Here is a 288358-nt window from a genome sequence, read left to right as displayed (position 1 = left end):
TGATAAACAGGAACAGGTATAGAAGGGACTCTAACTGATGGACACTGAGTTCAGTGTCTCGCAGGTCCGACTGTGTGGTAACATCCCCCAGGACGTGGGCTGAATGCTCATCTGTTTGCAACACTGCCTGTCTGCAGGCAACAGAGATTTGGATGGAGATTACTACCAGAGACTGAATTCCCAGTTAACACAGGGCCCTTGATTTTTCCTGACATAGTGAAGGGAGAGCTCTGCTGGCATGCTGACCTCCCTCTCTGGTGATTCAGACTCACATATTCATACCAGTGGGCAAACCTCCCATGCTTCTGTTTTGAGTTTAGAGACCCATCAGACTACTTTGAATTGGTGAACTTTATCTTCCTGCAATTTAAACACATTTGTTTGCTTTTCCCTGAAGGGAGGTTCAATGTGAAATAGAACATGTTATTTTTCTAGCTAATCAGAAACATATTCCTGGTGGTGTTGAATGAAGAACATACCCAAAAGGTAAGCAGGTATAAGTGGGCCTTTCGTGCACAGACACAGAGACACACTCAGCAGGTCTTCTCTGGTTTGGAGTCAGATGGAGTGGAGATTAGCAGGAGGAAAGGGAATGAGACTTGGGATAGCTCTCAGTTTATCACGTGGACTCTGAGTAGGAGAGCTATGCAGGGTATTTACATTGGGGGATTGCCATTTCCTTGTCATCTCCCTCCTCCTTCTCTCCCCCCCACCTCCATCCGAGTTTGATTCTCTTCTCCCTTTATCTACTTGTTTCTTCATTCACATGCTTGAAGTATTTCTCATTTGGTCCCATGTCCATCTAATGACCTTTACAACACACAATGTGAGTTAAGAGCTGCATGAAAATCTCTGCATAGCCTGTGCTTTCATACAGTTGCATGGCATGTAGGTAGCATCTATTCATATTTTAAACATGCTGAAATGACTATACTGGCTTCATTGCATCCAGAGAATTTTACTACATTTATCCTCTGTTTTTCCAATGAGACATATGAACTCAGTGATTTTAACAACTTGTCTTAAAGGATCACTCCTTAGACCCCAGAGTTTATTTACTCAGTGGGGCTATTCCCCAGAGAGGCAGTAATCCTTGAAGAACTCTGATGGGGACAGTGGATGATACATTTCTACAGCTGTACTGTAATATAAATTCGGGAAAGGAAAGTTAAATGCACTTCTGTCCTGTTTTTGCAGAGGTACCTCATCACAGAGAAAGGGAAAAATAACCTAAATTCTTCTTGGCTCCCATACACGTGGGCTTTGAAGACAATGTTTAGTTCCACATGCCCAGTGATCAAAAAGATGGCAAGACTTCAGAGAAGCAAAAAATGGCTGGGAAGAGCAATACCCAGAGGAAGATGAAGGTGATAACATATAAACTGCTAAAAGAATGAGAAATATTTAAACACAAAGAGTGAGACGGGTATATTAATATAATAGGCGAGATAGAATTAACAGGGAAAGATAAGAAAACAGGTTGGTATTAGGGAAAACCTTATTAGACTGAGTTCTGTTTCTTGTTTATAAGTAGATGGGAAAATGCAGTAGTGGAAACCCTGGGAGATTTAAAATGAGACAAGGACATGCACCATCAGCACGCAAAAGGAAAGATTCTTCTACTACAGGGAGGTGGAATGAACCATTCATTAGAATGTTCATCTGTGTTATTTTAATTGGCAAACTGACAACAAAAAAGCAGTGGAAGGTGGAGGCTGATGCTTTATTTTAATCAAAAAGAAAAAGGAGTTAGACCAATCAGTTAGGGAAAGACAGTGGGGACCTCCCTGATACAAATGGTAATGAATTCAGTCTATGGCAACTCAATGAAATTTATTTTGTCACTGTGAGTGACAGAAGAAATATTCAGAGGGAAATATTTATTATTACAATGTTATTGCTGTCCTTTAAAATTTTAGATTTTATAATCCTTAGTATGCTAGAACTTTCTTCACAAACTAGAGACAAAAGAGCAGAATTTTCTGAGAATCTGAGAACAATTAGATTGGAAAGAATCTCTGGAGGCCATCTAGTACAAGCCCCTGCTAAAAGCAGATCCTTCTTTGAAGCGGGAGCAGGTTGCTCAGGATAATATACAGCAAAATCTAGAATATATCCAAGGGTGAAAATTTTACAATTTCTTTGAGCCTCTTGTTCCAGTGTTAGTTCTCCTTTGCTGTGAATTTCTTTTTCTAGAATCAAATCAGATTTCCCTTTGCTATCTCTATTCTCTTGTGCCATTAAATTGTCCCTTAAAATGACACCACAGCTATAAGATTTTATAACGTGGAAGTTACAACACAGTAAGGACATATTAAGGCACATTTTAAGATTATCAAGTCTTTATAAGAATTTGAATTCTTCAGAAATCTCTCAGCCATTCTACTGCATTCATTTTTAGAATGAAAACTTTTTTCTGTCTGCCTGTAGATCTGTAATCATCTGTGACAAGTTTCTTCTAATGGCTTTCTCTGGCACCAAGCTTATAGTAATAAATTAAAACCCCAAGTAATAGACCAGTAGACTGATCTTTCAATAACACTGATCTAGTAATGCATGCCTAAACATTAATTGAAAATAAATGGAGAAAAACATGGTGTCTTTAACATTACTGTGAGGGCAGAACAGTGTGGCATGGTGACATACAAGTAGCAAACCTCATCAATTTGTAAGTTCAATTTATTTATAAAAATTACAGTAAGACTGAAAACAGGCACTAAACAATGGTAATGATTATGAAATTTCCTATTGAGACAAGCCTTCTTGGCAGGCTGGTCTTGGTTAAATTGGTCTCTGGACAACCTAAACAACAAGAAGCACACAGACAAATGTCAATATTTGAAGTGAAGGAACAACAGGCATTTTGGATAGCAAGCACATTTACTTTGGATCACCCACCTTTTCAGCTTCATGTTGTTGAAATTTCAACAATGTATGTTTTAAGAGAATATGTACATGTCAGACTAGGAGCACAGGTCTGTCAGAAGGATCATCCAGCACTTCAGAATAAGTTGTGAGTCTTTTCTACAGCCTAAAAACAAAGGCATCCAAAACCAGACTCTTCCTTTTTTTCTTTCTTTTTTTTCCCTTTTTCTTTATTTTTCTTTTTTGGTAACACTTCTTTTGTGGTTGTTCTGCCAAGTTTGTATTGAAATACTGTGTTTGTTCTTTCTAAACTATCTCATGAGATTTCTATGTGAGCTATAATACAGCAGGTTTTCAACACATTGATGTAGCCTCACTCTGGTTAAGAATGCATCAAATTCTACATTTGCCTCCACTACCCATGCCTGTGCCTCAGAACTTTTCAGGGGCATTGTTCATATGTTACTGATAATTTTCTCCATGTTAGTTTGCAGGGAGACAGCCCAAGGAGCTCGGGCAGATCAGTGTCTCAGGGATGCTTACAGGGGTGCTCACAGGGAAGAGACACAGGGTAAACGTACGGAGATGGTACTGAAAAAGTCTTTGTCATTTTAATAAGGAATAAAGGAGCATTCATGCTCCTCACTCACTGATTATCCCCACATTCAGTGACTGAATTCATACTCTGTTCTTATCAGTCTGGGGATTTAATAAATCTGTCACTGCCTAATGACTCTGCATGTAGTCAAACACAGATATTGAGCTATATAGAATTCACCATAAAGTTTTATGCTGGTTATTATGACCATCGTGTCTGTCAGCTTGAACACCTGCTGTTTGGGGAAGCAACTGCCAGTTCTGACATCTGAATGCAATCCGCAAAATTGTAACCACGCATCACTCAAAACATCCTTTTCAAAGACACAGTCCAAGCATCATAATTTCCTTGGTTGGTTGCCTGTTAGTATCATTTGTACTAAGATCTTGGAGATAAGTAGAAAAAGTTTCCAGATGTACAGCCATATATCCTAACTCTCAAATCACAAGAAAAACCATTACAACTAAGGGGGTGAGGGGAGAAATTCAATTTTTTTAAGCTATGAAATGATTATAAAGGTAATAAAAACAAAGTCTTGCTTTATAGGGAATTTGTCCATATGTTGGGTAGGACAAAGCAGAGAAGTATCTTGATTGCATTTTTGTATTAAGCATCCAGTTAAAATTTTGAATGAAAAACCAATTTTGCAATATTTTCTCAGGTTGGGGGGGGAGAAAATTCGCATTTAAAAAATAGTCAACAAATATTAGATTTTTTAAAAAGTTTTCTATCTCTTTAAGGACACATGGACAACACACTGCTTTTAATAGACCTTTGGATCAATACGTAAATAAGTATAATTAAGTGATGTAATTCATCTTGAGAGTAAAAGTGCGCCTCATGGATTTACTTGGGGAAGGTAACAAGAAAGGGTTAGCACCCATTTTAAATGTGGGTGCTCCTCCATCATGTCACATGGCAACAGAGGAAAATAACTTTCTCTTTCAACCCAACAGAGCAGTATTTGGCCTGTGAATTTTCCTACTCTGTATAAAAAACAGCCCTGTGTCCTAAAGCCAGCCCTGTGTTTATGGAGATAGCTTTGTACAGACAAGAGGTTTAGAGGGTTAAAGGCTTTAAGCAGCAAGGAAGAACCTTCTTATTTGTAATCATAAAAGTAAAAAACTCATGTTCTTAATCCTACTTTGGTTGAAGCTTTAAAATATTTTCATGCTGGTTTTAAGGCTTCATTGCTACAAGTTATTGCAGTTCTTCCCAGCTTGTTAAATACAGGTTTAACTGTGGCTGCTAAAATATTTGTAAAATCTTACCTCACAGAAAAATGAAATTGCATGGATGAAGAGCAGGAGGAAGGCTATTAGTGATTCAAATTACAGGTCTCCAGTCCAAAAGTCACTACTGAATAAACAACTTGGTGAACATCACAACTACATAGGCTGCTGAAAAACCTCTCTTTTCACTAGCACCTACACCACAGCAATCTACTAAATGAGGAGTTTGCTTCTCTGCCTTCACCTCTTGATAATATACACATTCAAATAAGTCTGAAACTCATAAGCTTTGGTACTACTGGTCACCACAACCATAAAAGATGAGGATGAGCTGAAGAAAAAGATGGACAAATGAAGGTTTGTTTACTGTATCCTTGATACAAATCTGGGTTCTCCAATTACACTGACATTGAGTTAAATGACCTTAAGTGAATTGAATCAGCTAAGTAGAAGCTCAGCATCCTAACTTGGGTGACTAATCTAGAGCCTTCTGCTTCCTGGGCAAACTGAACATTGATGTCATTCTGAAATTAACGGCCTCAATTATTTGGGGTGGCTGCTGGCCCAGTGATTCAGCTGGATTTCATCTGAAATGTCTGTGAAAATGAAGTTTTCAAAAAGCATTTATTTTAAGATAGACATCATTATGTCACCTAGTAAAACTAAAAAATAGCACCCACACATCTCTGCAAGAAATAACAATGAGATCTTCCTTTCAAGCCATCTCATTGTAAGAAAAACTTGCTGCCAGGAAAGGCAGAAAATATTTGACCAGAAAGATATATCTTATGCTGAAGTCTGGGAGCTTCTTTCCAAGTGGAATTAATTCCACTGCTCAAACCTTTCAGCTACTCAAGAGCAAACATGTAAGCTAAATCATCAGGAGTGAACAAAGACAATTTAACATGTAGTGTAATACGTAATAATCACCAACCACCATGAAAAATTAAATTCAGAAGGTTTTCATTTGATCTATAATGTTTCCCAGCTGCCCAATACATTGAAATCTCTCCAGCATTTCATGGAAGAATGTTTCCTCTTGTCTATATTAAATAAAATTCTGAACAGTTAAAAAAAAACCAAAAACTTTCTGAAAATATTCTGCCTAAAGGATTTTTAAAGTTTTTTTTACACAAGTCCTGCATTTCACCGGAGAGCCCACAGAAATAATTTTTCACTCCCTCAAACTAGACAATTTCAAATGTTTTATTCTTCCACTGAGACTAGGAGGACACAGGTTCAGTAAATTGATTTCATTATATTTTTCAATCATTGCAGAAAAAAATATTAAACATCCAGGAGAGGTTAAATGTTCATTCTCAAATAGATGAGAAACAAGATAAAAAAATACCTCAGACTAAACATTTACACATTGTCTGCTTGGGCTGGAGTGTAGGGACATTTGAGTTCTTTGGATTTCTGGTGGAGTCTTAAGCTACAGCAAAGCATTTGGCTGAACTGCCAATGGCACCAGTTTACCCAGGAGGCTGCAGGCATCCTTCCATCATTTCAAGATTCAGGTTGTCTGAACAAATATAAAAAATGTGGAAAAGAAGCTGAAGAATGTCAATGCAGCAGAGAATGAAGCTGGCCTGGTGCTAGCTGGATGCCAACGCAGCATAGTTCCCATCACACCTACTACTCAGACTGTGCAACATGTATTTTCTGTGAAATGCATGTTCATCTGCTGAACAATTCGGACTGAAACATTTGGATTAGGAGGCTATCTATAATGGCTATCAGAGAGGTTGAACCGCTCCCTCACATTTTAGATGGACAAACAGCAAAATCATTTTAACAGCAAAATAATTTTAACTGCAGGGACTATTCCTCTGAATTTCAGGCTACAGACTAAGTCAGATTTTTTTTTTTTTTCATGAGTTAAACCACATCAGGGACTTAAAAAGACATAAAACTCATTGCTAGTGAAATTTAGTTCCAGACCTCCTAGCAACATATGCAAAAATCCAGTTCTGTTGTTCTAAGAATGGAGGAGACAAACAAAGCTAAAAATCCCTTTTCTGTCTGCAGCCTGGATGTGGCAAAATTCAATTCTACTTTAGCAGTAAAGCTGTTCCACTCTTCACCCTCCATCCCCTGGCCAGGTCTTGAGCTCTTCCTCCAGCTTTCAGAGACAATGCCAGCCCAGGAGACAGGAGAAGGAGAGAAATTTACTGAAAGAATTGGTGATATTCCAATTATAATAGGGTGCCTACCAGGATGTCCCCAAAAAAAAGAGGCATGTAGGAACTGGATGTTGCTGGGATGCAGATCTCCCTGGGGCTGTGCCTTCATTTGGGCTTAGTGCCATGACCAGTTCAGGGAAAAATGCTTGGGATATTGGTCTGCTTCTAATGCTGAACCAGGCCTAGGCAGAGATGGGTGTGCAGCCCTGGGGTGTCTTATCTCAACGTGAAGTCAAGACTTTGCTGTTCATGTCATCATTGAGCTGCCATTACCAGCTTCCTTCACCAGACTGGGATGTTTACTGTGCCCATTGGAGCTGACCAGCTGGCCAACAGGGCCTGTGAGCTGGATGTTTGTACAGCTGGATATTTGGCTCCATTGGCCACTGCACCAGGGGCTGCTGTGCGTTACCTCAAAAATACAAAAAGTGAATAAAAAAAAAAATCAGGAAAAGGCTAGTAACACAACTTGGGTCTACATTGTCCAAAGCCAAATATTACCTTGCTGAGAGAAATTGAAACCAAAGTTCTTCCATGAGGTAGTTGAGCAAACGGGAGTTTTCATAGGCTGAATAGAGAGTTCTTGATGCTGCTCAAGAGGAACTGCAAGGAAATCCCAAGTTGATATAAGAGAATACAGACAAGGCAGAATTTACTGAGAGACACCTCAGCTCCAGGGCCTCTTTCAATAATACCTGTAAATTAAACTATGGGTGCTTGGATACCTCATTTTCCTTTTAGGATCCTGAGGGATAATATACAAAGCCATCAAAATACTGTGTACTCTGGAGTCAGTAAGTGTCACATCCCTCTGTGGACAAGGTGTGATGGAGTAAAAGTGTCAATGGACACAGAGTGCTCCTTGGCTTAAACTCAATGGACCCTCCCCACATCTATTTCTCCTCCTGGAGAGCTACTTATTTTCACTAGAATAGCTCTCACTAGAAAAATAGTTATAATTTCCTACTAATAGGTGTAGTGTGAAACAAAATCCCAATGTTTCACATTTTGGTCAAACATTTAAATTGGTTTTATCACACAACCAACGTGCTTGGCAACAAGCTGAATGTAGACTCAAAAGAACATTCAGCTACTAATCCTACCCTGAAATTCTTATTTTTAGTGTGAGTTTTAAATACAGTATGTACTGAACAAATTCCTGTTTTGTATTCTTACATTCCCTCTGAATTTTCTCTTGCATATATTATTACTCCTTCTGTCCTCTCCTAAGCTATTTTGAAACGTTATTGTTTGCCATTTTATAGCTGCTGTGTTTCACCTCAAAATTGGCTGCATTTCAGTTGCGGTCACTCATTACATCTAGTTTATCAGTCTCTGAAGGACTATGGGAAAAAAGTGTTAAAAGGAATAAAAATCACTATTATTATTTTGGGTGAATAGAACTTTCATCATAAAGACATGCCATAAAGGAGACAGGGAGAATTAAGTTTAATGAAGACTATTCACCATTTCTACCCACACTGAAAAGAATAGAAACATTCATTTTCTGAGAATGTGAGAATGTTTTCTGTCTCTGTACATTAGGCCCATGAGATGTATGGCTGCAGCTAAGGAAAGTGCTGGTTAATAAGAAATAACTTGAATCCTGAAAACCTGATGTGCCTAATGAATAAGACATTAGATTTTTGCTGTGACTGTTTGAGTCTTCAGCAACGCAAATATATGCTACACACAGCCCCTGAAGAACACTGTCAGAGGTTAAAACATAGGAAAAATCAGTCAAATTTAGAGCAGAAAAGCCAAGAAGATTTGGCAAAAGATCCCATGCTTCTCACATCCCTCTGCTGCTAAAACATTCAGCCTGTGTTCTGGTCCCTGCAGCTTCCTTCAGACTGCAGCAAAGACCATTTTTAAAGGACTGACAATGTAGGCCTGAAAGGACGTACCTGAAGAAAATTTAGATGCCAACAAATTAGCAAATTGGTTGATAAATCCCAAACTGCCATTTGGACAGCTGATCACCAACTTTAGGAATAGCAATGCCCTTTGCCTCACCTGTCTGCTTTGGTTCCTATATGATTTGGATCATATTTTCTGCTCAGAATCAACCCATGGTCTGTGGGTCCATCCTTTTCCATCCTATTCTGTCAATAATTTGTTGACTGCCCCTCTGGGGGGAAGGGGACTGCTGCATCTCATCCCCTTGGCCAGGGATTTTCCTCTTTTCCAGCAGAGCATCTGCCAGTGCTTGTGAATCTGGCAGCTATCACATGAGTATTTTAGTAGTCTGAAAGCTTGAACTTCATTAGCTAAACCTTGGGAAGGCACATGAGTTAGCTGGCCTGGATTCATCACCCATCAAAATCCTCATTAATTATCAGGTAAGCCTGAACAAGCATGAATCCCACCCTCCAGGATGCATTATATATGGATACAACCCATTAGAAACAATCCTAGAAACAACCCTAACAGTTCCCAGGTAATCAAATTATAAGGACCATCTCATTACAGATATACAGACTGTTTCAGCACATACCAGTGATTTTGTTGCTAACAGCATCTTCTTTGCCAACATCTTTCAACCCAAAACTTCAGAAAAAGCTGATGAACTTTAATTCCTAGACTAAATTTTCCTTATAGGTGTCTGGTATCTTTTGGAAAATAGGAACTAGTAGCTTAGTAAACAGTGCTCTTGTGGATTTGAGAGAGATGATCAAGTTTTATAAGCCAATAAAGAAGTAACAGCAGTCCTAGTATGTTTTACAGGATGTAGCAGTAGGGTTTAAAACAAGCCACAAGTAAATGTAAAGCTTAAAGATCTTTACTTTCGGAGATCTGATGCCTTTCTGGATCTGTCTAAACTCTTTGGCCTGGAGAAAAAGGGAAGCTGCATGAGGCATCCAACACACTCCAAGATTTGCCGTTCCAGATGTAGGGCATCCAAACTCAGGGTGTGTGAGGACACTGATTTTTCTAGTCTGGAGTATCAGACTAGATTTTTCTAGAGTCTGGCAGCATTATGTTAATGAAAAAGCCTCAATGTTTTCCCTGTTAAAACTTTATTACCTCACACTCAGTGTTCCCTGAACAGGATGGGTAATCTTTTGTTTAAGAATTAATTTTCCCATTCATGCCCCACCATTTCAATAAGAAGGTCCATAAGCTATTGGCTGTCACAATCTTGAGCTGCTGCTCCTATGTATTGCTCTAATTTCATAGGCAGGGAAACTTGATATTGAAAAAGGAGAGTCATGACAGTGACTCAAGACATTTGTGGGGTCAGCATTATCACTTTTGAGACCACTGTAAATAAGACCACTTTTTATATACACACTGATGCCAAGTCATGATGCCTTCGGCTGGACACATCTAGAACTTAATTCAGCCTTCTTTCAAGCCAAGAAACAGAAAAAATGTGGGAATTTTGCAAAGAAATGGGACTTATATGAAAGTTGTCTATGAATCTGTCTTCCCATCTCAATCACTTGAGTTTTGTGAATTGATTTTTAACTAAGTTTCAAAAAGAGGTAGGTAATGAAGTTACTTCAATTGGTGTCAAAGACTTCTGGGTAAAAGACAGAGTCTGAGAGAACATGGGCAGAACTCTGACCTTATAAATATAATTGAATTGCAGCAACGTTGTTAAAGAGTACACACATATTCACTGGTAATATATACACAGCCCCAGAATGGTCACAGCAATGCTGTCTCTCTCCAAGGTAAATATCAAAGAGAACATGGGCAGAGCTGAGGATATTGTGGGGAATTTTACAATATAAGGAATGAAAATTCATAGAAATGCTGTTCATGTAATATTAATGTTTATATTAATTATGAGGACCTTATTAAGAGAGTAGTTCATAAATTTAAGGTCATGTAAATGTGGTCCAGATTACTTTTCTCCTGCTGATCTCCCTCTTTACCTGTCACTCTGCTTCTTCTTTTGGATTATTAAGGAAGACATTATAGTTTTGGATCAGAAAAACAAAGCTACAGTTGAGGGACATCAGCCACTGGCAAAACACCTCTGAAATGTTATCTGATTTTTACTGCTCCTCTTGTAGGTTTCAATAGCGGTGAGGGCTTGGTACTACTTAAGTATCACTATTTTTTTTCAAATTTACATGCTTCCTTATAAGACATAAAGCCCCAAACACTTCCATACTTGTCTTCACAAGAAGGACACACACTTGTTCAAGGAGAAGAATAACATGTACTCCTAGATGTCTGAAAAGTTAAAAACCCAATACTTTATGCCCATTCACAGGAGTGTTTGATGGAGTTGGTGGCGTTCTCCACATTAGGAGAGGTCACAGGAACCAGTAAGGCTGGAAAAGGCCCCGAAGACCATTGAGTTCAACCAAGGTGCTTCCTTTCTTCCTCAAATGACACCATGCTTTTAGAGAAGCAAAACATTTCAAATGGAATGGGGAAACAAAGTATCAGTTACACTTTCCTTCTGTCTCTCAGACATCCATAAACTGCATTCATGCTCCCAAGGCATCTGGCTTTATGGGCAGATATATATTTTAAAAGAATTGACCTTAGTGATTTTAAGTGCTGCCAAACATTTCCAAGAAAGTGAACAACAGTGGTTAGGTACAGCAGAGTAGCCTGCATTTGAGATTGGTCATCGAGTAAAACTCATTTATTTTCTGGACACTGTTAGAGGAAGTGCCTTCATTTGGGACAAGATCCTTGCAAATATTGTGTATATAAAGGAAATTTTCCTAGGGATTGTTGTTAGGAGTGGTGCAAATGATGAAGGTTAAGAAACACTGAGAAACAGGATTATCCTTTTATCCAGCAGCCAACCTGGTTTTGTAAATGTCTAAAATAACATTTTAATCACATTCCTGCACCAATGTAAGAGGTGTATGGAAAACTACTACAAGCATTGAACCTGGCACATATCACTGCTTTTTCTGCTTGAAAGGTATTTTCAGAAAGGATGCAATCATCTTCCTAAAATCACCCATTCCTTAGCCTCTGTTTGTCATTTGTTTGCTCTGCTGTCTGTTGCAAGCATACATTTTATTTCTTTGGACAGAGATTTGTGATCATGGGACAAACCTAAAACTCAGGTTCTGGTTTCTGGATAAAACTTCTGAATAAATTTCCTGCAAATAATTTTCTTTTCTTTACAAAATAAGTTAATTTACTAAAATATTCCTGGCAAGTGTGTCCTAAATGGACTGAATGCTTTAAATTTTTTTTTGGTGAAAATCAAATTACAATTTCCTTTAAAAATTCCAGAGACTTTTGGAAAAACATTTTCTACTCTGACCAACAGAGCTTGATCTGGTTGTGTCTGTTGCCCTTCTATCTTGCTGCTATGTTTAATAAACACTGGTAAGCCTGACATGTTGCCTTGCTCTAATGTCTTTTGAAAAAGGAAAATCTAAATTTATCATACAAGGAGCGGAATTGTTTCTGTCTAATAATGGATATGAAAGGTTAAATTCACAGTGGAAATAGTAAGGTTGCCATGGAGATTCCTAATCAAAAATGGAAGCACATGAAGAAATTCTATTTCATGCCCAAGGAGGTTATGGATTGTCTTTCTTTGGAGGTATTTAAAACTGAACCAGATGAGGTCACAAGCAACCTGAAATAACTTTAAAGTGGTCCTGCTCCACAGGTCCCTTCTAACCCCAAATTAGATTTTTCATCTCATTTTCACACCTGTACATAAATCTGCTGCCTTCAAAAGGAAGGGACACTTGAATTAAACTCATACTTCAGGTTATTGAATTATTGAGACCTTTTCCATTTTCTGAGGGAATAACATTTATTTTTTTTTCTATGTTTGGGATAATTTATGTGGAAAAAAAATAGTGTAGATGCATATATATTCCTGTGCATGCTCAAAGGAAGTGTGCATCAGATCACCTTTCTGTCCACAGTCCACAGAGCAGCTGTGCTCTGTTGAGACAAGATGTGAAAAAAAGGACATGTTTTGACTTTGTCTTAGACAACACTAAGGGGAGGGTGTTTTGGGGATTAGAATTACTGGCTATGGAATTCTTTATGGGAGAGCAAACCAAGTTGTAAGACCATGTAGGTCAAAGGAATAAAAAGGTCACTTCTTCAGCAGGGTTTTCTTCAAAACCAAACCAAACCAAAAGAAAGAAAACCAAAATTATCCTTTTGCCTCCTATATATCAGTGATGACCATCTCAGCTATCCACAGGAGAAAACAAATACTGCTTACTAGTACTTTACATACTTCATAACACCTGCTGAAAACACTGCCATACATTACTAGTGAATCATAAGCATTTTCTTCATCATTTTTGTAAAACAGATTATTTTCTTTGATGTTATTAGCACCTTTGTTATAATATACTTACAATACTTCTCTATTCTTATTTCTCAACACATTAAAAATAAACACACAAGCCAGAATTAATGAAAAATCCAACAGAAGTATAAATAGGAATACATTTTTCAGAACCTTCTTCCATTATTTATAGAAAATAATTCTGTATGCATCTGGTCAGACAAAGAGAGTGTTGGTGGTCTTGGACTCCCCCATCACCTACCTCAAAGTACAAATAACAAGAGAAACTGATAAGCACCTATTCACAAAGAAATGGCTCAAACCCAGAGTTGTGGCAGATGGCTTGCACATTTCAGGGGAAGCACAATGTGTGATTTCAATTTGGAAAGTTCTTCATGGGACTGGATGTGTGCTGATGTGTACAAAGCAGCAAGGGGAAGGGATTCAGACAAAATCACTGTATCTCTGACTTCTCTGGTAGGTGGTAATGTGTGTGGTATTTAGTGGAAGACCAGCAATCATTCCAGGCTACAAAGCTTTCTGGTGCCCCCAAGCAGTGCTTTGTAAACTCTGGGAAGGCTTCCTCATACATCTGTTCATGGTTGTCACAGGAATCAGCTATTTTTGTCATACCTGTGGACAGTAGTTATTTTCATCCTAGTTTATTTACTGTGTAAGTGGAAAGGGGATCTTCTGTTAGTCACTATTCAGAGCAACATTCCAAAGTTTTTCCAGACAAGCCCTCTGCCTATCTTGGTATCTGGACATTTTAGTTTTCTTTTAGGTTGAAAGAATTTACATTGCTCATAATTGCAGCATCACTAGCATACAAGTAGTTCTTCATAAGCAGAAAAAAAGACCTTTTCCAAGGTGAAGAACTTCAAGGCAGACCCCACAGCACACACATGCATGCACAGGCACACACACTTGCCTTTAAATAGAAGGCTTAAATATTTTTCATGAAGCATTATTGGGATTTGGAACTTTGTGGGAAATAGAAAAGGTAGAAAACTCTCAGAACCTGTGAGAAAGCAGATCTCACAACAGAAGAATGCAAGATACAGATATGCAAGGAGAGGAAACAATAAGGGTGTGTTTTTGAGCTGTGTAGAGATAGGCCTTAGAAAATATGGTAAGCAAGATAATAGAAAAATGTGGGTTTAATAATGAAGCTTTATCCCTTGTTTTTAAGCTATGAAAAGCAGGCATTGTTAGAGGCAAGGTGTATGTGTAGTTTTAATGACTGGTTTTAGCAAACACTTGTAAGCTTTTAACATTGTGCTATTGGCTAGAAGGTTTTTAAAAAGGCATTATAACAGAGAAAGTCTGGCTGTTATTGTAATGGAACTAGCTTTCAGCATCTTTCATGTCTCACCTTGTACCAATGAGACTGATGATGAATATAAAAAGCTCAAGGAGTTCCTACCTGCAGCCCCATTCCCTTGTTGATTAAATTAAAAGAAATTCCAACAGAACTTCAAACAAACATTTCTGAAGACAGGCCAGCTTTTAGAATTCTTATTAGACGATCCTCACCAAATGCTAGGAAATCTGCTTGTATTGTCTTTGCTGCTTTTTCTTCCTCAACTTTAAACTATTCTCTCCCACTCTTACTTCTTATGAACTGTGGAACAGACCTGCCTAGGTCTTTGGATTCATGATATAGGAGAACCAATATAACTGAAACATGCTGGGATTTCTCCTGTTTTGCAGGCTTTGTAACAGTCTGCAAATGTTCAGCTATAGTTTCAAGCTGACTTTATTTCCTTATTCCTTCTGCCAAGTGTCTCCTGTGGGACAGCACACTATCTTTCATAATAATGGTATGTTTTGCCCTATGAGCATCTTATAGTATGCTGGAAGCTGGATATCACACTCAGAAGTGCTGACAACTAGTCTGTGTGAAGGAGAATATCATGTGGAGAAAATCAGGAGGCAGCAGTCCCGTGAACAACAACTCCTTCACAGAGCTTTTCTTTTTGTTTTTGGAAGGAAACAATTTCTGAAGCAGAACTCATTGGCTCCTATCACAAATTGGATTCAGAATTCCAGGGTGACTTGAGGTGAATTATATAGGCTTTGCCATTTTTAGGATATGGGAAGCATTTACACGTCAGAATTAGGCAACTGGCATACACATGGGACCTTACATTCTCTCTTCCAGATTATTTAAACCTGTCACCATGCAGAAAAGCTTCAGCCTTTCTTGACCACATTAGAGTTTTACAGTGTCTGTGGTCAGAAGATAAAGTCAGAAGACCCTGTCCTTAGTTTGATTTACAGGGACATTTTACACTATTCCCTTACCAAAGCAGGGTTTAAAAGAGAACTGTATCTGCTTTAAGACCAGACAAATGTACTGCCAACTTTAAATGTTAATGAAAATCAAGGCATTCATATTTGTGTGTACCATTTCCCTAGCAGATACAAAATATTGTTTCCTTTATTTCCTTTATATCTTATCTTTCTACAAGTAAAACTATGTTTCATTATATGTTTTCCATTGCTGAAAGCAAGAAAATCACCACCTTTGCTTTGTGTGTTGAGATGGTGTGATAACAAGAATGCAAAACTACAAAAGAAAGACCTTTTTACAGACCCTTCTGGGATTCAGTGATTCTGCTGCCCTTCCAGTATGACTTAATAATACATATGAACAGTTTAAGATCATAAGCAGCTCCTGAGAATGTTTTTGTAACTTGTGTTCTGAATCATGCCTGGACACCAGCCAGCAGCACTGACTCTCTGCTGCTGCAGAGTTGCCTCCCTTTCCCTGCATCTCCTCAGGACTGACAGAGTGTGGGAGGACAGTTTGAGGCCAGAACCTCTCTGCCCTCTTACCTCTTCCTTTAGGGGGTGGAAGTGGGAAAGCCCTTCTCTGGCTCTGCTGGAGAAGCATGGGGAAGGATTGTCCTTGAATCTACACCTGTGTATCCCCTGTAAACTGTCTGATATAGGAAGCAGAGTTTCTCATTTCAAAGGAGGCTGTTAAATGGGGTCTGGTGTACATCTCAAGGACAAAGAGTAGTATTCCTTTGGGAGAAGGCACAGTGGATACTAATAAGCATTTAAGTAAAGTTCAGGGAGAAGGAGCTAGCGGGTAAAGGGAAGAACAAAGGAACAGGTGGGATATTAAGCTGCACAATGGCAGTCTCAGTCACCTTGTGAATAATTATCAGAATCAGAAATCAGTAAGTATCATAGGTTACTTGCTTTTAAACACAGGGAAAAGTTCGTTTTTTGTTATGGCCCCATGTTGAACCAGCATACATACATAGTTCCAGAACCAGTTCCATACATAGTTTTCAAGTATATCTGGAAAATATATTGCACATTTCTTAGTTAAAAAAAAAAAATTACAATAAATTACCCACCAAACCATGCGCACAAAGAAAATAAAAAGACTGTTTGAACAGCTGGAATTTAAAACTTTTTATATTCCTGTGTTATTTATTTTAATAAATGAACAGCTACAATTAAGGTTAAAATGATCATACACACAGGAAGAGAAACAATCCTGTTATTATGGCTTCCAAGAACTTGTACCCTGCAACAGTGCTGGTAGAGGGCCCTGTGTTATTGGTGGTAACTTTAGATAGACATAAAAGCATTTTTAACCACAACCACTTGAAGCACATGAACCGCTGTCCCAGCTAGTGGGGATCAAGTGAGTGCAGGGCTGAGGCTGACACATTTCTGCTTTCATATTCAGTACCTTAATACTTTTCTGAAGCTTCAATATTGAAACCAGACAAATGACAGTCTCTGTAGTAGCCACAAAAGCGGTTGGAATCAACCTAACCGAAGTGTACACAGAGGGGTTTTTTTATGTTTGCCTCTACAGTTGTTTCTGGACAGTACTTTACTTAAACCTAAGGAAGAAAAGCCTTAAGTCTCTTGAGTTTTTTACACGATAATTGGCTATTATGAAAAGTATCCAGGTTTTCATTCCCACTCCTAAAGGAGAAAAAGCAGGTCACAAGGTTGTCATGATACCTTTCCAATCCGCAGTTGGAAGCCCCCACTGTGAGGAGCAGAGATTGTGGATGTGGATTATTGTACCTGCACAGAGCCCCTGGAGAAGGATGGTAGAAATTCCTTAGGCAGAATCAAGCACAGAGAGAAAGCCCCTCAGTATCTGCAAGATTTTGATAAGAGGGATGAAGGCACTCAGCAGGACTGATTAAAGTACCTTCACCAATAAATATATTTGATCTAATGTGAAGTTGTCTGAATTCTGATTCCACTTTGCCAATTGTGTCGGTATGTAGCAAGCACAGGGAAGCTCCCCACTTTTTGAAGAAATGCTCTGGAGATAGTAAACACTTTTATGTGGACCTCTTCCAAGAACCGCTGAAGTTAGTGAGGGCAGCATTTCAACCTCAAAGCAATTTTTAAAGGTCAATGAAGTAAAAAGAAAGACTGCTATTGATGTTTTATGGGCTTTCAGTGCACTTGTTTTTCACCCTTGAGAATTTCAGTCAGATCAGAACTTTATAAGTTTGATCTGAGCAACAAGAAGTTGTCTTTTTGTTAGGTATTTCCCCACACCCAAAACCACTAAAAACTCTCCCACATTTCAGTGCGATTAGCTGTTGCTGTTCAGGTCTGTGGAGAAGGTCCAACCAGAAAAAATAAAACCAGGAGAGAAAGCTATACATTTTGCAATCATATTTCATCATTTATGCCACAATATGCATTTTTTTCTAAATTACATTTAATTGCTTTCTTCTGAGGAACTCCCTTTAAAGCAATGTTTTCCTAAATAAATCCAGAAGTTTCTACATCGCAGATAAATGACACATCCTGCATCTAGTCTGATTCCAAATAATTCCATTTGAAAACATGTTTTCTCATTTTGTCAGGTGAGTAAAATAAAGTTAATCAGACAAGAAAAAGCCTTATTGTTTTCCAGTTCTTTAAATCAAACTGCATGTCTGCTTTTTTGATTCTCTATGGGTTTTTCTTAATGCTCTCTAAATGAAGCATAAAACCCATATATTAGGGCAACAAATGAAGGAGATACATCTCATGCATATGCTCAATAAGGGCTCAGGAAAGAAGTAAGTATTCTGCAAAACCCTGTCCTTCCTATCCCCTTCCTCCTTTCCACACACATAGCGCAAACTTCAAATGAGAGAGAATGAGTATGGCAAGTCTAGGAGACACCTCCTATTTCCCACAAAAAGTAGCTGAAGAACATTATGCAGTTTTAGGTACTGCACCTGAAAGTTCAGAACTGAAGAAACATTCATGGTTCAGCATTTAGTGACAACAGCAGATCTGTTTGTTTCAGCCCTAGTAGCCAACTGTATGGGCTGTGGTCTGTCCTCCTTCAGACAGACAGTGGTCCCAGAAAGCTGGGCCAGTCACCCTAGAATTTTCCTGTGGAACAGACCTTGCCATAAATGCTGCTGTATTTCTCCTGCAAAACACTCACTATTGCCTTAAGGCCAAGGCTGGCCTCTTTTGGAGCCCATTATTGTCCTACCATGCTTCCCTTCACTGCATTTAATTCCAAGTCGCTGACTTTGCTGGATGGGTAGCTGTTGGATGAGATTAGCTGATGCTCTCAGCTGTGATGCAGAGCTCTGGTTAAGCTCTCCTTAAGCCTGTGTGGAAGGCAGGAGCTGCCTGTCCCTGCACTAACACTTGAGTAATTTCAGAGAAGCTGCTGGGATCCTTCAGGTCATGTCTGGAGCATGCAGGAGCACTGCAGGTTTGCTCAAAGGTAGCCAGGGTCTAGGCCAAGAGGAAGCCATCAACAGCTGCTGCAGGAAACCTGCATGACTAGAGCTCACAGCACCTGTATGAGCAGGTTTTCGGAACGTACTGCTCAGGCATCACTTTGGATGGGTTTATTTTGAATAGCGTTAGGCACTTTATTTTTCCTTTTTCTTTTTTCTTTCTTTCCAGCAAGCAGTAGATGTGGTAGAAGAAATGGAGCTCTGGAGGCAATGAAACAGACCAAAATTTGTTCCAATATCAACTGAACGAATTTTGAAGACTAAAATGCAATTTATCCTCATTCTCCTTATATGAAATATTTTTCTACAGAAAGCCAGAGTGGTCTGCTTTGACATTTTTACTTCTAGTTTAAAATGTCCTTTTTCCATTACCAAGACCTACCTTATAAATAATAAAGCACAAAAAACTTATTAAAAAAGCAATGATGATGACAAAAGGATGGATTAAAATGTTTTATTTCAGAGTAATTTAAATATTTGGGGTTGTCAAAAAACACCTGTTTGTTGTTTCTATTTTCCTGAGCCCTCCAAATGGAATCTAATATTTCTCCAACTTTTTCCAGGCACAGAGAAAAAAGGCCTTTACTCTTCCAACTGTATTCAGAAGTTGTCAACCTTACGTGAGTCATGTGAGGTTGACATATCTTGAGGTACAGTTACGTGAGCTAAAATCTATAACTTACCAGGCCAAATACCAAGTATTCTGTATGCTTGAACAAAGATTATTTTGCATTTTAAAGAAAAATATACTGGAAGTAAGCTGAAGATTTAGAATTTTCTTATTCTCCTATCTAGAGACATTATGGATCTCAAACACAGATAGAATCTGCAGTTAATACAGTTTGGAAACTTCTAAAAGAAAAAAATAAGCTTTTTTAAAAAAGAATTTAATTTTTTAATAAAATTAATTGCATTATTTTAATTCTTAGAGATTTCTGAGTCTATTAAATATCTCACAGGGCACTGGGAAGCTTCCATGTCTAGCTGTGGTGATACACTGGATATGAAATCTGCCATCAGTTCAGTCTTGTTTATTGCCTGTCTTACACCTTGGGCCAATGCAATTTAAATCAAAAGAACACAAGGAAAGTATCATGGTTTGGTACAACTGAAAGAAAAGGTCTATGATTAAGAGATAATTTGGAAAGTTTTTCAGGTTTTAGAAGTTAGATGTGGTCCTTGAAGGAGACTGGGAGGACCGTGGACAGTCAAAATACGAAATGACATTTACCTTTAGTACATTGACATTATTTTTCATCATGCAAAGTGTTTCTTGCTTTAGTGCCCTTTCAAGAGCACTGTTCTTTAGAGTCCCCAGTCTGCATGAATCAAGTCCCAGAAGTTATGAGAACTTCTACTCTGTGACCTCTACCAGAAGGACAGCTGTTTTTTCTGGCACAGGGGATTTTGTGTGCATAGCCCAGCAGGCAAAGGGCTGCTCACAGCAACTGTGCCATAGCCATACACCGTTAATGTCTGCAAGGTTTAAGATGCATTCAGACTCTGGCATCCTGAAGATAGCATGTCAGATATTTCCCAGACATATCCTCTGTGCCACACAAATACTTCAACAGTAACAAAGTGCCACTACAGCTGTCAGCAGAAAAGACAACTATAACTGCATTCCTTCTTCTTGTCCCTTGATAAACACAATGGGGAAAATGCAGGTATTTTGACCTCTGGACCCAATTCCTAAGAAAACAAGGTGTTAATATGTGTATACACTCAGTGTGTGTATGTGTGTCTGTGTGCAGCTGGCATGCATGCTCACAGCAGCCAATTACCTATATCAGGTGTGTTCCATGGGACTCTTCACAGTCCTGGCACCTTGACTGCTCAGCCTGGCACTGATCCCCCTGCACCCACAGTTCCCTGCATTTTAAACAAGTTGTTGTGACAGTGTGTATCCCTGAGAGTCAGGATGCAGCCAGAGCAGGTACATGGAGCATAGAGTTGAGAAGGTATCCTAGATCTGACTGATGAGAGAGCACTTACACAGTTGGCAATGTTAAGCCTTGCACTAAAACTCATTATCTCAATTTTCCACTAATACATTTCACTGAGCATCATGGTTGCACTCATCAACCTAATTCCACAGGCCAGAAAGCCAACTGAGCAGTGAGAGGAGACCAACACTGCTGCTATCCTCCAGCAACAGAGATGGAAAGGGATCTCATATCTTTTCAATTCTATTCCAGTGCCCTAGAATACACTGGCAGCTGTATCATTGCACAGATTGAGAACTCTACTCCAGGTCACTGAGGTATCATGAAGTCTGTTGCATCTCAATTACACAAAGAGACAGGAGAGAGCCATTGCATTCAGAAGCATGTAATGTAACACAAATTAAATTCAAATGTCATATTGGAAACACACACATACAATTGAAAATGCATAAATCAATATGGAGATTAAATCTTTATATTAATTTAAGTGATTTTCCATCACTTAGACCCCCTGAAAAGGGAGGAATAAAGTCACCCAGTTCCACGCACCTAAAATAGCAGGCAAAAGGCCTTCCTAGGTCCTCCCTCTGATGAGAACAGACTGAAGCTCTTCTGAGAGCAATTCAGAGTGCAGGTACTCTGGGTCACTTCCTCTGGGAGCCTTTCTCTGAATACTGACAGGATTTATTGGTGAAACTAAGGAAGCAGTGAGTTAACCCAGATGATAAAAGATAACTGGTAAACTGGTAAAGATAACATCTTAACGCATCCATGGCTTTTACTCTAGTTTTACTAGCTCCTGAATTTTTTGCTTCATTTTCTCTGTCACTTTAATGTTTAGGACATACTGACCTCCCAGTCAATTCTAGAACTTCTAAGTGAGGGTATGTAAATCAATCTATTCCCAGCACAGTATATGGAGAATATACAGACTTTGGATTGGTTTTGGGAAAGATAGAGTTAATCTTGTTCATAGCAGCTCCTATGCTTCGGATTTGTGACAAAAACAGTGTTGAGCACATAGGGGTGTTTTAGCCACTGTGATCAGTGTTTGTGCAGCACCCTTTCTCACAACAGCAAGGCTGAGGGTGCACAAGAGGCTGTGAGGAGACACAGTGGGAACAGCTGACCCCAAGTAACCATGGGGATATTCACACCATAAGGTGTTGTGCTTAGCAATAAAAGCTGGGAGAAGATGGAGGAAGGGGGGGCATTTGTAGTGATGGCATTTGCCTTCCCAAGTCATCAACCCTTGTGATGGAGCCCCGCCTTCCAGGAATGGCCAAATACCTGCCTGTCCACGGGAAGTAGAAATGAATTCACTGTTTCACTTTGCTTGTGCACACAACTGCCTTTATTATTAAACTGATTTTATCTCAAAACACAAATTTTCTCACTTCAATCCTCTCAACTCTCTCCCTCATTCAACTGGGACAGACTGAGTGAGCAATCTGGGTGGGAATGAGCTGCCTGCCAGGGCTAACCCACAGCATCTCCTAACAAATATTAGAGTACATTCTTCCTTGACACTTACTGTACATGCACAACTATCATGTCACAGCACAGATGTGCTTAGAAGTCATCGACTTGGTATTTTTGAGATTTCCCAGCTTCTGTCCTAAAGGGTGAGATGTAGGTTCATACTGTTTTTCAGAGTCTTAGATACACAATCTAAGAGAAAACAAATGACCCTCTGAAGAGCACATTATTTGCTACTATGAGCTAGGAATTGAGGCTGTGATGTGAATTTACCAAAGAAAAGCTAACATGCATTCTGTTTAATACCTTTTCCAACCTTAATGATTCTATGATTCTACCTCAACTAATATATAATAAAGCAAATGAGCAGTCTACAGAAACTGGAAGCCAAATGAGACAGGTTTTATGCTTGCACTGTATACCTATCCAGTTGAAAGCCATTGTTAGAGACAAGTGCATCAGCAGGGAGAATTTGTACAGCTTGTTTTCAACATGCAGTCAGCACAAAAGCTTAATGGATCCTTGGCAGAAATAAAGCTGGCAGAGCTTTGATCCAATGAACAAAGTCAATACTGAATATTGAAACATTTGATCAATGACCAGAGACCTCTGCCACTCTTTAGGTAACAAAAGCCTCATTGTATGCCAATACAAGCAATCCACTTCCTGATTTTGTGATGGCTGTGCAGAGAACATTGCTCTCAATTCCCTCCCCAGAACACCCCCAGCAGCAAAAGCAGATCTTACAAGCCAGTTGATGGCCACTTACAAAGTTAAGCTCAACCGCAATTTGCTGCTGTTGAAGTCTGTAAAGATAAACCTGTGCTCATCAGCTAAAGGATAGGTCTCTTAAGTTCTTGAAGAGATTACTCAATGTACACGGTGACCAAATTCCATCTTTTCTAACAAAAAGAGTTTTCTTTAACCTTTTGAAACTGTGGCAATTCCATCCACTCCTTTTGGCTCATCTGTCTGCGTATGACTCCAAGTCTGAGCTGCAGCTCTTTTTCTCCAAGGCAGAGAAGAAAGGACTTGCTGACATTACTACATCAAGGCATAAACTGTCTTTGGACATTGCAAGTACTAAAATATTACATGGATTCAAGGAGAAATAGAAATTCATAGAAGACAAGTCCACTGAGGACTGCTAAATTCAACCATATGTAGCTCAGAAACCCCTGAACTGCAAGTGGCTGGCAGCAAGGAGGGTATTTGGGGAAAAGTACTGAGTATGCCTGTTTTCTTTGTGTACTTCTTGGCTCATGTTGGAGGCAGGATACAGTGCTAATAAGAACATTGGTCTGATCCAGAATGGCTGCTCATATATGTTGTATTAGTTAAATAATCACATCTTCCATGCAGACAAACTGTCTGCAATTAAACTCAATTTGTAGTTTCCTGGCTAGTTTCAAAACTGTAGCAAGTATTTACAGCCTCCACTCTCCCTGACCCTGAATGACCTGACACTACAAGCTCCCAGCTTGTGGCTCTCCCGTTAACCTGGTGTTCACAGCTTGTTCTTACCCTGTGCCACAGCCGGCACGAAGCCAGCAACACTCTGGTACCTCGTGTCTGCATGGAGAGCTGTGCCTGGAAACACATCTGGCTGTGTCAGGGTGTGTGCTTGTGTGACAGGGATTTCACCATCCAGGCTGTCCCCTGTTGGCTCAGCTGCTGTGACTCCCCAGCCCCCGGGAGCCTCCTGGGCTGGTGTGCAGGACAGGAGCCGGCAGTGGTGAGGAAGGACAGGGGGACTCCTCCAGGGCACCGGCGCTGCAACCAAAACAAAGCTGGTGGAACCGCAGCTCAGGCTGCTTGTGATTATCACCACTAATGCAGCTTCCGAGCCACCCTTTGATCCTTCCCACAGCCCTCAAGGGGAACATGACCTTCCCTTTGAAAAACACTGTTTTTTCACTGTGAAAAATGTCGGGATTGATAAAAACCTCCTAGTTGTGGAGAGTAAGGCATTACCCACATTGCCCCCTGTTTAGTTTTTTCCAAGTGTTACTAGAAAGTTCTTTGTTTCCCCTGTTGTTACTGGTTTATGTTTGGTGCATTATTTTGCACATTCCTAATCATCCGTTCCTATTGGCCTCAGACTCCGCCCCTACCTTAATTTTTATAATTTACTGTATCACACTGAGCCTTGCCTTTTTTGGAGCACCCTCCATTGCTGATTGGTTAATATGTGTTTGTTATTTCCATACTAAACTATTACCTTTCGGGTCACTGAATCTTGCCCATTCCTCATTTCATTCATCACCCACTTGAGCACCTCTCGCCAAGGATCCCAAGGTAGCTCCTGGCCAGACCATCCAGGCCTGGCCTGCTACAGAAACACATAGAAAACTGAGAGGAGGAGGCCACTGACAATGTGCAGCTGTAAATCTGGGTTAAATACAAGTTATCCCAGATTCATGTCCACTTGATGTTCCTGGTGTACAGCAGCAAATGTGACCCATTCACAGCAGACGTGTATTTGTTTAAATTAGCCTGCTAAAGTAGAACCCAAATATAAGTGAAACCAAAAGAAAGGCCTTGGGCTTTAAAAGGACACGAAACAGAAGGAGTGTATTCACATTAACTTTCTGGTGAGAAGAAATTCTTTCCTTAAGCAGAAACAAGCACAGAGATGGTTGCTGACCTACCAATGCTAGAAATCAATATCACAATTTTTGCTTTTTCTAGATTTACTGCTTTGTGCGGTTTTTTTCCAAACTAACGGCCACAGTCCTTCTCCCTGACTTATTTTCCCCTGGGTAAAATGCAGCATAGTCCTTAGGGACGTCAGCTCCTGGAATGGTAGTAATCACTAATAATGACCATGTGCAAGCATCACTGTGTACGCCATCTGATTCTTGCAACTTTTTTTTGTTATACAACACAAAACATAATAAAAAGGATACCATCTCTCTGCCATCAAAATTAGAAATGAAAATGACACCAAAATATTTCACAATATTTCACAGAAAATGCAGCTTACCAGCTGAGGGTGGAAAATAACAACACTGACTGATAATTACAGTATAAATAAATCATCAGATAATTAACATGTCTTGTCTGGAAGATGAGTTCAAATGTATTCTGTCATGTCTGGCAAGATCAGGAGCCAACCTACTGAAAACTAACCCATTTTTTGAAATTTCTTTCCACTGAAAAATTCTGCTTAGACTGTCAGTGTCTGTCCCTGCAACATCTTGGGTGCTACACCATGTAGGATTCACTGAGTCCTAGCCATCTACCAGGGAATTTCTGAAGACTTCTGCCACATCTGCTGCCCAAGCAGAATGTGATCTGGTTTTACCTCATTCAATAAATGCACATATTTGGAAAAGCAAATCTTGGCAAATGAGAAAATATTATGATGCATTCCACTGTTTCATGTTAAAGAGACAGTATGAAATCAAATTAAGCCTTTTTTTGGGAAAAGTAAATTGGAAGAGAAATTAAGCCCAAAGCTAAAGAAATATTCTCAGGGAATTAAATATAAAAGCATTCCTTTCTTTGGAATATGCTTTTTTACTCTTTTGTCAGAATGTTCTGTATTTGGTGTACCACAAAGCTCCAGCTTTCATAAAGACTTTCAGACAGGCAATGTTGCTGAAAGATCTGTGTGGAACTCTGGAAAAACCCTGTGTGGATTGGTACTTATTCCTTTCTATTTAAACAAAAGAAAATACAATATTTTTTCTATTGTTGCGTGATCTAACTCATTATTGTTGAAAATGCTGAAAGTTACACCAGTGTCTGTTCTGAGGTCCAGCTGGATTTATAGCTGATTGCACAGAGTCTTGGGAAGCTGCTATTTTTTGTCTAGTAAAATAAATCCCTATTTTTTGTCTAGTAAAATAAAATAAAGAAATAAAAAAAATAAAGAATGTGTCAGTAACCTCATAGTACAAGATAAGACAGCAAAGCTGGCTGACTGGAATGGTTGGAAGATATCAGCCTGACCTGATGCTCCCCAAAAGACACAAACAGCTTTTCCAAGAATAGGTGGGAAAGGAGGTGTACAACTGTCCCAAGTAATTTTTTGCTACCCAAGAACTGACTAATGAGAAGGCTAAGATGTCTCATTCAAACAGATGCATATCCATAGGAATCATCTGCAGTGCAGACAGACAACATGAAGGACCAAAAAAACATGTAAATAATTACTCCTGAGTCCTAGACAAGAGCAAGTCCCAAGAAATAGGGAAATTCAGTTGTTTTGGTAGGTTCTGTACAGACACCCTCAGAGACTGACAACCTTTCATAAGCCACCGTGTGGGTAAAATAATAGAATATGACAGTAAATGGTTACTTCATCTTTGTTGCCAACACTCTTTGCTCCTCAGAAGGAAAGACTACCTGTAAGCTGCTAGGCAAAGAACTTCAACTAGAGCCAGTTCATCTCAGTGAATACCAGCTATTTTTTGCTCTGATGCAAAACTCCTCTTGGAGAGCAAATAAAGGGAATATGTTCTTCATTTTCAGCAATAGAAAAGAGGATGCATTGACTGGGGGTGAAACAGGTGGGGAAACCAAGTGCAAGGGAGGATTCAGAAAGCTTCATCCTTACCATGGTCTAGATGGTTCTAGTAGTGTAATTGACATCTTACAACCATACATTACAATGCATAGGAAAGGCTGATTTTCACATAGCTTTGTTTCCTACAATGGAGAGTTGTTTTTTTTTGTCATGGATGGGAGAAATGGGACCTATTATCACTGCAACTAGAGTGGCTGCCACCGATTTGAGTGCCATACATTAGCCTGGTCTACAAAAATAACAGACTGGAATGACAAAGTTAAAAGATCACCCAAGATATTATTCTTTAGCCATGAAAAGAGGTAGATGTTTGAAAGCATTCATCACTTTATCATCACTTTGCAACATTCCAATGTGTTTTACATTTTTCTTATTACTATTAAATATGCCACTAACATTTCTTATAATTAGAAAAGACAATATTAAGAAAAACATATTCTAAAATACTTTCTAAACTTTTCTACAACTTACACAGTTTGTGTGTACTACCTATTACTACGCACCATTAATTTATTTCCGTTTTTTCTTCCTGTGATATGCTATTTGTTACCTAATCAACACTCCAAAATTAAATGCTGGATTTGCTTCACCATTATTCTATAGCTACTAAGAGGCTTTTTGACATTTCATGTTATAAGATGCTGTCATAACTCAGTTAAACTTTTACAAGGTCAGTTGAATTTTCCATGTCTAGTGTTTGTTCCAGGCTGTTCTTATTCATGTGTTTTTAAATTTCAAGAGTCATGGCTCAATTGTTTCTAAGAAGAAAGTTAGGGAAAAATAACTTTTGCCCACATGTGAAAAAAATAGGTGCAAATTTTTTTATACTTTAAAGAATTTATATAAAATTTGGCAGGGGCATTCCTGTCAGGAGTCCTTTTTGCTGTCTTTGTGAAAGCTTTTTTTAAAAAATGCACTTCACACATCCTTAGTAAAGCCCTTGATTTTCTAGTATCTATGATCTCTGGAGGCTCTTGCCCCAGAAGTCAGCACTCCCTAGGTGAGCCCTCCTGCCAAGCCCAGCTAGGGCTGCTGGGGTCAGGACAGCAGTGGTGGCTCAAATCTCCTCTAGACTATGCACAGGAACTTAAAGCAAGGAGCCTCTTTCTCTCTCTGTGAATAACATGACTGCCACTAACCAACAGCATGGAAGAGGACACCCACTGAAGCAAAATCAGTTGCAGTATGTGCTGGACATCAAAAATAAAAAGGAGTAGTTGAAAGTAATGGATCTAATGGCAGACTGAAACCTGCTGTGTGCCTGTGAGAGACAGGAGGAATGGAGAGACAAGTGGCTGAAGGAAGAGTCAGTGAGATGAGACAAGAAACAAAAGGGTTAGCAAATTCAAGGGTTTTTTTCTTGGTTTTATTGTTAAAACTGAAAAATATTATGTCTAGAAACTGATTTCATATTTTTCTATTACTCCAGTGCAACAATGTTGCTGACTTCAAGTGGAGTTACTCTCATTTTTTTGGCAGCAGTAGGAAGAGCAGAATTGGATCCTCCAGTTGCACTGCAAAACTTTCTGCTTTTCAAATGCACCAGTAAGAGTTATGGTTTTCCATGTTAAAAATGTGTTCAGCCCTGGAACTCATCAAATTGTTCTACAAACATACAACAGTTCTCAAATGTCACCTGCAGCAAACTAGGATTCTTTTAGCAAGAACAGTGAAGCAGGGCAGAAATGACCCTTCCAAAGTTTTAAATCATGTTTTTCCAAGTGAAAAACGACATATTTGGTTTGCTGTATCTTTCTTTATATTGAAGATGCCTTGATAGCAGGTGAAAAAAAGAAGCAAACCAATTGCTTACTGGACAGGTTAAGCCATACAGAAATGTTTGAATTAGAAATGTCATGAAAGTAGCCACTTAGAAGCTTTGTTTCTCCATGAATATTAGTCTATTTAATCTACTTTGATGAGTGTTTGCATTTCGAGCTACATGAATAGAGTATGTGTACGTAAGTAAAACAACAACCCCTGTCACACCTGGGCATATTCTCAAGAGTGGATATAAAGCACTTGATGTGGTACAAAGCTTACTCTGGGATGGAGCACTAGAGCAGGACATGAGAGGCCTCCAAGTCTAGTGGAGACACAAACACCCCACATTGTGCTCCTTAAATGTGGCTGGCTGTCAAGTTAGTCTTCCCCAAAACTGGAAGCCGAGCACATTATTCACCTCAGAAAGGCTCCTTCAGTCAGGTTTCTGCTAACACTACCTTCCTCATTTGACCACTCATAGGGGAAAACGTTATGACTTCCCACAAAAAGGAAGTCAATGGCCTGGATATTGCATCCCTTTTTAAAGAAAGAGATTTTAAAAAGAAAAAGAATAACCAAAAAAACCTCTGAACAAAACCTTACTAAGGCAAAATATAAGATAAAATAAAATTTCCAAACACAGGCTAGGCCAACTTCCAATCTCAGATGAACAGAGAAACTCCCTTAAAATAAAGTGAGCTGGAAGAGAGAGAGGAAGAGAACAGATGGTAGAAGCAGATGCAATAAGGAACAAATGTAGACAGAATGATTTTTCTATGTAAACAATGTTTTGAGTAGGTACAGAAGCATTTTGTGTTTGTGAATGGAAGGGCAAGAGGAAATGAGAATGTTCTTCTGGCCCTTGCTCAGAAAAGGATGTGCTTTGTCTTCTGTGGGAGTTAAGAACACATTGTACCATTTTTCTGGAGTTTTGATGGAGCTTCTTCATGCTATGAAAGTGTTATGTCTCTAGCTATCAGAAATCTCTAGATCTCAGTGGTACTTTGCACTTACAATCCAATGACACTTTGAAAATTACTCTGACTTTAAACTGCTGATCTATCACTCACTCATATCAAAAAAAAGATTTGTTTATTTTTCCAGATTTATGTTGTGATAATTCATTTAAACTAGGTAAACATGACACAGAATGTATGTAGAACTTTTGATTAAATAAAATATGCAGAAACAACACTATTAAGGCACCAATATCAAGCACTAAAACATGAGGGGAATATCAAAAACAATTGCTGTTTGACCAACATGAATGTGGCCTTCCTGCATGCAGACATTCTACTGCAGCCTTTAATCATAAGTCATCTATTACATTTTCCACACAGAAACTCTATCTGCTTCCAAAGGACAAAAAGGGTAGTTCAAACTTTAAACAAAATGCTGAATTTCTGTCTTCTGTCATGTGATGTGCAGTTGCCTCAACCCCAGAACCTCTCAATTTCTCAGAGAAAAGACATTGGTCTCTCAGCCAAGGACCACAAGGCCTGTTGATTAATGCATCATACACAAGCTAGGTATTGCTAATACCTTAATATAAATCTAGATGACAAACAGAAAACAATCAGAAAGATTTTTCAGAGAACCCATTAATGACTGATACAAGTAGCTAAGGCTAGTGTAGAACAATACAGAATTTTAGCTATATTCCAGAATTTGTGTGGAACAGCACCAAATCATGTTATGCCTTGCTTATCTGATAAAAATCTATTAAAATGTCACTACCATGCTATCTGACAACTGTCACATGAAAAATGCTGGCTCTATTAAAACAGATCTGGGAAAAAGAGGACTTATGCAGATGATTGGAGCTGCCTGAAATCCCCCTCAAGAAAGCTGAATTTCAAGGACAGTGATTCCGTGATAGCTGGCCTTTTTAGTATCAGCTATGGGCTGATACATGGCTTTTTTGATCAATGGATTTTAACACACCTTCTTCAAAGCAGCAATAGAAACAGTGTATCTGGTAGTGTTAGCTACAATTTTAAAATCATATAAGTATGTATCCTCATATTCAAAAGTCGCTCATTCTTGAGTTCTTGAAGAACTGACAACTGAAGTGACAATTAAACTGTGAGACAAAAACACTTTTGTGGAGGGCTTTCAGGAACCAACTGAGAACTGCTATTCTTGAAAGTAATGAGAAGAAAATAACTGCCAAGGGAGGTTTCTTTCTTTCAGAATTATTTCAAGACATCAACTTCGTATCACTTTCAGGTCTTTTACCAAGCTCTTTTACTACAGATACTTCCTTAACACGTTTAGAGCAGTGATTGCCTGACTACCTTCTCTCTATTGAGTTTTCAAGGGCTCGGTTACTAGCAAGGTAATAATCAGAAGCCACACACTCTAAATGCATAAGAGAATGTAAAAAATGGGATGGACAGTGTTGGCATGGGGACTGTGAGATCAGGATTTTATTATTAGTTTTGGAATGCCCTTTCAGGATGACTTTGTCAAGATCTTCTCCAGATGAAAATCTTTGAAAGTCTAAGACTTACATCCCTCTGTAAAATAACCTTCCTCTTTTCCTTCTCTGACTTATGTATTTTTATTGTGGCCAGGCAGGTTTCATGGTTTTTTGGGGAGATACAAACAAATAGGGTTCCTACACAGGGCTCTTTTCGCAGCATGAGTAATTAACAAATGTGATTTAATTTATTTCCTCTTCATGGATATTCTTCTGAAGTCCTCTTATTAGTTACAATGTCTAAATTATAGCAAAGTCTTACATGATTATTATTATCCTGATTTGTCTTTGTGATTGTGTGGTTGTCTATGTTGGGGTACAGCCTCCCAGAGTGGTCATCCTTTCCCTTTCAAGGTTAAAATTAAATACATGGCCAAAAACTGTGGGCTGTGGTGCAGCATCTTATGGAGAATATAATTCTCAATTCTTAGTAATTCTCAATAATTCATTGTATCAATTTAAAACATAAAGGCAATGAGAACTGGGGAGCCTGTACCAGAGAGAATGGTGCAAAGCCATTAACCTGAAATATTTATGGGGGACTTTCAGTTCAACACTATGTCTGCACACTGATCTATCACTTGAGTTGAAGGAATGAGTGGAATTATTTGCTTTGTCTGCCTCTCAAGTCTTTTTTTGGCCCATTAGAAAAGAGTGCTTGTTTTTTTTTTAATATGTATTTTTTATCAGTAAATGCAGTAATTCCACATTTCTTTAGGTGTCCATTCTTGAACTCCTTCTTCATGGAGGCAAAGGTCATATCTAGGTACCTAGAAATTAATTGCACTGATGGGAAAATACATTTAATTTCTCACATTTTTATGAAAAGCTTTTTTAAAAAGCAGACATTGTTGGTCAACTAAATATTGCTTTTTGTCAGGAAAGCTGTTGGGAAAATCTCCAGTCCTGTTAAGAGCCATGTTTTCATGGATTTAGTAAGAAAAAGACATCAAAGTATTGGCTGGGTTGTTTCATTTTTATTGCAGTTTTGGGGAATAGTTAAAACCATGGTGCTAGACTTAGTACAACGCCCAATATCCCTGGAAACCGATGATGCAGAAATGGGAGCAGTGAATGGAAGCACATCAAGCTGACAGTTACACTGTCCAGAAACTAGAGCCACTTCAGTGCTAAGCCCAGCAAGGATTAGTGATCTCTTTCCTGACTGGGAACAGCATCCAGGAGGCCAGGATAAATGGCAGGGGCCATGAGGATGCAGTATCTTTATATCCATGCTCACTGTATCAGCAGCTTCCCTGAGTGTCTTTCTTTCCCAAAAGAAATATATGGGTGGCACCCCATAAGAGCTGGAAGACCCACGGTGGGAAGTTCAAATACTGGGGTCCCATTGAGCCCCTTTTTAAATAGGAATTTAAAGGAAAATTATTTGCTAAGTCCATTCAGTGGTATTATCAGGGCTCCATGCCAGACCAGGTACAGAGACCCAAAGTAACCTGGAATTGCACCAGTTCTAACTTGCTGACCTTTAAGAGGAGAAAAGATGATACCAGGTGGCTGGAGAGACGTAGAAAGGTTTCAGTTAGAGAGACCAGAAGAAGAAAGGTGATCAGAAGAGAATTCCACGGCCTTACCAATGGTAAATTTCTTCAGGACACCTAGGAAAATGAGGTAGAAATAATGTGATTTCACCTTCTCTGGAGAAGGGAGAAGAGGAACTTTAGGAAGTTCAAAACCAAAATACCCTGGTAAGAACATGAAGTGGACACTTTTTATGCCTGGCACATTATGGTATATGGGGAAATGTGTTAATCACATAGTGTATCATTACACAGGTATAACCTTTATATAAGACTCTCTCACATCACCTCTATACACTGCATTTGTACAAAAGGATTATTAAATTGCAACTGAATTTTTTAAGAGATGGAAGGATGTAAATCCTATATGAATATATTTTCATAATTTGTCTCCTATTAGTCAAAATAATGAGTTTTTCAAAATATTTCTATGGCTGATAGATTTTTATTATTTACACATCTATCTTTACACAGTCATGCAAGCTGAATCTGCTGTGGAATAAAGGTCCAACTTATTGATGCTCTCCAAAAGACAACTTGTAGTCAATATATTTGGAGAAGGTTCTTCATGTGCTTTTCACATTATAACTTTTTACTTTCATGTTGAGGAGAGGTGGAAGGAGGGAGAGGAGTCCAGACGGGTGATGTATCCCCTGTAAAGGACCCCAATTGCTCCAGCATAAATACCATGAAGAGACAAAGGGACAAAGAAAATTTTAGAAATGCTTTGCATTTATTTGTGCATTTGTGATATCTTTCAATATGTGCTTCTAATTTCACTTAAGCAACTTTTCCCCTTCCAAAATGTTCTGTATGTGAAAATAATCATATTCTGCTCTCAAATTTCATCTCAGGAGGCCAAACTAACACAGCTCTTATAAACTTCCCTCCTAAAAACATGTTCCTCACTTCCCATTTTAATTACTAACCCTCTACATGTCTTCCAGTGTGAATTCATCTTTCTGGAGCACAGGCGACTTGAATTTTTCACTAATGCCTTGTACAAAACTGTACACGGAGAGATGCTGTGTTGATTGGAAATGTTTGTCCTAGCTCCACCCACACATCATTTATTGAATGTGACAGTGACAACTGACACTCATGTTCAGGCTGGAATTAGGTATCTAATGCTACTTGTTCTTGACTTCCTCTGCTGTCAGTGTGGGACTAAGCAACTGGGCTCAATTTATCCTTTCCTCAGAAAGATACCTGGGATAACTGGCCAGCACTGCCCTTAGAAAAGGTCTTGGCCTCTCTCAAATGACCTCAGAGAGTTTGCTGGGAGGCATTTCAGATTATGCATCTGCCTTTCAGATGGTGACAACAGGCATTAGAACTCTTGGTCACAGGATCTGTTCTCCCAGGGGAATGAAGTCACTGCAATGAGTTTTCAGGACCAGAATTCAAAGCCCCAAGTGAATTCTTTATTCAGGGAATGGGGAAAAGTTAAACACACAGGAAAACAAGTAAGGAAAAGAGGTGTGCTGAGCAAGAGCTACCTAAAACAGATGAACAGAAATGATCAAATGAGGAGAGCAGCTACAGTCCTGCCATGTACACAGAGAACAGCAGAAATCTCATGGTTTTCACTACATTTTGTCCCTTTTTGCAACTGGCATTACAGCTATTGCTTTCTTTAGAGAAAAAAAATATGGACAAGGGTGAGAACTGCACTTTGTTTCCTATCACAGTGCAAGGAGTGGAACACAGGCTCCAAGAAGAGAAGCCTCACAAGTCCTGGAGGTTTGAGCCCACTTCTGTCCTCTCCCAAGGTAATAATCTCAGCTCCAAGGATCCAGCTGTGATGTGGAAACTACAGTGCTTAGGAAAGCCATACAAGACTGGTAAGGCCTGGAAGTTAACAAATAGAGAGGACCTACATTTTATTTCAATTATTTTGCTTACTCATTTTTGTCTTGCTCGTAAGTATAGGCACACAGATTCCTGCTGTGCTTCAGACTAGAAGCCTCAGTTTTTTCCTGGATTTCAGTCCTCAGTTCCTTAGTCAGCAAAGTTTTGGGGGATGGTCTCAGTCTTCCCCAGATTGCTGAGACCGCAACTCCATTTGTAAAGATCTAAAGAGGCTGCTAGAAGCAAACAAATTGCAGGCTCTGGGGGAATAGTGTGGAAAACCCAAATCGTTCCACAACTCCTTAAAATCAGACCTGTTTATTTTGATGCTTAAACACCGATTTAAATATTTAACTTCAGGCTGTGCACTTGAAAGCTCTGGCTCTAAAAACTCTTTAAAATCCTTTCTGTGGTGGTTTAGGGTCACTGAATCTCAGCTGGCCTTCCCACAACGTGCAACTTCCCCTCTGACAGCACACAAACAGCACAGTACTAGGACAGCACTGACAACACTGTCAGCACAGGAGGCAGCAGGAGAAGGCCAGTGGTGGGGTGGAGACAGTGGTGGGGCTCCCTGTCCTCACTGGTCCCAGCACCCTGCAGATACTCAGCCCTGGCACAGGCCTCTGAGCAGCTCCATGGCAGCAGAAACAACCCCAGAGGATGAAAGGACAATCTGACTCTTCTGTGATCTGGGGGAGGAGTAATCTGGTTTGGATTAAAACATCCCTGATACTTCTACTTATGAAACACCTTTGTAAAGGCAATGTGAGCCCTCTGAGGTGCAGCAATCCTTACCAGCAGCTGCAAGCCTCCAGCTGGGCACTCTGTAATGAACCTCCATAATCAACTCAGGGTTTTTATTGGGCAGCTTGATCCTTGCCTTTGTGCATCAGTCAGGTGAGGAGAAGGAAGCTCAGACTGGGAGACTGGTCAGGATAGGAGAATGGGAAGACCCTCCACTGATAACTGTGCAAAGAGGGGTACAGGCTGCCACCCCAAGGTAGCAGGGCCAAAAATCAGTCCTAGTGAGCAAGAGTTCACTTTCTGGAACAGAACCAGGCCACTTGGAAGTAGATAAAGAAACTGCCCATAATTCACTTTCATTATTTGGTGTTCACTCCAAACAAGAGTTTGGAGAATTTCTTGCAGAAATTCATGATGGCAGAAAAAAAGGGAAACAGTTGGACACAAGATATTCATCTTGCTTTTGCCCTGAACACAGAGCCTGTGCGTGTTCTCCAGATCATGTTTTGGCAAGAACAGCTTTTAACATTTTAAATTAATGTCTTATTTTACCTCAGTGAAACTTGTTGAGCTGGCAGTCTTTATGACTGAAGCCCTTTATTGAACACAGAGCACTTGCTGGGATGACACAGCCAGAAGTGACACCGTTCCCTCCCATTTTATACTGCACAAAATGAAGAGGCTGCTGTACTAATGATAGACTGTATCCCATCATGAATAAAAATATTATGTTCCCACCACTAAAGCTACTCCTGGAACTCCTCAGGGCTCCTTTATTTTTATGACCTTTCTGTAAGCAGTTACTTTAACCCTCTGATGATACTTATAAACTGATATACACTACTATAAAAGATAGCCTTCTTTTACGATTCTGGATGATTGCCCATGGGCTTGCAGTCCCTCCCTCACTAGACTTCATATTATTCTCCTTCAAGAAGAATAATATTCACTATGTAAAGCTTACTATTCAGAGCATATTTGGATATCCTTGACTGGAAATCACCCATACACTCCCTATCAACTCCTGCTGGAGCTTCCTGGTGGGGTGGCTACATTACATTGAGCGAGGACTGAGAAAAGGTTTTCAGGTTTTGAGAAGAGCTTGGTTGGTGCAAGAGTTCAGGAATGTCAGAGGAAGCCAAGCTGTTCCCATACACCAACCCAGGCAGTGCCCTCCTGATCTGATACAACTTTTGGCTCTACATTTATTTCTTCTTGTATCACTTCCTGCAAATTGTAGCTGATCTGCCTAGCTGAGATTTTCCTAGAAGATCCAGCTCCTGAAATTCTCACTGACTGAAGTTACATGGGATTTGCAGCACCTTCAAGGTCAAAATATGAGTTTGGACAAAAAATCTCAGGCAAAGTCTGAATTACGGAACTTATGAGCTTTGGGTACATGATGGTGTCCTTCAAATGGCTAACACTTCACTCTCCAGTTTGGCAAATCTGAACTTTTTCCTAAAATTATCCTCTCCTTGGGCTTCAGATCTAAATAACCTGTACATCTGGGTGATCTCACCTGGAGTACTGGACCTGGCCTAGCTATAAACTTCACCAGCTTCTTGGAGTGCTTCTGGCAACATCAAGTCGATGTTCTTCCTCCAGAGTCAGATTATCATAGCATTGCATATCCTGTGGGATTCATTACTAAAGCCACAGCTCTCTTCCATTTTCCATATTTCTTCCACCCAGAAGATTTTCTGGAAGGTGAAGAGGTGGCCCCAACACACAGCCTCACCTTGGAACAAGCATGGGCTGGCATGGTGGATCAGCATCCTGTCTTGAATAGAATGAGGGGGGAGTGTGTTTTTCAGGACAATAGCAAGGAATTTAAGCCTTTTACTTGGACCAGGGTAGAACTTTTCAATGTGAGGACCAGACACCTTATGGGGCATCTAGGAAAAACTGTCCTTTTCTAGAGGATGAGAGTTGTTTAAGCCACAGGCTACAGCTTTAGTGAACAATGAACCAACTTGCAGGACCATTAGCATCGCCAAATTCCCAAATACATTCTTGTGGAGTTCAGTTCATGTAGCAGGTCGTTCAGCTGTATTTTAATGAAGTTCTGACTAGACTTCCTGGCCTAGTGAAATAACATTGCTTAAGCTCTCACAGCACTGGGTAGAAGGAAAAACTCCAGGCTGGACTATGTTATCATCTGTAATACCATAACACACATTTTTCTTCTTTGGCAATTTCAACAGCATTTGAAATCTTCCTGTAAAGTCCAAGGAAATCAGAATATGAGACCACTGTTGAGAATTTTCTTCTGACTTACATGTTTCTCAAAAAAAGCACAGACTTGAAGCTCAGAGAATTGAGAAAATTGAAAATTACACAGTGTAAAGATACTGAAAATTGCTCTTTTGCTTTGGAGACCTGGGAAGGTTCAGAAAAATATCAGTGTAATAATGCAGTAATTTTGCTGAAGAAGTTGTAACATAATTGTTGATCTGTACCTCATTAGTGTTTTCAGAGCACCGATTTTCCCTGATTTAACTCCTGAACTAGAAATTAGGTTACTTTTTTTTTAAAACAATTTTGTCTCCCAAAGACCAGGAAACATCTTCTGCACCTTTGTTGTTATTTTGTTCCAATAAGTTAAGTTTGGACATTGAGCAATCAAACCACCAATGCTCATGAGCTGTAATTTTCAGTTTTCTAAGGAAGATACACAAAATGGAAATTGGCAAACTTGTGATTCCATTGCAGGGTGTCTGGTGAAAATACTTTGGATCAGTAACATATCTGAGAGAAGGCTGGAGAATTGGCCAGACGTCCTGTATGTACTATGCCAAAAAAGCTTAAGCAGCATCCACTCACAATTCAGATGCTTTTTAAGGTTCAGAAATGTTTAATTAGAAGAGTATTCACTCTTTATGAAGTATGACTTATGGAACAGGTTTATATAGGAAAGCTGAAATTATCCATTAATTGACAGCTTTATCCTGGGGATTTTTCCCCCTTCAACATAAACATTTGTCTTGAGCATTTTTTTAAAATTACAGTAGACTAGAAGTTTGCCAAATATTTAGTGGTTTTGTGAAGTTGTTTGGTATTCATGTCTACTACAGTTCTACAGAAAACAGTTCTAAGAGCCACTTCTTTCTCCATATGGCTGGCAATCTAGAGAGGGGTGAAGGATAACAAACTTTAAAAAGATGTACTAAAGAAAAATGTGATTTGAGCTGCAAAAACAAGTAAAAGTCATTTTTGCAGAGGCTGGATTCATGTCTTGCCAATATTTATTACAGTGTTTATCATTAGGACAGTGATTTTTCACATGTTCAGTCTATTCCAAAAGACAATGTTGCCATGTTTTTGGCTCTTGGGCTTCCCACCTTCCTGGGAGGAGATCAGAGGCTGATGGAAGCTCTCTCCTTCCCCACCATTTACATCCTCATTGGCCCATGGCACAACCCGGACAGCAGAACGCCAGAGCTCCAGCTCCTTTTGGTTCTCTTCCAAACACATCACACACAGAGCAAAGGTCAAGCCACATCTGGACTTTGAGGAACATGGGGCAGAGGGAGAGAGTATGAAAGAGGCCTGTCCTGCATTTTACCCTGAAGTGTCACCAAGAGTAAACATGGATAAACACAGGTTTCTCGCTCCTCATTCAGGCAGTGTAGAGGTCAGTCACTTTCTAGCACGGTCTCCAGCCCAGAGCTGCACTGATCCATCTTCTCCTTTAAACTAACAGGTGACTTGATCCACCTTATTCAGCCCCCTTACTTACTGCTTTTGCTTCCACACCTGCATGCTGTAAAGCTCTGAGAAAGTTTGCTGCTGTTCTGTGATAGCTGTTTACTACCTTTTTACTTAATTTTTAAGAGCCAGAAAAACGCATGACAACAGGCTCAGCTGGTAGGCTTTGGTACATAATTTATGCCACTTGAATGTAAAAGTTAAAACTGGAAGCACTGAAGATAGAACAGAATTTATTTTAAACTGTAATTGGACTCTCAAATTAACCATTCTGTAATCCCAGTTCAGTTTCAGGAATGCCTGCCTGGGAAATCCTGAAGACCATCTGAGGACAGATTTCAGTAACCACATATTACATGGAACTTTGCCAGGACAACGTGGAGGAAAGACCCCAGAGACAGTGATTTCTCAGGAAGAAGTGTCAGTCCATAGGAAGCTGTGCAATTCAAAGCTATACAGTCAGTGCAGTTTTGAATTCTCTGAGGACCTTGAAAAAAAGGTTTCTGTTATGCTTCTGCAAATCTGGAGACTCTCTATGAAGTATTTTAGAGACATACGATCACAAATGAGCAAACTTGTTTCTTGCTACCTGCATTTCAAAAATCAGATGCCAAGTTTTTCTGTACATGTGCTATAAACTCTTATGACATGGAAAACAGAAGTCTTTTGTGGCACGAATTAAATGAGAACAGGCTATGTTTATACTTATCAAGTAGTGATGATATGCAAAAGCAGCTTTTCTATTTACAGGCTTGGCCTTTTGTTCTCACAGACTGTTCGGAAGGAATACGAAAGGAGGCCAGACTGCAGGACAAACTGCAACATTTCCTCCACTGTCTCTACTGTGAAGAGGCTACTGATCAAATTACTACTAACTAAAGAATCACTGATTCACTTTCAGATCTTAAACATTTATCCTTAATTACTATTTACTTGCACATTTAGAAACACTGGAATGGCCACAGATAAGAACCCTTTCACTCACAGTCTTTGACATTAGGTATTCATGCTAGCTGGCAAAAAAAAAAAAAAAAAAGGAAACCCCCACTGACTTCCCTCTGTGCCAGACAGCTGCTTGTTCTTCCCCTCTGTGTCTGACTTCATTTTTTAGTACACCATCATTTAGTTTTGTTCTCTCCTCACCTCTTGCCTCATTGCAAGAGTTGACATGATACATAGACTTCCATCCTGGCTTGCAGAATGTAAAAGGGTCACTCAAGACCATCTGAAAACATCGTGTCCAGTTCCCACTCTCTACTAAAAAATGACCACATCTTCTGATACAAACAGAACAATAATTTAAACAATACAATTTTCCACTTTTTAGGTAGCTAGGTTATATATTTATTTCTTGCACTAGCATAAGATTACTGGGCTTTATGTCCAGCTAACTCCTTACCACACTGTGCTTTCAGCCATATGTGTCTGCTTTTCAGAAGATCCATTTCTGCTCTGGGATCTCAACAGGATCTCAGCTTTGATCCACAGTAAAGATAAAGTATAGAACCACTGGTGGATTCACTGCATCTTAGCTAGGCTACAACCAAAGGGGGTTGGGTAACAATTTAGTAAGCTGTTTTGTCATTAGCTGACAAATTGACAGCATTCTAAATATGTTTTGTGCTAGGCTGTTCCAGGCTCTTAAAGGTTGGTGCACCTCTTTGTACCTGGTGCATAATTCATGCTTTGTAACAGATGATTCTTGAAGAAACACACCCAAATCTAGGTTCAGAAATCCTAATATACTCTTGAGCTTTACTTCCACCCTCAAACAAAAGAAATATTTGCTGTCAGTCAGATGCCCTTATTTGAGAGAACTTGTATCAGTATTTATGTTGGTGTGATTCCACATCCTTTACTAGGAATAGGATTAGATATGCAGCAAGTTTCCCTGCTGGAGATTTTCCAGTATCTGGAGCAATGCACCATAAGTACTATAAATGTCAGCAGTGATACTAATTGTGTTACATATACAGGGTAAAAAGAGTAGAAAGGGTAAAAATCCGTAATTTTAGGCCTCCATACCCCAATCGTCACCCTTCTGCTAACATAAGCTATTACATCTGTACTTCATCAGTGGGGGGAAAAAAAAGGAATACTTGGCACCATCATAAACACATGTAAGGCCAAGACAGTAATCTAATAAGGATATGATCAGATTATCGTAAGATATATTTAATTCAGGGCTTGATGACAGGCATACTTCTAAGAGTTTTGACCTAAGGAGCAATGAAACCTCCTTTTGAATTCCTGAGGACTTTCAAGACTTCAGAATGCAAGGCTCTTTGATATATCTCAAGATTCCTCATTTTTTGAGACCAGTAACTTTGGTCTCTTTTACCTCCTACCTGGTGCTGAATATTTTCTTCTCTTGCTGAAGATAGTGGAAATTCAGGATATTCTTCAAGTCCAAGGGGCTTTCAGCACCTCTAAAGGGTAGAACCTCTGTTAACACAAACACAGTCATTCTTAGCTTATATTTTAGAAAACACATATTCTGGGATATATTTGATCAGAAAGATTCTATATGCCTAAAGCTAGAACAAGATGCAACAGGATTATTTTAATTACCTATAAATTTTGATCCATATGTCCGTTAAATTCTTCCTCATCTCCCTAGTCTTGCCACAGTCTGATACAAATCAGAGTGAATTTTTTTCTCCCCACAAACCCTATTTTATAAAAGTCATGTTTACCCTCTTGGAATTCATGAAGATAAGAGGATCAGCACAAATTAGAACATTTTGTCTACTGTTGAATTTATTACAGAACCTGCTGCTTCATTATTATAAATGAGGTTTAAGCAACAACCTCCTTCTGTCAACGCTCTTTAAAACATTTGCAGATGTCCTGTATTTCCCAGAAAAGACACTGAAGTTTACAAGGTAGTCCTTGTTTGTGGATGGGCACCTGTGCCAATAAAGCTCCAATCCTCTCAGTTCTGAAAATGTTTCATGTACTAGTCAGACTGCATTACTGAGAGAGTAATGACTGCCCAAAGAGAGATGTATATTAGTTTTTTCATTCTTTCTAAGCATAGGCAATTTTTTCCCTTTGCACGTACTTTCTCCCTCACACATTTTAAAGACAATTTCTTCTTGTAACACTGGTGATGTAAATCAGTTTCCTAGGCCACGTGGAAGAAAGAGGGAATAACTGTCATTGTGAATTCTTTCAACATTATTTAATGTTATCAGAAAACCAAAATGTCAAGAAATACATTTGGATGATTTTTGACAGCTGAATAATATGCTGATACACAAAAGTGAGATATGAGTACCTTCAGCCATCATCATTACTAGCATTGAGCAACTGGATGAATTTCAGAACCTGAATTCTCAGAGGTTTTTTTTTACAGTTCTAAATTACATACACATGATGAGGGGTGTTTTAATACAAGTTAGCTAGCTGATTTGAGATCTAACAGAACCAGATTTTGGCAGCTTTGTTCTGCTCTTAACAAAATCTCAGCTATTATATTTTGCTATGATGAAATGAAAAAAGCTAATTGCAAGATTTTTACTTTGTAAGAAGAGAAAAGTTATGCTCTTTCCAAGTTTTTCCTCAAATCAAATGTTAATTGCTGCCTTTAAAAAGTATTTTTCCATACTTCTAAGACAATGTCAGACATTAAATATACATACTACATGTACCTCACTGGTATAAATATCACACCTAAAAACAACCCCATATAACATCAATCTAAATATAGAGTGATTGATAAACTCTTCTATTGCTCAAATATACAGAAAAGAAGCCACTATTCAACAAAGTTGCAATTGCAACAGCTTTCCAAAAATTGTATCTCAACTCTTTCTTGGAATAGATGTTATTCCTGTACTGTATTATTTACTATTGAAACTCAACTTTTCATCTCTCATCCGGTCTGAATGCCTCCTCACCCCAGATTCTGTATTTTCAGAAGTGTGTCTACTATACAGAGAACCTGATGTGACACATCTGCCAATGAAACTATTTCTGAACAAATATCTTAAGAACTCCTTAATTAATGAGGTTTTTATTATCAGCAAAATGTTCATTCTGCTAGCAATGGGAGTTTATCTTAGACAAGTCTACATGAGTTTTCTCTTCTTTGCTTGCAAATGCAAACTTGGCTGTTTGGGGCCATGTCAGGCTCTGGATAATGACACAAACAGAGCAGATGGAGTTATCACTGCACTCTGAACCCGTGGTTATATACAACTATCAGTATATTTTTTTCAAGTTACAAATTAAGGAAAACATTTACCAGAAAGGGGAAAAATAACAAAATAACAACAACAACAAAATCCCATTTCAGACAGCTGTAAGTGAAACTTCTAATTAATCTCTAACAAGAGGAAGGGAGGAAGGAAGGGAGGGAGGGAGGGAGGGAGGGAGGGAGGGAGGGAGGGAGGGAGGGAGGAAGGAAGGAAGGAAGGAAGGAAGGAAGGAAGGAAGGAAGGAAGGAAGGAAGGAAGGAAAATACTTGGTGCCTCTATGTACTTTTGTAGCTAAGGACCTGCAGGTGGATGATGACTCCCAACCAGGAGGTGTGAACAGAAGGGGAGCTCACATGTGAGACATGGTCAGTCCTGGCCGAGCTTTTCTCAAGTATTCCATATTGCTTTTGGAAACAATCTTTTTTAAAAGGAGGGATGAGAATTTTCACATGTGTATTTTCCCCTGTGTCACAAGGCATTGCTGTATCTACATAGGTTAGAGGTTATCAGGCAAGCCTTGGCAAGAATGTTGTGTAAGATCTGCACACACTTCACATTTCATGCTAACTCTGCCATGCAGCTGGCAGCCCTGTGTTCTGCTGGTCCAGCACTGAGGACAACCAACAGTGGCAGTACTGCCAGACTTGCTGTTTCTGTGTGTTGCAAACAGTCCCTTCTCCCATCCATTCTGTCAGGGAATGGGAGTAGTTCTCTGATTTCTGCCATTTCAGTCTTACACATCAAGGGGTGATGACTGTGTTGCACTCATGTACACCTTGCAATAAGAGGCCTGAGGTTTAAAGCGCCTGACCCAGAAGATTCTGGGTGTCCTGCCTTCTGTATAGTTTTGAAGAGGGAGTCCTTATAGTTTCTTTTTTGCCCATAGGACAGAAGAATTTGACTAAGAGAAAGTATGAAAAGCTCAAGGGTTTCATGTTTGTAATGAGGGGACTTTGGCTGAATGTTTCAAGCTTGTGTGCTTAAATTTGCATAAATAAGGGAAGTTACTGTGTGTGTTCAGGTACACTTGTTTCAGTATAAAAGTAGAGATGAAGTTTGCTGAATTTAAAATTTAAATGTTTTGGCTCTTTGGAGGCCAAGGTTAGGAACACTAAGCTGTCTATTTCAGTTGGTTAAAATAAAAATCAGTTTACACCACAGTTCCAAAATCTTCACAGTAGTAAAATAGCTTCCGTCCAAAAGTGAATGAAATCAGAAGGCAAGTGTCCATGTGGACACCAGGGAAACAACAACTATTTGGCAAGAGCTTTCTTGGCTGTTACTCCTCTAGATCATCCCTTAGCTTGCATTAGTGTTCATTCACCCTCATTAATCAATCACTAACCAACTAATTATATGAGATTACCATCTCATACCAATTCTTAGATCATTACAAAAAAATCGTACTTGAGATGTGTTCTTTCTGTTTCAGGAATTAAAAACTGGGCATGAAAATTTGGTATATAACTGACCTCATCAAGGAATAAGTCTGGTCTTGCACTGATGGGAACAATCCCCGGTCTCTTGGGAAAGGAATGTATGAGACAGAAGTGCCCTTTTATCTCCTGCCTGTATTTTGCTTAGACAGAGTAGAAAAATGCTAAATGAGAGAGGTTAAGCAAAAATAGAAAACAAATTTGACAAGAAAAAACAATAAATGAATGGGAGTGATGAAAACTGACTACAGACTAAAAAGAATAAATGAAGCCAATAACTTGAAAAGGATTAGATGTTATGGAAAACAAATAAGTGAAATATTGAGAGGAAAAATAAGTAAAAAATGAGATGTCCCTGAGAACTGCAGGCTGGGAGAAGGACAGCTATGAACAGGGAGCTAGTCAGGAGTAAGTAACAAAGATCAGAAAAAGCAGCATGTATTTGAATTGGCACCAACAAGAGAAAATTACTTCAAATATGGCAAAAATATTTAATGCCCTGTAAAATACCAGCTTTATGTATATAACAGACTGACTGGTATGAAAATGTTTTTCTAGCTCCGGGCTTCACTTGACAGTAAAAATTCTTGGAAAGGTAGGCTAGCACTCTGCTTTTTCTACTGCAGGCCCTTTCTGTGTCTCAACTACACATTGCTTTTTCTGAGCAATCTCATGTGGGTGCCTCACTCTGACCATCCTGTCCAGAATGTTTCTGCACACCAACACAGACCATAGAAAAGGTACATAATTCTAGGTGAGAGGTCTGATCAAACACAGAATGTGCCAGCCTGCTACAACTGCTCCAGTAAATTACAGCTTTTGTCAACAGATGATGATGATGATGATGATGATGATGATGATGATGATGATGGTGATGATAATGATGATTTTTCCATACCAAGATCAAAATAAGAACCGTGACCTAAGGAATACTCTCCTACTTGGAACTCTTAGCTATTTCTATGCCATCGAAAGTATTTTAAGACCACTTCATGATTCAGTTTCCTGTTAAATATGCAGTACTTAGCTCATATATTTTATCCTTAAAAGAATGACCCCACTGAAAGCATGCTTCACTTAGGAGATAAGAAACTATGTGGAGAGTCTACTATGCAACTGAAGTTAGTGAGAGGACATAGTGCAAGAGTTAAAGGCAAATAGCAAAGTTCAGTGCGGCCTTGAGCAAAGTATATTGGTTTGGGGATTTTATGTATCTTCCATTTCTCTTAGCTGGAAAACAGTCCTCTTGAAAAATGTCCTCAGCACACTGTGCTTGAAGTCAGGAGTTTGAGTGGTTTTTCTATTTTGTTTGGGTTGGGGTATTTTCTGATTGCTACAAGGTTTTTAATACAGTGCCTGCACTATGACAGCCATTTGCTTGCCACATAGGTACAGCCAGGCTCCAGGGTGTGGCACGATGTCTGGTTACATGAGCTTCTTAGTGAACAGAACAGAAAAGACAGAGGCAAAGGAGCTTTCCAAAACTTCACAGAAGCATATAATATTTTATGTTTTTCTGTTGGGTAAGCCATTATCCAGCCTTGCCCTGAGTAAAATAACAGTAAGTTTTCTCAGGGCACGCCAGAAAGATGAGGGCACTTATCTGCAGATTTGCTCTCACTCACTGTACTCATGGTGAATCAGTCTAAGAAATAGCTTGGAGTTGGGTATAGGAATTTTTTTTTAACCCACTTCCCCGTGATTCACAGAACTGATATTCATGTGGTTAGCCATGATTTTGTATAAATGGGCTTTCACTTGTAGCACTGGAAGTTGTCCTTTATTTACAACAAGAGAATTTGCTAATAAAATGCCACCTAAAATGACCCAAGTACAAAAACTCTTTCTATGTTCTTAGCATGCACACAAGGGGCTGCAAAGCAAGAATCCTTTCTCACTTTGGACACTACACCAAAAGCTGTGGAACAGGGTTTGCAGAAGTGACCAGAACCTGACAGTTTTTACTACATTGTAGGCATTGACCTTCCAATGGGCACAAAGTCAGATGGTGTTCATACTTTTGAAATACAATTTCAAATCATGCACACTCCCAGAAAATTAGCGCTCTGGTTTCTAACCTCTTCCTCCCCATTAGCATTACCATGCTGCTCATCCTAAGGGTACAGCACCCAAAAAACATGATTATCTTGATAATCTGAGCCAGAGCGTATTCAATTTCCCATCTATAAATGCTTCATCAATTTTTTGGCATTGTTTTGTGGATATCCCATGGTTCAGGTAATTCTGTCTCAGTATGGATATGCAAGCAGGAAAAGCAGCAGAACCCTGACAGCCTTACTGATGTATACTGCTGACCAACAAAATGTAAAACAAATCTCTGATCATTTGCCAGGCTCACATCTGGGTGCAGAGAAGCAGCAGGATCACAGGAAGAGATTTTCCTTGTTCCTATTACCTGGATGGATTATGACATGTGTTTTATATTGGATAGGCAAATTGATTCATATAAAATAAAAACTTAAATGTAGTCTATTTCTTAAGCCTTGCTTTCCTAAGGTTTGTACAGATTCACAGAGGTATGTCTTATTTTCCTTTTCAAGCCTTCCTGCTTGTGGCTGGGCTTATCATAATATTTTACTAGGGGGTTGTGCAGAGGATAGCTTCACTATTTTTAGCTATTTCTACTTCTAAGTATCATAGGATATCCTTATGAGCAAAGAATCCCCCAAATTTTCTAACTTTACAGATTAAGAGAAGAAATTATGAGAAAAGTGTTTAAATATTAAGAAGGGATCAAATGCAATTAGGAAAGGTTTATACTTATGAAACACCTTTTTGTTACTTGCTTAGCTTTACTTTAGAAGGATATAAAGAGACAGATATTGCACTTGAATTTGTGAGTACTATTTCTATCTGTCTGCAGTTTACTGGCTCCAAACCTATTGGATTTTTTAGGCATTCTACCAGAGAGCTAAATGCAGACTCAGTAGCCTCAGACCAATTCACTGCCACAAAACAGTCCCATGGCAAAAGTCATGAACAAATCAAGAACTCTGATAATTCCTCTGGCAACCGCAGAAATATCAATTTCTTTCTTTGCAAACCAGGCTTTGGGCACATGGAGCACTTCCTAATGCCGGCTTGCCTGTGCAAACATAAACTGCTGTTGTAATAGAAGCCACACAGGACAGGAGGTGATGTCCTGTGGTTATTTGTGAACAATGTGTCAAGAAGACGTAGCCTGCACCAGTGGCATAAGGAGGGCTCCATATGCACCCAGGTATCCTTGCATAGACCCACAACAGGGCTTTCAAAACTGCTCCTTGTGCTCGTACTTGCGGTTCATTTTCTTTTTGGAACCTCACAGATTTTTATTAAGTTGTTCAATAAAATTTAATGGGATTGGAGTTTCATGCTGTGCTGAAGAGTTTACAATGTATAAAGTACTGGCACTAAGAGAAAAAAAATATAATTTAAAAATATTTAGACATTGTACCGATGCAGACACTTTGATTCAAGAATTTCAAGATCCCATTCTGATCATTAATCAGCACTCCCAGATGCCATGTATAAAAAGTATTACTAAACCAAATGCAGATGAGACATAGCAAGGATGCTAATTGGCTTGCCTGAGCTCATTTGGGATCTAATCCAAATATTCTGTTCAAATACATAACTATGGCTATTGCAGTTGCTGTTGCCTTAACAGCAGGATCCAGGGGATTGACTACAGCTCTGGAAAAGAATCAAGGAATCCATACTCCCAGCCAGCCTGCTCTGGTTACCATATCTGGCCTGATCCCTGAATGAACAAGGGGAATAGGTATTGCAGGTCTATGTTGAAAAATAGCTTAGTTGTCACTGTGTGACTTCATATTTCTTATGGATCTTTCATTTCTAAGCAGATTTTCCATTTGCACATGCATACTTTTCTGTGTGTCTTGTTTTTGTATGTTTCATCTCTTGTTTTAATAGTAATTCCCCAAGCCAGGCACCTTGAACCTGTGTACAGGTTTCTGTCCTGATAGAGGAAAAAAGAGTTGGCACATGCCTGTGAGGATACAGCTAAGCCTGGAGCCCTGCTAATGGTGCAGACTGAAACAAAGAAATTCTCTCTGGCTCTAAGCCTGAGCTATGCCTGCATCTCCAGTAGCTGGGGACACCAACCTTTCTGTATCAAGTATCAAATCTGTTTACAGGAAGTAAAATCTGCAAGCTGCTTTGACCACCATCCTCTAGAGAGCTGTACTGGAGAGGAACAGTGAGTCAGTTGTGATGGGATGCCATTTACTCCAGGCAGGATGAAGGTAGAGGCGGTTTTTTTGGTAGTATAGATGACATCCCGTTTTCTGGGTGGTAGGTTGCTGAGGTTCCTGCAGCCACCACATGTTGTTCCCTATTGCTGACAGGGATGCAATAAAGCAGTAACTGACAGGTTGGATCCAGGAATAGGGCTGCAGTGCTTCAGAGGCACACAGACCTCCCAGCATGAACCCGCAACAAACCTTGTGGGGAAACCCTCCTTTATGCTCATGTTTCTGGAATTTGCTCACCATTCAGTATGCAAAGCTTTTCTGTGACATTCCTTGGTGGCCCTCAATCAAATGGCTTAATTTATTGTCAGACATGTTTGTGGTAAACCTGTTAGGGTCCAAGAAGACAGATTTCCAAGGAGCACTGCAACAGCAACTGGATGCCCTGCACATAGTGCAGGACGAGCCCACAGGCCACACACTGCTGTAGGTTCTTTATGTGAAAAAGCTCCCCTGGACAAGCATACATTCTTCACTGTGTATGCTCTGCATTTTGATCTCCATCCTACACAAATTCTCAAGTCAAGAAATCATGTACATTAATTACTCAAATTTTTATAGATCATTTCACTTCTTGGGGAAAAAAAAAAAACAAGACCATCTGAAATGGGGATTATTATTTTAAAGCTTCTCTTTCTCAGTGACATCTACTTGAATGAGGAGAACAGCTAATCTTAGGAGGTCAAGACTTTTTGGTAATCTGTCATACAAGCTGTACAGCATGCAAATGTTATTTCACAGGACTCATTCAGAAGCTGTTAATTCCAATAATGTCACAGTCTAAGATCTGGTCAAAACCCACAGTGAAAACCCATGGGAAACTCACACCAAAAGAATGGCTCTTGGTACAGTAATACTCCTTTCAAAACAGAAGCAGGAGCCAATAGGTTGACAGGATCTGTTCTTGACTTAAGACAAGTTTATTATTTTAAACTGCTTTTGAGAATTCCCCTGCATTTCAGTTGGTAAAAATAGCAAGCTCTGCAAAGACACAACATAAGAGTTACAATAAATAACCCTTTCTGGAATCATTGGTCTTATTGTTCCTTCACAAGTCTAAAATCCAAAGAGAAATTTGCTAAGGGCCATGTTATTATTCACACTAATACCCAAATCATTAACAAAATAACTATGTTTATGTGTTCATAAGTAATTTATCCTTCGTCTGAGAAAGCAACTCCCAACTGTGAGAGTTTCAGGAAAAGGTGGTTAAGAAATTGCTGCCAAAGACTCACATGTAACAACTGCCCCTCTGTGTTGAAAGTGTATTAGGTAACAGCAAGACCTTTCTGGTTTGGAAACTGTAATTTTCATCTAACTCTCAACTCCTAAGAGATTATTACAGAAGATCTTTGCCCCACTGAATGGGACTCACGGTGTGTGCTTGTGCCATCAGAAAGAGGCCTCTGTTATAAATGCTGTACCTTAGTGAAGTTCACAACTGGGATCTCCAAAGTGCAAGGAAAGCACTGTTGCAGTTTTCACAGTTTCTCACACTGAACCCCACAAATATCACTGCATCCAAAAGGATAAGAGAGAGTGTCACAAAATCTCATTTATACTGTGTGTTAGCAATTGCTGTGTATGGTGAGTTAGGTGATGAGGAGCCTGCAATGAGGTACCTGCTGCTGAGTTGTTCTGCAATCAGATAATGTCCTCCTGGCTCCTGCACTGGAACAAACAAGACCTTCTCAAACTTTGTCAAGGCTTTTATGCAGCAGAAGGATTAGGAGTCAAGGACAGAAAAGGAAGTTACAATTGAAAATGCTCAGTAGAAAAGAGATCTGATGTGACTCCTTGTTGTGAGTCCAGTTGCATAACCAGTTCTGACTGCAAGTTTTCTTACAGTTTCTGCAAGGCAAGAGAGAACGGCACTATGGATACAGAGTAAAGAGTAATAGATGGATTGCCGTGCAGGATACACATGCAAGATCAAGGGATGTTGTTTTTGCCTTTTAACAGGAGGAATGAGTGCACCTCTCACTTCTGCTTCACTGACAGCAGATAATGGGTGTTATTCTCTGTAGATTGTTTCAGTGTCTAAACAAGACACACATACAGAGTTCCAAGAAGACTTTTTTCTTTGATAATTCTTCATCTTATGCATTCCATAGCTTTGTGGCAGATGTAATGGAAGAGTCACAGAACAGGCAAATGCTGACAGTTCCACCATGTTGTAAGACACAAAGAGTCCAGTTCTACTGGTAGAGTCAAGTATTGTGGCCCATGACAGTCAGAAGCCAAGAACAAGGGAATCAGAGCTTAGAGGGGTATAGAAAAAGGCAACATCCCTCCCTAGCAAGGGCAAAGGTAGTTATCACACTGGAGTGATTATGAGGAAGGAAGGCCTGGCTCAAGGTCATGCTAGTTGAGTAGGACCTGTAACAGCAAGGTAAGAAACAACAAAAAATGGAGCAGAGAGAAACTGACAAGATTTAGGATTCATTACTTTACCCTAACGAGTGTCTTCTCCATTTGCAACTACAAAACTCTGCCAACTAGACATGAGGGTCAGAAGTAGATGAGATACAGCTGCCTGCAGCCAGCTTGAGACCCAGAGATTAGTGCAATATTCTACCTCTGAAAGCATCCTGATATATTTTAGTCTATCCTGTCGCACCATCTTTCTCCAGGCAAACAGACAAGTTATTTGATTCCTAAGAACTATGAGGCTGATGAGAATCCAGCCCCAATATGAAGAAGCCTTAAAGTGAGTTTAACTTTCATCAGTTCTCTCCCAGAGGAGAATAACACTCTCCTACATAAACTAGGGCTCTGAATTGCTTCTGGAAGTACTGGTTTTTGAAATCCTCTCAGGAGAGCAAGGTAGGTCCATGATCACTGCTGACAGGACTAGGGCAAAGGGCAATCCTCTGAATGTATAACCTGAAAAAATGATGAGTTTTAGGTCTCTATTATAAAGACTAAAAATATTCACAATACAGAGGAAAGTTACAATTGCACATGATTTGAACATCATTTTGAACAAACATTTGAACAAAACATGTTGAACAATTCATTTGAACAAAACTTCATATAAATGTACTTCTTATTTAGAAGGGGAGCATAATTAGCAGACAACAGAGGGCAATGAATGTTTGTATCTAGGCTTCAAATATGAAGTGTCAAATTAACACCTCATGAACTTTCTTACCTCTTTCCCACATATTCTCTCAAAACAGCAATAAATTCCCAATGTCAATGTTACTTACATCAAAGAACTTGAATCAAGTAAAAAATAAGTGCTGTGAATGCCAAAATCAATAAAAGTTATACTTTTCAGTAAAAAGACAGGAGCTTTAAACTTTGTAAAGACGTGTTGTATCAGCTGTTACCTGGGAGGATTACACTGTGATGGAGTTATTTTTATCACAGCTTGAAGGAAGCAAATACTGGTCTCGTAGTTTCATGGAAGCTGCCAGTTTTGCCAATATACTACAGACGTTATGCACTGAAGTACTGCCAGAGCTATAGCCTTTTGTAACAACAATTCAAGTTAAAAGGACCTGGAAACAAACCTGCCTTTTGCCATTGTGTCTCAGACACCTTTAAAGCCAGGCAGAGAAAAAGTGACTTCATCCTAGGCTAAGTGAGCTGAATGATTGGCTTCTTTGACTGCTAAAATCCCAAAACAACTCTGACTCAAAGGCAACAAATTATGTAGAAAGGATCCTGGCTTGGAATCTGATTTTCCTGCTGGAATTACATGATACTGAAAGAAAAATATACAGAAACAAATTGATAGGCAAGTTCTTTTACAATTTCCCAGAATACCAGTGGTTGATTAGACACTACTCGATAAGCCTCTGATTTAAAGGCAATCACAAACACCTCTACAATTAATCAAGGCAGAGAGACTACTTAGGCAAAGGCAGAGAAGGCCCAGAGCCCTTCTGTTATGCAAGAAAACAAAAGAAACCATCAGGGTTTGGGCATGGATTCAACCCTAGGTGTGCACTGTAAATGGCAATGAGGAAAACAGAAAGGAGGAGACAAACAGCATGGCAAAGCACCAGCTTTTTAATTGTAGCTTGCCAGAGAAACAGGCATGGAGCTAGAGGCCAGATAACTGCTTTTGTTCAAATATGGTCAGATGAACATGGCTTGTGTAGATCCTTTATGCATAAGTAGGACTGCCTCACTCTACCATCACCAGGGTGTTTTTTCCACATGGAAATAACATGTAAGAATTCTTTTATTGCCTAGTTTCTGGCATTTAAAAAGGGATATCAACTTTCCCTATAAAAGGAAACCATTTTGGTAATTCTCATTCTCCTTACAAGAAACTAATAGTAAGATATTATTAGCTATTTGGTTATATGCCTATATTTAAAAAGGAGTACAAATTCAGACAACTTACAGGTTAATATATTACAGTCTGTATTGAGCACAGAAATATAATAAACCTAGTCAGAACCTTCAGATTATAATCAGAGCAAGGCTGCTGAGCTCCAACACCAAAGCAGTTTGCAAGGAATAGTAATGTCCACAGCAGCCAGTAAAGCTGTTAGCACACACAGTAAATGCCACCTGATAATCAATGTCCCAGGAGGAAATAAAGTGAGAACAGAATAGCAAACCAAAATCAGCTGATAGACCTGACCAGAGTACAAGGGAAAGGAATCATACCACAACTCACAGCAAGGATAAAGTGCCACATGTACCACACAAAGTAAGCTTTTGCAACTGAGTATGGAGACAAGGAAAAAAAATATATTAACTAACCAGCCAGATGGATCTTTGACCTGAAAATTACAATAAGGACCCTTAGCTTCATTTTTTCTATCACTTTCTGGATTAGGAACTTGGAATTGCTAACCACAAGGAATACTGTCCCTTTGGATAGCCTTTGGTGGCTCAGAATGCAGTGTAACTATTCATAGGACAGTTTTCTTAATGTTTTCAAAGTTCCCTACAGACCATTAAGGAATAAGAAATGCTTTAATTGCTACAGTGGTAGCTCTACCATAAAAGGAACCAACCACTCATCCCTAAAACAGTGCTAAAAGTTAGGTATAAAGGAAAGGTGGGTTTGGCCAATTTCTGTGAAAGTTACTGATGATATGGAAGTGAAATGATGGAAATGGCTTTTCCTGCCACTTCTTTTTTTTCACAGTGCCTTGAGATATTGAGTCTTAGTTTCCTATAATGTTTCCATGTTCCCAGACAGAACAGACAGGTAGGCCTTCTCACCTAGCATCAATGGATTGCCCTCCACATAACATTTTAAATGTGCGTAATTTCTTTTGGACGCTGACCCTTCCTCATTTTTTCAGTTAACAAAAGACATATCCTGTTATGACTATGTTCTCTTTATTTTATGCATTTGAACTTTCCCTAAACCTTCCTTTCTAGGGTAATTTTTAAAAGTGTGTGTGGCAGGTCCTTTAATTCATTTTTAGATGTATCACAATATTGTATTTGGCTGCTAGATTAAGACTAACATTTACATGACATTTAGGGCACACTATTTTCTAGACTGTCTGTCATGAGTTGATGGACAGCATAAAAGCCTGGATGTGAAGTCTTGTAAATTCATCTGGAAGAAGGGAGTGGGGACTGCTTGGATTGGAGAGGGGAAGAATCTGGGGCTTGGACAGCCCTATTCTCCTGTGTGCGAATGTGGGGGCAAGAAAACATCTGAACAGAACTCGTATTACTATCCTACACCCAGATCCTTTATCATTTTAGATAAACACATCTTTCTTGAAAAATTTGGAGTATCTTTTAACATTTATAGACTAAAACAATATATTTAAGGATTGTGGCTGGGAATTTCAAATTGAGATTAAGGTATTCAAACCTCACCCAAATGGGTGTTTGGCAGCCATTTCCCTTTGCAAATTCCAGTTTTCGTTCACTCTCTAACAGTACCTGCACATTACGACAAATCAATTAAAATTTTTTCCCTGTACACAAATAATTTCAGTCCCAAATTCTTCACATTCTCTTATCAACTTACTGTAATTGATAGATCCTAATATTAAGACAAGAGATCAGAATTTATGTAGACACTAGACTCTATGTAGAGATTGTTCATTTGCAACCTGATTTTCCCATGAGGATTTGAGAACTGCTTCTGAAATGACCTGCAGGAAGCTCTATCCCTTTGTCAGAGGATACTGTCTGGTATTCATTTTAGCAAGTCGCAAAGAGAAGAAGAGGGGCAGAAGAAAAAGGGTGGAGGAAATGGGCTTGCATTTTATCTTGAGCCTTGTAACAGACATACAGCATTCTGTGCCAAAGAGATAAATTTGATTTAAAAACAAAAAATGCATTATGATTTTGAACCCTGTGACAAGTTAAGTTCTTAGCCCATCAGCTAGCTAGCTAACAGGCAAGGGAATTGATGAGGAGATAAGCATGAACACTCCTTACGTCTCTGCCTTTTCTCATTCACCCAAGCAGAGCAAGAGCAGAAAAAGGGCAGGTTACACCAGGCAGCTTTAAAGGATGGGTCTGTGTCTTAGCATTTTGAGACTTTAAGCCAACCATGATCCATGCCAGATGGACAAGACAGAAGTAGCAACCAGGACAGGTCTAATAGTTTGTCTTCTCCTCCACGTCCAAAGTATCTCCATTGTGCTTTTTATTCAGACACTCTCTTTCAGATGGCCAATTCTCTCTAACCAGTGTGCTCAGAAACCTTTCCTGCTTGCCACACTAGAAGGTTTTTTTAACACATCCTCAGCCTCTTCTGGCCTTTGAGGAGCATGGAGAAGAACATGTAGATGTACAAAGTAAGATTCCTGCTGAAATCCCAACAAATCACACTATCTTCCACCCCTGCTGCATTGTGCTCATTCAAATCTTCTATTTTAAAATGCACATCACTGATCTTACTCACATGTACAAGGACAGTCCAAGGCAGTACACACCCTTCCACATATCTGTTCAAAGTTTGATTCATTTTATACATGTATGTATAGTTGCAAACTAAAACAAACAAACAAAAGCCAACAGCCTACTTTAGAAACTAATTATAGAGTTAAGCACTCGAAAATTGGGAAATGTCAGAGGTAAGGTTAAGTTTGTCTAATTCTGCATGTGTGTGATGACAGCATGCTTAGTTATGTGATCCTGTAGTTTTCCCTTGGGACTGTTACAAATTCTCTGCTGTATCTCCTCAATCTCCCTGCCTTCTGCCTCATCTTTCCCAATAATGCTCCTTCCCAGGATTTTTTTGTTTTTCAGGCTTGTCATTTTCGATATATCTTGATAGTCTATCTTTAGTCTAAGCAACTTAGAGAGCTGCTCTCCAGCCACGGAGGGACATGGCTGTTTTTTGGGGTGGTGTGATGTCATTAGGGCTGCATCTCCTGTCTCTGCACCTAACTCAGTAAATTGTGCTGACTGGATGTGAACTCTGGCCTCCATGTGTTCCTGAACCTTTCCAGACTCAGGTATCTTCCTCACAGAACATACAAGTTTTACTCATCTTTGGCTATGATTTATGGCAACATGAAATATGCTGGACTACATGAAGGGAAAATGTTTTCTAAGTACCAAGGTTTTTTTCCCTGCAGTCATGGGGGACTGTGTGATCCAAGGAAGAAGAAAGAGCTTATTAATATTCATCTGTTTAGATGTGTGAAACAATTTTCTTTGACAAATTTATTTACCATTTCATTATTTGTCCTAAAAATTAACTACAAAACAGGGTTTTCCCCTCCATACGCAGAATCTTCATGTTTTTTCTGGCTAATGCTTTGGCATTTATTTTGGAAGGAGACTTCAATTAGTGAAGGTCCAAGACAGAACCATGTGGGTCACACAGAGTTGCCAGGGAAAAACACCAAGCTCTGCAAACACAGTGGTATTGTAGACTAGAATAAGTCATATGTTGCAAGATGCAAAGTCTCTGCTTAGAGAGCAATAATGACTGTATATTCTGTAAAAACTGAAAACTCAGTGTGAGAAAATGTCCCTATCAAAAATAATATACACTAGGGTTTATCTTAGCATAAGTCAAAGAAAGCTACCAAAATAATTTTTGTTATGCTTGGTTCTGTGTTTTGGTGTTTGGTTGGTTTTTTTGGGCAGGGGGGCAGGTGTTTCTTTTTTGTTTTGTTATGGATTTTTTTGTTGGTGTTGGATTTTTTGGTTTTGTTTTTCTTTGTCAGAGATGGATAGAGGAATTAAAAATTTTATTCACTCATTACTTTACAATCTCTTACTCTGATAAGAGTCATGTGAAAACAAGTGCCCATATGAGCCTTGTTTTCAGTCTTTCGTTTTCCTCAGACAGAGTCTACAGCAATGTGATGCTTTACATCAAAAAAACTAACTATTATTTTATATACACCTTTTGTTTAGCCCTTGTATTTCCCTTGTCACCTCCTGCACTACTATTCTTCATATGTTGCATCAGTCCTTACACTAAAATAGGAACTCTCTATAAAAGTGCATTTCTCTCTTCACCTTTGCTTTAACTCCCTTTGGAAAACCCTTGTGACAGAAACTCCATGCATAATCATACAAAAGGAAAAAAAAAGTTGATATCAAGTTAGTTACAATCCAAAGCTAAAAAAACCCTCATGAAATGCCATAATGAAGACTGCCCAAGTGGTATCAACATGCACCAGGAAGGGTCTAATAATCATTTTCCAAAACATCTCAGAACCAACTGCTGAGAGCAAGGGAAAGAAGCACTTGGGACACACAGGTCCAAAGCAACATTCAGGAGGAGAACATTGTTTAGGGAGACTGATCCTCTAAGGCTTGTTTCCATCTCATTTCTTTTTGCACCTCCTACTCATGGCTTTTCTCTTATCCTAATGCCTCAAATCTTTGTTCCAGAGAATGAAAGGCTCCAGAGATTCCTGATGGACTTATGAAAAAAAGATCAACAATAGATAAAAACAATGCAGTTATCCCTAATCTTGTTCTTGGAAATATCTGTACCATTTAATCTGAAACATTAAAACAAGAATTTCAGACTAAGACCAACATGGAAAATATCAGTATAAACAGCTCAAATTTGGCAAAGTTAATTCAAATTAAAAAAGAGACCTATAAAGAAATCTCTTAGAAAACCTCAAATTTAAGAAGGGAGCATTTAACAACTTTGCGTGCAAAAAAAGACTATATATAAAAAAACTCCAGTACAATGCCATAATAAGCATCTCAGAAATGTGTAATGAAATGACAAAAGAATAATAATAATAAAATTAAAAAATCTGATGAAAGCCTCAGAAATTCAAAGCAAATTTTGAAAAGAAAAAGAATTCAAGGAGTGGGTCAGTTTTTAATTGCTGGGAGTAATCTGCATAAGTGAGAATTTAAGACTAGGAGAAAACAATGCTTAGCAGCCTTTAAAAATATACAAGTAGGACTCTCCACCTCAAATGTTATTTCTGTCTAACAGATGAACGTACAGCTGCAAACTCTCAGATATAAGTTTCACAGATAAGTCATTTAGAACTGCATCAGGTATAATCAGAACACATTTGCAACAAATTCCAGTATCTGTCAGAGCTGAATGTTTTCTTGTCTTTTTGTCTGCCACTGTAAGACTCATAATAAAAATTAAGTACAGACTATTAAACCCTAGCAACCCCTGCTATTCTTCTGCATTGAGTAAATGTTGCTGTTTCCATGCACTCTTTGACTAGGAAATGAATGTAAAACAAGGAGGGTAAGTTCATCTTCCTGTGCTGTCTGGGCCAGTTTGCCCTGCTGTCATGGATAAGCACAGAATCTCCTCGAATGGGATCTGTAGGTAGAGTCCCTGTTGGATCAGGGAAGAGCCAACACCCTCATTTACCCCACAAATGCCAGTGTCTCTTGCAGACCATGGAACTCCTACAGATCCAGTGGAATATACTTCCTTCAAATGGGTTCCTGAAAGTCTGGTTTTGTCATAAATCTCTGGCACTGCAACTCAGAAAATCCAAATCAAATTTCCTCTTACTTAACTCATTATAAAAGCAAAAATCAAAGCCATTGTAAAGGCCAACAGAAAGTATTCTTAATTCTAGCCGAATGATAGACTTTCCCTTCACCTTATCAATTGTGTGGTTTCTGTTTTATAAAATTAGTTTTCATCTTAAGAAAAAAGAAAAATGAAAAAAAGAAAAGCAAAGTCTTGAAGTTATGACTCCTTTAATCACAGTGCTTGGTTTGCAGTAAGGTCATAGTGTCTTTGCTACAATTCCTGGAGAGCCATATGGCTCTGTAAGGGAGACTGAAACAGTGTTAGTGTGTTTTCACTTACCCCATTCTCAAGTTGCATTTTACTTAAGTTGTTGCTGGCTTGCTTGGCATGAAACTTCTTACTGAACAGTACTCATCAGTGTTTTCAGGCAAATACTGAAGGTAGGGCACAGTTAGCAGGCTTGGCATCTGAGTAATATTCTATGCTAAAAAGGAGAATTTAGCTATTAATCTGGGGTCCATCTTTTCTCTCATGTAAGACCAGACATTAGTAATTTTGCATGAAAAACTACTCATGTGTTTCAATTTCAAAGAACTTGCTGTTTGGCATATATGTATTTTTTGCACTATGACTTTATATGGCCCATTTATATCACACTGCCTCTAGTTTTCCTTCAGCAACCACTCCTCTCAGACCTCACAGAACAAAATTGCATATCCAGGCAACAGAAACAATGAATCCAATTTCATATGTGTTTCATATACATGAACCAAAGAACATGCATGTGATGTTGGACACCTGTGTTTGCATGGAAATGTAGCAGATGCATGACTACAACTCTTAAAGAAAAAGGAGGTTCAAATAAAAAACCAGAACACGTGAAACTACATGGTCATGATAGCATTGTGTCAATTCTAATACTTCCCCTACTATAAGATAAGATTGCCTACAGGGAGACTGTGTAATTTTTTCTGTTAATACTGGACATGTTAAACTAAGTAATGTAATATTACTCTTAGTATTTGTTTATCTTCTGACCATGAACACAGGGCCACTGAACTGCTTCTCCAGAGTCTGTGAAAGGTGAAAAAGGAAACATACAGACAGTATAAACTCCCACATTCTCTATATGAGAAGATAAAAAAATTATTTTTTAATATTCTCATATGAAAATAATTGCTCAAAATTTATAAATGGTCCCAGATCACAAAATCTAAACACCCACCCTTACTGTGGTGTTTTGCAAGAAGCCTCTTCTCACAGGCAAAATTAGGAGGTTTTTTCTTATTAAGATAGAAGAATCCTAAAGCTTTATTTTAAAAATAAAAATGTGCCTTATTATCCTAAAATTGATACTTAGTTTCACAGTTTTAAAAAGTATGAACTAAATTAAATGTAATTTGCGTTTAGTTTTGCAGACTTGGATCTTACGAAAATTAACTAATTTCTAACATAACAAGCTGTTCTCTCCTGGATATGCCGCTGTCAGTTTCTGTTTTTCTTGAGTTTTGGGGGAATATTAAAATTATATGAAACACAAATGCAAAGAAGATAATTTTTATGGTTTACAGGAAACACATAACAAAGAATCTGAGAAAACCTCCAAATCCAAGACCAGAATCACTGCCAGCTTTGTTGCAAGACTTTTTTTTTTTTTATAATTAAGATAAATTTCCAGATATGTTGAAACTTAGACGAAAAATAACATTAAAATTCTATTTCAAAATTATTCTCCTATTCTATATATGACAATCTGATTAATCTGGATAGCCTTAATTAGCAATTTTTTGCAATAGAAATATATATTTTTTAAGGAATATCCTGAGCCCTTTTTAAATCCACTTCAAGTTGTGTTTATGAAATTGCATGTAATAATAAGTAAATAAATGAATAAAACCTTTAGGTGTGTTCTGCAGAGCTGCTGTAAAGAGAATTACTCTATATGAAAGTTATGCCATTGATAGCACAGTTCCTCAGATTATATATACAGAATACATTAACAAAAGAGCAGTGACAGTGATTCTCTAGCATAGATCTCTGTACCATTCTCGGAACACCTGGTGCAGCCTCCAAATTTAAAAATTCTTAAATTTACTTGTGGAAACAAAGGAAAGCTCTGGACTGTGATTTTTTTCTTAATACTTCACTCCATTACCGAACATTTTACAAGAAAGCAAAATAAAGCTGAGAGAAGCCTGAAATCATCCATACAACCTGACCAAACCTGGGTTAGGATGCCAATTCTGCTTTGCTTGAACAAGTGAACAGAGTTTTGGTCCAAAAATGAGCGCTGTGTATTTTTGCAGCCTCTTCTGTGGTAGGTGAACGGAGCATATGCTTAGTGGACATCACTGTGGCCTCTGCTTGTCTTAGCCTACTAAACTTACTGATTTGCAGTACACACACAGGTCAGGGAGATGCTCTGACTCCTCAGACAGCCACTGCAGTTCTTCAGCAATATGGTAAACTGGTGCACCAAATCACAGAAATTCCCTTACCTTCGTGGGGCAAACACCTTTCAGGAAGGAGGTATGTTTGTAAAGAACAAAGGAAGTTTCTCATGCTCAGTGTTCACTTAACTGTGTGGCCTAAACCTAAAGAGTTAAGAAACTTCATAGAAAAGCACCTTCCATATTCTTTGGTGTAAGAAAGGACTTTTGCAACATTGCAGGAAGAACTGCAGGCTGATGCTCTTTAACAAGCTGCATGCATGATATGAAATCTGTGTGTGTCCATTTGCTGTTCTCACGCAGTGCTGCTATCAGATTTAACCAGAGCAAATTGGAAAAGCCATTAGGCAATATAAAACAGTGACTACTATTTGAAATAGAGCTTCACAAGTCCCTAAAAAAGCACATACAATTATCAGGTTGTAAAAGAGGCTGAAATGCTACTGGTGTTGATATTTCTTCTGAGACGGTAGGTTTATAGAAGTGCTTAAATATTTGTTTGCTGGAAGGATCCCAAGAGGAGATACCAGTGGAACAGAAGTCCCTTTTCTTTCCAATTTTTTTCTTATACTCCTCTACTCAAGAATAGTTATTGTCCTGCTTGTGGATCAGATGTATACCTTTCCATTGTAAATATTAAAAACCTGCTAAGAAGAAAATGCAAGTTCTTTACTGATTTTCCATTATAAAAGTGATGAATGTATTAGCCAAGCTTCTTGGCAGGTAAATATAATGGGATTACATATAGAGAGGTATTCAATGATCCCCGGTTTAATGAATCAGGTCACTCAGAGATATTAGATTCTCACTTAATTTAGAAATTTTGATACATAAATCTCCACTGTATCCCCTTCTGTGAATGCTGACAATGGCTATAAAATGTGAATTAGGAGTTCCTCTTTTCAGCTATAGTTTTGTGCCTTCAAGAATATTACTTTAAAGAGTGCAAAGTTTGTTTCCTGTGCTCTGACCTTTCCTGTTGCAAGTGGTAGTACATATTGCTGTTTCAAAGTAGAAAAATAGAATTCCCTGGCATGCCTTTTCCAGCCTCAGGTGTCCCCTGGCTAAATCCTTGCTAATGGACATACACAATGTGAAATCAAACATAGGAAAAACATAAGGAAAAATACCAGAAATGCAGAGTGCTTAAGGGTTCAGATCTTGCTCTTGCTGTCTGAACCCTGGTTGAAACCATAAAGATGTTGACCTCTGCACTCTAATTCACTGCACATCTGAAGATGCTTGAAGCCAACACCTGTTTTTGTTTTGGGTTTGTTTGGGGTTTTTTTGAGGCTGGTTTTTAAAACAGCAGTTTCTGATCCACTTCAGCATACTACCTTGTATCCACTTTGTTCAGAATTCCCAAACCAGAAATAAAAAAAGGTGCAGAAACAACATATAATTTTATGGTTTCTCTAACATGAGATTTGAGGGCAGAATAGTGTGTCCAAGCATTCAAACAGGAGAATGGCAGAGCTGGACATTGAATCTGTCTTTCAGTATAATGTTCCTACACTTACACAAGTAACTCTGTCTTTCTGGTTTCTCAAAGGTTGGCACTATTACACTTAACACCTTCAGATCTCTTTCCGTATTTCAAGGTATTCCAAGAACCAGTCTCTGTGCCTGTCCTACACACCTCTAGTCATGCCCACAATGATGGAACTGCGTAGATTGAAGTGTGTTGATGTCTGCACATGTAGTCAACTGTCCATTTTTATCAAGGTAAAAAGGCAAGAGCAGTCAACATATACAAAACTGCATGAGTATAGTCTATACAGGATGTCTTCTCCAGGATATGAAGTGAATTTAGGGATTTCTTCTGATGTTAACAGCAATGCTGTAAAGATCAGACAGTCTCCCTGTCTTTATCTGTATTATTTGGCTACTATGTGGAGAGTAGTGTAACTGTAGTCAGTCTGTGTATCCAGCAGCATCTTCCTGATGCCTTTATGGATCACGGACTAGAAAATCTGTGGCCTTTATAAACTCCTGAGCTATATATCCATTTTGGAAATTTTCATTTGCAAGTGGAAAAAAAGCATATCTTAAATTGATAAACCACCATTCTTGATGTTCTCAGCAGGCCACCCTGTGGAAGTCCATGAAGACAGCTGAATAGTCAAACTCACTATTCCATATTGTTCCTAGTTTATGTATGAACTGTTTATATATATATCCCTTTTCCATGCCTGTGCCCTTTCCCCAGAATGACAACTGCAGAACTGCTCTCCACAAAGAGTAACGAGGCATGAACAAAAGTCTCCAAAGCACAAGGTGTCTCTCCAAGGCATATCTTCCCTCACTTCAGGTCTGGCTCCTTTGGCTCTTTTGGGCTGGCAACCATGGACACCAATTGGCCACCCAAATCCATTTTCTTTTGTCTGGCGCATCTCTCTAACACCACCACTTTGTGAAACAAGACACCTAAAAACTCAAATCTAGACTGGTTACTGGGTTTTTTTCCGACACAGTGGACCCTTCCACTGTCACTAGCCAATAGTAAGATACGATGTCCGTCAAAAGCCTTTTATTTTATAAAGACTTTTCCCCAAAAACGTGTTTGAATTTGTGTTCTATCTCTTTTTTCTGAAACTTCTCTCTGGGCCACCCACTGCACTCTAGACAATGGCACTTATCCAATAACATGCTGAGAAAAAACTTTACAAGCTCTTGCTTTTCCTCATCTATAGCCTCCCAGATCCTATTCTTTCACCTACTAAAGCCTTTGGCAAAACTCCACATGACTTCAATGGAAGCAGAATCAAGCTGCTGATGGATAAATGCACTTCTTCCATCAAATCCCCATAACAGATATAGAGTTGGTAACCGTGTGGGCCTTTTATTTTTCTCTATTGTATTGTAAGAATACTGTAAAGGTATCATAACTGTATAACGTTGTACGTGCCTCTAACACTATTTTCTGTATCTTACACAAAGTACTTGGCTTCTTCCATTTTACTTCTTTTGATTTCAGGTTCACATTCCAACAACCACTTGCAGAATTAAAAAGGACTGACTATCTTGGCCAAATGAAAAAGTACATTCCTGATATGGCATCCAGCTGAGAATTTGAATAGGAAGCAATATACTCAAAAGGCATTCTGTGTCTTCCTCCAACCCATCATCCCACCAATTTTCTGTTCTCTCAACACTCAGACTAAGCACCAGCAGTTCCTTTACAAGATTAGCTTAGTCCAAGATATTTTATTACCTTAACCATTTGTTCGTAATGGTGGCTGCTGAATGCAACCTTACAAAGACTGAATGGATGAAGAGAAAGAAAAAGGTTTGAATGCAATAAGCTGGCCTGAACGTCAGCCTAGAATGTGTGGTGAACTGTTCTTTGAATTACAGATTTATGAAGTGTCTCTGCATCCTTCTCTCCCAGTGCATTGCTTGGTTACTTTTGCTCACCTAGTTCGGCGTGGTTAATGTCAGGTGCTGATCTGCCCACCAGAACTACCCTGCTGTAGCAGGGCCTCTCCAGTAAACAACCCTTTTCTGCAATTTCTCCCTCATCCTGCTGCAACAGCAGATATTCCTGAGGAGACTGAACAGAGCACTCCTTGCAGAAAAGACTTTTATGCTATGATTGGCAAACTTTGCTGAAAAAGGGTAATAAAACAAGTCATATAGGCTTAACACTGGATATAAGCAAAACAGCCATCAAAGTGAACATAAGCCATGATAGTTAAGACTTGTGCTGTGAGTGTCCACCAGACACAGAGAGTTGGGATCTGGGAGCTCTCTCTCCTCTCCTGTTATGGAGCCGGCCAGATAAACAGGGGAAGTTTGACTGCCGTGGTATGCCTTTAATCATACCAAAGTATATTTATTATGGAGACAAAAATCAAGTTTACTTGCCAAAATGTCATTATGGAAAATCTCAAATATGATAAAAAGTAGACTGATACTGTTGTAGGCTTACTTAATCACATGAAATTGCTTTATTTACCAATGAATTCCAATGAATTCCTTGACAACCTATGATGTCAAGTGCACATTTTAATGGACCTAAAATTATATAACCAATATTTATGAATTTGCAGTGCTGAATAATTCTCACTGTTGGTTTTTATTAGCAACAGATCAGTCTGTGCTCTACCCATTTTCATCTTGGACCAAAACTGTTTTCACTTATAGCATGTCCAAAGGAAGTGACAGTCTTCATTTAGTCAATCAGACAAGGTATTACCTTTCCTGCACATCTGCAACACTCAAGTATAGCTACATAGAGAGGAATGTGCTTTTTTATATATTGTCATAAGTCAAAGAGAATAAAAGTACTTGTGTTTTATTACCTTTAATATAATTATTATCTTAAAAGGCTTTTATCTTGCAAAATAATCTCTATACGGTGTTGTCTGTATTTTGGAAATAAGAGCTGCAAACCTGATCTGGAGCATAAAGCCCAGAACTAAATGACTGCCAAATTGAAACAAACAAACAAAAAAACTCCAAGATGTTACAAAAGTCCTTTTAAAAAGGACTCCAAGGTTTTACAAAATTTCCTGTTGTGCTAGACATTTTATTTCTGGCATCCATTTTGGTAAAATACCCCATGGGAACCCTAAGAGCTCAGTAGTGGCTAACAAAGAATCCAAGAAAACCCATCTTTCTGACCCAGGTTAGTTTCACAGGCAGCCAACTTAGCATCTCTAAAAACTAAGCTTACCAAAAATGTGTGCTGGGCTAACTCTGCCAGAGACATACCACTGCATCACAAGAGCAGAAAAATCATACATGTGTCTCTGGCAGTCCCACAATCTCTCTGTGATGCTGTGCAGATGCCAGACCTGAGTTTCTTTTCTTGTTAATGCAAGAACAAACTTCCTCGGGTTTACCAATACCTCCTACACATTTTTCACTCCTACACATTAACAGAGCAAGATCTTTTAAAAAATAAAATCTCACCATAATTCTTTGCTTTTTCCATTGCACTATCCTAGTCCCACTGGAGACCCAGAAAGAATCTTACCCTACAGTCATAACAGGAACAAGTACAATTGTCCTTTATCAGGATTTCTTCCTATCAGGATTTTTTCCTATAAGGGAAGATCTTCTTTCATACATTCTTTGACATCCAAGCAAAACTTCTAGCTTCAAGCCCAGGACCCCACCCTTGTTTTTGGAGAGAGTAGCAGTGCTGCTGAGAGGCTACAAAGAAGGTTTAAACAACAAATACAAAGAAAGAGTGAAAGAGAAAAATAGCTTGAGAAAACATGTGCTACAGCATTTGAAACCAGAAGTATTTTTTCATGACAGAAGGGCACCAGCCACACTGTGGCACTCAAGCAATATCAATAGCAGTGCCAAAGGATATGGGATAATGAAGAACAGGAATATGGGCTTTTTTTGTGCAGCACAATGGGGCAAGAGTTTCCAAAACAAATGTTTCAAAGGCAGAAATGCCCATGCAAACCACTGGTAACTCGGCATGCTGAGTGATAAATAACCATCTGAGAATTTGCTCTGCAGTGTTTATTTCTCTACAAAATTTTTTATATTATAACCAAAACCTAAATTCAGAGACTTAAAATTTCCTCTAGAACCAGATAACTGATTCCACAATACTGCACTCAGGGTGCCTTAGGAATGGTTATGGCAACATTAATTAAGCACCCTCACAGACTCCAAGGGAATCAGAAATGGAAGTCATTTTGACTTCAGTCCTTTGAGTCCCTCTTCATGCTATCTTTCTTGGTTTAACCTCAAGAAAGATAGAAATTATGGGAGAGATTGTTATTCAAAAAAAGGCAAGCATCCTGAAGAGTGCAGCAGTTCAGTGAAATCCCACTGTTGTATTTGCATGTTTCTAAAACATTTTACAGCAAGGCTTCCATCTATGAAATATGAAGGGTGATTTTTACACAATCACAACTATCTAAAGAATATTTTGCTCATATAAATATAATTCCATTACATCACAAAGGGTAAATAAATGACAGGATAAGGGAAAGAAACAGCTGGGCATCATATGGGGAGATGCAAAAATGCTGGACCACACTACTGAAAACACAAAGTCATTTCAACAGGACTATGTCCTATCAATCTCTAAACTTCTTCCAGACACAAAGGAAATCAATAACACTATAAACCAAAAAAGTGAAAAACACAAACCGCACTCCTTGCAGTATTTTGATACTCAAGAAGTTAATGACAAACTGTTTAATGTAAAATGGTGTCCCCATTAATGATGTTGATACGAATTAAATAACTCATAAAGTACAATGATAGGCTCCAAGGAGAACTAAGAAATAGGTATTAGCACTCAGGAAAACATGGGAGAAGTATGAATACTAGCTTGCCCTGGAATGCAAAGAAATTGGCTCCTCAGGTACAGTAGTTTGCAAAGTAACTGCAAAACCTCATTAGAGAGGTGTGTGAGAAAGGAAAATCAGAACCAATAAAGGCCCTCAGTTAATAAACAGTGAGTAAAACAACAACAGTAATGGTTTCCAGCATGATTTAATCAACCTGCACAATTAAGACCAAACACTGGTCTCTGTTCAGATGTATTAACTATTCACAAAGGACTACGAATTCAACTAAATTACCATTTCTTTGTTGGTTCAGAGGTTGTAGAGACCTTCCACACCATGAAACAGGTTAGGTAAACTAAGGATGACCTGTAATCTGGTCACAGCAAATTTAGAACATTTTCATTCCTCCTACTATGATGGCTGCTCAAGTGGCATAGTTTCCTTTTACTGCTTTCACAGATGACCCCCCTTCCAAACAAATATTTATAAAAGTGGAATCTGATTACTTTTGGTGAGAACTTTGATACATACACATGTATGTTTACAATTCATGATGTTATTCAGCAGTCTCCGCACTAAATTCCTTGGTTTGTACAAATAGTGTTGGAATACTAATAGAGGGCATTAGGACCTCTGTGTAAAACTGCGTTTTGTTTAAACATATATTAAAATATTATATCTGCCTACTTCTGCTTCTAATGAAATTTGTTTCAAATGGAATTGGTAGGAACAACCAAATTGGAACTTCTCTTACCAAACTATTTAAATGTCCTCTAATCTGTCTTTTCCAAATTCTTCTGTGATGTGCTATAATCTCTCAGGAAATAAAAACCTACACAAAAATGTCACCAAAACAGATTTATGAGCAGAGTTGCTATTGTTCACCTTTTTACTTTGTTAACAGAATGACCCTATGTCAGCAAAACATGGGGGTTTTCAGCATCATATAAAATAACTTCACTTTTTAAGACATAGTCTGCTTAATTTCACTTTGACTACTTAGTAATAAAATATTTAGAAAGGAGAAATAGATAATTATAAAATATAGCACCATGTTCTATAATTGTGATATAAAACATTAACAGGAATGATGATGAATAATTATATAGTATAGTGTGTTTTTTTTTCTCAGAAGAAAAAGAAGTAATAAGTTTATAGGACATAGAAATTTTATGGGAATGATGGGCTTCTATAAACAACTCAAAATCAAGTATTAGGTCTCTATATAGCTGTGAAATTACTACTGAATGCTGTTTCTTGGTGTATCTTTTTCCACTCAAATGATAAAAATCTACTCACTAGGAATGAAAAAATAATTGCTTTTTCTTTGATAGAAAATTCTTAAAATATTAGACTGAACCAATTCTTGTTTGCTTTTTTCACTTTAGAGGAAAACTGGGGAAAATAAGCATTTTCCTGCACACTCAACATTTGATTTCAGCATTAACAGAACATTACATTCTTCAACAGTTGTACAAAAAGCGAAGAAAAAGCCAAAGAGAGAATACTCCTTTTTAATCTCAATACTCCTTTTTTATCTCCTAGTGCCAAAACTTCCTCACTTGTCCACATTCCTCAAGTCTAGTCATTCATCTCCACTTATCTGTTCTCTTCAAATGCCAAAATGTTAATTTGACTTACAAAACCCCCAGAATTTATTCACATCGGTCAGGAATAGATAATTCCATTTAGATCTGATTTTTTAAATATTCAGCTACTGAACCAAAAAATCAGTTTGTTAGCACAATACTCAGCAGAGGAAATCTGGGCTGAAGTTAGTAATTTTATTTGATGGAAGACTTGACTTGGTGAGAGTTTACATTGGGAAGATATATATACTACAAATGCATACACACTGTATCTGATGAAGAGTGGAAAGACCATCTACAAAGAATAACAAAATGTTTCCATTTCCAACTCTGAAGTTATACACTTTAATCTTAATCTAAGAGAAATGTTTCCCATTTAGGCAGGAGACTGCTTTTGAACTGGTAAGGGCAACAGCTAGTTTCCTAAGTGACCAAAGCTGAACTCACAGCTGTACTATTCAAACTTTGTTTTCTTTAATTATGATTTTATAAAAATCTCACAGGTTATAAATCAACATGCATTTGGCAGTCTGACTTTATGTAGGTTGAGTTCAGTATGCTGGCATGCTCTATTTGACTCAGGAGTTAAGGTAATTTGTAACAGCTCCAAATTTAAAAAAAATTTCCTTCATTATCAAATCAGAGCATGTTTTTAAAAATCTGCTTACCAGGTTTAAAAGGTCAGCTGACTTGATTTCCCTTCTTACTGTCTCCCCTAGAGTTCAGATTTTGTTCACACTTCTGGCATGAGTATTAGCAGGATATGATGTAAAAGTTTCACTCCTATGAACTTAGAGTCTCTGGAAAAGGTAAAATCTCTCATATCTTAAGACTGGAGACTAGCTCCAGGACAGAAAATGAAATGCTGAAATATGTTATAGCAAAGGATGTAAAGCTAAACCTGAGCTTTGCAGCTGGTATTTGATACCCTTTTTGCACCAATGTGTCCAGTACCCTGTAATGCCACTTTTTATCAATGTTCTGATATCAAAACTCCATTCAGTTTTTTGTCAGAATAGGCATATTTTCAAAGGTCTGGATGCTATTCTGCCTGTGTCCCCCAAATGAACTTCAAATTTCTGCCACCATCCAGATTTCTGCAACCTATTCTATGAAAACAACCCATGTCCCACTCTTACCTCATTCAAGTAAGAAGATGCCTGACCCTATTTCCCTTTAGGCTATTTGTTTTTCTGTCTAGAGCTCTTTTTCTCCAGGGAAGACTTTCTTCTGGCACTGCTTCACTTTCTCCAGCTTCATGCCAATATTGAGCTGAATACTGAGTTCAACTCCCAGTCACCACTGTCAGAGAAGTCCAGGAGAGAGCTCCTGCCCATGCTCAGCCTACTTCCCCCCTGGGAAATATCCATTTGCCTTGGGGCACTTGTCTTCAAGCATGGGCAGCCTGATGACTCCGGGTAGTTTCATCCTGTAATCAGCCAGTATTTCTTAGGGTTTTCTCACTGCAGGGGACCTCTCCCTGTCTAACATCTGATATGATAATCAACTGAAAGAATTTAAAAAAAAAATTTTAAAAGGGCAAGGGTCTTATCAAAAGAAAGGGGGGGATCTTATAAAATGTATAAATAGAGGAGGAGGTGGAGTAAGAAAGATGAAGCCAGGGTCTTCTCAGTGGGATGCATGGACAGAATAAGAGGCAATTGGTGTAAAGTGAAATACAGAAAGCTCCATTTAAATGGAAGAAAAATATATTCTTTTACTTTAAGGCTGGGCAGACATTGGAAAAATGCCAAGAGAGATTGTGGAGTTGTCATCCTTGGGTATGTCAAAACCCAACCAGATATGGTTCTAAGCAGTCTGCTTTGAACATGAAGACTGAATTAGAGACTCCAGAAAGCTTTGTGTCACTCTGGAATTCAGTGACAAAGATGTGTAGGACTGAATGCAGGTGAATGGAAGGAAAGATGAGGTCCAGAATAAGAATGAATTAAACTACAGATTTAAATTGTTCAGGGTGGAGGATAAAAATACATGTTAGGAAGCTGGAGTGAGAAACAGGCGATATAGAGGAAAGAATGAAGACAAGTATGGTAGGACACCCTACCAGGCAAATGTAGAAGCTCAAGGTACCAATATTTATTTAAACATCTAAGCCAGTATTTTTGCTGAGCAATCATCTTGACCTGGTGGGACTGTAAATCTTTGCTTGGGCATTTCTCAACCTAGCACTCAGTGGGTGGCAACACAAACACTGGTTAAGTAGATGCTAAGAAGCACGCTGAACTAATTTATTAGTGTGGAATGTCTGTAAACACAGAAGGAATGCCAAATTGCTAAAAGTGACCTTTCCCTCCCAAGCTCCTTCCTAAAGTATATATTATTAATTAACTTCTTGTGCTACTGGAGGTTTGTCTAAGTTTTAAAGTTCTAACACAGAGTTCCCATTAGCCATCACCAAACCAACCTTTACCAACTTCCCTTCCCACCCCAGCAGTTTGTGAAGTCCCCGGTCTGTGAAAGTCAGAGCAATCCAGGGAAAGGGTGGTACGTAAACAAATAAGGAACATGTGTTTCCAAATGGAAAAGGGGGTAACACAGACAGTGAAATTAGAGCAGCAAGGTCTGAGCTAGCAGCTGTGGTAACAGAGGAGTGGGAGAGTTGTCAAGGCATTAGAAGGAGTTGACAAGGGAGCAAGAGGTAAAACTCAAGTACTAGATGATCACTCTACTTCCCAAATCCAGGCAGGCCTGGATTTTGATGTTTTTACTCTTTGATGCAGCTACTATGGATTTTTCTGTCTTCTAGTGGGTATTTTTTTTTACTCAAAAAGTAGTCATATGGGAATGATTTCCACTCTGTTCCAAATCAGCAGGACCATAATGGCAGGTGGTCAAAGGATGGGCTCAGAATCATGGAAGAATCAAAGGCACCTGCCTGGGTGAAATATTGTTCCTACTTTTTCATTTCCATCCATATTGAATCTGTTTTTTAAGGGCACACCTATGGTGAATATGCTTTAGTAATTAAAAAACAATCAGTCTAAAGCATAATTAATAGGTTTCTGGGGGGCTAATATCAGCATATCCCTCTAACCCTCACTTAGAAACTCTGAGCATGTGCACTGAAAGAGAAGCATAGAGATATTATTTTCTGCTTTATGTACCCTTTTAGCAATAGAGATGGTCCTAAAGAAGTGCTTACTCAGTGGCTGTTTAACATCTGACTACAACATATAAACTTAGACACCGGTTTCTACTTAGACAACATCCAGATAAATTGTATAAAATACATATGGTACATATACTGGCTTCATAGTATTTTTCTCTCTTGGTATCAGAGAGCTCTTGGGGGGAGAGCAATTTAAAGGGAGAAAAAACAGGGCAGACAAAAGATGAGTATTGATGCTAAAATCAAAGAGCAAGCCAGGGCTAGAGTAAGCAGCAGGACTTGGATCTCCTGACTCCCAGGCTGCATCCTCCCACATTTCCTTTGGCAGCTTAAATCTCTGAACTTCCCTACATAAGTTGCCAGGCACCACTCAGGGTTTGTAAGCTTTTAATGGGTTAATTAGCACCAAAGCATTTTTTCTTCTGTGGTCTAGACATAGAAATATCCAGATTTTGTTTCCCTTGAAAGGCAGCCCATCCTGGAATCTGCACTCGATCATCCATTTCCATGTTTTTCTAGGGCCAGATGGGGCTAAACATGATTTGAAGATTTTTTTTCCCTTTCCTTTCTTTAATGTTTCTTGTCCTTTCTTTCACTGACTACCAGCTTGTTTGTTTTGTTTTGAGGATGATGCCAACTGTAAAATAAAAAATGCAATTTCCAAGGTAGAGAAATTAGAGAATGATGGATTAGCTGTTGCCAAGAAAAAGTAATAATTCCAGGACCTAACAAATAAGTCTGAAAATAAAGAAGGGATTATTAAATGTTACATAATGTCAATAAGACAAAAGCAGAGAGAACTTTCAAGAGACTGCCTTATTTTTTAATTTTTTTTTTTTGACACTGGAGACTATGGACCACATTGCTCATTTAGCCATGTAGCTGTAAATATGTGGTTCTTCCTACTCCAGTTGAATTACCCTAGATATCTCTGGTGTACCAAAACACAACCTCCCTTTAACCAGTCTCTCCTATGTGTACATGCTTGCAGGCAAGTACTGTATCATATGTCTGGGCCTCAGCCAGGCACCATGGAATCAGGTTTGAATTTTCCCAGAAGGCAGGGGCTTCCTGTTTGTGGGGTTTTGCCTCCAAATTTAGTGGTCCAAATCCACATAATTCAAAACATGTTTAAGTACCAACTCTAATCTAGTTGTCACTATTATTCTATTTATTTCTCCATATTTTTATTTTAAATTGGAAATACAAATGTTAAGCACATTCCTGAAGTAGTTTTGCTGGTATACATACAATAAATATATAACAGCCAGTTTGAAAAAAAAGGTGTCACTGGCACCCATTTGTGATTAGCTATGCAAATCTTTTCCTGGTGTTCCTATTAGATAAAATGTTCCAATCTGTATTTATCAACTGTGTATGCCACACCATGCAACTTCACGTTCTCTTCTTCCTATACTGCATGTCACCACCTGCTACAAACTGATGTACTCCACTAGTTTCATTTCTTTTAGTCACAGACAAGTTGTCTATCTCCTACCTGTTATTTTACCAGCACACAGGAAAGCACAAGCCAGCAGAATGTCAAAGGTGCATGACCAAGACAACGGCACAGACCAGGGGTGTGTTTGGGCTTATTTATTTTTTTTAAATCAGCTGATTTGCACTTGTTGACACAAATTGAGGTCTGGATTTATTAATACGATTTTGTCTCTTTATATGTCAAACCTGGATAAAATAAGCACTGCCAGAAACAAATTACTTTCATGTACTACAATATAAATGTACAGTATTAAGACTCCCTACGAACACAAAGGCCTTGGGCACTTCACTCATATTTATGGGAGATAAATACCGTATTGTCTTCCTATCAACAACAAGTTTATGAATGCTGACATACTATAGTGACATTTAAATCCTTAAAAGGTCTTCAAAAACCTGCTTCAGTGATAAAGCAAGTGTCAATATGATCAATTTTTATTCATTAAATGAAAACTTACTATTTTACCTCTAAAACAGTACAATAAATGTTCAGAAATGTAGTTAATTTTAGCCTTCCTGATCTGCCAAGGTTTAATTCCAGTTCTTTGCTAGTGTTACTGCCACGACTACAGTGGTGTAAAGCTATAGCAATGGAGTGCCAAATTAAATCCAAAAAGCCAAAGGAGTTACCCAGCAATAAAAAGCATTTTATTTTATGGTTCTGCATCCCAATCTCATCTGTAAAGACAACCCCTAACTACTTCCCTTATGACTCCTTTCCAATCAGACTCCCAGTCCATCCTATTAAATAATAAAAGCTAACAAAGCAATGGTCAAAGACCACCTAGAAATGGCAAGTATTTTAGACAGCATTTTGCACATCTTTGACTGTTGTATGATCCATATGTAAGCCAGGAAACCTGGATAATACATTAGGTTCTCAGCTGGATTGATCTTGATGATTTCACATGTTTTCATACCTCCCTGTCATATTTTTCACTCCTATCTTTTATTTACTGAGATTGCATTTCCATAGGCAAGGACACACCACACTTAGCATACTGGGCTCCAGTCTCATTTGTGAATGTTGGCTGCTGGATTGGTAAGGCCTATATTAAGGCTTCACTTGCAGGTTCACTTTCCTACCTTATCTGAGCTGGTGTGGATGAGCAAGAGACATGGTCAAGCAAGGGCATAGCTACAACACAGCTCAAGACAGAACTGAGGGCAAACCCCTCTGCTTAGGAGCAACTCCTGAGAAAAGCAGCCAAGAGCTCACCAGAGCTTCGCTTGGATTCAAGGCCAGCTGTGGACACTGCACAAGTAAACTGCTGTTCACAGTCAGAGAGGAGAGGGAGAGGCTGTTGCCATGCTATGGATAATGTCAGGGCTTGCTCAGACCTGGCCTGGGAAGAAGAGGTGTGACCCATGTGAAATTGCTAAAGTGACTGCTGAAGAGCAGGAGATCCTGCTCCTGCAAAAACTGGGACATAAGAGACTTAGCAGAAGCACATGCTGCCTTGCATATCCCATCTCCTCCTCTATCATTCTCAGAAGCCTGTCAGCCTCTCAGGGCTTTAGCATAGCCAAAATATGCAGCAAGAAAATGGACTTTGCTCTCCTATTTTTCCTATGTCTAGGGCCAGATCTGCAGGGTTCATTTCTTTCACTAGTTCATGTCTTGAAGCCATTCTTTGGAACTCCAACCCTAGAGCCCATCTTCTAGTACAGGAACTCATAATTTCTTTTAGATGTTCTTTCCTTATTGCTGTCACCTTCACTAGTCACAGATAATTCCTTCATACCAGCTCTATACATCTTAATATAATTCACACTTATTCATCTCCTTATTTATTCCCATCTCCTGTCATGGGCCCTACTTTTAGTGTTTCTTTTGCCCTTACATAGATCGGACATAGTACCTATCCATAGTTGCAAAGACAGTTTTGCCAAACCTTAAGGTGCAAAATGGCCTGAGCAGAGATATAACTTAGGAATATTAAACTGTTACATACAAGTAGGCCTTTTCAGAGTCCATGCAAAACATTTTCTCTAAGAGGCTTATAACTTGACCATATATGCCCAGCACTGAGTGGAACAATGGAAGTCATGTCACTGACATGAAGCTTTTCCCCTGCTTTTAGCCTCATCACCCTAGAAAATGGTACACCTGTGCCTTAAAGCACTGGAGTTCTAGAGCTTTTCAACAAAAAGTTTGCCACAGCTTTTTAGACATAGTCAGAACCAACATATTTTCCCCTAGTCTTATTTTTGGAAATGGCTGAACTGAGTTTTCCAAAATAATCAGCCTTGGGCAGACACCTGACATGGAAAATTTCAGCCTAAACTGTCTGAGTTCAACAAAGTTATAAAGCAAGGAAAAGCAAGATCTTATCATGGGAAGATGGGGGGCAGACAGACAGTGCTCCAAATCCCACCTGTGACATAGGCATGTGACAGCTGACATCATTATTATCTATCTTACCATTGGTTATCAATTAATTTCCATGATAATACATTAACCTCATAAAATATTGGTCTTTTGGACCAAAGTCTTTCATGCTTAGTATTTCGCCAAAGGCAATTTTTTTCTGGAGAACATTTGGGAAAAACAAAACAAACCAAAAAATGTACTGAGACACTTCTGAGATATGTGTGAGAAACACAATATGTATTGAATACAATACAATACAACACAATACAGTACAAAATATATTGAACATTTTGACCATTGTTTCAAAGTTTTTCCAGGTAAACTGTTCCAGGATGGCTAAACAACAAAACATAAAACTTGGCATTTGAATAACTTCTAATGAGCAGTGCTTGTCTGGATAAACTGGGAAGAGGAGGAAAGAGGAGAAAGATCACCACATATGGCTTGCCCCACCAAAACCTTGAAGACCAACATGAGGGAGTTTTCTGCAGTTTCTGAACTTCATATTTTGTGTGTGAACCCACTGTTGGCTCCCCCTTGCCACTAAGTGAAATGAATTCACACCCTGGGTCACTCTTGTGAGTGCCAACTGAATTGCCACTGTTTAGTAAACTCCTGGAACCTGCATTCATACATTGGTGATGATTATAAATGAGTTACCACAGGTTGGTGTCCCTGATATTTATATCTAGAGGATAGGCTTACCAGACACTCCTGCAATCAATCACTGAGAAGATTTTTTGCAACAAACCAGTGCCTCACTCTCTGCTTGGCATGTTGGCTGTGAGTACTGTGGACCATAGCCATTCCTGCAAAATGCTGTCATTATCTTAACTTTCTAGCTGCTTGTTGGTATCAAGTAGAACAATGTTACTATTTTTCATTTAAATCTCATTCAACCCTTCTTTAGAAGTGCCCACTTTACATAAATTAAAACCAAGTCCTATCAAATCTCTACTTTTGTCCCCTTCAGGCTGGCATCCCTTGTCAATATTTCAAACATGATCTGGTGTCATTTTGAAGAAGGAAATCTGGATTACTAAAACTGTCATATTGTTTCATCTCCAGTAAGAACAAAAAACATTCAATAACTCAATGCCATTTCTCTCAGTTCTGTGAAAAAACTCCATGCTCCCTGCATCTTCAGTGTTTTCCCATCACTCTTTTAGCTAGCAGATATTGTTGAATAGATTGCTTTTGTTCAATCTAGAGGACATTTTGAGGCAGGATAAAAAAATCTTGAGTGCAATCACACAGCACATACAGAACAACCAGAGGATCAGGCATAGGTTTAGGGGAGACACATCCTGCTCAACCAACCTAATCTCTTTCTATGACCACATGACCCACCTAGTGGATGAGGGAAAGGCTGTAGATGTTGTCTAGCTGGACTTCAGAAAATCCTTTGATAGCGTCTCACAAAGTTTTCTCCTGGAAAAGCCCATGGGTTGGGCAGGTGCACCTTTCTCTGGGTTATGAACTGGCTGGAAGGTTGGGCCCAGAGGATGGTGGGGAATGTTCTACATCCAATTGGTGTCCAGTCATTAGTGCTGTTCCCCAGGGATCAGTGCTGAGGCCAGTCCTGTTCAATATCTTTACTGATGATCTGGACATGGGGACCAAGTGCACCCTCAGTGGACAACACTTAAGTTAGGGGGAGCATTGATCTTCAGGGGGGTAGTATGCTCTGCAGAGGGATCTGGACAGGATGGATTGATGGGCTGAGGTCAGTTGTATGGGGTTCAATAAGGTGAAGTGCCAGGTCCTGCACTTGGGTCAGAACAACCCAATGCTACAGACTGAGAGAAGTGGCCCATTGGAAAAAAAATTGTGGTGCTGGTCAACATTGGCTGAACATGAACCAGAACAGGTGGCCAAGAAGACCAATGGCATCCTGGGTTGTATCAAAAATAGTGTGTCCAGCAGGACCAGGGTAATGAATGTCCCCCTCTACTCGGTACTGGTGAGGCCACACTGCAAATCCTGTGTTCAGTTCTGGGCCCCTCACAAGAAGACATTGAAGAGTGTCCAGAGAAGGGCAAAGCTAGTGAAGGATCTAGAGGGTAAGTCCTACAAGGAGTGGCTGGGAGAGCTAGGGATTGGTCAGCCTGGAGAAAAGGTGGCTCAAGGGGGACCTTTTTTCTCTCTACAACTATCTGAAAGGAGGGTACAACCAAGTGGGTGTCAATCTCTTCTCCCAGCCAACAAGGGAGAGGACAAGAGGCCAGAACCTCAAGCTGTGCCAGGAGAGGTTCAGGTTGGACATCAGGAAGAATTTCTTCATGGAAAGGGTTGTCATGCATCAGATCAGAGTGGGCTGCCCAGGAAGGTGACTGAGTCACCATTCCTGGAGGTATTCAAGAAATGACAGGACATGGCACTTAAGTGACGTGGTCTAGTTGAAAAGGTGGTGATCAATTCAAGGTTGGATTCAATGATCTTGGAGGTCCTTCTCAACCTTAATGATTCTGTGATTCTACGAAAATACAGTGGAAGAGGACCAGGCTATATTCACATTTTCTACATCACACAGCAGATGAAACAGTCACTGATGTGTGAGGGTGCATGTGTGGTTAAAACAATTACTCTCCCCTAGAAGACAAGGTTCTAGGCTGCAGAAATGGAACAAATTTGGGACAAGTCACAGACATTTGTCTGCACTCTGTGTATAACAACAATGCCATACCACATCAAACCACTTTGCATTCCCTGGGCTCTCCAAGTTTTCTGTGCTGTTTATTGTACATATACATTACAGTACTGGGTGAATTTATCGTAGATACCTGTAGTCACTTAAGTCATTTTTGCATCTAGGCTTGGCTGATTGTACAGGCTTCCTCTGTAGTCAATGAAGGGAGACAAGATACCTCAGGGAAACTCACCAGTTCCCAGCACAGATGTCAGAAGTAAGCAGAATAATTGCCTTCTGGAACTGTATCTGCTGACCCCATGAAAAGCCTACATGTGGAGCCAGACTAATGGTCTATATTATATGACAGTTCATATTAACTGAAATAAATACTCCCCAGCATTTTGGCATACACACACTACAGAAACACCATAGAAACCTTATTAACCTAATTTCACTTAAATCCTGTATCCCTGATGGTCAGAATACATCCAGCTTTCTAATACATTCTGAAAGAAGACCACTGGCCAATGATTTCTTTTTCCAGGAACATCTTTACTCTAGCTTAGAGCAGAATCAGAATAAAACTGCCAGCAGTAAGTGGCAGAAATATTTATTTTGGCTCTTAAATATGGAATTTAGCTCATTCAGCATTCAGGGTGTTGGCAGGAGAAATGGTATAGTGAAAGCTTTGATTTTTAAAGAGTGTCAACCCTACCTGACACAATGGAATATATAAAGGATTTTCCTTGTACCTATGAGCTCTGAGTAAGAACATTGTAAAATTCAGTAATGATTTAACAGAATTGTACATTTGAAATGAATGAGGTTGATAAAGAGCACTACCAAGTAAGTACAATCAATTGTTTTTGTATGAAAAAATATATTGTCAATGACAGGATAGTACTTACGTGTCTGCCAGTATAATTCTCAAATTCATCGAGACTTCTGCTGAAGATATGGTTTCACTAAGTATTTCTTTCTTACATCTTATCCAGCAAATACCAAAATAATACGAATACTCCCTACAAGACAAGCTCCCAGATTATAGCTGAATAAGTCAGACACAAGGAGAAGATTCTGGCATGGTCACAGAGCCAGCAGTGAAAGCTGAGTGTTCTCAACTGTAAGGCTGTGCATCTTGAAGAGAGCCCTTTCCCTTTCTTTGCAGTGTTCCCATTGATGCTATTCATATGCTTGGTCCAAAATCTCATGGTATTTTTTTCTCTGCTACTATCATGCCTCATTACCTACTCTGCACGGCCCTTTCATCACCTTCACTTTGTTTTTTGTACCTTTCCTGAAGCTTCATTGCAACTTTTCTCTCCCTTCCTTACACAGAGCTGCCTGTGGCCTTCGTGGTCCTGAGCAGGTGGAGAACTCCCTTTCTCAAGTTGTTTCCAGATCACTGCAGAGGGCTTAAATTTTATCATTGTGCTCAGGCTCACTTACAGAAGGCCTTAAGTTCTTTGGGAATACCACCAGTCACAAACCTCTGCCCTCGCAAATGGTGAAGGCCTTGGAGATTTCTTTTGCCTTGGATGAGTTTCTCCTTGTCTTTTAAGACATATAGACCACATTCCTTACAATGACATAAAGATTTTTTTTCAGATGTTTGCCTTTGAAAAATATCAAGTTTATTCTGGATAGGAGACCACATCTTCAAACATAGGATACTGTTCTCGGCACTATTTTGCACAACAGTACACATGGTACACGCTGTAATATTACACCCCACTGTTACAGGCACAGATACTATACCATTTTTGGAAAATCACAGTTTCCAGTTCCTTCCCTATTCCTTCCTCCTCATGATGATCACACAAAACTGGATGAGGCTCCAGAAACAGAAGGCTTACTGCTGAAGCAGCAGAGGATCAAATAACACATTGTTGCCTGGAAAACAGAAGACATCTTCCCAAACAACGTTACAGTGATAATATAAAAGTAAACCTTTACTTTAAAGTTTTCAGGTACAATATGGCAAAAAAAAAGGACATGGTACAGTAATTCTACAATTTTATAATATTACTTGATTAGCATACCTATGATATGTTGTCCAATTTAAAGGTTAGTTGGTTCTCTTCATTCTGCCCCACTGGAAATGGTCCAGGGGCTTCTTTGCCCTACTTTAGTTATGTCTGGTCCAGATTCTGGTTGGAAAAGAGAATGTTCTTGTAGTTGGTTCTCTTCTTGGAATAAGACTAAACAATATTTTAGGAATGTTTTTAGAAGATTATTTTATTGTTCCTAAATATAGGGAAAGAGGATAAGAAAGCACTCAGAGCTACAGCCATTCATTAGCAATCTACAAAGCTACAAATATATGAAAAATATTAAAAGGCATCAATAGACTCTGGGACATTGAACAACCTAAAAAAAATCTTTAAAGTTCTAAGCTGATAACAGACAATTTATTTTATTTTTTGTCAAATGTTGTCATTAAATAGGAGCTGCACAGCAAACTCTGATGAGCAGTGTGGAGGCAGGAAGCAGAGCTTGTGTAACAAGGAGCAGAAGCAGCACATGTTTTGTATTCAGCCAACAGCAGTGTTGAATGACGCTGCTTGGAGCCACATCCAGAATTTTTTGGCCAGGAGGACTAGTTAGCTGTGTGCCAACGTCTGCAAAGCTAAAGTAAGAGGGAATAGAGGGGGCCCTTGGAGACCTGAGAGTTTGCAGATAAATATCTTGTGAAGGAAGAGGGTAAATGACACCCTTTCAAAGAACTGTAACAAGTGTTCAGGCTCAGAGAAGTAATGTAAACAGAACAGTGGAACTCTTTCGCAGACAGAAAATTAAGCTAGTATCTCTCACTTTGGATCAAACCACATCCTATTTTCAGGATCATTGAGCCTAGCCACATTAGACATGCACCTGGCCTATGGTACTCTTCTCAGCCCAGCAGTACCATAGCAGACACACAGTATAGCTCACAGAAGTTGTTACATTCCAGTTTTCCACCATTAGGGACTGAAAAATTAGCATGGAAAGATAGCCCAAAATGAACAAATAGGTCTTAAATGCACAAAATACCTTTAAGTCTCAAACAGTCTTGATCTTTAATCACTTAGATACTTTCAATCTCATGCTCAACCTAGAAGATACCAGGCAGGCCAAACACAGACTAAGCAATTGCAAACTCTTTTTACGTATGTATTTATTTCATGTTCCCAACTTTGATTTATTTTTGAGACTGAACACCACTAATATCTCATTTTGCCTTCCTCATTTACATTTTTTTTTGTCAATGCAAAGAACAATCTTCTCTTTTAAACAGATTTAAAGCTGCACATGATAATTCCTGAATCCTATGCGCTGACGTACTGCTTACAGATACTGAACTAAAATAATAGTGGCACAGTCAGGCTGGAAAATTACAGTGGGGCGAGATTAAGACTCTTCATACACCTGAGACATAAGGGAAAAGTCTGTGTTTCATTTTTTGTTTTTTGGGTTTTTTTTTCCTTTTTTAATAGAATCTATAATAGACAATCTGGAGTAGTTTGGGGTTTTGTTTGGGATTTGTTTGTTTGTTTGTTTTTAAGAGATAAGCAGTTGTTTCAGGGAGAGCATGAATACAGGGATTCAATAATTTTTCAAGAAATACACTTGAAAGAAAGTGAGAGAGATCATGTCTTGAGACTGAGAAATTAGACTCTTTTGTATGAGAATTTAGGGAAAGGTTTACCTTCTAGAAATCCCAGGAAGAGGAAAGTCAGGCCCTTGTAAAGATGAAATACATACAGACCTGGTATAATTTTAATGTAGGTGTTTCTGTAATGTTATGCTTTGTTCCTGCTGTTAGAATTATACAACAGTTTAGCTTAAACAGACTGGCATTTTTATTCCCACTCAGTCACAAATGTGCTAGCCCAAGAGAAGAACCACAGAAATACATTAGAGTCTGCTGGGTAAGCTCAACTGATTGGCAGGCTGCTTTTCTGTGAGAAAACTCATGAGGACTTATACATGCCTAGGGGGTACTTGTGGAGAGCCAGAAGGGAGCTGTTATGTCTTCTCTCCTTGAACTTACCAAGTTTTTCATTCCTTTATCAAACTTCTTGTTACATGGAAGAAGACAAAGTACATGAAGGAGAAGAAGGAGAAGGAGAAGGAGAAGGAGAAGGAGAAGGAGAAGGAGAAGGAGAAGGAGAAGGAGAAGGACAAGGAGAAGGACAAGGACAAGGACAAGGACAAGGACAAGGACAAGGAATGTACATTCAAACATGCAGATACTTAAATCCCTCCACCTCTTAGCCTATAATCTGATGTCAGAGGTGACTGCTGCTTATGTGAGTGAATCATGCTTGTACTACTGAACTAACAAATTTCCCTGTCTCTTATCAAACAAGGCCCTCCACAATTTAGGACTGCACCTTTTTCCCTGATTGTTTTTGTCCTAATATAAAGCCTCATGTGTGCAAATCATAGAACCGTAGAAATGTTGGGGTCTAAAGGCCCAATCCCCCTGCTATGGGCAGGGACACCTTTCACTAGACCAGGCTGCTCAAAGTCCCATCCAGCCTGGACTTGAACAATTCCAGGGATGGGGTATCCACAGCTTCTCTGGGCAACCTGTTCCAGTGTCTCATCACTCTCACAATGAAGAATTTCTTCCCTATATCTAATCCACAAGCCCTCGTATAAAGTTCCTCTCCAGCTTTTTTGCAGGCCCCCTTTAGGTATTGAAAGGCTGCTACAAGAAGGTCTCCCCAAAGAGAGCCTTCTTCAGGCTGAACAGTCCCAGCTCTCTCAGCCTGTCATTATAGGAGCAGTGCTTCAGCCCCCAATCACTCATCTTCCTGGCTCTCCTCTGGGCTCAATCCAGCAGATCCTCATCTTTATTCTGTTGGGGAGCCTGGGGCTGGATGCAGCACTCCAGGTGGGGTCTCAGGAAAGCGGAGCAGTGGGTGAGAATCCCCCCGCTTGCCCCACTGGCCATGCTGCTTTTCATACAGCCCAGGATGTGTTTGGCTTTCTGGGCTGTCAGTGCACACTGGTGAATTGTGTTGTGCTTCTTGTTCACCAACACATTAATACCTCCACATCCTTCTCCTTGGGGCTGCCCTCAATCCATTCTCTGCCCAGCCTGAATCTGTGCTTTGACATTGCCCTGACCCAGGCACAGGACCTTGTGTTTGGCACTGCTGAAGTCCGTGAGGTTTGCACAGGCCCAGCTCTCAGGCCTGTCCAGGTCCCTCTGGATGGCAGCAGTAAGTCACCACGGTTCCACAAAATGGACCTTAGTGTCTCCATGCAGCTCCCTGCTTCTGCATTCAATGACTCACACTTGAACATAATCGTTCACAGAGTGTGCAAACACAGCCAGTGCTATGCAAATTATGTGAAGTATTTATTTTCTCATATATTGCTGACAGCACCAGAGAGGCTGAGCACACAAACCACTGTTCCTACTGTGATCCAAGCAGTGGGTTTATCCTGTATTGCAAATGCTTAAAATTCAGTAATCTGCTTTGTTGCTGCATGTGACAACATAATTTGAGTCATTTCAGAGCAGTGTTAGGTCTAAATGATAACAGAAGCAAAATGCAGTAAAAGGTTACTTTTTTTCCACTATGCCTTTGATAAACACAAGCTAAAGCTCTGTTGAATAAAATGAAGCTAATGTTTTTGTGTTTCAAAGCTGAATCACAATTGAAAAGATTTCTACGGAAATGAAAGAAAGAGGCCAAAAGAAAATTGTGTTTTCTTTTTCCCTTCAAATGGACAAGCTTTGCAGTGGTTATATAATATTTAAGTTACTGAATACGGAACATTACTCTGTTCAAGAATAAATGGTTCACATATGCAGAATGATTCAGCCAAATTTACATTCTGTGAATAAATGTTTATTTATGAAATTACACATGCAGCATAACCAAAATGAAGCAGGGACAGGCTATGACAGCTCTTCTAAGATACGTACAATACCAAATCTGTCATGGAGCTACTAAACTGGCAAATACATATTCAATACATAGCTAAAGCCACAAGAAGCAAACTGACAGACAAGAAACAAATTTCTCACTGCAGTGTTCCTGCTTTAACTTTTTTAGGCTATGGACAAACTAGGTGGACCTGCAGAGACACTATGCCAAAATAGGTTTTTTGAGACACTGGTGAGACAGCAGAAGAATAAAGAAAGAAATAGGATGAATGTTCAAGAGAGACGCCTTCTAGCTGCAGCATTCTAATTCAGACCAGAAGGAAAAGCAATGATTAACAACTTTAATAAAGTCAATATAAGTGGAACCTACATAAAAAACAAAAAACAACTTTCAAAAGCATGGCTTTCTAAGCTGCTGGAAAGGTTGAATAAGTTTCTCAGTATGAAAGCTCCAAAAAAAATTTCTTTGAATTTGGCTTGAATGCATATTTCTTTGAAACTTGAGGACAGAGCCACATAGGAAAAATACATGGACTGTACTTAAACTTACTTCACTTGAACTTTGCGTTATATTATGCATTAACTTACAATTTACCATGGTGGCCTCCTTAGGCCTCTTCATCTAATCAACATAAAAGGACCAATAAGAAGAGTTTTGCATTAAACAACTGAGAGACATTATTCTTCAGCCACCTGTGGGGTTTTATGGTTTTGTTTCAATTTCCAGGTAAGAAAGCAGGGACTGAAGAAGCAATTTCCCTGAATGTAAAGAAACAGCTAACATATGGGGCTTAGAACTTTGCTTATGGTGGAGCTGTATGTATCCTGTTTCAGGTGCCAATTCCCTCCTCACACATACATGCCTGTGAACCCATATCCTTTTCTGAAAATCCTTTTTCCCACCTGTGAAATGGTTGTAATAACCAGCCCAAAGAAATGACTATTTATTTCTGTTAACAGAAATATTTGTATGTCCAGATAACAACTAAGTGGGAAACAGAACTTAGGAGCTTTCACCTTTAATACCTCTTGTGTTTCTAAGCCTCCTAATTGAATACAGCAGCAGCAACACCAAAACTCCTGGGTTTCCTAACATGTTTATGAAAACATGTTAGAGTTTAAAGAACCTGTAAGCCTTAAATTGCACAAAGGTACTCTGCAAATCAGAGCTCAATATTACAGCAAATCAAAACACAAGAGATGAAGAATATGTTTTAAAAGAGCTTGTTTTAAAAATACTTGTTCCTTCCCTTTTGCAATTTCCAACCAAGTTGACAAAAAATAATACTGCTAAAGCACAGTATTTCCTATGTCCTTGACACTGATTGCAAATATTAGGGTAATGAAAAATCTAGGTAAGTGGTTATAACTTTAGAACCTATTTTCAACGTTTTGGGGCTCAGTGAGAGCTACAAAAAGACAAGTTATAGCATACGCAGCTAAATTACTGTCAAGATAGGAACATGTACATTTATGTTTTGGTAGGAGCAGTAAAAGCATTCTTCACTGTGGCTGTGGTTTCTAATACTTGGCATCAGTAAGATTTAATAAAGGGTGGATGTGTTCTGTTGAAAATCTCCTGACAACTTTTTGCTTGTCTATAAGCAAGAATGTAGCAATTCTGCTTGAGTGCTCTGAAAGTTATGACTATCTGAAAGAAGCAGCTTGCTGAGTTACAAAAATAATTGAACTTTTAACTGACACCATCATCACCACCCTTGTTCTCATTATAAAAATGGTGTACAAACAACAAGTCTGTTTAATTGACCATTATAAAAACTGCTGTTAGCTAAATAATTCTATTGTGATAACATGTGTTCTTATATGTTATTTTGATTAGATGATGTTCATAGTGTGTAAGCTGAGCGGTAAAAAATAGTATAGATAAAGGTTATCTGAATACACTTTAGGTGTTGATAAAATCAATATTTGTTTTTGGAGTAGCGAGAGGAAGGAAATAATTTTATGGATGCCACACAGTTACATTTTAATGTATGATAAACATTTTTATGCAGAGATGCAAAAAATTCAGTGTTGCCAGTGGAAGAAAAACAAGTTTTCTGAAGCGCTTTTGGAATCTTGCACATATTTAGTGAGCTTGGTCCATCTGACACTTTACAAGCTTGGACAGCCTTTGTGTAGATTTCTGTACATGTGAAATACTTCAGTTCTATTCCAAAAGACTTCAGAGAAACTGGACCAGTCACCACAAAAGGGTGGGGTTTTTATTCTATTTCTCTAGACAGCATATGGCCAATTCATCTATTCCTAAAGGTTTGAATTTACAGTCACATTTTTCACCTACAAGTCTTGACCTCTCTCATAGACAAAATATTGTAATTCCTCCTGCTGAGCCAAATATAAGGCAGAAAGAAGCAACCTCCTCAGAGCCCTGTGGGGAGTCACTGTGATGGGTCCCCAGGAATTTGTTCAAGCTTCTTGTCTTGGCCAAAATGAACAAGATGATATATTAATAATGTAAAGTACTAACAAGTCTCCTACCTGTGAATGGTTACAGGAAAGACAACCCCAGCAATGAAGGGTGGTTCGCAAAAACATACCAGAGGAATCAGCTAAGCAAAAGAGAGCCTATATGAGGCACTGCATTACACAATTGCATCTGTGTTTGTCATCAAATCCAGAACCATCAAAAGTCTGCAAAACTGAGTTGTTTCGCCACTGTAATCCCTCAGACATTTCTGGGAAGTTCAGATTTTTCTAAGAAATACAATGGAGTGCTTATCAGTGGCTGTAAAATTAGTGTGAACTGAGACAAGAACCTGCAACATTCAGCAATGTTTGGCTCTCTCAGGGCGTTAGAACCAAACAGTCAAGTTAATGTTTTCTACATATATTACAGCATTTGTTAAAAACTATGAAAAGTGTATCTCATATGCATGTAAGCAACAGTCAAGCAATCAAGCTTTATTGATTTCAGCTCTTATAACTAGCAGATAACAGAACAGGTACAGAACATAACAAATACAAGAGCCTGATAAGAAGCCACAGCTCTCTCACCATGATTAGGAAAAAATGCAATCACCATGAAAGCCAAGAGGACTATGATTCCATTCCACAGCAGCCCTCTAGAATACCAAAATAAATTTGCTTTGCATATAATTAAAGCAAATTGATGTTTCATTAAAAAACAGAAGGAAGGGAAGCATTGCACAGAAACTTTGATAGGACTTGGAAAGTGGTTTGTTTTGTTTTAATTTGGTCTTTCAGTGCTGATCTCTTGCTCTGATTGTGAGCACAAACTTCATTCAGACAAAACAGGGACCAGTCCTTATAAAAAGTCACTCTTCTCCCATCTTCAAAGTTTTAACAGGGAAAAATTTTGTGGAAATATAAATATTTCTGCGGTGCTTCTTGAATGACAGGGACACTTGTTCAGCTGAAAATTTCCTCTCTCCGGGTCTAGTCTCCTAGGACACGGCTGGAGCAGCTGAGGCGCATCCCCATCCTCCTGCTGCTCCGTTCCCCTCCTCCGCCCCGCAGGACTGCAAGCCGTGAGGGTGCTAGGAGATTGGACGTATCCATGGGGAATAGCTACTCTAATGATTTCCTCCATCCCCCCCTCACCTCATGAATTTGTCTAGACACGGAACAATTTTCCCTAGGGCAGATCATCCTCCTCGGCCCTTCCTGCCTCTGGGCCGGACTCCACGGCGAGGGTAAGACAACGCGGGAGGCAGAGCCCGCGGCTCCCGGGCACCTTTCCCGGGGACAAGCCCTCGGCACATCGCGGGCTCTCCTGGACGAGCGCCCCGGGACACGAACCCGCGGACTCCGGGACACGACCCCGCGGCCCTGGGACTCGAACCCGCTGTCCCCAGGACACGAACCCGCGGCCCCCGGGACTCGAACCCGCGGCCCCCAGACCCGCTGCGCCGCCTGCGGGCGGGGGACGGCGCCACCTGGCGGGGCCGCGGGGGGCCGCAGGTGCGGTGCCCGGGGCCAGCGCCGCCCCCGGCCCGTCGCTGTCCCCCCGCCCAGCCCCGGTGTCACCCCGCGCTCTCTGGCCCCGTTTCACCGCCTTTCGCAGGGGACGCTGCTCCCACCCCTCGGCTTTCCGCGGGCGGCGCCTGTTTCGGTAGCAGGCGGAGCTGTCTGCGTAAATGCCTCTCCCACGTGTACGGAAAGGCGGCTTTGCCCGTATGACCAAATGTTTGTGTAAGAACAGGGGAAGGAACAAGTTAAACCCGTGTCTTTTACGTAGCCCCACGCTGTCCCCGTGTCTGTGCGGTGCTACGGGACAGGCATGAAGCTGCCCGCGTGAAAGTGTCTCTGAACCCCACCGGTGACCTGGCCTCGCTGGGTGGCACCGGAGATTTGTGAGCCGCTGACATGGCAATGACTTCTAGACCAGCCAGGCCGCCTTCCGCGCCTCCTCTGCCCCCAAATGTTATTGGCGGCAGCAGAACACAGATCGTGCTACTGCACCTCCAGAAAGGGAAGATCTCTGTTCAAAGGCAACATTTAACTGCGAGCATCCTGCATCGGTGCTCCACAGCCTCCTTTCCACCACCCTTCACGGCCAAGTGTTCTTAATAAGCTGGCGAGCCTGCCTGCGGCTGATGCTAAGTGAAAATTAAGTCAGCATGCTTCGATTCCCTAAAACCCATTGCAAACTTTTCATGATGAGCTGCTAAGCTCCACTGAAACCGGAAAATTTTGAGGCTATTACAGCATCAAGAAGGGATGTTTGCAGACTCAGGTGCAGAAAAGTGTGAATTTGCGCTGCCTGTCTTTCCAGTTGCCGGGATGCACGCTGCTCTAGAAGATGCTCGGATGCGCGATCATGGGACTGGCACCTGAGCCACCAGAGCACAGCCATGCACCCAAATGCGTGTCAGCATTTGTCACACAAGCCCTGTGGCTTGCAGATTGGGTGGAGCTACTGTCACTATGCAGATACACCGCAAAAACATTGTAGCTCAGCAGTGCTGAGCAAAAACATTACAAAAACATTGAGAGGGGAGTGGGGGAAGCAGCACATTTGGGTTAAAAAACAGAAAGTTCTTTCTGTCATTTACTGAAACAGCTAAGAGTGCTTGGGTGGAGGGTGGATGAGGAGCAACACTTGAGCAACTGACTGCGCTTGTTTACACACCCCAAGAACTCTGCAGACTTCATTGGATCTATTTGTTTGGCACACGTAACACAAGAGGATGGGTACCTAAGTTCTAATCTTACAGATACCTGCAGGTATGTGAGCATGGATTACTGCATTACCTCCTCTCTTTTTCCCCATGTTCAACTTTGACTTTTTAACATTACTTTTGCTTGTCATGTAGCAAAAATCGTTGCTTACCATGCAACAAAGGCATATTAAGAATAACTAAACTGTCAGGAAAGGTAACCTTTGTTAGGCAAGGGACTCAGGCCCTAAACCAAGAACATAGCCAGAACTGAGTGCATTTTAAAGCTAATTCTTGTCCTGGATGGGCCATTGAGGGGTGGGCTAAGAAAAGGTTCAAAATGGTCAATATGAATTTGGACCCCCTTAACTGCTCCTCTAAGTGTTGGGTTGGTTTTTTCCCTCCTTTTGAAAAGCTCTCAGAGAACAAAGTTCTAAGGGAGAGGAGAAGGAAGACTAGGAAAAAAACCCCACACTTTATGCAATCCTGATAATGGCATAAGTTCATGTCTGAAGGATAAGGGTAGAGGTTTTCTACTCTCTTTTTTTTTTTTTTTTTTTTAAGGAAAATACATCCTCTTGTTTTAGATGACATCTTATCCACATTTGCAGGCTAAAGGAGCTGCCAGAAGACAGCATTTTTGGGAAACGTGCACAGGACAGCATGGGAGCAAGGTTTCTAAGGATTCAGCACATCAGCTGTATTGCAGATGGAATAATTGATTTCTCACTTTAATGCATACAAAATAATCTGTAATTTAGAAAATAATCTGGTTTATTGTCTAAATAGGACAATCACTTTAAAATACAATCAATTGAAGTAATTCTAAAATGTACACTAGTCCCTAGATCTGGAAGATATGCCATCTGGATGATAAGATTTCAAGCAATACAGTTCAGAAAACACATATTGAAAATCATAGGTTATAAGAATCAATGGGGAAAAATTAAGATGAGCAGGATATTCAGCATTTGTTTGCAGCTGAACATTTGCTTCAAGGTTATTGCGTCAGACCATTTGCTAGCTAATAAGTATCAGATTTTCCCACTGTAGTGTCACCTTTGCAGAGAGTTTTCTGCCTGCGTGCCTTGCCATTACCAGTCACACAGCAGCTTGCAATATTCCAAGAACTTCTCACTTGCTCTCTATGCTTTTTTTTTTTGTCTCCCCAGTCTGAATGTGATCATCAGATGCAGTGACAGTTAAATAAAATCACCATAAAAAAAATAGATCAAAGAAATGTCTAGCTAAACGCAGTATTTCTCAGTGGCTTATTTTCTAGAGGGTTATCCTTGCTAGAATGAGTATGTAACAAACTTTGCTAACCAGTGGAAATTCCAGAGATATGTTCATAGCAGAGATACCCAGCTTCACAGTTCTGGACAACTATTGTGCAACAGTCAATCTAAACATTCACTTGAATAAAGAACTACTAAATGCACTTGGTCGCTTTTTGTGTGTGTGTGTCTCATTTTGCTTGTAATTCATGGAAGTTTATAGAAATAAATATGTGTGCAAGAGAACAATCGTGATGTCAAGGTTTTGTAGATGTTTGTGAGAAGGCAACAGAAACATTCACATATCATGCTAGAAATTAATTTTAAGCCCAAGAGTTATCCATTCAAGACCAAGCCCCCATGTTTGCCTGGCAATATGCCTTTTTGCAGACTCAAGAAACAAACTTTCTCAGTTCTTGGAGGAAATTATTTGGAAACAATGGATGATACATACCCATCTGAACCATTCACCGAAGCCTTCAGAATAACCAATTCATCTTAACTCTATTTCTTTATTGCTGATTACAAGCAATGCTGGGGTTGAGTTGTGAAGAGAATCTGCCTAGGGGACTTCTAGAAGCAGATTATGTGAAGAGAGGATGAAGCAGAAGGATACTCCCAACCTTCCCATTCACTGAAAAATATGAGTAGGGCACCAGCCATGCCCTGAAAGGAAAGCCCTGAGGTGTGGTCAGATCAGTTATTTGATGGGAGAAACAGACTGGAGACTACATAAGAAAGAAAAGCTGAACTATGAAAGTGGAACAGGTAGGAACTGTCATGTAACTTCTTGACTGTGAGGTCTGTCACTTATCCAAGGTTCTGAAGTATCTCTGTTACGCTCCCATGTGATGTATTTAACACCAGAATTGCCAAATTCTGCAGAACTGCAGAATAACTGCAGAATATTGCAAATAACTGCAGAACTGCCAAATCATATGATGAAACTACGGAAAACACGAGCTAAGGGAGTAAATCTCACATCACTTCAAGCTGCATTTCAGGCTCTTTCCCTCCTCCCCTCCCCTTCTAGAATAGTTCTTTTTGAACACTTGTTTCACACTCTAAAGCCCCAGGGTCTTGATATGTTGGGCAGGAACTGATATGTTGTGCATCTGTAAGATGCATGCCTTGTAGCCCCTTATTCAAATGGTGGTGTTTCATTAGCAACAGCTTAAAAATTGATTCAAACATTATGTTCATTGCACACAAATACTTCTCACAAAGCCTTCTGTTCCCATTGAGGCAAAAAAATTCCATTGTATGCGTAATCTTTTATGAGTGCATTCTTTGAATACTTTATTTCTTAGAACTGTAACAGTTCTGTTTATAAAAAGGAATGATACTGATAGCAATGTTAGGAACTTTCAGAAGGGACCACTTAGATCTTTAAATTTCCATATTAGTCCTGTTTCAAGAAAAATACAAAACAAAACAAAGAGCCTCAATTACATAGTTTAAATTCTTTAAGAAACAGCTTCACATGCCAGGCTAAGAGGATAGAAAACCCAATCTTTACCCCCTTGATCAGATCTTGCAGGCTTCTAAGGACAGCTTCACACAAGAGTTTTTAATTTGGCATACGTTTAACTACCAAATCAGGTTTTCATGTTGGACTGGGATATTTAGAGAGGATAGCAAGCTGAGGGCTGAGAAGAAGCACAGGGCTGACTGCTTCCCGAGTTTCACAGGGAGCAGGGGGAAAAAAAAAAAAACAGGGATAGACACTATGTATGTCAGCCAGGATCTGTGTCCAAGGCAACAGATGGAATGGTGTGCCCACTGTCCTCTTCTTAATATCCAGATACTTTTTAATGTGAGTTGCTTCTACTTGAAACAACTGCAGTGCAACACTTCAGGACAGGACCCTGGAGACTAATCTGACCACCTGAGTGCTGCTCAGAAACAACTCACACTGAATCCCCTCACTTTGAGAATAACAGCTGTGGAAATCCAGCATGCAAGCAGTTGGTCTGAATTACAATTTCTTTTAATTTAGAAGAAACATTCTTCTTTTTAATGAACATCCTGTCTCTCAGTTTAATGAAGAACAATGATAAATAGCACATTGCTTTAACTGTTACAGTTACCAATTAATCAATCTCAAGGAAATAATCCCTCAGGGAAATATTCACTCTCTCACAATGACACATGTTGTTGGAAAAGGCAGTCAGCACTGCCATGGGTGACCCATTTTTGTGTGCTTCACTACATTGCTGGTAAAGGCTGTAGTCTTCTATAAATGTGCTTACAAATGAGGACACATGCGAGGATGGGGGTAATGCTCTGCTCTATTCCTTCTGCAGAGGTAATTATTCAGTGACTGAAAAGCGTTGTATCACTGGACAGGTAGACAATTAATTTCAGAATTCAAAACCTCAACAATCAGGATGAAGAAATAGATCTGATATCCTTTAAGAAAAAGCTCTTCAATGCCTCAGTCCAACTTGTCAGAATTAAGTGCAGATTTGAGAGTTCTCTTTTCACAGAGGCATTGCACTAGATTAGAAATAAGGGCATTAAGAGTTTTCAGTGTTCAAAGCCTCCGTTGTTATTGGTCAGCACTTAATGGGCAAATTAAGAGATTTCTCTGCTCTACCTGGCCTCCTTCTTTTATTTTTTAAGATTTTATTTTTTAATACTTTCTTGATGTTTGCTAAAACACCATTTTGAATGAAAAAAGCAAGATATACAGCTGCAGTAAAGCCTTGGAAAGACTGTGCTGGACAAAAAAGTACCCGCAGTGACCATAAAATACATCATTTGAAGAGCTTTGCTAAAGCTACTGCATGGACAATACCTGGCCCTTTTTTTGCCATGGTGCCCAAGTCATGGCAAAGTGAATACATCTTCCATAACAGAAAAGTAAGCCACTTTGACCACTTGGTTCTCTTGATCTGCTTGAGATCCCTCTTTAACCCTAACTCTACTTTCTGTTTTCTTTCCACATTGAGCCAGCCAAAACATGTTTATTAATCACTGCACAGTCAAACATTGATATTTAACAAGATTCCCTCCAATTAGCCTGATTTGAATGCAAGCAGTCACTCTGGAGATCCAGGTGAGACTGAATGCCTCTATTACCTCCTAATCCAACTTAGAAACACCCAACACCCCATTTGAATTAGCCATTGTTGTACAATGCATAGAAGTACTATGTTAGAGGAAGCAAATGAGTTGTAGCTCTAACATCAAGGCATGACCTTTTTTATCTAATCTTGGTCTTTGTGCTGCCTATGGCTGAGAGAACCACACTTTTAATTTGCTGCTCTTTCTCTTGCCATTTTCCTGGTTCTCCTCTTATACTGTTGCTGTGGGAGGAGATCACTCCTTACTCACAGCTTCTGTTAAGCTTGGTAGCAGCCCAGGTCTGGCCCATTTCCTCCCTTTCACTTTGAGTACTAGTCTGAATATGAATGAGTAAGTTTAATTTATTTGCAAAAGCACTTCCTTCTTTTTCCTTACATTAAAACTAGTGCAAATAAAAACCAGCAGAATATATAAGGTACTTAAAATACATGAGGAAGTCCTTTAGCCTCTAGATGAGGCCCAGGTAAAGCCTCAAGTGTCGTGCATGAACGACATAAGAACTTGCTGTTAACAACCTGGAAGAGAGCAACAAGAACGAGTGGTGATCAATGCAGCAGGACCTAAGAGGAAAAACTGAGTAAGCTGAAACTTTTTTCTTCAGTAAAGAGAAAACCAAAGTGAAGAGAAACAGCAATATTTCAAAATGTAAAAACCTGTTGCAGAATGGAGTGGATTACACTGATTTTTATGCTCATTAGAAATAGCATTGGTAGAGGGATGGGCTGTTTGTTGAGGGAAGGGAAAGAAACCATCTGGTTTAGTTGTTTTGCTGTGATTCCATGAGAATTTCTTCCAACTTTGGTGTATTCTGTCCACTGCAGACTCTCTCTCACTAGACTTAGTGCAGATTCTTTTGTTCTATAGTACCAGTTATCACCATTTTCAAGCATCTATGTTGCTATACTCAGAGGAGTGAGCCAGCACTTTCCTGGATTTCCTTTGATTTTAACTGTAGTTAAACTTTTCCTTCCTTCTCGGACCTCTTCTCCAGTATACTGGCTAGGAAAACTGCCCAAAACCTCAAATCCTTAAGATTTCTGAAGAGTCACAAAATATAATTTTTAATGGCAGGTTTTATGGGAGAAGTTAAAATTTTACTTTTATCTTGCTTCTCTGGTTTGTTGTGGGGTTTTTGCCCCAGCCATTTGAAATTCAGGCAGCTATCAGCAATGTCTGAAATACATTTTAGCAAACAGCTCTTTGCTGCTACATGGAAGAAAAGCAGCCAAGAAAACCAGACATCCTGATGTTCTTTTTGGTGGAAAAGCCTGACTATATGGTGGCAAGGGTGAAAAGGTCTTTCAAGAAGGTATTCTTTAGCTCAGAGGTAACGAGAGGCATGAAATGTCAGTGAACTGCCAAATACCAGCAGATCAGGGAACACTGTAAGAAAAAAGAAAAACCTGGTTTTCACCCAAGAATTTTATGTTCAAATTGTAATTGAATTTAGAAAGTGAAAATAAATGGGGGAGAGAGAGAGAAGAGACAAAGCTGTATTTCATATTAAGTTCACTGAGTTATTTGGAGAGTGCTATCAAAGCAAAATTGCTGCAGGTTCCCAGAACACTGTGGCAACAACAAACCTTTGTATAGGAGGAAAAGCTAACACCATCAACCCAGCTGGTTGACAAGAGCAGAAATGACAGTATCTGCTGCATTTTTTTACCCTTACAAATCTCATGCCACTCTTGCAAAAGTCATTTGTACCCAGTGAATGTAATCAGAGAGCTGTAACTATTCTGTTATGGCCATTTCTGCCATAACTCCCTCCTATGGACACTCTATTCTGGAACAATTTGTAAGAGTAATTATTTCAAAATGAAGTTGGTTTTATTCCAGAGTGCAACGTCCACATGAGGGAGTAACACTGGAGTAAAGCTATTTCTATTCTAGCAATGCTGATCAATTATCCATGTAAACAAACTCTTTGACTCTGATACTAAATTACTTTAGTAATTCAGATGTCTCTTGAGATTAAATTCTGTAGTCCAAGAGAATCAATCTTCCAAACCTAATTGTATGGCTTCAAAAAACTGACCCTAAAAGAACCCAGAAACACATTAATTCACTGGTTTATGCACCATAACTCATGTTTAGGTTGTGTGAAATGTAACAGAAATAACTGTAGTACTAAGCAACTCTCTCACACATGCATACACTTTGGAGTGTGTTTGCTATGAAATTACTAGAAAGTTTGATGGGTGACAGGAGGAGAGGTCAACAAAGGATAGGTAAATGCTACACAAATATGCATTGAAAGTTCAGTAATTGCTACCCTGTGCTATAGAGATGCAAAGGCATAAATGTAATGCCACAACATGTAGTAGTTCCTGATTGCTGTAAAGTCCTAAGCATAATCTTGGAAGGAAGTATTGATCCTTGTTCCTCTATTTCTACTCATTCTGTAGGATGAGAATAGGGAGAAAGGAAAAACTGTCTCTTCCAGGGGAAAAAACATTTTTCTCCCATCTCAGGATAGTACAACAGCAGTTTCCAAATTTTTTTCATGGAAGCTTGCCCTACCATAAAAAGGACAAAGAGCAGGCTCCAAGACTGTAAATCCCATGTGCAACAGTGGCACGAGGGAGAGTTTCTCTGGAGTTCTTTTCATGCATTAGGCTCCTCCGGAAGGCTTTGTGAATCCAGAAAGAGAATAGCTTCTGGTTTTCCCTCAAAGGCAGATTAGCTTTTCATGGTTCACCTAAATCCTGCCAAAGTGACAGCATTTCACTTATGAGGAAAACAATCTATTGAGAATAGTCTTCTTTAGTTATCAACCCACCCTACCAAAAAAATTAAATAATTAAGAGCTATTTTTTTTCTAAGCACATTCAAATGTACAAAGCCCTTTCCCACCAGATTTAACATCCTACCCACACCAACCTCAGGCATATATCTGTTCTAAAAGACTGTAAACTTTTACTTTACTGAAAAAATTATTTTTTTCTTCATTCTCAAAAGTGATTTGGTTACTGAAGCTGAACATCAGAAAATGGATTCGTTTGAACATTCAAAAAAATCTTTTCCTTCTCTCCATAGCCACAAATTGAAGAAGTCTAGGAAAAGCTGAGGCCCTAAGAGATGAAACAAAAACACAGATGTTTTAGCCAAGGTTCATACAGCTGCCTGCACTTTTCCATTTATAAAACAAGTTTAAATGACAGTTGCAACAAATTCTCCCATGCAGGTAAATGGCATTCAGTTTAAAATCACACACAGTAATGCATCCAGTGTAACAAATGTAAATTTCTCTCATACACATCCATTCAATCAAATTCCTGCAGGTTTTCCCTGGCTTGAAGAAAAGATGCAAAGTTATCCTTAGTAAGAGAATGAGGGTATAAAGGATACTTCATTTACAGAAGATGCAATAGTGTGCTGGTAAATCTTACTGCTCTTCTCTCACAGTGAAAAGATATGTTACATTTACAGGCACTGAGTGAAGCTCTCACTGCAGCCACATGGCTTCATAGCAGATCACCATAAACAGGTTGTGAAATCAAGAGATTTATATTAAAACACTTGAAAAGTGTTCAAGGACTGTATATATTAAATCAATCCTGATTTATTCAACAAAGCTGCCAAAGTTATTTATACAGTGGAAGATATGTACAAGACTATTTGCCAAAACTTTTATCCTTACATAACACAAACAGATACACACTTGAAAACACCACAGAGAACTTGTCTACCCCAGTGAGTGTAGATTGACCCAGCTTCACTCTGCTTGTATTCTAGACAGGCAGGACAAAAGCCAGTCCCGATCTGAAATCCATGCACCCTTCAAACATTGTGCTCCATCTACTGTGATTTTTTTGCTTTTTTACCTCTCAAAAACAAACAAGAAAACCAAAAACCTAACAGTCCTCTCCATCTCTGCCAAAACAAAACAAAGCCAAGCCCATCTGTGTGCTCCAACAACCTGAAACAGTATAAAGAAAACAAATCTTCTTTTGGTACTACTGTTCAATAGACCACCTTCTAACTTGTGTCCCAGTAGGGATGGCACAATGGTTGCAAAGAAGAGTTAGAGACTAGTCTTATATGAGAAGTTTGGCTTCTTTTTATTTGACTGTAAGTATAGAATTCTGGTTTTGGTCAGCATCATTATGCATTTTGACATATCTAACCTGAAGAATACTGATGGCATGTTTTGGATCATACAGAGAAAACAGATCAGATGACATATTTCAAACATGCCTCAGATACCTGCTCTTGGATTCAAACAGAAAATAAGAGTCTTTGCTCTCAGAGATTTGGCTATTTGGCTTCATGTGAGGAAAGTAATGACAACAATCACAATATAAGGGGTGACCATTTCCTGATTTGCTGTCTTCTAATGATAACTACAGCAACTCCTGGTGTAAGCCATTTAAAGTCTTTTCCCAAAGTATGTTCATTCATTTTGAGGGTCCCACTTTGAGATATCTTAGTCCTCATGTTTGTACCACTAAGAGAAGGAGAATGGATCCTAAAAGGGGAGGTACTCAAGGCTTTGGAATACAAGGCCATGTAAAACTGCTTGCTTTGAGACTCAAGTGTAGGGATTGCCAGAATGTAAAAAATTCTGAAATTTTAAGAATGACAAGCATAAGGTGCTCATCACTGTTAATACTAACTTTAACTGGAAATGTAACTATGCAGTGTTTCTGAATAGCAGCCTGGAAAGTCTGGAACTGAACATGTTGAGCAGGTAGTGGCACAGTCTCTTTAGTGTTTTTCCAAACCAGTGAAATGGAGGCAACAATCTGCACATCATGAGTTTAAACTGTTTTAAACTGGAATTAAGATTTTGCCACATTCTCATGCTACCTGTACAAATTACAGAAAATAATTTAAAATCCCCTACACTTTATTTTGTGGTTCATAAAATCAAAGTTTATGTCAATTGGCAAAAAAAATCAGCTCCAACTCAAGAGAAACAGTATCAAAGACCTTCAGGAACTATAAACATGTTTGAAAGCTGCTTGAATAACTCATAGATTAAATTAATATCCATTTACTGAACAGAGGAAAAAACAGGAGGAGGACACCCTGATTGCCTTCAGCTTGAGAGTCCAGATGAGTCCACATGAATATTCAGACTCTTTTAACCTCTGTAATGGCGAGTCCCTGTGTAAGAACAGAAGGATGCAGAGGTAAAGTTGATTTCTTCCTGACTGGAGATTTTGTAATCACAGTTACTGACTTCAAAGTGTTTTAAATAGGTTGAATATCCTACAAGCAATGAAACAAAAATCCAGATGTCATAGAGAAAGTGAAAGGATCGGATTAGGGATTTCATCCCTTAGAGGTGTCAACCTAGGACTGCTCTTAGATGCCAGCTGAACTGATGAAAGTGCAGCTGATGAGTTTAACTTCTTATTTCAAATTGTCCAAATCAAAATATCTCAAAACCACCCAGTTCCACCAAATAATAAAGCTTGGTGACCTCTGTGAGAAGCAAACTCTAAGGTGAAAAGAAGTAAACTCAAAGCATCTTCTAAAACAACAGACTTGATTTGTTTGATAAATGGTTATGCTTTCTATGCTTCCAGAATGGCTTTCCATGTGTTTCCTTATATGGGCAGATTTGATTTCCTCCAAATCTTCATTGCAATGAATATATCTTGAAAGTCATAAGGAAGAGAAAAAAAAGACAGCAGATATTGGAATTTAGGACTCCCACAGACACAAAACAATTGCTATCTTAAACATGAAGAAACAAAGCAGAATTTTTTTCAGTTAAATTCAAAATTATTTGCACTGGCAATGAGACCAAGACAGAGCTAATATATACCTATAAAAAAAATCAAATTGCCCAAAACATACACTTAAATATCCTCCAGGCCAAATGACAATATGCAATGCATATACTGTATTTTCTATTTCCCTATGCTTAGTTAAAAAACTAACTAACTAAATTGCCTGACAGTCCCTGAAGATAAACAGCAGTATAGATTACAGTGGTTTTAAATGGGAAATAGGAGCATGAACATCATAAAGCAAGGAGGCTCTCCTGACTCTTCTTATAGACACAGTCTTTGCCCATGATCTCTGCATAAACAAAGGTCATCTGATATTTGTGAGCTCAGTAAATCTATTTACTAGAAAATGAAGACAGTTTGCCTTTCTAAAAAATTTAACAGTCTAAATTTAAGTAACTTGCATTTGCTGTTGCTTGTAATCTACTGAGAAACATTCTGAGAAACTGCAAATTGTCATGTGTACAGAAAATACTGAGAAAAGACCAAACAGAAAATCAGCATTTTGTGTGCCACATGATAATGAAAGACACTTCAGCTTCCATTTTACAGCTAAAAGGCAGCAGGGTTTTCAGGCTGACTTGCTCTAGAAAAAATATCTTTCTTTTCCATTCACATGCTACAAGGTTCTGAGTAAAGGAGTGCTTGTAGAGTTTTCTAGCCCATGGCCAAAGAAACCTCTTGGCCTATGTCTGATGAGAGCTGCAGCTTTCTTCTTGCAAGTTTGTTCTTGGTCTGTGCTTGCCACAGATTAGGGGCTGTGTTTTAGACTTCCAGAGGTAAGACATTCAGTAGCTTCTACAGTGCAGAGTGAAATAGTGGTATTATGGATTTTTCATTGGTTTAATTGTCAGGATTGAATTGAAAATCTTTAACAGTGGCACAAATTATGTCAAAGGCAGAGGTTTGCTCTAGTAAAGTATTTTTTAAAACACAGTAAAATTTTAAGATTATTGATTGCAGTGTCTAGAATAGGAAGAAATCCACTATTCTCAGTACAAAGATAAAACACTGCCAAAGGAAAATGCCAGAATCAAATCTGTTCCACTCAGAATGGAGAGCTAAGAAAATTTTAGTCCTCTGTATTTAGCATATGAAGGCTGGTTTATATTCCTTTCAGACCCTGGTACCATACTTCCTTCTTGGCAGTGAGTGCCTAGCAGGCAGACCTGGCATGGCTGCTGGCATGAGCAAATGGGTCCTTCTGAGTTTTGGAGATCATGGCTTTCACACAGTAAGCTTATGAACAGTAAGAACTGCCGGGGTAATTGCCATTGGTGCACTTCCCTGTGGAAACAGCACATTAGAGAACCCCTGAACAATTGAAAGAAATAACTGAAGTTGTTGGAGTTTACCAACCATCCCAAATTAATGGGAATCATTACATTCCCATCTGCCATCATAGCAAGTTAGAACTTGCAATGCAATACGTGATTTCGAGGACAGATCTTTATCATCATCATTTACAAGTAGGACTTTCTATCAGAGACTCCAAATATCTCCTCTAAGTATGTGCAGTCATCAACACACTGCCCTGATTTACAGGTGAGGCAACAGAGGCAGAAATAGCCAGATTATATCCTGTGTAAATGAAAGACTTTAGTAAGTACTTTGAAGTGACTGTAAGTGGTAAGATAAGGATTCAGTCTCAAAAACTACTGCATTATGGAGCTCCATAAGGGTAACTGTGTGATCATCTATGATGCTACCAGATCAAGAACTTCATTTTCAGAGGTTCCCACTGCAATTTTTTCCCCACTGACACTGGAAGCTTTACATTTACCTACTGCTCCTATAAGAAGTATGTGCTTCAATTTTTACAGCACAAGACCTGACCTGCAGTAATCAAAGTCATAATGTTGGTTCAAGGGTCTGAAAGCCACTGAACCCTCCACTTGCACAGATTTCACAGTGACAAGGACACTCAGGCCTTGGCAACAGATATTGTGCATGTAAAACTATTCCCAGTCATATGAATTTTAATTATAAATGTATTCTTAATGAGCATTTAATTCATTCTTCAAGAAGAAACGTTATCTTCACAAGAAAAATGAAACAATGAATAGAAGGGAGTTTGGGGAATTGAAACAGAAGCTGCATGCAAAATCAAGATGGAAAACAGAAGCCAGATACAGAATTTTCTTCTGGGATCATGAACCCTTCCCTAGAATTTGATCCAAGAATCCATATCACCTACATGTCAGTGGGGATCTGCAGATTTGCAGGGATATCAGTGAGAAGTTAGACAAATAAAAGGATCTTCTTGCAGGAACAGGCTGGAGGCTAGAAGAGCTCCCATGATACTCATATATCTAATTAAGAACAGCAGATTGGAAGGGACTCTTGGGTCGCTGAGTTCAGTCCCTTGTTTTTGTAGGCAACCATGCCATATAATCTTTTTCATATGATGGCTCTGCTTCTAATCAATCAGATTTTTTTTGGTTTGGGGGTTGTATTTTTTTGGTGTGTTTGCTCTTGGTACTCTTACAGGAGAGTTTCATAGAGTCTCATTTCTTTTAGAATCAAAAACCTTTTTAAATCCAGAATAACTGTACACAAATAGTTTGTATCCATCTGTTCCTGTGTCAGCATTTCCCTTAGTTTAAATAGCACTTGTTCTAATGTATTTATAGAATACAATCTTATCCCTCTTTTTGTTTTGCCTGAACACGCTGGCTAAGCTTTCTTATTTTTCCTTATAGGATCTTTCCAATCCTGGAAAATCTGAGTACTTTTTAACACCTGTTTCTTTTTTAATTAAGATTTCTTAAGTAACAGGTAATCTGGCTGTACTGAGTATTCCTGACTGATGAAAAACATCAGCTATAATGTTTCCCAACAATGTTTTTGGAAATATCTTGAACTGAAGCAGCATGAAGCCTATTTCTGTCAGACATACTAAATGGAAATTTTAGAAAAAGTCCCACTGTCTTCAGTGGGTGAGCCCTGTCTGCTTTTTGTTTTCCAATATCCAAACGTCATTTTCCAGTAAAAGTAAAAAAAAAGTTTTCACCAACTATTTAAATTTTGGATAATAACAAAAACTATCAATATGTATTTGCACACATTTATGAAATGAGAAGCAGAAGTATTTGTATTAGCATTGGAACAAGATCTTTCTGAGAATCAGTGTTAATTTGGTTGAATTCAAAAGCAACAGCAGTATTTTCAAATTATTTGAGGAATAAATTATTTCAGCAACATCTGTAACAATATATACAGAATATTTATCACAAATAAGAATTTTAAAACTCCACTGTAGTTCACATGAAAGAATTCAGACTTATCTCACTGCTGGATGCTATATTTGGCATGAATTCCAAATTTGCAGTAGGGTGGAGTATTTGATCAAAAGATCCAGAAAATTTACATGGGTAGCCAAAGTCAATCTGTTTGGCAAAACATACAGATGATGTTTCTCTCACATTGCTTTGATATCTTGGAAAACTTGCAATATCAAAGGAAAAGTTTGTATTCAATGCACTGGAAGCAGTAAGTCATTAAAAGGTGTTTTCTGAAGGAATAAGTAAGCATAGAAGACATAAGATTTTAGGCTGCAAATAGTACACTCTCAGTACAAATCCTGGAAATTCAAAATTGTGCCTCCATCACACTGCCCACTCTTTCAAAAGTGACAGCTAATACTTCATACTGACTTGATACAGCCTGAAGTGATACACATTTCTGATTCTGCTGAAAACTGCGCTCTTTGGGGTAGGTCCTAAACTAAGGCACCTCAAAGCACTAATAACACATGAACAAGCTGGCAAGCATGCTTAGTGTCTTCCTATATTATATATACTTTTCAAGAACAACGGAAGAATAATACAGCTACAGGATGTTCTAATGGTGAACTCTCATTTATGAGTATTTTTCTTTTTCAACCATGTTCCAGTTTTGGAATATGGACTTAATTGATTTGTAACATTTCTATGGCTGACTCATGTTTCCAGAGTAATGGCACTAATCATACTGTAAATCAGAACTGGTCCTATATTTACTAGATGTGCTTGTAAAAATCTTTGAACACTTTTAAAAGACAGATTCTTAAGCTGGAAATCTTCCCACGTTTCCTTCTTGGTCACCCTATTTAATCAATAGGCAATATTAAAAACTTCACACTTTCTTCTAAAATCAAGCTAGTACTAAGTATTGATGCAATTGCTAATGCTAACTAACATTTCTGTCAGTCAGAAGCAGAGCACTGGAGTGATACTCTCTTGGTCCTGGAAAAGTGCTGAGGTAAATTAGCTGTCAAGATAAAACAGACATGTGTTCAACAAAAATGAGTTCTAATCTTACAACTTGTGTTTTCACTGCAATTATCATTATCGAAAGACATGAAGTTATCAGTACTTCCAGCATGAAAAAGGAAGGCTGTGTAGACATGTGATTATTGTCAAATATCAGGCAATTAAAAAAATAATATCAATAAACCATTTTCATGTAATTACTGAAAGTCATGTGGAATTTCCAGTATTATCTGCAACTAAGTCTATTCCTTCTCTGAGGTCTTATACTAAAGTGTGGGTGAACTGGGAGGATTTGGAAAGCGACAGCTTATTTGCCCTGGCTGTTGGTGTGTCTCAGCACAACTTTGATATAAAGCAAGCCAGTTCTAACCTCAGCTTTCAGGAACTGGGCAGTGAAAGCAGAACAAATAGTTTCAGCTTCAGCTTATCCAGGAACTCAAGAGGAATGAGTTCTGCTGTCAGTGAAAACTGCTCAAGCCAAACAAATTTAATTTTTCATCTGAATTTGAATGCAGACATGCACAAACTTGGCACACATGAGGCACAGGAAGTGTATGTTATTTCATGAATTTATCGTCAGCAGTAGCAGTGAGATACCCCTAAAAGCAATTTGTGGGTGCTTTAAATACACTCCAGCACTTGATCAGAACAGGACTGAAAGGTACAATGATATAAAATCAATCCTTCTGCCCCCCCTTGAAGTCTGATTTCAGTGGGATCAGAGTCAAGCCAGTCCATGGCATAGTTGAAATCTGTCGTAAGATTCAGGTCTGTCTGGACTACTGCTGCATTAGTCATGGATCTCTCTGGCCTCCCTTCTTTCCTCCTCTTCTGTGCCCACCCTGTCAGCAGAGCTTGTGTTACTGTTCTAAAGGTGCTCCTGCTTTAAAAAATTACCTCTGAGTTCTGTTTGCTTTTCCACAGGCATGGCTCCTACTGCAATCAAATCCTCCAAATCCAGTAGAACAGAACTGAATCTCTGAGAAGCCAAAGAATACTCTTGAATTTCCATCGTTCCCTGAAGCAAGCACCAGAGCCCAGCAAAGAAACATTTCTCACCTCAAAAGAACTGGCCAGGGAAGGGAGAGCTACATACCACAAATTGTCAGAAGGCTCGCATCTGTAGTACTTGTACTGTGGGAAGGAAGAGGGGAAAGAGGAGCAAACCGCTTCCCAGCATGACAGGATGATCAGAGGTGTGCCCTAAAGAGAAGGGAGTGCTTGATGCTCAGCTAGGTTAATCAGCTCTGATTAAAACACTTGGATGTACAGTCCAATGAATTCTGAGCGTGTCTGTCCATTTGTATGTCCAGCTCTGTCTGAGGTTACATCAGTTTAGCACAGCTGTCCAGTGGAAACTGCTGCACTGCAGCAATAAACAAACAAAGCCCCCGAGCTTTCCAGTCACTTGGGCCAACTGTGCCAGTTCCAGCTCAGACAGAAATAGGCTGATTTTGCATGGGAGGGGGTGCATCCATTCTGTATACTAACAAGTCATATTCCACAGTTCACATGGCTGTAAAATAATGTTACTAATTTATTTAGGGTGCCATGTTATTTGATTAAAGAAAAAATGCATTTTAATTCTATTTACATAATTCTTGTTTGCTGGTACACTGTGTAGCTTTAAGCAAGGAACCAAATTATTCTCAGACCAAAAATCATGAACTAGGACATCTTTTTTGATTAATATGATCTCTTGTTGCCAAATGCTTCACATTTGAAGTAATGGCTTAAATCTTGGCCGTGCTTCCTAGGTAAGTCTTTTCTCATAACCTCTTCAGAAAGTATTTTCAATCAGTCCTTTCACCGTATTAGAGCTTCATGTGTAGCTGGGAGACCAGATATTTGATATTTCACCACAAAAGACAAGGTCTTATTGTGGACTTCTCATTATGTAGCTACACTTGAATACAGGGGTTTGGTTTGGCACCCCCTTCTATTTTTTCTTAAATCAATTGTCTTGCTTGTTTTATTTCAAAAGTACTTTGCTACTGTTATTTCTGTAGGCACAGGGTAGAACAAAAAGGAAATTAAATACTGTCAGAAATAATGAGGGGTGCAATTAAATGCTGTCATGAGGAAAAAAATGAAGAAAGACTGCTTCAGGTTTTCTCTTTCCTTTCATATTTAAACTGAAAGTATCTGTTGGATAATTGGACAATTTGGCTAATGTCAGTCACCAGAAGCAGCTGAGTACTGCATGCAATAAAATAATGAAAGAAAAGTGGACTTCCATGCAAAATAACCAGCAAAACTCATATTCCACTTTAGCTCTTAAAACAGGACTTATGTGAAATTCAAAGGGTACATCAGTTTGTGGGAACAGTTCAATAGACTGAACTTCCTTTAAAAATCCAGGAGACAAAAAAAAAATCAAAATCCTATTTAATTCCTTTCCCATTTATAATTTTACCACCATATTACTTTGACTTCAGAGAGACAGAGGAACAGCCAAGCTGGAGTCTGCAAGTGGAGGTAGCACCATCACCATGATCAAAACATAGTGCAACACAGAAGTACTTCCCTGAGAGATCATTGTACCAGGGAGCTCTCATACAGATCTAAGAACTCCTGGTCAAGGCTGTACAGATCCCTTTTGCAGCTGATGACAATTAAAAAAAAGTTACAGCATAACAATCTAAAACAATGCATGTCTCCTATTTTCAGCAAATCAGAAGGATGATGTGTTTAATTTATTTTTGTTTCATTTATTTTCGCTTAATTTATTTTCAAAACAGTGGTTTTGAAAACATACTTCCAGATATTTAGTGGGTTTGTTTTCCTATCTGAAAAGCTTTGTTTCAAAGTGTTTCAAATACAAAACCTCGGAAATAGGAGATTACTTATTTTGACCAGAAAACCTTACCTATACTAGCAGTTATTTATGACATGCTTTCTTTCACCGTTTTTGTGAGCAAAGTTCTGACCAAGACATTTTTTTCAGTTCTGTTTCATTTTCATTTATTCCTTTCTGTAGATGCACAGTATCAAAATGTCAATATTTAGGTCCAAAACCCATTCAAGAATGCCAAGATGAAAGGATTCAACTCTATAACTTGACAAGTCACTTGCCTCTCCCTAACTTTTATTTAATGTGCCAAGTATTTGCTCTCTTGCATCACACACTGAGTTTGAATAGACACTTTGGGTGTCTGTAGAGCCAGACTGAGAAGTGGAAACGTGTCAGAGAAGTTAGATAGAACCATAGGATAGAATCAGAGAAACTTTAATGTTGGAAAAGACACTTAGGATCATTGAGTCCAGCTGTTAACCAGTACTGTGATGCCTCTGGCAGATTTCAAAATCTCTGAGAAAAGAGAAAGTATACAATGAAGGATAAATTTTTAAAGATAGCAAGAATTAGGTTCCTGTGTGTCATTTATGCATATAAAGAAATGGCTTCTTTCACACCATTCCCTGCTGCATTTCTAATACTGCAATTAAACAGCTAATGGCACTGTAACCTCACACCAAAAATGAAATGTAGTTATACTCATTGTTACTACATGCCTTTTACTTCCTTGGACAAGACTGTTTAACACAAAAAGATTTATTAGTTTCAATTAGCTGCTGCATCTCTCCATGGCTACCAGCATTTTGCTGACACCACAGCTTCATCTTCAGCTTCATTCATCCAACAGACACTGGAATGAAAAATACTGCCTACTTTTGCTCTAGCTGGCAGGACCCCTACCTTCAATCTGGAGATCTAAAACCCTTTTGTCCTCTCCTGTCGATGAAGAGACAATCTATTGCAGTGTAAGCTCTGTAAATGTTACTCAGCAAAACCAAGGTGATAGATTGCTTTACTTAGGTAGGATTTTTAAAATAATTAACTGGTTTTGGAGCCCAAACACCACTGACTTTCACTGGGATTTAGACAAAAATGAGTACTGGGGGGAATTCCACCTCAACTGGCTTTTTTTCTGCTGTGCTACAGAGCAATTTTTTATCTTTTGGGGGATGGGGAGAAATGTGGGCAGTCAAGAAAACAAACAAACAAACAAACAAGAACAAAAGTCCCAGGAGATTTTTAAAGAAAGCAAGTTGCTTTGGGAATAGCTGTTCTGAACAATTACTTATTTGAAAGTTTTTTAATACCACATTCAAAAGTTATCATTTAAATGTGTCCTTCCAGTTCCAAGAGAAAAAAAGCCTGCATGACAACACCCACCAAAATAAGTCTGCCAGAGAAGGCAGTGATTGCATGAGCTGCAGTGTGCAGTCCAGGAGCGTGTGCAGAGAGCATTTCTTCCAGAGTCTGCCTCCTTGCTGGAACAAAACCCCCAATGCCCTACCCATGCTGGTTCTCCTTGATAGTGCCCCAGTGATGCCTTACAACTGCTGAAAGATCCCCAAGGAAGATACTCAGATCTGTGAAACATGTCATCATGCCTCCTTCAGTTTGTTATCTGTTCTTAGGGAAATGACAGGCCCTGATCTACTTTATGAATCAATTAAAAAAAAAAAATAAAATCAAAACCACCACACCACAAAAAAACCTAATCAAAAAAACAACCAACCAAAAAAACCCCAATAAACAACAAACTTAGAAATTAATTCTATTACCATCACTTGTCTATGTTCTATGAGATTTTGAGGCATTTTGGAAGTTACTGTTATATTATCATATGGATGGCCCAGGCAGAGAAAAAACAACCACACCTCTGGCTTAATTCCTTTGTTAAAAAGGAAAATATATTTATGCCCAAATTGGTACATTGCTGAATCCAAAGATAAAATCTGTAGGAAATTTAAATGGAAAGTAGCATGTGTCTATCAGAAAACAAGTAATCTGTAATAAATTTTGTTGTCAGGAGCTCAGGTAAACACCCACATTATACATTTTAATACAACACTATTTAAACATGGAATAAATTACTCTAAGCCACAATGTATGCACACCCCTTTCTAGATAATAGACTGTCCTTTGTTATCAGCAGGTTTAAGTCTTCTCTTACATTTAAAGTTTCATTAATAGAGTCTAGTCATGGCTTACATATGTGATAAAACTTTTGTAAGTGTGAGAGCCACATGACTCGTTTCCATGTTTTACTCTTTACATATGCAGCAGTCTGACACTGCACTGATGCTGCTGGATATTTACTTTTGCAGTTCCTCCAAACAGCTTGCTCTGAGAGACGGTAGAATTTGTCCATCTTTCCCTTCACAAGTGGGAAAGGGATACAGATGCCATTCCTACAAAGCTACAGGTCATATGGAATCTAACACTAGAAGGCAAAGAGAATCCAAGTAAAGAAATCTTGTCTTCACTTGGACGTCCAAAAAACAAAATTTCTATGTCAGATTCAGCAACTGATCAAAAGAATTGTTGTGTTGCTGTTTTTAAGGTTAACATTGCTGATATACAGAGACTACACACAGTCTAGATGCAACTTCATCCAGTATTTTGTGAAGAGAAATCTAAATGCTGGCTCTCTTCTTATTTCAATCAGTAGCTAACAATAAGTTCCTTCTTTTCTGTCTAACAGGATCTTTCCCTTCGTCCTTCTCCAGTTGCAAGAAAATAGTGGCTGGGACATGGGTGTTTTATTTCATTCTGTAACAAGTCTCTAAAAGAGTGCAATTGCTGTGCTCTTAGATATTTAGATTAATAAATCTGTCAAGATTTTTAAATTCCCAGGGGATGTTTTTTCATATTATTATTTTTTGTACAAGGCAAAGAACAAAGAAGACTTCATCTAGCTTAAGGAATACAGGCATTATTATAAAACAAAAAAACCCCTCAAACATAAATCTCACCTTTGCTACTGGCACATGTCTGACCTGAGGATGCAGCTATTGTGGAAGCTGATGAAATCAGCAATGGCTGCAACTTCTGCCCACTGAGGGCTTAGAATTTGACACTTGTGACAGGCAGACAGTGACCAAAATAATGGAATGAAAGGGTTACACCACCCTATGGCACTTACAGCTGCTGTTTTCATGCAGGTAAACAGCAGCAAGGCCAGCAAGCCCTGGACTGTGCCACTTCCTTCCTTCCACCAGAGACCTTGGGAAGGAGTTCTGCTAATGGTGACAGGATGGAGCTGGGAACAAGTCTTTCCATCTGATATTTCCTTCACTCTGTATGTACACATCTCTGTAGAAGAAAAATCTATAGAAGCCACACAAAAATCAGAATCTGGTTTTTAACACATAATTATTAGTCCTAAGTGCTAAATCAACATCATTAAATACAATTCTATTTTTATCAAGCAACAGATACCCTTTCAGTCTTTTTTTTTTTTAAGAAACATTTTTTTGCCTTAAGTTCTTGTGTTTGGTCTGTAGCCAGAGGAAATTATTTTGGGAAAGTGTAAGGTCACTTGGACAAGAGATCCCTGGGAAAGTGGACTTAAAAAAAAAAAAAGAGGTGTTGTCACTTGTCACTTCAGAAAAAAAGATTGCTTTCCCTCACTCTTTTCTTGCTTACAAGCATATCTTCAAAACCTGGGTTAGAAGACAAACTCTAAAGATTACCTTTTTTATTATGTAAGAATGCACAGGATTTTCTCTCATAAGGAAAACCACAACTTTTGGACATGATCACCAAACAACCCAGACTACGACTTCTCCATCATGGAGCATTTAGCACTTTCCTACTATGTCACCCCTGTACATATAATTTGGAATTAACATCACAGACATTTTCACTCACAGAGGGTTTTTTATGCATGGGAACAGCCTATATTAATATCTAGCTATCAAGACAACAGAAACTTCCCAGAGAAAGACCTCTTCCACATCCACCACAATTCTACCACACAAGACACAGAATTCCACAATTTGTGTAACCCATTTCACAGAAGGGGACAAAAGGAATCATGTCTGAGAAGTATTTTCCCTTCCTCAGAGAAACCACACATGCCTTCTATCACCTGTCTGCCCCTTGCACATGTAGCACAGAGTTTCAGCTACAGTCAATACAGTGTAATTCAAATTTACCTTGACTGTGCCAGATACCACCTTACAAGAGCCATCTAAAGACTTAAGTGCCACTCAGTCCTCTCCAGGTTTTTATAAACACTGTGCCTGAAATATCTTCCTTTATGGGCTATTTTAGACCAACAAGGAAAAGAATGCAAAGTATTTCTATTTCTTACCCAGAAAACACAGCGTGCCTAGTTAGTCCTTCTGCAGGAAGGGCCAGCTTGACGCCTTCACTTGGTGGCATCTCTGGCATTCCGACACAAGGAAAAAGTCAACTTTTCTTTCTAACTATTTATAACAATTTATTGTGTTTGGGCTAGGAAATTGCAGTTCAGTGTAGATAAGGGCTTCAGGCTCTGAGAGGTTTAAATAGACATGGAATCTGACATGGAATGGATTTCAGTGCAGACAAGGAAGGATGAAGGTACAAGACACATATATGGCATATGAGCATCTTATTCTTTCTACTGTATTTCTAGCACATGTGAAAAGGATAAAACAAATAACATTTCCAAGCCCCCTGAGGCGGTTCCTAGTGATAGGCCTACTATCAGTAGGGGAGTGTCTCACAGGCACCAAAGTGGACAAGACAATACAGCTGGGAAAGGCTTCCCTGTTATCCCCCAGCAAGTGGGACACACGATTCTGTCCAGAGCAGAGCCCACTGAGAAGCCAGGGTACACTCAGAGAAGTGAGTAACACTATTTGTTTTGTAACTGTGCCACAATATTACATCATACCCCTTACTAACCATCTTATATTGCCCTTACATATAATTTTCCTACATGCTCAGTTCTGTGGTTCAGGCTCAGCAGTGAACACCCATATATCTAAGTGTACCTGCACTGCAGCTGTGATAGAAGCTCTGCAAATAACCCAAATGTACAGAAGTTCAAGTATTTTTCTCTCTTCTGAATACTCACTGGTTTAACTACATTTTCAGTGACATTTTCACTGTTGTAATGATTCCATAAACACATTTTTAGTATTCTTGCCAGGGCTTTACTTGTACTAAGTGTTTGCATGTGTATATATTTTGTGTATGCTAGTTTTTATAATAAACTTTCCAGTGTACTATTCCTTCAGACTTCCTGATGGTCAGGAATGGCTGTCCTACACTGAGAGTTTTTTTTTGTATGAGGCTTTTCAGTAACACAAAAACTTATATCCAGAGGAACTAATTGACTCAGTGTTTGTTTTGTCAGCTTCCTCCCTGTCTTAATCAGGCTTCTATACCCATTACTGTGCACAAATATAAACTCCAGGTGTGAGTCAGAGTACATGCCACAGGCCACTTCGCGAGCCTGCGGTTATGGATGTGATCAGGTATCCTGCACTTTGGCTCACAGACCAGGATATTTCACCCAGAGAGTAGTGGATATTGGATGAGGCCCACAGATTATTATCTGGAAAAAAATGACAGCCAAAAAGGGTTATAGTAGGTGCCCATAAAATCATGACTGTTACAGGGAAATTATGATCATTCTTCATTGTCTTTTCCACAAGAATTATAGGGCAAAGTTGTTGCTCCAATTCAAATTCTTTGGTGGCTCTGGCAGCAATAAGAAAAGTTTAAAGCATTTGGAAAACCATAATCTGTTTCAGAAACATATGTGCTAGAAGCTCTCTGGAGAAAACTGACATGATTCTGTCCAGTCACAACATAGGAATGGTTCCTTACAGTTTCTCTTTCACATAGGGGAGTGAGACTTCACACAACAGGTAATATCACATAATTAGCAAGTAGTGCAGATTTGTAACTGGGAAGCCTCCACAGCAGTTAAAGCCCCATTGTTCAGCTGGGCATGTACAATAAGATCTGGTCCATGTCTCCGTTGTTCTTTATAGAGATTTTTTTGCCCCTTTTTCCCCTCATTTAATCACTATTTCAGACATTTTAGTAAATTATTTCAGATTTTACTCCACGTAGTGCAATAGGAAATGCAACATTTTGTTTGTGTTCTCAGGTAGCACAAGGTATCTTTTGTGATGCATGCAAGAGAGAAAATGATAGCAACAAAACAGTGGGGAAGGAGACCAGGAGGGAGGAAGTTGGATAAGAAAGAAAAAAAAACCCTCCAAACAAACTGATGGCAGACCATTGGAATTACCCTCCTCTTGCCTAAAATATATTCACTTCTCTCTTAACTACAGATTATAGACTTAGCATTGCTTTAATTTCTATATGATGGTTTATTCCTCACCATCCTCTTTGGATTTTATATGAAGACTTCTTTATCTCTGGGAGGAATCATTAAGGAAATAGCTGCCCTTGTTTCAAAATGTCCAGAACTTTGATCTGCACTTACAGTCTCCATCACATGGGCAATAAGAATCTAGATTTATACTTTGCTCATTGGTGGCCCTAAAAAGCCAACAGGATGGAATGCTCTCTCTTTGGTCTCCTTTCTTCCCTTTGCAGAGGCACCTTCTGGGTGTTGTGGAACAGGTTCACTCTCCCAGACCCTGAGATGTGGCCCCTCTGTACGGCCTGCATGTTTTTCTCAGTCCATAGTAATCCTTCTGAGACCCTGCAACACATGTGCAGCCCAAATCTCTCTTCTCAATGATTCTTTATTGCTTATTTAACTGTATTTACACCAATTTTAATTTACTACCCATTTTCCTCTGAGTATACATCACCTCTCCCTAACAAAATGTTAAAGCATCAGTTTTAAGTTAATAAAAAACTGAATCACAGATACAACTGAAAGTTCAAATACATTTTCAAAGAACGTAAGTTTGAACAGGTCATGAGACAGATTCTCCAAAGAAATGTCTAAATTTATGGCATAAACAAGGGTGCAACAAGTTTGTTTTTAAAAAATGTTTTCTTTGACAGTGTTTGATTGGCAACAGACAAACCACAAGACAGTTCAATTAAATAGGAAAATGTCTAACTTATGTTGTTCTACTAAGAGATCTCCACAAGCAGTCACACACATGAACACAGTAACTCTGAACCACAGAAGTTTATCATTTACTTTATTCTACAAATTAAGAGAGTATTGGATCATGATTCAGAAACAAATACAGGGCTCTGTAAATTTTTTTATAATTATTTACTATCTTCTAATACTGGTCCTAATTCCCCATTTTACACCTGTATGCCTCACAATTAGGCTATAATAAGAAAAGCATGGTTTTGCAGTACCCCACTCATCTACTGGAAGTCTTCACATTAGCTAAGACCCAGGATTTGCACACCAAGTCTGCTTTCTTCTCTAGCTAAAAGCAGCAGTGCAGCAGCCATCAGTAGAATCAAACTTATTATCTAGGGGATTAATAAATTGCTCTCCTAACATCTATTTTCTTAACTTACTAGGATAGCAATCTGATTTTTTTGGAGGGGTGAAATCCCTTCAGGACAAAGAGGGAAACTGAAAAGTAGGGGAAAATGTCATTTAGAAACTGTAACTTTTTTTTTTCTTAGTATTATGGGATTTATTTGATTTCTGTGATACTGAAAGATAATGTGAAGTGGGACAGTGTTTCTGTACTATCTTAAAATATAATTTGGAAAAGACCTTTGGCACATATTTTCTTTTCCAAGAAACACATAATTCTTTATTAACAGGTCTGCCAACAAAGGGCATAAACTGGAAACAACGGACAACTGGAAACATATAGAAACATACAGAAGTAGATGGACATGGGAGACAACAGAAAACAACCACACTTTTTAAAATTATATTTAATGTGAGAGGAAGTAATGTGAAACATGAGGATTGAATACATGGGAAAACCTGGAAATGTTAATGCTGAATTATTTAGAGGGAAAAATAAATACTGAGTGTGGCTGGACAGTTAATAGGAATAAATTAGGTCATTTTAGTTCAGAATTGATCCCTGAATGATCAGCATTCAAAATTATTTTAGTAACTTTTTAGTGTGAGAATATTCCACTTTATAGACTACACACAAAATTTTCATAATCACAATGTCCCTAAGTACATACATGCAATGAAACATTTAGAGTGTTTGATACTGATTCTCACACTGGATAACTCCCAGTGCAATACAGAAGTCTCTGAATTTGGCTGTACAGATGTTCCAACACAAACAGACTAGTTGAGATCCTTCTCCAAATAAAGAATTTATATGACAGCAAATTCTGCTTTTTGTTAATCCAAATTTTGACCTTTTATTCATTTGTCTCTACCTCTTTGTAATGTGTTTTTACATGCTCCTGAAGGCTTTTAGTGTTCCCCCTAAACTTTTTCTTTCAACCAAACTACCCAAGCTCTTCTACATTTCTCATAGGTAAGAAGTCACAGACCATTGTCATAATTTTCCCTGCTGTATCTGAATCCTCCGCCTTTACAGAATCTTATCTTTAGAAGCTGGTTGCCTGAAGTGGGCCCTTGTCAGCTCTGTGAAGAATAGGAATAGTTTCTTATGTAGAAAGACACCTTTCTGCAGAAACAGTCACGTTTTAAAAGTACTGTGTGTTATGTGAACAAACAAATGCAAATAGAGAGAAGGTGGCACCCCAAATATTCACATGGTAAAAGCCAGAATGGGTCTTTTATAGTTTAAACAAACTAATTTTCTGTCTCTGGATATCCATAATCTATGTTTTTATTTTGTTCAAAAATAAATATATTTCTTTCGTATTGTTAAGCATCAACTGAATGACAATCAACAGGAACACACTGAACTCAATTCACTGCTGCACAGGTATTAGTCCATGCCAGTTTCTTAGGAAGTTGTTGAGTAAAAATTCAAATACTCCACCTGAAGAATAGCAGGATGTTTAATAGTTGGGGAGCTAAATTAAGAGCTATAAGCTACCTCTCTAATGACCCACTATTAAGTTTTTTTACATCCACCGAGTATAGCAGAGCTATATATGTATATGCATACATAAAAACCCCCACGCCCCCCAATGCTAAATGAAATAATTACATGGAAACAACACTCAAAACCTATGTTCATTCTTATTAAAAGGTCACAGATTCTTTCCTCATATATAGTATAATTTATTCTCAATTGTCTTAGGAATGTGGAAAATATTATGACATGAAATGTAATTTGGGAGCATTAAGAAAGTTAAATGTTTATATTCAGTAAATGCCCTTGATCCTTCTGTAGCCAGTGTGCACAGAGCATATATTTTAAAACTAGACTGAAATATAACTGCATTCCCATTTTACTTACTAGCCAATCTACAGAGTGTCACTGGTTCCCAACTCTCATTTTTAAGTAAATAAATTAATACATATGCTGGAAGTTCCTCCACCAGACAGTCACGCTTGGAATACATTGTTCCCTTTCCTAAAGTTCAGTCAAACAAGGAAAACAAAAATCTCTTGAGGACCCTCCTATTTCCCTCTTCTCATAAGTCTGGAAAAAAATACGCTGAAGGAAAATGAGCTCAGATTTGTACATGAGGCCTTCTTTTTTGATTGACAGTGAATATTATATAGGTATGTTGATGTTAGGGCTTTTTGGCAGAATTTCTACAGAACATAAATGTTATACAGAAATTCTTCCTGAAACAGTTGAGTAAATATATTGGAGCCGCACAGCACCTTTCCAAAATTTGCCCTTTTAGTAGTTTATAGGGATATTTTTTTTTTTTTTTAATGCAAGATATTCATAAATTTGTTGGCAAAGTTTACCAAAATTTTGGCAATTTCAACAATGGAACTATGACCCATTGCAGGAATCTTATTTACAAAAATAACCCCCAACAAACCAACAAAAAGAGCAAAAAGCACTGTCTAATAAGAAAATAAATTAATAAGACATTTCTGAAGTATAGCCATATTTGAATCTTCAAGTTGTAATTTTGGAAAGTTGTGAACTCTCAAAAAAAAGTTATGAAAAATATAACAGGATCAGCAAATTTCTGAAGTGTTATCTGACATTGGCTCTCTCTTGTCTCCCTCTGTGGATTATTCCACAGTCAGAAGCTTTGATCAAGTCCTCTTCACTAGTTCTCATGAGCTTCACCCTGAAATTTACTGTTCCAGAATCATAAAGTTGGTCTACAGAGACACTGCACAGCATGGAAACTGGTCCTCACAAACTGAACACCATGTAAAGATAAATGAAATCACTTTTTGCTGTTACCACACCATGGCATTTGCTATTACTGTACTACTTCACCACCTGCAGTATAGAGGGAAGAAAAAAAATAAAATGTTTTTTGCTGGGCAGAGGAATTGAGTTTGAGGGTAGAGTGTAAGACAAAAAGTGGTAAGAAACTTTAAAACAATCTTTAACAAATGGTGATAAACCTAGACTCCATTAAAAAAGAATGCATTACATAGCCTTCAAACTGCCTGCAAATTCATCCCAGTTTGACTTCTTTTATTTTCCATAATTAAAGAAACACTAACAATTTTCATTTGCTTCAGGCAACATGACTGATTTCAAAATACATCCAACTGCACCCTCAGTCAGTTAAGAGACAACAACAAGTCAGTGAGTGTTGATCTGCTGGAGGATAAAAAGGCTCTGCAGAGGGGTCTGGACAGGCTGGATTGATGGGCTGAGGTCAATTGTATGGGATTCAATAAAGTGAAGTGCCCAGTCCTCCATTTGGGTCAGAACAACCCCAGGCAGCACTACAGACTGGGGAAAGAGTAGCTGAAAAGCTGCCTGGCAGAAAAGGACCTGGGCGTGTTGGCTGACACATGAGCCAGCAGTGTGCTCAGGTGGCCACGAAGGCCAATGACATCCTGGTCTGTATCAGCAATAGCGTGGCCAGCAGGAGCGGGGCAGGGATTGTCCCCCTGTACTCGGCACTGGTGAGGCTGCCTTGAGTCCTGTGACCAGTTCTGGGCCCCTAAATTCAGTGAAGACATTGAGGTCCTGGAGCCTGTCCAGAGAAGGGCAATGAGGCTGAGGAAGGGTCTGGAGCACAAGTCTTATGAGGAGTGGCTGACGGAGCTGGGATGTTCATCCTGGAGAAAAGTATGAGAGGGAACCTTATCACCCTCTACAACTGCCTGAAAGGACGATGTAGTGAAGTAGGGGTTGGTTTCTTCCCTCAGATAACTAGTGATAGGATAAAAAGTAATGGCCTTAAATTGTGCCTTAAATGTATTTATTTATTAGGTTATTAGGGGAAAAAAATCTTCATGGAAAGGATTCAAGGTAAAGCCCTGGAAAAGGCTGCCCAGGGAAGATGCTGAGTTGCCATCCCTGGAGGTATTTAAAAGATGTGTAGATGTTGCACCTGGGCACATGGCTTGGCAGTGCTGGGGTGGACTTGATGATCTGAGAGGTCTTCTCAAACTGAAGCCATTCTGTGATTCTGTGTTCTTCCAGCAGTGCACTTTTGAGGTGCCAGCAGAAGAAGAGCTCAACACATGTTGTGATTTTATTCTCTAATACTAAGCAAACAAATTAGTATGAAAATGTTCTTGAAGAAAAATTATGGAGAAAACCAACTGATAGTTCCAAATCATTAACAAAGTACATATAACAATGTCCTCCTCATCCAAAACTACTCATCATAACAGCCTGAGAAAATGCAGTCATGGTATTTCCTCCACCACCAGAAATCCTATGAGAAACTTATTTCCAGCATCTCTGACTTCCGCTTACTATCCAAACCAAAAAGCAAACAAGGACTTAGACCCAGAGTTTCTATGGAATGGATATCTGGTTAGACAACATTTTATCAGGCAAAATTGTGATTAACCACGGAACAGACATAGGGGTGCAAGATAGCACATTTGACAGCATTTTACATCAAATTTCTCTTCGCTGAGTGGTTCTTTGTCCAGAGCTACCTCAGTTTTGTTGCATGGTAAGAATATGCAGCGTTATCAAGCCACAGCTGACTTGCCAAACCTTCTATAGTCCACTGTGTACACACAGTTCACTTCTGAACATCTCTGGGAGGAATTACTCTAGAACTGTTGCTGGGAAGCCTAATGGAGCTACAGAGAACTGACATCATCAGTTTAGAAAATCAGAACAAAACACAAAAAAAACCCACCCATAAATATACAAACAAAAGGCTTCTTTAATTCACATAAACTTCATCTGATGTCTTCAGGACAAAATGATTTTGGCTTAGAGCTTATTCAAATGTTAACAGTAACATACAAACATTAAACTGTTTGAGAAAAAGTAACATTTGTTCACTCCATCCAGTCCAACATAAATAGAAATAAATGCTTTAAGGACCTTTGCATTTGGATGAAGTAGAAAGGCTTTCACATAACATGCTATGCTGAGAGTTAAAGCTTCAGTAGTTCAGCCTGCCTTTTCTTGCAAGTGCATGAATGACAGATGCTAGAAGAGTTCTTGTTCTTTTTTAAAATAAACAACCCTGAACCAAGCACTCACAGAAATAAAACAATGTCAAGTTCTCTATACTTTTAATAGTTTGTAATACTGAGTTCAGACATGGAGATGGGACTATAAGCAGTTTGATAGTCTAAAAGTATTCTAGTGCAAAAGAGCCACATTGTTAGAATAGCATAAGTCTACATATCTCCCAGAGGAGAATGTCGCATCTGTACTAGACGCATTACTCTCCTCCTCTGGCAGTGGAAGCATACTGTTATTAAAAAGATAAGATAATTATGGATGTCTCACCTCCCTGACATTAATATAACTGGTCTGCACTAGGAGAAAAATTCTGTGAAAGAACATGAAATGTTCTTTCCTTTTACTGACCTTTTACAAACTTTTCATCCACAGCAGAACTTCTTTTGCTGTAGCTGCTGCCCAGTAGCAATTATTTCAGTGGCTTTCTGCAAAACATCAGACACAAGCTGGACAGAGCACTCATGTGTTCTTCATGATCTTGCTAAGATGAACTCAGAGGATTTGTTTCCATAGTTGACTACTCTTTTATAGGCTCACTAAAGGACTTAGCTCTTAAAAAAAGAGGAGGGCAGGGGAGGGAAGGAAGAAAACTAAAGTAGGGGAAAAAAACCTTGTGTTGGTCCTTCACTTCCATGAACTTAGTTAGTGTATGATTCTTGGGAACAACATTGTTTAATGTCTACACTAAAAGAAAGCAATGGAAGCACTGAACTGTGAATCAAAAATCACTAACTTGCAACTTAACTTATTGCAACTTAATATATAATAAAAATAATGGAACTGATGAAAGATCTGCAAATGGCACTGAGCTGACAGGCTCTTTGTTAAACACTCCACAGGCCATGCTCTGATCTAACATAGCAAAGCAAGAAGACTGAAATAGAATGAAGGACTGAAAAGCAACTCTCCCAGAATCTGTGACCACTGTCCACCATGTCTCTGCTCAAGCTCCTATTTTTCCACAGTACAAGAGCAGAAGCTGGCCTACTTCCTTCACACCACATTCTCAGGAGTTAGAATGACAAATACTGTATGTCCTCCAGCACTAAAATTTGACACAATTTGAAGAAAATGAGGGTTGTTGCTACAAGATCTATTTTTGCCAAGACTAAATATGCAATAGAACTTGCTTTCCCTAGTCCTAAAAAGAAAAATTGTTATGATGTTTGGAATCAAATTCCTATGGTTTAGTGATTTTTTCATAATATTAGACAGTTTGAACATTAATGAAGATAAAAAATTTAATTCTGTCTCTATACAACTTTTTTTGGTGCAGAAGGGAAAAGAATTTATTAATGACATAACTATGATATCAAAATAGTGCATTATTTCAAAACTGATTAATTGTGTAGTTATGAAGTGAGCAATTACCTGTGAGATAAGACATAAGACCCATGTGGTAGAGATGGATTAGAAAACCTGAACATTTCTATTCAAGTTCTGTTTCATTCCCTTTTTAACTTCAGTGTCACTGGGCCAAATATTTCCTTTGATCATAAATATATTTTCCCAAGGATGCTATATTTCATTTGAAACAGAGCACAAATTATCTTTCTAAAATAATAAAAGAAAGAACCTTACACAATCTTTTGGCAGAAAGTTTTAAAAGAATATACATATCATACAGACAAAATGTGTGCCCCTTGGCTTCATTAAACAAAATTTTAAGAAGCTTGTTTAAAAGAAAAATATTCAAAATGCACACACAGAATGCATAATACTGCCACCAAGCACATTCTGGTGGAACTGAACACAAGTCTTATTTAATCCTGAATCATGTGTTAAAAGGTTATGACTTCCATGTTTTATCTTGGTTACTTCTCAGAAATGGACAAACACTAGATTTGAATACAGGGACAATTTATCAGCTTAGATCATCCTCTGGGCCAATGTCCCAATCTCTGAAATGCAGATGAATTGACACCCATCTAATCTGAACTCCTGTACAATATCACCTGAGTGGAAACTCAGTATTTTTGTATAATGACATAGGAATACAGCATAATTAGGGATATTAGATCTTTAATGGAATCAATTCCTGCTTGAAAAAGGGTCAGCCATGAAGTCAGACCATGCTTCTCGAGGTTTATCCACTTGGCTCTTGAAAGCCTCCAAGGATGGAGCCTGAACAGCTTCACCAACAACCAGCTCTGCTGCCTGATTGCTTTTGAAGGGAAATAGCGTTTCCTTATATCCAGACACAACCTCCTTTTTTTCAACTTAGGCCTGCTGTGTCTTTCCACCACCATGGAGCCCATCTCCATCTTCTTAATAACTTCCCCTTAGGTACTGGAGGCAGCTGTTTGACAAACCCCCAAACCCGACTGTTGCCAGGCTGGACAAGCTCTGTTCCAGCAGCCTGACCTCCAAGTGCAGGGGCAGCAACCCTGGAGATAACATCAGTGCCCCCCCGCTCACCCCCATGCAGTTCACTGGCATCTTTCTTGCACCAGGACTAGACATAATCTTCTAAATATGGCCTAGTAAGTGCTGAGTAGAGGGGGATAATCATTTTCCCAAGCTACTGGCTGTCCTCCTGTGATTACAGTCCAAGATAATGTCCTTCTTTGCTGCCACAAACTACTACTGGCTCATGTTCAGTTTGCTGTCTAGCAAGACTCTCCCCGTTTTAGCTAAATTGATTCCCCAGTCAGTGAGCTCATAGATTTTATATATTCAATTGGGATAATGCTGTATCATACACCTTCCAGAAAAACTGCAAGCTTTAAGCTAACATTGCAAAGAGTTGCCCCATCAAAAAAAAAAAAAAAATGTTATCTTTTTTCCCGTTTTGGTGTGGCAAGCATCAACATCAGCTAGAGAATCTCAGTGGAAATTCCAGAGCTGACACACAGATAAAGGAATTCAGTAAATACAGGAGATAAATGATGCATTTGTAGGCTGGATTGATTGATACTAACAGCTTTGGACTGCATTCCCTTTTCACTGATGGACATTATAACAGAATCAACACAGTCAAGACATACCAAATGGCATTAGTTACAGCTACAGTATGTCTGTATCAATTATTTTTCTTTTTTCAATTCTGCCTCTATCAGGTGACATGCTAAAGAATGAACTTTGTAATACTGGAACAAACATTGTTTGAGGTAGACATGTGCTTTCTCCACAGACAGGCTGACAGGCAGTTAGGCCCTGGATCTTTGCTCATCTACAAGATCTGCATTTTCAAAAGATATCCTGATTTTGTAACCTACACTGGATGGCATACAGTGGTTTTGTAGCCAGACCATCTGACTGGCACTAATCTACAGATACAAATGTGAAAGGCAGTATCAGACAGATTCTCAGTATCATGCAGAGAAAACTTAGAACTGTTCACTCTTTCCCATTACTCTCTCCTCTAAGTTTATGAATCTACTATTAAAAAAAAGCCACCAGCCAACAATACTCTATAAAAACTGCAACACTGTCACATTTAATCTTTAAAAGGCAAACTTGCTGGAAAGACTTTGAATAAAACTTACAATGACGGGAAGCATGACAGAAGACAGAATGTTGCCTGAAACCACAGGTTAATAAAATATACCACTGGTGAAATTGAGACATTGTTTGTGTCTGTGGTCCAACAGTCCTACACTCAAGTTAAGATGAAAAGAAGAATATATTTACACGAGGGTTGCATAGGGTAACAGAAATTTACCTGTAGCCTGTTCAGTATATTTTTCTATTAACAACCATCAAAACAAAACCCTCAAATGTTTTCCTCTTTCCTGAATCATGAATTTTTTACATTTATAGCTGAAATCTGGAAGTGTTACCTTTTACCTCACAAGGCTGCTGTTGCCTGTATTATCCCACTTTATGTTAGGAGGTCTCCTTCTAATACTTTTTGGGTTGTGTTTAAAAACAATGTTGACACCTTTACCTTGATAGCTAATCTTCTGCCATCACCATGCTATCTAACTGCTATCTCCTCCTTTGATAATATTGCCAAACAGCAAGTAGCCACCTATGCTGCTGTGGTGCTACATAAATGGTCATTGATTTCCAAAGGTTCAGCCTCCCAGTCCATCCATGGTTATTCTCTCCACTACCAACACAATATTTTAGCTCTGTCGCACTTGGGGAAAACTGGGAGTAATCAATTCCTTTACAGAACAAATGCAGGAATTTTGGCTCATTTTCTTTTAAAAGACCTAGAGTGAAATACATGTCAGTTGTACAGCTATAGTTTTAATCTGTCTCTTAAGGATGATGCCACTTCTTTTCATAATTGCTCTTTGCCATATACCTTGTATGCCAGAACTAATTTAATTTAATAGAAGACTCTACTACTAAATAAATTTATAGAAGACTCACTGAAAAGAAAATGTGCATTATTCTCAAAAGTGTGATAAAACCATCTGTCCCAGTTTGAGTACTTCATGAAACTGACTCCCTTACTAGCAGTTCTGTTCTGCACTATGGGTGTAGCCCTATAAGCACCTGATACAGATTTTGGAAAGGACAGGCTGCCTCAAACAATTCTTTGAAGCTCATGGCAAACCAATCTAGGTATTTTGAGGCAAGAATATAGTAAGAGGGCTAGAGCACTGGAGGGTCATATTGAAAAAGTAGCTTTATTTTTAAAAGGCAGATGGAAACTGAAATTTTGGACATCACTCCTGGTCATAGGAATATGACAACCTTTCCTGCCATGTGTCCACTGAATTTCCTGTCCAGCCTGGCAGTGTGCCCTGAAATCCAGTTGATCATATGATGAGCTGATTCAAGTTTCCCACGCATATTTTGGTAAAGTTTCATCTACTAAAAGTCTCATCAGGGAAGATAAGTGCTGCAGTGACCAGAAACCCACAGGTCCCAGGACAGGGCAACCATGGGTGTGTATACAGACTGGGGAACAAGAGGCTGGAAAGCAGCCCTGTGGAAAGGGATCCCTGGGGTCCTGGTCCATGGAAAGTTGAATCTGAGTCAGCAGCACCCTGGAGCCAGGAGGGCCAACCCTGTCCTGGGGGCATCAGGCACAGCATCACAGCCGGGCAGGGGAGGGGACTGTCCAGCTCTGCTCTGAGCTGGGGCAGCCTCACCTCCAGTGCTGGGGGCAGCTTTGGGTGCCACAATGTAAGAGGGATACAAATCTGTCAGAGAGGTTCCAGGGGAGGGTGATGAAGGTGAAGGGCCTTGAACGGAAGCCATGTGAGGAGCAGCTGAGCTCATTTCGTCTGTTCAGCCTGGAGAAGACTGAGGGGAGTTTTCTCAGAAGGGGATGTGCAGGGGAAGGAACTGGTCTCTTCTCTGTGGCGATCAGTGACAGGAGTCAAGAGAATGGTCTAAAGCTGTGCCAGGGGAGGTTTAGGTTGGATATCGGGAAAAGGTTCTTCACCCAAAGGGTGGCTGGGCCCTGGAACAGGCTCCCCAGGGAAGTGGTCACAGCACCAAGCCTGAGAGACTTTAAGGAGTGTTTGGACAATGCTCTCAGGCACATGGTGTGATTCTTGGGGTGTCCTGTGCAGAGCCAGGAGTTGGTCTTTAATGATCCTTGTGAGTCCCTTCCAACTCAGGGAATGAATATTAATAATTCTGTGCAGTCTCTGCATAATGTTGTAACCTCATCAGGAATCTTCCATATAATTGCATCATGCTGGTGCTTTAATAATCATTAATATAGGTCTAATACTTTTTACCCATGTAATGTGTTGGTAGGTCTATTTAACACTTGTAAAGTACTTTAAGATTCCCCAAAGGAAGGAACTAAGAAAAAACTTTAATTATTGTCTTCTGGAACTATAAAAAGGTAAGGCTATCCTTGAGTCTGCAGTACAGTAGGACACGTGATCAGTGCACACAACCCATGCAGTAGGGAAGAGTACTGACTCACTCATGAGAATTGAAGTGGTGCTTAGCACATGAAGCTTACGGTCAAAAAAACAAACAAAAAATATACCAGCATACAAACTTTGCATTCAAACTTTTGCTCCCAAGAAAATAAAAAGACAGAACTTGATCTCTTTAAAGTATTGAGTTTATAGAAGCGTCCACTGATTTTAGAAGGGACCAACAGAAAGCTCAGCAATTTTGAGACAGCAGAGCAGTTTTATCATCAAATAAGGACATGGGTGCCTATTTACTTTCTAATTTCTGAAAATCTCAACCTAGATTTGTCTAAGTACAAAATCATCTGATTATTTAGATGCTAGCTGAGTAGAATTCCATTTTACACACATCATTTAGTCAGTTGAACCACTACCAGGTGCCATAACTGAACTAATTACATAAACTTATTGCAGTAAGTTGTACTTTCTTTCCCTATTCCCATGTTACAATTACTTTGTGTAGCCTTCCTAAAAGCATGCTGTAATCACACCAGAAATTCATTTCTTAATAAGAACTGTAAAAATACTTTGAGTGCTGCAGAAATAACAAAATAGCCTGAATTCATTTCCCAATTAGTTGCAATAACGTAGAAAATGCTCTAGCCAACAGCAAAGAAATACCTGTGAGAAATATTAGTAATTAAACCAGTCTTTTTCAGATTGACAATTCCAAATCTCAGAGGCTACATCACCAGGGTTATGCAACTTCTTTTGCCACATAACACTGTCATCCAAGTTGATGGGTGCTTGATTTGTAAGCCTTTTTCTAAAAAGACAAGACTAAATAAAGTTGTATGCAACTCACTATGTTCTGATCAATTCACTCGTACTGCTTTTTTTATAAAAAAAAGTAGCTCATAACTCCTTAACCAGTGATCAGTTTGGCCCTTTTGTAAAAGAAGTAGTAGACATCATATCTCCACAAGCTCTGCTTCAAATTTATCTCAACTCTGTAACAAAGAAACTCCTGATACTTCTTCATTTTTCTACCTGGTCCTTTGCAGATTTTAAGTCAGGATGCACCTCTAGACATCCATCCCCTTAATTGCACACTACAGTTCTCCCCTTCCTGTTCTATCTTTCCAGCTTTCTCCACCCATTTTATGTTCCAATATGACACAGGTTTTACTCGTGTATTATGGAAAATAATACAGGCCCAGATAGCTCATGCAGGAAGATACATAAATAGAGAATTAGTATATTTGAGATGGGTACAACTGTTTCACCTGCAGGAGCCAGTGTCTGGAATCTGTGCCATCCACTCTTCTGAGTGAAAAGCAATGAATGAGTTAAAATGAACAATGAATGATTTTACACAGAAACCACCAGGAATGCATATTCCTACTGGTTTGTCTTTTTGGCTACATTTGCCTTTTGAGAATACCATTTGGGAAAATTGTTTAGAACTCAGACACAGTGAACAATAAAACTGCTCTAAACTAAACTGCTAGAAAATCAGTGTGTAGATGGAACATGTTACAGCTGCGTCAAGAAAAAGCTGTGTAGCTCAGCAAAACAGCAACTTTGGAGGGTTCCGGAGCTGGAATCTAGTAGACATTTGGAATATAAAGAAAGTTCAATCCTTGAGAAAACAGACAACTTCAAAGATCGTGGGTCTGATTCTTCATAGCTATCCCTTTTCAGAAAGGGAAACACTGACCTTTCTGATAAAGACTTTGCATTAGTATCTCACTGCCACAAAAATCCTTCCAATAGACAAAGTGAGACCTAGAAGCACTGCAACTGGAATAACTTAGAGATTCAGATTTAGAAAAATAAATACAGTAGAAAATCCTTACTTAACTACAAATTTACTGAAAAAAAAACAAAACCAAAAAACAACCAGCAAATAAATCCAACACTGTTCTCACGTATATGCCATCGGACTTGCTTTTCCTCCCTCTCTGTCCCCAAAGAGCAAAATCCTACTGTACAATGCCTTCTGAAGGCTGTCTGCCTGCTATCCTCACTGCCCACCTACCGTAGGGAGCAGCTCCTCCCACCTGCACATAAAAGCCAAGTGCATGCTACCAGCAGCAGATCAGAGCACTTTCTCAGTCCTCCACTGTTTTGAGCCAGTGATCTTCTCTCCTTGGATCTTGTGTACTCAAGGTAAGATTACTGCTACTTCAGGTTTCTGTTCTAACCAGCTATTGTGAGGAAGTCTTAATGTGAACTCTAGCACTGCCTTGCTGGGTGGTGCTGGCTCCCCCCCGCCTTTTTTTCTTTTTTTTTTTTTTCAGATGTAGTGTCATCTGACATTTAAGTTAGTAACAGTCTGTTGTTTTAGCAGTGAAATAAAAACAGATCTTGCTGAGAAACACTGTGGCTGGGAAAAGGTCTCTCCCTTTCTGATTGGTTTTGAAGAGATTAGTATACCCAGACCAATTATAACAATTTATTATCCCTCTTAATAGTCTCCTTCTCAGTCCAGTCAAAGTTATGAAAAAATCACTGTAAAGCTTCCTTAAATTCTGTTTGAGGGAAAAAAAAAAAAAGCTTACTGTTAATTTAAGGAAGGAACTGGATTTTATTGCTAATATCATTTACTAGCCAGATTGAGACAATCTTGGGACTGAAGTGCATCTTCACAGGTTTCATTGCCTTTAAAAAAAGTGTGATGGAACTTAAGCTCCCACAGAAGCACAGCAATAAGACTGATGGAATTCATTATCTTGTACCAAACATGCTTAAAGTAGATATTTTAGAAACAAAGTTCTGTTTCTTGGAACAACAGACCTTGTGTCTTTATGAAATTTTTAGATTAGCTTGTTTCTATTTTATCTGCAGTTTTCCTACATAGGCATTTCTAGTATTAGAGGAAGGAATAGTTAAGTGCCTCAGAGACAGCTACTGAACAGTTAAAACATTTAAAAGTGGTTCCAAAACAATATTTGCATTCCCATCCATGCATCTGTCCATCCTCACAGAGATGAATCTATTAGTGACCAGTAGCAGTTTTTCACATTGTGTGAGTCAGTGCACTTTTAACACACAGTCACCTGTTTGAAGAAATTCCATCACAGAAATCCTAATCCTACAATGCCTCTCTCCAGTGCTCAGAGAGGAGGGAAAGCATGAGCTACCAAAAGCAAGCAGTTAATGCTGCCTATAAATACATAATACATTCTTCAGTTAAATAGTAATATTTTCTTCCTGATGTCCAATTCTCTTTCTAAACTGAGTCTTTTTTGGTCTTTCACAAACAGAAAATCTTCTCTAGGAAAGAATTATGTCCATATATAACTGTACTCACATTAGCTGCAATATTTTAAGTTATAGCACTGTGTAACAGCAGAACTTTGCTCCCTTTTCTGCTTACTGTATCTAATATTTTTTCTGATTTTATATGTTATCTATTCTATCTAGTGGGGAAATAAAAACACTGCCTTCAGCTATTTGCCTGAAAGATTACATAAGCATCTTTAAAAGAAACCCTAACAACAAAAATCCAAAACCCAAATAAACTGAGCTATTTAAAAACCGAAGTACAGTGCTTTCTATAACAAACTTACAGTAAAACTATTTTTGCATCCAGGTAATTAATATAAATTGCCCACAGAAGACAGGAAGAGGACCCAATGGTTTTCCTCATAGCTGGCATTAACTCTGAGCTGCAAAATTTTATTTCTTAGTTAACATCTGATTTTAACAGCAAGCCTCCCCTTTCCAAAAACACTCCTGTTGTAAAACACAACAAGATACGTGATTTAAAGTTCAATGCATACAGAATTTAGGTATACAGTGTAGCAGTAAAGCCTCATTTGTTCACACAGAACTTTATCAGATAAATCAGAATTTTTAATAGAGTAAATTCCATGAAAAAAAAATAATGCATTTGTCACAGGAAATGTATATATAGCAAAATGCCTTTTATTAAAGCCTGCTGTGAAATGTAATGTTTTGGCATTTGAAAAATGGATTGCAGGACATATTAAGAAAACTCTATTCAAAGGAATGCATCTAATTTAGATCAGAATCTCCCCTGAGCAGTTTCTCTCTTAGGCTGAGTAGATAATTCAGCTTACCATCACTTTGCAGCAAGGGATGAAGGGAAACTGCACCCAGCAGATCTCCAAGAAAACTCAGATGACTAGGAATGCATTTATTGACCTCTGTGCTCACCTGAAACTCCTTTTAACAAGATCAAAGCACACTGATACTAAAGTAAAAATGCTGAAATTTTAAAGTAATGCTACAACCAGAATTAAAGAAAAAAAAAAAAGGGACTCACTGGGAGATCAAGGAATTCAGATTTTTCTAGTAATGATCATAATGTTTAAAAATAATAAAGGTAAAGAGACTGTATTAATTTTTTCAGCCACAGACCAGTTAAGTGTTAAGCAGGGATGCTAAGCCACTTTTCCTGGCAGTTATGCATAGGTTTTTTAGGTTGTTTATTTAGGGCAGTAATATCTGCTTAAGCCACTAGTGTAATTCCCAGTGCTGTCTAAAGTGCTAGACTAGATACATAGAAACAGAGGATAAACATATCACTCACTGTCTGCTTATCTATGCATAGTTCTGCCACTGCCACTGCTTGGGAGAACTTCTTACCTTCAGGAATTTATTTTCACACCTCTCTGTAGGGAGAGATTATGTTTTCCTCTGCGCCTGCTGTCACTAAATATATAAAATATTTTACGCAAGGTCACAGTGAAAATTCCTGGTAGAGTGTCAGATTTAGCTCCTCTGGTTTCCAGGCCAGCACTAATCCCACACTTCATTTTGTATTCAGCCTTATGAAGTCCACCCCTTTCTAGCTGCTCTGTCTTTGCATGACTCTTTAGGGCTGAACAGCAGGGAGAATTCCAGTGACAAATCTTGAGAGAGGTCATTTACTCCTAACACTTTCAAACTTCCTGTGAAACCCTTAACAAACCCCTTCACAGGATTTACAAATAAATCATTCTTGAAGGGTGTAAATAAACAATTAAACAAATAAGCAAGTGCTCATCTCTTCCTTACACTCTGTGGTTAAAGGAGACCAGCCCAGTCTTGGCAGGCTGAAGAAGCAGAGATCCACTGCCATGGACCAGAAATGATGGGCAACTCAGAACACAGTTTTGGTAACTAAGCAGCAGTAAAGAGCTCAAAGAGAAGCTCATAGGGCTTAAGCAAAATTACTGAAAGGATCTTGTAGGGGACATTGATATTAATGTTCCTTTCTTTTCTACATTCATTATTATGTGCCACTTCTATAAACATATAGAATATAATTTCATACCCATTAAAACAAACAAACAAGCAAGCAAACAAAGAAAAACCAAAGCCCCAACCACCAGCTTTGTCCTATCCCTCTAGTTTTTAGCCCTCAAGTTAATTTATGAGGGTACAGATTCATAATTGCTCCTGTGGCCTTGCAAATACTGCATTTCAAAAAAACCCTCAAAACCAACAAAACAAAACCAAAACCAAATAAATAAATAAATAAACCCCAACACATTCCAGTGCTCCATTTCCAGCGTTATTACCCTAGCAATGGAGACCTTGTCTCTTACTCTTTTAATTTAAACATTACTGCTAAGCATGCATTGTTCATAGATAAAGTAGAAATGTGAGAGGTGACTGAAGGACCAGAAAAGGAACCATTAATGATCATCTCACTATCTGCCACAGAAAACAATTTTTATCTATCTATGAGCATATCTGCATGGCAGAATTTTCTGCCCACTTATTCTATGTCTTTCTATGTATCTCGGGAGGTAAGATTAAGTTTTATCTCTTGGGCTTAAATTTATCCCTATACTTTCTTTTGCCTTCCAGTTATTGTAGGCTGTGGGTTCTTTCCTTCTACAGGGAGATAATTTTTAATTTTCACTACTGTCATATTTCTAAAAGAGCAATTGTTCAATGGAGATAATGTAGTGAAGAACAAGACAAGACAAAAACATTAGAGGTGGTTTGTTCTGCCTGTTAAAAAAAAACCCAGCAAACAGCTGTATTTAACTGTACAAAAGTTCCTTATTTTTGCCACTTACACTTTCTAGAGTTTTGTGCAAGTGTTTTTGCCTTTTTTGTGGTTTTCCCTCTGCAAACAGAAATCCCAGCAAAAGCTGTGGATCTATATATGTTTAAAAAGATAATGATGACTCCTGGTTCTGAAGCCTTTTTTAGATCTTGAGCAATAACTATGCCTGTTCTCTGTAGTCACCAGTAAACAATTCTGCTTGCTCTCCCTGCACTCCTGAAATATTGGATGTGTTTCTGTAATTGTCTTGATGTGTAATGAATTTAATGTCTCATAATTGCACTGCAGGGAATTAATACCACTATGGAGTCCTGGGACATTTTTAGGTGATTAAAACTTCATGCAAGTCCGTATTTTTTAGCAAAAGCAAGATAAATATAAGTTTGTTGCTTATGAATGGCAGGTGAAAGTGTTGAGGGGTGGTATTAAATGGACCCTTTTCAAAAGGGAGTGAGAATCAGTGCCCTCTCTTGGTTATAAAAAAACACATAAAGCAGCCTGATGAGAGTGTTTATCAGTTCCCTCTGCTGGCTACAAAGCCCAGGCCAGATGAGCAGCTGTGTTTGCGGAGGCGAAGGTCTGAAGTTCTATTCCCAGTGCTGTGAGCCTGTGGTGAACTGATGACTGTGGTGTCTGTGCACGTCTGTGGACATCATTCTTTATGGGGTCTCATCAACAACCACACTGAGTTCAACATGAGGGCACTCAAAAATAATATGGACTTCCTGGTAGGTAAGAAACTTCCCCCTCTGGATTTGAGAAGCATGCTAGCAGCTATGCCATGCATAATTCTACACAGCTAAGGCATCCTTCTGTTCTGCATCATATCCACACCTTGCTTTTTCCACCTCTTCAAGACAAATGTGCGTGTGTGCTCATTACACTCATTTTAGAGACATCTGGGCAGTTAGCGCAAATATTCTTGGCAGCCCTAAAGTGTAACACTTCAAAATGTCAGCTTCTGAGAACTCCACATTTGCAAGTAAGAAGTAAATGGTACCAAAAAGAACACTCCAACCTTGGTAAAAACCAAACCAAAACTAACAAAAACCCCTCAGCAAAACAAAATAGAAAAAGAACCTAACTACTTATTTTCCATTCCTGTAGGAAAAGGCCTGTGTAACCTGGTTACACAACTGGAGAAACAGGTCATACACTTCATGCAGTCGCTTTGAAATAAAGCTGAGACAAAAAAAAAAAGTGTACTGCAAACTTCAGAAAGTTCTTGTTTTAAAAAAATATCCACAGCACTAAAAATCACAAACTCCTGGATCAGCTATGCCAGTTTACTTCAGCTCCTAGGAATCTATCATGGCAACATATAGCATACATAAAAGCTATCCCATTAAAGGGAGAATGAGTCAAAACTAACAGTTTAACATGGTAGATATCAAAGGTATATATTAAAAGCCAGAACTTTGAAACATCTACAGCATATGTTTCCTGCTAACTAAAAAAGCAACCACTCTTCCCAGACCAACATACTGCTGCATTCTTCACTCTGAAAGTAAGAGGTTGACAGTAGCACACTGGATTTGCATATAGGAAACTCCAACCAAAGCATTTGACCATTTTTGCAACAGAAAATTATGGAAAGGTTCTAACAAAACCTACTCTTATTCTGTGAAGCAACAACACATGTATGTAACAAATATTTTCTGGAATGGAGATGCTTACTTTGCCTCTCACTCAACATAGTTTTCAAAAGGACAGAATGGAAGGTGGCACAGCCCCAGGAACACACAAACCAAGGATAATCAATTTACCACTAAAGAAATTTAGCAGTCAACTCTGCTTATGCCAGCACATAACTCACCTCTGTTTTGCCCTCCCATTCTTCCCACCACACATGAAGTTCCAGTGAACACACAGTATCAGAACAAGAGTCTTTATGTAGTTTGGAGACCAGAAATTCTTTTTCAGCTTGCCTTAAAGAAAAGCAGCAACAACAACAAAAAAAGGGTTCAGATATTTCCTACTATTCCTTTTTAAATGAAGTAGGTGATCTTAGTTGAACTCTCAGTTGATGGATATTAATGTAAAACACACAACTGGGACCCTTGTTGGCAAATCTCAGCAAAAAGTCAAGAGGTAGTTGGTTTAGGTCAAAGCTGAGCAATAAAAGCAGGCGTGTGAGGAAAGTTTATGTTGCCAGCATTGATAGATCTGCCACCTGCACTATAGATGAAAAGCAAATAAACAAAGAACAGTTAAGGAAGTATATCTCACAAGCACTAGCATTCATACAAAACATATTTTAGAAAATGAAGGGGAAAAAAAAATTACAACATTCAGTACTTGTTTCCTTTCAGTCAGTGGCTTGAATTGAATTTACCATAGTAGCACGTCACATTGTTTGCTGCAGAAAAATGCAAAGCTTAGGCCTTTAGGAGTAAGTCTCTTGTGCTTTACTGATTCCAAAAATGTCAGTGCTTGTCAAAGTGTTTTTGAAATAAAACCAAAACCGTGTTAATAAAATGAACTTTCCAAGACAATGCTGGCCAAAACTGATTCTTAGATTTCTTTTCAGTAATAAACTGCCTCTGTGGTTGCTAAGTTGATAGGGAGAAGGATTTGAAGGATCAAAGCCAAGTTCTGGTTAAAAAAAAAATAGAACACTGAAACAGAACACAAGCCCTACAGTGAATGGACAGACTTTTGCTGAAAGTGGGTAGAGCTTAGCAAAATCCAGCTATGCTTTCAAAAACGCCTGCAATCATTATTAGGCTCTAACTGAAGATATTCCAGGACTGCTACATTCATTGTGGGTACACTTGGTAATATGCTGCTGTAGATTACTGGACAAGCCTCAGTACTTTAATTTGTAATCACAAACTGAATGTTATTCCAGAAGAGCTACCCTGACTATTTATTAAGTAGCAATTCCCTAAGTGAATTAACAACTGGAAGGATTCTGTCCCATCTTATCCCAGCCTTATGGATGAATAGCTCAAAAAATAACACTGCAGTGAAGGCGGAAGGTGTACATGATGCACTGGGCTCCTGCAGTGCACACAAGTTGCATGCAAAGCCAGGCAGTGAGAGCTCTGAACTGTTCTGCTGGATGTTCCTATAGGTGCAGACACAGCAGCACTTCCTGGCTTCCACAAAAAAATGTGGTGCCGTAGTTGGCCATTCTGTGTCTGTTACAGGAATTCCTGCTCTCCTCCAGTTCAACCACCCTTCCAGAATTTAGGATGTCTATGCATCCAAGCTGCCACTGAAAGGATGTTTTTTAAAAAGTTTTTATGCTTAAGAACTCTGACAGATTATTATTATCTTTTGTATATCTGAGCATAAGTTATTACATCAGGAAACACGGAAGACATTTCAGGATTGTTCCCTAAGATTGCATTACTAGTCTCAGCTAAAAACATTGTTCATGCAGAAAACCATATGTTTAGCATTCAGTCATCATACTTGATTAAAGAGTAAATTTACAGGAGTAATTTATTTTTTTTTCTTATTCACTGGAATAGAATTATCAGATGGCTTTTAAACTGCAGTTTGAAGGAAATCTATTCATTTCAGGTATGTTTTGTAATGTCACCTTCATTCCATTTTGATTTTAGATTGTTCTTAAGCAACTAGCTGCACCACTAAAATCCAAGCGGTGGTGGCTAATTCTGGCATGTGATTCTTATGGAGTATTTCTGTTCCACAGTCAGGACAAGATAGCTCTTTGATTCAAATTTCAAGAACAAAAACTGCTTTCACTGAGTTCAGAATTCACTTACAATGAATATTTTATATTATTCTTCGAAATACCCTATTTTCAACATCACATCTCTCACTTCCATGCTAAACACTGCCAAGAGCTCAATACAAAAGGACTGACAAGCAAAATAAATTAAATTTATGACTGCTGAAAGGCATTTTCTCTGCTACGTGTGCTTCGAACTTTCTAGTAACTGCTTATCTCATGAAAATAAGTAGTTCAAAAATAAGTAAACAGAAACGTATTATAATTTCAATGCTTCACTTGTCAAGCACGTTTCAAGAACTGGAATTTTAGGTTGATGGACATTCATGACATGCACACAGCCTCCAAAACAATTACCACAGCTGAGACTGAGAGTTGCTCCTGCAATTCCCCCGAAGCCTGAAGGAGACCGAGGAGGTAACATGGCACTTTCTGGGGGCATTCAGCATGACAAACCTCAGCTCAGCGTGCAGGAACCCTTCCTTCCTGGCTTCTCTTTCTCTGCCACCAGACATGATGAGGAGAAATATTTCTGCTCTGTCAACTGCTTATAAGTTGAGAGAGCTTCAGGAAAACATGAAATGTTGTATACCTAATGCCCAAAAGCTATCAAGATAGCAGGAGTTTGTGTCTGCATTCTGTTCATTCTGCATTCTTTGTGTCCACTATTAGTGGGCATCCTTCTTCCCAGCTTTGTTAACCTTGCCCCAGGTCTAAGATGACAGAAGCGTATGAAGGCCTAAACCTTAACATCAAGGCCTAAACCTTAACAAGGCAATTCTACCAACAATTAATTAGTTATTCTACCTCCTGGCTATCACTTAGAGCTTGCTTGTTAGCTGCTGTTTTGCAGATTAAATCTCCTTTCTTGTTGATTAGGCTTGTAAGTATGCAAAGATCAAACATTAAAGAGCATGATTTCTAATAAAATGTTACATATTCCACGCCTGGCAACAAGCAGATTGCATTTGGAGACGACTGAGTTGTAATGGTGTTGTAGTCTAAAACAGAACCAAACCAAGGGCACCCTGAGGGCTCCACCCTGCTCCGCGGCCATTACCTGCCGTTCCTGAGGAAAGCTGCCATGGCCCGGCGGGGTGGCGACACCTCGCCCTCACCGGGCTGTGCTGAGGGCAGGGCCGGGCCAAGCAGGGCCCTGGCTCGGAGGCCGTGTCAGTCAGGCTGGGCCCGCTGGCCCCGGAGCAGCTCTCACCTCCCGTGGTGGCTGTGCTTCCCTCACGCTCCGACGGCCCATTTCTACCCAGGGGCGGTCAGAAAACTCACTTGCGACCTGCGCCTCCCACTCCCAAAGGAGAGGGGTGAGGAGAGCAGAAACTCCCCACAGCCCAGTCAGCTGAGGAGCATTTATGGAAACACAATGCATTTGAGGTTTGTTGGGTTTCGGAGATCCAGCCCCGGGGCTTTGCTTCTGCGTCCCAGCCCTCGGTGCCCCTTGGAGAAGGATCTGGGCAGCATTAGCTCGCACAGATGGTGCTGGAAGGCCAAAAATGAAGGGGGATGCATGGGGGACTCTGCTCTCAGCTGGAAAGAAAATGTCACATCATGTGAAGGAAGGCTGCTCCAGCACACACTGCAGGAGGTTCAGGACCTTTCAGATTTCCACATCTGGAGGCAAAACTGAAGCTGTTGTAAGTTAAAAAAGAAAAAAGAAAAAAAAAATCCATTTTTAAGTTAATGTTCTTGGATCTTAAAATCCAAAAACCCAAACTGCAAAAGATACTACTGCATATGGTATCTAGTATAAGAGTAACCAGTCCTGTAGAGTTAAAATAAACCCTCAGAACTCCCCCCAAAAATACCAAACACTTGGGTGGGATGTGAGGAAAGAAATACCACGGGAGGAAAGAAAATGATAAAACTACTGTACTCAACAGGAGGGAGTTCAGAAGGCAAACAGCTGAATGGAACAGCTTCATAATTTCTTTACAATGTATTCTCCTGGCCCTCCTTTGTTCGGCACAAAGGTTTTTAAGGCTGAATTCTTTTGATCTGTATGTTACACCCCCTAGCATGGTGAAGCCCCATCTCGTGATCAAGGGTTTGAGACAAACAAAAAGCAGCAGCTCCTGAACTTGAAGGCTTGTAAATTGTACGCAGAGCAAAGCTTATTCCTGGACTCTTGCTCTAGTCACTTTAGCACAGTCCTGTTTACACAGATGATTGGTATGTCTGGAAAGACACTATGCTACAAATGCTTCACCTCCCTTTCCTGGCTTTAGAAGCATCCAAGAACCTCACACACAGCAGGTTAATAAATTTATCCTTACAAGCACCCTGGCAACATCACTCTCGTTTTAGAGGAAATTGAGGTGCAGAGAAAGTTGCTGGTATAGGATTTCAAGAGATTGCTCCTAGCCAGATTCTCAAGTGTGTTCCCATCATGGTGGGAGCTAGATGGAGAGCTTGATTCCCATCTGGGCACCTCAATGAGAAACAGATTTTCGCAAGTGATCAGCACCCAATAGCTCTCACAATGACACTTGCAGACATTTTCTAAGAAGTTCCTTTGATCCTCTGGCCACTGCTTCAGTGGAGGCAGAAAGCTTTTGAAAAATCTTATCCCATTTGTGGGTGCTGAGCGCTTCTCAAAATTCTTAAGTGACCTGGCCAAGGATGCAGACTAAAATCTGAGCAGAACCACTTTGCCTAATCCCTATGCCAGTGATTTAACCACAAGTGTATTCTTCCATCTTCAGCAGAGAAAGAATTAGACACTAGTTGAGGCAGCAATCAAAATGCCAAACAGCCACCAGTCTGCCAAGAAAAATGCCCGGATACTTGTGGGCAAACCAGACAGCCACATTTGGTATTTTCCTGAGAAAGGATTATTTCTAACAGCAGTGCCAGTGTCTGGCAACCTGGTTCATGCTCTTTCCAGATGTACCTCTTTCTTTCTGGACTGAAACCTTTGTTAACATGCCCCCAAAACAGGCACACCCTTCCCACTCTTCAGAAAAAGCAGCAGCTATCCAAACACTGTCCTGTCTCCATTATTCTTACAGAGCCAGGCACGCTTGGGCAAGAAACTCTATTTTGTGTGACGACTAAGAAGCAGTGATTGTGTTAGTGAAGATTCTAGTTTTCATTGAATATTTCATTCATTTTTGAACATAAGCAACCACTTAGCTGCAGTTGTGCTAGATGCAGAGGAGGAAACACATGCTGTTCTTGGCCGGACTTTACCTCTGTGGGAAGCATCAGCCTCCTTAAAGCAGCCTCTCTACACTGTATGATTTAGCTACATTTACGATTTTCCTGAACCTCAAGCAAGGACCAGAGTACCTGAAAGTGAAAATGTGTGCAAAACCCCCAGGCCCCAGCCTGGATCCTCTATTTTATGCCCTGTTTGTGTGGGGTCTATTTGCAAATGACAGTTTCCAAAGCTATGAGCTAAAGGCTGACTTAAAAATTCTTCAAACTGACTGTATTCATTCAGCTGCCAATTGAGATGCTGCTCTCTGTGTCACTCAGGAGCAGCTTGTTGGACTGTCTATCACAGGACTCCATGTCAGAATCCAGCTTTCATTAAATTCTGTCTGTCTGGCCTCTGTCCTCAGCTTTCAGACCACCTCCCAAGTATCTGACCAGTCTGGCAACATGAAGATACAGCACCCAGTCACTAGTATGCTTTAAGGGAGCACAGATATTACATGGTAACTATTGAATGAAAATGTTTACAGGAAAATAGTTTTGTGAAACAGCTCAGACTAAGCTGTTGCTGAATGTTGAGTTCAAGCTGTATAAGCCAAAAAATGCAGCTGTATCTTTTCTAGCTACAGCTAAAAACAGCAAAGTACTAGAAAAACCTTTTTGGGGGAGGGGGAGGGGGGAGGGAGATACTCTCCTAACAGAGGATCACATCTAGAAGCAAGTGTGAACATTTTTCTGCTCTGCTGGTTCTATACCTGCAATAGCACACAACATAAGTGATGATTGTGGTTTGTACTTTGTTGAATGGCTGCTTTCTCTTGATTCTGACATCTGCTGCAGTAATTATTGTAACAACTCTTGTCAGAAGCTGGACTTCAGAGCACTGCCCCAGTCTAATAATACAGCCTCAGCTTTACAAACAGCAGAAGTGAGGCAGGAAGGGATGAGCTCATGAAGCACATTTATGCAGGCAGTTAACTGCACATGCTTTGATGTACATTGTGACCTAAAATGTTAGAGGGAATATCACTGGAGGAATTTGGTTTATGGTTAGTTGGATTGTGGGCCTTAGGGCTTTGTTAGTAAATTTGTCACTACAACTTTTCACTTCTTCCATCTTGCAGATTTTTGTTTATTTTAAATTCGCTTTTCCTGTCCAAGAGAAACCAAGGCATTTCAGTATAAAAGCTAGGGTCAACTGAGGGCTCAGGTCAAGAAGTCTGTCTTGGGTGTCGCCTCCTATAAACTCAAAATCTAGCAACAGTTCAAAGGAAGGTCTTAGTTCAGAGAGCAGTAAGGTAATCAGGACACAGCTTGCTGATAAAGGACTGGGAGATGTGACACTGGAGCAGAGGTACCAGAAAGGACCAGTGAAAAAGGCTGGAAGGTTTGATAGTCCAGCCTGATGTGCCTTTGGAGAAAGAGCAAACAGGAATTCCAATGGTGACAGGAAGGATGCTGACAGTAAGCAAGGTTGATATGCAGAAGAGGGACCCTTTTGTGCAATTGGCTTATTCTGGAGTCCAGGTCTTGGAACAGTAGGGCTGTTCCATTTTGCTTTTTGAGCTATATATATCAGCAGTGACTTTTTCTCCTGGTCTTAAGTGTAATTTGTGCCTTACGTCTTTTGTATTAACAAGGTAGCACAGAGACTTAAAAGTAGGATAATCAACTCCAGATAACCAGTCTCATGATGAGATGCTGTTACTCTGGGAAGTCTCTGTTTCTGTCAAAATTGTCAAGAAATGTGCTCCATAATTGGGAGACATTTCCTTTTACTACTAACACTTGCATTTCCACTAGGAAGCTGTAGTTTTGAATTTACATATTCTGAGAAAATGTTTTGCTTAGAAATTCCTGCTTATTCCTTTGGGAAATAATTAGAATTACTTATTGAATGTAATCACTTAGAATTGGAAGAGAATCCACCATCAGAGGAGAACAGTCAGCATTTCCCAAATCATTCTCTCTCTGCCCATGCAAACGATCACTTGAAATCACTGCCTGACACAGGTCTTGTAAGAACCCAAGTCCCATTTTTAGCCCAGACAAGCATTAGAGAAAACTGTACTTCAGGAAACTACACAAGGCAGCCTCCCTAAACTGAGTAGTTTTCCAGCCTTTACAGATTCACCCATGACAAAGCAAAACAGCCTCCTGACTGAATTTACACAGCTAAATAAATAGCATTTTAAGTGTTTAAACGTCATTGTAAAAGTAAAAAGATGAAATGTGCTGTATATCATCTCCACAAAACCAGAAGTAGTTCTATTATAAATAAACAGAGTTTGCTTGGTATTAGGGACATAGGAAATTCCATTCAAGAACAGACAAATGGCACATCTTGTCTGGTATCCTGCATCTGGCACAGGCCTATAACAGATGCTTAAAATACTTGGCTCCCTTGGTCCCACAGTCTCCCCTGTTCCACCTGCCACCAATGTTATAAATCACAGTTTTCCTAACCTCCGGAGAAAGTCCCTTCTCTGCTCACTTGCATAATGTGGGAGGTGGGAGCAAGGGCCAAGGGAATACATATTTTCCCTGTGTGATCCTTACTGTGCTGTTTGGTACCAAGTGTGCCCAAACTGTGGTTCTGACTGGTGCAGAACATGTAAGGTGTTGCTGCCTGGATTGCCCACGTAGCCAAACAAAGCAGCTCATAGGTGAGGCCTGTGCTTGGCTCCAGGGAAAGGGGGGAGCGAGCCCCTTCTCACCCTTGTTTGCACACAGGAGGCCAGCACAGCCACCACTGGCCTGTTACTAAGCAGCTGCTCTCTTTCTATCAAGGTGCCTCTTAATTGCACCGTACTGCTCAGTGACATTTATATCCTGGTGTTGCTTTCTTAGTAACTTTGAAAGTTTAATGCATGATGACTGAAAATTAAATGAGTTTATTGTCAGTCAAGGAGAGTTCACTTTTGTCCTTATTCCAAAGGTTATCAAAACATGGTTCATCTACCCAGTGGGCCACTTAATGCATTTTCCCCTCTTTAGGTGACTGGTGCTTCTAGCCATTGTCACCAGTGTGACATGGCTGTATCCAACAAAACTGACTGTAACATTCTCCTTTATTAGAAATGTTACTTGCCACAGATGATCTCCTTCATAACCAACATTAAATTCAATGGTACAGTTGGTTAAAGGCCTCTAAAACAGACAAATGAAAAAATCAAAACATTCCCATTGAAAAAGTTAAAAGTTTTAAAACCCAATTTATTAATTGCATTAAAGCCTCTCTGTGAAATATAATAGTATTTTAAAAAGGCTAAAGAGAACTTACGACTATAGGTAAAACAACCAGCTAGGGGAAAAAAAATAAATTGCATTTGAAGGAAAAAAAATTGTGCCCCTCAATTTGAGCATATTGTCTCTGCTGTAGCTAAACACTGCTTTTAGAGAATGACCCAATAAATCTTTACATATTAATAAGGGAAAACTGAATCCTGATGGTGTGCAAGGGCTGTTGGATACAGTTTGATATGTCACTTTTCTCCATGCTCAGAATTTTCTGATTTTGGTTCCATCCTACTGAATATAACATTCAGTGTCAAAGGTTTGAATCTGTAACAGACCTTTGATCTAGCTACCCCAAATTTTGTATCCACAAAGGACAAGACTTGGCCACATCAATCTGCTCGAAAGAGTGGACATTTTAAAGCTGCTACAGTACCTAGGAGAAGTTTGCATCCTATATCATATTCCAAATCGATATTACATTCAATGAGGCTCAGTATTAACAGGAGCTCTGTGACTTTCTGTACTTCTTTCCTGTTTCACAAGAGCAATGACTTTCAGAATATTCATCTTAATCCAGTCAGGAACAGTCGTAGAGGTTTTTCAAGGCAGACAAATGAGTCAGCCACTTGTTCCAAATAAATGGAAATGGTGTTCCAAGTTTCCTAGACAGCTTTGAAAACTACATACAGCAATTCAGCTGCTTAATCTATTATGTTCTACATCTCAAATTTAAGAGGACACAAAATTGCATGCTTTTTATTCCAGATAGAGGTTGTTTTGTCCACAGCAGTCCACAGCCACCTCATTTTGTCTCTGTTGTTAACATACATGCTGGCCACCTTGCTCATGCCATTCCCAAGAACGCAAGTAGCACTCTTCAGAGCAAAGAGAAACTGCTGAGGTTCCCAGACTGCCATGGATATGTTAAATAATACTGAACCAAATTTCCTACTGTGATTGCATTTGCCTGTTTGTTTAGTGAGGATATTAATATTTTGCTTTCTGAGGAGAAATGTTGTAAACCTCAATTAATGTATCCATTACAAAAAGGGCATGAATTACAGCTTTAACTGTGCAGTAAAACAGAACATCTGCATGAATAAATAATTATAAGAAGATATATAAAACTATAAAAATAACTTCTTTACTGCAAACCTTGCCTTAACAAGAAACATAACTCCTTCCTCCCTCAAGAAATCTGAATACACTGACTCATGTCTTTGTTTAAGTGTCATGGTAAATTTGTTCTTTTATAACATGTAGTAGTTTAGCTTTGAACTTTGGAGTTTTGGAAAAGGCAGAGCGGAAAAATGTTTTCATGGGAGAGGAGTGCACATTCCAGAGCTGTCGACTGTTACTCATTTATGAGGCAGGGAAAAAACTGCTTTGGTTTTAGGCTTTGGTTGATGCAATTTGTTGTCTGGTATTTTGTGATAAACCAGAGTTTACACTGTACACTGAAGTATTTAAATTTTCTCTCTCATCTTTCCAGCTTTTGCTTGTTCAAAATTCTGACCAAGCTTGAAACTGATTGCTGTTGAGGAGAGAAAAATTAGTTGTGTACAACCAGAAGTAATAATCCTTTGTAATATATAAAGTAGTCCAGTGAGAAAATAACACATAATTTTCTGTGAATTACAGAGATGTACCAAAGCATAGGGGAGGAACACAGATGATACTACACCTAAAAACAGAACAAACCAAAATGTGAGTGCCTTCGTGGTGCCTTTGTAACCTGAGCAGCAGTTTTAAACATAATTTTCCTGGGCTGTTTCATGTTTAGTTCATGTATTAACATCTGATTATATAAAAAATATTGAAAAAGGAAAATAAAATAAACTCTCAGTAGGTTATTTATTCAAGTAAAGTAAAAAATACCTTTTTGCTCTCCTGCCTTTTTGAAGGCTATTAACATACATTCTTTCTTCTTTCTTTTTCTAGAAAAGTAAATGCAGATTGTCAGAATCCTTCAAATTTGATATTCAGCACTGTTATGATTTCTTCATTACTGGATGTGGAGTCTGGGTATCAGAACTGGTATAGTGAAGTACTCTCCTATTAAACTAAGGTAATTTTCTGACTTAACTAATGAAGAAGTCTAATGCTGAAACAATGTGATTAACACGTCTTTCAGAATTTCATTTCCTAAGAAAAATTATTGCCATTGAAAAGGATCTGTCTTGTCAGAAATCTTCAGAGACAAAAGGTAGAAACTACATGAGAACACTAACCTCTAGCCAGAGATGAGAACATCTCCATTCACAAAGCCAGAGGATGTCAGGGTATTATTCTGAGAGAGGGAGGCTTTGCTGAGGACATCAACTTCTTTTCAGACACGAATTGAGATTGTTTTCTGCTTATTGGGATAGGCATCCCTGCAGTGGCCTACCTCATAAATATGGCTCAGTCAGCAGGAAAATTGCCTTTCTGAAGGCCCACCAGTCGCTTGTCAACAGTGTCACATTTTGCTTCGAGAAAGGAACGGCTCACAGCACAGGGCTGATGTAGGCACAGCATGTTACAGGAACATGCAGCTTAGGATGCAGACAGGAATCCACTCAGCTGCAACACTGTAGTAAAAAAATACAACCTAAGCAGGTGGCTCTGAGGCTTGCCCATATGCACGCAGAGATGTAATTAACTTCAGAACCAAGTTATGTAACAAAGATTTTCTGAGAGTATCTCTTCCTTTCCTGGCACATCAGTAATCAAGATACTGTTGGTTTTCTGTCCATTGCCCTAATATCATTGCACAACATTCAAAGTATATTAACATGAATCTTTAAAATTTAAATGGGTTGTCATAAAACCACCACTACAGACAAAAAGAAACCAAATGCAGAGCTAGGAGCACAGGAAGATCAGCTAGAGGATAGATATATTCTTATATCTAACAAAGCTGCCGCAGGCTCCACATTTGCTTTAAAAGTAATGGAATTCCATTACAAAACAGTAACCAACATGGAACACAGTTTTTTGAGGTCATATAAAGCCCTGTCTGTTAAACAAATGATACTCAGATTTTATTTTTTTTCCAAGGCTTCATATTTCTATATATTTTCAGCACTTTTTGTCCTATCCATCTCCTAAACCAGCACTTTGGACCACTGAGAAATTGTTTGCTTAAGGCCAGAACTCTGATTTCAATACCTTTCTGTTATTAATATTCCTTAAGTTACATTTCAGCTTCCAATCAAGATTTGCTGCAACAGTTTCTATTTTGATGCAAGTCCACTGTACAGTACCTTGGATCTCAGCTAGAATGCACACCATGTCATGTGAACAGTAAAAAACAATATAGCTCAACTTTCCCAAAGTAGGTTGAATCAGGAGATTTAAGGATAATCAAAACCATATTTTTACCAGCAAGCACAGCCAGTAGGTCATTGAAGCTATACACATATATTCATATCCACATTGCACTTCATTAGAAAAAGAATCTCACACCCAGGAACACAAAAATTCAGAATACTGAATAATTGTGGAACCAAAAAATGGAATAATACGGTGGTCTTTGCATGTGAAGTGCATCATAAAAGGGGTTCCAGTAAAACAAGGTGGTTCTTCAGACTTTGTATAAACTTTTTTTATGCCTTTCTTAGCAGACATTGGAAAATTTGAAGGACTTTTTATAGAGCAGTATTACTTACAGAAGTATTTATTACCTGTTTTCTTCAGGTGAAACTTACTTTTGTATGAATTGATATACAAATATGCAAACATGCAAGTATGGAAGTGAACATATGTTTTCAGCAAAGCCTGTCGCTAAATATTTAAGACCACCTGATAGTCTGTGGCAATGTCAGTAGATACGTGCCAGTCAATTTGATATTTTATGTCAGCAGGTTACTCTACACATGAGAATACTTCTATGTAAATGCAACAGTATGTTTCTTATAGATGTTGTTTATGTGCAAGTTTTATGGGACTTGCATCTAGACCGAATCGGAATTTTGACTGCTGTCACTGAGAGTAGAATCTACATCTTTGTACAGTTTCTTTCATGTTTTTATTTCAAATTCTGGCTTTCTTTTCACTGCTAACTACAAAGGCTGATTTATCTATATAAGTGAAAGTTACCCAAACAGCAGCCAACATAGGACAGAATCAATAGCAGCAACTCATTGCCTTCTTTAGTTTGTTATGGTTTTTTTTTAATGCTCAGAGCCCATACAGATGAGAAACTATTTCCCATGCTGGAGATGGAAATACTGTTCACCCCTTTGTAGAATACTAAGCTAAGAAATGAAATTTAAATTATTTAGACAAAACTAAACACTTTCCTCATCTCAGAAAGGCAGCACTGCCCAATTCAGCCAACTTGTGGCTACCTGAAAAAGGGAATAATTTGATCACCTATGCCTGAAATCACACATTTTTAAGTTGCGCTAACCACAGAGTAGGCACAGCTTAACAGAATGATTTCACCATCAGGGTTATTTCCCACGTTCCTTTGTTACTCCAGTAACGTAAAAAAATTCAGGAACTGGAAAGTCATATGATCCACAAAAAAGAGAATATTGTGGTTTATAAGAAAAATATTTATTACCAAGTAAGCTATTTTGATTTATTAAATGATAGCTTCCCATCACAGTGTTTTTTGATACGGTGTTTGAAACCACAATGATTGTACAAAGCCAGCACCTTATTTGTTTAAAGGCACTCAGTTGTGTTTGTCTTAATAGAAGTATCAGTTCATGACAATGCCAGGTTCATAGAAGCTCGTCCAGGAATAAATTCTTGAAAAATTCCTTTTTTCCTAGAGTGTCCATTAAGCCAGGGCAGGCACTGTGTCCCAGTGCTAGTCTTCTAACATTAGATTTATAGGATGTTATAATTAACAACAGGTGATGGGCAGCACTACATGCACAGCAAGCAAAGTGAAAAGACTGGCAGCTCAAGAGCCATTTGTGAATCATCAAAGCTTTTCCCTGGATAAACTCACTAGTAAACCTGATAGTTCTTCTGGCAATTATTTTGGGTTGGGCTCTTGTTGTTTGGTTTGGTTTGTTTGCTTGGGTTGTTCTTTTATTCCACCACCACCCTTGATCCTTTTTCGTATCAAAGATTATGGACCATCTGTCTGTTTTTACAGTTGTGTAGCTTTTCCACTTCTGTGTTAGCCATCTATAAAATGAGACAATAATGCTTCCCTACTCACAGGGGACTCCTTGGAGAATTACAGACAAGTCTACACAAAATTTTGAAACTGTGTAGATTTTTCAGAGACACTTGTGTCTCTATTATTCCAGCTCTTTCAAACTTGTGTTCTGTATAAATAACAGGAAAAAAACAGTTCAAAACACATACACCCTCCAATTTTAAGAAAAGCCGTGCTTCAGCTTAGGGCTAAAAAGGAGGAAGACGGACACTGAAACACATTAATTGGCAAAACAAAGATGTGTCCCAAATGAGTTTTCATTTGCATAGCTAATCAAATATCTTTTTTCCTTCAGTTGTAAGAATATAAAGAAGGCAAGGTATGTTGGGAAAGGCAATGACTTTGTTTAATCAAGTGAAGAAGGACGTGCATCCCAAATCTACCAACACATCTAATTTTTATGAATAATTCTCAATGTACTAACCTGATGTGATCATGATATTCATGAGTTAATTACATGTTGTAACATATTGATTATAACAAAGGAGTACTTTATTTTAATTTAAAAACCACATCTGTTTTGGATAACCTACTGTATATTCTGATGGACACTAGTAGATACTTTAAATGCACTAACTGGTGAAAAGATATAGAAAGAAAAAATATTAAAAAGAATAAATATTTAGCAAGGAAAAAAGTCAGTATTCATACTGTAGAAAGGATTTGAGATTTTTCATGGATATGGTGCTCTTGCCAGTATAGCATGATTTGCTCTACAAATAAGCCTTACACATTAAATTAATTTCTGCTGACGCTCTTTTAGTGTGTATCTCCCCTCCTTTCATCCTCCCCACCTCAAAATACACTTGATTCAGTAACCTTAAAGTTCTTAGCACTACTAGGGAGCAATTACTGTTATTCTAGATTTATATTACCAGGTTGCCAACAGGACCACATGGTGCAATGGTGAATTCATCCTGCTTGCTGCAGTTTGCACTTCATTAAAATTCACACAGCAGTGCTTATCTATAGCTGAAACAAAACGTGGCCCAGGGGAACACTTGTTACTCTGGGTAATTAATCAGAGGTGATGGGAAATTTTTCTCAGTGCTTTTGATAATCTCTAGGGCATCATCCAACTGTGAAATTTTGGCCTTACTGAAGTGGAAAGCAAATTTCATCAGTAACTAGAACAGGCCAAGACATTTCTCACAAAGCATTTCACGACCTGGTGTCATCTGGCAAAGTTTCTCAGTACAGTCTTTTTTCAGAGCTGGAGCAGCAGTTCATTTCTATTGAATATTTCACATGCATACATTAAAAGCCCCTTCTTTTGGCAATCATAAGCGTATTTTCTGAAAGGTTCTGCACATTCTTTAGGGTAAATACCTTTTTAAAGGGCTTGAATCTGTACTCAAAAAAAGTCTTTTAGCTCAGTGAACTTGCAATCACATCCTCAATAGAAAATTTGTGGTTTTGCATGGGCAAGGAGAAAATAAATAAGACTGTCAAAATGCTTGAAGATTCAAGTACATAGCTTGAAACAGCCAGAAAACTTCCCCTCTCTAGAGTGAGGCTAGCCTTAACAATAATTTTTTTATCAGAAAAAGAGGAATCACGTCATCAGATACTCAAACTTAAAGTTGTGTTACTGAAAAAATAATACCTTTAAAAAAAAAAAAAAAGAAAGCCCAAACCAATAGCATTTCTTTGTTGTGGTTGCTAGGCATAGGTTTTCAAATTCATTTATGTTGAGACCAAACAGAAGTGTGTTGTTCTTCCAGAAGTGCTTCAGGATAGCTGAACTTCTACTGCATAAAAGTAGGAGGAAGTTTGAAAAGGCTGAAAATACTTTCAGTTGAAAAGAAGAATCTTCCCAAATGCAAAGGACTATTCAAACATCAGTCAGGTCTCTTAGAAAAAGCTCACTGATTTAGACAAGTGTTAGACAGAACTGAAACTGACTCAACAATTTTATTTCCCTTTAGCTCCTCTAGGTACAAATTCATTATTACTGACTGTAAATGATGAATTAACATTTATTTCATATTTTTATTGACTATTCATTACTTTAGCCATGCTTGTCCTAAACCCAAGATTTTTTCCCAGCTATATCTATTTAAATCAACATTATTTCAAGAGTTATATATACAAAATAATTGAATCATGAACAGTTATGGTATATAGGACAGAAGTTTACAAGCTAAATTTAAATTGACTGATATTTCATTTAAGTGGTGCTGCAGCTTAGAGAACTGCTAAACAGATACTGATGGACAGGTTTATTGAAGCTCACAAAGAGAGATGCAAGCTTCCTAATCGTTTTGGTGACTGACTCCTGGCTCACAGTAAGTTTGTTCTGATTAAGAACATACTGCGTTGCTGCTGGATGCTCCTGTTTTGAGTCTCTTGGACAAATTTCACTGTGGCAGGAGCTAAATGAAAGCCCATTTTCTCAAATTACTAAACAGCATCATGAATTCTAACATGGACATTGCAAAAAAGTTTATTTCTCATTGTGATGACTAATACAAGCTCTCCATAACAGATTCACAAAGGGATGAACAATTTTATGAGTTTAGCAAAAGTAACTAGCTCTCAGCATTAATTGCAGCCCTGAAAGTTTTAAGATAAGTAGTCATCGTAATGCCTTGGATCCAAAAGAGAATCAGTTCTCTTCTTTACACATAGATACTCAGATGGATATAGCTTCTTGATACTACTTCTTCTAAATGAAAGTTGATGCTGGTATTTTGCTTTTAGAATGAGTTATATCTCACTGATTGAGTAAATTATGAAACAAGACATTTCTGAGGTCAAGTTACCATGCGTGCCAAGGTCTACATTTCAAGTGCAGGACCTGGATGCAAGATCTGTACCCACATTCTAATGAGGCACATAACTTTCCCTGAATACTTCCACTGATCAGCAGCAAGGCCACCCACTGCTTGTCTGAGTACAATTTTTGTGTGCCTCAATTTCTTTGTGTGAAAACACACTGGTGATACACTCCTTAATATAGAAGTTAGGATGATAAACTGGTTACTGTTTGGGAAGTAATAGCACATTGAAGTCTGCTTAGCTCACCTCCCTGATCTCAAGAATAGAGCTATATGAATTGTGTCTTAAAGAACTTACAGTCTTGCTGTTTAAGACATCCACATTGCTTATCTAATCTGTGTATGTGTCCTACCATCTGATTCAGCTATCTCAGTCTGTGAATGGCTGGAGTTAAAGCAATGTAATACATTTCACACCAGGGACAGAATTAAGTGTCTCCCTGATATTTCATTTAATTTTTATGCAAGCGTACTTGTGCTCATATATAGAATTTCCTTAATGGGGAACTAAAATCAAAAGTCACATAGAAACAATAAAAACTACACTGTATTTGGGCTACAGATATAAGGGAAATGTAAGATGAAGGTTCTTTGCACAAATAAATTACCTTAAACCTCATAGGTGAACAGCATAACAAAACCCATAAAATTTTCAATTCAGGAAAAATATCCTATTTCTGTTCCCTCATTAAATTAATTAATACTACCAAGTCTTCTAGAGATATATAGGCGGTGTATGCTTGTCACGCTAAGTAACATTCATATAGATACTGGAACACTTCTCATTGTATCAGGAAAAATCTGTAGCAGCGGGAGAACGAAGGAAATTCAAAGTCTCTTCAAAGATTATTATGCAAACTTTACAGATTTACTTGCACAGAATTACTCATACCACACCACCAAACAGTTGAGTATGACTGCACCCAAAACTGCAGATAAACACAGCAGAAACAAGCTGTATCTATTTATATTTGCCTGAGTTTAGTACTACACCTACCTACAAATTTTGAAAGTGTGTTACAGAATATTCTGTACCTTAGACCTGATGAATTAGAAGAAATAATTATTAATATAATTTCTTCCAAAATAAGTAATTCCCAATTTACTATGTTTTGGAAATTAGTAAGAAAAAGAGCAGCTAAAGAGATCTGGATTATTCATAGACTTAGACAAGATGGAAAACAATTAGATCATCCATCCCATTTTCCTGCCAATGCAGTATTGTTTCCTGCAGTACATTTTCTGATGCTTAGTTTTTGAAGTCACTTGAGAAGGGAGATTCCAGCATTTCCTTTGGACACATACTGGCACACTCTGTCAGGCAGGTTTATCCTTCCTCTCTTTGATCAAGCATTTCCTGTCTCTTCTTATTTCATCTTCCACTCAAGAGTTCTTCCTCCTCCTTAATGCCAGGGCCTTTCAGGAATCCGGAAGGGACACTGCCTACAGGAACAGATATCCCCAGAATAGGATATTCCACAGTATGGTAACCTATAGCAGAGAATTTTAGGAAAACATTCTAGTAGGCTCCTTTTGCTGGTCCTTGTGCAGCAGCTGAGCAGGATGCATCTGAAATGTATTTAACCACCTTGGAACATTTTCAATTCTTCAGTATAGACTTCGGGGAGAGCATCTGTTAAAACCAAAGGTTGACTGCCTCAGATCAGGTTAGAAGGACTACTGAATGAACATCCTGCAGTGAAAAATAAGTACTATGTCACTAGTGATCCCTTTAAATAAGTGGACATAAGAAAAAGGCCTGAAGAAAGCAGAAAAATATGGAGAAAGACATTGGCCCAGTGGTGACTGACTACAAAGCATCTCTGTGCTGGATGGATGTGCTTAGAAGAGTATCACATATAGGTACAATATTCACAGTCATGCTACAGACATAGTAGCCCACAGAAACTCATTCCAAGCAGTTCTGTTATTGACAGAGTAGTTGTGTGAAAAGATTTATTACCACTCAGCAGGCTGTGTGCAGACTCAGCATCGTGAAATCCTGATGTGTGTTTGTGAAGACATCCCTGTGTAGTTCTGGCAAAAGCTGGTAGTTCCTAAGGAACCATGGAACAAATATGGCCTAAGGGTTTTAGACATCTGAAGAGTCAGGTGAAGACAGGAATTTAAGTGTGGTTTGCTGAGTGGAGGTGTTAATCTTGTCAGATTGAGTAATACAGTATTTTAACCTGGGCGGTCCAAGTCTGCTACCTTGATGACAACATTGTACTACAGGTCATGATAAATGTCATTCTTGGACTAGAGGTTTAGCTTTGTCTTGACAAAGCCTTGCCAGAATACTCAGGATCTTATTCTGAGAACAACAGCAACAAATGTTAAATGTCTTTTTGTTCTTCAGATTTCAGCAGGTGGACTTCGTAGTCATTGGTCTTGCAAAACAATTTACAGCAGAGAAGGATTAAGTTTCCATTACCTAACTCAAAAGACTGGCCAAATAAAAAACAAAAATGATGAAAGAACTTGGTTGTAATTTGGTCTGGGTCTTTGAAGGGATAGAAATATTCTTGGATGTGTCCTTTGTTTTGACACATTTATGCTGATTACAAATGGAAGGGCAAAGCTGGAATATTATTTCCTCCAAACTGTCTCAGCCTCTCTTTGTTCTAGTGTCTCTGACAGAATCCCTTTGACAGTGAAGGAACTTTCTTTTTTAATGTAATTGTTCTTGAAGGTGTTTAAAGCATTCAAATGAGAAAAGGAAATAGTTCTTCAAGTAATTTGTGGAAATCTGGAAAGTATCTATAACCTGTAACTTATACAAGGCAATGCAATTTTAATACATATTTTGCTGCTCTTTCAGAAAAGAAAAAAAAAAGTAGTGACAGAAAAGCTGCATCAGTACCCTATTTCAATTAAAATTCAGAGACCTAAATCAGTGTCTTTTATGTTTTACTGAAACTGTCTTGGGGTGCTACTTACTTCAGCAGCATCAATTTCAGGAATGAAAGCTAATTAGTGAGAATAAAGATAAGCACATTTGGATTGAAAAAGAAACCAGGCTAAAAATTATATATTTATATACTTCATCTGAAGAACTGTGAGAGCATTCAAAAAGGAGAAAAGCAGAACAAAAGTCCCATGAAGCACAAGATTTTTGTCCTGAACTACCAAAAATTGGATGATTATCAACTGACATCAAATTTCTATTTTAAAATATACATCAGCCTTTACAAAGGGGCTTTTTAAGTTTTAATGTGAGTAGAAAAATATATACTTGTGGATTTGAAAAGAGGGGAGAAAATAATTTATAGTATTTTGCAGTGCTGAATTATTAATTAGCAACACAGTAATCATTGGTCCCACCAGCACACAATGCTTCCTGCTTCAGTGGTACTGCCTGGGAAGGGGCGGTGAAACTCCATTGGGCATATCTGTGCAGCTTCATTTGGTAGTGAATTTAGGTTTTCAGTTAATTCTTTCCTAGTAAACTGTGGAAAGGCAGTTCCTGGGAAAGCAATGGAAAACTTGTCCCATTTTAGTGGGCAAGCTTCACCCATGCTACAGAATGTTTCTGACAGCAAATGATGAGGTATCCTAAACTAAATTTTAATCTGCACCCGGACAGGAGATGAAGTAAAGAACAACCATCCACCCTCTAGTTATGGTTCTGTTTATGGACAGGATTGCAGCTTGGGAAAACCTCCTCCTGTTAGAGCTTGAGGTAGTAGCTTCAGGGCAAAGACAGCACAGTAACACTGCAAAGACCTTAAAATCAACTCAGTATTTGTGATGAGATTAAAAAAAGAAAAAATACTCTCTATTGAATCAACAGTCAGAGGAACTGCAAAAAAGAAAAAAAAGGAACACCCTCCTTCTTAGAGCTATGCATGGAAGTTACCATCTGTAGTATTTCCAGCTATTCAATCAAATGTATGGTTAGTCATAAAAGAAGCACAATTCCCCTGAAGAGTCAGAGGGAAGATAAATCAGATTCACAGGTTTTTTCTCCTATACAAGCAGCAAAACAATCAGGTATTTGCCAGCACTTGTGTGAGGTATATAAAATTGAAAAGAGGAGAAATTTTAGGTACTCGCACTACTTCCACTCCCACCCACAAAAAGCAAAAGCTTCTTTTTTCCTAATTCACAGAAATCAAAGAACTTGCATATCTACTAATTTAGAAATTTATCATCAGAAAAAACAAACAAAAAAGCAAAACCTAAAAGCCCAAATACCCCACAAAAATACCCCAAACGCCACACCTTCCCAAACACATCACAATAAGTTTGGCAGGCAGGTATAAAACAGAGATGTAGGTTTGCAGTGTAACACTGGTTAAAGCTATCTCATTTGCACCTAGCAAAATAGATGAAGTCTGTTTAATAAGCCATCATCTTTTAGAACACAGGAGGAGCATTTCCTTGAGGTACATTTCCTGTTTTACTCTCATTATTCTTTAGAATGGAGAGGGATGGCGCTTCCTTCTCTAGCTGGGGCAGATGATTCCACAGCTTGAGCTACTAGTTTGATAAAAGCAGAGGGGAAAAAAGCTTTCCAAGTCCAAATTCCCATGAATAAGCACATCAAGCATCTTCATAGATACTTCACAACAGCTTCCAAACTAAGTGATGGCATTGCCTTGAAAGAGTCCAGTGAAGAAGATGAAATCAAGTAAATACAACAAACTGTATTGTGTTTATAATATTTTTTTCACATCTAAAATAACTTCTTCATAATGCAGTTATGTTGTTCCTGAAAAGACTTGCTGCAGAGACAGATTACAAGCTGGTTCATTCCATTTTTCTGCAAAAGAAACTCTGTTCACCAGACAGAACTCTTGTAAGGCAAGTGACTTCTAATCCAGTTGGGGGCAGGTTACTGAGTCTGTACCACTACCTGTGTGTGAGCCACCTTCTTTAATAAGCCTTAGGGATCTTAAAATGAACAGAGCAATTGAAAACCTTTGTGGCTAAGCAGTCATCAGTAAGGGTCGTCCAACAGAAGCCAGCTTGACATAAACCATCTCCATTTAAGTTTTCAGTTGATATTCCATGCCATTTATTTCATGGATGCTACCTCATCCCAGCTCCTTTTGCTGCTCTACATCATGGAACCCAACCCACTAGAAGTGCAAGTTGCGGCAAGCAGTAGAGGCCATGAAAGCTGATGAAAAGCTCACTGCTGTTTGTGCTGTCCAGTGCAGCACCAGCTTGGCCTGCAGAGCTTGGTCAGGTATTTTAGCAATGCAGCAAAAAACCACAGCCCTCACAGCTTTGCACACAGCTACACAAGCCACTGTTGCTCTTTGGGTGTGAACCACTGCTGACAGCACCCAACTGTGAGGAGCAGAGGGCAATTTTTATGTGTGGAGGTCACAGTCAAGTCCTCTAAGAAAAAATTCCAGTGACTTTAGCGCCCATGCAAAGCAAACATACTGGCTAATAACACTTGGTCTCCCTTCTCTGTCAGATATGACACTTAAGCTCTGCCAGCCACCTAAGAGTTACTAAAGTAAATAGGCAATGCTACTAGCAGGTACTGTTTCCACTTGTTTCACCCCCCATTCATGCTGTCAAGACAGTTTCTCCAAAAGAAAAAGAAACCCCTGGGTTTTTTTGACAGGGAAGGAAGACATCAGATTTGTATCTGCTTTCTGTAATTTACCAAAGCTTACACATGATCTAGTAATATTTTTCCAGTGGGTTTGACACAAATGACAGTGTTTAGTTTAACACAATCAGTCTCTGCAGAATAATCTCCCCAGATAGCAGTGTGCTTGGTTGCATGATGTTCAGACTCCCTCTTTGTGTTGTCCATGCGAGATGAATTCTGCACTCAGATCAGGGAGACATATTTTATCAGAGACACTGCTTTCTCTTCTTTAAGGGTATTTTGAGATGCAAATTCTCTAAAAAACTTACAGAAATAAAAACTAACAGACCTGAACTATAGGCCTGTTCTCACACAACTAAGTTGTTGTCTTTCTTTTCTTCCTTGCTTTTTAAACTATTTTAGGTTTGTCCCATGATTTCATCCAAGTTTTACAATTGTTGTGCTTTGGGTTTAGGTTTCTCAACACAGGTTCCCACTTCCATGGCAAGGTCTGTTGAATATATCAAATTAAGTGTTCCTGTTAAGCTATATGTAATATTGTATGTGATAGTTCACATTTGTTTTATTGGTTTAGTGGAGAAACTCATATTATGCTTTTCTTACAAATATCTAGCAGAAAAATCAGACCAAAGAGAAAGGAAACAAACTTGTCTTTCTACCTCCACTGCTAAATACAAGACAGGGCAGGAAATTGTTATGGAGACAACAAAAAGAGTACAAGTACTTTTACTTTCTGTGCATAATCACACATGTACTCTTCCAGGATGAAAGTAATTTAATGCATAAAATTCCAGGAAATATTTCAAAGCAAACAGTATTTGACTGTTTAGTCCTGAATCAATTCCTCTTTATGGTACTTAAACATATAGTAAGAAAGCAACCTCTGAACTAAAGGGCTTTATATTCCAAGCTAGATCCTCTAGTCCTCCATCAGATGCCAGTGGGATTCACAAACCTGTCAATGTGACAATCCACCTTTCAAAGTGAAGAAAATTCTGCATTTGAACCAGAACATCCTGTTACTAGATATCAGGTAATTTCCTATTATAAATGTTGTCAAGATGTCGCACTATGACAAGTGCTCCCTGACAGAAGGCAAAGTCTCTTCATAATGTGATAGGAACAGATTATACAACACTTTTCACATCATTTTTTGGGACACCATTCACCATTTTCTATGGATATGAAACTTTAAATACGTTAGCATTTATTTATTTCTGCCCAGACTTCAGTGTGCTAAATGAAGCAGACTGGGTTTTTTGGCATCTGTAAGACCTTAAATTTATTAAAGGATGAATCTATGGTAAGTTCAAATGCTAACTCAATTAGGGTGTTTACATGGGGTCTTTGCACAATGTTTATGAGATGAAGTTTGAAGTAAAATCCAGACATGTTCTGTTTCTGTTTTGTACCACAAAGATTGCAGTGCAGCTAGGAAACATACTTCAGTGAGTCACATCTTGGAAAAGAAAAAGATAAATGGCTAAAAATGCAATAATAGTAGGATATCTGGAAATAAACACTAACTGAGCTAGCAGACTTTTTTGTAGTCCAGCTCACAATCACTTCTAGTCCATGTTCAGGATGTTGCTTCTGCTACCCAACCTAAAAAAAAAGGGGACAATCACTTCTCTTGATGACATTACATCTGTAAGAAAGGCAACAGATTGTTACTGTCTTGTATTCAGCTGGGTAAGGCTGCAGAGGTTGAGACCCCAAGTATTTGCCATTTCAGATTCTAGTTTATCAACAGCCCTTAACATTTAACTTCATCTCAGATCTCAGAGTTCCTTGCAAACATAATGAGCCAGTGCTTTAATCTTGCAAATACACATAGCATTGTGCAGGTTCTGCTATGAAACAGGAATTGCATAACAATATCTAAGTACAATAGGAATTGTACTTAGAGTAGCAGAAACAGAGAGGCCAAGCACCAATAATTCTGTTGGTATCATTATATACCTATGGAGTTTTTAGTTGCACAGGGGTATTCATTACACATAAGCATCAAAGGAAAAAGAGAAAAGGTTGCAGTAAGTCATGAAAAACATTGTCAAAATTAAGGCCCTTGATGCATTTGAAATCTTTCCCTTGCAATTCTAACTTCTCACTTCATCCCTGCTTTATGGCCTGGGTAAGAACTGTGTAGGAAGTCACAGTACAGTGCCTCTGTAAAGCAGAGGAGTAGGGTAGGTTCTACAAGTAACTTTCTGGCGATGTTTGGCTCCAAATGTCTCCTCTTCACCTAAATACATTGCCACAGTGGAAAGGTTTTGAGTTAGGCCTACACCCTTTGTCGCAAGCAACACTGCCTTATTCATCTCCTCTGCCTCAAATCAGGGCTTTCTTACATTGCAGAGGTTGAACCAGAAACAGGACCAAAGTACTCTTTAACCTAAAACAACCTTTTTTTAAAAATATATTACTAGAACAGCTGCTTGATGCATGCATTTCATTTGCAAGCATATACTGTCACCTTTTCCAAGTGACTAGGAATTTATTTTGAAGCAGAAGCAAAGGGGAATATATCCAACAAGTCATCTGATTTATTACAGTAACCTTCATATACATGCAGTGTTAAAGTGATCATATGGTTGGCTGTAGAAATGCTATGTAATTCAGTTCAGTGGAGAGGTTTAAAGGATTAAGTGATACACATATGCTTTTGTAATTACATCAAGATGTTAAAACCCCCAGTTTTTTAAAAAAGTGCTAAATCACTGTATAGGATATGCAAGCTAAACCAAGAGCCTACTTTGGAGAGAGATGTGAAAAGATATTCGCCAAGTTAGATAGCAGAAGTTTTGGCACCTCTGAAGATTTGGAATGTTTCTACACATAGGTGTGATTCAAAACAGTATACACACATTTCCAACAGCAAGATCTGCAATTCCTCACCATCCTACCAAAAATGCTAAAGGATTCTGATAGTCTGAGTACTACCTTGGCTGAGCCTGCCTATTCACTGGTGCCAGCTGCCATTCTGAGTGGTTTTAGACTCCAGCATGGATAGCAGGACTTAGTATCCAAGAAGTCCTTAATGTTGTGTATTTTTGAGAAGAAAAACATAGGGGCTTACCCTTCTTTTTATTGCTTTGTTTGTTTGGGCTTGGTAGGGTTTTTGTTTGTTTTTTGTGGTTTTTCTTGTGCACGGTGTTTTTTGTTTGTCTGGTTTTTTTTTTGGTTTTGTTTGTTTGTTCTTCTAAAAAGCAGTGTTTATTTAGTATGATGTTTCCTGGTCTATCCATCTGTTCCTCCCCTGAATAACTTTTGAGATTGCTGGGCAATTTGAAACTCATCCTGAAAGTCTAAGAGAAAACTATATCCTTGCACAAGTTCCTGAAAGTCAGTGGGTGAGCAGTGGGTAGAGACACAACTTGGCATCTTCACAGACGGAAAGGCAGACAAGATTCATCTGTTACTCATTCAGTTTGGCCTCAGGAAAGTAAAGAATGCAAATCCAGGAGAAAACAAAATTCATTGGTTTTGCTGCTAACATAGCAACTCAGAAAATCCAAATCTTGCTATCTTGGGTGATACATCAAACAAACCATTGGTGATCCAATCCTGCTTCCTCACTATTGATTGAGGTAGGAAGGGAACATGAATAGAAATACAGTGAGACAATACAGTTTAGGAGCTTAGTCTTGTATTCCACTCCAACACCACATCTTCCAAACATCAGCCTGTTTGGTTGGGTTCTTTTGTGTCGTGTTTGTTTGTTTTAAAGTGTCACAGGACAGTTACATGTTCCAGAATAATGGATTTTTCTTTAGGGAATATCTGTTTGATGAGACTATTCCTCGAGGACCCAGTTTAGACTAATGATACCAAATAGCAATGATAAACACATAATTCAGTTTTAGTTAGCATTCTGCTTCAGGGTGATCTGCATGGCAGAAAACCAGAATTCATTACAACATTTTTCATTGGCTTAACTTGTCATGTAAAATCAGGCTAGAACTCCCTTGTAAGCTGACTCAGACTTCAGCTCTTGGGGTGTCGTCTAAAGGTAATTTCCATTAACAAAGCAGATATTTTCCTGGTTAAGCTGTAGACTGAACAAGGGAGAGAGAGGGATAGGCTGGTCTTAAAGGAAAAAGAATTCTAGAATTTTTTAATGAATTCATAATTCATTATGAAAAAAGCAGACAGGGATAGGAGTTTATATCTCATCTTGAAATTACCATTTGCTAACACTAGTGACTCACAAAAACTATTAAGTTTTTAGCTACACTGATGTTACACTAGGTCTGAACATGATGAAAGAATTACCAACTTCAGTCCATTAGTCAACCTAGTTTTGACTTGGGTTCCATGTTCTCTTGATTAAAAAGGGACAATGACCTACCACAGCTTGTTTCCTGTGGGGAGAGAAGTGTTCAAAGCTGCTTAAGTGATCTGAATGCTTCTTTCCAAAACCTTTTCTATAGATCTTTTAGGTTCTGTGTAAACCCTGTGACAAAATACGAATCCTAAACATAAAAAATCCTAATCAGGAAAAGATGAAAGATAGGTTTTTCACCTCATTTGTAATAAAGTGTTATCTTCTATTCTTAACAAAGACTTTGTAATCAGAATTTTATTTAAGTAGATTCAGACTTTAGCATCTGATATTTGATGTTCATAATATGAGCTGTCCTTAAAGCATACATATATTTCAAAGATATTCTTTTCTTGACTCAGTATGGGAATGCTCAGCCTTGCATTTTAAGGGCTATTACAGGTTTAAAAGCCTGCTTGCAGATGGATTCAGCTGCAACTAGCTGCTATAAAGGACATCCCAACAAACCCTTTTGTCATTTAGAACTTGAGCAAAGAAGCCTATAGACAGTCAAAGAATTGTGATGAACATTTCTGGATTTTTTTTCTACTGCTAGTAATTGCTTAGAGACAGGCTTACCAGGGAAGCTGAGTGAAAATGATTGCCATGTTAAGAACACCATTGACTATGGCACAGCCAACATACACACCAGACTGTTGCTATTATGCTGAAATAGCCACATTTCTGTCTAGCTTTCCTTCCCATGCACTGCCTGCATCCAGCACCCTGCCTCAGTGGCCAATGTGTCCCACTGAATTGATTAGGAGGAATGGTAGTTATTCAGATCCTCTTAATTATTTATTCTTCTGCAGTGCACATATTCATTCCTGGTCTTTCCACTGCTCACTCATCTTCAGCAATGAAATTCAGCTAGTTTTCCATATGCAAATTCTTTTGAATATTGTCCTCACCCTCACCATGAAAAATTAGGGACGCATTACCTGGGTACAAGTCCAATGTTAAGATAAACACAGAATTTGTGGAAGGAGAACAGCCTGATGATCTATCTTTTTAAAAACAGAATTAGTCCTTTCTACTGCTCATTTGTTTTTCCTCATGCAAAACCTTCCATTTAGCAACACATTTTAATCCAGAGGACAATTTAAAGCACTTCAGATTTGTAATGAAACAGATGACAGAAAAACAGAGCAACCATCATTCTGATCTACACATGTCCCACAGGATGGAAAATAGATGCCAGTGTCCAGAAAGACTGTGTACTGAGTTTGCTTGAAAGAAAAGGTGAAGGAATTATTGCACAAGGAAAAAAAAAAAGGAAAAAAAAAAAAAAGGAAAACAAAAATAAAAGAAAAACAAAAGAAAAAGCCTTGCCTTAGAAGTTTACACATAGTAAAAACCTGAAAGCTCATCATGTATTCTACTATATTTGCTACTATTGAAATACCAGATTCTAGTTTTTGGTTGTTTTATCTAGCCCTACTCTTAGGAATTATCTATCCCTATCTTAGGGATTAAGCAAAATGAGTTAGTAACATAACACCTTAAAAAATAGTAAAACATCCTTTAAAATGTTAAAGTCTGCAAATTTAGAAACAGTTAATCACCAGAGAATGTAGTCAGACCACAGAAAAGAGATAAAGTGGTCATCAGCCTGTCCTAAGCAGTATTGCCTCTTACAGCAATACATACCTTTCCTTTTAATACTCTGTCAGAGTCCCTTCTCTCTTACCTTTATGGCTTAGAATCTTACCTGCATCCACTGCAGGCATATTTCAAGCTTCACCATTTTCAAACATTTGCCTTAAGTTCTTAAGCCTTTACTAAAATATTGAATAATTTCATAATTATCCGCATAAGGGCCCAGTTCAACACTCTGCCTTCAGGTAACGCTCCTACTTTCTTGAAAACAGAGCTTTGCTTAAGATGAGTCAGGTATAGACACAGTTCACAAAATCCACAGTATCTGGTGCTTTCACACCAGAGGTTATTTAGAATGAAAAGTACAAGCAGGAACTATGCTCTTTAAACGAACTTTTTAAAAACAGAAATGTCATAATTATGAATGCCTTATTCCTCATCACAGTATTTTTTATCAAAATCAGAATGGTAAAAGGAAGGAGTTGGGTGGCATCAAATCTAGGCACTTCAAGAGCCTTTGGTGCAACATGGCTCTTTGCGGTATGTAAATCCACCTCTATAGTCCAGAAGAACACAGGAAAGGCCAGATAGATTACTCTGCATATAGGCTGGTAGAAGACATCCCCCCAGAACAGGAACACAAGATATTTTCTCTCCCAGGCCTGGGAAGGAAACAAGTAAGCACAATAGGTTTAGCTCCCTGTGCTCTGTCTTCTACAGTCACCTGCTGAGGCAGCCCTGGTAGTGCTTGTGAGGTTGATATGCCATTAAAAATTACAAAGCTGTTGATCATTTTCAAAATTATTTTTAACCTGTTCAAAACCTACTACATTTGAGTTACATTTAATTATTATTTTTCAGAGTTATTTCAAACCTTCCTGAAGTATGAGGTTCACAAGCAGATTTACCAAATAAGATGTAAAATTCTAATATAATCCCTCCCATTTCAGGAGAGGTAACCAATAGCTTTATAACATCTCTGCCTTCATTTTATTAACAGATACAGGATCAAGAAAATGTCTCGATGAATGCATGTATACATTATATAGAGAATAGGGAAACAGGCAGATTAATTCAGAAATGGTTGAATGCTCATCCTACCTTCCGTCCTTCTTCCTCCCCCCCAAAAGTACAAAACCAAAGCACAGCACTTTTTAGAGGCCTAAAGATTGAAAAATCATTGCTCAGTTAGTGTTACTTTTTCCAAGTGTGGTATGGCAGATATGTTATCAGCATCAATTTTTAAAACCATATAAATATATATATACACAGAAATACACACACTAGTTATTACTTTCCCCCAGAAGAATGGCACTTAACAAATATAAACCCACTTCAAAAGCCTTAGCATTTCATTCTGGTTCTGAAATTCGTATTTCCATTTTCACTGTCTCCTTAAGTGTGACAGAGAAAAACAAGTAAGAGTACTGAAACAATATAACAGGAGTCAAGAGCACTTACCACTTGGAAGAAGGAGGTGTAGCAAGCTGCAGCCAGCTCCAAAATCGCCCCTCTAGGGCTGTAGCTTCTTGGCTCTACCAATAATGAGGGGAAAGCCACAAAGAAGCACAGTGGGGAGAAAAAGAGTTCTTATTGCTGTCTTGACAATTTTCAGATACAGTATTTTTCATTAAGACCGAGATGTCCTCGAGCCACTGTATGATTTTTGCATTTAGAAACAAAGACCCCAAATCTTTTCAATTAAAATATATTTATATAGAAATGTAAGCACAAAGTATCAAAACAATCCTCCTGCACCCAGCTTCTCAACCACTCTAAGGACAGGGAGATGGCAATAACACCATACAAATGGGCTGTGGGAAGGGTTAAGTGAGACCAGGTATACCTCAGTACCAAGGAGGAGTTAGCAAGTGTTTTCTATCATCAAAATTCTACTAGTTTCTTCCTGAATCTTTGTTTTTTATGGTCTGTTCTTGTTATTTATTCAGTATCAAGAACATTTTTTAGTGTTTTTCAAATGCTGTGCAAGTTCCAAGTCGTTAAATACATTTAAAGCTAGTTAACAACTAAACAAGCTTCTATAAGCTCCTGGAAAGTAGCTGAAAATTATCTCTTAAGACAAAACTGAGTAAAATTAGGCCTAATTTCATGCAGGAGTCAGGACACTTACATATATAGAAGTGGCTGGTAGCCAGCCAGGAAATGAACTTCCAGTGCTTTGGCTAGTTTGTGATATCTGCCCATACATAAACACTGTAATAAACATAAGATGATTTCTCTGTCAGAAAAAATAAGGAATAATTACCACTGATTTTATTTTTAAGACAGGAGTAGATAAATCTATTAGCATGGACAATGGGGAAAAAAAAACAACTAAAAAACAACTCAAGTTATCTTTTGCCCATTAGAGAATATAATGATGCTTAACTGCAACACACATACTTCTGACTGAAACTTTAACCCTAAAACCACCCCAGAGCTGCTACCTAAGCATGGGGGGACCTAAACTTCAAAGATATCTTACTTTTAGAACTTTCTTCTGTGATGGGGCCACTTGCCTAGAAGAACATGAAAGACAAATTAATTTGTTAGGAGAGTAGTGATGCCTGAAGTTTGAAGTTAAATGAAAGTAAGAACATATAAGAATCTGTGTCTCGAGAGAGGCTTATTCCTATTGTGTGACTTTGAGAGGATATTCCTTTTATGTAACACAAATAAGAAATTTTTTCAGGAAAATATAAAAAAAGGAGATCAAAAATTGTCAGGGAAGTGAAGCAAACTTTGAAATCTGAACAAAATAACATTTTTCCATGAACATTTCCCCATCCTTACACTGCTATGCTAAGAACATGCTTGAATTCTGGAAGTCAGTCACATTTATATGATTTCTACTTTACATTTCTTGCATTGAACCTGACCTATGATGGCTTCAGACCAGAAATCTGGAGGCAGCCCTCCCTTTTCACTTAGCCTCACTTCTTTCAGAGTGACTCAACAGCAAAGTTTGTTGCTTAATGCTGTTCCATAAAACAGTTAATCCAGACCTGACCTTATAAAACCTGACCCCTGTACATCATATTTCTGGCACAGTTTGATTGGTGAAGAGCTGATCCCATGCACATATGGCTGGCTGTTAGTGATTTGCTTCAGGTTTCCATGGAATCAGGGCAGACTGGAGTGATTTTTTTTTTTTTCCTAATTATCCAGTCCAGGAAGAATAAGGTGAAAAAAATCAAATAACTCTCATGCTGATCCCTGCACCAACCTCGTTTACCCAAAATTTATGGTCCTAAAACAATAACTTTTCCAGGTCAACGGGCATGAGGCAAGGGTACTGCCAATCACTCCTTCTGCCAATGGAAAATCATGCAGGGAGGATTCAAGTCCTCATGCAGGAACTCATTCCTGATAGATAATCAGTACCTACAGTTTTCTCTGAACAAAGTTAGAAAGAAAAATACCTACAAAATGAAACAGCCTTATGAATATATAATATGCCTATAAAGTATTACTGTTCCCAACACTGTAACAGTTCATTAGTGTTTAGTAATATTCACCTTACTTGTATGCATATGATAGAAGCTCTGTAGCTCAGCACTGTAACATCTAGTCCTTAACCCTAAACAAAAATACTGAGTACCTGGGCTAAGGTGCTTGAATCTGTGCTTAGCCACAGCTGAGCACAAAAATTCATTCTCCAAGTCTCTAGAAAGTTTTGATGCTCAGCACCTCTGAAGAGAAGCTTAGCTTAAGGCAATGACATTTTCCAAATGTTGGCTAAAGCTCCTTAGTTAAGCTCTACATATCTTGATAAAGAATTTTGTAGACATGAAGCAAACAAGCAATCATGGTGTGGGCTGAAGGCAGCAGTGCTTGAGATACTCATAAAGGAGCATTTTGATTAGAAAAATGTAATACCAATTCAACATTAGCTTGAGATGGCTGAGAGGAATCCACCTGAAGGCTGATAAAGGCAAAGGCTCATAAACCTGAGGTTGCTTGTTTCTGTTTGTTATTTTTTTTTAAGAATTTCAAGTTTTGTTTTCCCCACTCCATGGATTAAACATGCAAAGTCCTTTATACTGTATCTCAGGGCTTAAATAAGGCTTTCCCTGACATGATAGGCAGCACTTGAGTAAGGGAAGAATTTTTGGAAAATTTGATAGAAAAGCAAAAGGCCCAAACACTCTAACTGTACCCTACTTACTTGATAGTTGACCCTTTTCTTTCTCTTTTACAGCAAATGCTTCTTTCCTTCTAAAGTTTTTTTAGGGATCTTTCTGGCAGAAGCAGATATCCCTTTAAAAATCATAGCATTCACTAGTTTTTTAACTTGAGACAGTATTTTTCTGTTGGCTAATAGCCATAATTCATGACCACTTGCCACAATCTTGGTAACAGTGATAATACAACTGATTTCACTTTTAAAGACTGACTTGTGTTTGAAGAGTTTCTTAGCAATCTTTTATTTGGGTTGGTTTCAGCTCTCAAATTGTAACTTATTTTTCATTTGAATGATCACTGATAATTTATAAAACTGATTTCAAGTTTTGTTCTTGCAATCAGTCATTCAGTTTGTGGGCACATATTTAGCTGCTTCAAATTCCACACACATCAGATGACTGGAACACACATTCAGAGGAAAGAGTGATTTTGGATATTTGGCTTTCCGAATGCCCAGCTGGAGACAGCACAACAAGGCCAACCTTCACCAAGTACAGACCACCCTTTTCTGAGAACAATATTGCCTCAAAGCGCCTCAAACTGAGAATCAGACGCTTAAAACTAAGGCATACTGTCATCATTTGTATTATGCATAATACTAGAGCTACTATTTTTTTAAAAAGTAAGGAAGGTAAGATATAAATGTTCATTACTTCTACAAAACAGGTGCAATTTTCTGTTTGTGATAGCGTCATGGATTGCCCTGGAAGTTTCGGCACTTTGGAGTCACAAATAAAAGAAGACTGAAATCTTAATCAGACAAAGCCCATTTTTTCCCCCTGCTAGTTTAAGCCGGAGAAAGAGGAATATAAGAAATCTATAACATATGAGCAAAATTATCTCTAAATGGAGTGTTTAAAAATGTTTCCATCAGGCATCAGTAGATGGGTTTTTAAATGAAAGCCAAGTATTACAATGGCATCTATTTTAGGTCTTGCATTCCAAGAGAGAAAATATGAGCCAGATAAGTTAGTCTGTGTTGACATGTAAAGTTCATCACTGCCATTAGAAGGGCTGTTGTGGATCTGAATGACCCAAAAGATGCTCTGTGGCTCAACTGAATACCAGAGAACAGAAGCGTAAATTAATTTGGACATGGGTAATTCAATTGTAGTTATTGCACTTCTGAATCAGCCTGTATGTAAACTTCCAGCAGACAGAAAGCACCTGGAAAAGCTCTGCTAAGAAGGCTTGATTCTTTGACAGCTTTGGATGACAGCCTATATAAACAGAGAGCCAAGAAGAGAGACATTGTCTTGTTTTTTCACTCCAGCATTGTTTTTAAGATCGCCTCCTAAAGCCCAAATTTACAATTAGAAAGCATTCTCTACAAGGACAGCATATAATTACATGCTTGGGGTTTTCAAGATATGCTTGATATTTTCAGCACTTTTCACTCCAACTCATGCTGGTTTTCTTTCAGTGCTTATACCTCATTCTCCCCTGAAAGCTCTAAAACTGAAATTTTCACACACACAAAAGTTTCACTTCTTAGTTACTAACTTCATGTATGACATCACTTCCTTTTGTTGTTTATAAGCAAGCAGATTGTTCAGAAACATTCTGAAATTGTGTGATCTAAATTAATTGAAAAAAAATCATTTAATCTTCATTTAGACAAAATAATGAGAAAATCAACATGATATTAAACTGAGACTGATTTCAGTAGTAACGACAGTAACTGATTAACTTCATTTTGCTTAACAATGCTGTTTACATTCCTCCTGCCTCTCCCTAAAGTCAATTATTTCAAAACTCAGGGGATTTCTCTTATGCACATCTGCAAATTCAATGTCAGATCCAGATTCGCGTTTTGGTGGTGAATCAAGCTGGCCTCAGCTCACCCAATGAGAGCCCAGTTTTTACCAGACAAACAAACTGAGGTGACTTAATACTTGTGGGGTTTAACTGATGTATTTACTTGCTTTTGCCATCCTTTTTTCTCTTCTAATGAATCAAACATATTATTACACACTGTTAATAAATTAAAAATGATAGAACAGATGAGATAGACATGAACAACTTTAAACAAGAGACACCCAGTTTAACTCTCTGATATCTGACACCACCAGCCCTTCAAAGGGAAGGTTACAATTTTTGAAAGGACTGGGAAAAGTAACCAAGGATTAAGGATTTTTTTTTTAATTTAAAGTATATTAATGGGAAACTAGGCATGCTAGAAATATTCAAAATTAGTGCACCTTCAAATTTATATGTCTCAGTAGCATACACATATTACTTAATGACACAGGTTATCTATATGAATGCTCTTTATATAAATGTTGGCAATGAAAGACTGATCAGTTTCCAAGATTCCAAGACCAGATTCCAAGAGGAAAATGAAAAAGCTGAGACCTTTATACTAATGTGTACTAATCTGATATGTATATGCAGTTGTTAACCACAATACAAACATAAAGTCTGAGCCTGCTTTTTAGTACAGAACTGAATTACAAAAAAAAAAAAAAAAGAAGAAGAAAAAAAGACAATTTGTTACTTAGTGTCTAGTCATGACCTAAGCCAAGTTATGAATTGACATGAATTGGACTTTTTCCACCAATGGGAATGAAACTTGGCTGCTGACATCTCTGCAAAGAGATACTTGACTCTACACAGAGCTCAGCAGCAAGACCTAAGGCTTGGCACTGCCAGTGACTTGCTGGGAACCTTCAGGCAAACGATTCATTCCATTTTCCTTTGTTTTCCTAACTCTAAGTTGGTAGTAACAAAACTTGAATACTTATCCTAGAAAGTCTTGTGGCTGTAAGTTGTCTTCAGCTCTAAACATCATTACTGCACAACTGGCAGTGTTAGGCACTTCATTTTGTTGAGAGCAGAGGCATCATCTCATTTTCTCTGGTTGTGGTATGCCAGCATGCTCCCAAAGGAAGCAATTCCCACTCGCAGTTGTTTTTAAATCTTGACTGAAAACCAGCAGTCTACCTGGTAATGCTGTTTTCAGTGGGCTGTTTACATCTTCACATAAATTTGTTGTTATACTATTGGTTCACAGGCTTTTCCATCAAGTGGGAATGAGATTGGGCTGCTCATAACAGCAGTATCAGTTTGCTGCTAAGCAACAGCAATTCATGAGACCTGAGCAGTGATCCTGTGCCTGTTGCTCACATTGACTTGTACTGATCACTCCCCGAGTTCTTTCATGAGAGGCACTGAGATTAATTAATAATCAAAGACTTGCTCGGGCTGAGAGAAGCAACAGTATCCATGTGTAAGCCAAATTGGGATGATCTCACGTCACTCTCAGTTTTCTGCTGTAAAAACAGACTTACTTTAAATATTGTAGAATACTTTATTGGTCATGTAGAGCACAGAGTTTTCTGCTGGTATCATTTGATGCAGTGAAAAATGTCAGAGGACCAGTTTAAACTGAATCACAAGCATTTCTGCTGAGAAAGCAACAGCTGCCTCAGAGACATTGAACAATGAGGTCTGCTTTGAAGAGCTAATGCAAGTTTATTTGCTCTGCAACAGAGCAAACCTTCAGTTCTGATTTTTTTGAAACATTCTTTCAATAGTTTAGCCTGGGTTTTGCACAACTGTTACAGAATTAAACGCTCTAGCAGACTGCTGCCAACAAAGGTTGGTTAATTCCTCAGTAAAGGGGGAGTCTTGTTATTTAAATAAAGTAGCTACTGTAGTAGATTTGAAGATATGTTAAGAGTATTACAGGATCTAGAGGTAGATTTAGGAAGAAAATACTATAAAGCAGGAAAAATTAAACAGAGTACTTATTGAAACTTGAAAGACATTATGACATGTGATGTGATTGCATCAGGTACGAGCAGGTGGAATTGTGTTACCTGCAGTGTAATGCATGTTGCAAAGTGATACTTGATCATAGTTACACTTCCCTTTAAAACACAGTCACCTTTTAAGTCTTCCACTACAAATTACATTGGAGGAAGAACACAGAAGTCACAGAAAAAGGGTTCTTCTGTCTGCAAACCACCATATTATGTTTTCCTAAGCACCAGTGTGTTACCCACAATTTTTTGTCTGAAACTGGACTGGTGAATTCATCTCCCATAGGATCCCTGTGACAGGACAGCAGCTGCTGTTACCAGAGGAACTACAGCAGTTTAGTCTAGTCTAATGCCTTACTGTGGTGATAAGGTCACTGCAATAGCCATTCTGGCAAAAATTTCCAGAGTCAACTCAGTTTCCATTCCTCATGTGAACACAAGTTTCATTCTGCTTTACTCACCAAAATGGACACAGTAAGTGCTATAGTATCACCTGGTCACTGAGAGTTCCTCCAAATCCAGGATTTTAGTACAAATAAGCACACCCTGTAGTTTCTCCAGCATCTTTCTATCTCAGCCAGAAAGGTGGGGGGGGGGAGGATTCAGGAGGGGGAATTCATGCTGATGACCCTTTCTCAGGAAGGGAGCTGCATGACTATTCCATGGATTTGTATAAATTTAAAGAGGAGTCAGTTGATGTATTTGCTGCACAAAGTGAATGCACAGGAATTCTTTCCTTTCCCCATATTCTTGGATGATGTTTTGGTCCTAGAAATTACAAACCAACTACGCATTGAAAAGTACTTTTCCCCAACACCACTGAATGGTCTGGTTTATGACTTTTGTTTGGGATGATAATACACTCTGGAATCAATTTTTAATGCAAGGTGTGATCTATCTTTTTTTCTCTTCTAGATATTTATTACACTAATAATATTCCTTTGGTATCTCAGCATCCCCATTATTTGACACTGTGGATATCTGCCTGTGTATAACTATTTCATGAACTACCCATAACTTTGTAGATACATATATAAATCATTAGCAATTGTAAGAGGAATTCTGGTGTGTTCCAAGTCAACGGCAAAACTTTCCTTGACTTCAACAAGGATCAGATTTTGCCTCTGCCGTGTTTGCAATGTGTCTAGCAGGTGTCACTGCCCTTTTAATGCCAGCTGTCAGCAGGTGTCTTTGCTAGAAGTTCCAAATAACAGCATTTGCCTTATTATCCAGCATATTAAAACTGTATTTTCTGCTGGCTCACACTGAGATTTCAGTCCAAGGTGGAGGTTGTGACATCTGCTCAAATGAGATTGCATACTGCTGGAATGAATTCCCAGATTATTCCTCAGTGCGTTTGGAGCTAACAGAATCATAAATTGAAGTTGATTTGTATTCTATATGGCCAGAGAGTTGCAATAAAGCCTTAGGATGGCTGGATCTTCCAAAGCACCCTGCCAGTTAGAACTATTGTTTATACCATTGACCTCATCTGAGCAACTGTCCAACACTGCACTGCATCCAGCAGGTTTCTGTGGTGGCATGTGGCAAACACGTGAGCAAATCATCTGGGTATAGAAATAATAATATTAGCAAATATCTTGGCTCTCTAGTGCAGCTTTCAGTCCAAGAGCTTTAAATAACTACACATGTTAATTAATCTCTTCCAGCTTCCACTATGAGGTGGGTAAACGTTAATATAATCATTCTGTAGATGAGAAGACAATAGCACAGAGATGTTAAATAGCCTGCCTGCTGGCTGATACAACTTCTGTGGGAGGGGGACCCTGCATCTAACAAGGCTGTTCTTGTGTGCTCACAAGCAAACCAAGTCAGCTGAAGATAAGTTGATAACATGTCTCTACATGTTCTGCCTAATTGACCCATCTTTTTTCAGCCTCAGAATAGGATCTACCGTGTAGGTGATACATGGCTTCTTGGAAACCACATTTTATATCCTCTGCTGGAGATACTCATGTTCAATGAACTGGTGATCTCTGCAAGAATTCATACCTCTAAGTAATGGAGAGTTCATCTTCGGGGGAAAACTAACCCACAGGGATATCTTTCTTTGAAGAAGAGCTCATTTTAGGGGAATGAAATATTCATTTTCTTGTGATTTTTGGGAGTCAGAGCATATCTGATTTTTCCCACCCTTGATCATTGTCATCCCACATCTGTCCTCAGATATTTTTACACTTCTTTCTCCAGTAAAAATTCACCTGAAAATAGTGATATAAAAAGTTAATAGCTGTGCAATTCTGTTGCTAGCTTTGATCTCTAACACAGCTGTATCTATCAGTCACATACAAATCTGACCCCTCTTCCTTCATCAGACCTCATTCTATTCAAGTCCAGTTTTAAATTAAAATAACCATAACCTTTGTTTTACTGTTTTCATAACCAAATATGGTATCTACTAAACCTGCCAGCTGTCCTGCTGAGATCTAAAATATATTTTTAATGTTAGCCAGACCTAAAACTTATCCCAGTCAGCCTTGTACTATTATTGCCTAAGAAATTAAAGACATTAACTAGCTGCTGAGGAAGGTAAGTAATTTCATGTTTTTGTTTGCATTTGTCAGTTTTTGAGGGAAGAAATGGCTGGTATTTTTTCAGTTTCCAAAAGCTAAAGGTTCCATTTAACTCTGTGCTTTCATAGGTTTGGACTATCACTTCTGAGCATGGTATCTGTGGTCATCCCACATGAAATCAATAACAATATATAAGTCCCTAAGAAATATTTAAGTCCCAAGGAAATTCAAGGCCAGGTTGGAGAGGGCTCTGAGCAATCTGCTTTATTTGAAGATGTCCTTTCCCACAGCAGGGGCGTTGGAACCAGATGATCTTCAAGATCCCCTTCCAACCCAAACCATTCTAAGATTCTATGATCCCCATCTTCCTATGACTTGGACACCAGTGAAGGTGTTTCAATCTGTTAAATTCTCCACACTTTAAGTCATGGAAAGAGAAGACAGGTTTATTTTCTACCACATATGACAGAGAAATCATCTACAGGTTATATCTGGAAGTTATATATGTGTTGGAAGTTACAAGTTTATAGATCACTTTGACTGTCACGTCACTGTGATGTTGTCTAGAAGAAAGGTGGAACTTACCTGTTAAGTGCTTTTATAACTGTTGTAGTATATGAATTCAGATTAGTTCAGGTTAAAATAGCAAGGATAAAAGTAAGTGGCCTTAACTCCATGTAGTACACTTAACTTAATGTAGCAGAGTTCTCCTACATGCATGCAAATTTGATTTTAGTACTAATTGCAGTTTGAACTCTAAAACACAGAAGTTATACTGCCATTTTCAGATGGCTACAATATGGAGAACAATTTAGATTTAGCCACTCTATCCCACTCCATCAAATTCCTTCTTGCTACCTCCTGAAAAGACAGACATCACACTCAATTCTACATTTATGTAAAAGTAAAATGAAATAAATGAACTAATATCATCCTGGATTTGTTTTTAGTTAATCTAAAGTGATACACATCTGATTTATAGTTAAAAAGACTATTTCCATTCTGCTGGCCAGAATGTTGTCAGCATCTTACAATCCATATTTATTCAAGATCTCTACTTTCCACACATCTTTGTAAATTCAGAAGTGTTAGAACTGTGATTAGAAACATTCTATCACCAAAATCTTGCTGTTAACTCAGAAGAGGTATCTTTAGAATTAGGGTTAGTAAATATTTTTATTCTCAGGAATTCATCAAAGCCTGGACTTCTGTGTCTTTTTATAGCTGAAATATTTACAGAATCACTGCTCAGTTATGTTTTCATCCAAATGTTCTTTCTGTTGCTGCCTGTAGGACTTCAGCTAAGTCAAAGTACTTACTTCATTTTGCAGTGCTTTTGCTATTTCTTATTGTATAAATTCGAGAAAAATTTTTAATGCCCCATGACAGGGGGGCTGGATCTAGGGGTTCTTTAGGGTCCCTTCCAACCCAAATCATTCTGTTTAATTAATGTCATCATTCTTATCAGCCCATGTTGTTAATTATAAATAATTCAATGGCATGTGCCATGTTTACTGCATGATGTATGCCTGACATCTTAGCACCATTGCTGACTTGTCACACAACTCACCTTACAGCTGCTGTCTCTTTAAAGGTTTTAATCTGCACAGCAGTACAGCTGAGAGCCTAACGCAGTCACGTGTAAATACCACCTAGATAAACGCATCAAGGGATGAAACTTCAGAGCAGAAATTCCCAGCATGATAGAAACAGAGCATGTGCTGTAATTTTTAATTAGCAAAGTACACTTTATATAAATATATATATATATATACAAATTTATATAAATAAATATATATATAAATATATAAAAATAATTCAGGTCTTGGAAAAGTGGAGGCATTGTTTTTTGGGGTTAGGGAGTCAAGGGGCAGGGGAACATGAGATCTGGCTGAGTTCAGAGGACATACCCCAAGTGCAACACAGTTCAGGAGGTGTGACGTATCATAATTCCTTCAAACACACAAGCAGTGTTTGTGCTGCTGCTTCTGGATAAGGCTCCATGTTCCTGTAAAAAGGAGGGCTGATCCACTAAGGCAGTACCCTGAAACAGGGAATAGCTCCTTCCTGTGCCCCACATCTCTTACACATCTCCTGACCAGCCTTGGGGAGAGGACTTAGCCTCATTCTAGCCACAAAATGGGAGTAGTGCCTCTTCCCTGTCTTACAAGGTACTGTGAAGATAAATATGTGAATATTTAGGTACTACTGTAAAGATGACCAAATAAGCCACTGGCATCAGCTTATTGGGTACTATATTAGCATGGAGAGGAATTCTCCTTCTTGCCTGTAATGGGAAACTCCTAGAATCTTGCCTTAAAAGGAACAGACAACAAACAGCATGAATCCCTAAGGGGAATGAAGAGGAGGTCATACTTTACAGTCCACATAGGCATTTTACTTCCAAGGGGAACACTTAGAACATAGTTTCAGTACTTTTTCCTTTGTAAACCTGAAAGCATTTTTCTCTGTGATGAAATGTATAACATTTTTATATTTATATAAATTATAATATTTATATATTTATAACTCCTTTTTGATAAATAATAGTAGACCATGTTCCTTTTCATTTCCTCCTTCCAACCTGAGTACAAAACATTTCTGTTTGAGTATGTTTAATTGCTTTGATTTTACTTAAGAGAAAAAGTATGGTGACAAAGAAGACCAACCATACTTTCCTGTCATTGGCATTTTACTCTCTGCTAAGTTTGGGGGCATTTCCACCACTTTAATATAAGCCCCTATTCAGCAAAGAAACTAATCACATATGTAACTCAACATCTAACACTTGCTCTCAAAAATAAATAAGATGCCTGTTTAATTACTTCATCAACTTAGTGCTCTGGAGACTTGAATAGAAAAGTTTTTCCTTTTCTTTATGATGTGAGATTCTATAATGCCAATGTAGAAACTGTTTGGCAATTTCATCTCCTTTAAGCTTTTTCCATTTGCAAAAAAACCAAAGGTATAGAGTGTTCTATATTCAGTTATTAGGGTGTCAGCAATGAAAGATAGAATTTTCTTTTGTTTTTTTGCTTGTTTTTGCACATGTACAATATGCAGATGGCAAAGTTGTTCTCAGCCCTGATATATTTCATCTGGATTATATTTATGGAGTTTAGATCAATTCTTTCAAATATACACTACAGAAGTTAGCATAGTCTTTATTGCTTTCCTTAACTTTTAGAGAGAAATTACATAAAAGGATGTGGTGTGGGTCATGGAATTTAGCCAAACAAATCAACAAAGCAGCAAGAATGGCCTGGTGCCAGTCAGGATAAGGAACACTACCTATACCTGTGCTAAACAGAGCACATTGGTCATTGCACAATATATTAACAAACTACGTGTTCTAACTTTTTATTAGATTATATAAAAAAATGTGCACTTCATTTTTCCTTATAATATGAGACTAAGCTGATAAAAATTCCAGAATGGATAAAGAATTGGTTTGTTGAGATTGGAAGCAGTAAGGAACTGGAAAGTTTACATTTACATGCTTTTTTTTTTCTTCCTTTCTTTTTTTTTTCTTTAAGAGGCACACATAAATAACCTGACTAAATTACACCATGCCCTTTATACCTACTATTTCCTTTTACAAGTACCTCTCCCAGAAACAGCTAGTCTTGGCTGCGCTAGCAAATCCTTCTAGTGTTAGTTAGAATCAGGAAAAATTTCAAGACAGAAGTTCAGTAGTCCTAATAGAGTTTAGATTTCATCATAAATTTGAATTTCTGTCCAAGTTCATGGTGTAGAAACATACCAGAGATAAACATGCAGTGATACATAACTCTGTCCTGAAGGTCTGGCAAAATTTCTGTCTGGACCAATAATACCTCCTTATAATCTTCTTGGCCCTTGCAGGCCTACTCCTTAATTGCGGCTCAGCTCCAACAAACCTTTTCTGGGGAGGTGGTTTTGTAGGAATTGCTTTGGCTGAAACGACTGAGAAGCTTATCACAGTTATAAGCCACTATTAACAAGAAACACATCTTGTGATAGTTCCAGTATCACTAAAGAAACAGAGTGCCATTACCCCATGTGCTTATGTTTACCTCCAGACACGGATCTCACACATTGCCTGGCAAGCAAAAACTAAGTCACTGAATTTTCATGGACTAAACAAAATACAGCAACTCTACCTATTTGCAAACAAGTTGCAATCACACCCCATTAGACTCTGATAGCCCAGTCACGAAGAATCAAGTAACTGAGGTTTGATGGACTATAAAAAATATAAAATTATAAAAAATGTGGTTTATACCAATAGAACAAGTCCACAGTACTGCATAAACTAAGAAGGTAGAAAAATTCCTCAGGCATGATGAAGCAAATTAAAAATGGAGAAAAAGGAGAACTTTCTTTTACTGGCTTAAGAGAACACTTTTACAGCTAGATACTGAAAGCATTGTGCTGGTTATTGATTATTCGAACATGTATTTCTCTGTATAAAGTCCTCAGGAATTGTCTGGTTAAGACCACCTGTTTAGTTCTTATATTTTCCCAATTTGTCCATAAAGTGCCTTTTCACTTTCCATGTTTAGTGTGTTCTACACAGCATGAAAAAGTGGCATAAAAGCAGCCCAGCCCAGCATGGTATGCACTGAAATTTTGTAATCTGAGGAAAAGACAGATTTTGGCAGGGAGTGGATAGGAACAGGACTCTGCTCATAACTAGAAGAACAAACAGGTGGTGTTAAGCAGAGCTACTAGTTATCTACCTGATTCACTCTCATGATGAGAAAGACAGCTCCAATCCTAAAGAGTACCTGTTGGAGTTTACATACAACTGCACTGAAGTTATCGCACATGGCAAAATACAGGTCTCCACGTGGGTGCTTAGATCCTTCCCCACTGCTTGCTGGAGTGGGTCCTGGCAGGCTGAAGTGTCTGTCAGCTCCATATTGAAGCTCCTGTGGTGCAGCCAGGGAAGCTGGAAATGCTGAGAGTGCACAGACCTCCCTCAAGGACTCTGCCAGCCTCCATCAGGTACCACAAAAAGCAATAATCCTTTCCCAAGAGCTGAGGCTGCTCACAAGCTCATGAAGGATGTTTATGGTCTTGATGACTTGAGCTCTTTTTTGGGTACTGGATAAAGAAGAGGGAATGAAATAAGAGAATACTCAGAGCCTAGGAAACAGAATAAATACCTTGTTCACCCAACAGTGAGTCAGATTATAGATAATATTCTCTGATCACATCAGATGGAGTGAGGAATGTTTCTTCAGTCCAACAGTGAGTGGTAACCTACTGAGTGTACCCAGTGTGACTGGGTCCCAATTACTGTGCTCTAAATAGGAAGCAAGATTATGCTCCATATGCAAAGTAAGTTAGCCACATCTACTGAAATAATAAATTCCCTTTAAAAGGCAGTCAGAATGATTCTTTTCAAAGACAGAAAACACAGGATTTTTTAAGCAGCACAGAAATCCCATAAAGCTAACAGGAGTACTATATGAATGATTCTGAATTTACTACAATGGAAAAAATAAAATAGGCAAGAGGATGCCATGACATCCCTTCCTTCTGTTACTACTCTCAGTCACTGGTAGAAACTTGGCACACCATTTCTGAAGCAACTGCAACAAACTCAATTTTTCTTATTTTTTATTTTTTTGTGTGTCTGAGAAGGAGCATAAAAATGCTTTTACCTCAGTGTTGCTCAAAGTTTTGGTTATGATTCAGGCATCTCAAAATATTGAGAATAATTGCAACATTATGTGCTGCCAGCATTTGCAGTACAAAACTTTGTGTCTTTCTCACACTTTATTTAAAAAAGAACATTTTGCACCTCAATAGCTAGTTGTGGTTTTGGATCATAAAGCACTAAGGGTTTTGATCTGCTCTGATTCCCAGCCCTTCTGTCTCATTTTTCACATGGCTTAGAACAAAATATTAATGTGACTCATCTGTCATAAGTAATTTTCATATCCTCTACCTTCTATTTTGGTATGCGATTAGACAAATGCTGTAGTTATGTAAAATCATTTGTGTGTTTTTTATAATGGAAGATATGAATCACAGGTACTTTAAGCAGAAAAGAGAACAATATCAGAAGAAACATGAATTATAAATGAAAGCAACTTATATATATTATAATTAATAAATACTTTTAAACATGCTATTTCAATTTACTATTTCTTAGTATTATATATTAGTAAATATATATTAGTAAATATTACAGCTGTCATCTCTGGAACAGTGGTAAAGGAAATAATAAATGGGGAAAAAAATTGAGTTTATGGACTGTCTTGTCCAAAGCAAGTCCCAACTTTGATACCAAAACGTTTACAAGGACACTAATTATACTTGGAAAGCTGGAATTCAGAAATTGCAAATGTCAGTTCCAGGACGTTAATGTTTTCTGGTACAGTTTAGGAAGTCCTATATACCATGCTATTTTCAAAAAATGCAATTATTTGTATACATTCTTGTAGCTTTTCTCCAAATCAGCCTTCTATCCCACAGTAGTACTTTCTCACAAAAAAAAAAACTTAAAAATTCCCTAGAAAACAAGAACAATCAGTCAGTACAGAAGTGATTTTGCTAGAAAGGCATTTCCAACAGTTGACCAGATTTTTCTTTTCTCCCTCAAATTGCAGACTGAAATATTTTACTAAGTGAATCCAGTTCAGTGCAAGCCTCATTCCACAAAAGTCATTTGCATTTGGGCTGAATATTGAATCAGCAGGACTTAAATACCTGCTTAAAATAGAAGTTATGTTACTGTGCTTACTTAAATTAACTAGGGATCATGCTGTTTTTGTGCTGAGGGAGTATACAGGGATTTTGTGATTTTCTGCCTTTCTGCTTTTGTTTTTCTGCACTTGAATTGCAAACAGAAAATGCTGTTTTCCACACTCAGTTAATAACTGCAGGTAGCAGAGTGGAAAGAAGACTGCAAGCCACCTCATTTTATTTGAAGATTTAGTACGCAGAAAATAAGTTCTCTCCTCTCCTTTCAGATACAATTTTGAACAAAGTAATTCTTAAAAGCAGACGAATGAAAGGAAACTCTATCAATCAGGAAATTCAGGGCTTAAATTTTCTCTTAGGAATTATTTCTCTCATTGTCCTCTCTCTCATATTCCCTCCCTCACTTCCTTCTCCAAGAAGCCTTCTAGGGAGTTACTTTCTCCGTAGCAAAAAAAGACTCTTGTTGCTTCAAGCTGCTCAACATCAAGGTTTGTACTTGAGATTTCTTCAAATAGTCTTAATATATATATCAGGATCTGAATAACACAGGGAAGACAGCGACTGCATCAGTAGGAAATCTTTCAAGAGATTATTTTTTCAAGTAAAAATAAGTTATTGCACCATTACAGGTTTTCAGTTCTGAAAGTAGTGAAGTGGAAGAATGCACATCAAGTGATTGGTCTCAGGACATGAAGAGCTGGATAATAATAATAATAATAATAATAATAATAATAATAATAATAATAATAAATGAATGTTAAAGAAAACATCTCAAAGTGGCCAGGAGTTCCCCTAAGAAAAATCAGTGGGAGCCTGTTGAATGATCTACTGGAGCTGGAATTTATGTTTTTATTTGTTACACTGTGTAGCAAAACCAAACCCCGAGCTGAGGGCATCCTTGGAGCAGACAAGGCAGGCAGGGGTAGCAGTGATGGTGTGGGATGGGGAAAGATGTGAAAGGTGGGGATTGACTGACCTCTGTGTGGGGAAGTTTAAAGGAGACAGGGCACTTTTTCTGCTCATGAAGCTGCTTCTCCTCGTGACCCCTTCTTTTCCTTCCTTTCTTTCCTCCTCGGAGGGAAGACACCAAGTGACCTTCCCTTACTTCCATTGTTTCCAACATCACCTGTCTACACATTTTTCTGCTCTTTCTTGTTTGTCAGGGAGGGGTCAGTCCTGGCTTGGAGGAACAGAAACTAGGCCAGGGCCAGAGCAGAAAGGCAGAGAAATCCTGCTGCAGATAAAAGGACAGATGTGACTGCTGTTGCTGTACTGGGGCCCTCTGGTACACACTGGCACTCCTTTACCCTCTCCCTAATCCCACAAAGGCAGTAAGAGCAGCATGGATGGTACAAACAGGAGGCAGGAATGAGCTGTTTGGCTAAAAGGCCTAATCCCTCTCTCCTCAGTCACAGGCAAAGTAGCTGCCATCCCCTTCAGTCTGGCAGATCGCCATTTTGCTAAGTATACAAAGCTAATTCTCACTTGGTGACTTCCCCTGAATCACTCAAGAGGCTGAGCCAAAGCCCCAAACCTAAATACCTGCAAGTTGCATAGAACTTTGTATCCCGAGCTGAACTGCAGAGCACAGGGGTGTCCATAAAAATTCTGATAGGCTGCAGATGTGTTCTGAATTACTGCCTCATCCCTTGAAGCAGAAGGCCTGTTTGGCAGGATAAACAAGGAAAACCTACTCCTTATAAAACTAGGAAGTAAATGGCAACAAAGTTCTGCATAACACATTGGCAGTTTCTGCTCTTCAGGCTTTAGAGTCCTCTCAGAAATACATATTTCCATTTCCATACATTGGAGCATTGAACAGCTCCAATGAATTGCATGAAATCAATTGCAAATAGTCCACAGCACTCGGACATTATCGCCTATTGCTTCCCCAGGTGATCACATACCTCCTAAACTGCACCACAAACTCATCAGGGATCTGCTTACAAGAGATATGGAGTCAGGAGAAAATCAATACGGATTATCTATCAAAGCAAGAGTCAATTGGAGACCAGATTGGTATTGCCAGAAAACTTAGCCTGCTGTCATTAAAGAGATTTTTTAAAATAAATTTTACACCAGAGGCCAGAAAGCTTTGTCATGATTAATTTAATCCATAGTCTAAGAAAAAGGGCCTGAAAAGCAGCCAGTTTCTTTCTGAAAGAGGTTTGGGCTTTGAGAGGAAGGTGCTTACCTGGCTGCCATGATGCAGCAGCTCTCAGAGCCCGTGCTCGGACTAGGTGGACAGCTGGAGTCACCTGAAGGGAGAAACAGATTCCAGCTAGCAATCAGAAACTCAGGGACTGGGTGGCAACAGTGTACCCTGGAGGTACCAGGCTGATGTCTGGAGATCTCCTTTCTGGCAGAAAACACTCCTCTGTCTAGAAAACTCGAGCTTCTTTTGTTAAAATGCATTGTTTTGAGAATTTAACTAGTTCTTTTGTCAGACTTGAGAGACCTTACAACTGCCCTGGTGTGGCATTCAGATGAAACAGGGTAGTAGGCACATCTCAAATGGACTTGAATAAATCTGAGGTAAAACAGTCAAGCAGGTTTCCCTTGGGAAATCAGTACTCCTCCCTTTCCAAATGCCTCCTACCCCTAAGGTTTGCATGGTCTCTTGGTGGCCAGACCACCCAGGGCAGAGCTGCCTGGGGCAGCTGGGGTACAGGGCACTGCTGCAGCGCAGCCTTGCAGAGGTCAGGAGCCACTACTCTTGAATTTGCATTTTGCCCTGGCTGATAAAAAGCTAAAAGTAAATGGAGAGATACCTTTGAGTGTGTTTAGCTCCTTGGAGTTACTCTGACTGCTGGGAAACCAGTGGCTCTGGAGAGTAAAAACACAGGCAAGGAAGATCTTAGGCCAAACACCTAAATTTTCAACCACAAAGTAAATCAGCACGTGAAGAGCGATCACGCTGCTTATCCATGAGCTGGGCTGCAGGAGCCCATGGCTCCCTGTGGGATGGATGCTGAGCAGCAAGCGCAGTGTACGGTGAGCAGCTGAGGGCAGGGGCTAAGCAGAGAGGTGCAGGGCCCTCCCCAGCTCTGATCCAGCACAGCACTCCAGCACGTGCTCCAGCTGGAACTCATCCAGAATTCTCCATCCACAACTGAGCTCTAAACGGCTCAATGGCAGCTGCACCAAACAAATCAGAGACTCTTCCCAGTCATGTCAGTGGGATTTGTGTCAGGCAAAACTCGTAGGTCTTGGTAGCAGCTGTGTGAGAATGATCAGAATATAAAATAGAAAAGCATATATGACACTAGCATTGTCTGTGGCTCCTCTTGCTAGCATCCTCACATTATGAGTGCAGTAATGCTTGGGACTTTGGTAGTTTCCAAGCACAATACCTCTTGGGAACTAATGATTTTATTTATGTGTTGCATGAAAGGGTTTGTATGTACATTTTCATGAGCACGACACACATGGAGAAATAAAAGATTAGGTAAAAGTTTTTCATCTGTATTTCAGACTGATAATTTTATACCTTGTAATCTGAAAAAGTTATGCAGTGTCTCTGTAGAAGGGTGGGAACAAGGCTCAAGGCACTTTTGAAATCCAAACCCATATTTTGATTTACAGCATAATTATTACAGGATTGCCAACAAAAACACTGAACACTAGGATTTTTGGTTCATATTCAATCTGCTACATCAGTTTTCACAAGCACTGAATAACTAAAAAGGCTACTCAAAGTGAATGGGTTGCCAGGTTTTCATACTTCTAAACAGTAGACCTTGAGTAAGAAGCTGGAATAGGGAATTAAAAGACTAGGTTAGGCCACTATGTTTAAAAATTTTGATCAGTGGTTCTTAATATTTCCGGGGGAGAGAAAAAAAAAGGATATGCCCATACATTTCTTAAAAGCTTTTTTTTTTCCCCTAGGACCAACCTAAAATCAACAAAATAACACCAGGCCTAACGATCAGGAAATCTGTGTCTCTTAGAGTGCAAAGCAACCAACCTGTCCATCTTCTGCCTTGTCCCAAAACCTCAATGTAAGTATATTCAGCTTTGCAATCCTAAGTGAGTTCTATGTAATGCCAAAACAAAGCACAAAGGCTTGAAACTGAAGTTGTCTTAAAGCTATCAACTACACAGAATTTGCTAAGTTATTCAAGTGTTTGCTATGCACCAAAGCTTTTGAATTTTGAGTAGAAAATTATCCAGTATATAAATTTTGGTGATCATCCTCAGCAGCACTTTTTATTGTAAAGAACTCTACCCTTTCAGTCATTCTCCATTGATAGGAGAGAACATGTAACTTTGGCATTTTGTGTTTCTGTAAAGAAGCTTGGTTTAAATATACTTTTATGGTCAGAAAAGAGTAAGGACAGTCTTATTAAAAATGAAATGTGAAAAAACATTTTATCCTGGGACTAGAGTGAACCGCAGTGTTGATGTGCTTTTGATCCCCAAAATGCACATGTATATGTGTCCACTTCCATGTATGTACATGCTAAAATAAACAGCAGTAACATTCATTGAGAAATCCATACTTAATACAATGTTTAGTTTAGCTCAATAATGGGAAGAATATGTTAAACATCATTCTGAGCCTTAATGGAAAACTTTCTGACAACGAGACATTAGCTCATACTGTCCACAGTCATCTTATGCCTATGAGTATTGTTTGTTATCAAGTGTGACTTTTGGAAGAAAAAACGCTTCATTGCTTAACAAGTTGCATTGCAGTAGTGTCCTGCAGTCTGTTTTGGTTTCTAGAAAGCTAATTAATTAAAATAATCCACATGGTAAGAATTAATCATGTAAATCCCTTGGAGTTTCCAGACATCTTTTAAGGAGGATGAGCACCACATTCAATAGCGTTTCTCGCTTGCGGAGGAATCATACGTGATTTGTCTGAGATGAAAAACCAGCAGAGTCACACAAACATGACTCCACAATGTGCCTCTAGAGCACCAGCCCTGGCAAAGACCTGCTCTGGGAACCCCCTTGGTGGGTACTCACTGAGGAGCACTGAACTATGAACCCAGTGGGGCGGACTGGTGCATTGTTTCGAGGATGGGATTGGCAGGACTTGACAATTTCAGATGGAGCTGTCCCTGGTAACTGTTTTAACCCAGCATCAGCTGCTGTGACCCATCCTACATCAGGTGCTAGAAAAGTCTAACAAAAAAAAAAGAAGGAAAAAAAAAAGAGAAAAAAAAAAATGCTCAAGACTCTAGCCCATAAACTACTGACAGAGAATAAAACACTTCTCAGTATTTACATTCTCCCAGAGCATCCATAAAGTTTTAGAGCCCATCCACTTAAGAAAAGTGATGAAAAAGAAAACATCCATCCAAGAATGGCAGTGGGCTTTGATAACTCAGGTGTGAAGTTTCTGTAGCAGTTGATGAAAAGGCTGTATAACAACACTGCTCTGTTCACTAGTAATCTCTTCAAACCTTTCAATAAATATCTTCTGGTGTTACATAACAGAGGTCACTTTTTTAAAAGTATTGAGTTTTCAGTGTTTTAGAGTCCTTTTTTACAACAGGTGAAAGAGTAATATAAGCTATTAAATATAGCTGCTAGACAGAAAAAAGCAACAGTTAAGCTGAGCATTACAAATTAGCACCCACTAGTTTTCTTGAGTGGCAAAATTGCTTTGAGAAAAACATTGTCCTTAACAATTCACAGATATCAAGGAACAGAGAATTAAGGGGAATACAAACTTAAAAAGAGGTTGAAAGTTCTGGAAAAGATTGTTATTTCCTTTTTTTCTTTTAATCTGTTCCAGTGAATGGAGAAGAATTTCAGCAAAACATTCAGATCTGGATAGAAATATACCTCAAATGAAAAGGAAACAAAGCCCTCAATCTGTAGCAAGAATACAGAAAATTTTCAGACTTGAGCATCAACTGGCAGCTAGACCTGAAAGGCATTTGGGTCAAATAGAAGTCCTGAGCTGCTACCAAAATCAACAGTCTAATTGTCTCAGCTGAAACTGGGGCTTAGCTGTTGGGTTTCCTGTAACTAAATCTTGCCACAAACAGCTCTGCTAAGTTTTCCTCCAATAATACAATAAAATACAGCGAAATTAAGATAAATACAAGAGACAATGAAGATGAGTGTGTAGTTCCCAATATAAGGAGGGGAGCAGACATTAGAGAAAACCCGTGAAGATTTCAAAACAGTTCTTGTCAGTTCTAAATTGTTGACATGACAGCTCTTTAAAAATAAACAATCAAACATCTGAAAGTAATTGCTAGACTACGGGATTTATTTTATTTAAGCAATAAGGTATTTTAAAAATGTACTTAGAATGTCTAGCTTGCTTCAAATTGCTTTGGTTTTCTACACAGTGTCGTGGTAGTCACTACCCACCCAAAAGTGGTATTTTAATAGTATTTTTAAATTGAAAAACAACGATTTAAATGAAGAAAGCAAAACTATTTAGAAAGGTTACGAGAATGCGCAGTTTGACTTTAGACACTTTTTAATCTGATCAGGAGGCCAAATGAAAAAAGAAAACTGTGTTGAATTCAGAGGCACTGAGTCAGGTGATAAAGTTATACAATTTTATGTGGATTTACTGAGGTCGTATCTCAAAATCCAAAGCAAACCTAAGCGACTGAAAGTAATGTTTCAGTTTATATAGTCTGATATTTTTTCTGTCTATCCTTTTTCCTGTTGAACTAGCTTTTATGCCTCTCAGTGTATAAGCTTCTTGAACATAGGTATCTCCTTTGTCCACAGTTTCCTCCTCATTTTCTTGTGCTTTATGTGCCTCCGTTCAATCCCTGCTTATCTGATAGTAAGGATTAGTTTACTGGTCTGCCTTTTCCCTGTCTGACTTGGGGAGCTGGAAACACTGCATGACTTTTAGTGGAACCTAAACCTCAAATTACTCAAGTATTTATGGAAATGTTACCTTACATTTCCAGGACCATTTATTTTAAATAGGAGTCAGTTGCTGGACTCCTTCGCTCACTCATGAAAACCTAGCTTCAGACTCCTCACAGCAGCTCTGGATGGGAGGAAATTAAAGGAAAATTACAAAAGAAAAATCTTTTCCAAACATAGCAGTGTTATTCAATAGCTTAGAAATTTACTTTTCCTGTTGGTGAATGTGGTTTCTTTAACTAATCCAAGCATTACTGTGAATAAACCCAATGGTTGCTTTTGTCTGTGTTTTGCAGAAGTGGGGCTTGTTTAGGGCTTTAGTAGTGATAATTGACACAAAAATCTCCAGTACAGAAGAACACATAAAAAGAACAGGATGAACTTGCCTCCACAAATCATTAGAATTGGAGATATTGTATAGATACCTCCTGCTTGCTGTTAGTAACCATGATGACAAGTTTATGATCCCAGGCCGTGCAGAGCAGAGATCCGAGGAACCTGCTGCTCATTAAATTCTCTGCTTCCGAGCTCCCCTACTCCCCAGACCAACTCACATGAAAAGAACTTGAAGCCAGTAGGCAGCAGATTTTTATACTGATAACAGGAAGTTTGTGGAAGACTGGAACAATGAGCCTCTCTGATTTGGGAAGCAGTTATACCAAACAATAAATCTTCTTATGGGTTTTGCATTATGCATAAGTCCTCCTGTTTATATGCTAAAGCATATGGTTTATTAACAGCTAGCTCATTAACAGTAACATACAGAGCATACAGCTGCCATCACCACTTTGCAAATGCTTTCCACACATTTTCCATAGCTTTCACATTCAGGGAAAAGTAACACTAAGTGAAAAGTCTTCTTTCAAAAGTCTCATTACCATAATGTATCAACGAAATGATTCCTTGTGAACTCAGTTTCTTTTGGAAACGCCAATGTATTTTCTATGCAGAAGTCTCTCAGGAAATGTCATATTTTAAGACAGTTTTCTAGAACCTAAAGAGTTCAGAGACAACTCTATTAATGCTTTTACCTTGTAAAGTTCAAGGAATGCTACCACAGTGTGAAATGAAATTTGAAATACAGTCAGAATAATTGCCCATCTAATACTAAGAGGTCAGCTAAAACATTTGTTATATAATTCAACCTTGTATTTCAGTTCAAAGGAGTTTTATGTAGCTGTCTGGTTTATTTAAATAACTGATTAAGGCTGTCCTGTTTTAATTGGCAAAGTCACGCAAACAGCAACAAATATTACAGTTCACAGTAGTCTTCCATAGGAACAATTTCACAATCAGTGAATGTTTGAGGTTTAAAGACACCTCTGGAAGTCACATTGTCAAACACCCCTGCTCAAGCAGGGACACCTAGACTGGTTTTCCAGGACCATGTCCAGAAAGTTCTTGAATTATTTCCAACAATGAGACTCCACAACCTCCCTAGCAACCAATGCCAGTGTTCAGTCACCCTCACTTTTCTACTCACTCTACTCACTCTCATAATTTCTACTTCATACGTCTGAAATCTCCCCTGCACTTGTTCTCTGCAACAGTCTAGCTGCTCATTTACAAGAGTGGATGAATGTTGAAGCACAAGGCTGGAATCAGGGATATTTCATTTAAAAAGGTGATGCAGTTCTTTACTGAGTGTATTTTTGGACCATTTAGTCAGTAGTCACTTGTATATTCCTGTGTTAATGGAAGATGGTGTAAATGGAGTCAGCTGTGTAGCAGCGAGGATTCGGGACACAACTTGGGAATGTGAGCTATGCTAGCTGATGGAAAAGCTAAGACTTTCTATAGAATATTTCCTTTGGGTGCAAACAGTGTATTTCATGCTCCTTTGCTTGCATTACAGCTATTTTTAAGGAATCCACAGAATGGTGACTAAGTATTTTGAATGTGCAAAAGGTCTGGTATGTGCTCAGGTCCCCCCTCCTATGCAGTGTTTGTGAAGCTGTCCCTTGATAAATGACAAACTGAAAAGATGAAGAAGAAAAGGCAACAGCATGGAGCCTCTGCTGACAGTGTAAATAGAAATTTGAGTTTAGCGGACAAAGTTCACAGTTTGCAGTGAAAGGTCATAAGGATTTCAAGCATTTTTGGTATTTTGTCTCTGCTGTCTGCTCAATATCAAGCAAATAAAAAAATCCCTGATAGACAGCTTCCAATTCTGTATACTTGGCATCCCTGCTCAGCCTGAAGGAACACGGGAAGCTCTTTCTTTGGCATTCTACAATTATTTCAGGACACGCCATCCTAACAAAGCTTTAACACTTACTCAGTCCCAACTTTTGATGTGATGTTTGGTAAGCTGAAAGGCTCACCCAGCTCAGCTAAGTCCCGTGGCCTGCAGTTTCTCTGCTAAAAATTTAGCGTGACGAGGAAGAGTTATATAATATGTTAACTCTCAAGAGGATATGTTTTCTTTTCCCCAACCTTTGCAAAGTCACACTAAAACACATCAAATACTTTTATGGGAAATCTCCTACAATCTGCAGTTGAACCAAATCAGACTTGGAGAAGTCTGACTTTTTATTATTATATTATCATTTTTGCCTGCAGTGAGTTCATTGCCTCTTCTGGATATTATTAACATCTCCTTTAGGAAAGGTTTAGCTCTGGCACTGTGAAACCTGTGAAACATTGGCAATGTCATTTTTATTTCCCAAACTCAATTAAATATATACCGAGTGGAAATTGTTTTCCTGGAGGTATGTAACCTCAGAAATCTAAAGAAGAGTTATATTACTTATGTACCTCAGACGGGACTGCAACCATACTTTTTGTGAAATCACTACTTGTTGTATTCAGAACTGCACAGTGAAAATGAAAAGAAAAAAATCTTTTGTATTAATCTTGTGTTTGGGTGCATCTCTCCTGGACTCGGAGTATTCATAGGTATCTTAGGAGTGTGATTAGGATTAAATAGTAAAAATAGGACAGTGGATGAGTCAGGTGTTGGCTGAATTTTTTGCAAAGTGTACCCTTTTAATCCTCCAAGTAAGCTTTTTCTTTGTGTTCCCAACATCACAACCTCTGGCATATCTCAGCATGATCATACATAAGGAGATTGTTGTGCACGCTGTGAGTGCCAAACACTCAAGCCCACGTTGTGTCTACAGGTGCTGAACATGCCTGCTGGGTTTTCCCTGTTCCTCCCACAGACATACCTGACAATGTCACAAGGGATCTATTTCCAATCTCAGATGCTTGCATACTTTGAACTCCTTGTCCTTCAGGCTTGGGCAGAATACCCATTCCAGTTGCTGTGTAACTTACTCCTTCATATCCTTCTTGAGGCACATATTTTTGTACCTTGAGATACCAATTGCTTTACTGTACCTAAAACCTGATGACCACGACCTCTGTACCTGGTTTAGAAGTTTAGTTACCCACGTGGGTAACAGTGATTGTGAAGAGCTGAAGATTTAAGGTCTCACCAGAGAGTCCTTGTTTTATTTCCCTCTCCTTTTAATTTCCTCTCCCCCCTCACTTTTTACCTAGATATGGATGATTTTTCTCTGAGATTCATTCAGTAGTGCTGAGTGGAGCAGAAAAGATGCCTAAATGTAGATATTACCTCTTCCTACCATGGTCAGATGTAGAATACAAACACCATTTCACATTGTGATTAAACTCAGCCAGGAATGGATATGACCCTAAATGGGAGTTACAATGCATAGGAACTGCAGACACACTCAAACTTTGTTCCCTTTATTCCCTAAATATAGAATGGTTAAGATCAAAGGGCTGGTGCTTACCATTTTCTACTCACCAGCAGAAAAATCTGCAGATTTTGCTGTGCTCAGCGCAAAGCACATGATCCACTTCCATGATAGCTAGAAAACAAAGCCTTTTAACAAATCAGACTCTAAAAATTAACCACAGTCTAAAAGACAGGAAGCCAGAAACTACTAAAAGGAAAGGTATTTGTTAATGCTTAGTTTATATAATATTTGCCCTGGCCAACACAAGGAATCCACTGCTTGTAATGAGCTCTCTGTAGGTGATCAAACACCTGAAAGAAAGGCCAGCTCTCCTCATTCAAAGGCACAGGAAAACACTGTGTCTTAAAATACGATTTTACCTTTACCAGAAAAAAATATCTCTCATTTATTACAACACTGAAGGCGGTGTATCTCAGCCGTGCGCCAGCCAACACGACCCACAGCAGCTATGTGAGCGTGGTTTTACTATTTTGCTTTTTTTCTTTGAAAGGCAGGAGTGTTAGAGCCGTGTCTGTGCTGAGCGGATGGCTCACGCCACCTGCAGGGCAGCTCCAGTACCGAGATGTGTCTGCTCCCGAACCTCCCGGGAAAACCCAGTGCAGTTTCCATCCTGATGGAAAATTTCTCCAACAGACATTTGAAATTACTGTAACACCTGTCTCTATTTAAATACATATGCATCGATAAGAAGTATTTGATCTTCAGATGCTACACCATTTGGCATGCGGTGTGCTTGATTTTATAAATATACTTTATAAATATTAAAATCCCATTTTTTATCATGGTTACAAGTAAGTTTACAAAGACATCTGACTCTCCTTTGTTATTGCCAAGAATTGGGTATAGTTACTGTATCTGGAATTAGAAAAATTGTATAAGTTGTATTTTAAATGCCAAGCCCATTCTGCCCACTAAAGCCTGCAGTAGGGAATCTAATAAAACCCCAAAGCTTACAAAGCTGCAGTTGCTCATAAGAGCTGCCCTGAACTGCCCTATGCAGTGTTTGCATTAAGCCAAGATGAATCCCAGAGTGCAGCTTTGGTGCTAAAAAGGAAAATGTCTTGGATTATAGCTGTAGATATAGTACCCTTTCCTTAGGAACAACACTTAATTCCTTTACAGAACTGTGCAAGTACCAGCCTTCCCACTGCTTTCAGAGGCTCCCTTCCATCACCCATTTCAGCTCTCTTCTCGCTCATTAGCACTACCTAGTCCTTAAGTCATAACAGGTCACCTCCAAAAGCAGGTCACAGCCTAAGCCACTGAGCTTGAAGGTGGAGCCACTGATGGTGATAGGAGTTGTTCCCCCAGGCCCCCAGAACAGAGGATTAATCCTCTGGGACAGCATCTCCAGGCTGGATTGCTTTGCCACCCTGGGAGAGGGTGGAGGAGAAGGAACCAGAAACTGAATAGGTGAAAACACAAGGACTGCAGCATCCCTTCCCACCCAGCCAGAGCACTGGAAGCCCGTGGCAGGAGGCCAGTGCATGCCCAAGACATGGGTTACCTAAATTATGCCGTGCTTTGTCTTGTCTTCCTTCAGCAAACTGGGCTGTTTACAGCATGACAAGGATTTCCATGATTAAAACAAAAAATTACTCCAGACCGTATTACACTCCTTTCTCTTTTTCATGTACTCATCTGCAGCAGGTCAGTGTGATTTTTGGTCAGTGCTTCTTTACCCTCTTTACCTCCTACTCCCCAAGACTTCTGCAGTTTCAGAGTATGCCATATTGGAAAGCTGGCAGTAACGAGGGCTCCCCTCCTGTTTGTCAGGAGATTAATTAGCTACAAACATGAAGCATTGGTTCTGTTCAGTCATGTTATCCCAATTTTCCACATGGACAATGCCATTGATGCAGTGGAGGATTCTTTTAAATTACACTACTCAGAGATGAGGATCAGGGACTAAACTTTACGCTTCTCTCACAAGGTGTAGAGTTGTTGTAAAGTTTCCTTGCAGTAAGACTGTCATCTTCTTGACAAATGTCTTTTCAGGAAACAACTCTTTTGCATCTCACAGCCCTGAAGAGAACTTGAAGAAATGTGTCTGCTCATCAAGACTGACTTGTGGTCTCTGTGTGGCTTTATTTGAAGTCAGAGGCTCAGAGACACCTTTAAACAGTCAACTGCAGGGACTGGGAAGCAATGCAGTGCATAAAAGAGCTTACTGTCACTTACTGCACACTTACAGTAAATTAATTTGGAAAAAGTGTAAGCTAGTATTTCCTTTGTTTTCCTGAGGCAGCATGTTCTCATAGGAGATGAGAACAGTATTTCACAATTATCATTTTCTAACACACTCCCCTCCTGCACTGTAGAAAGAGAGAATATCTGATGAGAATTGTAAACATTCAGCATGTGCCTGTTTCACCATTCTGAATCAGAGTATCAGCCTCACATTCAGAGAGAACAACTGTGGGAGGGTGTGTTTTATCTGCAGTAAAAATCATTGGCTTTTCTGCACGCTAACACTTCAACTCACAATGTGCATCCTTTGGAAGCACAGTGCTGAACAAGGTCATAGAAATGTATTTTAAAATTTGGAAACATTCAAATTGGGTTTTTCTTGAGAAGCATCTATGTTAAAATTACAACTGCACCATTGCACTTCTTTGCAAAACAATTCAATTTAGAATTATTACTTTTAGTCAGTGAGGCATCATCACCAAGAGTGAACAAGGCTGAATTATGAGTAAGTTTAAAGCATCTTAGTAATGAGTTTAATATATTTGGAAGCCCTGGATCCTCCCATGCTTTTTTTGCACTAATTTTCTGTGCTTGGACAAAGATCAAACGTAGTTGTGTAGCCAGCACACAATATGCCTGATCACTTTGTTTAAATTATAAAAAAGGCTAACATCTAACTTGTCCATGTCATGTTATTTGGCAAAATAATGATGTAATTAAATGGGGTTAAGTACCAAAAACATATGTATCCATTTACATTTAAACTTTTTTTCTCCCCATTTACAAAATAATGCTTTTGTTAGAGAATAAAATTCAATGAGCTTCACATGTAACTGGTGGAATTCTGCAACTCAATTATTTCTTCATCACAATGGGAAGAGAAACTTCAAGACACAAATAATGTAGCAGATTTATAGACCTGATTGCAGCACTGACACTTGGCCCACAGAGCTCCCAAGCAAGCCAACAAAGAGTAGCCTTTTCCACAGGTATAAAGTTGGGTTTGCCAGTGGTATCAGCTAACCCATGGTGAAGGATATGAGGAGAACATTTACAGCCCTACTTCCCGCTAAACTAAAAAATCTTTGAAGTATGGTATGTTAATTTCATGAGTGTTTAAAGAAAACTTCTGCAGGAAATGGGATCCACATGCATGTTTTCTTGGGAGTTACTTGGAAAACAATAGTCAAATTTGAACATAAGTATGTATTTTTAATGTGATAGGTCTACATTACAGGTTCTTTCCTCAATCTCTTACTGCCTGTAGGTCTGTACATCAACAGAGACATCCAAAGTCTGCTTTCATTTAATTAAATGGGATCTTTGTCGCCAGTTGAAAAAAAAAAAATCAGATATATGAAATAATGTCTGTTCTCATGACATTTCCAGCCCAGTTTCCAGGAAGACTTTGGGATAGTTTTGAATAGATTAAAAGAATGATAAGAAAAACATTTCCTTAAAAGAAAATAATTAAAGGAAAGCAACACTCCCACTTATCTTCCAACTCTTCCATCTTTGGAAAATTTCCTTTTAGCTCAGAGGGGCTAGACCAGTGAAGCTGGTCACATCCCATTACATGTCATAACTAGCAAGATAAGTTGCAGTAAAATAGACTCAGGAATAATCACTGTTGTCCACTTCAAACCAGATACATTTAACCACTCTGATAATTTCTACAGCAGAATATCAACATCAATAAATTAGGCACATTCAAAAGTTAGGACTCAGTGATATTAGTTTTTCTGCTTATAAGTGGGAGTTACCTCCACTGTAGTCAAAATGCTTCTAGAACTGAGAACAGAATCTGGGCCAGTAGTGGATACCTGTTTACTTAGCTGCACAATAGCTGGCCAGGGTTTGGGTATTTTTAAGTTAATACAAACCAGAGTGATTCTAATTTTACTGCCTGAAAACGGTAATTTCATAGATCTAAACTGACATTTGTTCCTTGCCAAAATATTTTGCACTGGCACTTTCTGTTGGAAAGACCAGGGTTTTTTCTACTGCCAAGAACTGAGTAAAAGTCAGCCAAATTATTCAGTTCTTAATTGTGCAAAATTCTCATTGTAGTTTTGCTTGATTAGGAAAATCAGGCTACAGTCTACTGCATGGATAACTGTCTGGATATGTATAAATTGAGATTAATTTTAAAATATTAAACAGTTAGCAAATGTTATACAGGTTACAGTTCTCATTGAAATTAATGGGGATATCTATGCATGTCAAACTGCCTGTCTGTCCAGCTCCTGAATTTCACAAGCTTCTATTGTTGCTAATTGTTACATGGAAGTAATTAATTGAATTACTTGAGAAAAATCTATTCCAGATCATGTAGTGGCCTGAGTTACTGAACTCTAGGAAATACACTTTTTACTTTACAAAATAGATATTCACCAGTATAATCAATGCACAGGAACTGGTGGGACACAACTTTCTCAAATTTACATTCTCTACTGCATGTAATTTTCCATCATGCCTGTTCAGATTTCTGCATTTTATCTGTGTCACAGTTCCTCCCAAAGAGAATTACTAGACCTTCATAGTCAGGAGGTTTCATAAAGTATTAAACTTCAGCAATCATTTTTTGCCTGAGGCAGACAAAGGAAAACTAGCCAGGAAATTCTTCAACAATATTGCATTAATAATTTTGCATTTCCAAATGAAAAATAAGTAGGTTTGCCTTCTTTTCCATAACAGTTATCACTGGGCTATGAATGCCACAGCAGTGTTGTATGGACACAAAACACCGATGACTGCAAGTGCAGGAAAACAAAAATCTCTCCCCTTCCTCTGGATAACTTGTCATGGCTTAGTCCTCTGAACACAAGTTCATTTCAGGTGTTACATTTAATCAAGATGAGGACTTCATTCCAAGCCAAGACATAATAGCATGTAAAACTTTATTACAATACCTCCAAAAAAGTACATAATTTTGAATAGACCACTGTTGAGAGACTAATTTGGGGAATAAATATTAAGCACAAGAATGGATAAAACAAGATATAGCTCTTATCATAGAGAGAAGAGAGAGAAGTAAGAAGGAAATCAGGAAGAGAAGAAGCAGGAGTAGAATTTAACAGCAGTTCTCAAAGGAGATTTATGAGATTTGGACATGTATTAGGAGACAATCCAATCTAGAACCTGAATAGGCAAAAACCCCAAGACTGACAAAAAATTAAATATACCAAGGTGAGGTTTTTTTCAATTTCTTAGTGATTTTGATTACTGGTACTGCCTTTTAGTTGGAAAGAAGAGGAGGCTGATAATTTATTTCTATGGATACTATTCAAAACTAATCCATTTAAAGGCAATGACATTGTCGTGTGGCAGCAGATTGTACATTCTGCCCTCTATCTCTGAAGAGATGAAAACTCTTTGTAAATTTGCCTTAATTCCCTTCTCTGCATGTTACTTCAAACAGCTGTAATGAGAACAGTATCTAATGAAAGAGCAAACATGGATGCCATATACTCCCAGAGATTATAAAATCTTTTAGACTTTTGTCCAGTACAATCACTGCTGATTTATTATTAAAGCTTAAATCAGTGACAATGGAAGAAATTGGATTACCTCTCAGTTCCAAGCAGAGAGCTGTTAAATCTCTGGTATCTCAGTTAATTCCTTCACACATTCCCCTCCATTCCAGACCCAGCTCTCCTCCAGGTTTTTCTTCCTTTGCCTGCCATGAAGCTGCTGTGCTCTGGGGTTCCCTCAGTGTGAAACAGTTATGTCACCACAAGCTACTCTTACAGATGCAGAAATACCAGCAGACCTCACTTGGGGTCTTGATTTCTTTCTTTGAATTCCTACTGATTGTTTCATTTGTGTGCATACAACCAGGTGTGCATGCTTGGGCTGTCCCAGCACTCTCCCAGCACCTTGCTCAGGGCTGCTGGTTTTGCTGCTTCTCAGCTACGAGTACCTTGTCCTTTAGTGTTGCTGTAGCATCAAAGTGCTCCTGCTCTAAACACAGCCCAAATTGCACCCCACATCCAGTGCTGGTGCTTGTCCAAGTGTCTCACAAAGCTGCAAACACACCTTTGAAAACACTGGCCCCCGGGTGACTTTACTAATACAAATTGTGAGTGCAGTCCTCTAAAGAGCTCCTTCCTGCAGGATCTAATCAGCCTTACTATATAATTTATTGAGAAATTTTCAACAATTTTCAGACAATACTGTTCAAACCTAAGGAAAGACCCTCTCACACTGATCCTGTGGGCTGTAACTATATACTCCAGAATATCTCTTACATTAGCATAGTTAAACCTTCCACAAAGCAGATCAGAAGTATTTCTGTTAAGAACACACGATTTCTGCTAACATTTGAAAATCTGAGCATGTTTCTTGACCAAAGGCAAAATTAACTTGGAATTAATGAAGGTGCCCCATCTCAGTGTCAAACAAAACACACAAGTGAAAATCATTTTAAGCATTGATAGCCATCCTGCTGTTTGAAACATAAGTCAGTTTTGCTTGCTAGAGAAATACCAGCCTATCGGATTTATTTTTTAATTTGGTTGAGCCACGACCTGTAGGTAGCCATAAACTTCTGGTTCTGATGTTCAGCAATGAAAATCTGGTGGACAAAGTTTGCAGGGAAGGATATGACATAATTTAAGTGCATTGCTTTTTCTAATGCCAGATTTTATGGAATTAGTCATTGTTGTTCTAACTGCATCATCCTGGGAATATCTAGCACATGCCTTAACTACGCCTTTGCACAGATACAAGAATAATTTTTGCAAATGCTTATCTGCTTTTAAAACGTCTAGATTTTGAAACAAAAAAAGGAGGATGGGGCAGGGAACGAAGGCCTTAGCTATTGACAGTACAGATATGGAACCTTTCAGACCCCAATCCATGAGGGGATGTTTGCATCTTGCTCCATAATGGACTCCACATGCCTGAATTAGATGCCGGTACTCCGTGCATGTGTGTAAGTGGAAGTAAGTGCCTCGGAGGGGAATTCACAAAAGCCACTGTTTGGGGAGTTGCCCAAGCCAGCCAAATAGGGAAGGCTGAAGATTGCAGTTCATCCCACATCCCAGCTCTCTCCTGGGTTTAAGTGCCTTCTGGTGAATGAAGTACACAGGCACAAGTCCCTCCACTCTTGACTCATAGCTCACAATCCTCTTTTGAAAGGAGGTGCCAAATTTTTCCAAACTCCAAGCAACCATCAGCAGCTCAAGCACAGTCTTACTTGGACTGAGAAACATGGGTCTAATTCTTCCTTCAGCAAAAGGCATTTCTGAGGTTTGCATTCCCTCCCTCCTAGGCATGCCTGAGCCAGCAGGCTACAGGCATCAGCTCCCAAGAGGTGGGTAAGAGCTGGCACAGGTCACAGCAGACCCAAGAAGCCATAGGGAGTAGGGGAAAGCAACAAGAGACTTTGTCTGAAAACAGGGAAGTGTCCACAGGTAAAGAAAGCCACAAGTCCACACCCAGCACTAGGAAAGGCTTGTGCACTAGGACCAAGGTGCCTTTGAGGAGGATTTCAGTAGTCTAACAGCTCAGACATCAGCTTATCAGGCACTGATCGGGGGCTTGGATTTCAGTTGTGGATTGAAGTGCTTTAATTTCCCCTGCCAATCCTATACTGTCCTGTGCTCCCAGCCCTAGCTGTACCCCATAGTGCTGCAGGAAGCTGAGGAGAGGCTGGTGTCCACCTTTGATCCAGTTGAGCAGCTGGGTAGCTGCACATTTGTCAGCCTATCCCTTCATCCTGGCTGCAGCATGGATGAAACACAAGTGCCGACTCCCACTGCAGATATTTTATAACTATTAGTCCCCAAAGCTGAGCACTGACCAGCTTTCCAGCCTGTGCATTTGCTAGTCTCAGTCATCATGGGTCCAAATGGCTGCTCTGAACATTTCAGACTGTTTTCCTTGAGTAGAGTTAAGAGACTTAAGTGAGTGACTGATAGTATTTGCTCCTCAGGGCTTGGCTTTGCTTTCCTTTGGCCTCAGTTGGGTTGTTCCAAGGTGACAGATGTGGTAATTTCAAGTTCTTTAAACCATAGCACATTGGATTGCATATAGGAAATTAATTCCATCTCATGTCATTTTTGGAATTCAAATGACTGTATATTTTCATGCATCCAGGATAACTGTGTGTGAGTGGGATGGGGGTGGGGGGTCTTTTGTGTGTGTGTGTGTGTGTGTGTGTGTTTGTGTGTGTGTGTTTGTGTGTGTGTGTGTGTGTGTGTTTGTGTGTGTGTGTTTGTGTGTGTGTTTGTGTATGTGTGTGTGTTTGTGTGTGTGTGTGTGTGTGTGTGTGTTTGTGTGTGTGTTTGTGTGTGTGTGTGTTTGTGTGTGTGTGTGTGTATGGGTGCACTTCAGAAGTTTTTTTTCTTTGCTGTGCTTTTGAGAGGCATGGCAAAGTCTTGCTCTTAAGTATTCACTGAATCAAACCTACAGGGAGTATATCACAACCCACGTTGAAAGTTTTTTTGGTTGTGTCCTGCTACCCTTAGTTCTGCACTTGCAGAGTGGGAAGGGGGTGGTAGCTGTGAAGGCCTGCAAATGTAACCCTTGTTAACAAATAACAATGACTTCCAGCTTTGTCTCTCTGCTCCTCCACTGAGGTGTGCTTTTGTGCTGAAGCAGACTTGAATGAGATGCATTTCTTACCCGCTGCACAAGAGGAAAAGACAGAAGGTCTTTAGGAACAGATCTATCCCTGCATGGCACAGGGATGTGTGTGTACAGTTCAGCCACGATGGTAGCGCAGTTTTCAGTGATTTTCAGTGGTGTTTTTTACGCAAGTGCCAGATGATGAAGAGACCTACATTGGTAGATCCACTGCCTACCATCTAGCAACTTCCAACTTCATGTCTGCCCACAGGTGTGACCCAGAGCACAAAGGGTCTTTCATGAAAATTACAAGCCCAGTTTTGAAACCATTTTAACCAAGTGAGTGTTTAGTTGTAGTTATTGTCATCTTAGTCTTTATCAAGAAAAGTAGCATAAAAGTAAAATAATTTATCCATTTAGGAAATATGAGCTAAGACCTGCTTCAATTTTGTGAATGAAGTGTCACGTCATGATTAGCATATCCTAACAAATATGATAATGCCTGCAATATTTTATAATAAAATAGGGAAATAATTACTGCTAAATAATTTTAAAGCATACTCCTGTTTTCTCTCTGGGTGGAGTAGTCTAGTATGTTTAACCTTCTAGGATTATTTCTTCCACTGTTTGAGCAAAGGTAGGAAAAGTATGCAAAGGGCAGGAATTTTTTTAATGGCAAATAACCTTCCAAAAAAAATTGTCTGAGAGGAAGTTTTCTCAAGAAAAATATTTTACAGACATTTGTTACTGTTTTCATATCTCCCTTGGCCTGGGACTTTGGGTTTCTGGGAAGTGGCAGAGTTAGAGCACAGCAAATAAAAATAAGGGAGAGAGAAGCTGCTCTTTCTCTCGACAGGCTCATCGAAGCACAGCAACCGGAAATATTGTAAAATGGTAACAATTTGTCTCCAAAATAAAGCCTCCAAAGCCTCTTGCTTTTATTTTTTTAAAAAAAGTCATGAAACAGCATGAGGGCAAGAGCCAAGAAAACACATTTTGTACGCCATCAAAGTGAGAAAAGGAACAGAAATGCTGTGCTGTGCCAGCTTCAGAGAGAAGCAATCAAGCAAATTTTCTGGCAAGAAGGCAATGCGTAAGCCCACAGGATTGCAACAGGAGTCACAGAGAACAATAAATTATTTCAAATTAAGATCAGACCAAGTACTTCAAGAGTCCTGCACAGATTTCTTGCTTCGTAGTGCAAGAACTCACTGGACTGTTCAAGTAACCACTGCTCGGATTGCAAAGGCTGAAGTATGATCACTACAAAGGGGCATAGGAAATAAAATTTCTTTATAACCAAAAGACTGCAACCAAAAAACCTGTGCATCCAGAATTAGGTTATCTTTATTAATGAGATTTCATGATCTTGATTCCTTGATAGGGGTTAATGGCTCCCTGTAGAGGTTCACGGTAAAGCATTTAAATTTAATCAATATGCACACAGTGCTAAAAAGAGCTAAAAAGTTCTACACCTCAAAGAAGGTTCTGCTTCATCATTGTTAACAAAAAGGATAAAACTTACCAAAGTTTTACCTTTCCAAAGAGCCATCCTTCCTGCCTGCCTCAGGCACCCTAGAGCTGCCAGGAGGCCTCACCTCCCAAAATGTCCCACAGCAGAGCACTGGCCAGGCCAGGCGTTAGCGGAGACAGACACCTGCCTTTTCCAAAGCTGCGGATGTGTTCTATCCACCCACGGCACAGTGCAGCCTTTCCATCCCCAAAATGAAGACGTGGTGACAGTAACCGTGGTGTGGCAGGTTGTCACATCACAGAAGGGTGTTGTGAGTGGCTCAAAGGCCATGCAGGGCAGGTCAGACCTCAGGTGGCACCAGTGACTGAAACAGCACTTGCTACAGCCTTGGGATCAAGAGAAGCCCAAGAGCAGCTTCTGGCCACTTCTCCCTTGTGTCCTTAGGCTTGACACCAAGTGTACCTCAGGCTGAGAAGGCCAGCCTACATTAATATTACAACTGCAGACAGGTGTACTGCTTTACATAACACTTTAATAAGAAAACAGATTATCTTCCCTGCAACACCTACAACAATCAGTCCCTGTCATTATCAAGAACACTTCCATAATCAGGATTTTTCTTTCCACTGCCATCTTCTGGGAAGTGTTTAAGAAAAATACATACTCCAGCACCTCTTTGTGTCTTGCATGGGGAATTTCTGTATGCATATCTAAATTTTCCTAAAGGTATTGAAATCTACTAATTCAAAGAATGCTTCTTCTCTAAGCAATCCTCCCAGATACACAACATAAATTCCTAAACCATGCCATATAAGAATAAAATATATTTAGACAGATTTAAGACTCAGCACACCTTCACAAAGCTGACAAAATCTTTTTCTGCTTTTAGTACAGTAATTCAGTTAATCAAATGAGGAACTAAGTTACTGACTGGTAAAACTGGTATATATCCTTCAGAACAGCATTCTGGCACTTGGGCATATTTGGCCAAAGATTTGGGATATACTTGAGTTTGATAATTATCACAGAAAGAGACAGTCTTCCCTCACTTCTGTCTACTCCCATACATCTGATGAGATGGAGCATTCCGTAACAATTAACAGTGAACTGTGCATATTCACTTGCCGTTTAGAGCCAACTGCTAGCCTGTGGCTTGTTAACAAAGCTGTAGCTGGCTGACCCAAGAGGTATTGAAATGGAAACTTTTTCCACTTCTACCAGTGAGTATAATTCATAGCAGCACTGCTAGAGGCACCACTTCGGATTAAAACAGTAAAATGCTGTGATATACTTCGCAAACTATTGTACCATAATAACACACAAACAATTGTATCATGAAAAATTGGGGGACTTCTACTGCAGGGAGCCAGTATAACCTATCCCAGGGCAGAGCAAGGCTGAGAACGATGAGTGACAGCTGAGAAGGGCAGTTTCCAAAGCAAGCCTGCAATTCCCTGTTCACATTGCTATGGAACTGGCAATCACCATAGTTCATTATCAGCACCTCAAGGCTCAGCCTACTGATCACACACTTCAGTCTGAAGTGTGCCACCAGTTGTTTGTCTTTGCATTATTTTGGGGTTAGTGGACTGGCAGTAGACGTGAAGCGTTCTCACAAAACAAAACCCAAATCAACAACACCCCTAGGAAACAACTCCTTGGTTGACTACACAAGCACTTCCATGAAAACCTTTCCAGTGTGTTGAGCACAGCAAACCCATTCCATCTGATAAGGCGAATTCCTTGGACGGTGTCAGTGGCTGTGGCCTGCAGGGAGCTCCTTCTGCAGCGCTCGGTAGCACCCGCCCTGCAGAGAAGGAGCCCTCAGCGCAGTTCCCACGTTGAACAAACAGCTGTGCTCGGACACATGGGCGGCCAGGCCCCGGCTCTGTGCCAGCGGCACGATTCTGTGCCGGTAAGCGGGGAGGCAGCTCTACACTTTGATCGCTTTGTGTGTTCCACATTATTGGGTCCGGCTTCGCGCGCCTCAGGCTGCCGATCACTCAACAGGCATCTAGTGGCAGTCATTTAAGTGTCTCCATCAAATCTACCTGCCACCAAGACTGCAGGCAAACTGCCCAGAAGAGAGCATTAGGCAGAGGATTCGAGTGCATGCCGTATGGCAGAGAACAGGAAAACGTATTCAAAGGCAGGTATTTGCTAAATCCTACCTATAATTAACTCTAATCCCATAATTAAAGTCGCATGCTTTTCTGCAAACATTCCCCCATGTTGGACCTTCCTCCCCAGCCCGAGGTCAGGCACCGATTTGTGCAAACGAGTACATGCCACCAGGCAAGAGAACTGCGTCCCCAGGGACTGTGGTCACCCGGCCCATGGTGCCCAACTTACTGATCCTTGTCACAGCTCTCTGCCATCTGACTCCAAGTAGCTTTCAGGCATTTTCCAGCAAACAGCATCTGGGCCAGATCCTCAAAAACATGCAAGAGATGAACCCGCCTGGAAATCAATTACCAGCGCCAAGCATCTTAGCATCATCATAAATTGTGAGCTTCGTGTTTGTGCTGAGCCAGCAGAGGCCTGTGCATGGGAGCTGGGGCTGTGGTGCTGCCAATATCATCATGCCCAGATTTGCAGAGAGATGAGAAGATGCCTACCTGAGCCCACATAGGTAGGCTCACAGCACACTGGGCAAGAGGAGAAGACTAGAGGCAACAGAATTATGTCTGTGTTGGCTAAAATCTCTTTCTCCTTGTAGCTTCTTCCACTGCCAAGGTGTGTTTTCACACACAGGCAACAAATAAATACCCACACACAAGCAACAGATACAGGCCCACATGCAGATATACTCTGGAAGCAAGAAATTGGGGAAGCCCAAGGGTGCCATTTTCATACAAAAAGCTGGGTGATCATCCAGCGTGAACACACACATGAATGTGTTTGCAGATGAACTGGAGCAGAGGCAAGTGCTTTGTTTTTGGAAATGCATTTGCAAATGGATAAACAGAGACCTCCCCAGGCATTGCAAGAAAAGTTTATTTAATTACCACTGAAGCCAAAGATACCTTATGGATGACCATTGGTTTTTAAGATGAAGCCATTTATTTAGATGCTATCACACTTCTCTAAGAAAGAAGCTCTAGGCACCATTTTGAATTTTAAAAAACCTAGAAACAAGCATCTGCCACGTGTTGAATATTCTCCATTAGCAGCAGGTTTATGCATGCATGCGTTTTAAAATGTTTATTATGACAATACTTGTTATGACTGCCTTAGATTTAGTAAATACCACATGATAATCAGACACAGTTGTTAGACCTTGAGCAAAATATGATTTAATTTATTTTTAACATACTGAACAATAGCTATTTCTTGGTAATCTAAACTGAACAAAGACACTTGAGACTACTTTGTTTCCTTGGAGGGGACAGTGAAAAGGAGGGAGGGGAAAAAAAAATAAACGTGATCTCTGTGGGAGAGTTTCACAAGAAGCAAAAAGGCAGAATTACATTTACCATAAATCCTACTTTCCTCCCTAGTGAATGCACAGGCCCTTACAGACACTTCAGCAAGGTAAATTCTTCACCTACTCAAGAAACAGGAATTACCTTCAGTGAAGCTTTAGGCACTGTTACAAGCAAAATGGTGCAGGACCCCACATCTGCTGGGGCATGGATCAACCATCTCGTGCCAGTAGCATGTCCTTTACTGCCCTCCTGCTCTTCACTGCTAAAAATAAGATTAAATCAGTGCAGCTAGTGTCAGTTTGGGTTACAAAACAGGTTAGCTTTCAGAGGAAATCCATCTCAAGGTATATTTGGTTGCCTTCACTTGCTGCTTTTATGTGGAATATGATTGAATTTGCAAAAAGAAACCTTCTACACTGGTGTTTAATTAGTTTGCTGGCAAATTTGAAAACATCTGTCCAAATGACATAGACTTGTTTGGCACAGTAAGACAGAAGTGTGGCAATATGTGCATTAAATGGCTCTTGAGCACGTACAAAATTACTTGGCAAGCAGAAGGAGTTGTTTTTTCCTGTCCCTGAAAACACAGATTTCCACCAAAATTCAGTCTCTGTACAGTATAGGGTATCCTCAGGTCTCTTCAAAAGTAGTCAATGTCTGACAGGTTAATCCTCAAAGGAGTTAACAATCCAGAGATGAATTTTAATTGTGATGAAGTTTTGAAATAGTGTCTTTGAAAACTGTGGACAACGTGCTGGGAAATTCACTGCTCAAGTCACCCACACTTTGCAGCACCAGTGCTGAGAACAACAATCAACATTTGCTTGATTCTCACATCTAAAAACACCCTACCCTTGAAGTCACACAGCTATTCAGGAATAGGAATACCTTTGTTCACTAAAGGAACTAAAGCCTCGATAGCTGCTCTTCTCATTTTGCAGTGAGAATTCTTCCAAAAACAATAGCTAGCTAACAGAATCAGTTTACAAATGCCAATAGCTCCACCCCCAATTTATAAACCCAGTGCTTAATCCAACACTTTTCATGTGGTGGACACCTCAAGAAAAACATGTGTGTGATGGGGGTGTGCACAGGTTTGCAAGCACAACCCAGTGGTTTAAGGGATCTGTATTGTAGAAAGCAGGGACAGGACAGGTACTTGTTCCCAAAGTAGTGCTAGAAATGAAAACAGAAAAAAAAAGTGCTGTCACTTTGTGAGGACTTCAGTTCTCTCTTACAAGCCCTTCTGTGACATCCCTTGAGCTGCCATGTACCTCTGTGTATGAACTGGGGCCAGCCAGTGGAAACCCCCAGAGAGCAGCTGTGTACCTCACCCACTAGCTCTCTTCAATGCAGTGGGGCTGCTCCTCATGCACCTCAGCACACTGTTTGCCATTTCCATTGAATTATACTGCTCTTGCATGACAGACACTTCTGTCTGAGGTGTATAATATTCCTGTGGGATTGGATCTCCTGTCCCCAACAGCAGAGCCATTCCTGGATACACCACTGTAGGTACTTGGTAATAGGATCTGTTATCAAGGTCACCCCAGAAGTCACCCTAACCACTTCTGATCTCAAGACAAAAACACCCTGGAGAATTTTGCTTTTTATTGTCAGGTTTTTTTAGTAGCAGTCTTCTGGGTACAAAATCACCAGAGTCACTAGGATTTTTATTTTGCAGCAGTCATTTTCCATGTGGAAACCAGAGCACTAGCAAGGCCATCCCCACAGTGCAGTGGGGAACTGGTCCCTGCAGCTTCAGGCAGCCCCTATGGAAGGGACTGCAAGGAAAAGACTTCAGGTCACTGAGATCTATTCATGCCTTATGTCTGTTTGGGAAATACAGAAATTCAAAAGCAAGGGCTGGTAAGTTAAATCCATGGGGGTAGTCTCTGGGTGAGTATCTTAGAAGTTCTGAGACAACCCAACATTGGTTACAGAGTGATGACTTTCCTGTAAGAACCAATAAATCAAGGTCTAGTTTCAACTCTTTGCAAGACCACCTATGATTTCAAGTCCCAAGTGGATGAGCATCACTCTTTCCATACATTCTTTACATAATTAGGCTAAACCAGCCATTATTTCTTCACACCAATTTAAGAATTATGACTGCTGGTACATTTTGTTTTGTCTCCTGTTTCTGCTGACAAACTCAAATAGCCAGAGGAGAACAGCTCTACCAAAGAGATTATTGAGAAATGTTCTCACTCAAGCTTTGCCCATAAAAATGTGTATTTTCAGGGACTCTCTCTCATTCACGGAGCCAACAGATGCCTTCACACACAGGCAACTGAACACTATGGTTTAGGATAATGCTCCTTCACCCTCAAGTGTCTTGTCGCACCCTAGGTAAACCAAAATGTTTGTTGTGGCTTAATCTGGATGACTGGTGCAAAATGACCTGTCACATGGTAGGAAGGCTCAGTGGCTCCTCTCCTCAATCTTCCTTCCAGCATCCAAAGTTACAGTTAAACTTTGCTGTCTCCAAGCCCTTGGCCTCTCTAGAGGTGCACACACACACTTATTAACCTGCCACAAATGCACAGACATTCCTATTGCTTTCTTGCAAAAACTGTGGAAAATCCAAATCCAAAGCCAAATTATTACTCCACCAACAGTCACCTTTGAAAGAATGTCAGATTGCATTACGTGAATGGGTTTGGAGGTGATCCCTAAATTGCTGGCATTTGGGTGAAGGGGAAGTCCTACACTTTGGCTGCATCTTCAACACAGGTTTTTCTTCTCCTCACTCTGTTTTCCTGGAGTTTTGTCACTGCTGGGAAAACAGCTTTTGCTGTTCAGAAGCTCTGGAGGACCTGTCCAACATTTAGGATCTATAGGTTTCTTTTGAAAACCAAGAGTAAGATTTTCAGTAGCTTTTAGGCATTTAAAAATGCTGGGGGCTTCCTAGTGAGGTCTTCAAACTAGAGTTGTGCACCCAGGCATTCAGAAACAAACTGCAAGGCAGAAAAAACACACCTACAGGAGTACATAAATAAGTTTTTAGAGGAGCTGAATAGGATGAGAGGCAATGAGTGGAAACTCTGAAGGACTATCCCTGACATCCTCATACTTCTGGGCAGGCTTTCCCTGTAGTGATGGTATCTGACAGCAATAATCCAGAAGCAGCACACATGACTCTACCACATTTCTCATCAAGACTAATTTTGTCCGATCCCTCCTTCCTTTGGGAGCAGGGGGAGACAAGCTGGGCACACGGTACCAAACACAGGCTTGCATCTCCAGTACCCGCGGCAGATCCCAAGCCCCAGACAGCTCACGAGGCCACGGGGGAGGCTCTGACCTCCTCCCACAAAGATGTCAGCCAAGTCCCATCTAGCCCAAGGTTCTTCAGTAAATAAACCCCCACCTTCCACCTCAGCTACTCACAGGCACCAGCCCCAGCCAAAATCAATAGATGAGAAGCAATCTGTCATTTCCAGTCCGCACTGGTTGGGTTATGGATGAGTCAAAAAACACTACAGGAAACACAGATGTGGTGAGATCACCTCCTTCTCTGGAGCCTTCCTATCTCTACAAGTCTTGCCTGATCTCCCTCAAAATTTCCGTGTGCGTACAGAGAACAATCTCGTGTACCTCGTGCCTGCTCCAGTGCAGGTGAGTTGCGTGACGCTTGGCAGGGCCAGGCCAGCCTGGCACGAGCAGCAGGAAGCCAAGTTCACCCTGAGCTGCAGGCAGGCTGGTGTCTCCCCGTAGGAAAGTTTTTTCAATTAATTCAAATACCTCCCACTCACACACAAAGCCCATGTTTTGTAATAAAAACAAGGAGAAAATCTCATCCAAAGGAATTTTACCTATTTCCCCCCTCTACTTATTCCACTGAAGTTCTTTTTTAAAAAAACAATTCCGCCCACCAAAACTGACCACCAGAACAACAAAGTAGCCAAGATGCTAATTTAATAACCTCATTCTTCAAAATCCACCTTGCTGTTCATACTAGTAGGTTTCAAAATCAGTCCTATATCATCCAGTATCTTATAATTTTTTAAAGGTTTCACTGCATTTCTCCCTTCACAGATAATGTTTTTCCTCTGAGAGGGATGCAGAGAATACTGCAAATTTTCCAGTAACTGCAATTTTCCCTGCAAACTGGGGCAGGCATTACCCTATTCAGCTACAGAGAGGCAAAGGTGTTTCAAGTTACTCCTTCTGTACAGAAAGGAGGAGGGCCAAGAAAGAAAAGGGGGACATTCCCCTGCCTCCCCCATTCCTCCCCCACAAAAAACAAAGGTTGCTTAGGGTCCATGTGCCCAGATGAAGCTGCAGTGGGTTGGTTCAGTCACCACACCCCAGCCAAGCCACAATAACTGATCGTGCACAGGTTGTTCTCCCACTCCAAAGCTCACCATTGAGCTTTAAGCAGAAATACCATGTCCCAAGGCCCTAATCCTTTAGCTCACAGCAGCACAGCCAGCTGTGGGCTAAAAGCCATGTTAAACTCACTGGAGGAGAAGCATTTGCTGAAATGCTTTGCTGAACAAGGATGAACGACTGTGCTTGGGCTTTAGCTACACTTACAAACTCCTGTACATCTTGGATCTGGTTTTCTTTGCCACATGGCAGCTGGTTATGTCCAAGAATTCCTTGGGAGGGAAAGTGACTGTAGAAACTCAGCTGTGCAACATATGCTCCATCTAGTGTTTATTCATAGTATTTCATGTTCTTAAAAGGTTTGATTTGCTGTTAACACGTATTTACATCTTTTCTGTGGTTCATATGTTCATATGATCATTGTTGAAAATAACCTTCTACTTGTTGTTTCAACTACACCATTTAGATCTAGCCTCCACTTACACCTTCAGTAATGATTATACAATGATTTCTATTTAGAGATTAAATCTCATAGAGCAAAATTAAGGGAAAATGTTTTAAAATAGCAACAAGGGTTTCCCCAGGTGCTCTGATAACACAAAGTGAATGGAAAACTTCAAGCAGGGGCAAAACATAAAACCTGGAGGACACACACCCCATAAAAGATATTTCCCAGACATGGGAGCATGGTGCTGAGCCCCTTTGCCACAGACTGAGGTACTTTTTTGTCCTCTGTGTCAAGCTAGGCTGCTGGGGAAGGACAGGAAAATAAGCAGATGGCACAAAGCACTGGCTGCCTCTTCAGGCCACCCTCATCTCACCAGAGCACAACAGCTGCTGGGAGCAAGTCCTGACAAGCAGTTTGGAAAAGCTCTGAAGAACAAATGAGCTGGAAATGCATAGGGAATGCACAAATGACATGGAAATGTGCCAAGGTTGGGTCCAAGGCATCTTTGCATGGTAGAGAAAAGGGACAGTGGCAACAATCATCAGGCTTGGCAAGTGCCATGTGTATTTGGAAAGGGCCAGACTTGCATACCAGATTTATTTGTGGGACAAAATACTCCTACACAGTCTCTTTTTACTACATGCTGTCCCCTACTTTGCATTACTTGAGGGAGTTCCCAGTTCCTAATTTGCTGCTCAGGTGATGGTAATGCCCTTAACTGCAAAAAGAAAAGCCAACAGCAGGTGGGACAAGAAGTCCCAAGCTAACATTTTGACATAGAAGTAAAACAAAGAAAGCTCAACCCCATTCTGTTGTGTTAGCAGGACTGGTGAGGTGCTGGGATGGGCTGCCTTGCAATGAGCCAGGATCTGCAGTGGGGAGACCTTTAGAAAATAGTTGAACGTTCCCAGAGAAAGGCTTGGGTTGGCTGAGCCCACCTAGAGCAGTGGTGGCCTAAGCAGGCCCACTTCTGGAAGGAGGTGGCTGAGAGGATCCCAACCCAGCTAAGAGGAGAGCTGGCAAGGAGCTGTGATATAGACAGCCCTTGGACACTGCAGCCACAGGGCACAATCCCAGGCACAGATTTGAGCTCAGAAACAGAGCTTTCATTGCTGCGGAAAGCAGAAGGGGCACTGACAATATAGCTTCCTCGGGCAGAATGCATTTAGGAGATCCCCACATCCCCTGCCTGCTCTTGCCCTGTGCCAGAGCTTGCAGCAGAGCTCCCCAAAGCTATGCTGTGGCACTGACACAGGTGAGAAGGCAGCAAACTGGGAGCAGGTCCCTGTGTGGAGTAACCACAGAGGGCACCTCAAGGGTGGCATAAAACTAACTAAATAAATAATGCTGTAGTAGTACTGCTTGAGTAGAGCCTCCAATAAACCAGATACAGGCCTGCTGCCGGATATCCTCCAGGGCAGCACACAAACCAGGGCCACTCTGCAGAGATTTAGGACCAGTTTGCTGCAGAAAAAGAGAAGAGTTTGCCCTAACTGGGAACACACAACACAGAAAAAACATCTTCTGCCAACTGTGTGTTTTGTGGTGCTTTTCACAGGTGATGGTCATGCTGCTCTTCCCTGTGCAGCTGCTGGCAGTGGCTGTCACTGTTTACCTAGAGCTGGTGAGGTCTGCTCAAGGTGGTGCCTACTATGGGATCAAGCAGCTGCCACCTCAGGTGCCCCAGTACCAACCCCTCGGACAACAAGTACCTCACATGCCGCTGGGCAAAGAAGGCATCCCGATGCAGCACCTGGGCAAGGAGGTGCCCCACATGCCCTATGGGAAGGAGTACCCCCATCTGCCCCAGTACAGGAAGGAGGTCCCGCAGATGCCCATGCTCGGCAAGGATATGGCTCCCAAGAAAGAGAAAGGTAGGTCAGCATGTCCCCCTCCACCCCTGCACGGCCCCATCTGCAGTGCCAGAGCACTGTTTGCCGTGGGGAAATGGAACATTGGAGCAGGCTGCTGCTGCTGCTGTAGGCTGGGCACAGCACCCTTGTGCCCAAAGGACTCATACCTGGCCACAGGTGGACAAAACAGGTTCATGGGAGCTGTGGGGCAGCTCAGGGTCACCAGCACAAGACCAGAGTCATTCTCTGGGCTGCAGCACAGCCCTACCTGCAATGAGCCTGCAGCACACAGGTTTGCTCAGGTGCTGCTCAACTCTCAGAAAAGCCTTGTCATCCCACCTGTTTGCAGGAGACCCTCTGATGGGGTTTCAAATGATGGCCCAGAGTTCTGTCTGGATCTGCTCCCATTCTCACTGCAACCAGACATATGAACTAAGAGCCCCAAGATCTGAATTTATGGGAACATCACCATTCTGTCTGAATTTTTTCAGTCCCTGTGATTTTGAGGTTTGCAGATAAAAACACACAATTGCTCTTCAGACTCTGGAGTCCTCCTTCTGTATGTTATTTATGAGTGTAACAGAGGCATTGAAAGTACAGAGGATCAATGCACAAGTCTGCACATACAAGCACTTTCTCTATTCAGTAAAGGAACTTTGGACGGTAATAAAATATTTAAGAAAACAAGAAAAGTCCAAAATACAAAGGGTGCCCAGGAACACCCAGTGTCATAAAATCCTTGTGAGGACCACCAGGGTCTGTGCAACTGCAGACAAGCCAGGTAACTGAGGCTCCAGCTAACCACAGACTCCATTGACTTCAGAAGGAAATGGAAGATTTCAGGGCCTATTTTTGGAGTGTCCAAATGGTCTTGTTTTGGAACAAGCACCATTGGCTGTAGTAAAATCAAGCTATCTCATGAGCAAAGATTTTTGATGTGCGTAAAACACAGCACATGCAGAGAGCGAAGGTTTCTGCCTCCCAAAGAACAGTTAATTCTCTTGTCCTGAAATCTTATCTCCTGTCCTTCCCCAAATCTCTTACTTCTTTACACAGTTTAGAGCTGGAAAGAGTTTCCACAACACAAAAAGCCTGCAGCTTGAAAAGCAACCAACCCCAGCAGCAACTTCCCCACCCTGACCTGCAATGATCACATACACAAGAATGTGGGTTTGGACAATACAAACATTTTGCAAGGTGTTTAGAAGAGCCATAATTAGACATGGCTATGCCAAAAGAGCAATACTGATTTAAAGCTGCAGGTTTCCAGTAATACTCTAATAGGAACCAAAGCCTTGGGGAAAATACAGACATACCCTATGTATAAATTTCTTACCAATACAATCTTTTTTAATTGATCTTGCTTATTTAAGCCCCTCCAGAAAAAGCACTTTTATGTCAGGATTCCTTCCACAGCACGAGAGCACTAAGTTTCCTGCAAAAACTCTTAAAGGTAGATTTATCTACAGCAACACAGGACAAAATGCAGATTTTACTGTTTAAGTTTGTATAGGTGGAAAACACCACCAAATCACAAATGGCTTTTACATATGATGCACAGTAATTACATTGTGGAAACAGAAGTATGCATGGAAGTATGGAGTATGAAAAACAGTAGTAACATCTTCATTCTCAGCACCAACCTATAACTCTGTAGGCTGTCTCTGTCTTCCACAAAACCATGAGGCACCATAAAAAGCATATTCAATCCAAAACTGCCTGTTTTTTGAAGGATGTTATCGCAATCACATCTCTCTCTCTCTCTCCCCACCCCCTTTCTTTTCTTCCCGACACAGAAATTCCCATGCGCAGTCTGAGGGGTGAGCAAGGTCCCCCAGGTGAGCCTGGACCACGAGGGCCACCAGGGCCACCAGGATTACCAGGTCATGGTGTACCAGGAGCCAAAGGAAAACCAGGCCCACAAGGATACCCAGGAATTGGAAAGCCGGGTTTGCCAGGGATGCCAGGAAAGCCAGGGGTCATGGGGCCCCCAGGGCCAAGAGGGGAGATGGGGCCGAAGGGGGAGATTGGGCCCATGGGGATACCCGGACCGCAAGGACCACCAGGGCCTCATGGGCTTCCCGGCATAGGGAAAGCGGGCGCTCCGGGGTTGCAGGGGCAACCAGGGCCAAAGGGTGAGCCTGGGATGAAGGGGCCACCAGGAATCCCTGGGATCCCAGGGCCAAGGGGGGAGAAGGGGGTCGGGATCCCGGGTTTGCCTGGTCTGAAGGGTCCACCTGGGCTGCCTGGTCCCCCCGGCCCCGTGGGGCTGCCAGGGGTGGGCAAACCGGGCATGGTTGGCTTCCCCGGCCCACAGGGACCCCTGGGCAAACCCGGACCCCCAGGAGAATTAGGGCTGCAGGGGCCTCCAGGGGCCCCCGGGATCCAAGGCCCTCCTGGCCCGCCTGGCATCGGCAAACCCGGCCAGGACGGCATGCCTGGCCAGCCCGGCTTCCCGGGCGGCAAAGGAGAGCAGGGATTGCCAGGCTTGCCGGGGCCCCCCGGCCTCCCCGGGGTTGGCAAGCCGGGCTTCCCCGGGCCCAAAGGGGAGCGAGGTGTGGGTGGTCTGCCTGGCCCCCTGGGGCCGAAGGGGGAGAAGGGGCACGCGGGGCCACCCGGCATGGGAGGGCCACCGGGGGAGCCCGGCCAGCCAGGCCTGCCGGGCATCATGGGCCCCCCGGGGGCCGCCGGCTTCCCAGGACCTAAAGGGGAGGGAGGTGCCGTAGGGCCACCAGGACCAGTCGGCCCCAAGGGAGAACCTGGCCTGCAGGGTTTTCCAGGCAAGCCAGGCTTTCCTGGGGAAGTGGGTGGCCCTGGGCTGCGGGGGCTGCCGGGCCCCACAGGACCCAAGGGGGAAGCCGGACACAAAGGCTTGCCGGGGCTGCCCGGGGTCCCGGGGCTTGTGGGGCCGAAGGGTGAGCCCGGGCTCCCCGGGGCCCAGGGGCTTCAGGGCCCCTCAGGCATCCCGGGCATCGCGGGACCCAGTGGTCCCATCGGGCCCCCGGGGCTGCCAGGGGCGAAGGGCGAGCCGGGCATGCCCGGCCCCCCTGGCTTCCCTGGGGTAGGCAAACCCGGTGCTGCGGGGCTGCAGGGACCCCCGGGGAAGCCGGGGGCGCTCGGCCCTCCCGGCCAGCCGGGGCTCCAGGGGCCCCCGGGCCCCCCCGGGCCCCCAGGTCCGCCGGTCGTCATCCCGCCCACCCCACCCGCCGTGGGACAGTACCTGCCTGAGGTGGGGCCAGGCATAGACGGCGTGAAGCCTCCCTACGGCTACAAGGGCAAGAAAGGCAAGGCTGGCGGCATCGTGTACGAGATGCCCGCGTTCACGGCAGAGCTCCTCACGCCCTTCCCCCGCGTCGGGGTGCCTATAAAGTTCGACAAGCTCCTGTACAATGGGCGGCAGAACTACAACCCCCAGACAGGCATCTTCACCTGCGAGATCCCCGGCGTCTACTACTTCGCCTACCACGTCCACTGTAAAGGCGCCAACGTGTGGGTGGCGCTGTACAAGAACAACGAGCCGCTCATGTACACCTACGACGAGTACAAGAAGGGCTTCCTGGACCAGGCTTCGGGCAGCGCCGTGGTGCAGCTGATGCACGGAGACAAGGTTTACGTTCAGATGCCATCCGAGCAGGCGGCAGGACTCTATGCCGGGCAGTACGTTCATTCGTCTTTTTCAGGGTATTTATTGTATCCCATGTAAAACGAAACAGACACACACACACACACAGCACACACACACGAAATCAAAACCTTTCTCCGCTGCTTCAAACTTTTATACCAAGAAAGACGCGTTTTATGACCATTTTGGACCATCTTGTACAAAACCAAAAAAATAAATACGAAGTCTAACATTATGCACAGCTACTTATTAAAAAAAAAAGGTGTGGTGAACATATCTAAAGATGTGTATCAGGTTCATAAACAGTTCTTTTGCACCCAAGGGGGACATATTAGCTGTACGTTATATATTTCTGCAATGCCATGCTTACTTAATTTCATTCACAGTAATTCAGTACTAAAGTTCAAATCAGTGTATGTCACTCACTCCTGTTGCATTGATCATAGTTATGAGATGAAAAACAGTGACTTAAACCAGAGTAGGTCAGTCTCTAATTGTATTAAAAAATTTGAGTGGCTTATTTGTCTGGGTAGGAGTTTTCTTGGGTTTTTGACAGCAGGTCTGCCTGACAAGCAAAGGTTCTCTTAGCTGGAGACTTGTATTTCCCTTCCCTTGTAATAAAATAATCCTGCAGGTGTGCGTTTTTTCCTGAACAATTTATTTATGATGGAAGAGGAATCCTGATGGCATGATCATTCCCCTGAGCCACCTCCAGCAGTCATTGGAACTAAAGTGTCACCACTGACTCCAGGCAGGCACTGGTTTCACCTCCAAATGCCACAGCACTTGGAAAGTTTCCATTCTCTATTCACACAGCTCAAGTACACGAGGTAAATCTTCCCCATTTACTTGTGCCACGTCATTGAGACATTTTGGCCAACACATGGCAATACTTCAGGGTGGCATACATTTACTTGGATTTCTGTGCTTGTACCGAGAACCCATTTGGCTTGTCAGACAAGACATCTATTCTGCCACTCAGCAAAAGCTGAATCAGTCTACTCTTCAATGACTAGGCAAAGCAGAAGTAGCTCTGTTTGCTTAACTGATTTGTTGCTTGAGATCAACCAGTTAACTCTACCGACAACACTGATCATGCAAATTTATCCAAGAACTTGGTTCTATCTAAAAGCTGATTTCCAATCCATATTTATACGTTACCAGTTGTCAAGGAGAACCTGCAGGCCTCAATACTTTTCTGTACTTGAGGACAGCGACTTCTGTGCACGAAGTCTCTGTCTGCTCATCAATGGTGCTAATCTCACCTCAACAAGTGTTCCATTTCCCAAGGGCAGTGGACCTTGCTGTGGTTCCCTGTACAGTGCTGCGCATCACACACTGCTGCACTAGGTCAAAAAGTTAGGTGCTCATCACTTCTTCCATGTCTTTAGCTACCGCTACTGCTTTTGATTCAAAAATGAACCTAGATTTTTTTCATGCAGAACTAAGATTGGATTTAACTGGCATTACCATTATTTAAATGCAGAGTTTAATGCGGTCTAACATTGACTAAGGACTCCAGTGATATAATGTGGTGCTTTATCTCAGAAATTTTATGGAACGGTGGCAAGAATGGACGGACAGTTTACCAGATACTGGTGACTTCAGTATGTTCCCAGAATATATGAGATACGTCAAAAGCAAATAATTTTGTATTTAAAATTTTTGTACTGATTTGAAAAAAATATCTTATTAAATATCTTTAAAAATAAAACCAAAACCCAATCCTGTCTTCATTCAGAACTATCAGAAGGAACATTCAACTTCCTGAATTCATTTATCAGACCACACGGGCTCTCTGGAACCACTGACAGCCCAAGGTAGGGGGGGAAAAATTAAGAGGTACACCCTTTTCTCTAGTTCCCATCTCCTGGCAAAACATGCTCTAAGCCAGAGAGGGAACACATTCCATTTGGTGGGAGGACACAGCAGGGTCTGGGGGGAACACAAAGAGGGAATGGCTCCCTCAGGTAGCCCGTGGGGACAGATACTGCTTAGCAAGAGCCAATGTCAGAGTTCAAGAAGGCAGAGGGGCAGCCAAGGAATTGGCCACAGAGGCTGCTGCTAAGGGCTTGTGTTGCCTGAAAAGGCAGAACTGGCTGCCCAGAGATGCTGGCTCTCCTGATGTGGCTTCCCCACCTCACCTCTAAGACAAGCATTTCCTCCAAGCTGCTGAACTCCTGAACTGTCCATACTGAAAGGAATGCACTGAATACACACTGTGCCAGAGAACTGTTATCCAAATCTCCCTTGGACTCCCTGAAGCCCTCTGCATCTCATTTTTACTGCACAAAGAGAAAACAAATAATGAGCTAAGTACTGTACTCAGCATCTCCCACTTTCTATCTAAAGCCATTTTCACTTTCTGAATTTTATCACACACTATCTTCTTTGTTCTACATTTCTTATTTTAGCATTCCCCCAAGAGACCACAGTAAGAAAACCAAGATTCAAAAAACAATGAAAAATTTGAATCACAAGGATGCTGCTCTTGATCTTAATCCACAAAAAACATGTCCCAGTTCTGGCTGTACTCAGCCTGGAGTTAGATCTCCAGCCACAATATAACTCCACCCACCTAGGTTCAAAAACTTTCTGCTGTTTGCTGTACAAAGCACTGAAGTTTGTTCCAAAACTTGATACCTTATCTGACACCACTATTTACTTTACACACCAATAATAATGGCCTTGGGCATACCCACACATCCACACTCACACAGAGCACCAGCCTTGCAAAAATAAGTCCGAGGGCACTGTCTTTAACAGTTTATTCACAGGAAAATAATCTCCTTCCATTTGTAGAATTCAAAATTTCACTTGAAACAACTGTAAGAATTCTTCAAAATACAGGTGGCACTTTAAAGGCATATAAAACTTAAGACAAGTGGCAAATAAAATAAGTATTTCCTAATACCAAAAACATATGTTGAGCTTTGTATGTTCTTAAAAATCAGAATCCACTTAAAAGTGAAGGTATTTATACTCTCCCCCAGAGCACTGCTAAAAAGGGAAGTATGGCACTGAAAACAAGAAGTACCACATGCTAATTAAACACCGAAGTTGAGATTCTGTATTATTATTATCACCTGTATAGTCACTGGAAATGTTGCTCAGTAACACCTCTTAGGCACTCTCAGATTCACATTTAATGCAATAGTCTGTGACTTCTCTTAATTATTATAAGAGAGTACAAAATAGTTTCCCAACAAAGGAACATCCTTAAGGACAGAGCCAAACAAAGCTTTCAGCCAACACGTGTCATCCTGCCTGCTCTGTGCACAGTTTGGTATCTTAGAACCGTGTCTTTCTGACAGTGCAGCATTTTGAGAGGGGTGGCAGATAAAATGCAGAAGTTCCTTTGCTGTAAGGTGATGCTATCTAGAAATTCAGCAGGCTGCTAGAGAACAGGAAGAAGGGAGAATATCCGACTTCAGGTAGAAAAATGATGGGAGACACTGGGGACCTACACAGTTACACTGTTATCAGACACAGAAATAAAGCTGGCAGCTTCACACCCGATGTAATTTAAAAAAAAAAAAAAGACTGGACAGGTTTTAAAGGGAAGTTTCAGTGCAGAGATTTCATTTTCAGTAATGGCAAAAAGGGAAAAAGAAAGTCTTAATAGCAGCCCACACTCAGAAACCATCTAAATATTTGGTGTTAGCATTATTGTTTTATTCTAAAAGCCCTAAGTCAAGTCTTTGGTACTGCAAAACACCTGTGAAAATGTGTGCTCAGGCAGAATAGAAGTGTAACCTGTGAGCACTGCTGGGAAACACTACACGTGGGTGTTCCTGCCTGAATGAAGTTAGTGCCAAAGCAAGACTCATCCTCGAGGCAGAGTATCAGAAATGATGTGCGTGAAGCAGGTGGTGGAGCAGAGCTGGTGTACACAGGATCCTAAAAAATATCTTGTGGGAAAAAAAAGTCAGTACCTAGCTTTACTGAGGAGACTTTACTTACTACTTTACTTATGACTGAGGAGAAATGCTACTGGCCTGCAAACTGGGCTTTCAAAAAAAACAAAAACAAACAAAAAAGCACTCAAACAAAACCCCAACAAAAACAATAAAACAAAACTTAAAAAAAAAAAAAACAAAATAACAAAACAACTAACCAACCAAAAAACCACATGGTTTACAAGCAGCATCAGCTCTTGGCTTGATCCTGAGAGAATGGGTTTCATTCAAAATATTACCCAGTCACCCTGGGACAGTAACTATGGTGGACTTAATGCCCCTGGCAGGAGCACAGAAGTGGGAGAAAAATATCCCTGAAAATACTGCTTAATTTGAAAAGTACGACAGTCATACAATGGGAAGGTTTATTAGGATGTAAAAAGAAAGAGCTGGTATGGACAAATGCTTTTAGGGAACATATTAAATTCATCGAGAACACCAAACATTATTTTAGAAAAATATTTTAGGGAGATCAAAAAGTTGATGTGGCAAAAGTAAAAAAGACTAAAGGGATTTTTTTTTTAAGTACAAAGAGTTTGGGAGACACCATTTTTTTGCCATGAAGCTGCTTTTTTTGTTTCTATTATTTTGTTTGTTCTGCTACAGCTAGAATCCAAATCCATCCCCCCACAAAAACCAGAAAATCTGCTAGAAAAACTGGAGAAGGAATCAGTTTAGGTTAGTGAGAAAAGTACCTCTGGAGAAGAAATAAAGCAGAGAAAATAACCACATCTTCAAAAGCAGAGCTCCCTACCCACTTCCTGGAACTGGAGACAGGGGTGGAGAAGTAGAGGGATGCAGTGTGCACCATCACAAGAACTCTCCTCAGAGTGTCTGAAACAAATTCAACAGTTCTCCTGGGAAAAAAATCCTCCTGCACAGCATCCTGTAAGACGTTACATGGATGCAGCTGGACCGTGGCAGCAGCCATTGGGAGAGCTGGGGGTGCCAGCTCTGGAAGCAATTGTGCATTTTGAGGGTGAAGGGGCAGCCCCCCACTTCTGCCAGCCTTGGTTCTCAACACAGTCCAAGATCTACCAGGGACTCCTCCACAGCAACAGCTTGGAAAACACTGCTATGTCTGCAAAAAGCCTTGCCACAGCAACTTTTGCAGGTGGAATTATTATTGTCAGGAGTTTAAATCACTGTACATCTGGGGCTGTAGAATCATATACAAACCTTTTTAATTAAACAAAATAACCAGGAGAATTAAATACTGGTAGCGACAAAGACAATACTGTCATTATTTTCTTAAGTGAAACCCCACTTTTTTGTATTCAGATTTTCAAGCAAAGACCTCTTCAAAGTCTTGGGAAAAAATAAAAATTACAGAAAGTTAATAGCCCTTCTGCCAGATGGTGAAGAAATTGTGATTTCCTCCATTTCCAACACCAGAGTCACCTGTTCCAGTGCCCCAGGACCTCCCACACTCTCCCCTCTCCTCCACACCCCCACCTGCCACCCTGCACACAGCTGGAGTGCAACTGCACCCATGGGACACACAGCAGACAAGACACCATGGCACACCCTGTGCCTTGCTGGGACACACCTGCATCCTTACCCACCTCATGCAACAGATTTTTCTGACATCTTGAGTTATTTCAGGTATGTCCAGCCTGCTGGAAATAGACCAAAGCTCAGGAATCACCGAGTTGAGGTGATGCATCACTCAGGAATCACACAAGCCTCCTCCCCTTCAGCTTTGGCACCTCTCCAGACCATACTGCCCTCCCTAGTTCCCAAATGGCAGAGCCAAGGAGCTAAAGCTGGAAACGAGAACTATGGGAAGGTGTTTGTGGTTTTGTTGGGTTTTTTTAAGTACCCCTGCACCCCACAAGAAAGATGACTCTTTGGTTACTTCAATGCTTATTCCTCTATATATAGCTGCAGCAAAATAAATTGTGTTCAGTACTCTTGAAATTCTCAGCTTCTGAAAATAACAAATACCATGGTTTATGTTCGTATCACAATTGTTTGCATTATTCCTAAATGTACCCTCTATATAATTTTATTTAAAAGCAATAATGGTATTCCTACCAACTTCAAAGACTTTTTTTAAGTGGACTTATTTTTGCCTTCTTAAGGTATGATTGCTGAAGATAACCACAAGATCTTCCAGGAATTCTGCCATAATTAAAATAAAAACTTTACACAGGTGTCCTGTGAGAGAACTGGGACAGCATACTGTTGTTCTTTGACAGTTGTCAGGCGCCTTCCCAGGAAGATTTAATTTATTCATAGGCTTGTCAGAGACAAACCAATACAGGAAACAGACATCCCATTAAATGTTTCAATTAAAAGGTCAATTAAGTTCCTATTACTGAATGATTTAGTTCAGCCACGCACTTGAAACTTAAATATCAAGACAAAAGAGGTAAACAGATGCCAAATGATAATTCAGCTGAGGTACATCCTGGATACTCCCTACCACACTCTACTGCCAAAAATGGGAGTATTCCTTGCTTGTATTGATGTATTACAGCATCTGAGGAAGGAGGTTGTCCTTGTTTGGAAAAATCCACCTGTTTTTGAGGAGCAAACAAAATAATACATGAGATGCTGTCATGGAGAACTAGGACTCCAACAAACATTGACTCTAAACTCAGGCATGAGCATCTCTGTCCAAGCTTGGGTTTCTGCTGTGGTCTGGGAGCTGACACGCAGGAAGTTTGGACAGCTCTTCAGTCTTCATATTCCCTCTTTTTAAGTCAAGTCAGCAAGTGTAGAATTTACTGGATGCACAGCACAGGGAGTATGATTTTTCCTTAAAATAGGTACAACACAAGCACCGTCAACACCAACTTCTCCACAAATTGGACCAAGGGTCTTCAACTTCGGCAGAGGCAGACAGAAGCTCAGAGGTGATGGTCAGTGCAGAAGCTGTGGCTGCTTGGCTGAAGGTGGACATCCTCTCCTCAGGAGTATGGCAGAACAAGACCTGCACAGTCTGTTATGTTCCCCCTTCTCCAATCACAGTAATGATTTTGATGCATAGTTTTAAAGCCGTTTTCATACAAGACAGATATTCATGACTTTACATCCACCTACCGATTGAACACCGGTCATCTCAGTCTCTTGACAGTGGAACTCTCTTGGAGGACAACATCAGAAACAAAAGTATTCCAGAGAATTAACCATTTGAGAAGAGTTCTCACTGGTAAGTAAGTGATGTGCATCACGTTTTTATATATCCCTGATACTTTCAATTGAAAGTTTCATGGTTTTCCCCCTATTAAATAGCTTCACAGAAATTCATTTAACTCTGTTTGCAATAGTCCATTATCCTCAGGCATAGAAGCTTTTGCCTTGATGAGGTTTCTGGGCTCCTTTAAACAGTAAACAGTTATGCTGCACTTAAAAAATAAAAATGTCATACAAAAAATAAAAATTTTTCAAATCTTGAAAATAGTGATTGTTCTTTGTGTTTTCCATTCAGCTTTCACGTCAAATTGACCACAAAGTTCTTGTCTATAAGCTTCTTCAAAAATTTCTGCTCAGCAGTGATGTTGTGGTATTCATTCTAAAGAGATGCGAGGGAATAATGAAATTAATTATAAAATCAAATTATAACCAGCAGCATCACTTGGCTGTTCCTTTCTATTATCTGTGATACTTGGAAGATGCTAAGAACAGAAAAGGTCTGGGGAAAAGACACCTTAGCAAAGGCTAGCACAGTTTCCCAAGAAAATGCTCAAAACTAGATTAGATATTTCTGTAAGGATGCAACTAAAAACAATGGTAACAGTGATAAGAACAGGTGAAATGTGGTCTCACAGAATTATTAACTCTCCCAACTCCTTGCCCTGCTTATTCAGAGCAACAGCTGTGTAACCACATTTACAGCACAAGCAGTCAGAAAGTAAGTAATCCTCAAAGCTCAGTGCAGGTTCTTGAAAAGCACAACAGGCACTCGTGGTTCAGATGCATCCTGCCAATTAGCTTTAGCAAGCCCAAACCAACTCATCTTCTGTGCTCTATCCAGTTCCTGGATACACAAGAGACCACTAAGGTTAGTGGAGGGCAGCACAAGAAAAGTTAATTTTCTTATGACACTGAATCCTGTAAATAAAAATGAATATAATACAAACACTGCATAAAAGATTATACTGATGTAGTATAGTATTTGTAATTTATTACCACAAAAGAACTAACTGGAACATTTTTGTTTAATGGTTTGTTTTTAAAGTTTCAAGACTTTAGGAAAATTTATGGATGTCTATTCAGCTAATGATCAACCTTACTCAAATTTAGTGTATGTTGCAAAAAAGCACCTGCAGAGAGGAGCCTCCAGAGGAAGGCAAGTTCAGTGTCAGAGGAAAATTATCTCAGAATAGCAGGCATCTAGGAGTTCTGAGAGAAACATGAAAGGCTCCTGTGGGCACTGTCTCTACCCTTCCTCTTCAGCAAATGGAAGAGAAAGAAAATGGTACCCACATGCAATGCATATGCAAAAGAAAACTTCACACTGCTGTGAAGGGCTGACACAGGGTTGCTTGAAATACAGAGATTAAGGCAACTGAATACAAGAGCAGAGACATAAAAGAGAGGGATGGCCTTAGCCAAGCAGCAGGGAGGAGAAGGCATTCCTGATGTTTTCCAGCCTCCTGCTGCTCCCTCTCCTGCTGAGTTGTGACTACCCCCCTCCTGGAAGCAGTTCCTTCTCTTCCTACCTGCCTCCAAGAGTTGCTTATCTTTTCTACTTCCAGTTTCCAAAATTAATTTCTTTTCCCATGCAAGACCTATATAAGTTCATAGGTCTTAACTCCTTCCATTCCCTTTTGCTCTTCTTTGTCTCTTAAGAAGTTTGACAGCTATGATATACAGTACAAGTATGCCAAGGAAAAAGAGAACACGAGCAGAAACAGCACTGCTCATGTGCTGACAGTGCTAACATCTCTAGGAAAAGAGTTGTGCAGCCTAAGGGAAACACCAGCAAAGCAGAACACAATACACAAATGGACATCTCATCCAGACATTGCAGAATATGGTACAGCACAAGGGACACAAAGATCAGTATCTACATTTTTCAGAAACAGCAGCAGACAAAGAGATTCAAGCAATGTTAACCCACAAGACACAGCTGAACCAGGAGATGGTGGGAGGCCTTTCTGACCTGCAGTTCACACTTCTATCTATATTGAATTGCCTTCTCCAGTTACCAGCTCTATTTTTCTCAGCACAAACAAGTGTTAGTTACCTGCATCATCTGAGACATGGTTTCATTGCCATAGTAGTGCAAAGAACTATTTCTGTCAGTGAAGTCGTACTTGAAGCCTGCCAGGTGGACTTCGTGGCATATGTGAAATGCCAGCGTAATGGCAATTAACCCCGTTGTTGGATGCTTGGGTTTCTATAACAAAACACAAAGAGAACACACAATAACTACCTGGTAGCCTGATGGGAACAGAGAACTTAAGAACAGAGACAAGGGAAATCAAACAGCCTGGGTCTTCTACAGATATTTGGTTTCACAGGTTGATCCCCTCCTGCCTCTAAAGGAATAAGGTACTGCCCCCACAGGTTTCCATGACCAGGGTGTGTCTGTCATGTCAGCCTTCACTGGGATTCCTTGGTTTCTAGTGCAGGCTGAGCCCTTCCCTCCACAGAAGCATCAGGATGGTCTCCCCATTGCTCTGCTCAGCTACTTTCATGAAACTGAGCATGCTTCACTATGCTGGAAAACAATTTACAACCCCTTCAAATTTGACTGAATTATGAGACGTGTTCAGAAGTTTCTAGATGATGGGGACCCAGATAAAAAGAACACGATATGCCCAAATTTTCATAGCAACAAACTAAAAAAGCATGAAAGCCACTGCTACACAAATTTGACTCAATTTGCCTTTCTTCAAAGCAGGGAAATTCCACAAGAATTTTGCTTTAGACCTTCCCCAGCTATCCCCATTAGAAGAAACAAAATTGTAAATAAAATCATTTCTCCTCTACAGTAAGTTCAGAAGTAAAAGCAATGTAAAATGAAGAGCATGTAATAAACAGGTTTTAACTGCGCAAAATCAAGAGCACCTAAGCAAAAAGGTAGCAATTCTCACAAAAGAACTCCATGCAACCATCTGCCCTATCTTGTGCTCAGATACATGACTTCTTTAGCGGCAGCAGAGGCTAATATGATCTGGGGAAGTAAATGAAGCAAGTTTTTTTAGAGAGAGATGAACTCATTAATTTGACCAAGATGAAGCTAAGGTGAAAAAGTGGCCCCAGAAACGGACAAGACTTTCAGGTACCAATATCCTTCTTAGCTAAAGTAAGATTCTTCTCAGAGACCAAATGAGCTATATGCTCTCAGCAGCTGCAGTCAGACCCCAAACTGAGCACAAAATCTTGTGGTTTTTTCCTAACTCTGACCCAAGGCTCAGTTTGTCTGTGAAGAAGACACAGACAAACCACCACTAGACAACTCTGCGCACAGAAAAGGCAGATGCACTCCATGTATCTCTTTGTGACAACACATCATATGACAACACAAAAAATACCCAGAAGGAAGTTACTGTTCTCAATCCTTAAGCCTAACTTAAGTCACAGAAAAGAACTATCACCTTTTACAGAAAAATTTTTGGTACCTTTATGCAACTCTTGGAGTATTCCAGAAATAGTATCTGCTTAAAATGTGCACTACACCCAGGGCTCCTGCCACTTAGCAAAATAACTTTCTGCCCTAGGGGCCCAACTTCATAAACTTAGTGGTGACTGTTGCAACATCCATACTAAACAGGATCCCAAAACTATGGCAGGAATGCTGCATGTCAGGATCAGGGATATTTGGGAATATCACAGGTTATAACTAGCTCTGTTCACCTTCAGCTATCAGAAAATTCACCTCTAAGGAATGTAATTTAAAAGCAACTACTTTTAAAATGTGCTGTCATGCAATATGCAGATATCCTTGGTCTGTAATTAAATATTTTCAGCCTACTTAATGGGAGTAGGTGCAGCCCTGGAATGGCTCCACTACACTTCCTGAGTTTAGTGGTGCTGAGGCATCTGATTTTATTCCTGGCTCTACTAACAATCGGTAATGCTTGCTGGCTATGCACTAATGCGCACACTGGGAACGTGAGACTGGTTTAATGGAGAAGGCAGGGACAGCAGGGAAAGCAACAGTGGTCGCTGGCATCTCCCGCAGGCAGAGGGGGCTGAAGCACAGGACAGCAGCAGCCCTCCCCAGGGACGAGCAATGGTGCAGAGGACGCTGGTGTGACACCTTCCTGCCCATGGGAGCCCCTGGTGTGACCTGAAGCTTAACCAAGCTGTGCCAGGGCTGCTGCAGATGTGCAACCTGTCGCTGCAGATGTGCAGGCTCCCAGCCACAGCCCACCTCCAAGACGGGAGGAAGAGCACGCTTGAGACTGATCATTTGCTGCACATGGATGAGGGACTGCAGATCCCCTGGCATGCAACAAGTAAGATATATATGGAGGTAGCAGAAGGGGACTCTAGGCACTGTGACACTAAGCCAGCTCTGTGCAGGGGCACCCAAAGGTACCAGAGGAACAAAGGGTGACCAAGGGGCCTCTACCAGCTGACACCACACACATCTCTCTAACTCACTGACAGCACTGCTTTTAACGTCTACTCCCACTGAGAGGGGAGCCAGAAGAGACAGGAGGGATTTCTGGACCCATGGAGGCCATGCATGTTCTGTGGCCACTTAGGAGATCAGTCAGGCATCCAATGACTATGCTGCTTTCTTGCCACCCTCGGCTGAAAAGCTGAAATGCCACAGAGGCCCAAGCAAGCACACTGCCAAAATGACTATTCCAGTTTGAGAATTAGTAAAGGAGAAAAAAAGCCATTCTTAGGCTCAGAACACAGAAAGAAATTTTAGACAGAGGTACAGAACCTGCCCCCTCCACCCATCAAATATTATATTATAAAGAGTAAACCAGAAAAAAATTGTGGCAGATACTCCACAGTGACAGCCTGTCAGACATTTCCACACGTGTCAGTTGGGTGGTCTTGGTGAACTGCGGATGTGACCCCAGGGACTGTCTCTGTGCAAAACAGTTGATCCTGACTGCACAAGGCAGGCCTCCCCAGCTTGAAGTGTCACCTTTCATCAAAAACATTTTTCAGTCAAGAACTGACAACTGAAATGTATTTTTATGTCCAAATTGCTGGTTAGCTCATTACAATGCTTGGCATCAAATCAGTAAGCACAACCATGCTGCCAGCCATTCACCATTAGCACAGGGCTGGAATATCCTCAATGTTCCCTCGTCCCTCCCCAGCCCCAGGAGGGTGAAATTGCAGCAAAGTTAGAATTACCAGTTTGCTGGGGTTTCAGGGGTGGAATGGGTGTTGTTTGGTGTGGGTTATTTTTGGTGTTTTGGTTTTTGGTGGAGGTTTCATTGTTTGTTTGGGGTTTTTTGTCTGTTTGTTGTTTTGTGTGCCTTGGGTTTAAGAAAAACACCCAACATTCAGTAGTTCAAGACTCCCTGTTATTTCTAGAAGATCTTTGGATCTGTCATGCTGCATTACCTGCCTGTCTTCCCCAGTTCTGTTAAAGGCATTTTGTCTGTCTAGAAAGCAGCCTCAATTCATACCAATTACAGAACCCATAAAAAGGTACTTCTGGCACACAAAGCTAACCACTCTCTTTCTGGGCTCCATTTTCCCATCTTTTTTAAGTACCATCTAAATGGCAAGCTACTTTATTGCAAACCTAAAAGGTTTTCTACATTACAGTCTACTGTAATAAAGATATAATTGCCTCTAAATACACATTTGGTTGCACAAAACTAGAGGGGACAAAAGAAAAAAGCATACCTCCTTCTTAGGAAACCTTGTTGGGAAATGAAGCCACTCATAAGCAGTTTTCCTGGTGATGCTGGGATCAAGAATCCTGATTTGACTTGATTTGTAGATCATATTCAGAGCCGGTTTCTTCCAAAATCCCTTCGCACTCTGTGACAGGCAAGTAAATACACATTTTTAACAACTAAGAACAGTTGAATTTAGTTTTGTAGCAGCTCTAACCAGCGTAAACTCCAAGGGCATGGGGTTAAAGAAAAAGAAGAGTGCTGAATCTCCCTAAGTTCAAAACCATCTGCTCCTGCAACAGGATAACCCAGTGCTGCAGCAGTGACCAGCTGGCTGGAAATCAGCTTTTGGACCTTTGCAGAAAGGTCCCTGGTTAAGACAACATGTACCAACCATACAAGCTCACTGTGTGCTGGCCACATTAGTAAGAGCACAGATAACAGGCGGACAGAAGTTATCATTCTCAAGCACTTTGCACTGTGCCCTTCCTGTAGTCCCACAAATGCTGTGTTGGGCTCCCCTCTGCACAGGAGAATGTCTAACAGCAGAAGGTCACTCCTTGGCCAGAGCTCATAGCAAACAAAAAAGGTCTGAGCAGACTGGGTGTGTTCAGCCTATCTTCAAGTATCTGGAAGGGGTTAACAAAGATGAGCTCACACTCTTCTCAGAGGCACACAGTGAAGGGACAAGGAGAAATTCTCTTCTGCGTGTGCGCTGCAACACTGAAACAAAGTCTGTTGAAATATCCTTGGAAATACTCAAAATGTACTCAGCCAATGCCCTGAGAACCCGGCATGGCTTTGAACCTGGCCCTTAATGAAGACAATTCAAAAAGATTTTAGACTTAAGACCACCTGAGAGAGGTCACTTTAAACATTATTCTGCAATTCCTGCAAGTGTGCAGGGTAAAATAATCTGGGAAATGTCTGGAGCATGCACGTTAAAATATCAAACAACACTAGGGAAAGGATAAAAATACCTTTCCCAGAGGTAAACTGCTTTGTGGTGAGGAACTGATCAAATATGTGCATTAGAAAGAAGACAAAGCATTTATGGAAGAGGAATATTCAATAAACTGACTGGGAGGAGATTGAGAACTCCTCTTAGCTGGGAGGACCACGGTTATAAGCAAACATATACTTCACATAAGAGATGTGTGGCAAGATGAGCCAAGGCACATGAATAACTGAACTCACTATCTTCTGACCACCAAGTATCTCCCAAAGCCACTTCAGGTCCCGTGGTTTGAAGACAATGAGAACAACAGTGGTGTTAGGGTCGTAGTGGATGGGATCTGAGAAGATGGATTCCGGGTAAGAAAGGCGGAAAGTCGTCCTCCTCCCAACATCCTCTTCGTACCCTATCACAGGGCCATTATTCATTCTGCAGAGGACAGAGGCACAGAGACATCAGTGACTGCCCCACCCATGTTCCTACTGTACAGTGGCTGACACACCTGTTACTAGTCTGCGGGCCAGACACTCTGTCTGGGTACAGGAAAGTCTAGCAGCCCAGAATTTACATATCACATTACACAGCAGAGGAGCAATTATCAGGTGCACTCACCCTCTAAAGTCAGAGGGATTAAGCAGACAAAGGAACTTGGCCAAGGTGGTTTAGAATACAATCACAATTGCTTATCGTGTGTCACTCAAGCAGAAAGCAAACCTTCTGATTTGGCTCCAACACAGACACTAGAGAAGGGCAGAGAGAGTACCTGGCCTTGGAGAATTACCTATTGCTCCATGCACACAAAATGAAAAGGAGACAGAAGATAGCATTTACCTTATTATGACATCATATGAGTCAATTTTCTCCCCTAATGTCTTATTTCGAAGTACTCCTCCATTACCAACCACAACACACCGTCGACAGGCAATGCTTTGGAACAAAGAGAAGTTTTAATATTGATTACTTCTCTGGCTTCATATTATTAATTATCCCTCTGCATGTTAATTGGCTTATTTTCTTAGTGAGGTCCTGTATCTTTTACAGCCCTTGGCCCCTACCAGATTCAATCCTGTATCATGTATCATGTACTATGGCTGCTTTAAAAAAGAAAAAAAGGCACTATTTCAGGGACTGACAAAGTCAGTAACTGGCTCCTCTCTTGTGAAACTGTTTTTACACATCTCCTTTTTCTAATGGTCTGCTGTTTAAGGTTATCTAACCAGTTGATGATATGGGTGCCATTTGATAAATTATCCTCTGCAGTCCTTCAAACTTGTCCCAGTCTGGAAAAGCTAACTCAGTATTAAGATGTTTCTGCAATATTATACAATTCCACATCTCCAACACAAGCTAAAGCAGCAAAATTTATGTTCACAATTCACCTTACAGGCCTATGAACTGTACACGTGAAAAATCTTAGCCCAATGACACAGGAGAACTTTTCAAATGAATATGGTGTGGATTTTTCTCCCTCTACTTAAAAGGTGTTGTCTAAACATGTTTAAACAAGTGATGTGTGCTGTCATGATACAACAAGATGGATTCCCTGATTAAAAGTTGCATTCTCATATGACCAGATTCAAATCCAACAGCATTACGAGGCATATAAAATACTATGTGGTAAAAAATAAGATCTTATACTACAACAAATCCAAACAGTAATTTTGAATTTACAATACATTCAGAGATAAAAAGCACACAAAACAGGTATTATGGAGATGCTAAACTCATGAAAGTAAATTCTAATGGTAAGAGTTTCCAAGTTATCAGAGGTTTTCTCAGTGCATATTTAGCTTTTTACCATCTTGTTTCAATGCTAGTAAAACATGTTAGAAAAAAGGGGGAGGAAGCTCACAAACAGGCTTGCTGGGTTTTTTTTACTCAAGAAATTTTGCCTTTTTAGGGAAGGTTTAATTAAACATGTAAGACTGTAAACTCCTTTCAGAACAAGCACATCATTTGTTGTTGTTGTAAAAATGCTTCTTTGTTCAGAAAAAAAGCCATTCAATTTGGTTTTAACAGGAACAATGAGAAAATAAAAACGTTGATATTTTCTTCAGACACAAGCAAGCTCACAGTTTATTGAGGATGAGTCACCTCACAGTAACACCCCACTCCTTTGGTTCTATCTTCAAGTAAGAAAAAGGCTCTATGACACTTCCTGCTGCAGGTTCAGGACACCAAAACCATGTCCCAAAAAACACTATAAATTATACTGAATTCCCAGCATGGCGCTCCATGCAGACTAATTAACTTCTTTCTCCTCCAATAGTCCAACCTGTTTTTTCAGCTGAGAGTTATTATTCAACATCAATGAAAACAGCTGGATCCAGCCAAGACTGAGCAACATCTCAACATACAAAGCAGTTCTCTGAATTTCCTACATAAATAACATCTGCAGAGATACTTGCCTTTAAATACATACATGTATATATATGCACACATGCATATATATATAAAAAAAAAAAAGTACTCTAAATGCAGCTTTCAGGGGTGGGTGACATAAAAAAAGCTGGCATACCTTTCTCTACTTTTTCCTGAACAGCTTAGTAGAAGGCAAGCATTCACAAAAAGACTTCCAGCTAATACCATAACTCATGTGACCTGGTATCTTGAAAATCAGAGGGGTGAAAACCTGTTATACCATCCTGTCTGAAGTAGACTCCTCCTTCCCTCTACACCTCTAAACCCCCTCCCTCTCTACTCCTTCTGCCCATTCATTTTCCACTTAATTTTTCCATCTAGTTTGAAAGTATCTTAAGGAAGCAGGCTGATGAACACACGCCTCTTGCAATTTACAGCAGGAGTAAGAAAGCACAAGTTACCCTTTTCCTGAATTACACTTTGCTGCTTATAGCTATAGCTTAGAGCTCAAAGTAAGGAAGGAAAAGGGAAAAATGGATGAAAAAAATCAGTAAGTGATGAAGGTGGAGTGAGGGAGAGGGGCAAAAAGCACAAGATCAGCATGTAGTTATATCATGTGTCCTGGCATTTACTTTGAGGAGGCACTGCTTTTCCTGTTCCTTGTAGATAAATTTAAAGTAATTCCTTATTACATACCTTTCAACTTTTCAAAGAGGTGATTTAAGATACTTGTTCAGTAAGTTAATCTCTACCAAATGAAATAATGCCTTCCACTCTGGTATACAATTAAGAGGTCTTTGCTTTCTCCTCTCTGTAATCATGATGCAGCAGGACACAGGGCAGGGAGGGAAAAAAAAAAAGTGACTTCAGAGCTGAGCAATTCAGGTTTGCTTAGCTACAAGAAGTTGTGTAGCTATTCTCAAGTCAAATTCAAGCTCTTTTTTCTTATTGATGAATGCAGACTAGATTTGGTTTATGACTAAGAGTTGACTAGTACTACTTGGACAGAAAACACAGTGAAGTTTGAACTTTGATTAAGTTTTTTAATTACAGCGTCCTTCATATGCCATGCATACTAAAAAAACAAAGTTATCAGCTGCCATCAAACACCCAATAAAGAATCTAACATTAGTATTTGAACTTTTGAAATGTGTAAAGTCAACAAGCAGATCAAATATGCCTGAAGAAGTGTACACAGGTACAGTCAAACAAATTAAAACAACCAGATTTTAATCTCTGTCAGGCTCAGGGAATCAAAGTGGGCTGGCTCAAATAGGAAGTCTGGCACAAATGTGCTGCTTCTGAATTGCGTCCTCGCCTTACACTTCCCCTCCCAGTACTCAAATGTCTTCAGTTATGATCCTAAGTCTTAAGTTGACAGTAGTACACATAACAATAAGCTGGGAGGGAAACTGTTTCTGTAAAAAATCAGAGCATAGTATCATAGAAAACTAACACATGGCATAGAGATATGAACCTTTAAATGCACTTCAGCTTTACTATGTATTTTTTAAGTTAAATCAACTGACCTATACTTCCAGCAGATCAGAGGACAACACACCAATTTTCAGCAGACTGTTACTCCCAGATATTTTACCAACAACACTTCTTAAAATTGCCTTTTCATGATGCTTTCAAATTGAACAACCCCAAACACTCACACTTTCTCTAAGTCAATATATTAGTTATTAGTTATTAGAGAAATTAGTTTCAATATCCTTAAACAACATCAGGTGTGCTACAAGTAAAATATAACGGATTGCAAGATCTGGACGTTCAGTTTACAATCAGTAGCACAGTATTGGTGACAGTGAAAAATATTAAGATCTTGGCTGTAACAACAGCTGTAGGAAAGGCCTGAGTAACAAAGGGATTGCCTTCATGTGTCAGAGATCTACTAAGAGTATAAATGGATCCCAGTGCAAACACCATGGTAACTGATCTCCAATGTCTGCAGGCAGTAGTCACTCAAATCACTGCCCTATTCAGGTGATGTACAAGAGCCTCAATCTCAAGGCCAGGTCTTGGCTTATATATTTTGTTTATATGGCGAAATGCTAAAAGAAACATTTTCCTAGTCTACAGAAGAAAAATATTGCTAAATGGAAATGTAGCCTCTGAAGGTCAAAAGGTTTGCATCCTCCACATTCCACTGAAATACTGTTTCACTGGAAAATGAAAAAAGAAATCTCAGACTCAGCTCCTTTAACACACACCCCCATAGTCACTTGAGGAATGCAAATTATTTCCTTTGAGGTTATTTGGTGAAAGGAGGATGCAGAGGTCACATTTTGTTGACTCAGGATTCTGTACATGCATTTGTAATAATTGTTGAGCTGAGAGTCCTCAGAGTACTCCGCGAGGGACTGAAGTCTCAACTCAACTGAAATCAGTGACACTGTTCAACAAGTCCCAAACTCCTCAGGAGAGCTACACCTTTACACAGCGAGAATTTGACCTAAGTCTGGAAAATGACACTGGGAAAAAAAAAATCTTTGTACCTCACTGTACAGATTTACCTAAGTTGTACACAAATACAGCTATATAAGCACCAAAGACTTTATCTGGTTTGTGTTCTCCCAAGAAGGCTAAATTGGACAACAGCATTACAGAGCTGCTTAATAATTCTGTATTACTGGAGAACATTGTTAAGATTAATTCCTAGAGCTTCACTTTTAAAAGCCACTGTATCTCAGTGAAATATATGCATAAAAACTCTTTCCAACTACAGTGTTTCATGCCCTGAGAGTGCTGTACACAAAACCTGGTGGATCTACAAAGAATATATTCTATGATGTCACTGTGTGCTTGATTTGTTTATATTACTGCCTATTAAATAGTAATAGCTCTCATTTTGCTTCAGTACCACTGAAGTATATTAATAAAATGAAGCATACTTCCCAGAACTACTAACCACATCTACATCTCAGAGAATCTACATTCAAAGGATGAATACAAATTTCCTCACTTTTCATCTACAGGGCAGGCATTTCCATTTAAAAAGGTACAAGCACCTCTCCATTACAGCACAAACAATTATGGTCCTGACTTACAGTTTCAGGGAATTTCTAATACAACAGTTGGCACTCTCCTTCAAAATCCAGACAGAAGAGCAGCTTCTGTTAGCCAATTCTGTATAAATTTACTCCATTATTACACTCCTGACAGAAAATAGTGTTTTACTTTTTGCCTTCCTTTTCTTAAGAGTAAACCTGAACATCCTAGAAAGATGACTAAACACAGAGAAAGAAAGGAGTACAGTAGGGAAAAAAAGAAAAACTGCATTAAAACAAATTCTTAGGTTTGAACATATTCCACCCATGTTTATTTCAACTGTGATCCTGACACTTGGCTTCAAGCAGCAATCTTGTATGATGTGTAATTAAAAAACTAGAACAAGTACAGCCAACCTCCATGTTATTTTTGTTCAACTCTGTTAAGAAGTCTGTATATTAACATCACATTTGGCAGGTTGTCAGCCCATTTGCTAGACTGCAAATCTAAAGAGTTATCTGCATCACTTTGTAAACACAGGACTTCAGTCTACTTGCCAACCCTACCTACAAAAAATCCCAACAAAAGCCAAACAAAAAACAAGACACTCAAACACCCTTCCAAACAAAACAAAACTTCCTGACAGATATGGCTTCCAACAAGAGATTTAATCTAATTAAAGATTTAATCTAATTTAATCTATCTAATCCATGGGAGGTAAATCATCTAAGGCATGTGCCTCCCTTCCGTGCCACACCCTTATCACTCCCAAAAGGACAGCCAGGCCTTTCCTGTCTTCCTAGGTCTCCCTCGTCCACAAGGAGAGCAAGTAGAGTACACAGGAACAAGGGTGCACAGCAGCCATCGGATGCACAGGCACAGGGATACGCCCAAGATTTCTTCTGCTTAGAAGCAGACATTGGTTTGCACCTGCTTATCTCAAACATTCTCCATGTTACACTGAATTTGCCAGAGGAGGTCACATTCAATCTAAGTATAAAAGGATACTACAGGAAGATGGGACTGCATTCAGCTGGTGAATTTCTAACACACTTATAAAAGGAAATCTCTAAGTTAACGCTCTCTCACAGAGCTGTAAGAATTTTTCTTGCTGGTGCATGCTGGTGCTACTGAAGTGTAAAACAAAGCCTACTTAAATCTTGGAATCAGCTACACACTACTTGGACCCTGTCAGTCTGCTCCACGTCTTGACTAACTTGAGCAATTTCAGGATAACCCCACAGACATTCCTTTTCAGGTAAGTACTAAATATTAAAAATGCAACTAACAGAAACAATAGCAAATAAACCATCTGACCTGTCTTCTTCACTGGGAAGGCCACAGTTCTGCAGTCTTGAAAGGGCTAAACGAAAAAATTGCTCTAAAAAGCAAATATAAACAAGATTAATGAAAACATTCAGTATTTGCAATACAAAAATAAGCATGTCACCCTGACCACAATGTTTTTAAACACAGTAGTGCACTGTGCATAAAAACATGAAAATAAGAACACTTGGAATTTAGTGCCACAGATCAACTAATGACACCAAAGAAATTGAGGTTTATCAAAGCTCCTCTGAGTTTTTTCTGCCTCAAAATACAAAATAGCATGAGATTTGTATTTAAAAAAAAGTAAATATTAATTACAGTAAATAAGAACCGGACAAATTTCCAAGATCCACATCCTAATTGACTTTGTTATTTCTTCTATCCACCTTCAGCTGACTCAGGAGGGTTCATACAGCCAGGGACAGTAACAGCATTATGTATCTTTGGAGAAGACATCAATCCAGCCTGTGGCAAAGTTTGACAGAGGCACCTTCCCAGCCCATCCCTGGTGGGCAGGCTCCTGCTGGACACTGCACCTGCCTCAGAGGAGGAATCAACTCATTCCCAAATGTAGTTTAGCTCACTGTAAGCTCGAAGTGCAGGAAAATGCACCATCCCTGTTACCACCAATGGAGGGCAAATCAAAAGTCTAAAAAGGTCAGAATAGGAAGGTGCACTGTTAGTGTTAGAAACTCTGAAATTTGACTCTTTACAAACTTTTCCAAAAGCTAAGGCCACCTTAGGGTGTAGGTCCTATTTACTACAGCCTGACCAACAAGGGCAGTGGGAATGTGTCAACCAACCTTCCCACAGGTCCAACAGCCAGGCAGTGTCATCAACTCCCCACTGAGGCCCCTGTGACACCTTCCCTGACAGAAGCAGCAAGCTCAGTGTCATGGTTCAGCCCCAGATGGCAAATAAGTGCCACACAGCCACTCAGGGTCCACCCCTTGATGGGTTGGAGAATCAGAAAAGATAAAATTTGTGTGGAAAAGGAAAGAGAATGGGGAACAAAACCTGAGAAAAACAAGATGCAGAATACAATTGCTCACCGCCTACTGGCCAGTGCCAGTTCCCAGGCAGCAACAAGCCCCTCATGGACAATTCCTCGCCAGTGTAAGTAACTGAGCATGTCACGTGGCACAGAATAACCATTTTCCAGCTGGAGTCAGCTGTCCTGACAATCCTCCCCTGAGCTTCTTGTACACCTGCTCACTGGCAGAGCATGAAAAACTACAAAGTCCTAAGCACTACTTAGCAACAATTAAAACATTCATGTGTTGTCAACATTATTCTCATGCTCAACCCATAACACAGCACTGCACCACCTACTAAGAAGAAAATTAACTTGATTCCAGTCAAAACCAGGAGAGTGAAGGAAAAATTCACTGGTGTAACTGCCTAAACCTGAGGACTTCTGCCTCAGTAGAACTCTGGATTCCAGCCAGCTTAGGTGTGCTGACTGAAGCCCATCACACTGACTCAGTATTTCTCCTAGCAAAGCACAGTATCTTTAGCACTCCAGCCTACACACAAACAGAAGGAGCTGCATAAAGTCCACTCTTACTCACTCACACCTTTTTGGAGCTTCTCTACTAAAAGGGGCTACCCCAATCGTGTTTCACTTGTTAAAAACAGGAAGCTGTCAGGACAGAGGGACTGAATGAAACCTTTAAGACACTGTGGACACCCCAAAAGAATTGGCATCAGTACACAGGAAAGATCATGGCCAAGATTCAGGTGGCTTTACAAGCCATTTGGGTATTTCTGATTAAAAATAAGATACATTGGAAATACAAACCTGCTTTCTTTATTCCATAAGGTAATTCAAACTTATTGCTCCCTTGGAATCCTGCCACTCTGATAAAATCATTAGCGCACAGGAACGGGTATATTTTGTCAACACTGGTGAAGGAAAAAAGGAAAAAGTTTCAAAATCCACATGAGGTACCTGTATAAGCCAGTAAGTCATGCAAATGCTTTGTAAAAATATCTACTTTATCCTACTATTACCATTTTCATCATATTAACACCCATTTTTAAATGGATGATAAATCCCCGTTTTCCATTTTTAAAAGGAGAAAATCCATAAATACAGGGAAAGCAAACAGATGATGGAAAAGGGGAAGATCTTGTAACAGAAAATACAAGCAAAGAGTGAAATAAAAAGACTCGTCCATTTGTACTATTTATATAGACTACTTGAAATTGTGTGACTCAAAGCCTACATCACAAGACCACATATTTAAGAGAATGCATAAAAGACAGTGAATAACTTCAGTACATAATAGAGGTAGCAAGGAAAATTAAGTTATTATTGTACATGGAAATTTAATAAATAAGAACAGGGTTTGAAGCAAAGTGTTTTAACTTGAAAATACCATTTCCTGATTTGAGTTGCACTCCTATTCCAAACAAGTGGCACTATATGACTACCTTGACATTAGCAAATTGTTTGGGGAAACAGGGGTATACTCATGCAGCAAAAAATTATGAAGTTCTCATGTCCACATTACATGCATCTTGTGTATTTTATATTCTGGACTAACTCTAGTAGGCTCCCACCCCTTAGCAGCTGAAGCACATGGGCTGTGCTCCTGCAGTGAATCTTATGGTTTAAGCAGATGTCTGAAAGGATCCCAAGTGCATTCACACCAGGACCACCTTGGGATGAGAAGCACGGCATGTGGGGATCACAAGAAGTTTGCCTCAAAAGCACATTCTTCCTGCAAACTAGAACAGGATGGCATTATACCTTGTAAGTATCAAGCTAATAGGAATGGGTCACTTTTGTCAAAAGACAGGAGCCACAGAAAAGAGTCTCTCATAGCAGGGAAAGGACTCTTACTGCCTTAGTGCCAAATCCAGCAAAATGGGTGAACAGCAGACACGAACATGTCACATGCTACCATGCCCTTGGCTTCACCTTTGAATGAACTAAGCACACACTCAGTGTACTGGTTGACTTTGACTTTGTAATGATCCTGCATATTAGGTCTCAGATTAAAATGTTAACACAGAAATAGACAGTCATTAGAAAACCTAATGTTAATCATAAAAAGCCCCAGTCAGCACATGACTTGTTTGTTCATTAAGAATATTAACAGCTGTTAAGAAAACTTTCTCTGTTTCCCAAATCAACTATTTCACTCTTTAAGCTCTATGTATTCAGAATATACTGACAGTAAAAAGGGAAAAAATGCCCAAAAACAAAACACTACAGCCCACACACTGAGAAATGGGCCATAGCTCAACTAAGCAAGACCAGCTAGCTTTGAGACATGATGCACTAAATACCCATATTAAATTTAATAACTTGCTTTGCTGTTCAGAAACAGATGGTAAGCTTAGACATAATAATTAATTTACCTACGGAGAAAAGATTCTTAATTCTAGCTTTTCTAGCTCTTGTTCCTTTCCAATAAATAATTCTGTGAGGTTAGAAATCCTTTCAACCTCCCCAGGCTATTACCAAAGCGCAAGGAACAGATCTTCACCTTATGCAAACCGTATCTATAAAGAAGCCACAGAAATGTGTGACAATGCCCTAGCTGGGCATGTACCTTCTTCTTGCTGCATACCTCTGAATCCATTCCTACCCCTCTGCTGAACACTAGAGTTACCCTGCTGTACCAAACACACAGACAGCCTGGGCACAATCCATGGGCAAGGGAATCAGGACCACCTCACTGAACCAGGAGCTAACCAAAACTCAAGGACTATGTGCTTTAAAACCCACAACAGCACTAAAATTATAGCCACATTTTCTTATATACAAAATGTACTAGGAAAAAAAGAAGCCACTGTGTCTTTGTGCAGAGGTTTAAGACTCCTGCAGCCAGGACTTGGTCTAATCTTTCCAAGCTTTCTCAGGGCACCACTCAACGTTTGCTCCAAAATGTGTAAATAGCCCAGTTCTACCTCCATCAGCATAGCCTTTCCTTCCGCCCCCCCCCCCCCCCCCCCCCAATTCCCACAGAAGACTCACCCCAGTAAAGATTCAAATGCTGGTTTCAGGAGACAAGTGTCCAATGCATTCCTCCTCTCTACAGCCGTAGGTGGCAACCTGCAAAAAACAATTCCAAATAAATAGCAAGACAGGAATGGGTAGCAGAAACAAGGTAGGGAAACTAGGACAAATCAAATTTGTAAAAACTGATTACTGAGTTAAGATCACACCAAGATTTTATTACTTCCTCCCCCTGTCTGATAGAGATGAAACTTTCTCATTGCAGCACAATTACTTTTATAAGCAAAGGCTTTTATTTCACACTGCTGCTCCCTTGCTCATCAAGTATCAAAGCAGGCATAATCAAAAGTGAGAACTGAGGCCAACCTCCAGAGAAGCAGGACTCCTGGTTTCAATCACCCCTGCAGCCATTCCAGATAGCATTCCCATCACTCCTCAGGGAAGAGACAAAATCTTGTTTGGAGAATGAAATAGGGTACTTTAAGGAAAATGAGATTCTTTGGGGATAGGTCATTCCACTCATAATAAGACTAAGACTTACACTTCTAAGCACATTCCTGACTTGGAGATTTAGCCCAATTAATCACAAATACAAAACCCAGAAGGGAAGGCAAAGTTCAGTGTGAGCAACATGTGCTGCTGGACTGCATCACGGACAGAAGAATGAAATCACCAATCAGAACCACAAGCCAAAAAGACCATTAAGGTTAATTGATTTTGGTAACCTCAAGTTCTTACGTGACTACTGACACTGAGAAAGCACCCTGTGAGATCTATAAGCTGGCCACCTTGCTGCTTTCCGGCATCAGCCTCACAGATGGCATTTTGCAGGACAGCTTCAGAGAGAAGAGAGGTCTGCTTTCAAGTTTCAAGTATAGGTGCTCATCAGTCCCACAAATCTAACTGCAGGAAGTCACAAGCACAAGAGCTGCCTATACACACCCTTGAACACAACAAGTGAAACGCACCTCTAGTTTAGTAGGTTTTAAGCACTGAAGTTACCCTCCAGGCTGTGCTCACTTTATTCAGGTATAACAGCATTGCACAGATTTGAAAATTGTAAGCCAGTGTCCTTCCAACAACTCACTGCTTGTTAAAGACAATTATTGGAAGTGGCCATAAATATTAAACAAACACTGGAAACATAACACGAAGACAGAATTTTCTGACAGACACCACTGTGTTTATAACAGGAACAGCCACTGGACACAGCAGTACAATTGAGCAGGAAACCTATGGACAAAGGCTACTGATTTTAGCCTGAATCCCTCCCACCTATCCAAAATCAAAATAAACCAACAACCCCACCACAAAAATACCCAACTGCTGAACTTACTCATTGTAACTGATTGTAACTCCACTAGTCACATAGGAAGGAGAAGCCCTCACAGAGGAAGTCTGTCCATAAAAGCTAATCCTGCAAAAAGGGAAATGTCACAACACTGTGGTTTGCTGTAAACACAAACCACAACAGAAAGCTATTCGTATCAATTGTACACCATAAACAAGATAAAGGGAGCACATTAACGTACACTTTCAAAAATTATCACTTATCTTCATAACACTCTGGTCAGTCCTGATTACAGCTGTGCGAAACTCAACTTCTTCAAGTAAGTGCCACAAATTTTAGGTCCCAAGCCACTTGTCCCATGAGCCTGGAGACAGCGAAGCCTCACTACCCTCAAGGGCAGCTGGTGGGCCTAAACAAATTCCAGGTTTTCAAAAGGTGCCCCCTGCACCTGCAGTTATTCCTACATGTGGAGAAGGCCTCTGCCACATCACTTATCAGACATTTAATGGAACAAACTAACACTAACCCAACATGGGGTGGAGGGAGATGTGGACACCTTATTTCTGCACCTTATGTAACTCCTTGCCTGAACACCTATTTTCGTGAACCTCAGAGGGGCTTCCTACCACTGAGGTCCTGACCTCTCCATACAACCAGGCTCAAATTAATTACTACCTTTGACACAAGAGAACAGGTGACAGGACAGGACAATCATATTGATTTCCTCAGAGTACCAAAAGACTTCAACCACAAAACACACATGAACCGAGTAGTAATCACTTATGATGATTACTAGTAAACACTTATGGAGCAACACAAGAACTCATAGCCACATCTCTCATACAGCCATGAAGTGTCTGCACTCTAAATGAACAAAGCATCACCATACCAGTAGAAGTTATTTCTCCACAGATTTCCATGCAGGATACCATACATAACAGCAGCAGCCAGGATAAAAACCAGAAGAATTCGTTTCATGACTGATAAACCTGAAACGTAAGAAAAACAAAAGAAGAAACTGAAACACAAGACAAACTAATGCATGAACTTTTTCTAAAGCATCTAGAAACCAACAAAAGAAAAGTTTTTGTTATTATTGACATTCTCTACCCCCACGAGTCTGAGGCGATCTCTCCACTTCGGTTTCTCACACAAAGACCCAGCGCCAGGAGCTGAATGCTGCTTTGCACCTACCATGTGTGTGTACTCTGCACAGAAGCATGGGGTCACTCTAGGTTCTCTCGGAAGTCATGTGACAGTAAAACTCTTCTGTCCACTGGCAGCTCAAAGAAACCAGCTGGCCTTTATAGGAACCTGTGCTTCTCCTGTTTCTTGTGTCACACACTATCAGCTTCCATAATTACACAGTTGAACAAGCACTGGCAAGTGCAGGAGGCAGACAGGCTGATGTTGATGAAACAGAACAGGGTATGAGCAGCCTCAAATTTCTCTTGCTTTTTTTAGGATCACTGGATGTTCTTGAAGTCCAGTTTTGACACTAAAAGCTGCACTGAAACTATCTGCTTATGCCTGCACAGCTTTCAGCTTCTGACACAAGCCAAACCTCATTGCTCAAGCAACAGTAAAATGTTATTTTCACACATTGCAAACTGAGGAAGGAAAGTTAGGACCCCATCTGTTAAACTTGTGAAATTATGGAGAAATATCAGAGAAAGTGTCAATTTTTCAAACAGAGTTTTCACCTCACTGCACAGTCTAGTAAAAGAAAAACAGAAATACCAGAAACTCACTTATCTGGCCAGAGAGACCCAAGGAAAATCAAGCCCTGTATTGCTCACATCTTAGACAGTGAGCAGCCTTTTCAGCAGCTATGAATGAACTGTTGTTGCTTAATCTTGTGAAAATTCAAAATAGCCAATTCCAACCACAAGTTACCATGGAAATTTACTTGACAGGTACAGCCTTCTACTATTCCACTTCTCCCATGTCATGATTACTTGAGTGCAACAAGCCACTACTTCCTTATTCTTTTCCACTCCTATCTTTCACCAGAATTTTATTGTAGAGTTAGAGATGTGGTTTTATAACAGTATCTACCAGTAGCAAAGCCATGCAATGAACAAGGTAGAATCTATCAATCTCAAGTATATCCTACAGGCTATCCTGCCCTGTTCTGGAGGAAATACTTCATAGGCTGCAGCTGTTGCAATTCCAGCCTTCCAACTCTCTCTGGGAAGTATCACTGCTGCTTTTCACCTCCAATTCCCTTGACTCCACTTGAAGGGTCACTGCAAATTTGTCTTGACAGTCACCCTCACCTTCTAGAGCAATCCCTAAGTTTTTGCAGTAATTCAGTATGAGTTTTTCCCTAAAACTCAAAAAATAAAAGAAAACTCACCTACTGGGTTCAGTCAGGTGTCATTTACAGCAACTGGCTCATAATCTCGAGTGCCATGACAAGACACATACAGGACAAATGAAGGATCAGGCCCAGAAGCATGGGTTTATAAAAGGCAGGTCTGGCTTGACCAACTTGATCTCCTTGTACAACAGGGTGCCCTGCACAGAAGATGAGGGAAAGGCTGTGCACGCTGTGTACCAAGTCCTTCATGAAGTCTTAGACAGCATTTCCCACAGCATTCTGCTGGAGAAACTGGCTGCTCATAGTTTGGATAGGTGTGCTCTCCACTGGGTAAAAAGCTGTCTGGCTGAGCTCAAACACAGGTGGGGAACAGAGTTACATCCAGCTGGCAGCCAGGCAGAAGTGGGGTTCCCAGAGCTCAGTCCTGCTTAATATTTTTAAAGAAAAGATATGTCTGGATGAGGGGATCAAGTGCACCCTCTCAGCTTGCAGGTAACACCGAGTGGGAGTGCTGATCTGCTGGAGTGCAGGAAGGCTCAGCAGAAGGATCTGGACAGGCTGGATCAATGTGCCAAGGCCAATTGGAGGAGAATCAACAAGGCCAAGCCCAACTCCTCTGTCTGGGTCACAACAACCTCAAGCAGCACTACAGGCTGGGGTAAGAGTGGCTGGAAAGCTGTCTGGCAGAAGAGAACCTGGGGGTGCTGGTCAACACTGGCTGAACATGAGCCAGTGTGTGCCCACATGGCCAATGACATTCTGGCCTGGATCAGCAGAAGTGTGGCCAGCAAGATGAGGAAAGACATCACTCACTCCTCTGTTCTCAAGACTGGTGAGGCCACACCTTGAACCCTGTGCTCAGTTTTGGGCCCCTGACTACAAGACAGACTGAGGTGCCAGACCAAGTCCAGAGAAGGGCAAAGCTGGTGAAGTGTCCAGAGAAGCAGCAGCTCACTGGGGACCTTGTCACTCTCTACATCACCTGAAGTGAATTTGTAGCAAGGTGGGGGATGGACTCTTCTCCCAGGCAAAAAGAGACAGGACAAGCAGAAACAGTCTCAAGTTGTACCAGTGGATGTTTAAATTAGGTATTAGGAAAAAAAATCTCTGTGGGGGTTGTCGAGCACTGAACAGCCTGCCTAGGGAAGTGGTTGAGTCACCAATTCTGAAGGTATTTAAAAGATGTCTAGATGTGGCACTTGAGGACATGTTTGAGTGGTGGATCTGGCAGTGCAGGGCTAATGGACTCCATAATCTTTTCAAACCTAAGTGATGCTATTATTTACTTGAAAAAGACACCCTACTCTCTAGCAGCTTTTTTCCTTACACTATCAGTACTTTTACCCCCTCCTGCTTTGAAAAGATTTCCCAAAACATCCCACTAAAGCATGTATCCTTACTCCCTAATTCAATCAAAGCAAACTTCAGTTAAACAGAACAAACCAGCTCTTCAGATAAAGTTGCTAAATTAGCAACTGATTAAATTGCTGATTTTGCTGACTTCAGTGTAAGAAAGAACTTTGCTGAAGAGTTAGACCAAGCTACAAAACAGAGAAAACCACAAGGAAAAGCAGCCTATAAAGGATCTACTAAAGACCAAAAATATTATTCATAACAGTATTTTTCACAGAGAGGAAAAGAAATTCTTCCACTTGTGAAGCATTTACAAAGATATTCATACAATCTGGAAAAAATAAACAAACATTAAAACAAGAGAACAGAAGTCAGCATCATCTTTCAAACAGGATCAAAAGGGATCTATAACAAAACTTCCAGTGTTTTATGTAGGACACTCAGCCTGGCACACATGTCCACCACATGGGTCCACCCCAGCTCTAAACAACCAATCATTAAGAGTGTACCTAACTCAGCCCTCAGACACATCAAATAGTCTTAAATTATGTAAGTATCTTCTCACCATCCCATCCCCCAGTGCCTGGCTTCATTCCGTGTTTGAGAGAAAGTTCTGTGGCCAAGAAAGTCTTCACTAAGAAGACTGTCTCTCTTAATCTGGTTTAGTAAACAGAACCATTGCCTTGTTTACAGAAGAAATTATTCTGGGTGTATTTTTAATGATGACAGCATCTTCCAGCTCTTCCATCCTATTTTAAAACAGCTGAGTGTTGTAGAAAGTTAATCAAAGGGAAACAAACTCCTACAATGCAAATATTGCACTAGAAAATTCCCACAATTAGAGACGCAAAGAAATAGGAAATTGAGAAGACACAGTTCAGATGGAAAAGCAGCAGTTCCATTCCAATTTATTTACTTCAACACAAGAGCAAGCAGATTGATTTAAGCCCATCAACAGAGGCCATGGTTCCCTCCCTTAGGTCAATGTCAATCAGAGTTAAACAAAAGGAAGACAAAGCTGGAACTCAACTATTCAATTTCCTCCTCTTTCTTAAAACCCTACAGTGATCTACATAGTGAAAGGAACAAGGAGCCCAGTACAATCAGGTGTCAGCTAGTCAATTTTCTGAAAGCAAGCAAAGGGATACGTAAGTCCTGCAAAAAAATCATGGGCATTTTTTCAATAGCAATCTAAGCTAACTTCCCACCTCCCCCAAACGACAGAGTTACAATTAAACAAGATTGACTGTTATAGTATTAGACAACCTCAGTGATCAGCCTGCATCTCCAACTGACAGACAGATCCCCTCAAGCTCCCATCAATTCACCAGGAAGACTCACTTGGGTATATGATCTATTAACTATGTAAGACCTGAGGCTAATATTTTCTTCCCTTGGTGGAAGCAGGGAACCCCCATCCTTGTAAGAGGCGCATCACTACTTACAATTAATCTTTATTCTAGTACGGTGTGGTATCTGCTATGAGCCACTATCTCACACCCTCTGTTTATCTTCCAATTTACACTTGCAGTTGATGCAGTCAGGCCACCGAATTAACCCTGCAGGAATCTACAGCTGTTGGACTGGGCAATCAAATGACCACCCTACCATCACCTTTCTCTCGTAACCCTTGTAAGCCTTCCTATCTTCCTTAAAAACTACTAGTGCTAATTGCACAATGCAGGAAGCTTTTTCATCTGTCCTACTTATTTTGTAAAGTATCTTTGGCTACTACTGAAGTACAGGTAGTAAGTATTTAACTATAAAATTAAGTAGTTACTACTAAATTAAATACTACACAGCTTAAAACAATCTTAGCTTTATAAACTGTCACAAGACCATATAAGTTCTTTGCTGCTGTTGCCATTAAATGACAGCCTGAAAATTTCAGCTCACTGAATTTTCCTAGCTCACCGAGCTAGGACCTTGGATTCCTAGCCCTTGTAGTTATGGGGGAGGAAGCAAGCTTGAAAATAGACTTTGAGGAGACCTTGAAATTTAAAGGGACAGAAGAAAAAGCACATGAAAACCTAATAAAGTTTTAAAAAGAAACATCAAAATTTTTAAGACGCAGTCAGTGGTTTTGTGCATTTGAACTCGTAGCCTGCAGCACTGCTTCCTTTTGGTCAGGATGTAGCACACACCTGGTGAAACAACCATGCGGCAAAAGAACAATCGAGGAAGGAGTTCTCTCACATCATCATCTTTCTCAAGTTAAGCTGCAAAACATGAGCACATTATAGCACCAATGTATTTCTTCTGCCAAAAATAAACACTATTCATCATTCACTCTCTTCCAGTTCTTGCTCTAAGTATGTGCCTAATTGCATTGTTCATTAATTCTCCCTCTCCTCAGGAAGGGAATGCTGCAGAGAGACTACACCACAGCACTGCTACACAGTCTTAAAGGTACTGAAGTGGCTGAGTCAGTCTAGTGCCTTCCCGCACTCCCATGCACCTGAAATTCTCATAATTTCCAATGTTCCTTTTGATTTTAGTTTAATTAACAAAAAGTCCTCAGATATACTGTTTAAGTGAGATGTACTGGGTTATCCTAGCAAAGTGGCTCAGAATTAAAACTAATTTTCTAACTGTCCAACAACGAGGACTTGGTTTTGAGGTTGTACATTTCACAGCACCAGAATTGGAAAAGTTTCTTGTTAACGTGTCCTGCCTCACACCAAACCAAAGCAGTTATTCCTGTTCCTGAGAACCTGTACAAACCATGACACTAAAAAAACCTAAGATTCTACTGTGTCAAAATGTCACTAAGCACTGCCAGCACCACACCACACATACATGTAAACTGCTGCCAAAGCCATTCCCTTCACTCTGCCCTAATCTCTTCCATCAACATGGGGATAAGCAGGAGAGGAACAATTTGCTGACTATGACAACTGATGCCTTCTTCCTCTCCAAGAGCACACCAAACTACCTATTTTGCTTCCACAATATACAGGTATCTGAGGGAAAGAAAAAGAAAAGAAAGAAAAAAGACAGTATTTCTCCAAACACAGCTTCTCTCTCTTAAGCAAAGTTACCAATGTTTCCCCTTTCATTTCCTGTGTCCAAATACTGCAGCAAGCCTAACAAATAGCAAGATAACCTTTTCCCCAAGTATGCAGCAGTAAGTGATAATATCCAGTAGATATGACATCACAGCAGTAGAGATCTTTAATAAATTTAGTCAATTTTTGTTCTTTATCAGCTCCTACAGCCAGAAATGTAGCCTCTGTTGACATTAATTTACTGTGGAGACACGGACTAGAGCTGTGCCGGTCTTTGACCTTGTGCAGTATTTCAGGACAGCCTGCAATAGATTGTTTTTAGGGCCTAAGTGCTTGTCTCCCACCCCTTCATCATCCTGCTAATGGTGAAACATTCTGTACCACAAGAGACAGCAGTACATTTATTACTTTGTGGGCAATTCAAGATTCTTTTATTTCAGTTTTGTGTTTCAATAATAGACATTGGTATTTTGTTCTTCAGAGCACAACTGCCTGTTGGGCCAAGCAAAATGAAAAAGTGGCTTAGTATTTTTTCACTGATGATTGCTACTTCAATTTGCTTCTGTCCAGAGTCTACAAGGTCTCTGCATCACTTTCCCTCTTGTGTGGCTGTGCAGACGTATTTATAATCTCCACAATCTTTCCCACACAAACACATCCTTTGGCTAAAGGATACTGATAAAGATTTCAAGTCCAGTTAAATCTATTGTACTTTCACCCCCTCTAAAACTAATTTACCTAGACAGCATATCTGGAGGAAGAGGAAGGTTCACTACCTTCCCAAAAGGCTGCAGGAACAAGCACAGCTCATCTCTGTGTTTTTAGAACAGACAACACAGCACCTACAGCTCTCCAAACCTTATCTCCAGCCCCACACATTCTCACCTCATCAGATCAAACAACATCAGAATAACACAAGTTTGTATCCTTCAAAGATGACATGTCATCAATACAGAGGGTTTGGCAAAAGCTGCAAAAGGCCTGCATGTCCTGACTTACAGTCTCATCCCCATGCTCAGACTCCCTTGATCTTCCTGCACGAGAAAAGGTGTCACCTGTTCATTGGTTAACTCCTTTTTCCCTCTTCTTCCCTCCTTCTGCCTGAGGACCCAGGAACTCTTACAAGTACCCCACAGCGGCTGCAGATTCAGAAAGAAATTAGAAGCTGCATGCATTCATCAGACTGTTTCTTGGAGAGCAAAAAGGCCTATGTACAAGCCTAGGTAAAGTTACAAGCTTTTTAAAGCTTACTGAAACTGGTCCCAATTTGGTTGCAATAGAGAATGCTGTGATCCTGTTCTCTGAGGCACCACAATCAAGTATGTGCATTGCTTCACAGAGATATCACTTTTGGGCCTACCGATGCAAAATTTCATATCACTTCTAACTGACATGAAATACCAGCTCCACAGATGAAAACCAGAACCACAAAGCGCCAATCAGTGCATCCTGGTGTGCAAAACACAAGGGAGCACAGGCACTGGGTACCACTGAAACGACCCTCAAATAGGAGCAGTATTCAATGAACTGTCTGAGGCTGAGTTCTTTAGCCCTGTTGAGATGCAGAAACATGTCACCTCCAGCTTGGGGCTATCACAGGGTTGCTATGCCACCCTTGAGATCTGAGCTAGTATTTTGGCTGATTATCACAGTACAGTGTGGATCCCTGGCAGCAGCTCAAGGTGACAGCATGCTCCATGGCATGGCACAGACACACAATTAAAACTGCAAGCACAAAAAAGCAATAACTGGATTGATATTTTTCATCTGGTAAATGTTGTTTTTAATTATTTTTTCCCTCTGAGATAGAAAACAATATTCTTTAATGTTCCAAGATTGCTTAGGACTCATTCCAATAACGAACACACAGCTAAACACTACTAACTCAGGCTGCCCTGGATAGATCCAAACACAACTTGTGGATCTGAGGAGAAAGAAGAATTAACTACTGGATTCTCATCTAACTGGTGCTTTTTAAGTACCACAGATTTCCAGAAACCTTGCCTGTAATTACAATCAAGAGTAAGATCAAATCCACAGCTTCATCTTCTTGCCTGTTTTTGTGCCTTGATATGAGAGAGGTCGAAAAGCAGACAATTTATGCAAAGGCACACATAAGTTGGGAACAGACTTTTCCATATGCTTTCCCTGTCCTGACTCTCTACAGCCCTCCCAGCAACACACTTCTTTTCCTTCCTTCTTTCTCCTGTGTATTTAGAATACAGATAAGCAGTTTCTGTCACAGCCAGCTGCCAGAGAGATGCAGGACAGTACACAAACAATTATTTGGGGTTTGGTCAGCAGCTAACCTGTGCATGCAAAGTCAAACACAAGTATGAGCTGAGCACAGATAGCTCTGCTTCCTCAACTCCCAAAGCTTTAACCAAATATAAAAATCCAGCTCTAACTGTATCTTTAGTAAAAATATTAAACCCCCATACACAAAGTCAGTAATATAACCTCAGCTCATACTTTTTCCTAGCCTTCTTATCTTCTCCCAGATTAACCTTTAAAGCTTTAGCCAACCTAAGATAGGTTGCTATTTATATATTACACATCATAGGTGTCTGTATAACAAATGAAAGAACAAAGAAACGGAGTATTATAAATCCATCCAAGCTTCTGCAAGCTGTGGTGACAACACTATTCCTTCCCAGTCTGTTCTCCCTTTTCCTTAGTTCTTTTTCCAGAAGGGACTGGAATATAAACAAGCTATGGAACATTTCCTGGGGGTCAGAGTTCAGGCCATTTTCTTCTCATACGTTGACTTACACAACTGAATGGTTTCAGTCAGCTTGGGCTGCTCTTCCTGCAAGGAATAGAGCATCATGATTTTGAGTTGTTTTACTTCTTCACCTCCCTTTAAAAAAGCCAAGACCACAGAAATACTACACAATGCTTCAAGAAATAGAAAATTATTAATTGGAAGATATGCAACCTAGTACTACATCAGTTCCTCATTCACACCACTGTTCTTTGTCCACAAGTACCTGCAGAGTCAGAGGACTGAGGTCAAACCAGCAATCCTTCTAAGGTTTCCCAGCGAGAAAAAAAAACAGAAAAACGTGGAAGGAGAAATAGCTGGGAAAAGGCAAATTAGTCAGGTTTCAAAACAGTTCCACTACAACCCTGTCCAACTCACCATTATTTTCTCCAGGAACTATGATCAATCTAAACAAATAAATGTCCAACCAGAAAATCTAATCTGTACTTATTATATGCACACATTCAGTACAGCATTAAGTTCACCTTAAAACAAGGCACACTTTGTCTTCTAACAATGCCTAGGAGATATCCAAAACATCCTGGCTGATTTGGAGCTAGTGATTTTACCTCAGCTCTCACTGAAATGGCTTGAATTATCAAACTAAATCTACCAGTCAGTTAGGGAGAAGGAAAGAACAAATCTCAACACCAGGTTAAAATAAATCTCCCCCAAAAAATCCAAGAAAATGAAACACACAAAACCCCACAACACTGAAGCCCACTCACAAGCAGAATTAGGGCTCAAGAGCAAAGGGAAAAACATGGTGGGATTTTTGTTGCCTTTTCTTTCCCCCAGCAAATAACAGAGGATTTATTTACTAGCTTCACTACCAGCACCCGAAGAATTAAATGCTCCTCATCTACATGGACAAATCCCAAGCAGATCAGACTACTTTCTCAATTCACTGTTAACAGTATCAGTCCTGGTCCATACTGGTATCAGAATCTCTCCCTAAACACAAACAGCTGCTTTTTTTATTACTAGTTTCCACAGTAACCTTTGTAAACCCCACTCACGATAAATTTCAAATGCACCAGGACTGCCATCATGAGATGGCACAGCTTTTTACTGTAATTTTTACTGTCCACATTTCACCATATTTTAAAAATGAACAGGTTACGCTAGGCAAGTTTGTGTGGATTAAGAGGCCCAGAAAATAGGTGTGAACATGCACGTGGCCAGCATACAAAAAACAGTTAAATTTTCATTTAAATAACGTGCCAAACATGTCTGTAGTCAGAGCCCCAAACACAACATATTTCTTCATTTTTGCTGTGCTGCCTCTGTCTTGCCTCAACTGCCAAAGAAAAAAATTATTTTAAAAACCTATGCCACCACCACTCAAAAAATAGCCCCAAACCAACAACTAAAAAAATCCCCTAAATCCCCAGCTGTTTGTGATGCAATTTACCCCACTAGCAAATTCTGCAAGTCAATCTGCTGCAAGGCATCTGTGCAAAGGAGAGCGCCGGGATTCTCAGGAATGCAGCAAAACACGTAAATGGAAAGTGCAAAGCTAAATTAATTCAGGGAGGGAGGAAAATGGAGATAAGTGGTAGCACTTATCCCACACTACTACAAAATCTTGGAAGCTTCTCACAGCAGGGATCCTACCAGCTGGGGAGAAATCTGCAGGACACCAGCAGTTTGAGCAGCTTCTCTGATAATGTTAATGCCTTGCATTTCCCAGTGCTCTCAATGAAAGGCATTGACTTTGCCTTTGGATCATAAAAATCAGAACACAAAACTTCACTGCTAACTACCATCAGAAAACTAATCCCAAACCTACAGTGACAAACTGGAAAAATCTGAATATTATAAACATTAAAACTATTTTCACAAGCCTTCTTTATACACAGCTTTGTTTTCTTAGCACTGAAGCTCAAATGCATTATTTACAATAACAACAAAACCACCCATAAGAAAAGCTCTAATGAGCCGCTTCATAATCATGAGAATACTCTGTGGACATAAAATGTTTTAGAACTCACAAAAAACCACTGTACAGATTGCATCAGAGCCTGTATCTGATTCCCTAAAGGCTTTCAGTGCTTTGTTTTGTTTCTTAAACATGAAAGGAAAAACTACCACACGGAATATCCAAACAGTGCATATCCTGAGGACCGAGAGCTACAAGATATGCAACACTGTAGAAAAATGTAGGCCTGTAGAACATTTAACACTGAAAAGTCCTGGCATCTTCTCTGAATAGGAAAGGTTACCAGTGAGTCTACATGCATAAAATGTAAAAAAAAAAAAGGAGATAAACTATTTGTAAGGTAGTGAGCTTTTCAAGTGGAACACAGATGAAGGTGTATCTGAGTTCAGCATTTAGAGTATCATTCATCATGTTTCCTTAAACAAAACTGAAATCAAATTCATAACAAAAACAGAGGAAAAAATGAGCAGGCAAAACAATGTAAACCCAGAACTGGAATTCTTCACAGGTCAACTGTTAGTTGCTGTAACAGAATTCAGCTCTTTCCAGCAGAAAAGTCTGCACATGTTCATTTATGAACTTCTGTGTACTCAGAAAAATAAAGTGATACTACAGCAATCTGCATTGCAGTGCCAACTTTTAGTGGGTATCCATCTTATAGTGCAGCTCATAGCCCTGAATTATGCACTTGAGTCTTCTTACCTATGCAAGAGGAAAGCTAATTATATCTGATGGTAATCTTAATTGCCATCTGTCTGGGAGGAAAGCTGCCTACATTAGTCACTACAGCATGCTGTGAAGGCTTATATGCTTTTCTCAGTGCTACACAGAGACACCCACTTACAAGAATTTCAGACCTCAATTCTCACTGAAGGTTAAACATAACCCCTTTCCTCCCCAAAACTGATATATTGCTTCCTCTTGCCCATTTTTCTGTTTCAGTAATTGAAAAGGACAGTCCTGTCTAAAACTTAGGGGAGTCAAAGGTGCCTATCACCCCACCCATGCATCCTCCCTGCCAGACTCACAGCCCTGCTGGAGGCTGCCAAAATGCTTAGAATCCCCGATGAGAGCAAGGAGGCACAAAGGCAGCCAGGCAGGAAACTGAGGGCAAGCTGAAGACAAGCAGCCTAGTCTCTGCTAGAGCAGTGGCTTCACACAGTACCTTCTCCTGCATATCACAGCTCCCTCTGCCAGTTTGTTTTGCTCCTTTACAATCCAAGTCTGGTTTGTTGTAGGTGAAACAGGGTGTCTGATTTTGCAGTCCAATTCTGTTTCACCAGTCCTTAAATGCTGCAGCAAAATGATGAGGAATTACTTCAGGACCATAGTATTTTTAAGCAGATTAATTATCCTCCCCTACCTGGTCTTTTCTGAGCACTGGATATGCTCAGGCCTGCATGAAAGTACCTCCTCTGATGGCAAGAGAGTAAGAGTCCGGTAAGACGGGGCTCACCTCCCTGTGAGATGACAGCAGGGCAGTGGATTTTGTGGCACAGATCTGCTCTCCCATAACCAAACTGGCCCATGCTGCACCAGTGATAAAACACAAAGCCTAATATTTCCTTCAGCATAAAACTTATAGTCTTCTAGAGCAATATACACTGCACCTGTTGTGTTGCCTACTGACATCTTTTCTTGCTACCCTGACTGCGCCAAACGCAGCTCAGCCTCCAGCACCACCACGTCCTATTGGATTTCTATACATGCCACAGACGATGCACAACTCCATTAGAGCATGAAATGCCATAGAGTAAAAGGCTTTTTGTTCTGTTCTATCACATGTGTTCTCAGCATGAAATGAGATTTGTGCAACCATACCCTGGTTTTGTGCACACATGCCTTTTCTTTCCTTCCCTATAAAACTTTTGAAACCCTTTGGCTGATTTCAGTCAAATTCAAGAGATTAGGAACTTAATGTGCTTGAGATCTCTTCAAGTTTTACATAAATAAACATCCAGCTGGGTAGAACAAAAACCCTATAAACTAATTTTTCATTAAAGATCAGAAAGCACATACAACAGAAAGACATCGAAAATATGACTCTATTTCATCTTCTCATACAACTGTGTGGTAGAGGTGTCAGAAGAGCCTCTAGCCACTGAGAAAAGTGCTCAAATTTTAAAATGCTGTGCACGAACATATGGAAGTGCCCAAATTTCCTGAAAGAGTTGTATGAACTTCAACAACTCAGACACCCTTTTCAACCACTTAACAGGTAACTTACTTGAGTCTGTTAGCTGACTTCAGTCACCCAGCTTCAAAAAGTCACTTCAACACTAACCAGTATTTATTATAAATAATGTTCTCTGTGAAAAGTGAAGAATGAGATACTCCATTTCACCTTACATCTCTTTCTGCAAAGCTATGAATAACATTTTCTATTTAGGTTAGAACTCTTTAATACAAAGCCAAACTTAGCTGGAGGCTAAGCCATCTAAGAACCAATGTCCCAAGCTGAAAACAAATTACAGTGTGCCATTAGCAGGGAAGAATGAAAATAACTATTCCACTCAAATTATTTCAATGAAAATAAAGTAATAGTATTTCCTTAACACCTACTGCAAGAAAATGCAGTCACTCTTGAGAAACCCCACTACCACTATGTACACTAACCAGCATTTTAATCACCTGGCTACTCAAAACCCAGGTCACTAGCCAGTAGGAAACTTTATTTGTGAGGTGTGTGGCTAGCAGTCTCAGATTTCCACAGACTCTTGTACTCACTTTTAAAAGAATAGCCCTTTTAGCTCTTGTTGTGTGTGCAGGTCAGAAACACTACAATGAAGATCTGCTGCAGAGCTCAGAAAAGTTCTTCGGTAGACTGGATCTCCAGACTGACATTTGCATTGCAGTGGTATCCAGACCTTGCTTGTTTTCCCTGTTTTGCAGAGTTCTGAGGCCAGCAGTGAAATGAGAATGGTGTGAGGGGCATGAGCTTACCCAGAGCCTTAGCAGAGGTGGGCAGAGGAAATGTGATGGCCATTTAATAGTTAACACAGAATATGTGTGTATGTATAAAATACAAATTGCATCACATGTGGGATGAGGGGAGAAGTCCTTTTGTCAGGGTAAGAAAGAAATGGAAGTAGTCTTTTTGCCTTAATCTTTTTTTTTTTTTTTTTTTCTTTTTCTCCCTCATGTAATTGTAGGTTAACATAGCTCCCTCCTGGGCAGGTAATTTTTGAAGGTGGGTTGTGCTGACAGTTTTTTGCCTATACAATGTCATGTATAGGGGGGCAGGATTGACCTGTTTTGGAGCAGGGGCATCCAAGCACAATGCAAAGGAAGATCCTGTGGGTTTTTCTCACTGCAGTAAAGAGACAGCAATGTTTGCTGCCCAGGAGCTGTTGGTGAATGTTGTTGTTCATCATTTGCCAGTTAAAATAAACTTAGTTCTTTTAAGTTACAGAACCTGACAGTCTTGCATCATCCACCAGGCCTCACAAGGTGAGCAATGAAAGCACAAGAAACACTTGGCTATTTCAGACCAGTGTCCATCTAGCCCAGTTCTGTCTCCAGCAGTGACAGCAGATGATTACTTACGGACAGCATTTCATGGCCATTCTTTGTTTCATTCCCCTCATCCACCCATACCTGCACTTTCTGAGAACAGAAAATTAAAACTGACATGGGTTATAAAACTGGGAGGGGGTTAAGGACAGGTTTATACAGCACTCCAGCTTCCCAGCTGATACAAGTCTTATTAAATACTGCAAAAATTTGAACAAGAAAAGCTAGCCATAGTTTTAACAGCTTCCTGCAGGAAAAAACAACAACCAAAAAAAAAAATTCAAACCCAGGCTTTTCCCAGATAGAAAATGAGAAGGCAACAACTTGTCTACACAAGGCCATGATCAAGACTAGCTACCACATGCCAGCAAGCCTTGTGCATGTTCAGCAATCTGGACAAATCCTAACTTGCTTCCATGCTTCACCAAGTGGATTTAATACTATGGCTTCATTTAATCTTGTGCAAATGTTGTGTTCAAACAAACCTTACAGCCTATCTGCCATCTACACCACTAACCTCCTCCTGGTCTCAGTCCCACACATCAACTTCAGACTACCTGAAGCACTGAGGAGATAGAGATGATGTTTCCAGGGTGCTCAGATGTGACACTGGTGGATGATGCAAGACTGTCAGGTTCTGTAACTTCAAAGAACTAGGAAATACCTACTTTAACTGGCAAATGACGAACAACAACATTCACCAACAGCTCCTGGGCAGCAAACATTGCTGTCTCTTTACTGCAGTGAGAAAAACCCACAGGATCTTCCTTTGCATTGTGCTTGGATGCCCCTGCTCCAAAACAGGTCAATCCTGCCCCCCTATACATGACATTGTATAGGCAAAAAACTGTCAGCACAACCCACCTTCAAAAATTACCTGCCCAGGAGGGAGCTATGTTAACCTACAATTACATGAGGGAGAAAAAGAAAAAAAAAAAAAAAAAAAAGATTAAGGCAAAAAGACTACTTCCATTTCTTTCTTACCCTGACAAAAGGACTTCTCCCCTCATCCCACATGTGATGCAATTTGTATTTTATACATACACACATATTCTGTGTTAACTATTAAATGGCCATCACATTTCCTCTGCCCACCTCTGCTAAGGCTCTGGGTAAGCTCATGCCCCTCACACCATTCTCATTTCACTGCTGGCCTCAGAACTCTGCAATACAGGGAAAACAAGCAAGGTCTGGATACCACTGCAATGCAAATGTCAGTCTGGAGATCCAGTCTACCGAAGAACTTTTCTGAGCTCTGCAGCAGATCTTCATTGTAGTGTTTCTGACCTGCACACACAACAAGAGCTAAAAGGGCTATTCTTTTAAAAGTGAGTACAAGAGTCTGTGGAAATCTGAGACTGCTAGCCACACACCTCACAAATAAAGTTTCCTACTGGCTAGTGACCCAAAAGAAAGCAATACTGCAGCTCAGGAAATGGAAACTTGCACTGTAAATCAGCAGATGTTAAGAGCTTCAGTGGTTATGATAGACCGTCATTTCACTCCTGCCTGCTCTTAAAACCAGTTCCTAGATTACTCCATTCTGGTCCTCCTAAAAGGAGGGAAGACCAACTGGCTCTGTAGGCTTTCCAGCCTTTCCTTCCCAGTTCGGGCAAGTGGAAAGTATTCAATTTTTTTACCTTGCTCTTCCTTGCTCTCCATTTACACTAGAATGTAAAAAACAGCTCTGGGACACCATACCCCAGTTTTACTGCTGCTGTTAGGGTTGGGAGCAGAGGTAACTGACCAGTTCCACACAGACTTTGGTATTATCCAAGGACATTCACAATTTGCTCACTCTGTGACAGTGCTGTAAAGGGTCTTCCCCATAGGACACCAAGGCTTCATTTTTGCCTTCAAGACCAAAGAATGACCAAGCTTGGAAGGCTAAAGAGCCAACCCACTTGAGCAAAATTAACTTAAAAAGGACATGGGATTTTAGAATGATAGGTACAGAACATAGGAAGAAGCATTGCTGCAGAACACCTTTAATAATACAGAATTACCACATTCTGTACCTGCATTTTTTCAACCCATTTTTCAAAAGGTGGTGACACTGCATGCGACCCATACATTCCCTGGTTTTGTTTCATGGCCCACGCTAGCTAATACTGCCCATCACTTTTCAATCTTTCTGTACAAATGCCACTACTGGTATCAGTGATTAATACACTGAACTGCAATGCGTTAACTGCTGTTAAAAAAGAAAACAACAGCATGCACATCCTGTTTTTCTCTAGACCTCAATACATATCAAACCAAGAAAAGCTGAGGTTTAGGCTCTTCTGTAGAAGGAAGATAAAAATAAGATTTAAGCTTTAGGCAATTCACTGAGCAAACAGTAAGTACGAGTAGTTTTATTTTTATTTCCCTTGAAGGGTGTGAATAAGTACACAAGCAACCATATCTAAAAGAGAAAAGGTAGAAGAAACTGGATTAAAGGGAAAGTTCAGGGGCATATTTACTCTGTTAAAAAGCTTTTGGTATTTTGAGTAAACAGATAATAGAAAATAGAGATTCTGAAAAAGGAAAAAATTATGTACATTCAGTTACCCCGTAAATTAGTTACTCACTATTATTCTACAGCTTGTCTATAAGGTTAGAGAAATTCATGAATAAATTATTCAAATGAACAACAAATTACACGTCATAAGCTTGAAAAACTGAACCCCTCCTCAGCATTCAGTGCACACTTCAACTGATTTAGTTGAAATAGTGCAAACATCTGTAGGGAAAGCTGTCTGTAAAAAAGGTATTTCAAAAAGTCTTGAGACCATTCCTAAAATGCATTTAACTAGGGAGCCAAGGCAGAGCACCTCACATCATGCATGAAGCAAAACTAAGATCCTGTGCTACAGCTCAAGCTATACTGTGGAGGAACAAAAAAACAAACAAACAAACAAAAAACAAACAAAAAACAAACAAAAAACCCAAAAAACAAAAAACAAACAAAAAACAAACAAAAAACAAACAAAAAACAAACAAAAAACAAACAAACAAACAAACAAAAAACAAACAAAAAACAAACAAAAAACCCAAAAAACAAAAAAAAACCCAAGAGCCTTTCCTCAAAAGCCTTTTCAAGTCAATGGTGTAGACAACCTAATGGAGACTCATAGTTGTCTCACAAGTTTTGTCTTCAAATGATCCACCTGATTGCATCCTCTTCCAGGTTAGTGTGCTTGATTCAACACCAGGAGCACATGAAGCAACATGCAACAAGAAATACACAAATCAGCCAAAGCAGGTTTATGTTAACCTTTCCAAACGTTTTCTTTTTCTTGGGAATACAAATCAAACTTTTACAAAGAGACACTAATCACAGCACGCTCAGAAACCAACAAAGAGAACCAGCCCGAGATTAAAGTGCTAATGGCACAAATAAGCTATCATATCAGCTTCTATCCAAAAATGTACACCTAAGAAGAAAGCAATCATCGAAAATCTTCTAAAGCTGCCTTTGCTTGTAAGCTATCAAAGTCTTGAGGAGGTGGTGAAGGAGAAGCATCTCAAGCACTTCCCGCTGTGAAGATCTGTCACCACATCAACCGCCTGTATTTCCCTCTTCAGTCAGGCAACTCCCCTGTGTAATTGCTAAAGCCATTATTTAACAGCACCCACAATACACATCAACACAATGTTTTGTCCAACACCTTTCTCTAGCCAAAGCACTTCAACTCACCTATTTTCTCACCTATTTGTAACTTAGGTACTCGTGATCTGTCACCTTTCAGGTTTTAGTGTCTCAACAAACACTCTGAAGCTGCTCCCATGGGCACATCCCTAACCGGCAACTGCTTCCAGAGAAAACTATTCCTCCTATCTTTGAACAGGCAGGGATAAGGACACTGGGCAACTCATGAGCCTCAGGGGATGATTCATAAATCCCACAAGCGTAAGTCTGCTAAAGCCAATATGACCTTCAGGGAGACCTGAGACTTAGCCACCTTTAATTTTGCTGCCTTAATAACAGCTACAAGCCTGAAGTTTAACTTAATGGACTGCTTCAATTCAGCAGAGACAGATGAGCTAAAGGAGCAGGTACTACATCAGATTGGGGAAGAAAGGGAAGCAGATTTATTTAAGTGAAATAAAAACCAGAGCTACAGCTGGTCAAGTCTTACCTGTTAGAGTTGTTTTAGTTTCAGAAATATCACTCCTAAGACCTAGTCAGACAAGACTATTGCATGTTGATAGGTAGGAAACTGTTCCATGCACACTTCATTTTCCTTCAACACCTCTCTGAATTTACTTCTTTCAGTTTAGGAGTGACCAGTCTAATACTACGGTACTCTCCAAAAGAAATGTTTTATGTATACCTTTTACACCTGTAATATTCTCCTATTTTTTTTATTTATAACATTTTCACACAGTTCAGCTGAATTACCAGGTTAGAACAAGTGATCTTATCCCATCACAAAGTTTATTCTTTTCTTAACAGTTCTGCAATCACATTATGTGAGAATAGTTCAGCAAAACATGGGTGAAAAGAGAGACAAAAATTGAAGAAAACAGGATAGAAAGTTTGAGCTGGGTAACAACACAACAGGCACAAATCTCAGTAGATCAGCTGTTCATCTCCCTGGAAATTTTAATTTGAGAAAGGACAGCAAGACTGAGCTCACCGCTTGCCCTAACTAAAACAGAAACACCACCCGCTGCCAAGTAATAATCCAAATAGTAAAAAAAAAAAAAAAAAAAAAAAAAAAAAAAAAAAAGGCAGCGGACATTAAACTTCCAGCGTTTGTTTCTTTCCTAAAATTCAAATAATGGATTTGCATAGCTTAAGGCAGAGTCTACCCACAGGGCCATTGTTCCTTCCCCGAGGCCTTCGGCATTTCCAAGGAATGGTTCCGTTTCGGTACCCTCGCTAGAAGCAATCCTCTATCCGAACCTGCCTGACCGGCAGCCATGCCAAAACGGTGAGATTACCCGACCCAAGCAATTCAGCAAAAGCCACGAATCTCTCATTTTACTTACGGGCCGCCGTCAGCTCCGCCGGGAGGCTCCCCCTGCGTGGGGCTGTCCTGCCCGCATGAGCCCACCGTCCCCCAGCCCTGCTCTGCCCATCCCCGGAGCTCCGGGCCCCACCGCCCCTGAACTCCCCATCTCCCCCCGTCCCTTCCCGCGCCCGCCCCAACCCAGCGCCCGCCGGGGCCCCGCAGCGGCTCCGCCCGCCGCCCCGGCCCGCGGGCGGGGCTCCTCCGGGGGGGCGGGGGGAGGGGGGGGGTACCGCCGCCCCGCGCCCACCACGATCAGCCGGGAAAATCCGGGCGGCCCCTTCCCTCCCTCTCGCCCACCCCCCCGGAGCCGTCTACCTGTGTGCGGAGGCGCCCGGGTGCCCGGCGGACCCTCCCGCGCTCCCCGCCGCCCGCCGGGGGCGACAGCCGGTCCCGCATGCGGACCCGGGCAGCGCCTCAGGCCGGCCTCTCCCCCGGTCCCCGGCAGCCCGCCTGCGGCATCAGGCGCATCCAAGCGCCGCTGGGAAAGCGGGGGGCGGCGGCACTCAGCTTTCTGTCGGGCTCATCCCCACCGGGAACCGGCTCCCGACTACACCGCCGCGTTATGACTTTTTTTCCCCGTGAAGTTCCCAGGAATCTCTGGGAAACGTCTGGGCCGTCTCATCTCACCAGCTCTCAAAACCGATTAAAATTGTCTTCTCTTCAAAGGAGGCTTGTAGAGGCAGGCTCCATACCTCTGGAAGTTCAGTTTAATTCCTTGAGTGCTTTGACCGAGCAACACGCTGATGCATTGAAACAGCCACCTTTAACTACGAGGTAATTTACACTGAATAACAATGTTGCTGGCAGCTGCTGCCATCAGCATTCACCTGAAGGAAATTTTAAAACTGGAAGCACGCATACAAAGCCTACATGAGATTAAAACTAGAAGCTTTCCCGTCTGAAATGACGCAAGATCATGGAAAGGTTAAGGTTGGAAAAGCCCCCCCAGATCCATCGTGTTCAACCGTGGAACGTCTCCCGACAACCATCCCATGTCCCACCGGCAAACTCGGGAACAAGCACTTCCAGCGCACCCAGTCCAATGGGTTCAGTCACCATCCACAAGATCCACTCAGCCCGTGCAACTGGATTTACAGAGCTATACTTGGTAAAGCAGGGGTGTTCACTTACCGGTTGTTAAGAGAGAAGCTTAATTTATCTTTAAATCATCCCAGAGAAGAGGGCAGAACTCGTCGCTTCTGCTCAGGGCCGCCCAGACTGCTGCTGCAGCCTCTGGCAGGTCCAGCCCGGTTCCCGCATGGTGGTGCTTATGACAGGATTCAAGAGGAGAGCTTGTTCAGCTCAGCCCCATCTGCAAGAGAAAACGTAGGAAGGAAGCACGCTGTCTATTTAGACAGCAGTGTTGTTTAGCTCAAGCATGCTGAAATTCCTCCTCCATTTATACCAAAGCTCACCAGGGGGAGAAGACACGTGAAGAGAGATAAAGCGGTGCTGCGTCTTTCCCTCACTAACGAGTCTGTCTTTTCTGACCGACTTCCCTGCGAAGCCGCAGACGCTGTTCTTCCTCCTCCTCCTCCCCCTCCTCGGGCCGGCGGCAGGAGCCTCTCCCCCGCCCCGGCAGCCCGAGATGGGGGGAGACCCGCAAAGCAGGGGGCAGCGAACCACTCCCAGCCTCCAGGAATTGCCATCTAAAATAAGAAACTAATCGTCACCGTGTGTGTGTCGAGGGGGGTTGGGATCCTGTAGGGGCAGGATTCTCCCTTCCCAAGTACCTTTGCCCCCTGCCGTGAAACCCCAGGGAAAGCCATCCGGGGAAGAGCTACCCCCAGAGGAGCTGCTGCCAGGAGCAAAAGGAAGCAGCACCCAAGGCAGGCAGGAGTCACTGGGCTCCTGGAAAACCTCTCCGTACCTCAGCGCCCAACCGTTTGGGACCGTGCCATTTCAAAAGAAAGTTATTAAAAAAATCTGTCTCTGATAAAGAGGATGAAAAAATGAGTTTGTCTGGAATCCTGTGCTGCATCAATGCTGTATTTTACCCAGAGGAGTGTATCATGCTAGAAGAAATCTGAGGGGTTGTTAATAATTTAATTGCCTTCTCCTGTTTCTATCTCTATGGCCCTGACCACTTCCAATCTGAAAATTTTCTGTATGGTATTTCAGTGACCTCACAGTGTTTTTAGCATTGTATTAAACCAAGATGCTTCCTTGATTGGAAAAACAGGTCCTATTTTTTGATGGCTGTCACTAGGAATGACCAGAGGTGGATTCTGTTCTCAGCAGCAGTTTTCTGCAGCCTATGTGTACACATAATAAAAATAACAAATTGAAAGCTGGGAACTTTTGTCAGTTCTTCAGGGACTATTCCAGTCTTTAGCCTGCTGAGATGACTTTCAATGTGTTCTGGGCTGGGAACCAAAGTTCAGTCCTCTGTAATTTGTCTTCCCTTGAGCTGAAAATACCTTAGTACTTTTCCCCTTCTCCCAAGAGGTTCCTCAGGTCTTCACCCTTCACATCCTGCCCTTTACAAAACCAAGCTTCTTCCAAGTATATAAATTATGTACCTTCTAATGTTACTTTATTTAACTCTGCTGTATCTTTTTCCCATTTGCTGTCAGCTCTTCAGTCCTTACCCTTCAATTTGCCTAGGTATCGTAGGCACATGACCAATTAAAAAAAAAAATCATTAAGGTTGCACAACAAAGGAGTCAGAATTAGGATATATTAGAAGACTGATTTTGTGACTTCATGTTAGTCCCCCTGCTCATATGTTTCAGGACATTCTTAAATTATGTAGTATTAGTATTATTTTGTTCTGGCTTTGCTTTATTTTGCAAGGCCATGTCTCTGTTTAGGATACAGGATGGACTTTCAGGATGTGCCAGATTTTTGCAGAACAAGATGTTGGGACTATTCACCACGGAAGAGTGTAGGAAACCTTGAGGAAATGGATGCTATTCCTGCCTCTGTTCCAGTCCGGATGTGTGTGCTGCAGCTGCATCTTTTGTGCATGAGTTCATGTGTATGAGCTTATTTCACTCTGGCTAAGGTGGGTATTGGTACCAGTCCAGCAGGGATCTCTAAGCAGGCTGAAGGGCACAGAAGGAAGAATAAAAAGCGCTGTGGGCAAGACTAAGCCATGGCTCAGAGGCCAGCTCAAGTTACTGGTGCACCTCTGATGCCAGCTAGACACATGCAATGTTCATTCCTGTGGTGGTACCATGTGGTGACTTAGAAGTCATTTGATTTTACAGCTGACTGCAAGTTAAGTGTTTGTCAGTTTCCTTGGAGTCTTGCATGAGGCATCTAACTCCAGGAAGAGCTGGGTGTTCACAATTGCAGCCCAAAGCCCATAGGAGATAAAGTTCACTCACAGTTTATTGCCTTCCATTCGAGGCAGTATGTGTAACAAATACAAAGAATTGCATCTAAGGTAGCTGAATACACCTTTATCTGGAGTAATGCATTATAGTGGTCAAGTAATGTAATAATCTAACTTGCATTAATGTAATTTCACTTTGGTTTCTTCTGGCAATTGTAGCTGCCCCACACCAGCAACAGAATGAAAGCTGGCATTTGTTGTCCTCTAAATATGTTGAGCTAAATTCAAGGATTCAAATGGCAATTGGAATAATTAATATAGTACAAAAAGAAGTTTAGTTCCTAGTTGTTTTCCAAATAATCTGTACAAGCAAGAAGTTGGTAACTAATCTGAAATCCAGTGTATTTTTGAGCACAAAGTACAAGGAATAATTAGGATATAGTCTATTTGAAACAAATTATTTGACAACAATAAGAATCTTTCAAAATGCTTTTGAAATAGTTGACTAGCAGGAAGTCAAATGAACGCTCCTGCAAGCAAATACAATGCATGTGACCAAAAAGTCAACAGATTTGCTCTTTCAGTTGAAAATCAACACTCCTGAGACGCAAACCTCTCCCCAAACCAAACATAAAGCCCCATAAACCTTTAAATGTAAAGCCATAACTAAAATAAATCTGAATAAAATGTAGTCATATTTTAGTTCCAGGAGAAACTATGTACCTCCTGAGCTATTACTAAACTAAGAAAATGTTGTTGTCTCTATCTCAGCTTGTAAAATCAGAGAAAAATAAAGAGGAGAATTAAAAGAAACGGAAGGGAAAACTGTTGAACATGAGAAAATCAAAATTGGAGAGAACAAGGAATAAAGAGAATGGAAAGTTGCAGCATCATAAAAGTGATTTCCCCATCAATCCAATAAGTAAGATGATTAATCAAGCTGTGTAGGCAATGCATCATATCTATCATACACTTCTGGTCTTAGAACTAAAATGCAACAGAACTGTCACCCTTCATAATTACTTTGGGAGATTAATGCATTTATAGAAATACCGGCTGTCACAACATCCTTGTGGGTCCCTTCCAACTCAGAATATTCTGTGATTCTGCGATCCCTTCTCCACCCATCTGCTAGCTTTACTGCCTACATCACAGTCTGATCCTAATCTTTATGTCACACCATGAGAACTGGCCTGAGTCCCACACATGCCCAAATCTCTGCTATTGAGCTCCAAAACCTGTCTCAGCACAACTGTTTTGCACAGGTTCTCTCAGTTCCCTTGCCTAGGTGCTCGGGGCTGCCCCCAGGTGCTCTCCACTGTACTTACAGTTCCAGTTGTAATAAGCACCAGTCCTTACATAGCTTTAGTCATCAATTTGTGGTTGCATGATATTTCTTCCAGAGACTCTTTGCCAGGAGACAACTTGCTGAAGCCTGCCCCACGAGCTTTAAAAAAATATTGTTAGTGGTTGTAGCACATCTCATCAGAACCCACAGTGTTTGTCATGAGCTCACAGTGTGCAACCCCCACCTGGTTTGAGGTCATTTTTTCAAGACCTGGTCAACCAAATAACTATATTAGGCTGTGGCTGCTTTCTCAGTCCCCAGGGCCTGCCTGTTCTGGGAATTGCAGTGCTTTCTCCTGCCCCAGGCTGTGCAGTGCTCCTCTACTCAATCTGGGAGACAGGACACCAGTAAACAAAACATGATGGCAGGAAATGTCATGGAAGTAACCCAGGTAGGCTGAGACAGCCTCCCTTTATTTTTACTCCAGTAAAATGCAATCTGGGGTGGTGAGCACATTAGGAAGTGCTATTTTCCAACCAAAGTGAAGCCTTTAATGCATGTGTTTATATGTGAGCATCTACAAACCCATAAAGAAGTACATTATCTGATAGGCACTAGGCATTTTTGTGCTTCATTAGGCATATGCAGAACAACAAATAGGTCAAAGCACACACACTTGAAGAGCATTGCAAACAAAACAGTGGAAAGAAAAAGGGGAAAGGGTTTGAAAAATTGCAGGAAATGTGTCCTGAGCAACTTGGGGTTTTCACCAGGTCAAGAACAACATTAAACCTCAGGTTTCACCCCACCAATTGTTCTCTTCTTTCCATTTAATTACAGTGTCATATGGAACTCAAATGCCCCACTCGTCCCTTCACCCTCCCAATGGATTTCAGTATACTGAGTGATTCCACCTATGTGTGTCCATGGGTAACCCAAACTGAAGCTTCATGGCACCAAAAGCAGCAAAGCAGGCAAGAGCTGCTGCTTCCTGCCCTGGGCAGGAGACAACCCTCTCAAGATCCAGTTCTCCTACCCGGGACATGGCAGTCTCCTCCCTGTAGCTTGCAGGCATGCAGTAGACTGCTGTTCCCAGAGGATGTCAGCTGTGGCATCTGGCACAAGGGAAATCTGTGCCAGAAATCTGAAAAGGAGAGAGGTGGAGGGGTGCATGGGAGAGATAACCAGCTGAGGGGGGTGACAGGGTGGTGGGAGACTCTTACTTGCAGTCTGCTGCTAGGTCACAGCACCAGTGCCAAATGCAGGAGGACACTGAGCTCAGAGAGAAGTCCTTGATCCTGTGGCTCTGGGTCCTACCCACTTGGCCTATGTGCTCAGACAACTGACATAAGCTACTTCTGGAAGATGAAATCCCTGCCCTCTTATGATAGCTCTGTCAGTCCTACACTACCATGCCACTCTCCATGTCTCCTTTCCAAGGAGAGGCCTGCATGTAAGATGCCTTTGCCATTTAAAGCTTAATGCCCAGTTTCTTTCTCTGTGCATTTTATAAAAAAGACTTACCAGTTTTTCCCACTGGCTCCCCATAGCACAGCCTCTGATTCTGGCCTTCTGACCCCCATATTTTTGTCCTGCGTCCTGCTGGCTTCACCTGTACAGCCAAGTCATTATTACAAGTGCTCAGGCAGCTACTGGAGCTCTCAGATATAAAACCCTTCCACTTCAAACTTTGAGCCCACTTCTTTGGCCAGTGTTAACTGGCCTGGATTTCTTTACTGGTTTGCTGCCAAAGATCTGAGAACAGGTGCAGAGTTTTTCTGGCAAGTACTCTTCAGGCTGGTCTTTACTTGCAAATGTGATGTAGCAAGTCAGTACACAAAACAGAGCTGTAAAAGCAATACAAATAGCTATGATTAGATTCCAGGGAGAAGGAGAGTGAGAAGTTAGGTGAGCCTCTGTGAACCAGAAATGTTATGACAAACTGCTAGAAGCCTTGTCATGTGTGAACAGCATGCTAATTTCAATGAGACACAGACACATGCTGAGAAGAAGAATGCTTTGCATGTTTCTTACTTTTAAAACTTCAAGTTGCACTCAGAGTCTTGGATGTAGGCAAAACGTGGGAAAATTTTAAATGCATTTATTTCCATGACTGACTTACCCACTTACAATTACTGCCATAATGTTAATGCCCATGGCTAGTGAGCAAATGGTCACTTGCCACAGGTTGGAAGAATCAGTAGGAATCCACACAAAACTGGGCTGGTGGCAGAAGAGAGTGAATCCTTCCATCATGGCACTCCAAGCTGAACAGAGCAATCCTACGGCAGAAAGGGCTGGCTTAGTCTTTGTAACTCAGGAGAACAATAGCTCATGAATCAGACTTTTTTACTGCTCTGCTCCTGTTCCAAATGGAAGCTAGATATGGCCCATGTGGATATGATCAATAGGCCAAAATCCAAGCCATGCGCAATCTTAGTACAATACTCCTTCTATTTCAATGTTTAGCCATTTCATCTATGCAAGTGGAAAGCATCAGCTGATCTTTGCAATTTATTTAAAGCCATCTGTCAGTTAACTCACCATCATTTAATTCATCATAAAATTCCCCATTGTATAGAAACAGGAAGCTCCACTTCCAGCAGCCCAAGCCACCTGCTCACAGCCTCTGTTTTTTGGGGGCTGGTTATTTTTGATTTGGACACATCACTGAAACCTGGCCTTTTTTGTCTGCAGTTAAAATACAATGGTGTAAGAAAAGGTCTGTCACTGAAATGTTATTATGGAAACACTACTGGGAATTGTGCCATGGCCAATTTTAACTTCCCAGATACTATTTGGGAAACAAATGCTTCTAATAATAAAATTGGGCCCAGCTAGCCATATGTGTGATAACTGCCAGATTCCTTCTCAGTAGTCACTGAGACAAAAAGAGACAGCCTCAAATTAGTAAGTAATGAAGACAATAAAAAAGACCTGGCCATAGAAAACTGCATTGGGCTAAGTACACAACAATTGTTTCCATTTCCATGGACAGAATAACAAACATAGGCAAAGGGCAGACAGTCAAGGAAACTCACTAGCAAATTCACCTGCACTAAAGAGCTGGAAGACTTGACTGTGGAGGGAGATTGGAATAGATCTAGATCAAAGATACAAACGCTATCCAAATGTATATATTCCTGGCAAGAAAAAAAAATCTTATTGAGAAACACTTTTGACCTGAATAAATGGGAAAAAAAAAAAACTTCAGAGAGGTTCTTAGGAGTCAGAAATAGTAAACAATCCTGGTCAACAAAGATAGCCTTTGAGTAGAGACACATAGGATTAAGGCCAGTTTTGTCAAAAGTCAAATGAGCCAGAACATGGAAAAGGTGATAGAAGTAAACAAGAAATAAATCTTCAACCACTCACAGAAAAGGAGACCATGCCTTAGTATTTCTCTGGTAGAGGCAAGGAAGCAGTAATGCAAGTGTACTAAACTCTCTGTGGTGCTTCCCCCAGAAGACAGGGTATGATTTGTGCTCTCACACTCTAGAAGGAAGCAGTGCAGGAGAAGATGCAGAGAAGGGTTACTGGGTTGTCTTGTGAGAGAAGCTGAACAATGCTGGCAGGAGAACAAAGGAATATGAACTGACTGTGAATTTAATAAGTTCCTTGCCACAGCAAAAACCTGCAGACTTGCTGGTACCCTTGCCAGGCTTTCTGCCCCTCTGTCTGTGTCACATTATCCTTTGGCTCTTTGGCCTTTTCCTACAACCCTCAAGCTCGTTGTAAAGCACTTGAAAAGACGCTTGGTGAAACATAAATTGGTGGTGTAATGGTGGTATATGGTGGAAATGTTTTATGGACATTTTTGAACAACAAACTCACTGTGCAAAATTGCATGGCCATGGCTCATAGGGTGAGGTTCATCCAATAAAACTGGCATCATTTGAAGACAAATGCATTTCACCTTTCTCCTTCTTCCCTTAAAAGCAGGGAAGGGCTAAGTCAGAATACTTACAAATATACAGAAAAAAAGAGCTTTTTGTAACTGGACAGTGCTCCTAGTAACCAACTGATAAAAGGCTGCAAATTCACACCTTCTCTTACAGAAATAGCAGCTTTCAGTTATATCTCTTCCTGGCACAGTGGATGTTTGCATCATTACTTGTGCTTTTGAGCCGGTTCCTGAACTTCATATGACCATGTGGAAATGTCTTATCTCCAGCAAGTACAAGTGAAGCCCAGCTGTCATTGCAACAGAAGAAAACCAGGCACTGCCCCTCCATTATTCACAGCTAAAAGCAGAATCCACCTGACTGCCTATTTTAAAAAGCACTTTTTTTTCTTCTGAAGATTATTTTTGGAATTGGTAAATTTTGTTTCATTTCTTCTTTTCTATTTTAGTAATTGGGAAGCTCAGTTTATTTTTAACTTTCTTATGAATCCTCTCTGAACCACAGCAGATTCTTGCCCTGAAGGCATATAGGAAAAAGATAATTACAGAATTAAATTACCTGTGACAAAGAGCTTCACTTTGCCAGTTTATGTAGTTGTCTCATGAGCTAGACCAGTTTGGGATGGTCAGAAGTCTCTATCTAAATCGACTCTAATATACATATGTGATAGTTATTTTAAATTAATTTCATCTGAATAAATAGATCTATTAAGGATTTCCCATTACCATGCTTGGTAGGAGCTGTCAGTTAGCTGTGTACCCCAACAGCAAACAAAGACAACCTTGGTGGAGTGCTACCAGTAAGATTTGCTTAAATATATACTTAGAGCTGAATTGATAAATCACAGAATGCTTTATAAAGTGAACATCTACCTTTAGGTGACAGAAAGTTTGATCCAAAGTCAGCAGTAAAGTCCACATCCCACAAGGAGATATGGTCTTGTAACTCTCATCATATTGAAGGGTCATTACCATAAACATGACAATTACCCCACTACTATTGTGCCATTGTTGCTGGCAAGAAATCACAATCAGTGATTTACAATGGAGCATAACAGAGATAATGGCAGAGAAATTTGAGAGCAGAATTTGGATCACTGATGCTACAAGTCAAAAGGTCCACTTCATTGGAGAGAAGGGTCCTGTGACCTTTGCAGAAGAATCAAGTAGCACAGGATGCTAACAGTTGCACAAGTTACATGCCTTTCATATATTGACGGAAGCAGAGGTGGTCTTTGCAGAAGTCAAAGCAAGGATTAAAGACTTATTTTCAGGAAGAAAAGGACTCGTAAGACTTTACCTTATCCAGGCTGAGCCTTTTTGCCTTTACTCTTTCCCACGTTTCCAGTTTTCTACTCCACCTGGCTGTTCTTCTGTTTATCCGGTGTTTATCCACTGCTTGTGAACAGTGTTTTAGCATGGTAGGTAACACAGCCTGCTTTCTGAACAGTTTTTTTTCCATCTAAAATGCCTGCAAAGTGGATGATTACTAAAATACACCAAATTAACTATAATTTCTTACTAGAACTGCCTGATTATTTTAGATTATCTTAAGATTAATCAAAACGTCTTTCAGTGTTAAGAACCTTCTGCAAAGTGAATGCAAATGAATGATGTCATCTGCCATTCTAAGTGGAAACTTTTTTGCTTTTTACAAACAAAAAAGGTGATTTGTTTGGCCTCTTCAAAACACATGCTCAGTCATGTCTTGAACCAAGACAGCAAACTGCTCCCACATAAATGATGACATACATCTTGATTTTTCAGGTCTTCAAGACGAGTAGGCAAAGACAGAGGAAGAAGACAAGACTATATGAAAGGAAAGAAAACAGGTGACTTAAGAAACCCCAAAATTGTAGAAAAGTGGTTGGTTTGGTTTTTTTCAAACTGTGCAGTTTTAGTTAATTTTTTTCAACAGACATTACCTGCTTTTTGAAAGTAACTTCTATCTATGTCCAAAGTGGCTGGAAAGAGAGGGCTTGGGCCAACACTGGAGTTCAATTCAGACACATCATGATTTAGATCAGTCTTCAGCTGCTTGATCAGTGTGCTCTGTGGACAACTGTCAGCTGACTCTGAAAGCATTTCAGAGCTTAGGAATAAGAAGATCAGGACAAGCTGTAGCTGAAAAACTAAGAAAGGGGATCAGTTTAGTTTTAAGCTGGTAGACATGTGATGTCACTGTGAGACACTAAGACGTAGAAATTCTGTGAGAAAACTCATATTAGCTGCATCTGACTCTGCAACCAGCATTCCCTGGGATGTTCAGCTTCTGTTACGCAGACTGCTTGCTTTCCTTCACCTACTGTTGTAGTTGCTAGTTAACTTTTAACTAATACATTTTAAATCAAAGTCAAGGGACACTTCTCCATTGGGATCCTGCTTGAATTCCTGCTGATTGATTCCTTAAGATTCTTGTAACTTCAACAGACAGACTTCCAATGTCTTCGCCTGCAGTCGGCCTCTTTAGCAGATTTTTCAAAGTCAGGAATATTAGGAGCCCAACAGATCCTGGCAGTCCTCTAGGGAAGGAGTGTCTAAGATTTTCAGATTCCTTGCCCCCAACAGCCTAGAAATCAAAGAATCTCAATGGTCCCCTCCCTCTCCTTACATCCCACTGCATGGGCTGAAAGGGAAGGAACAAACAAGCCCCAGCTTCTATGGCAAATCCAGAGACTTTTGAAATTGGAAGACTCCATTTTCTTAATCTTCCCCAGTCCTAATTTGTTGAAATCAGCAAGCCAACATTTTTCAGGTTGCTGTTCTGTGGAGAGCTTAGCAATTATGTTTCAATGCAGTTTGGAATTAAAACAGAAATGTTGATTTTCAAAGTCACCTGTGATGGGAATTGACTGTTCTCTCTTCCTGCCTCTGGTATGGGAAGCATCAGAACTGTGCCTTTGGAAAGACAGACAAATACAAGTCTGAAGAAGAGGTAATTCATAATTGTCTGCAGATATTACAGTGGCAAGTTTGAAGAGGAAAAGCCTCTTATTAATTTAAAATTTGATTTAAAAATATGCATTTCCAAAAACATTTGCCATGGGAATAGAAGATATTTAAAGGAAAAAAAGCATTATTAAAACTACAGTGAGAAAATCACATGTGGAGATTTGCAAAACTGTATCTAGTATGACCACTGGTACAGCTGGTTTTACCTTATTACTTTAGCAAGTTTTTAGGGCTCAGCTGTATTGAGAATGTTGGCAATCCAATGTTTGGCTGTTGAGCTGATTAGACTGAGCAAAACTAGTTTTTCCTAAACAACAGGAGGAAAAAAACTAAAACAATCAACCCATACCTTTGACTGGGAAAAAATTTCTTAACCTCAAATACCATAAACTGGAATTCAACAGAGGTGTAATCAGATGAATCACTCTACCAGCATGGCTAAGATAAAGAGTATCTACAGTCCTCAGAGGCAATAAAGAGACAGCCAAGCTGATATAAATACTGAGCAAACAAACAAAATGCAGGCTTGACCATCCTGCTATTGGTCTAAAACAATTATACTCCCATGCATGTTTTTAAATTCTATACTATGAACTTTAAGTTACCTTTTTGTTTTCTTGCAAGGCAAAAATTTAAGGATGAAAGACGCCCCACTTTAGAGTAAGCCAACACTTACTTGATCAGTATGTTTGATAGTTATGCCTGCAGAAAAGGAACAGGCATTGCAATTACCAATGTTAAGAGAAATAAGCCATCATTGGACTTTTCTTCTCCACCCTAGTTTATAAAGCAATTCCTATTATTATTGGTAATTGGTATAGCAATTATTATTATTATTCTTTACTTTCAGCTAAAGAAGCTGCTTTTTTGACAAAATTGGAACAGCCTTTCTTTGCAGGTTTCACCTATACAGGATGGTGAGGCTCACACTTACCTGGGTTGATGAGTATGCTTTATCAACTGTGGGGATAAAATGGTCATGATACAGGAGTGTTAAAACAACAAAACAAAACAAATCCCAAACTTATTAATACATACAGTACAATTTTTCTGCTATTTATTTGTATGCCAGGAGGCTTAGCTGTATCTAATGATTTATCTTGCTACATGTTTTGTTACAGGTATGGTCAATTGTCAATAACAAATCTGCCAAAAATTCATTATGTAAACATCAAAAGACCCAAACCTAATTATCAGAAGTAATAGCACAGTTTTAGACTAATGAAGTATGTTTGATAAGTTTGTCGTTTTGTCCTGTTCTGTTGCCTATGAGAAAATCTTGATTATGTAAACTTGCTAACTTGTAATTACTTGCAGTAATTACTCATGATTAACTGCAGCAATTTTATAGGAAAACTTACAGGTGAATTTGCAGCATCTTGATTCAAAATTTACATTAGTTGGCTTATATGAATGCAATCACTAAAAAAAAAATTAACAAACCCCCAAAACACCAAGGGGAAAGGGGAAGCAAGCTCAGTATTTTGTTAGAGTTTTGATCAAAAATGGACCTTGACTGCTTAGAATACTGTAACATTTGCAGAGAGAGTTCACTTGGGACAGTATGACAAATGTTTTGTGGTGTGTAGGTAGGCATGGGTACTGCTGGAGTGGGGAGGTGCCAAATACTAAGAGGGAGTTCACCAGTGAAACTTAGAAACAGCAAAGGACATGACTCAGATTTTCAAGAGCGCCCAAACATTTGTAGAAAAGCATTGCTAGGGTGACTTACCAAGCATTTGTCACACTCCCTGAAGTCATGAGAAGGAAATCACTGAAATACACTGTTAATGTAAATAGCTACAAAACTAGTCCAAGTTTTCAGTGTTTCAGAAGCTCAATGAATGTGAAGTTGCACTAATGATCCCCACAAATGAAAACGCCTTCAGAAAACAAGTACGGTCTGGTCTGGGCCACTTGCCCCAGCTGGATGCTAATACCAACAGTGAGAACCATCTTCAGAACACCAGCAGCTTTTAGAGTGCTTCTTGTCAGGTGTCCCCACACACATCTCAAGCAAGGAGGAACTGCAATGAACTGAAAAGAAAAATAAAAGAAGAAAGGCAGATAGTTTGTTTCTGTCTTGTAGCCTTGGTGCACTGGTTGGCCAGCACAGCATCACAAACCAGGTATTTCTGTTTGAGCTTGGATCTGCCAGGAATGTCCATAGCAGGTGGCAGATAACTCTACTGAATAGCCAAATGTACTGGTTTTGCATTAAATTACCAAGGTTTAAAGGAACTAACAGAGGCAAAACTAAATAGTCCCGGGTATTAACATTCACCCATGGAGCGGAAGTTCTGAAGGTTTCTACACAGGAAGTGGCCACCTTTTAAGAAAGACTTAAATTATCCAGAAAACCTTAAGCTCTTCTTGATCTGTCTCATCTACTGGATCATGCTTTAGCTCCCTGTAATAAAACCACAAGACACAATCATGGGACACAGTCAAACACACACGTACACACATTATTCTCTCTCCTCTCTTCATTATGGCCATTTTGGGTTTTAAATCAGATCTCTTGGTTAAGGTACAGCTGGAATGACCCAAATTTCTGAGCAGTTGAAGAGAAAATAAACTGAGAAGTCTAGTAAAGCTAATCAAGCTACTCCACAAATGAAAAACCACTCTCACTATGCACCAGTTTGTTGAAATTTGTGATTTCTGTATTTACTCATACATGAGCTGCAATCTACCTCTTATCTTGGGCAACTATTTCCGGTGTGGATCTTTTCAGTAGTCTTGCTCTCTTATATTTTCTTGCCAAGCTTCCTCCTTTATTTTCTATTTATGTCCATACCCATACTTTAGTTTTTCTCAAGTATCTTACCATTTTTTTTCCTCCCTATGAAAAGAATAATATGTGCACAAAAGGCTTCTCTCCTTCTTCAGTCTTCTTTTCACTACCCACATCCCTGATTTCTGTCCAATTCTTCAGCCACTTGGAAAGAGACTCCCCTGATCCCAGGATCTGCCCTGCAAAAAAGCCCATCAATACAAAAGAGAAAAATACTCTAAAGAATTCTGAAAATGCTTTTGTTGTATGGTACAGATTCTGTGAGCCTGATCTAAAACACTGAAAGCCTGAAAGCCACTGAAACACTTACTCTGATTTGGACTGAAAGTCTGATCTTACAAAGGGTAACAAAATAAGAAGCCTTCTATAGACCAGCTTTCCTGCAAGTCAGCAAGCAGAAAGCTTGGGTTGCTGCACCCCTATCCTGGAAGGAGGATCAGGGAGTGGAAAAGCACAAAACTTATTCTAAGGTAGCTTACTGTTCCCAAAGCCAGTGGCTGAGATCTGTCCTTGCACAATTGTCCTAATCCATTGTTGATTTTGCTGGCATTCTTTCCATTTTTATCAATGTAACTCTCCTCAAGGCCTAAATGGGAAAATATTTCTTCTTAATGCATTTATTCACCTTCAGAATCTCAACAATGATCCTCATGCTCCACAGAAGAGGACATCTGGACAAGCTTTGTGTCTACTCACTCAAACTCTTTACTCTGCCTTGGTTGTACTGATTTAGCTAAAGTAGACTGACAATCTGAAATTAAATTAACCACAGAAAATAGACTGAACTAGCTTCAGCTGTTGATGACTTAGGAAAAATACCCACAAACAGTACATGCACTGATTTGAGTCAAACTCATGCAACGGTCTTGATCATCTTCCTCTTGGTTTCTCAATCCTTGTCCAATTATTTAGGAAGGGCCATACACACAACACATAGGCTTTTTCCTGGAAAAATGCAGATAAAACAATTGCCTCAGAAGAATGTGGTCCATGTGGTGATCACCTGAAAAAGATCACAAGGTGAAATGAAAAGAGATATAAGGCATAGAAGCTGCTGTTATATTTAAAGCCTAACACTGCTTGGTAAGGCAATGTTTTTGTGTCATTTCATAGATTGGGATTATGCATTTGCTGCACTATGTCAGCCAGACTCCTGGTGAAAATATTTAATGATGTTTCCTTCTCATCTAGGCACTTTCCAGTCTGCCTGAATCAATAAAAACTAAATAATGGCAGAGCAAGAAGAAGGACAACTAGGTGAGTTTAACACATCTGGGTAAAAGTAGTTTTTCACTTGAGACCTCATGGTATTATAATAAACACACATGCAACAAAAATAAATACATTGTTCTGCACAGTTTATCACACCATGTGGTTTCACATATATTGCCATATATTATGCCATGGCCATATGCATGCAGTACATACCAAAAAACCTAGGTTAGTGCACACTAATGAGATACCTGATCTGGTAGGAGAGCATAAAGAGCAGAGGGAAGAGAGGTGGGCTAAAGGAAAAACACAGTGATAGGAAGAGACACAGCAAAGGAAGAAAACTATGATAGGAGGAGAATGTGTATGAACTGAAGATATATTAGAAGAATGAAACTGAATTAAGAGAAGAAAATAGTAAGATATTCCAGAATTTCTTCAATAATAATAATAATAATAATAATAATAATAATAATAATAATAATAATAATAATAATAATAATAATATTTGAACTACTATAAAAATAATAAACACATCACCCAAATGATTACTAGGGCTGGAACTGTCAGTCCAATTTGCAAACCTATACAATTCACTTTTCACTTTTGAAAACTTTACCTGGGATACAGGTTGCTTTCTTCTGGCATTAGAAACATCATGGCTACCTGATGCTTACTATTTCAGAGAACATTATGCCACATGGGCTGCTCAGCCCATAAGGTCCCTACATCACTGCAGATTGCTTATGTGATCTAATGTTACACAGCAATGTATGGGCCAAGATTAGGGTATGTCTTGGAGCATACACATCTCCAGGCTTAGACCTGAATTCTGCTGTTCAACAGAACAGAGAGAAAGAACTGAGCCCTGTGTATCTGAACACTTGCAGGTACAGACACAGACTGGTTATTAAATAACCACACAGGATCAAGAATTAAACAACCGGCCCTTTCTCTCTTTGCTCGCTCATACATGTTTTGTAGGCATGAATAAACTGTGAAAAGTGGTCAGGACATCTTGCATTCCAATCCTTGCCTTGCTGGGAGCTCTGGTGTGACCTCAAGAAAGTTATGTCTGGTATAACCCTGATTTCAAGATTCCCCATCCTTAAAACTGTAGCCTTCTCTATCTCATTAGCAGTTTTTGTAATTGCTGTTGTTTTCCTTTCTTCATAAGGAATGAAATTTAAGGAAAGCAATTTAGATTCCTTAGCTTACCCTTCAAAAAAAACCCCACCCCAAAACCCCACACCCAAATTCCAGACCCAAGGGGGATCTTAAGACAGGTTAAGACAGCCATCAGGGCCAGTGTAACTTGGGCTGGCTACAGTAGTTAAAAGTTTATAGGAAAGATCACAGTTTAACAAAAAAAAGCTTATCCCAAGCTCTATCTTCAATTGCTGTCTCCACTGTTATTTCAGATGAATGCCAATGTAAATTCATCACATGCCACCTTCTGATGTACAAATGTATGTTTTAGCTTTTGGGCAATGATAAAATAGCGATGTATGCACACAACTTTAACTTCTATATGGAGAAATAGGGTATATTAGTCTAATTAATTTAGTATCTTCTGATTTGGTTTAACCTGAATACTGGAGAATGGAAACAAGGTATAGATGCAGTCAGGATACGCCTTTCCTACATAAGTAAGGCTCACATGGCACCAAGGCCTGACCTTGAACTCAGGTGCTTTGGAGTATGTGGCCATTGGCGTGACTGGTTGTAGACCTGCTGGGAGGTCCACATGTGCTGCCTGCCAGTTCCCTCTGCAAGGCTGAGTGGAGAGGAAATGCTGACAGAAGTTTTGTATTTTGTTGTTTAGGTATATGTGGCTTTTAGGTTACAGCAAGCCCAAGGAGATTTTGGAACCAATTCACTCAGACCCCATTTTTACTGTCATGAATGTTGCTGATCACAGAGGAAGAGCCATCAAGAGTAGATTAAAAAGAGGATGGATACAAATTGTACTTCCTTATGGTTCCCAGCAATATTTACTTTTAATCTTTTAGAGTCATGAGAGTGCCTAAGTCACAGCTGGTATTTTGCAAGTGGTGCTTTGATACACATGTGGCCCTGCCAAGAAACCTGGATGTTTCCTTAAGGAAGCGTTCATTCACTCACACGCATGCTGCTCCAAGAAGTGTTTTATCCCCACATCCTGCAAAATGTGATCTCCCTATGGCTATAGAGAAAACTCATTATCATTCCTTGAGATAACAGCAACAAGAGGGTCCATTCATTCTTCTTAGGAAGAATTACTACAAATACCATCTTTCACTGGTGCTGAAAAGCAATTTAAAAGGACAATAATGCTACTCCACGTTGTTAAATAGTGTAATATGTGCTCTTCTGTCTAAAGGCTAACTCATGAAACCACATGACTACACGTAATCTTCAGCTGTCTTGATAAAGTAGTCTTTCATAAGCCTTGTTAAAGATCTAAAGCTGAAAAATCTGACCCCCCAGGCAAGATGGCAAATAGAGAAGAACTATAAGTATTTGAAATAAATCTTGTGATGTTGAGTGATCTTTGAATGGATGGCTTGGGCAATGTTGCGCCTCCTTAAACTCTACTGATCATCTCAGTGCCCAAGTACAAATTTTACAGGCAATCTCATTTTTAGAGAATTGTGTGGGAAAGATTGTACCTTCCAGCATGTTTGCATTGGACCTGGCTGTAGGAGGCCTCATTTCCAATTGCACAGTGCAGAATTTTAATTGCCATTTGAGCAAACAAAACAACAGACACTACATCAAGTATTTTCTTCCCATCTCATTTTTTTACTTTACTTTATGGGGAAGTGCTGTGTCTAGAACTGAATAACTACTGCAATGAATGGCCTGCTGTTCAAATAATGAAGGCTGAGGTCTAGAGACTCTGGATTTCTACATTCAGCTCTACAAGATTTAAAAATGATGAAATCAGAAGCAGCCAAACCATATTCATTAGTTGTGACTATTAATATCTAGTGTATTGCATAGCTCGTAAGACCGTGGATCCAGACCCCTATAATATTACACATTGTATAAATGCAGAACAGGAAGCTTGGCTCAGTCCCCAGAGTCTTACAGCTGAATAACTCAAACAGTCATTTTTGGATACTCGGCTGGCAACACATTCTGCCAGTTTTCAGAAATCCCAAGGAGCAGTAGCTCTCAGAAGTAAGAACCAGGGCTGCAGGTCCTCAGCATCTTTAAATATGAGACTTAAGAAGTGAACACATTCTAAGATCTCATGGCCAGTGTTTTTGGTTGGCAATAGTTTTTTAAAGATGTATGGTCATACAACATGAATCCAAGACGTTTTAACAGGGCCTAGGAAATGTCCCAGACACTGAAGCTTGGAGCATTAGCAAACAGTCTGAAAATGTCCCTAGTTGTCCTTGTACTCATCAGAATGTAATGTGAAGCAGAACTCACCTACATTCTGCAAGGAGTTCAATAATCACTGCTCAGTCTTTACAGTTAATATGATTGGGCCGACATGCCTTAAGAACACTAATAAAAAATCTGAATGACCAATTTATTTTCAGCTATAGCACCCCATATACTATGCCGGTTGCTATAATGAAATGACAGCAAATATGGAAAACACAACAAACAAAAAAACAGAAAAGCAGCATGACTCCCAAACTGCTGCTGTTTATTTTCATGCCAGCACTAAGCAGTGCTCCATAAGCTAAAAGTTGGAGGGTGAAGCTCTTTTACCAAATCTGCACAACATAACATAAGAAGCAGAGAGTATCACGACAGAGTCACTTCTTAATGGAAAGATTAAGATTACTACAGTTTCTCAAGGGCTACAATGTACATCAACAAACCTTGCAAAAAAATATTTGGGCTCCACTCTCCCTGGATCTTGCCATGCTAAACCTGAAACCTGCTGAAGGCTTTGGATTAATTTGTTGAATTTATGTCTTTTTCCTTTTTATTTTTCTTTCTTTCATTTAGGAATCCAAGCCTATCTGAGATTGTGTTCCAGTTAATTTTGTTTCATTTTTTTGTCTGTACCCAGAAAAGAGGCCAGCATTTCTTGTTCAAATGCTGGGTATTTTGCTTTTGATTACCATGAAGTTAATTATTCACATTTTAGCCTTAGATATCCCTTGTACTCAACTATGTATGCATTTCAGTCCCTCACATCATACTGCCAATACAGTGTAAGACTGTTTGCAACACAGGCACATGAAATGGCTGTTTCAGCAGTGGATGCTCCTTCACAGGTGCTCAGCAAACAGGATGGCTGAAGAACTGGGGTTTACATGATGACTTGCCAGAGAGCCTTTGAAAGGTATCTTTTTCAGTAGATGTATATTACTTGCTTTCATATAGTCTGAGTTAAGCATTCAAGGTTTCTTAAACAGAGGTCACAGAGAAAAAAAAAGTTGTGTGAAATTAGCTGAATATGCTGTCACTCAGGCACACACATTTTTTGACAGTAACAAGTTGGAAACCTCAGTTTGCTTCTCTCTCAATGCTACTGCCTTGCCCCTTCTCCTAACACTAATAACACTTCTCCTAACACTAATACCCTGTGGTATTGTTTTAACAAAAGGTCAAGTTTATTTTCAAAAGGAAAAATAAAATTCATTAGGCATATGGTTGACAAGAAAAATATATCTTATTGTTTCCTTTGATGAAAGTAACTAGTGATTTATAATACAAAAGGAAGAGAAACTTATACTTGGAAAGCAGTGCTGCTATATTTTGAGCAAGTTTAATGTTGCCAGCAACATTTTCTTGAACACATGCCTGGCCTCCTCTGAAAAATGTGTGGTGGGTGTGACAAGCTTCGTGCCTACAAAGCTTTCCAGAACCTGTATCTACCTTTTTCACAAGAGGCAGTGTGCACTGCTCCTCCATGTATTTGATATGTCACCCTCATTCTAGCTTCAGCATTCTTTCAAAACCTTTCATCTCAACAGAGCTGTAAAACTCAATAAAAATAGCAAGGTATATGCTGTCTCATGCTCAAGCAAAACTCGAGCACCAAGTGCAAAATGTGTCCTATTTGTCATTTATGGTTGCAGTTAGGCATGTGATATAGGATGTGGCTTCTAACATACCTGGTGCAAATTCAACAGCTTATATAGATCTTCCATGTAAGTTGAGCCCCAGCTGCAGACAAAATTATCCCTCAGACCCAGAAAAAGCAAGAAAGATAAGCATGAAACAACTCTGAGGTTAACACTTCCTCCTCTCCACCCTTTCCGGCCACCACAAAAGAAGTACAACTGTCTGATATGAATGACAAAAGTGGTTTCCAGCCATTCCATTTTTGACAGAAAATAAGACTGGTTTTGTGACATTCATGCCTAAGTTAGTATATTTCTTTATTGGGAGACACCAGCAAAGTACAGCACCATCCATGAAGACTTCTTAGCATTGGTGCTAAATAGTGTGGCAATAAAATACTGGTACAAGCTTAATGTAACTACATCCTGTTTTGTTTATTTCATCATAACATAAATGGATCTGAATGGAGTAGGCACTGTGGAAAATCTGGAGACTGAAGCTCATACTCCTCTTATTTTAAGATAATAGCCAATGAAGAGACATCTATACACCTGTGGTATTCTGGAAGATGTGCACTTTGGGTAAAGTACAGCTGGAATTTCTAAATTAACTTCCAGCTGATCTTAAGAACAATTCTTCAATAAAGCCAGAGGAAGAGAGCACAAATAGAGTAGTAAAACACAAATGTATTACTAAATAAATAATTGGTGTTTTTATCTCTTGCAGAAACAATTGGAGAATTGCCTAGAAGGGATGAGAATATCAGACTCTTCTCTGCTGACCCAGCCATGTGGGACAGAGAGAATCACAAAATCATAGAATGATTTGGGTTGGAAGGGACCTTAAAGGCCATCTACTTCCAATATCCCTGCCATGGGCAAGGTACCTTCTACTAGATCAGGTTGCTCAAAGCCAGGAATGAGACATCCATATCTTCTCTGGGAAACCCATTCTACTGTCTCTGAAAGAAGGAAAATGTGTCAAAATCAACATGTCTGATGTAAGATAAAATTTTCTAGTATCAACTAACTAAATAAAGAGTTTATAATTTTTCCTTTTCCCTAGTGGGCAGCTTATACCCATGCCAGTACCCTAGTATAAAAACTTTATCAAAAATGGCCAAAAGCTCGCTCTCTAAATTAGAGACACATAAGAATTCACTTTAATAAATAAAGCATTATTTATTTTACCTTAAAAAATAAAGTGAGTATTGAGTTCCATGTAATTCATGCCTCAGAGCCTCAAAAGAGGCTTGACATGTATTCAAGACCTTACAATTCCTCAACTCTCTCTTCCTGGATTAAGTTAAGGATTTCGTTTACAAAAGTATAAACACCTTCTTATGGCAAATTTAACAAAACAAGCAATCTTTGAATCTTTGAATCTCTAGCCTTAGTTGTATCAGAGTGAATCTGAAACAACCCTTCTCTTATTCCGCAAGTTCCTTCCAACCAACAGAAAAAACAGAAGTCAGGCTCTGGAGCCCAGGACCCAGCCTGAGCTGGAAGTGAGACAGATAAGTACTTTTAGCTCAAAAGAACAGCTCAATATACTGACAATTCAATCACCTTCACTTACTTCCTTTAATTGTCATCAGGCACCAAATGGTGCTCATTTTAGTACTGGAATGGATTGCTCTAAGACACTTAGAAGAAATTTCCCTTTTAATTTGTTTTATTTTGGAAGTTATAGTCCATATTGACAGGCAATTTTGCTCCTGCAGAAGCACAGAGCAGGGGCACTGTTTTTATTGTGAACCTTCTATTTTCTCTTTCTGGCAAGCATCCTAGATTTTGTAATTTAATATTCCTGCCAAAAGCACTGGAAACATTTGAGAGGATCCTCATGGGATTAAGGACAAACTGTGGATTCCATTCCTGGCATTGGACTACACTGGAAGCCATAATTTTTCTTGCTATCCCTGAATATTTGTGAGCTAACCAAATAAGAACACAGCAAAATTAAAAGTAATTTGATGTTCTTTTACTCTTTCTTCTCAAGCCATCCCAGCATCTAATGCACTTCTGCTGTTAATCTAGGGAGTGTGTTTAGGTCAAGCAGATGTGTTTATGCTGATTAACTTTGTATATTAACAAAGTGAGAGCAGGTTGTGACGTGGCTGAGGACATTGCTTTCACTTTTTTTTTTTTTTCTGCACACTAGAAAATGTGTACTCAGCCATGAATCCTGAATCCTGCTTCCCAGATGCTGGGGGTCAGTGACTTAAGGACAGCCACAATGAATCAGACCAAACCTATAAAAGATCAGGCTCCTCCCTCTGACAGTGGGCAGTAATGGGTATTTTGGGAAAGAATACCAAAAATTGGGCAAGATTTACTCTTTTTCTAATACATCACAGTGAGATCTGCTAATTCGCTGTTCAGGGACAGACAGAGCCAGAAGCTCATTTTACATCTGTGGATTTAAAAGCCTTTCTATGATTTTCTTAGTTCCTTTTTAAAACTTGTTTACACCCCTGGTCTCTGTACCTCTCAGTCTCAGTTTATTTCAACTATGCTGTGTAAAAAGCACTGGCCTTTGCTTGCTTTAAGCCTGTTCCTGGTAATTTCCATAGACACTCTGACTTCGTGTTCCGTGATAGAATAATCCCCTCCCTAATCACCCACAGACCATATGCCGAATACCAGATCAGCAGCAGTGGAACCACAATCACCAGTGTGTATCCCACAGTCCTCTGTGGGACAGGGGCTTGATTTACAAGTACAAAAGGAGATATAGAGACAAAATGAAGAAACATAAGTTTTATCTTTTGCCATCACCATACCCACAATACAGAGAAAACTTTCAGAAAAAGAATTGCATTGAATCTCAACAGTTTCTGAACTCACTAAATAACAGCCAAACCCTTCAGGGATTCAGCAGGTCTCCCTTGCAGAATAAGCCCAGGGTTTTGTACCTTAAACAAAGAAACTGCTCAGACTAATGGGTGACAGCTGTTAGGGTTCACCTTCCAGTACTTCCAGAAGGGCTGGAAAACATGCTAGTGGAAAACATTTTCAAGATCCAAAGACCTCAGCATTAAACAAGTCAATCAAATATATCAAACTGTTCAATGCAAGCTGTAACCTGCTACCTGAGTTGATGGAGAACTTGTCAAAAATTACACAAAAAAGTATGAAAAACATACGGAATTGTGAATGGTTAAGTAATTTGTCTTTTACGAGTGAAAGTGAAATAACTAAGCTTCAGATAATATTGACCTCAAATTAGCAAGAAATCAGTCAGTTTAAAAATTACAAGAATTAAAGAACCTTGCTTATTTTCTATATTGTAAGATTATTCTTCAAGAAAGGTGTCTGCTCTCTAAGATGCTCACGCTTTCATGAAGCCCTCTAAGTCATCCAGTAGATAATATCACTGTAGTCCTGTGACAAAGCTGCCATGGAAATGTAACAGGAATGAGTCAGTATGTTTAAGAACAAAATATCTTCCACAATTCCACAGTCTAATAGAGTACTGTAATATGGTTTGAATTACCTAGAGAAACGTTACAGCACTATTAAAAATAACTTACTTTTCTGTTACATTGGACAGCTCAAATAATGCTCCACAAGTTTACAGAACTTGATGCACAGTTCTGAGAAAGCTTAAGATTGTATGTCCAATAGCTCTTCTGATAGCTAGATACAACAAAAACAGATCACAGTGATAGAGAAGGGTCACACTGATACCAGGGTGAGGCAATGGAACAACTTCAGCTAGTGTGTCATACCTATACCCTCCACTTTCCACAGTAAACAGATGAAACCCTTTACCTGTTTAAGATAGAGACTGTAAAAATGAATGGGTTAAAGTCCACTTTAAAATCTAATTTTTTACTGTGCAGCTTATCTTTATAACCTAAGAGCCTACTTTAAGAATCAACAGAACCAGGTAGGACCCCATGTCCCATGGATTCCACATTGGCCCCTTGTTTTAAAATAAGGTCATCCTCTTACTTCTTCCTTTGATAGGTGAAAGGAGAATTTGTCTGAGGTCTCTTATTAAGAAATTTAGAGGGAAAAATTGTTTCTCCAGGAAGCAGGCGTTCCATTCTCCTGTAACAGGTCATATCCTACATTAGTGGAGAATGAGGAAGTCCAGAAGAGAGAAAAAGTTTGAAACTTGTGGGAGAGGAAAAGCTGCAGGAGTGTTACACAAGAATGAGCAGAAAACAGCTCTCTCAAGAAAAGTAGTCAGAGGAAAACAACTGTAAGGATTTGTTTTACCAGCAGACATGGGACCCTTGGGGAATACCAGTGATGAGCATGTGACAGTCTAGCCAGGGGTTTTCAAGGCAGTTTTGAAGAACAGAGGAAGGAAGGCATTGGGACAGGGCTCTAGGGTTTATTACACTGAAAAAGAATGAAACAGAAGTACCCAGAAGGGGAAGATAATGCTAAGCTAAGATCCAGTATTGTCTGGAACACTCCATTTTATTTAAAAGCTGAAAAGACAATGAAATCACACAGAACTCATGACAAGGCAAGAAGACCAACTTTTATAAATAAACAAAAAAAGGAAGTCTAATGCTGAGATGGTGCAGCTGCCCTACAACATCCTACACCTTATCAGGATTTTTGAGATCTGGTAGGGAGTTGTACAATGTTCTTGACAGGCTCTAGTATCAGTTAGAATTTCACTCTATGGTTTTCAATACACTGACTCAAATCCATTTCAGTCCTTGCAACCCACACTTACCCAAGAGGGCTCCCTTGCAGGAGTTCAGCCCACTTTGGAAAACTAACTTTTGAAAAACATTAGTAGTGTCCAAACAAACTGTCCCAACCTTTCCCCAGAAGATTCTGCTCTTTGCCTCTGCTTCTGCTCTCCTCAACATGCTCCCATCTGTAGGGGGCTTGCTCCACTTCTCCACTCTAGCCCAGTCCCCAGAACTCGTGCTTAAACTTGTCTCTGGTGTGATATTTCTGCTTTGGTGACATTATCCTGTCCACACACCTAAACCAATGTGAGGTGAAAGATTAAGAAATTCAGACAATGAAGGAAGTGAAAGCTGTGATTCAAAAGGTGGTGATTCACTTTAGGCCAGACTGCAATCTGAGCGCTGCCAAGACTTTTACCAACTGGCCTTTTAAAGTGCTCCTTTTCAAATTAGACACAAGAACAGGGAGTAACAAAACACTCTTCTTTGTTTTTTAGAGGTTTGAGAGAAGAAAAAGTGCTGAAGGCAGTGAGTTCATTTAGGAATCCACTAGCCTGCTGGTGAAGTTTCAGGCTGAGAAACACATCATCTTCATGGGTAAGCCATGTGTTCCTGCTACATCCTTTCCATGAGGTGATGGTGATCACCATACAAGGAGTTAAAGGGTTATGATTCTCCACTCTGGTGCAGAGACAGGCCTGATGGCATGGATAGGAAAAACTCCTCACTGTCTCTTCAGATATTCAAGAATAAGGAACCATCAATGATGCTAAAATAAGCTGTGTTCTAGGCAAGCCCTACAATGCTGCTTGCCTGAGGATTTTTTAGCTCCAGAAAATTCTCAAGAGAGACTGAATAAGCATTTAGAAGAGAGACCTGTTGACAGTCACTAACGAGATCATTCACACCAGGTTCAGGAAATCCTAAAGTGAAAACACATACAGTCTGGAAATGTATCTGGCTGAAGTATTGTGCCTTATTCTTCTACTTCCCTGGCATCTTGCTTTTGGATTTGGCTTGCTTTTAGTCAGGTCAGATAGTTACATCTATCGTGTAGATAGATGGCCTTGGCAAAACCTGTAGTTATAACTTCTATGAACTAACAGCACGAGGAAAGAGTTAGCTCTTACTTGACAGCAAATAATGGACTAAGCAGGCTTTATCATTAGTTTTCTGGAGGCAATGCAAGAAAAACAGTGAATCTTCCTTTTCATAGAATTCCTGACCTTTTCCCTGCAGTACAATGCAAGTGGTCAGATAAAGATGGTCCATTAAGCCTACAGTTCTATCAGATGGTAACTGAGTCCCACCAAACCAGGTTAAAAATGCTTGAGCCAGGTACTATCATGAGTCCCAAACTGCCAGCTTTAAAATCACCACAGAAGCCCTCCTGTGTGTTGTCCACAATTCTCAACATTGGTCACTTTCCTCATCAGCAAGTGTGAGCACAGCACCTTTTCCCATGGAAATTACTTTTCTGTCCTAACCCCCCTGCTGATTCTTAACATATGCATCAAACCCTTCCCTACCTCTAGTCTTCCTGATAATCCTGAGCTGCCCAGTAAAGAAGTTTCAATTATACTACCACAATGCATGTATGTTACTCAGAACTAGCTGCAGACACAAGTCTCTCGAGACTTGTGAGTTAACTCAGTCCTTTAGCTTAACCATAAAAAATGTACCTATTATTTCAGGGAGGACAGAAGGGTATGTATTTTGGCTTCTGGATGCACTTTCATAACAGTAAACATTACATTTAGTGTGTATAAACAGCCACAGTGGCTAAAAAAAAAATAGCGACACTAGGGCAGCAGAGTAATGTTTGACCTGGATCTCAGTACAAGAAAAGAATTCTTGACAACAGATCACTTATGTTCATTGTTTCCCTTTCCTTGGAAACCTGTGAGAGAGGTCATGCTTTGGCTTTTCTTGGATGCAGTCACATATGCAAGAGCTATGGTTGGGGAAAATTCCTGATGTTTTATGAATATGGTGCTATGTGACAGCAAATCTGAAGGCAGAACTCAAGGAAGGACACAGAGGAAGTGGGAAAACAATGGCTCTCATCACAGGGAAGATGAAGTACCTGACTTGGAGTGCTGGCACGTTTCCAGGGGAGGCTGCACACAAGCACATTTTGGGGCCTGTAAGTGCAAACCTCTACATTTCACTTTTTCACTTCTCTTTTATTAACTATGTAAAGGTAGTCAATCAAGAGTGGAAGAAAGGCACTGCACAACTCCTCTTAGCTTCCAGGAGGTAGCCTGAAAGAATTCAAGCAGCTTCTTGTTCTGTAGTTATCCTTTCTTTCCTTCATACATCTGGGAGAATCAATCCTGCATTTAAAAAAGCAAAGAAATAAAAGGAGGATTCCTATGAATCTGCCATCCAGACAAATTACTGAGATGACAGATGCAGAAAGAAATGTTTTCAGCTTTCCCTTCTAACCTTCACATCACCTACTGTTTCAACGCAGTCACCAAAGCTTTCACTTCTCTCTCACTGTTATCATATCGAGATAATAACTTAATTCAACTTGTACTGTCATGCAAAACCTTTAAGATGACCTCTGTTAAACATGAGTACTTGTCTTACTGCAAGCCCTAAAAATCTTTCTGAAGTCACAATCAATGCTTTGTGTGATAAACTGGATGAAAATGGCTCTTTTAATTTCAGAAGTAACAGAAATGCCAACTTGATGGGGAATTTTTCTGTTCTCAACGCTTCTTTTTCTTTCTATTTTCCGGCAAGAAATGCAAGTGCATTAATTTAGTTAAAATTAAGTTAAAATTTTTAATTTAGTTAAAAATAAAAGCATCAAACAGCCTCAGTGAAAGCATGTGCCTTCAGTCTGAATGAGATCCGATCATGCTTTGCTACCTTAGAACACGCAGTGTCTCTTGTTCTTTTGTTAGTATCATTTTTGTCCTTAAATTCTCATTAGAAAGGAAAATAAAACCAAGGTAGATGACGCCTAAATGCAAGCACCAGCAGAGAAGCTTCAGAGCTCTTTTCAAAGTATAGGGAAAAACAACAAAAAATAAATAAAATTAAAATAAGTATTTTTTTCATAAGAGGTCACCTTACATAATATTGTGGATAGACGTCTTCAAATCTACTTTAAATCACTGTAGCCCTACAACGTTCTCTAGAATCACACTCGCACCACTAGAGGTTTTGGCTACAAAGCAAATCTAAATGGCTTTGTTGTCACCGAAAACAAAACCTACCACAAGGCCCTTGCAACAAAACACAAACAGGTATGAAAATGAACGACACACTAAGAGACAAAATATTCAAAGTCATTTCACCATGCATATTTTCCGTCAAACTTTAAAAACTGACATAGAGATTTTAAGAGAAGTCAAGACCTTGGAATTTCACCTAACTCTCTAGAAGAAAGCTGTTGGGGGTTAGGTGTCCTTCCTTTTGTTCCTTCTCAGCTGTGGAATTTTTCCCCATTAGTAGCAAGGAAATCTGACTGCTGCTGCTTAGCGGGTGCTTGAGAAGCGCAAAGAGTTGGGCTGGGCCAAGGGGGGAGGGGTGCAGGAAAAAGAGAGGGCGGCGGTACCTGGGGGCTGCCTGGTTTCTTGGGCTGGAGAGGAAGACACTGTCTCGGAGCTGTTGCTGCTGGGAGAAAGAAATTCGCCATCACCCAGATGGAGCTGCTGCTTCTCCTTCTTCCCTCTTCGTTGGTGGCCTCGCAGCCCCTGTCCTCCCGGGACGTGTGGCAGTGCCAGGCATCGCCGCGGAGCTGCTGGTGCACCTCATCCACCGCCCCGAGATCGCAGCTCATCCCTGCTGTTCCAGCTGAGTGTTCCTCAGAGCCCTGCAGGAGCACCGGGACTGCCCGCCCGAGGGGGTTTGTGAAGCAAAGCCTCTCCTCCATCCCGTCTCAGCCTAGAAAGCTGTCACGGGGGCCCCGGTTCTGTTTTGTTGCTGTAGTTATTGTTGTTTGTTTGCCTTGTTATCCATAGTAGTAAAGAATTGTTATTCCTATCCCCAGGTCTCTGCCTGAGAGCCCCTTGATTTCAGATTTATAGTTATTTGGAGGTTAATTTTTCACAAACGGGAGGGAACTGCAGGGTGACACGGCTTTTGTTTCGGCACCAGTCTCAGTTACAGATACAAGAGATGGCACAAGCTCACATCTACCACAGGCAGCTCAAAATCTCTTTGTTACAGAATATTTTATAAGTTTTTCAGCCAGTAGCACATTGGCAAAGCTTACAGATAATTGTTCTATCCAAACACATGTATACCCTCTTCAATGCTTGGTTTGCTTTCTATGAACAATACACAATACTCTGTTATTAAGCTTAAAACTTTCTACTATCTTGGTAAGCATATTTTTCTGCAGTCTTAAGATCTATCTTGGCCAAGCCTAAAAACGCAACTATTGTTTCATGTCCTTGCATATTGTATCTTCTTCACTTTCAGGCCTTGCTGCTGCAGCTAGTTCTAAGTTGTCTGCTTTTTCTTTTCTGAAGCCCATTTTCATGGCTTCTGAAAGTCTTACCTTTACTGTTTCCACCAGGAGGGGGTTTACATTTTCATTCCAAGGGAGGCTCCTGCCCTCCCTAGCAAACACCTTTGTTTGTCTTCTAAACCAAGATGAAAGCACAGGGTACATTTCCTCAGATTCAATTCTTGTTCAGGTAAATGCAAGACAAATTCCAGACTTTCCTCTTGGCCCTAAGCTAAACTCTGAGAGCCTTTTTCCTCTTCCATTAGTATTTCCATAGAAAGGTCCACCCTACACACTACCACTATGCACTGCAAAAGCAGATCAAAATGTGAGCTGTCATTTTGCCTCATATCACTGCTGAGCATCTCCCACACATCAGTACTTGGCTGACGTTTCAACCTTAACGTGCTGCCAGAGAGGAAGTCCTCATAAGGAGCCAACATGACAAGATTCAGCACAGAAACAGTGTGAGTGTTATACAGTCTGTCACTTCTCACCACCAACAGAGTGAAAGCCTGACCAGGCTTCTCCATCCAGCTTGATCAATCCCAGTGTGTAAAGCAGTCATGCTTCTAAAGCTCAGCAGCAAGAGCAAGACATTGACCTGGCAATGTGGGGGCAGCAAAGGAAATTCTCACCAGATTCTTCCTGGTGGGGGTGGTGGAGTGCTGAGGTAGGAGCCCAGGCAAAACGAGGAAAGAGGTTTTTTTCTAACTGCAGCTGGACGAGGAAGGCCTTGCACAACCTCATCCAGCCTGGGAACGGTGAGCCCCTGGGGTTGGACTAGAGACCTCCAGAGGTCCCATACAGCTGAATTACCAGATGTTATCAATCAAAGATTGCATTAAACCTAGTACAGAAAAAAAACCCACTAACAACATTAAATCAGCAGGAACGTGTTTTACAT

The 288358-nt window shown here is 39.9% G+C and overlaps 2 protein-coding genes across 14 annotated transcripts; one reads left to right on the top strand and one right to left on the bottom strand.

Moving 5' to 3' along the window:
- The first annotated feature begins 127148 nt into the window (after nucleotides 1-127148).
- On the top strand, nucleotides 127149-214034 carry COL8A1 (collagen type VIII alpha 1 chain). Of its 2 annotated transcripts, XM_014253466.2 has the most exons (5): nucleotides 127149-127229; nucleotides 143144-143270; nucleotides 181709-181821; nucleotides 208410-208725; nucleotides 210501-214034. In XM_014253466.2, exons 4-5 carry the CDS (start codon nucleotides 208413-208415, stop codon nucleotides 212405-212407), a joined length of 2220 nt encoding a protein of 739 aa, XP_014108941.1. In that variant the 5' UTR covers nucleotides 127149-127229; nucleotides 143144-143270; nucleotides 181709-181821; nucleotides 208410-208412; the 3' UTR covers nucleotides 212408-214034. The 2 variants fall into 2 exon arrangements, with proteins under 2 accessions (XP_014108941.1, XP_014108942.1); XM_014253467.2 differs by lacking the exon at nucleotides 143144-143270 and having other exon boundaries at nucleotides 127157-127229.
- Nucleotides 214035-215089: 1055 nt separating this feature from the next.
- On the bottom strand, nucleotides 215090-260626 carry ST3GAL6 (ST3 beta-galactoside alpha-2,3-sialyltransferase 6). Of its 12 annotated transcripts, XM_088051608.1 has the most exons (12): nucleotides 259284-260624; nucleotides 258496-259180; nucleotides 238852-238951; nucleotides 238008-238088; nucleotides 236690-236767; nucleotides 234503-234606; nucleotides 232690-232753; nucleotides 226849-226944; nucleotides 226260-226446; nucleotides 225070-225207; nucleotides 221483-221635; nucleotides 215090-219805 (listed from the first exon to the last, which is right to left on the bottom strand). In XM_088051608.1, exons 3-12 carry the CDS (start codon nucleotides 238938-238940, stop codon nucleotides 219725-219727), a joined length of 1071 nt encoding a protein of 356 aa, XP_087907734.1. In that variant the 5' UTR covers nucleotides 238941-238951; nucleotides 258496-259180; nucleotides 259284-260624; the 3' UTR covers nucleotides 215090-219724. The 12 variants fall into 12 exon arrangements, with proteins under 12 accessions (XP_087907734.1, XP_087907735.1, XP_087907733.1 ...); XM_088051609.1 differs by having other exon boundaries at nucleotides 258561-260625; XM_088051607.1 differs by having other exon boundaries at nucleotides 258496-260624.
- Nucleotides 260627-288358: the final 27732 nt, after the last annotated feature.

This window comes from Pseudopodoces humilis, chromosome 2 (assembly GCF_049639895.1).
Source record: "Pseudopodoces humilis isolate 2021_Gansu_Grassland_sample_001 chromosome 2, ASM4963989v1, whole genome shotgun sequence".
In the NCBI taxonomy this organism is placed as follows: Eukaryota; Metazoa; Chordata; class Aves; order Passeriformes; family Paridae; genus Pseudopodoces; species Pseudopodoces humilis.
This window is presented reverse-complemented; position numbering and strand designations above follow the sequence as displayed.

Excerpts from the sequence above, each read along its gene's own strand:
- COL8A1 (XM_014253466.2), top strand. The coding sequence starts at position 208,413 with ATGGTCATGCTGCTCTTCCCTGTGCAGCTGCTGGCAGTGGCTGTCACT. Across the intron at positions 208,726-210,500 it reads GGCTCCCAAGAAAGAGAAAG|AAATTCCCATGCGCAGTCTG; the intron begins GTAGGTCAGCAT and ends TTCCCGACACAG.
- ST3GAL6 (XM_088051609.1), bottom strand. The coding sequence starts at position 238,940 with ATGAAACGAATTCTTCTGGTTTTTATCCTGGCTGCTGCTGTTATGTAT. Across the intron at positions 234,607-236,689 it reads GCATTTGAATCTTTACTGGG|TGTTGACAAAATATACCCGT; the intron begins GTGAGTCTTCTG and ends TTCCTTCACCAG. Across the intron at positions 226,447-226,848 it reads TCATATGATGTCATAATAAG|AATGAATAATGGCCCTGTGA; the intron begins GTAAATGCTATC and ends TGTCCTCTGCAG.